Raw genomic sequence first — 236,726 nt, forward strand, 5'->3', positions numbered from 1 at the left:
TCCACTCGTTTGTACTCATCCAACGCCTGTCAGTGGAGGGGGAAATGTACAGGAAAACAGCCACCTAAGTTACAGCCTTAAAGACCCTTGCAAACACACATAAAACAATGAATACAATTTGAAGCTGTTCTTAAACTTTACACAGCACTTTCACTCACTCATTACACTAACCTACTGCTGTTGAGGACCCCAAAATATCAGTAAGAGAAACTGAGCTTAAAAGACAGCCAGCTGTTACATCTGTAAAACAGCGAACACAAGTCACCACAGACTCGCCGCCGTCCAGACCACAGAAACGTTACAGTTAAGAAATAATGAGGCTCTTCCAGGCTAACTAGCTTAGCTTTACGCTGTTCAGATACCAACAGCTGCACCAGATGTACACAGAGCACACTTAGTATAATTTCAAATGCAAACTAGCATTAAATACCCAACACAACTGGAATCACTTACTGGTATGAACTAAAATCCGCGCTCTTGTCTAATGTCGCTTCTCTTCGTTAGCCAGTGCGCTAACTGTCCACAGCGCCAGCGCTGCGCCAACGGACCGAGCGCATTTTACCACATCTAGCAACCAAACAATCCGCCTACCTCAGCTCCGACAACACGCAGACCTCTAAACTTGGTTTTAAAAACCTAAAGCTGTAGTAAAGAAAAATAACACCACCTCGAATGTGTGCGTTGTAGTATGTGAAGCTGAGAGTGGACAGAGACGTCTGAAAGCTCCGAGAGTGGAGCAGCTCCAGCGTGTCATTGCCGTTAGCCGTGGTCGACAGCCGCGCTGACCAATAAGACAGCGGGATTTTGGGAGTAGGATGTACATGATTGGTCTGTTGCCAAACTGCCACCTCAGCTTGGTTTTGAATGGACACTCAAACAGAGGAGGAGGATCCTCCGTATTTAAGTCGGAGCGAACCAAAATACTGCGTGAACGGACTGAGATGCAGTTACGGGCGAAACCACTCACATTCACTTTGATATAATCTCAAGATCGTTAAAAAACAAGGTTTTTTTTTGCTGTGTTTTCATGTCAGTGTGGTGTCATTTTATATACCAGAATATCACACACTACATAAACAGTCAACGGCATGGTTTATTGTATTGAAACTGCAGAGTTCCCAAGATTCAGACAGCGAGGGTTTCTTATATCACAAAACTCAAGTCCCCCATCCACTCAACTTGTGGGTGGAATTTTTCTGCTGCAGGCTTGTGGCAGGAAGGTGGATGGACATAGAGTTGAGGACTGTTTGTTTGTTCCTAGAGCCACACGTTCTAAAAGAAGACAAAGGTTTAGAGACACATTTAAGATGCTTCGGAAATCATCAGCTGATTTTTTCAGGGTGTTTTGGGGTTGCATTGACGACCAGGGCAAGAATTAAACAAGAATTTATAGCTTTCACTTGGCTGTACTTTTACCCTAAAGAGAACTCCAGAAAAAAAGCTCCAGCCCAGATAGCCACGTTTGTATACTGTATAAATATAAGGTGGGGCAGTCAGAGTCACCCTGAGTCAACACTGTTATTCAAGGCCCAATGTGGGCCATAAGAGAACTGCCGATATGTCACATTTAGGCCAAACACACATTGCTATTTGGGAGGGCTGTCCCATTAGATGGGTGAAATATTTTTTGGATGGTCCTCAGGAAGTTCCAGGACACCTGGAATTAAATGTTTCATAATGCATCTGACTTGGAGATTCCATATACGCTTTCTTTAAAATGCATCCCAATTTTACTTTTTTGCACATAAATGACATTAACACACTTTACTTCCTGTAATCTATTGTAAACATTGTCAAATATTTGCAGATACATTCTACAACTAGTTAATTTCTGCTTTAGCACAAGTAAAGACCTGGTTGTTATTTTGGGATTGGTCAGTATTGCTACTCTCCAAACGTTTGTAACATGAGAAAAAAAAAAAAAAAAAAAAAAAAAAAAAATATATATATATATATATATATATATGTTTATTTATTTATTTTTAAAGGCAAAATATATATTACATCATATGGCTAATTAGCTGATTATCAACATTTACTTTTAGATTTAGATGATTCAGCAGACACTTATGTGCGTGTTAGCTAGTTTCATGGACACATATACACCAGGGTAGCGGTGGGTCTGGAGCCAGCACGGAATCATTGGGCGTCAGTCAGGAACACACCCTGGAGGGGGCGCCAGTCCTTCACAGGGCGACATATACGCTCGCACATTCACTCACACCTATGGACACTTTTGAGTCGCCTATTCGCCTACCAACGTGTGGTTTTGGACTATGGGAGGAAACCCACATAAATACGAGGAGAACACACCAAACTCCTTACAGACAGTCACCCGGAACAAGACTTGAACTGAAAACGTCCAGGTCCCTGTAGCTGTGTCACTGCAAAACTACCTGCTGCGCCAAGTTTAGCCAGACAACAAAATTACTCATTAATTTTTTGTGACTTTATGTTTACACTTCATAAATAATTGTTGGATTGCAAAGTAGGCATGGCTAGCTGTACAGCTTAATAAGAGAGCATAGCTGAATTTATCCATCCCTCACTGTCTCGTTTTCTTGTGTCTCTTCTGTGTCCTCATCTTGTCTATTTAGTAAAATTCTAACGGATAAGAACAAAAGGGGAAACCTCTCAATATGGCTGATATCTGGAGTGAATTTTAGAATGGATTTGTGTGTGTGTGTGTGTGTGTGTGTGTGTGTTTGGTTTAACTATTGATATTTTCAGTGATGTCTGTGATTTTGTTACTTGTCGCTTTGTATCTTTTATTTATTTTTCGATTTCCTCATTCCAAAAAAAAAAAAGGAAAAGCCTTTTCCTAAATGTGCGGACCTTAGGTGTTTTTTTTAAACATTTGTTTTTCATTTTCAATAGGTTCAGTTTGAAGAAAACACAAAATATCAGTATCATTGTATGAAATGCTCAAGAAAGGCGTATTTTAGACTGAATTTTGTTCGGATGTGATCAGTATAAAACTATCCATATTTATTATAGAATTCAACGATAGACAACTTTAGATTTTGCAATGTTTACATTAGTGTTTCTTTACCGGAAATATCTTGTAAGCAGAAATATCTCTCTGCTGCCACCTGGTGGACGAATATAAATTTGCATTTGATGTGTGGAATTTGTTCCTTTCATTTTAATTGATTGGCTTTACAGTGACGATAGTAGCACACCTCAGAACATTCTGTGTTGTATTGTATCATATGCAAGTTGACCTTTTGTTTGTGGGGAATTACAATACATCAGGAGTTAAAGGGCACTGTAAAGTGGTATCAAAATTGTTGCTGTTATTGTATTTGTTGTAAATAAACTTACTCACCTCATCTGTAAAGCATGACTTCTTTATTTAAAAATAAAATTCCCTACTGATGATGTATCCTGAAGATGGAAGTTTCAAAGTTACAACTACGCTACCACAGCAGCCTTATGTTTCTGTTGGAGCAGTGTGTTGGTATCCAAGGCACCATTTTGCAATGGTTTAGATCTTTAGAGCGTCTCTGTCAGACTTGGTGATCTTGTATCCTCCTCAGCACCTCTCACATGTGGGGTTCCCCAGGGTTCCATTCTTGGGTAAGTTTTATTATCAGTTTACATGCTTCCCCTAGGGTCCATTCTGAGTTAATGTGGTGTCTCCATTCATATGTATGCGGATGATACCAACAACTATTTGCTTTTATGACAAAGAGATTCAAACTCTTCAGGACATTAAAGTTTGGATGGCTTTACATTTTTTGAACTTCAATGAAAGTAAAACTGAAATGTTGATTTTTGGACGCAGTAGTGTCACAAAGCCCCCTATAAGGATTTGTACTTTGGACACATATATACATGCTTTATTCATCCAGACTTGATTATTGTAACAGGCTTTACGCTGGATTCGGTCAGGCCTCCATCTCACGGCTACAGTTGGTTCAAAACGCTGCTGCTTGTCTTTTAACAAGAACACATAAATGAGAACATACTGGCTACCTGTCCATTTTAGGATTGATATAAAGATCTAGTTCTTTGTTTATAAGTCATTGAAAGGCTTAGCTCCAACCATCTCTCTGAGCTTTTTCAGCAGCCATATGTTCCATCAGGGTCACTTAGATCTGCTGATCAGCTCCTTCTGGTAGTCCCTAAATCCAGACTGAAGCACTGGGGTGATCGTGCCTTTGCAGTCATAGCCCTGGATGAGTTGCCACTACATGTTAGGGTAGCCACTACACTGGTCTACTGGTTTTTAAATCCCATCTTAAATCTCATTTTTATTCTTTGGCCTAATGATTTATTTCTGTAAATTATTTTTGGTTATTACAAGGTGCTGTTCTAAAAACCTAGATGATATCTGAATGACAGTAAGAGGCCACACACAGAAATACAAATGGATATTAATTTTTATTTGTAACACTGAAAAGAATCATATCACACTGAGGTAAGTTAAATAATCCAGCGTTGTGAGGTTCATTGTCCTGCAGTGGCACACAATGACAGAATCATGTCCTAAACATCACACAATGTCTGCAGCAGGAGCAGTGAACCCAAATTAAAGTCTCATCATCATTGTCACTGTTTCACAAAGAGTCCAAGTCAGTATCTCTCCTTTTCAGAGCTTATTTTTATTTTATATTCTTTTTTTTTTGGCATTCATTAGTCTTATTTAGCACAGATCCAAAATCTAAAGACACACAAATACACTACATTGCCAAAAGTATTCCCTTTTCTGCCTTTAGCACACATATGAATTAGAGTGACTTCCCATTCTTAAACCATAGGTTTTTATATGATGTCGGCCCACCCTTTGCAGCTATAACAGCTTCAACTCTTCTGGGAAGGCTTTCCACAAGGTTTAGGAGAGGGTTTATGGGAATTTTTGACCATTCTTCCAAAAGCGCATTTGTGAGGTCAGACAGTGATGTTGGACGAGAAGCTCTCTAATTCGTCCCAAATTTGTTCTATCGGGTTGGGGTCAGAACTTGCTCAATCATATCTTTTTGGACCTTGCTTTGTGCACTGGTGCGCAGTCATGTTGGAACAGGAAGGGGTCGTCCCCTAAACATTCGTGGTATGCTGAAGCATTAAGTGTTCCTTTCACTGTAACTAAAAACTGAGCTCAACTCCTGAAAAACATCCATACATGCCAACACGCCATAATCCCCCCTCCACCAAATTTTACACTTGGCACAATGCAGTTAGACAAGTACCATTCTCCTGGCAACAGCCAAACCCAGACTTGTCCATCAAATGCCAGACATAGAAGCGGGAGAAAGGCAGTGCAGAGAACACCTCTCCACTGCTCTTGTGTCCAACTGTGGCGTGCTTTACACCAATGCATCCAACATTTTGTGATTGGTGACGTAAGGCTTGGATGCAGCTGCTGGGCCATAGAGACCCACTCCATGAAGCTCTCTATGCACTGTTCTTGAGCTAATCTGAAGGCCACATGAAGTTTGGAGGTCTGTAGCAACTGACTCTGCAGAAAGATGGTGACATATGCACACTGTGCACATCGGCATCCACTGATCCCGCTCTGTCATTTTATGCGCCCTGCTACTTTTCTCACTTTGAACGGGTTGCTCTTGTTCCCAGTTGCTTCCACTTTATTATAATACCACTGACAGTTGACTGTGGAATATTTAGTAGCGAGGAAATTTCAGGACAAGTGGCATCCTATCACCATTCTGGAAATCACTGAGCTCTAAAAATATTTGTAGAAGTAGTTTGGTTTTATACACCTGTGGCCATGAAAGTGATTGGAACACTTGAATCCAATGAGTTGGATGGATGAGTGAATACTTTTGGCAATACAGAGTATTTAAGCTCTCTGGCAAGAAAGTAAAAAAAAAAATACACCCCCTGGAGGTGGACATTCTTTTATGTTGTTGTTGTTGTTGTTGTTGTTGTTTTTTAATTATTTATTTACTTTCGCGCCCCAAGAGGCACGCCCGAGATGACTTGCTGGGTGTTCTGAGTGCTACTGTTTCTGCTGATGAAAACTAGGACTAGGTCCTTGGCACAAGAAGTACGAGGGCATGAGGAGTCTGGGTCCATAAACAAAGTTTAGGGTCAGAGGATTGTTTCTCTGCACTCATTAATGAGGCTTTGGGGCCGGTGAGGGGCCTGGTGACCCGGGTTCATGGCCGGCGCTGATTGGCTGGTTACCCGATGTGGACGGCGCAGAGATGGGGATGGAGAGCTTAAAGCCCCACAGCTCTGCAGGTGTAGTTCTTCATGAGCATGCTTTCTGGGGCTGTTCATGTTTCGCTGTGACTGAGACATCACCTGTGCAAATAGTAACAAAGACACAGAGTGTGAGTGGTATGATGAACTGTTCTCATGAAGTATCAGAATATATTTAACTGCTGGTGGTGCCCCCTTATGGACAATGTTTAAGCGGCTAGACCTTAAGTGAGAAAGAGAGACAATGAGTTAAAACCCTTTTCCATGAGGTACAATGGATCTAAAAATGTCTTATGGTAGATGACCTCTATCTAGTCCTTAGACAATACAAATCAGTCCACAGTTTTGCTTTGTTCTAGCTCTTGAGCCAGCTTCTCACCCATCAACATCCACCTGCAGACTCAGAGCCAAGATAATTCTAGTCCTGCAGTGTGAAAAATGGCCATGGTTAAAGGTTACCTACCAAATAAGTAGCAAAATATTTTAGCTATCTATGTCATGTGAGCTTGGAGAGCTTGGCCAATATAAAACAATCAGCTAGTCAATGAACATAAATTTAGATTTATCCAATGATTGCAAGTGTATTTGTGTTAAATGGATATTAAATTAAAACTCAGTTTTGGAAATATTTTTTCTTTGTTCAAGAATTACGTTTGTGTTAAATATATATATATATATATATATATAATGCAAAAAAACAAACAACAAACATAACAAACACCCCCCTTCCTCCACCCCCAAAGTGTAGCTGGTGGTGTTGCAAAACACTGTCATTAGCAGGAACCAGACACAGCTGCGCAGACAGATCAGTGTAGTTGTTCCACTCCTGTTTGCACCATCCAGCTCTTACTGGAGTCTCCAATCCAAGAGCTGCTGAGTTAAATAAAAACAAATGTGATCCCTACTGCAGCATGGAGATGTAGTTTGTGCTGGATGTCTGCATTTGTTAGAATTGCCCAACAGAACTCTGTAATGTTTACACCTCACATTTGGTTCCTACTTGGCTCGGGTGGAACCATCAGCAAGCAGATACAAAAAAGTACCTAGTTTCAGGTCCCAGATTTGCATAAATGAAAAGCACAAATGCAGAGTTGAGTAGAGTACCATGTGGTGGAAAAGTGTCATATTGTGACTATGGTTTCCCCCATGTGGAGAGCCTACGTCACAAAGCATAAACGACTGCTTCATGTACCAACTACAAAGCAGTTTGTTTATTTTCCTATGAGTTGCTCTTTACAAATAAGAGAAAATTATTATTAATAATTTAATAAATGCTATTTGTTACTTTTGGCTGATAAAAATGACATTACTCCTTTAACTCGACACTCTCACCTGATCTAGAATGCTGGCACTAAATATGGCCTCCTCCATGTGCTTCTCATCTGATTTGATGACGTACTTGATGCTATTGACCACTTGTTGCACTTCTGGAGGGAGGCCACAGCTGGAGTGCTCCAGAAACCTGGCCACCAGTATCTTAGTGTCTTTGTAGGTCTTGAGGTCCGCTAGCGAGTGAGGTCTCTCTGTGGTGGCTGGGTGAAGGGCTTTGAGACGCAGGTCCACTTTTCCACCGTCCTTCTGCTTCTTAGCACCACGGCTGCTGGGTTTGGAGGACTGGGACACGATGCTTCCTGAAAGCTCCATGCAGGCTGCGGGACAGTAAAATTAACCAAACAATATTGATGTCTGTGCTCATGTTTTTAAACTTGTAATCATGGTCTGGGTGTTTAAATTGTTGACATCAAATTAACCCAAAGAAAATGGATGTTAGTAAAATTGGAGATAACAGGACGGTTAAAATCTTTAATAAATTGTGTTTTATACATTTACATCTATGGCTTTCAGCAGACACTATTATAAATCTGTAGAACTCATAACTAAATATTGTTCAAATGCACTTAATTTCACATCTGATAAATGGAAAAGGATCTTTCTCAGGCCTGCAGTATATTGAGCACATGTACAGATGTGCTGTGACAGAGTAAACAGCAGAGATACTACCTTGATCTGAAGGCGTCTGTGGGGACTCTTGCTGTGTTTGACTTCCTACAGATGTACAGCTACAGCTCTCACCTACAGATAGAGAGAGGGACATTTGGTGAATGTTTGTCAAGGGTTTTATGCAGAGTAACTTACAATTCTTATTAGGGCTTGAGAAAATATGGAGAATATGTATATAACAATATATATTTTTTTGTTTTGGTTGATACAATATAATTCAGATATTGATATGAACAGTATAAAATTCACAGAAAAAACATCCAAGAACAAACAAGAAGTATGACATCAACATCAAACATAAACTGGCTTTTTCAATATTAATATTTTTCATTATCATTGTTATTGAAGCATTTTATATTGTGATATATATTGATATTAAATTACCATTCTAATCACATAATGAAGGGAGGTAAATGCAGTGTTAGGAGTCCTGTGCAAGGTGTGCTTACCCAGGAAGGGAATTGAATCATAGTCTGTTGCGTATTGTTGTTTTCCAAAGAAAAACAATGTAACTTCTAGGAGAATGAAAAGACCTGCTGAAATTTCAATGGATGTCAATGTAAAAAGATTTTTTTCCAAGAAGTTTTGGAGCAGGTTTCCTAATGGTCCATTCAACATTACATTCTCACACAACGTGTAGGACAGCTGCTGTGTTCAAATGATGTAGTGAACTAAAAATTAACTTTATACAAATACTTTGGACTCAAGAACTGAATGAAGTATTTTGTATTAAATAAATTGTTTAATTCATTATGATTCTTCTGTTATAATGGACTACATTATATACTATATAATACAATATATATAATATTCAGTATGTGTATTTAATGCATGGATCACGTACTTCTGGTTATGGAGTTGCAGGAGACAGGATCACTGGTGGAGCGTACAATTCTAGCCAACTTGCGGTATCGTTTTGCTCGGAGCGTGCGAGGGCGCTCTGCGCTGCCATGGGCTGAGGTAGAGGATGAATGAGGGGTCCAGACGCTGAAGCAAAGCCGAGCCCCTTTGGGCCGGCCAGAGGGAGAGGGGGAGGGAGAAGAGCAGGCCAAAGGGCTCCGGGCAGATGCTGCAGCTCCAGGGCTGGAGGCACTAGGCTGGGGTTCAGAAACTAGGGGAACTGGGAGTGTTAACTTTGTACCGGCTCCATCTTTAGGCTGAAGGGAGGCTGCAGGAAGATCTATGTTCTCTGGCAAGGTGGCAGCGGAGTCCTGGATGACAGTGGACTCAATGGGATCAGGACAGGCAGTAGAACGTGTGTCCCGTCGCATGGAGGAGCGAACACTGTGCTCCAGGCTGGTGCAGCTGCCATCTATGGGAGCTGTATGGAGTGTACTGTAGGGAGAAGAGTCTGAACCTTGAACCTCCAGAGAGCACAGGTCCTCTGAGGAGCAACTGCGGTCAGGAATATCCACCATTTCGGACACCATCAGGGAAGCACTGTCCACTGATGCTGTAAGCATTAGAGGAAACATTAAATAAACTGCTAATTGATAGAAAACAGAATACAAATATAAGCTCAGTGGAACATTAATTTGTCTGAAATCATAGATGTTATACTTTGTACTTGTATAATTGAAGCCTGTACTCCATCTGTTGCATACTTTCATTCCCCATTATACCCTGCTCTTCAATGGTCAGGACCCCAAGAGGACCACTACAGAGCTGGTATGATTTTGGTTGTGGGTCCTGCTTGAAGCTGCAGTTACACTGACGTGTTGGATTTGGTGTTAGTACGTGATGTGTTGTTATGGATTGGATCAGACACAGCAGTGCTGCTGGAGTTTATAACCCGCTCAATGTCACTACTGGACTGAGAATAGTCCACCAACCAACAACCTGTTCCATAAACCAGCCTGTTCTGCGTGGCTTTGTACTTCTCTAGACTGCACTCGACATTGGGCATGGTGAACTTAGACTTATGTGCAGCTGTGCCCTATTTCATTTCATGATTTTCTATAGAGATTATACCAGCTGTGAGTGCACATTTGAGTGGAGATATATAACCCATTGTACATAATACATTTTATCAAGCATAACAGAGTCTCCAAATAGCTTCAAAGCAATTTATTAAATGGGATAGAATTCAGCACCTCCAGTGGTAGCTTATGATATACTAGCACTAAACATCTTTTTTACTCTGCTTATAAAAGACTAGTCCTCTGATACACTGTACAAATGTCTAAAAATGACATGCAGTAGATATCATAGATTTTATAATAGCAGATAAAGTGCTTTGGTCAAATTTTCATTTCAAAGATATATATATATAAAACTGCTATTTGCCAGCTTGCCTCAGATACAGTGATGCTGACACAGGCAAAATGAGACATGAGCAGAAGTACTTTCATTTAGCGTGCATTACACTGCACTGATAAGAGCATTTAATCTGCTACATTGATAAGATATAATGTACTTCTGCAGTGTAATAGGTCAGACTGTGTGCAGTATTACTTTTATGACTTATATCTGGCACTCGATACAACCCAAACCCCAAATTAGAGCAAGTGGAATGTTAGTGTTTGGTTTTAAACTATTTTCACATCTCTTTTCATTGGGGTTTCTTCAAGCTTCAGCCCAAACACACACAGGTATTAAATGTCTAGCCCAGCTGCTCTTTATATTATGGAAATATTTCAGGATGACCTGCAATAAAAAAAAGCCTATTCCCAAAGGGATGTCTCATTGGAAATGAGAGTAATAGTGTGTAGGGGTTTGCTGGAGCAGGACTGTGTGAAGTAGTCTAGGCAGCATTAAAAAATATGTTCTCGTCTGTTTCAAACCGAACACGTAAATTAGTTTTGGAAGATGGAGATAATACATTTAGAAAGATTTGATCAGAAATTCCAGAGTGGGATTTCAGAGGTCACTTACCCTGAGTGCTAAGGCCTGCTGTAGTGTTCCTCTCACACATGCTGGACTCTGTTGCCTGCTGCTCCAAACTGGTGGTGACCTGCAGCAAGACAATAACACATGATGGTCACACAGACACCAAAGCAGTATCTGTCAACAGAAAACACAGATTTACTTAATGCTCCTCTTACCACAAGTGAAGTTATTCATTTGAGAAACTACAGCTACCTTAGCTTTGCTTCTTTGCTTTTACAATTGAGCTATGAGGATAAAAACAGGTAATGGAAGCTACCACCACCATGACAATAATCTGTATAAATGATCACAAGTTTGTTTAAATTCACATGGAAATGTAAAGGGGTGTGTTGCAGTGTTAAGGCCTTGTCACTTATGCCTGACTATTAGGTTAACCCTAATTCACTCAAAAGAACTCTCTGCTTAAAGAAAATAGGTTTCAATCTTTAAATTCTAGACCAGTAAAAAGCAGTATTTACAAAACATAGCTCTTATAAATAGTATTTTTGGGTTCAATTGAACCCCTAAAACCAGCCCTACACCACCGGTCTAGTACTGGAAGACATCTTTATTTAGATAGGGGCTCCCAGATGATATTTTTCTGTATGTAAGCACTGTATGAAGCATTGTTAGGTTAAAAAGGTTACATTCATCCTATGTTTTCTTATTAATTATTATTTACATTACATTTACTTACATTACAAAGCAGCTGTTATACTGTCACCTAGTGGCCTGGATGTATCAATGATTTTGTACAAAACCTATTTCAAACATGGTCACCCCAATGTAGGGGACCCACTCTGTGGAGCATTGACTAGTTTACTCAGATATTAGAAAGAGATTCCTTTCTTCATGTCAGTTCCACATCACAGAAACAATCATTCATTCATTGTCTGCAACCACTTATCCAGTTCTGGGTCACTGTGTGTCTGGAGCCTCCCCGGAATCACTGGGCGCAAGGTGGGAACAAACCCTGGAGGGGGTGCCAGTTTTTACAGGGCAACACACACTCACACATTCACTCACATTTATGGATAATTTTTTGAGTAGTGATTTTGGACCGTGGGAGGTGACCGGAGCACCTGGAGGAAGTCCAGACGGATATGGTAGAACACACCAAACTCCTTGCAGACAGTCACCTTGAGTGGGGCGCAAACCCACAATCCCAGGACCCTGTAACTGTGTGACAGCGATACTACCTCTTGTGCCACAGTGCCTCCCTTTCCACTTACCACAGCATTGACCTTGTAGGTCAATTATTATCTCATAAGGATTCTGAATATTTTTTGTGTGAATGACTAAATCTGAGTTGAAAATGTATCAAAATGTTTTTACTGTTATATACTAAAATATCTATTGAAATGCACTGCATTTCTTCTAGAGAGACAATGAAAAAGCGAGGTGTATACAGCTAAATGTAAAGAAATAAAGCTCATTCATTTCTACTCCCAGATCACTGGAAAGGCTTTGCTTCTTTTTAAGACCTCCTGCACAACATGCTGATGGGATAAAAGTGTGTCTCTTGTGCAGTGGAGGAGGGCAAAGAACTCCACAGGAGGAGGGGAAAACAAAAGAAGAACATCTGCTGCTGAAGAGTCTGTAGCACCTTGACATCTGGCAACCCAGCAGTGCTGGCAACCCCATATCAGCAGGGGGCAATGTTGCACTCCTCAACAATAAACCCTCTCTGTTGACACACATTTGCTGCATCTTCAAGTACTTCATTAACCTATTTGAACAGGATAGAGACCAGGAATTACATAGATGTACTGAGACTTGAACAGACAACACAGTTTATAGTGCAAGCAGATTTATGAAGAGTGTGACAGATACACAAATGAACCAAAACATTAAGACCACCTGCATAATATACTTTTATAGAGGTGGCACATGTTAAATCTGTGTTCAAATGAGAGGTTGCACATGAGGTTTCTCAGCGTCACACTCTCGCCAATGTCCACAGTGCTTCATGGAGCCAAATGAAAAAGGACTCGTCAGACCAGACCTCATTCTTCCATTGTTCCAAATGGACTGGTGGTGTTGTGGGTATTCTGATCAGTCTCTGATCACTCTACACAACCCTATATACAACAAGGTGCAATGTAATGTATTTTTAGACTCCTGTATGCTTCATTAAACATTTCAAAATGATTTGTACCAAAGTCAGCATTTTGTCATTTCAGACCAGATCGGATAATCTTTGTTAAGCCTTGGGTACTCAACACCTTGTTGTTATTTGGTGATTTGTCCCTCTTTGGACCACTGTTTCCAGGTACTCATCGTGACTTACTAAGAGCATCCCATAAGCGTCCCTCTTTAATTCCCAATGATGTGACCACCACAAAGTCTTCACGCTTGTCCACTGCTTATGCATCCAACATGTCAACTATGATAGCCAACTGTTCTCTTGTTGCCTAATATAGCCCAGCAAATCTGCTATTGTGTGACGCGATAATCAGTATTATTCAAATTATCTACGTGATCTTAATATTTTTATCTGACTTTAGGCTGTCTTTTATGACTCTAAATCTAGAGAAAGAATTCAGCAAACCTGACATGGGTCACTGGCCTACTGTCCTATATCTTACACGTGAATGTATTTTTTTATTGTGGAGTTAAAACCTTTCCCTCCCCCTTTTTTATACTAGTGGCTATGGAGATCATGTTAAATAGTTTCTAACCCGAAGAGCACCTCCTCAGAGAAGGAGATAAAAGCTGTAAGAGAGCAGCAGCTGAAAAATGTTAAGGATCATTGCCTTACTGAGGTATAAAGCCTTAAATGGCCTGTTCTGTTTTGAAATAAGTGTCTGATGTACATTCAAACTGTATCCCTCTCCAGTTTATACAATGAATAAAACAGCAAATACAGCTAATATTTAATCCTTTGTTTTGTGATGTCACAGAAAACAGCAAATATACATGTATCTCCAGTTTCAGCCAACAACACGTTAATCCTGTCTGTGCACGCTGAAGTTATAAGAAGTGTGTAAGTGCGCTTTTAAGGCCCAATATGAATTAGAATATGATTTATGTATGACTTAAATGTCTTTAGAAAATGGTATATAAAGAAATCATGTTTAATACAAAGCAATAAACTATTTCCATATCTGGCATGTTTCCAATTATACCATATGTCTTACAGTAATGTCTGGAAAGCAGAAATGAAATACATTAGCTTGTCACCTGCTCCCGATTGACCGGAATATCACTGAGTCTAAAATTCTCTTATTCATTCACCTTCTATTACTGCTTCATCCTGATCAGCGTCCAGGCAGACTGGCTGTGAGAGGAAACCAGAGCACCCAGAGAAAACCCATGCAGACATGAGGAGAAAACACCAAACCCCTCACAAACAATGACCCAAGATGATCCCTAAACCTTGGAGCTGTGGGGTAGCAACACTATCCACAGTGTCACTGTTCCACTGCAGCCTACATGTGATTTTACTGTATATATATATCCATTGTTATATATAGTAAGGTGACTTTGACATAAAATTCTTCATAAATAAAACTTGTGTCATTTCAAGAGTATATATATATATATATATTTACCTTCAAGATCATATATATATATATAAATATATATTATGGCAAGCCAAACAGGAAATATTTAATGAACTTTCATTATATATATATCAGCATTCATTCTATATATATATCTGTGTTCATTCTATATATATCAAAGTTCATTTTATATATATCAGCTTTCATTCTATATATATATCAAAGTTCATTAAATATTTCCTGTTTGGCTTGCCATAATATATATATATATATATATATATATATATATATATATATATGATCAGGGTAGATGTTGTTACTCAAATCAGTACCTGCTTGTAATCCCTTAAAAAAGATGGCTGTTTCAGGTAGGGGCAGCCATAACCTACTGATTAGAGAAATAGGCAAGGGGAGTGAAGGAACAATGCTGTTTCTTCCTTCAAACCATTCAAGGAGAAATTACTTTGGGCAAGGTACATTACTCAAGCCGCTCTCTGTGTACAGAGAGTGGCTCCTGCCACTTCAGGTGTGTGTATGCTCACTGACCCTAGTGAACTAGTATGTGAGTGTGTGTGTGTTCACTGCCATGGATGTGTTAAAAGCAGAAGATACGTTTGATTTTCCATGGTACAATGACAAATAAATGCATGTTTCACATTTCAGGAAAGTGTTGCATTCATTCACTGCTTGGCTGCTCAGCCAAACTATCACGAGATTCCTCACAGAGCTTCCGAAGCACCACACAATCTGGCAGAAATAGAAAATTCCTTCAGAGATTTCCCTTTCATGGAAAACTCCATTGGAATAACCATCATTTGAATGAATATATCGCTTGTCCATTTTCTGTTATTAAACATACTGAAGTAAAAACCGTAAGCTTTAGCTGCAAGAGGTCAGCATCAAAGGGGTCAGCTGAGAAACATCAACTATCTGTGTGGCTAGCTTCAATCCACCCACATATTGCAGACTTGTGTTTAACAGAAGCTGGAAAAACTCTTTAAGCTGTAACGATGTTATTTTGCTAGTGGAGACCACAGTCGTAAAGCTGAAACAGGGATATGAACTGAAAAGTGTTTGGGGAGGAGTTCAGTGTGGCTTTTGGATGCATATGAACCTATACCCCCAAGTTGGATAGATCAATACAAGAAAAGGGTGGAGATCGGGTGGAGGTGGGAGCAAGTTTGTCCAATGTGGAAATGAAGTGAGTTTGCAGGGTATGTATAGAGCTGAGGGGTGTGAGTTTGGGCGTGGTTCTACTCCCAAAGTACAAAGTTAATACATAACTTCAGTTAGCAATCAGTGCCCAGTGAATTGATAAACTTATTGAGGTAATTCACTGTTATAACAAATACCAGCATAAGTAGAAATCTTTGAACCCAATAAGAACAAATAATGTCATGTTACAATACTTTAAATCTTTAAAGTAACTGTCCAGTCATTGATTAAACCCCTAAAACACATCTCTGTTCACTAGAATCACACATTAAGAAATTATTTCCAAGCAAAACAATACCTTAATGCCTTTGGTTAGTAAACGCAAACTATGAATATACAATTTTATCTCCACCCACCCGTCCATCACTCACCTGTATTTTGAAAGCTTGGTCCCTCAAGTTGACAGGATTGGTTGCATAGGTTAATGAAGTAAGAAACCTTGTGTTTAGGACAGTGAAGTGAAGACAAAATGCAGAGCCATGTCGCTGCCTGCCTATTTTACTTCTAGCTTACTGAAAACCTCACAATTGATTTTCACTGGAAGGGGGGTGTGAAACAATAAAATCTTATGAACGCAAGCATTATGATAATATTACATTGTTACGTCTATTGTGATTCCCACCCATGCTGAATTCCTTCTCATATTTCTTCTTGCTGGCAAAACAGATCTTCAAAACAGGGCTTAATCACTGGCTTGGTGATGAACTTGTAGCAGGTTGAGTGCCCCTCTGTGATTTGCCTTGCTTTCCTGAGCGAGCCAGAAGAAAATCATCAGTGAAAAGTGGGCCCTCGCTCTTGACGTGGAAGCTTATTTCTTTTTTGCTTCTTTTATTTCGGCGGAATGGAATTCCTCTGGACCGCATGGCCGCTGCGCCAAAAATTATAACCCATTACAAAAGCCACTTGGATTTAATTTTTTTTCTCCCCCCCAGCCCTCGAGTGCACAAGAAGAGCTCTTGAAGAGCCGAGCGTCGCTCAGATGAATAGGAGTAATTGAAAAGGAGTAACACTTTTGGAAGATTGGATATGCACATGACAGCAGCCCTTCTCAAAAATAGCGTCAGGGACAGAGGAATTCCTGCATGAACAGGACTGTGGTAATGCGGGTGATGTATTGGCAATATGAGGTTCCGTTTTCTACGGACCTCGCAGAAATGAAACTGTCATCATACTTTTTATGTGCCATTACATGTGACATGAGCTAGGTGCTCTCTAAGATTAGGGCATCAGAGGTCACTAACGAATGGGGTCAACTGGAGAGGGAAATCTCCTAGTGTCATTAATGAGAGCCATTTATTTCAGACTGCAGTCTCTCTCTCTCTATCTCTCTCTCTCTCTCCCCCTCACACACCCTCATACACCGATAATTGAATCTCCTTCACACTTGAATGGATCAGGACAATCATCTCTCAACCACAAATCTCAGAAGACAAACTGATTTTTGTACTGTCTTTACTCTGTTTTTCTTCATGTGATTATTCCTAGCATTGACATGAACAATATACAAAGCCTCTTTTCTACCTTAATTAACAGACAACCATATCTCAAAGATCAAACCAAGGCAATGTCCCTGTCCCAGTTGCCCATGATGCTTAATTTGCATGTTATCAGTCCAATCTTAGCTAGTCTGCATTGTGGTTTGGTTCCAGTTACAACATGTCTCATGGGGCCATACACAATCTTATAACAAGAATACACAATGGGGACAACTTCTCAAATATGTGAAATCTGACACTTTCAAGAGTAAAACCCTTCCAAAACATGCCACTGTTTTTTTTAAAACACCACTGTACAAATGAAAGCCTAGGAAAAACAACTAGCTTGCAGAACACTAGGCTTACATTAGTATTAACTACCACTCTTCACTACAGTCAAAAATATATTCCTACTTACCCTAATATGTGCTTAGGTACTTTTGCCTCAATCCTGTAATCTAAGGCTAAAGAAGCCTGTCTTGATTCTTCTACTACATTTGGGAGTAAGGGTGGAATTGTGTAAATGCTTTAATTGTGTTACAGTGACCAGTGTACACAAAACTGATTGGTATGTTTAAATGAGCTCTTCTCTCTTAAGGGCAGGACTGACCTCTATCCATGTTCAGGCAATTCAGGTAGAATGAAATATGCTCTTACCTGGCTGGCGGGGGTGTGGCCCACCACTGACTCATATGGAGGTGGGAGTTCTGAAGGGTACAGGGTTCCTGGGCTGTTGATGGGCACTCCGTATATAGCACTGAAGGGAGAGTGAGGGAAGTCTAGATGCAAGCCTCTGATGGGAGAGAGGACAGTGATTATGAAATGCATCCAACTGTATCTCATATTTTCAACTTTTCTGTACAGCTAGTAAGTTTTGCGGTTGTTGTTTTGGCTTTTGTTTTTCTTCTTTGAATAGTAGCTTCCAGTCCCAGTAATATGTATTTTCTTTGGGAAATTAAGCTTGTGTTAAGTGTATAATGATCAAGGCTTGCAGTTTTCATAATAATAATAATAACAACAATAATTATAATAGTAAGAAAAATATGATTAATAACTGCCACAACAACAATAATATTAACAATAATAATAACAAATATACATACATAAATAATAATAATAATAAGTAGTAGTTTGTTCTTCTTATTATTATTATTAGCTGTCTTTTTTACCACAAACCAACAGCAGGTGATTTCAGTTTGTGAGGTGTATGCTAAAAAAACACCTAGTAAATGTGTTACTTGTTTTGAGAAATAAGAACAAGATTGAAAAGTGTGATGGCTGAAGTGCATTGTTTTGTTGATGCTGTAATGCACTACTCGAAATATATTAAAACAGAGGGTGACAGCTCTGCATTGAGCAACACTTGCCTCCTGTATTTTTTCTCTTTATCAGTGCTTCTCAAACCTTTCCTCAGGGAGCCCCACAACTTTGCTCTAGTTAAACACACATTGGACTGAGCAATAATAAATAAATAAATTGTCATGTGCTGCTTTAAAGAGCCAAGAGCCAAGAGTAATTTTTTCCAGTGATTCTGTCACGACACCCAATGGCCTGGTTGTATCAGTGATTCTGCACTAAATCTCTTTTAGACATGCCCACTCCCATGTGGGGGAACCACTCTATGAAGCATAAACTGGTTACTGCAGGGACTGCAAAGCAGTTTCATCTCAACGTAATTTGTATATGTGCTACAGAAATTGGTTCATAATCAAAAGTGTCCACAGCAGATGTGAGTGTGTGAGTGAATGCGTGAGTGGGTGTTGCCCTGTGAAGGACTGAACCAGAGACCATACTCCTCTAGCCCATGTTTGGGACTAAGCATGCTGAATTGAGCTCATGTGAAGCAATTCCAGAGTGTTCCATTCCATGTCATGCTTTGTATAACAAAAAAGCTGTGAATGTCCAATTAAAAGATATATGTCCACAATGGGGAATTCTAGTAGCTCGAATAAATTTGCAGTGAAAAATGAAGAAATCTGATTAGGATTTTGCAGTCAAAAACCAAACCCAAGGATGTGAAATCTATTATTCTTTTTTCATTATATCAAACCTACTGAAGTATCCCATATTTTTAATTAAACTCCTTCCCTGTATTGCTGCAGGGTATTGGGGTGTAAAAGGGTGTCCCCATCAATCTCCCAGCGCTTCATGATGTCATGCTAATCAGGTGATTTGTAGCTAACAGCATATGTGCCCAGGCGCTTGAGCTTAATCTGAGTTTAAGGCTTCATTGGCATGCAGGCGTAGCCTAGGGCCAAAGAGACTCATCAGCAGGTTTTATGAGTGGACACAGGGCAGAATCGATGGTGGGTACACACTGGGCCTTGCACACAGCTGCTCTACAATGTGGACTGTCTGAGCAGCTGCTAACCTTTGCTAATTTACACTACAGCGAATTTGGCTCAAAAAGCTGCATAACAAAGGTAAAAACACCAGGAACTGTATCATATGAAATTTATATTGACTTGGTTTATACCACTCCAGACTTGGCAATTAAGATTCAGGTTTTATAGGCTTGGGTGCAGCTACCCAGCCATGCCAACCAATTTTATATAGAAGTGTAAGGCCTAAAAGTATAGGTTAGTTTGCATGATTTTTTAACAAACCCTTTTCAATTAAAAATAAATAAAAACAATCAAAAAATGTAAGTGTGGCTGATCCTTTAAATAGTACAGTTGGTGGGTACATATGTGTGGATATGTGTGTAGTTACTCTACCTGTGCCCCTCCAGTACAGGGGTGCAGGTGTACTCTGGTGGGTAGTATGGGGGTGGGGGAATAGGTGGAATGAACTCATCAAAGTCCAGCGTCTGGTGCAGGATGGTGCCGTGAGGTGTCATGCAGTCAGCGCTCAGGGCCCGAGCTCGGTGAGGCATGAACTGGAACCAACAAACACACACATTCACTTTGTTTTAGTAAATATGCATGACATCTTTCCTTTCCATAAGTAAAAATGCTGCCACTGCTAAGAGTGAAAGAAAAATTAATGGCCATGAATCAGCCATATCGTCTTTCTCCAAAGAAAAACATAAATCTCCAAAATAGTAACTTTATAGAAGGAAAAAACCTTCTTAACTTTCAATGGGAGTTAATGTGAAAAGATTTTTGGAGCATTTCTATTGGTCCATTCATCATGACATTTCCATACTATGTGAAAGACCACTGTTCTGTTCAAATGATGTAGTAAACTAAAACATGACAAACATGGATGCATGTTTTTCAGTGACAATATGCTACACTAATCTGAAATGCCTTTTAATGGTTCTATATTTCTTATCCATTTCATTGTTGTTCTTGGGATCGCGGTTGATTTGCTTTGTGAAATTTGTCCCTAGTGTGAATGTGTGAGTATCCCAGCTAATGTGGATGCATGTGATAATGTGTTCGTAGTCCCATTCTCTAGCCTAGATTAATTGGTGGATTGTGTCAAGAAGGGCATCTGATGTAAAAACTGAAACCCACATGGACAAACCATCCCTTCACAAACAGCCCCTCGGAGTGGGTCTCAAACCCACAAGCTCAGTACCCTGAAACTGTGTGACAGCAACACTACTTGTCTTGCAGTGCCACCATGAAAATCTTTCAATCAAATACTTTACAACAGACCTTAGCATCCATGGTCTGTGTGGTGAGAGTGAATACATTTTGAAAATCACCATGTTAACATTTTTCCATCCAATTCTCTTATTTAAAAAAAAACGCATTTTAAATTATATGGGCCCTTAAAGCAACAAACCAAATGATGAAATATTTGGTTTAGACCAGGGAGTAACATGGTTCATGCCTTTGAAGTTGCAGCTACAAAAGCAGAGCTGGGAGTGAACTGTTGTCACTGTTGTTTCAGTAGTTTTTAGATTTGTAACTTAATATAGAACTTGAGGTAAATAAGGTTGATTTGAATGTATTTGATTCAAACATAGTTCTACACTATTATTTAATTAATAAAATTTATCAATGCTATTTTTGTCTTTCAGTTTACTTTTTTTCAGCAAAAAAGTATGTCAATGTGTGGTATATTTTATTCATGAGGAAAAGATGTACACATTTGAATCAATTAAATGAAATGCCTGATTTCTGTAGAGGAAAGCAAAAAAAAGTACCAGTGGAGGAAAGTACCAGTGGAGGGAATGTGTTGCTTTTAACTTTGCTAATATACGTTTATTCATACATCTACCATAATGAATTCATCCTGATCAGGGTTGTGGTGGGTCCCAAGCGTTTGGCCACATAACCATAATGACATTATGACCAACCACCCAAATAATACTTTGCCCTGTGGAGGATCTGTGGGGGTCTTGATGATTGAAGAACACAGCGCTGAACAACAGATGGACTACAGTCTGTAATTGTAGAACAACAGTGTCCACCTTTACAAGAAGCTGATGAAATGGACCGTGGGTGCAAAAACAAGGAAGCATTTTAATGTTTCGGCTGATCGACATATAGCAGCAGAACTATGTAACAGTGTCACCTGCTACGATCATATTTTATGGCCAATCATATTTCACGTTTACTGTAAAACTCAATGCAGATTCGGAAGTGGAACGAGGTGTCATCCCGTACTCCACAGTGACTTTACATTTTTGAAATATTATGACTATAAATAAAATGAATTTAACTTCAAAATATTTATGACTTTATGACATGGTATGTAGATTTTGTTTTAGATGTTTTCTTCTCTGGCTGCAGTCCAGCCCCCCCCAAAAGACTGAAAAACTGTAAGCTGGCCCTTTGATTAAACAGTTTGAGGACCCCTGCTTATGTGTATTACTGCATAATTCATAAGTCATCTTACTCATTATTCTCATAACATATTGCTCTTTTAATGTCTTGACCTGACGGTTCTCATTTTGACACTTGGCTCTAGCCAATGTTTTTCAAGTGTTTCCATACCACATTCTCACATGGTTTGCTAACTTTAGGATGAAGAGTGTAGTCTCAAAATAAATTGTTTTCATTACATTTCCAAATATTTCATCACTCTGAACAGGAATATTATTGCTTATGAGTATTTTAACTTTGACTGTACACTTGAAGGTCTTTTTCATTTCGTGGTATGTTGAGTAGGCCGTGGGTAAACGAAGGTCTATAGCTACTCCCACAGTCATGACCCCTACACCCACACACACACACACACACACACATTTAATCTTTCCATCCCTGTGTTTTGAAAACAGAGCTTACATTCCTTTACTGCGATAATGAGACACTCAGAGATTCAGGAGAAAAAAGGAGGGAGAGAGAGAGAGAGAGAGAGAGAGAGACTAAAGTGAAATATTCAAAATTCATAACAGGATATACAGTATAATAATAATTATATGACATCTGTTTTTTTTATTTTTGACAATGCCAACTCTTCATACAGTTAACACAGAAAGGAGCCTGAATGCAAACGTGATGTAATGTCAATATACAGCATCATGAGAACAGTCCACACTAGACTTCAGTAAGCAGTGTGCTGTTTGCTCTGTATGCTGCAATTATAATGGTGTTGTGTAGTATTTATAGTCACAGGTGGAAAACTAAACCATGTTCCTGGCTGTGTTTTGCTCTGGTGCGTTTAAACAGTATTGTCTTTGTGCAGAGAGTGTGGCACTGGTAACCGTGGTGATTTCTCGAATTGTCACCCTGTGCCCTGAGACGAAACTAATCCCCCCACTTCACACACAGGCATGTTAATATAACACAGACCATACCCTCACACACACAAACACACCCACCCACCCACACACGCACCCACCAATACACATTCAGCTCTATTGCAAACGTTTGTGTACATTTCTGTGTATTAAGTGTATGCTAAGTTCTGTGTATGCTAAGTTTAATATATTAGGCATACAACAGGTGTTTCCACTTTAACACAAGTGAACTCAAATAAAATGACCACCAAAGCTCTCCTTGGATCATAACCAGTTTTCTGCAGCCACTATCACCATGGCAACACGCACATATCTGCATGCTAATTCAGTCAAATGATACTGTTTTACACTAGTTTTACACTAAGGCACAAAATGGTGCTTTCTATAAGTCAACATGTAAACATTCTGCTCGAATCAGGAGATCAGGGGAATTCAATGAAAATATTCTAGGTCCTAATACCAGCTAGATAATACACAAATATGCTTTATACGAACTAGCCTATGGTAACTTATGCTTTGTAGTAACTAGACATTTATCTTGCTTTCTGTTTAAAATGTAAGTGTTTTTTCTTTTAATCTCTGATTATGTTAGCTATGTGCTAGGTGGTTGCTGGCCTCAGTACAGTTGGGACATATGCTAACCCTCTCAAAGGTGATGTTCATGATTTTAATCCAACACACTTTTTATAAAATGTATAGAATGTTTCCTCACCATGTGCTAGCTTTCAGGTCTATATGTGCACTGGAAAGTGTCTGGACATTGCTCTATTTCTGCTCCATAAATGGCTCCATATTTGAAAGACTGTTAACGGCATGAAATTAAACACCTACTAAAACTTCCAAAAGAGTTTCTGTGTTAATTAACACAGTGAATAAAAACTTACATTATAATTTCAACTTCAGCTACAAACAATCTACAGTCAGTTTCTTACTGTTCCACCTTAAAAGATGTGGAGCTTCTGAATAAACACAAACAGGAGGGGTGGGTGTTGTTTCCCTGTGAGAACACTAGTTCTCCAGAATCTGCTATGTTTTATCTTTTAAGCACTATTTAAACTTTGCTTATATGCATTTCTGGTTAGGACATCTCTAGTGTACTGTTACATAACACCACCTCTATTCATACAACAGGCTTGGGGTCAATTCCCAGCTTGGGTAGGAGCAAATCTATGAAAGTCTTTGACCTATAAGCTGGAGGTGCTACGCAGAAGTTATAATGTAAGGGATATTGAAAGTCAGTGGCATCATCACAGAAAAATGATCCTCCTGTGATAAACATCTGTTACTGATGTGCCAGACAGATTAGGTAAAACAGTTCTATACTGCTATAAAGCGAAACTTTCATTTGATATACAAAAGGAGCTATTGGTTGTTTTAAGTTTTAAACAATTCATCTGGGATTAAGAAATTAAACACTTTTCATGTGTAGCAACAAAATTCTCCTATAGCATCACACTCTGTGTATCACCCTGCCACTGCGGAGCTTTTGTTCTCTACAAAAAGAGTAAAAATGTGTACACACACGCTCATAAATACACACTTGCTGTTCATAATGCACTAGCCCAGTCCCTACTGAACTCATCCAGCCAGGTCCCAGAATTTACAACAGTGGCCATAAACCTCCAAAGCCCACTTATATACAATATTAAAACTTTATGTTCCCACAAGTTTATTTCCTCACACATAAAAGCAGCTGGCAAATAAGGTCTCTGGAGGTATTATAAAACTCCGCTGTCCTCTGCCACTGCTTTGTCTGCTTTTCCCTCCACCAAGCATCAGAGTTCAGACTGCAGAGCTGAGGAAATCCTGGCTTGAAAAGACCCAGTGGTCAGCATTCTGCACCACACAGAAAAACTGTTCTTTGGGAGGTTTTGCTGTCTTGAGAAAGAAGAGAGTATCATTTTAAAAGATGAAACACAATACACAGAGATGACTCCATAACTGCATGACTGGAGAATTCATTTATTAATCCTATTAAATGCACAAAATACAGCTTCTGAAAGAATATTCTAGAAAGAACAGAGGATTAGTGATGCAAATTATGAGACCAATAGGTGAAGTGGGCTTCTATCGCCATTACACAGCAGTACAAAGTAATTTGGACTCCGCATTTAACCCATGTATGGCAGTGAACACACACACACACACACACACACACTCTAATAGCATATGTTGTTCCCAGTGGTTCCTGTTGGGAAACTATTTTGACTGTACTGGTTTTGATGGTATTTTATTGTAACCTGATGGATTACTTGATCAGAGCTTTGGCCAGTATCCACAGAAATGACTGAATTGGGGAAGAGAGGATAATAAAAATCATATCTGACGTCTAGATCTATCTAGCTTGAAATCTAGCACAGGATTCTGTAAATTCTGTAGCACAACCAAATATTTCACCTGTAAAATATCACCAAAATGCTTGAAGCCTGATATTCACTATGCACTGTGATCTCCTATTTGCTGAGGTCAAACTCTACCACAAAGATAGTCTGGAGATAAATCCATGATATGAAAAAATGATAATGTTCTGCTGTTGGTGACTGGATGATTTTAAACCTGAGATTTCAGAAACTGACAGGACTTTATGATAATTTGTTGTCAGTAGAAGAAGACACCACTCTGCTGCTGAGGAGCAAGTTCCATTAAACAATCAAAGAATATATTCACAATTCATGTTTTCAGACTCCGACAGCACTATCATGATATCCACACAGTCTAAACCCAACTTGCAGTAGCTGTGACACTACAGTGACCTTTACGTTTCTAGACCCAGTGTCAATTTTTACAGCTCGACATACTTTATAAGTGCATTTTGTAGTTTTACAACTGCAAACTGTAGTCCATCTGTTGCTCTGCATATGTTGCTAAGCCCCTTTCACCCTGTTCTTCAAATGTCATGCTCTCCACAGGACCCCCACAGAGCAGGTACAATTTCGGGAGTGGATCATTCTGAGTGCTGCAGTGGAGTGTTAGTGTGTATTGCACAGCTATGAGTGGATCAGAAACGGCAGTGCTGCTGGAGGACTTATACACCCCACTGTCATTGTTGGACTGAAAAGAGTCCACCAAATAGTAACATTCAGCCAACAGCATCCTATGGGCAGCATTTTATGACCACCGATGAAGAGCTGGAAGATGACTAAAACAAGCTGTGCAGCAACAGGCGAGCAACTGTCTCTGACATTACATCTACAAAGTGAACCACTAAGGTAGTTGTGTCTAATAGAGTGGGCAGTGGAAAGTGAACCTATATGGTCAGTGAATCTGATAAGATGGACTGTGAATGCTGATATTTATTATGGACTGATGAATGCATGGCCTTTTTCTTTGGGCCGGGCAGTGTATGTGACATATTTTATTTATGCGCAACTGCTGACATATTTCAGTCATGAAATATTAAATTCACTATCATTTTCAGTGTTCTGATATCAATGCAGATTGCATTTATTCAGATTATTTTTCATTTTACATTCTAAATCTGTGGAGTAATGTAAAACAGAAAAGAAATTACAATATTATTACAAGAAATCAGGAACTAATGTGTAAACTCCCTCCAGCTCCTCCTTACTGCTCACACAATCGCTTCTTATCCGCCCTGACACCCATGATATTCTGCCTTCACATAAAAGTGTTTTTTTTTTTTAACATTTCAGATGTTGGGCATGGCTATGACCTCATGAATGCCATCAGCTACATCCAGAATATGTGCTTATAAGGCCAGTGATCATACACCATTCTTCTTCATGCTGGGAGGTAGAGTGGGAGGACTTAGTAAAAAATTATCACTAACTCGCCTCATATTACAGGTTTCATAAGCAACTCTTGTTCATTCATTCATTATCTGTAACCACTTGTCCAGTTCAGGGTGGGTCCAGAGCCTACCTGGAGTCATTGGGCGCAACACACCCTGGAGTCCTTAACAGGGCAACACTCACACCTACAGACACTTTTTGAGTCGCTAATCCACCTACCAACGTGTGTTTTTGGACCATGGGAGGAAACCCACGCGGACACGGGGAGAACACACCAAACTCCTCACAGACACTCACCTGGAGTGGGACTCTAACCCACAACCTCCAGGTTCTTGGAGTTATGTGACTGTGACACTACCTGCTGCACCACCGTGCCGCCCCACTCTTGTTCAGAAACAGTTCGTTCTCAGGACAAATCTCCCTACCTGTGTATGTGGTTGATGGCTCTAAAATGTGATGAATATCTCACAGTATTAATTAGGGTTATGTAGTGAATAATGCATGTTTGACAGTTTACAAGGGTGGACCGCTCTGTTTTACTGTAAGGATTCATGCACTTAGCACCCTCATAAATCCATATGAGAGTAATAAAGTTTAGCAGAATATGTAGCGTTCATAAAACTCTCTGAATTAAAAAAATAAGCATTGCATTCAGTGTTTCACTATGTATTTTATTTGAGGCTTGTGCTTAATAATTGAAAACATACACCAAACACCCACATCATTAAAATTATCTCCTTGTTTCTACACTCATTTCTGTTCCTCTGCATACTTTATTATCCCCCTTTTAACTTGTTCTTCATTGGTCAAAACCCCCACAGCAACAGATGCCCTAGAGTCTGTAAATGTAGAAAAGCAAAGTGCACCTATTTGGTCCATGGAGCTAATTCAACAGACCGTGAGTGTAGAAAGCAGGAGGATGTTTCATTGTTTTGGCTGATCAGTGTTCATGTTTGTGTAATCAGAGAGTGCAGGTGATGGCTGATGTTCCTGCCATCCAGATCTTTCGTCCACTGAAAACCTTATTAAGTGCTCTATATGTCAAAGAAATCCAGCAAGGCTGTGCAGCTGAAGACTTTCATATAAATGTAAAAAATGTAAAAAATTATTGTTGAGGTGTGGTAAAAAGAATCCCCTGGTAAACATGCCCCTGCCCCAGTTGCCTTGGATCATGTAGAAAGCATATACTTTAGAATGAGCACATATGGATTTGATAAGGGCTCCTACTGTCATGATATTTTTGGAAACTAAGACTTAGAAAATAACAGATTATACCACAGATTATATTAGAGATGGCATGTTTACCACTTAACTGTACCCATCCTTCGTACATAATACAGTGGGACAAATTTAAGTGCAGCATTGCGATGCATGCACACACACACACATACACACACAAACTTACCATCTGCAGTATATCAGTGGAGACCATCTGCATGCAGCACATGGCTGTAGCAAGAGCGCACACAATGGTGGAGATGACATTCAATGCACACACACTAAACAACAGCTCCTGCAGAGAGAGAGAGAGAGAGAGAGAGAGAGAGAGAGAGAACATAGTTAAACAACATTATGAGGTATTTTGGGGGTGAGAAGAGAGAGAAGAAAAGTGTCATAATGCTGTCCCTATTAATACTAATGCACAATCATCAGTGATTGTAGAGATAACACACACAGTGAAGCAGAGCCTAGACGCTGTGATGAAAATAAACATTAATAAATAAAATGTATTCTATAACATGCTCTATTTACATTCTATATAATGTTTAATTAAATAAAACAAACAACAAATTATACACATTTAAATCATCACTGTAAAAAATCTGCTTTATCTGTAATGTATACTCCTAAAAATAAAGGTGCTACAAAAGGTTCTTTGAGTGATGCCATAGAAGAACCATTTTGGTTCCATAAAGAACCATTTTTACTAATTTGTTTAAATGCGTAAAGAACGTTAATATCGAGTAATGGGTTTTAAACCTTTAATAAGTTCTCCACAAAGGACATCTACTCTATTTGAATTCATTCGTTCATCTTCTTGATCCTGATCAATGTCATGGTGGGTGCACAGCCTACCATTGGTTATAAGGTGCTATACTCTGGACAGGGTGCCAGTCCAACCAAAATAAAGAGGTAAATCTTTTTGGCCTAGATGAGTAAATAAGGCTGACTGAGTCCCTCTGGAGGGAAAAAAACCCAGAGGTCTTTCCTATTGCAACAAATAAAATTAGCTGTTGTCCCGGCCAAGACTCCAACATTCCTCCAACGCCTCATCTGACACCATAACACAGACATGTCACTTACTGCCTTTATGATGATGAATCTTTCAAGATATCGCACTTCTTAATGAGCACTTAAGGGAAAACGAGCCGGTCATCATGACACACACCGCTGCCTTTTAATGGCCAATGAGCTTTAGAGAGCAGGTGTGGAGATGTGGGCTCAGAGTCATTATACAGGCCCAAGCTGCGGCCATTTACCAGTGCTTCCTTTTACCTCAATGCCAATAAAAACACATGCAATCTTATAACGTCACTCCATAATAAGAGGAGACACTATGTATTTACAGTTCATCCAGTTAATATATGCTATTAATGCAAGCTCAAACACCTGCCCTTTGAAACTGACCGAGATGAATAAGGTAGAAGGTGACAGATAAATTGTTTGACCTAAGTGACCATGAAAAGGCATGAGATTTTATGAGGGTGATAATATTGTATAAGAGCACGCTGTCGTTGTTGTCATATATAATGGCAGTACGCTGATGAATCTGTCTGCTGACCCTGTCCAGTGGAGAGCTGTGTATGTTCTCTGTGACATAAGGGTTTATAGATGATTTTATATTACAGGTACAGTGAAGGACGCTCTGAATCTCCAACAAATTCAGACTTGGCATTAGCACAACACACCGTGGCCACAGAATATAGAGAAAGTTGAGGTCAGCAAGGACCAACCAACTTTGGATTTGAGTGAACAACATTTGATTATAAAAGGGAACTATCATAAACAGATTTCCCCTAATTTCAAGTGGCTCTGTGCTTGCTGAGTGTAAACACCTCTTTACTGTTGATTTAAGAGGACATATCAAGAAGAAATAAAAAGGATTTTTCAGTGTGTTATTCTTTTTGATGGGCTGCCAGGTCTGAAACCACAGGATAAAGTCAGTTGTTCTGATTTTAATATTGTCCCTCCTTTTCTGAGTCTATCCAATCACAGCAACCAACACGAGCAAAACCAATCAAAAACCTGGTGAAAACAAGTATGGAGAATAAATAGCACCAATAGAAAATCACTAGAAATCTGAGCTTCTGCTTCATGCTGTGGCTCATTATCATTTAAAGGAACAGGCGCTGAAACAGTTAAACAGCTAGAGCTGTTAAGACTGTGGGGGGAGGGGGAGAGGGCTGTGTGGTTTTATTCTTGTGGAATTTTGTACAAAGCATATTACAGATGTTTAATTAACACCCCAGGGAGCTGTGTTAACTTGTGGAAAGTGGTACACTATGTACTCTTTAAAAACCCCATCCTTCATATATTGATTGCTCCATGCAAACCTAAGCAACAGTATTCTTACTTATTTACTTAAATTAACTACAACTGCATTGGATAAATGCATTGTGCGTGGCGGATATCACAACTGTCGAAACAGCCACATGATCTCAGACCAGTGGTTTCAGACAAAACAGTTACAAGTTTGGAAAGCCCATCTGGACTAAGAAATAATAATATTTTATAACATCACTGAGAATCCCATCTGTACTGTCACTTTAAATTATAACCCTAAACATTAAAAAAGGCTGAGTCAGAAAGTATGGTGTTGATCACATGTTGCTGGATTTGTGATGACACCACCACACCACAGCATAGCCCCCCTGGGGAGAAGGCGCTGTGTGCATGTGTGCACATTTGTGTGTGTGTGTGTGTGTGTGTGTGTGTGTGTGTGCAGAACTACTAATACTTATTGATAAAGTACGGACCAGTCTCCCGCAAATGAATGGATGTCTATGAAATGGTCTCACAGTGTATGAAAACAAACCTGTGTGTGTGGGTGTGATAGCATGCAAACTCTCGAGGTCAGACAGGAGGCAGAGCTGTCACTTCTGGCTCCGTCTCCTCTCCGTCCAAACCACTAACATCAAACCACACAATTACACTGCACCCAGCAGACCACACAGTTGCCCCACAAGCTGCAGACTCATTTAACAGGCTACAAAGTTAGACGACTAATTAACTTCTACGTTTTATTGATTTTTGCCTATGATGTCTATAGTTGGGATGTGTGTGTGTGTGTGTGGTGTGGAAATGTCTGTTGCTCATCAGTATCTCATGAGCTTCTTTGATTCTTGGATTGACTGAAATTATTCAACCAATTAGGTTTAGAGTGTGCACAATCGATTGAACACAACATATTTGTACAGGAAATACAAAACACCATAGAGAATATTATCGATGGGGAGTTTTTAGTCTGAGCCAAGAAGCTCATAAGCTATGCAGTGTAACGTTTGTGTACACCTGGAAAGGAAGAGTATTAATAAAATGTTTATTTTGCTGCGGTAACTACAGGATGGAAATCAACTAATAACTAATTCGCAAAAAGCATATTGGGAAATGTAGTCCATTGCACTGCTGAACAGGCCAATATTAATACATACAGTCATTGTTTAGAGTTACACAGAACAGGTTTTCCCAGTGCTGACAAAGGGTTCAAATGTATACACACACACACACACACACACACACACACACACACACAACACAAAGGGACACACAATGACAAAAAATGAATAGAGGGATATAAAGACCCCCAGCACTGGGCTTTGGAGTATGGGTTGAAGTGGCATTTGTGGCTCAGAACTAATCATCCAACATCAGTACCTGACCTCACTAATGCTGTCTTGGCTGAATGCAAACAAATCCTCACAGCAATGTTCCAGCATCTACAGTAAAGCACTCCCAGAAGAGCAGAGATTGTTAAGCAAGAGGGCGATCAACTGCTCTGATTTTAAAAATAAATAAATATTGGGGGTTGGTTCTTTCATATAAATAACTCAACTAAACATGACTGCTGAAACAACAGAAGTGCACTAGCACTTTACACATCACTTCTAAAATCATGGGGGAGATGCCTCAGCACATTTTTTTATTAAGTTCTGACCACTTATTGAAAAAAAAAAGAAAGAAAAGGAAAACATATAACAAAAGCCCACCTTCTCCCTTAGGGACCACTGACATAGAGCCACAAACAGGCGATCAAACTGAGTGGCAGCAACAATTTAATTCTTCATATCAGCTGGAGTGTTTAATGACTGCGTAAACCAGAAAGTGAAACCTGAATGTGGAGTGTGGGTAAATTAACAGCACCTTTTAGGTCAGGGCAGTTTTGTTTACCACAGGGCGATTTTCAAAACAACATTTGTTTTCCTATAGAGAATGAGAGATGAGACCCAGAATTCCTAATATGGAATATTCCTAATATGAAACAGGGATGCAAATGCAGCTCTGTTCATATGTCACTGGGATGTAAAATGCAAGTCCTAAAATCTGAAGTCAGGGCCAAAGTTCGTGTTGTAAGATCTAAAGTCAGATTCAAGGTGAAAGTCATTGGGGCGTTTTCACACTACAGTGTTTTCTCTGTACACTGGTAAGCTTGCTCCATGGGTTTGGTACGTTTGGTCAAGTATGAAAGGTTTTCAGTCCAGAGCAGCAATCTCTGGTCCATTTTGAAAGGCAGGGTTTGGGTTTCATGTCTACGCTTTTAGAAAAGGTACTGTATTGGTCACTGTATACGTTATTGGTCACTAAAGGTACAAACAGTGCAAATGTACCTTTAAAGGTACAACAGTGGTTTTAAAGTCCAGTTGTGGTCCGTAAAGGTACATTACATTATCTTCTCTAGAAGGAGAGGTAAATATCTGAAAGATTTCATTATTGATTGATGTAAAATAAAAGTAGGGCTGCAAATATTGGATATTTTTGGAATTGAATATTCTGATGATTTTTTTTCTTTGATTAATCAATTGGGTAAAGCATACTGTTGTGTTTTTAAACGACTATATGAATAGTGTAATGCTTAATGAAATGCCTCTTAAAATGAGCAAGTAATTGGCTGTTATTCATGTAGCCATAAATTAATTTGTCCACCTGTTGCATTTATTATTACTGCCTTATATATGGGGAAGGTGCGTTTTGAGATGTAACCTCTCAGTGTGTGTGTGTGTGTGAGTGTGTGTGTACACGCGCACACGCCCGTTGCTTTCAGTTCGGGCATTGATGAACAACTATTATGGTAGGCCAGGTCCGTTTTTCAGTGTACACACTTCATTGTCCGCTTTAGGCAGCGTAAAATGTCCCCACACTTCAGACATTCTTGGCCTTTTACACACATCTTTATCTTCATTTTCTGACATTGCCATAGCGAGCACAATAAATCGCTCCGCTTTAAATCTTTGAAATGCGCGTCAGTTATAACAGTCCGTGTAAAACAATGATACTGGAGCTTAGCGGTTATTGTGACCAGATCTGAGATTGTGAAAAAGAGGACGTTTACGTTTCGGCATAGCTGCTCGAGATGAGGGTAGGTACATGAGCTTTGCCTGACGGAAACAAGGACTACTGACGTGCAGACTGACCAATTAAATGTTTACAGAGAAGGTTATCGACCAATAACGGTAGCTCTACAGTCAGACCGTCCAATCAGAAGATTTTAGGCTACTTCACCACTCCCCCTTCTCACTCAAACGAACCAATCGGAGTAGGGGAGGGCGGGACTAGTTTTTGAACGAAACGCTTCTCGAAATTTTATGTAAGCTCTAGAAAAACAAAATCCCGGACATTTGTGAATTTTCGCCTGGATATTTTTAAGTCTAAAAAAGAGGACGTCTGGTCACCCTATTAGCGGTAGTCTACAAAGCGGGAGTGATACAATAGAAGAGACATTTAAAATAGATAGACTTTGGTGAGAAGAATTAAATTGCCTCAAACATTTTTAGTAATTGAATTATTCGTGTTACCCGAATCATCGTTTCAGCCTTAAATAAGAGAACACTAAAGTCCTGGAGATGAAATGGGACAATAACACACCTTGACCCTTTAAAGCCAAATGTATTAAATATGATACATGATATTTGGAGGTGGGCCTTTTTTCATCTAATGAAAAAAAAAAAACATCTTACATCCTTTTTGGGGCAAGTGTAGGAATGATGTGGAAGCATTTCCATGCATTTACCAAACGATTACAAAATTATTGCTATCATCATGAAAACACAGGAGAACATCTCAAGAATTTGGAACAAATGTGAAAACATCTCAAGACTTGAAATAAGATCTAAAGCAATTTCTGAGCCACGAGTTATAGCCTAGGTTCAGTCACGAGTCACTCAAGGTCTGAACTCAGAGCTGAGTTGTGAGTCATAAAATCTTAATCTGAATCAAACTGGGAGTCCTACGATTCAAAACAAGAATTGAGATGTGAGTCATAAGCTTAATTCTGAGTTGAGTCATGAGCCTGTGAATTAGAGTCACCCTCTCTACTGATAACAAACACAGTATCACCCACTGTAAACACAAACAATTTAAAAGATATTGAATATGAAAAGGCTCCGTGTCCCGTTGCCTCAAAGAGTCAAAAGGAAGCTGCCATCAGTGTGAGCGTGGCTAAAGCGCTCAGACACCACCAAAGGAAAGCGAGCGGGAGCAGTAATTAGGGCTGCATAACTAATGATCCCTGAGCCTCATCTGCATATTATTTCGCAGAGACTGGTGAGGAAACACACAGAGACATTTCCAATAAGGCTGTGGCTCTTAAGAGCAGCGTGTAATTCCCACTCCACTAAATGGGCCATGCACTCGCTAAATGTCAAAACTAATGCAGTCGGAAAATAGAGAAATCCCTGGTGGGACACACTGACTGTATGTGTGTGTGTGTGTGTGTGTGTGTGTGTGTGTGTGTGTGTGTGTGTGTGAGAGAGAGAGAGAGAGAGAGAGAGAGAGACAGAGAGAGAGAGAGAGAAACAGAGAGAGAGAGAGACAGAGAGAGAGAGAGAACTGAGCCCTGAAATAATTTCTCGTCACACTCCTAATGCTATATATTCATGTAAAGTGATGCTGAGATGTTAAATACTTAATGTTGTACATATCGTTGGCAAATAAGGCCACATTATACGTATAGCAAATCACCATACTGCTGAAAGTAATGATCTTGGACTGAAAATGATGACTTTGTTCTGTTTTTTTTTTTTTTAGAAAAAAAGAAAAAGAGGGATAAGCTATGTATATAGACCTTGTGCTTTGGATTTTCCCCCAGGAACACCTCAGGGTATGATACATTCACAGTTTCTCATTATTCTGTGCTCTCCCATACAGTACTATATAATGACATACAGATCACAAGCACAGGATAAATGATGCATTAACTATACCTTGTTTGTTCATATTTCATTGTTATCCTTTATTACAATAATGGTTCCCACATGGATAAAATATATTACATAAACATTATTTTCAACAATAGTGGTGCAGCAGGTAGTGTCGCAGTCAGATAGCTCCAGGGGTCTGGAGGTTGTGGGTTCGATTCCCGCTCCGGGTGACTGTCTGTGAGGAGTTGGTGTGTTCTCCCCGTGTCCGTGTGGGTTTCCTCCGGGTGCTCCGGTTTCCTCCCACAGTCCAAAAACACACGTTGGTAGGTGGATTGGCGACTCAAAAGTGTCCTGACTGACACTGAATGTGACTGTGTGACTGAATGTGTGTGTGCTGCCTAAATACTTCCACCCACTGCATATATTATTTTAGCACGAAAACTTCATGCACACATTTGTACATCAAATTTGACTTAAATACCCATCTTTAGGCCAGATATGGTGTGGGCATTTAAACAGCCTCTGTATGCCCCTGGGTGTGTCATAACTAGTCTTAAGAGAGAGCCTGTAAGTTGCCTATGGCTGTAGTGTGCATTTGTGTATTGCTGAATGGATGAATACCTACATCTGTCTAACAGATGTGCTGGCAGAGAATAATTGTCCTCAGAGACACAGAGGACTTGCGTTTTAACATGGCAAATCAGGCTGAAATAACGAAGCTGCAGCACTAGCTGTAAGAAAAAGGGTTAAAAGGGTGTTTGAGCCTTGAGCTGACTTGCCGACAGCCAATCAAAGGTCAGGAAAGGGCACGGCCACTTTTACAGCTTATACACTGAGCTGAGGCAGGGAACAGAAGCATTAACTCCTCTATGACTCTGTACACACTGATTGCTAAATGTGTGGCCAAAGGCAAAATGTGAGGAGAACCATTAATATCCGTGCATGATCAAGCAGTTCAAGCAACTGTGTGTAAAATTAATATTGTATTTGGCCCCTGAGGGAGGGAGTGGTGTATGTGAGAATTGTAAGTTGTGTTTAGAATTGTAAGTTGTGTTTAGAAGAGAAATGTGCAGACAGGATGTAGGTTCACGTTTCAGCTGCGGTGGGAGGTCAGGGGTCTATTATAATGCAGTAAGAAGAGAGTCACATAGTTCTACTTCTATAGAAAGTCTGGTATCTTTGAGGTTGTGTGATAGACCAGAAGTAATGTTGTGCAATATTGCAGTAACAGACTACACTACACAGAAGGTACTGGAGACATTTGTGTGAGCATACAATCTCAACTAAGCACTGATAAGGTCAGGAACCAGCAGCCATAGGACTTTCCCATAGGGTTTTTCATTTATTGTCTGAAATGTTGACCAAGTTTAGGCTTGTGGTGGGTCCAGAGCCTAGGATTAGAATTAGAATCACTTTACTGGCCACTGGGCTTGCACACAGAGGAATCTGTTCTCCGCATTAAACCCAATAGGTGCAAAAGGGCACTTCAGTCATGACCTGCCAGGTCTGGGGATCGAACCGGCAACCTTCCGGTTACAACCTACCCGGAATCACTGAGCACAAGGCAGGAACACACACTAGAAGGGGCACCAGTCCATTGCAGGGTGACACACAGGAGCATGGGAGAAAACTGTAGCACCTGGAGGAAATCCATGCAGACAGGGGAAGAACACAGCACCCTCCTCATAGAAAGTGATCCAGAGCGGGGCTCAAACCCACAACCACTAGCTGTCACCCCACTGTGCCGACCTACATAAGGATTTTCTTATGGAAATTGTCATAAGCTCTTACATTTTTCCTTAAGCATTTCCTTAAAACTGTTAAATGTGATTACACAGCCTCAGTGTCTGTAAAAAAAAAACTATTGCTCTCATTAATTTGTGTAATTTTTGTCTCAGACTCGAATAAAACAAGTAATGCCTGCATATCTCCAACTTTACTACGTCCACATTACAATGTCCCTAAAATATATTTCAGTAGATGGCTTCTTAAAGTGTAATTTAAAGCCGTCAATTCCTCACGACAATGTTTAAGCATGTAGCCCGATGCCATCCCAGAACAGGAGAGGCTGTTACTTCCACGAAAAGGGGACAACTTCCCTGTCAATAATCTTGATTTTAGAAGAAATCTGAGTTATTTGAGCAACCCTTTTGCCATATAGTGTACTGCCCAGCACTAACTAGAAAGTCAGAAGAAACATTTGTCTTAGATGTGTGGAGATAGAAGACATCACTAAGGTCCTGCTTCATAAACATTCACACCAGACATGGGCTGACCACTGACCTCTGTGTTTGCGCTGGTGTCATGCAGCAGCAGAGAGATATACAACTGTGTGAGCTGGCTTGGAGTTAGGTAGAGAAACATTAGAGCAAAAACAAATAAAAATATAGAAATAAATAGCTGGGTGTCATATATTATTTAGGATACTCTTGTAAAGTATGGAACTGGAATAGACTTAAGTCCAGAAGGTTGTCAATAGCTGCTTATCCAATGTTTCTTTTGGAATAAAGGCTATTTATAGGTGTTGGGAAGGCTTTACAATAAATATTGCAAAATTGCTGTGAGGATCTGACTGCATTCAGACACAGGAACCACAGTGAAGTCAGGTATTGATATCAGATGAGTTCTGGACCTTAAAGGCACTACCAACACATCCCAAAAGGGTTGGATAGGGCTTTATCAACCGGTTCAACAGCCCAATGCTGAGGATGGGGGGCTTTATACCCCTCTAGCCAACTCTCAACACTGAGCATGGTGATCTTAGTCTCCTCCTGCAGCTGTTCCATAGCATTCCATTTCTATTGTCAATATGTTTCTAAGACAAGATTAACCTCAGTATTAATTTCATTACAAATTCTGTGTGCTGGAACACAGAGTCAATGGGTGTAATCTTTCCTCTGCAATATTAATGTCTCATTCTGAAGCTCTGTTTTATTATGGATGCTATTTATTAGTTTAACAAGAGTAACATTTCAGAGCTCAAGAAATCCAGTAATCCAAAAAGCCAGAATTATTATAGGCCTGTCAAAAAAGATTCTTCAGTCAATTTGAGCTGTACGTATAATGAAAATTCTCTATATCACAATAGATTAGATTTTGATTGATTGTCTTTCGGTACACAGCATGAGCTGGATCTTCTTCACTATTTTCTGCAGATCTTTCTAATGCATCAGGCTTTTAAATCTCTCCCGCCGATAAAGCACGCAGGGGATGAAAGGAATGATGAAACTAAATTGTTTCTTTCTTCTTGAGTACACTATGACACGCATTAGAAAACCACTGTCCTGATGTCACCACAAAACAGATGCACATGCACAAAGAGCATTTTGGAATGTGTTGTCAGGAACTATTGTAAAAAACTGTACAAGATATTTTAACAGAAGATATCAGCAGAACATATTCAACAATATTCCTAAGGAAATGAAAAAAAAAGCATATAAACATGTGGAATAGTTTAATATTTATTTAACAATCAAAACTATAAAGGACTTGGCGAACAGAAGTGTAGCAATTGTGAACTGATGTATAATACACATTTTTGTTAGCTCTCCAGTCTGTTTATGAAGCCACAGTGTCTGTAAATTAGTAATAAAACAAATGGTCTCTGTTTGGTATGCTAGGTTCTCTCTTTCTCTCTCTCTCTCTCTCTCTCTCTCTCTCTCTCTCTCTCTCTCTCTCTCTCTCTCTCTCTCTCTCTCTCTCACATATACACACACACACACTCCTACTGTAAACTAAAATCTAAAACTGCCTCTGGAGTTTAAGAAAATGGCGAGAACTCCTAACGTAACAAACCAAGCTGAGGAAATTACTTTTTTTTTTTTTTTTTTGGTGATATAGCCTTAATTTTGCTATTTTGGATCACTTAAGGTGGAAATGTCTCCAAACTCAGGAGATGGTTAATTGCATTACTGAAAGTGCTACAAGACTAAACAACTTGAATAACAAATGAGTTTCTGTGGTAAGTCAAACAGTGAATATAAACTTACAGACAAGTTAATCTTCAGCCATATACAGTAATTCTTTTCCCCCTCAAACACACAGTTTCACCTTAAAAGACACAGAGCTTCTGAATGAAAACAAGCAGAGAGAACTGCATTTCCCCACAATTGTACACATTCCCTTTAAGTGACAGTAGTTTTTTGAAGTATATTTGTCACATTAGCATGACAGATCCTCATGCAGTGCCATCTGAGGGCTCAAAGTGAAGCTTATTCAACAGTGGTTTCTAGCCTTGCTATACATAGCCTTTTTTCTGCAAAGGCTAAGCATTTGATGAATACTCTTTTATTGCTTTTCATTTCATCATCTAAATGTAGAATGCTTACAAATTTTGAAACTTGAATATTCTATCAATTTTAAACTCATGTTTTGTCACTTTCAAAAAGAGGCTAATGAGTGAAAAATGAATTTACTAAGAACCATCAGGATAAAAACACCAGGGTATTATATTTATCTGTTGAGTGTTTGCACCCCCCACCACTTGTACTTATGCCCCTGTCCTGGATAGATGCCCCACAGTTTGAGAAAACCCAGCTGTAACGTAGACGAAAATATGGCTGTGTTCACAAAAGAGGCTAAGGTTCATTCCCAGACTAAACAGGAACATTAGACTGTATCAATAAGAGTACTTGGGCAAGACTCCTAATTCTGCATTTGTCTGCCTCAGTGGCATGATTAACACTGTAAGTCACTCTGAATAAAATCATCTGCCTAATACACAAATGTATATATTCACTGACGTGTAAAACGTAAGAGTGAAAGCCTGGAAGTGTGCCTGCATGAAGGGCCTTTGTAGTATGTGTCCCTATATTTCTCTCAGTCATACACACCTTGAGACGCAGGCGGATGGTGTTGCAGTCCCTCAGTGGGTTGAGCTTCAGTGTCTCTCCCAGGTTGCTGCAGCTGGAGCTGTGGTGCTGCAGCTCGCAGCAAACACACACGCCATCACTGTCGAACTTTATCTGTCAGACAGACGGGAAACACACACACACACACACACACACACACACACAGCATCACTGTCAGAGTTATCCCCAAAGGTGACACCAAAACATCTCCCCCATCAGGCGCTATCCATCACCAAACACACCTGCTCTAGCGGTTTTACTGCGGCTAAGAGAGGACAGACCGGGGTTCAGAACACGGCCAAACAACTGCGACAGTGTGTACAACAGATACAGTGCTTAGAACAAGGTGCCTCAGTTTGACCCAGATTACAGAAAAGCCAAGCCTGAACCCTGCCAGCCAGGGTTAATTGAGCTGAGGAAACTACTCCATTAATACTGCAGTCATTCAGCACACTCTCTGAGGACAAAGAGAGAGGGAGACGGAAAGAGAATGGACACACATTAAGAGTGGGAGAGAGAGAGAGAAAGACAGAGAGAGAGACACAGAGAGAGAGAGTAAGAGAGCAAAAGACAGTATGTGTGTATGAAAGAAAGAGCATTGACAGAGTAAAAGGAAAAACGAAGAGAAGAAAAAGAGAGGTTGATGAGACATAGATAGATAGATAGATAGATAGATAGATAGATAGATAGATGAGGAAGACAGAAAAAAAGAAGTACAGAGGTTACAATGAGAAATTAAGTAGATAGAGAAAGAGGGGCAGAGAGGTGTGCAAAGTAAACTAGGAGAGGGAGAGAGACATCAAGGAAATACAGGGAATGTATTGAATCTGAGAGAGAGAGAGAGTGAGAGAGAGGTAAAGAGAGAGAAATGCAGAAATAGCAACAGATAATATGGATATGAGAGAAAGATAGATCGAGAGAAAACTACAGAGAGTGATGATAAGAAATGAGTGAAATAGAAAAAAGGGAAAGAGGAAGACAATGAGAAATGAGGAAAGTAGAGAAAGTGATACAGAGTAAGATATAGAGAGGGACGTAAAAGACAAAGTGAAAGAGAGAGACAGAGTGAGAGAGAGGGAGGTAGAGAGAGAGAAAGATGGCGAGAGAGTTTGTTTATCTGTTGGTAAGCCAGTGGAGGAAGTTATTGGCTGCTGTGGAGTGTATGAGCCCCAGGCTTGGGGCACCACCATGGTGCCAGCTATCTGTCATTCTACTGAGTAAAGGACTGGCACAGACGGCGCTGTGTGTGTGTGTGTGTGTGTGTGTGTATGTTTATGTGTGTGTTAGTATGTATGCGGGTGTTTCCTATTCTATTGTTGTAGGATTAAAGCGGACTGTATCCTGCACTGAGCCCGGTTCAGCGGAGGTGACAATCCGCCTCTGAGATATCATTGTCACGTTTCCATGACAACAGTCGGGTTTTATGAGGCACGTCTGCTTCCAACTTCCTGTGCAAAGCGAGCATTTAGACCCCCTCCAGGATCTTAATGCTTTTTCCCAAGAAAGCTATTTGAGCTGGGATTCCCTTTGTTGTTATGTATTTATTTATTTGATTCATTTATTCCTGAATCTTTTTTACAGTTTACAGTAGGAGTGTGTGTGTGTGTGTGTGTGTGTGAGAGAGAGAGAGAGAGAGAGAGAGAGAGAGAGAGAGTTCAGTAGGCTCTCAGTCAGATAATGAACTAAATAAGTGGTTCATGATTTTAATAAACGTTAGCTTAGTGCAAAACAAACCTAAAACCCCATGCAACCTAAATTCATTTTGTGTAGCAATGCATCCTTTGAGGCAGCAAGGTGGGGTCACTATCACATAGTTCCAGGATCTCAGATTCTCTGCTAGAGTCACTGTCTGTGAGGTGTTCTTCCTGTGTCTGTGTGGGTTTCCAAAAGTACATATGGGCAGGTAGACTGTCTGTGTGAAATAGTCCATAGTGTGTGATGCCACAGTGTGTGATGCCCTGTGAGGAACTCGTGCCTAGTAGAGGGTGTGCTCCTGCCCTGTGCCCAATGATCTTCTGCTGTGACCCTGATCAGGATGAAGCAGTAACGGAAGATAAATGAATTCTCATTTTAATTTGCATACTGATCTCAGATGGGAAAAAAAATCCCAGAGGGATTGTGATAGAATAAACTACATTCGGAACTGTGTCTGTGGCTACTCCAATTCCCCTGAAGATGTGTCCTCAAGTCCAATGCTACATTTTCAAGAAGAATTCAAAGTCAGACAGGACATGTCTGGGATGGGAAAAACATTTCTGTCGATGGGGAATTGGATCCAACAGAAGGTAATTACAGCAATTCCCCACAGTAGAATTATACAATTACAGAAGTATTAAAGTCCAGACGAAATCAGAGGATGTGGTCCCGTAAGACTGTTCCAAAGAAAGTTTCTCTTGACAGGTAAAAGAGGTGCTATTGTTCTAAAAATCATTTACTTAAAGAGAAAATGAAGCCAAGAATATTTCAAATCAGCTCAGTGTTTGACCTACTGTGTGTGGCATGTCCAGATTTGATGTGGATGCTTTGTAATACTTTTTACACCGTGTTACATGCTCCACCTTTACACTTACATTTACCTTTACACTATGTTACATACCGTTGTTATAACAATAAAAGTGGCCCAAATCTTTTTTGTCATGTGCCATTTCTACATCAGTGTAAACAGCAAAGAAACACACTGACTCTGATTCTTCGTTTCTGGTTCGGGCCTCTTTCACATGTGGTCCTCTATTCCAGTACATATCCAATACGTGGCAATGCAACCTCTGTCTGACCAGGGAGATCAGAAATGATATCAGAACTTTTCCATCAATCCGGATTAATTTTCATCATAACTTCAGACCTGTTACAGCAACATCATCAAAAGCCTGTCACTATGGTTTCCCTTCATCACTGAATTTATGTCTCTTTGTTAGACGTCTCTTTCACGTCATTTAGAAGAAACTGAGCTTCATGTCTTTTTTGATGGTCTTCCATATTTGAACCAAACACAGAAATCCGCTCTTTTGATGAAGTGCAAAAAGGAAAGGTGAGAAGTGTGTGGAGGGTCTCTTGTGAATGCAGTTCTGTTCTGGACTGAGATCAGTTCAGACAAATGTCAGATACAATCCACATTCAAAACATAATATGAACGACCAGATAAAACAATTATATTTGGGCAGCAGATCACGTTTGGGCCACTTTTACCTGCTGTCTGAACATAGCCTAAGAGAAAATTCATTAAAATTTCTGGCCTTCACTCATGGTTGAGATGAGTCCTCTGAGCAGTTTGGACCGAGAAATAAACCAGCTGGGTAAATAAGTGTTGAAACTGAAAGTCCTAGAAATTGGAACATTAGACAGCAGCTTTAGGCTAAAATATTAGGCAATTCTGGAGTCTGAAATCATGCTACGTCTGAATAATAGTCAAAATGCTTTGCATATCATCAACATATCAACTGTTGTTCCAATTAGGAGCACTTTGTTGCTCTACAATTACAGAGTGCAGTCCATCGGTTTCTCTGCATACTTTCTTATCCCCATTTCACCTTGCTCTTTGATGGCCATGACCCCATAGGACCACCATAGAGCAGGTATGATTTGGATGGTGGATCATTCTCAGTGCTGAAGTCACACTGATGGTTAGTGTGTGGTTAGTGCAGCTGGAGTTTTTAAACACTCTGTCCACTCACTGTCCACTTTGTTAGACACACCTACCTCACTGGTTCACCTTGTAGATATATAGGGTCTGTCCCAAAACCTAGTGAGCTGTCTAAGTAGGCACTGACTACATAGACAGCTGTTTAAGTAGGTAACGTTCTAACGATAAGTCTGTACTCATGAGGCAGATTATTGAGACGCTTTAGTTACCTGTGTTACACCGCACGCAACCTGTGTTATTTTTACCTCAGTGGCTAACATCACCTCAGTTGCTCTGGTAAAAGAGTGAAATGGACAGGAGTTGTTCTTGCATTACATTCTGGGATTGCCTTCGCAGCTAAGGAAGGGTTCAATGCTGCCTTTAAATTCAGCCGAATTAAGATACCTTAGTAGAGAGCATAATGAGATATCTAAGAAGTGGGACAGCCTACATGTCAGGAGTTCGCACACTGTGACGTAAAAGTTAGACAGCTCACTAGGTTTTGGGACAGACCCAAAGTCCAAGACAATAGTTCCTTAATCAGTGGATGCTAGACGCTGCCCAGAAGACACTTTTGGCTGGATATTTTTTGTTGGTGGAATTTTCTCAGTCCAGCAGTGAGGGCTTTCAAAACTCGAGCAGCCCTGCTGTGTCTGATCAACTCATATTTGCACAACAAAATGAATGTAGATACAAAGTAGGTGTTTCTAATTTAATGGTTTAACACATTTTTGTAGCCACATTTTAACCGTACATGGAGGTTATAAGCAACATGTTGGGGCTTTTAAAACAAAGAAGGCTGTGTCTCCCTGGGGGAGGTAAATGCAGCAAATAACATCCACGTTCAGTTCAAATCTGTGGATGGTTTAAAGGGACAGATTAAGAAAACACATCAACAGCATTTAAATAAATAAATAAATAAACAACAGCCTTGAAGTATACCTTGAAAAGCTGCAGGGTGGTATTTATATTTGCCAGCGGAAATGAAGAGTTGCCTTTTAGTTAGATATAGTGTGAACCTGATTAAGGCAGTGCCATGGATGTCTCTGTAACATTCAAGATGGGATAATGAGACATCATGATTAACTAGTGAAAGCAGCACTGAGGTCTAAGAGGAGTAAGGTGTTAATGAGGCCAGGATCTGCAGAATGAAGATCATTAACTACCCATAGAAGAGCAGTTTCTTTCCTGGGATGGGAGTGAAAACCTGACTGAAATATATTGAACAGATCATAGGTGAGCATGAGTGATTTTAACTGAGAAGTCACAACATTCTGTAGTACACTGAAAGAAAAGTGAGAGTAGAAATGGGCCTGGGATTATCAAGGTCCATAGTATCAAGAGTAGGTTTTTAAAATGTGTTGCATTTTCAGGGTAAGAGGAATCTGACCAAAAGCCCGAGGACAGTTTGTAAAATGATGGGAACAACATCAGAAAGACGTATGGGTCAGACACATTTAACAATTCAGTGTCTTTGATGGACTGAAAATAGTCCAACAACAGAAAAAAATATCCACCCAACTGCATCCTGTGATCACTGATGAATTACATGCATGACTAACACAAACTGTACAGCAACAGAGCTACTGTCACAGACTTTACACAACAAGGAGGTCATTGTAATGTTACAACTGATCTGAATGTTTGCTCGGTCTGTGAGATGGGATGTCTGGAATGAATGTAAGATGGATGACACTGTATTTGTCGTTATATGTATTGTATATACTTTACTTCTTTCACAGTGTTGCAGCTTTATTGTTTGAGCCAAGAGCTTCACTGCAGTAATGTTAATGTTCTACACATTCACTCACACCTACAGACACGTTTGAGTCGCCAATCCACCTACCAACGTGTGTTTTTGGACTGTGGGAGGAAACCGGAGCACCTGGAGGAAACACACCAACTCACACCAACACACCAACTCCTCACAGACAGTCACCCGGAGCGGGACTTGAACCCACAACCTCCAGGCCCCTGGAGCTGTGTGACTGCGACACTACCTGCTGCACCACCCTTCAGCAAATTAAAAGGCTTTAATTAAAAAATCACCAAAACTACACTGACATACAAAAATTACACTACACAAAATATCACATATTTATCTCCCTCTCAAAATTACAGTATACTACTAGCATTTTAGCTAGTGATTAATCATGGTTAATCCATGAATATTGCTATGATTGACACAATTCAATTGTTACATTTTTTGACACAATTAATATAATTATAATTCCATTATCTTACATTCATTAATTCATTGTCTGTCACCGCTCATTCAGGGTCGCAGTAGATCCGGAGCCCACTTGGAATCACTGGGCGCAAGGTAGGAACACACCCTGGAGGGGGTGCCAATCTATCGCGGGGCAACACACACTCACACCTATGGGCACTTTGGAGAAGCAAGTCCACCTACCAAAGTTGACCATAGGAGGAAACACCCAAAGGTAACCCATGTGGACACAGAACACACCAAAAACCTTACAGAAATGCATTTAGAGCCGGGTTTAAAGTCACAGCCCCAGGACCCCGGAGCTGTGTGCCACGCTGATCTTAAATTGATTCTTATATTTTACATTTAAATATAATTTATCTAACTATTAATGAAAGCTTCACTTATAAGGAAAATATGTGATTAATCACAACTAATCCAATAGTATTTTTTTTTAGTAATGGATTGACTGCCCTAAATATTTCTGTAGATATTGTAATGGCAGCTGATTTCATATTCCACTCCATTTACTGTATTTTTAGCATAGAACCGTGACAGGTGTGCATACATTTTTCTCAAGCTTTTAAAACCAATTAGGGTTCTGTTATGGTTTTAAATGTGTCAAAATGTCCAGATGTATGTGTGAGAAAATGCAGCTCAAAATGTGCATATCTTCATCACTGAACTGTTATTTTGTAACTGAGTTTACTGATGGCTCCATTATTTTTCTATAACATTCAAGCTCAGTTTGTAGGCTGAGATGGGCCCATATAAATCCAGTGTTAATTTCAGGCATAGTGAGAGTTTATACTGTGGTCATCTTGCACTATGTCTGCCCTCATACTAACATCTGGATTAGACAACATTACAGCAATACATATAACACATTTATTTGGACTGGCATCAAATTCAGGTGTGTTTCTGCCTTGCACTCAGTGATTCCAGGTAGGCCCTCACCCACTGACTCTGAACAAGGGTTACAGAAGATGACTGAATGAATGAATATAATATACAAGATAACACATCTCACACCCCCACACTGAACAAAATGAGGAAGCCGTGATGCATGGGAAATTTGGTTTGAAGGGAAAAAGAAGCTTTCATGTCAGCTCTTTGTTTCAGAGTTGCCAGTATCCTGGGAGTGACTTGAGGAAAAGGCTTCAGGCACATGTCTCACAGAGCTAACCCTTACTGACTTACTGACAACTGCCCAGCAGCACAGCTCTTCTCTGCTGGTACTGCGGACTGGCACTGGTTCCTATACACTGAAAAGAAATCATCAATGGCTGAAGTTTAAAAAATCAAGGGTGATAATTGGTTGAATGCTTTCCTTTGCTGCAGTAACAGCTTCTACTCTTCTACAAGGACTTTACACTAAACACGGGAACTTTTCTGTGCCATCATGTGCTGATGCTCAATGATTAGTTGTGCATCGCAAACACCACTCCAACTCATTCATGTTGTTCACACCAGAGAACGCAGACTCACTGTTCCTCAGCCCAACCCTGGGGGTTTATATCTGTATAGCTGATGCCTGTCATTGGGTAAGTGACCTTAAACATTCTCCAGAGCATATACAGTACTCTGCACCTGAGACCATAAAATTTAACAAAGGTATTTATCTGAGAAGAGTTTATTTGACTAAAAATGAACATAAGAAGTGATATTCTGCGTTATTTGAGGTTTAATATATAATTATTTATGTTAAATCAAGTGTGCTTTTGATTCAACAGAACCATACGATCAAAGAGAATATCTGGAATATGAATATGTTGCTCACTACCACTAGCTCACATATACTACTTTTGTTGTATTTATTTTATACAGGCACCACAAATGTTGACAGATTGATTATTTTAAATAACAACAATAATCTCATGTGCCTAGGATTTTGCAGAGTACTGTATTTGCACAGAAGGACTGGCGCCCCCTCCAGGGTGTGATCCCACCTTGCGCCCAGTAATTCTTTGTAGGCTCTGTACCCACCATGACCCCAAAGTGGATAAGTGGTTCCTGACAATGAATGAATGTATTCAGACACTTCATGTTCTGTGATCAGGGAGCCGCCAATGGGTGAAAGGTTAGGACGATTCTAAGGGCCTGGCACTGACATGGGGCCCCTTTGAGGGCTATTAATATTATTTTAATAGTACTGCCTTGTGTAGGCTTTTGAAATAAAACATAATTCCATCTGTTAAAATAGCAAACTAAACATGGTTGTGATTTGCTATAACATTTTTTCTTGAATTATTTATCCTATCTATCTCTCTTTTTACTGAATGGTACAGCCTGATTCTGGCAGATCAGGAGACATGAAATGTGCATGCTCCGGGAATGCTCAGCTCAGCTGTCAGTTCTAACGTGAGCACTACTGCTACACAGGTACACACTTGAGCTGTCGCTAAGCAGGACTGATGCTGGTGGTGAGGTGAACTATGAAGTCCGGTTACCAAAGCTGCAAGGGGAAGCAGCAGAAAACTGAGAGGGAGAAAAGTCACTCCGGTTACATGATGCTGTTAATGGGATATTCTTGGTGGACCATTCTCAGTCCAGCAGTGACTGCTTTAAAAACTCTAGCAGCACTGCTGTGTCTGATCCGCTTGTACCAGCACAACACATGCTAACACACCACCACCACATCAGCGCCACTGCAGGCTTGAGGATGATCACCACCCAAACCATTCCTGCAATATGGTGGTCCTCTGGGGGTCCTGACCATTGAAGAGCAGCATGAAATGGGGATAAAAATGTATGCAGAGCAACAGGTGGACTACCATCTGTAATTGTAGAACTACAAAGTGCTTCTGTATGGTCAGTGGAACTGATAAAATGAATGATGGGCTGAAAAAAGGTAGGTGTTCCTAATTCAGTGATGCTTCAATGTATATGGGAACTAACAGAAGAAACTGCAGTTAACCCAACATCTAGGTGATAATAGAATTCACATACATTTTAAAACATGAGAGAGAGAGTGTCTTGCTCTTCCAGTAAGAAGACACACACAGTTACAAAGGAGAACCTGTAAGTATGGATGATTATAACCTGGAGCACAGCGGTAGGCACTGAAACAGCATGCATTCAACCAGTGGAATACAAAAGTCTCATTTGGGAAAAGACTTGAAGGAGCAGAGAAATATCACCCAGTACGCTCCCAATTTGCAACCATGAGAAGCACCTCAAGCGTTTAATTGTTTTTTTGTTGAAAAAAATTTCTGAAAAAAATTGAATCCCTGTGTGATTAATGTGCATGGGGAAAGAGACCCCCGCGGGATAATTAATAATCATAAGAAAGGCGAGAAAAGCATCCGCCGATAAACGCCAGTGTTTCGCTTTAAATTCAGAGGATTTCAAGGGGATTTGATGATCTTTGAAATTGCAGGAACAAACAGTGTTTTATTCCAGGGCTCTAAAGTGGGTTTGCCAAAACGATGAGTCTTTTTTCTTTAATCACTACAGCAAAAAAAAAAAAAAAAAAAAAAAATGCTGATGGGGCCATTTCAGCTGTTGCTACTGCATAAGAACAGAGAGAAGCTGAAGGAGAAAGGATTGTGGGATACTCTGCCCAGCCAGTGGTCCCAACTGGCCCTAGAGTGGCCCAGCACTGGTGCTGATAAACCCTTAACAATAGCCAAGGCACAAAAACACTGGGCTCTAGGCTGGCGCTGTGTCTGCAGCAATAATAATCCCCCTTTATGAACCTCCATTCAGCAGACACAATGACCAGCGTACAGCCGCAGTGTGCCGTCCAGCAGCTACATCCTCATGCATCAAAATCAGCCAATTCCCTCTAATCTCAGCCATTGTGCTTTTTGTGCGTTCACAGAAACAGCCAGCAATGGTGGAGCACGTTGGGTGGCATTTGCAATTTTCCAGAATATTCCCACAGGAGAAATGGGATTTATGAGATGAACAATATTCCACTGTCTTGTCTAATTCATCAGTCAGAAGAACATGTCCCATATACTGACCTAGAGCTTTTTGAAGAACAAGAACCAGAATCCTTAAAATGGTGGTGCCCCTTTTTTAATTATGTCTTTTATTACTCTACATTGAAGGCTCATTGGATTAGGAACACCTACCGTGTATCTACACTTATTGTCTATTTAATCAGCTCCATTGACCATACAGGAGCACCATGTATTCCACCTGTTTCTTTGCATACTTTCTTATCCTCATTTCACCCTGTCTTCAATGGTAAGGACCCCCAACCGGACCAGCACACAGCAGGTATGATCTGGGTGGTGGGTCATTTTCAGCACTGTAGTCACAGACGTAGTGGTGGAGTTGTGCTGGTATGAGTGGATCAGACAAAGCAGTGCCGCTCAAGTTTTTTAAAACACTGTGTCCACTCACTGTCCACTCTGTTAGACACATCTACCTCATTGGTCCACCCTGCAGATGTAAAGACAAAGACAGTAGCTCATCTGTTGTTGCACTGTTTGAGCAGTGGAACTGCTCAGTGATGCTTTAAAAACTCTAGCAGCCCGGCTGTGTCTGATCCACTTGTATCAGCACAACACACACTAACACTTCATCACCACGTCAGTGTCACTGCAGCGCTGAGAATGACCCACCACCCAAATCATACCTGCTCTGTGGTGGTCTTGTGGGGGATACTGACCATTGAAGGGCAGTGAAATGGGGATAAGAACATATGCAGAGCAACAGGTGGACTACAGTCTGTAGCTGTAGAACTTCAAAGTTCTCCTGTATGGTCAGTGGAGCTAAGGGAATGGACAGTGAGTGTAGATACAAGATAGGTGTTCCCAACCCAGTGGTTGATCAGTGTTTGTTTACATATTTACAGTAGTATTCACTGTCACTGGTGGATTACAGTAGTATCCCTAATGTACACTTTTATCAACTTCAGGATTTATTCATATTCAAAGCTGATCAGCCCTTGTCTCTGGATTGTGGTTCTGGAGAGACGGACCTCCATCTAATACTTTTGGGATTAACATTTTGCCATTCTTTTCTGAAGAATGGGACAGTGTTTTCAAATATAGTGTAGGATAACAATAGGATAACAATATGTTTATTCTCTTTAAAGAGGCATATTGTGCTCAGGGCACAAAGAAAATGAAGATCAGTTATGATTTCACATATAAAAACAGTATACACACAAGGTTATGGGGCAACAAATTGTCATTCTCATCATTTATTTATGTATTTATTTAAAGTGCCTCTGTCTGACATAATTTCACTTTCCTGACAAAAGCTTTTAAATACTTTCAGCCATTGTAAACTCTCTCTGTGTGTGCGTGTGTGTGTGTATGTGTGTGTGAGAGAGAGAGAGAGAGCGAGCGAGAGTGAGAGAGAGAGAGAGAGAGAGAGAGAGAGAGAGAGAGAGAGAGAGAGCGTTTAAGCTTACATACACACTCCACAGTATGTTCCACATTATACCTCTCTTACACCTGTCCGCTGTATTACTAAACAAACAGCAGATGCACGTTACGTGAGACTGTCCATTTCTTATTTAGGAAAGCATGTGGGCAATCAGATGAGCAGAGAGAGAGAGAGACAGAGAGAGAGAGAGAGAGAGAGAGAGAGAGAGAGAGAGAGAGAGAGAGAGATCCTTGCATTGTAGGAAAACAAAGTATGCAGTGAAACAGATGGGACTACTGCCTGTAACTGTGGAACTCTATGGTAAGTAGAAATAAGGTCATTTCAAGTTTTCGGCTGCTCAGTTTAAACTAAAATGTCCACTCCAAAATAAGTTACACTTATTATTAAAATGTCAGCAGAGATACAAATAGATGAACTATAGAGCCTTTTCTTTGACGTCGTTTACACTGGCCTTTATCTACAGTGCTAATAATTGCTAAAAGACCAATTTAAGAGAAGCCCCAGTCAGTCCCTGCCCCAGAGGACTGCCAGAGTTTGCTGGATCGTGATCATGGTCAGTGCCCACGCTGCATTTTTAAGGCCCTGATCCCTGTCTCTGCTTCTGAAGTATCAAAAATGGAGCTGTCAGTTGCAGTTACTCCTGAGAATTTTTAAGTAAAAAAGATCAATCACTTCATTCTCTGTGGGCAGCCGCTCCATAGAAATCGCCACTGGACCAACTGGAGGCACCGAAGGAGCTCAAAATGAAGACGAAATCAGATTTGAGAGGAAGGTAAGGTTGGCCCATTTTTACATCAGTACCCAGAGGCAAATTTGATTGCTCAAAAATTTGCTCTGTGATTGCTTATGGGTTTTAATGATGAGTCTCCTAAAATGGCTTAGGAGGAATAACATGAGATATTTCCTGCCTAAGAATGATAGTCATTATTCATAGCTTCAAAATTTAGAAGGTTCTAGCTTTTGAATGAAAAACTGTTGATTTCCTGTGTTAGGTTCAGTTGCCACTTAATTAACCCCTTGCACCCATGAAAACCATATAATAAGTCCCTAAAAAACTTGCCACCTACTATAGTGCTATGGTATCTGTTAACTCCACTGAGTTCAGGACCAGATTATATACCTAAATGTGAACTAAACATGTTCTTATTTTAGCTTGTTTTGCCCTCAAATTGGAGAAGCTCTTCTTTTATTTTCATAAACAAACCACAGCAGCAGCACTGGTCTTTCACTGGATGGCGCTGTAGTGAATTGGTCAGTTATCTCACTCCCCTGAGCTGCTTTAGCTGTCCTAGAAAATGTGGGCCTTTAATCTCTGTTTTACTGTTAACACAAAAATTTGCCTCATGGACTGTGTTTCTTATGTGTGATGCTGAGGTGGTGGTATGGCCTTTGTTTGAAGTCTGAGTATCATATACTTGTATGATGCACTTTATCTATCAGCGTATGCAGTACTTAAATAGCTCATTTATATTAAATAATACTGAAATAAGACCTAAGCGTTCAGCCCATATAGTAGGACATAAGGACCCCTATGATTACAAGTGTGCATTTTGTACACTGATCTCTGCCAGTCGGCACAGTGTGAACAGGAGACATGGATTCCTTGGATTTTTCTTGTTTTATCAGGAACAATATGAGAGAAGCAGAACAAATCCCAAAATGTACCAGTTTAGGCTCCATAGAGTGGGTCCCCCTTGTCAGGGTGACCATATTTAAAATAGATTTATTACAAGATCTCTGATTCCTCCTGGACACTAGGCATCAGGACAATGGCTATTTCATAATAAAGAGACATTGGAGAAAATGACTGATTACTCCTTTAAGATTTCCTCTTTGCTTTATCTTAACTATGTATTTGGTATTGCACCCCCCTTCAGATTGAGAGTGGGAGAGTGTACTGACCAGTTGACATTCCTCCAGAGAGTTGACCAGCTGGGCATTCTGACAGGACAAGATGGCACCGGCCAAGTTTAGCATCACACAGACTGCTGACAGCAACATGAAGAAGGTGATCTGTATATAGGGGAGAGAGAGAGAGAGAGAGAGAGAGAGAGAGGGGGGGGGGGGGACACGGGCTGTCAGTTACATGACCTCTGAGGGTAAATGAGGACTTTAAACAAAAACAACAGGACATTCTCTAACTCCCCATTAGCTCTACACCTGTTAAAGCAAAACACATCCTAAAAACGCCATGTCACACCTTTCTGCTGAAAAAGAGAATACATTACACTTTATCAAATGTAATCAAAAGTCCTAATATAATCAGTCACTCAAGACATGTATAGGGAGTCTTGAAGTTCACCCATTCATTCATTTTATGTAGCTGCTTCATTCTGTTCAGAGTCATGGTGAGTCTGCAATCATTGGGCACATGGCAGCAACAGGGTGCCAGTCCATCACAGAGTATCACACACACCCATTAACTCACACCTATGGGCAATTTCATGTTTGTGTTTTTGGACTGTTGAAGGAAACTGGACCACGTAGAGGAAATCCACCCACGCACACACGGGGAGAACAGAGACAGTAACCTGAGGTGGTGATTTAGCCCAGAACTCTGGAGCTGTGACTTAGAGGAATTAGATTAAAAACCAAAATGACTGTTTAAAGCCATGCAACATGCCTTTGTTGGCTTTGACATAATAAATACCATGTGTCCAAATGTTTGTTGCTACTTTATGGTGCGCCCACTGTGGACAGCCATTTAGATGTGCCCAGAAATCTTGTACAATCTCATGAGGAAAGCACAAAATGAAATGGTACACTCTGGAGCATTAAGCCTCAAGGTCTTTATGCCTAATCCCAAAGCCCATTGTCAGAGTGTGGCAAACCCACCCTAGCATTTGGTGGTGGGTCTTACCTTGCTGGAGATCACTGAAAAATAAATGATGGCATGTTGCAGAGGAGCTGTAGACTAAATACTAATTTGCAGGGCAGGAGGACAGCAAGGGATAACCAATCTGCAGGGTGTAAAAAGCAATGATCTGAACTGTAACCTTATACTGCCCAGGGAAAAACCAACCAACCAGCCAAACAAACAATAAAAACCCCAGCTGCTTCTGTATATATATATGTGCTTATTTCAGGTAACTAGTTGTTGCAGTACCATCAGGCACCAGAATGTAAGAGGTGTACAAATAGTTTTAAAGCCTTTATGTGAAACGTATAATTGTAATTCAAAATTCAAATGTTCTCCTACACTTTTGTGGTTTTATGGTCAATGTTGTGTAGTGTTAAAATGGCAATTGTCCTTTTAATCAACAAAAAATAACTTAAAAAATAAGTACTTTCAAAATGGCAAGTGGGAAAAAGATATATGTCACTGCATTAATTATTCCATCAAGAGTTCCATTTACAATTATAAGTTACACAAAAACACTGCAAATACATGTGTATTAACCGCTTCACCATTTAAGATGGAACTGGAATTTTACTGGCTAACTGCTGAGAGATCAGCATCTCTATCAATTATTTTGTACTGAAACTACATTAAACTAATATCACACGATAGTTATCTTAGTTTTTAAAGAAGAAAAACATTTTTGGGTGTTGATTGTGCAGCCATCTTCCCAGTGATATGTAATGTGTTTGGCCTACAAAGCCAAAAGCAGACCAGCCTCTCCCTACCTTATGGCAATGATCAAGAGTCAGGTTGCACCTTGAACCCTTCGACCTTCAAGTACAGCACGACTTGACCTGCCATCCATCAAGGCACAAGACTAGAGTCAAGACTATTCTTAGTCCTGGTGCCCAGATGGTGGAACGATGGTGGACTCTCTTGCAGTCTTCAAATGCAAACTGAAGACCCATCTCTTGACCCACTAAAATGAGCACCATAACAGACTGTATTGCACTTATACTGTGATTTACTCCTTTCTATTTAGTTATGAGCACTGACTAGAGGCTGTGTATTGCACTTTTCCTATGTTTTGTTCTTTCTAGGTATCAGCACTGGCCCTTGTTCTGGCAGCGTCTGAGCTCTAGGGGAGTGTGAACTCCAATCTATTTGTACTAACTAGAATACACATTCTGTCTGAACATTAAGTACTTTTGTGAGTCACTGTGGATAAGAGCATCTGCTAAATGCTGTAAATGTAAGTGTGCCTCTGAAAAATCTGAGTTTCAACGCCAATATAACCCAAACACTAGGTCCTACCCCTCTATCCCAACAAGAATTAAGACCCTCCTCCCGAGGCACAACAGATAGATAGGGCTAAGTGGTAGGGGCAATGGGTGAAATGGGATTCACCCACAGTGTATGACTCTGACACACAGCTTATGAATCAAAAGCTCTGAGAAGCATGACAATGCCATGAAGCTAATCATCGCATTTACAATTCATTTGTACAGCAGTACAGCAGTAGTTGTGACCTAGAAGGGTTAAAAGGTCAGATCCGGTGTATTTAAGAGGCAACAGAGCAGATGGACAATAATGAAAAGGATCAATAATCAATAAGGAAAACAATAAACTTCCATTGTGCAAACTGAGACCTTGCTTGCATTAGTCAGACAGACAGCGGTGGAAAGGACAGTCTGCTGCAGCTTTTGTCCCATTGCTCTTGACAAAGTAGCTCTCCTGCAATTCCCAAGTAGACTGGAATCCCATACTCGCTGTGTGACTTATGGTCGGCCGGAGAAACCAATCTCTCTCTAATTCCTCGCCTCCACAGCCCTGATAGATCTCCAGGGAGAACCTTTTCCTGCTCCCTCAAGCCCCAACAACTAGTTCCTCTCCTCGCTCTCACTATTTCAAAAAAAGATTCCCTTTATTTCATAGCTGACAGTACTGGGATATCAATCGTTCCAGAAGAAATACAGAAGACGTTCCGGCTCCTTTAAATTACACTCTGTGTGTAATAGAATGGGCTTAAAGCTGTCACAGCTGGACCCCCCACCAGATTACAGCCTGGACCACCGAGCTGTACAGCAGCACCAGCCTTCAGCAACTCCACATTGATTTAATACTGCAGCAGCGTACCTGAGCACATATTAACCCCATAATAACACCAGAGGGTGGGGGGCGGCATGGTGAGGAACGTGTGTGTATGTGTGTGTGTGTGTGAGAGTGAGAGCGAGAGCGAGAGAGAGAGAGAGAGAGAGAGAGAGAGAGAGAGAGAGAGAGAGAGAGAGAGAGTAAAGTAAGGATCTAACAGCAAAATCAGAATAAAGTTGAGGAGAAAGGATGACAGAGAAAGACACACAAGGTCAATATAAGAGTAAACAATGAGACAAATAAATATTAATATGAAGGAGAAAACAGGGGGAGAGGAAGAAAAGAACAGGTAAGAGAGAGAGGATTAAGAAAGAAAGAAACAAAGGGGGAGAAATGCTTCTGCATATAGTCTGTCCCATAGCCTGCGTAAGTGTCCTGAGCAGTTGAGTGTTTATACCTGCAAGTCCGCATTGTTCTGTAATTACACCCCCAGACTACTCCAGCTGAATCACAAATGTCTTCCTCCACCTTGTGTAGTACACAGTACAGTGATGTAGTAGCACTAGTTTTCTAACCTTTAAAGTGCACAATTTAGGGAGTAGGGTGCTAATTGGAACAGACTGTAGTTGGAATACAGGCTCTTTTTCCTGCGTGTTTTTTGTTTGTTTTGTTTCTTTGTTTGTTTCCTTAAGATGTGTCTATATTTTTTCCTTGTTCGGCATTTTTATTCCATCCATGACATTGAAACTGATGTCAGATGAAATTTGCTGCTGTCTGCAGCCTCTGTAGTGTGAAGAAGAGAAGTTCATATTTCTGGACTTCCTCAGTTCTCTCTTCTCAACTTGATCAATGCTCATCCGACTGTGGACCAATCGCGCTCTACAGGGGGTGGTGTGGGTGGTGTGGGGGCAGACTGACAGAGACAGGAAGTGAGGCAGAGAAAGATAGAGTAAGGGAGGAGGGGGATAGAGAGAGAAAGAGAGAGAGAGAAAGAGAGAGAGAGAGAGAGAGCGAGTAGGGGAGAGACAGAGTGAAAGAAAGAACGAGAGGCTACATTCTCACAGCCCAATACATCCTTGCCTGCTGACATAGAATGTACAGTGAATGACCTTGTTAATCCAATCCCGCCCCCAACACACACACCCCAAACTCTATGAATGTATTCTGTACTACTTTTTTCTTTCTTTTTAAAAAAAGTCAAATCTGTTTTTTTTGCTCCTGAGGCTGTCCCTAGTGTAATTTACTTTTACAGCACTGTACTGTTACAGGGCAGTGAAGCATCACAATGGTTTTAAAGCTGTAATTTTAAGGTAAAGATATATCATAGTGTTCCTTTAAGCGTTGTTCCTTCAGATTAAACTGTTTCCAAGGCTTTAGTATGTTCAATCTTGTAAATATTTGGAAGATAGAGCGACCGATTTGGTGGTGAACTTAAAATTTAACATTACAAATGTAACTGATTTGTCATGGCAGAGAGTGAGAGAGACAGAGAAACAAAAAGTAAAGCAGAGAGAGAGAGAGAGAGAGAAGGAAGGGGAGAGAGATAGTGGACAGAGAGAGAAACAGAAACAGTGGGAATGATAGTGAGAGACGGAGCGAGTGAATGAGGAAGAGAGACACGGAGAGAGGGAGAGAGTGACATAGCAAGGGTAGAGAGTGAGAGTGAGTGAGAGAGAGAGAGAGAGAGAGAGAGAGAGAGAGAGAGAGAGAGAGAGAGAAAGAGAGAGAGCGATAGAGAGATAAAAGGAATTAGAGAGTCAGAGACAGAGGGAGCGATATAGAGAGATGGAGGGAGTGAGTGAGAAAGAGAGATAGGGACAGGGAGAGAGAGAGATAGAGCAAGGGAGAGAGATAGAGCAAGAGAGAGAGAGAGAGAGCAGGGACACAGGCGGAGGGGTGTATGGAGGTGTAGTAAACAGATGATTGAGATAAAGCTTGGTGCTTTTTAGACTGGCAGTAAATTGGAAGATGGAGCGACTGATTTGAAGCTGATTTGCGAGACGTAGCTCCAGCTCCTCCAGGACCCGCGACGTGAACAGGAAGCAGCATCACGCTTCACTTCCTTCCCACTAGATAATGCCTGAACATTATGGAGATTCACCAGAGCAGCTGCTAGAGCTCAGCTACCGCCCCATGTCCCATTCTCAGCTTCACCACAGACCACAACACCACCACACGGCACCAGTCAGACATCCTGACTGACTGAACACTTTTCATCACCTTACAGTGACATATATTACATTTACACACGTTCCTATTCGGCAAGAGGTACTATGTAAGGATTTATGAGAAAACAATCACTGCAAACCACTGCATAATTTCATATGCATGTATTATTTCATAGTTTTACATGAATGCATGTTTACAGGTCTTTGGCTTGTGCTATGCCTCCCAAGTGGAAAACTAGACAACTGGAAAAAAGACAAGTCTTGGATTCCATTACCGCACTTCATAAAGAGATAATCGATCATGTTTTGTAATCTCATCATAGCTCAGAATGTGCAGCTCACAGCTTGAGAAAAAGAGCAACCCTTCAACTCTGCATAATGGATCAGCAAAAAAGAACAGCTGCTCTATTGAATCTCCATCTGGAGGCGAGAGGACTCCAATCCTGATGGCCTTGATTCTTTCCTGCATTCTGAGCAATACCATCCAACTGATGTCCTCTAGGTGACTTATGACGCTTTCAACTCAAAAGAAAACCAGCTCTAAACAAAAGCAAAACTGACACAGACACCCTTTCACTGACAGCAATGCTAACTTTAAAGAACTAAAACCACAGCTGAGCAATAATGCCTGATGGTATCATTTGATATGGATATGTTTCAAAGCAGAGTCTTGTCTTATATCCATCCTACACAAACTGGGGATTCTCAGGGTCGAGACTGATGACTTCAGTCGGAAAGTAATTAAATTCAGTTGGAAACTGATGAAATTTGACCCCTATTTGGGGTACCACCTCAATACCACCTCCCTACCCACCATATCATTTAATAAGATGGCTATTTGTGGGAGTGTTACTTGGTCTACAGCAGCAATGACCTATGGGTAAAGGGGTCAGCAAAAGACAGTATAACACTTTGTAAATTGGAAGTGGAAGCCAGTGTAAAAAGTTTTTTTTTTTCCAAGTAATTTTGAAGTATTTCTATTGGTCTATTCATCATGAAACGATCACACAAAATACATGTATTTCTTTGGACAGTGACGATATGTAAAAAAAACCAAATACAAGTATTTACAAAGTGGGAACCAATGTCACTTTAATCACGCTATAATCATGCTGCTATACAAACATGTAAATAATAAGACTAGTGAGAGATGATGAAGGTTTGGTGGGTCTGTAAAGAAATGACAATCATATGTGTTGTGTTATTAAGCCAGCCCCATGGTTATACCTGCACCGTGTAGAAAAACGACAGCTTGGAGGCAGTTCTCGCAGTGTTCTCCCATTTAGTTTGCCAGTAAAGGGTGGTAGGGGTACATGGCTCACTACTGCTGTGCTGCAGGCCATGCTCTGTCCCTCTGATGAGGAAACAAGCCCAGAAGAAGATCAAAACTTCCACCCAAGAGGTGGGGTTTGGAGCCAAGCTCTGAGCTAAGTTAACTGAGGCTGAGCAGACCATATAACTCCTCTCACTTGGTCTGGCTCATTATCTGTCAGCATCGTTCTAATATACAACACCTACAAAGTATGCTCTGACAGGTTTATACAGGGAGAGCCAAACAGAGCTGAGACGACAAAGACAGAAAGAGATGCATCCATACGGTGCCAGGGCTGCTAGCGTTTGCTGAGATATTTGGTCAAATTCAAGACTTATACACTTCTGCACTTCTAATACGTGCAGAATGATTAAAAGGAATGTCCCAGATAATTGCTAAATCTATAAGACTTGAGAGAACTGAGAGCCACTGCCGACAAAAACGACTCTAACTAAGCCATAAAATATAATCCTGAACTGTGCAAACGTGCCTTTTTTAAAAAAAAAAAATAAAGGCCACTGTCTGATGATGTAAGTGTGCTGGGCTTGGAACATTAATACGAAGTGTGAACACAAGACAGCATGGGAGTGGGGAAAGGGTATGACTGTGCTCCAGCACAGTTTGATTCAATCAGGCCAGGAGCAAGTGGTCACATTTGAAAAATCAGCACCAAACCAAATCAAACCAGCTTAGACCAGTACAGACCAGTATGAAATTCAACCAATAAGCGAAACAGGGTAACCAATTATTTTACATTTTTTTGACTTCATACCCCATTGACTGCTTCAGTTCTGTACTTTTGACAAAGGCTCTTCTACAATAAAAGGCTTAGTATTAGCGCCCTTGTTGAACCTGCACGGCTCTTAGTAGAAGTTTAATTGTATATATTGCACTTCACACTGCTAATAATGAGACTAAACTAGAATGAGCTCAGTGGGGATGTGTCAGTTAATGATGGTGATTTTCCAATGTAACCACATTGTTTGAACACCAAAGTGTGCAAACAGCCAGCACCAATCAACACCTCACTCCAAAATGCTTACATCATACATCACACTTCTCTGCCTCTTCACACTGATATCATTAGTAATATTTGCAAAAATCATGGCTACACACAATTTTATGTAATTCATATGCACAGTATTCTGGGCGTACATATATATATATATATATATATATATATATATATATATATATATATATATATATATTGAATTTAATTGTGGTAAATGAAGATGAAATAGCATTTAGTCACATAAACATTAGTGAGGTCAGGTACTGCTTTTCCAGAGACTGTATTTTCAATTCTTCTCTGCCTAAGCCTGAGTGGCTTTATCCTTCCCTAGCCAACATTTGACAGTGGGCTTAGTGACCCTTGGCTCAAGTGGCTGCTTCAGACCCTGATATTGGTCATAGCTTTTCTATGAAGATTAGGTAACAATTTAAATGCTAAAGGCAAAATGCTAAAAACACAGTCCAAGGCTAGCTTCCTGCAGCTTCTACTTTAGAGTAAGAGTACCTTTTCAGTTCAGAAAGAGGACAGAAATGTAAGTGTTTCTACTTAGCTAAAAAACCCTGAATATACTTGAACATATTTTGTTCAATGGAGTGACTATGCATTGCCCTTATGTTGCTTAGCAACAGTGCTCACTGCTAACAGACTACACTGTTTTGCTGAAGAATATTTTGAATATTTATGAATAAAAACATGGTTATGAATTGAACATTTCTGTATTTTATTGTATTTTATGTTGACCGCTATTTTATAAAAGCAATAAGCCATGAGAGGCTGTGCGTTACAGCAATTTTATTATGGGGAGGGTTTGTTTTAACCTTCCCCGTGATAAAATCACAGTAACACACAGCCTCTCGTGGCTTATTGCTTTAATCTAGGTGCGTACAATGGATCATCTCTGTCCAAAATAGGTTCGCCTTAAAATAGATAAATTCTGAATTTACTGATATTGGGTGTCTACTAACAAGTGTTTGGAACTCACAGATGCAAATAATATAAATATATAATATAAACAAATCTGCCAGTCTAAGTGGAAATATTATATCCCTATTTCCACAAGTTAACACAGTTCCATTGGTTCTTAATGAAATGTATGTGACATTCTTTGGTCAAAAGACCTCAAAGATCAAACAATACAGCTCTTTCCTCCCCCCTATCTAAAAAGCCCTGTTTAGATCAACCAGTTTCAGCTCCTGTTCCTTTAAATGACAATCCATACACAAACACCATAAACAGGACCATCAAATAAGGCTCATGGGAACTGTTTTTTTTAACTTGGTTCTCTTCCTTTTCCTTTCTATGTTTCACTGTTTCTGCTTGACTCTCATACTTTTCTCTTATATGTACTTTATTAGATTTGTTTGATAAATTCTCAGCTCTCATTTTAGCTCAGTTTGCGCATTTCTCCACTCTTGTCGTGTCTGTTTTACACAGTTTAACCCCGCATTTGTACTCTCACATAAATGCATGTCGAGCACATTGATGTTTACATGAGGGTGTCTCCAAACTTAAAAATGTGTCACTGTGGTGGTACCCTCAAGACTACATATTCAGTACCTTTAGTCCAGGAACATAATTGTACACAGTAAATTAACCAGTATTAAATCAACACTATTAGTGTTAACACTGAGAGTGTTACATTATTACACTAACAGTGTTAATTTAACACTAATAGTGTTGATTTAACACTGGTGAATTTACAGTGTACGTTATTCTATCATAATTGTATATTTTAAAATTGTGTCGATTTCATATGCACCATTTAACCATCAGGACTTACATTAAGTGCTTTTATTTTACACAGTTCTAAAATAAAGGATAACAAATATTCACCTCCCGTTACGGAGAATTTTTTGTGATGCTTCAATTACCTGTACTAGGGGGACTAGAGTCTCTGTTGTTGCTACTCCAAGCTCAGCACTGCAGAAATGGCACTATGTAAATTTTGGAGGAGGGTAGGAAACCACACCCCTACCCCACAAACACATCCCCCTTAATTTCAGGACAGTGCTGTAAAAGTGAATTACACTCGGCTTCTGTAGCAAAAATACCAATTCTTACCTAGTGTTCCTGCTATGTCTGATTCTCTTGTGCAACACACATTTTTCAGGTGGGCAATGAGAAAGACTGCCCACCCAACCAGATGTTATTAGAAATGGTACCTATATTTTCTGTGCTATTTTGCCACTGACTAAAAAAACCTTAATTTTTATAGGGAAGGGGGAAGGGCCAAAACACATATTTGGGTGGGCTGAGCCCATATTTTAGACCAGCCTTGGTTATGTTTGGACTTCCCAAAAACAGGCTGGCACTTGCTTAGCAAGCTAATTGACTTCTTCTCACTGCCAAAAAGACATAAACATTGTAAAGTTGAAAGGAATAGTCTCAAGTAATATCCACCCAAGAGTGGTTTTGTGGTCAGAAAGTGACCATTAGTAAAGGGCTAACAAATATGTTTTTGCTCAAAAGCTGAGCTGCAAGGTTCTTTTCATAATGTAGCCACAAAATAGACATACAGCTGACATGCTGCAGTACCATATGCTGAAATAATCTTAAAAAAGTGAAATAGTACAATATAAATATATAAAATATATGCCTGAATTCCCACAGTTGATTGAAGAACAGAAGCTGAATTCTTCTTTTAATTTGACTCTCTCCAAATACAAAGAGGCTCCTGAAAAAGGACATTTTAGCTTCTCCTCGCTCCTGGAAGAATAAATTAGCAATAGATCGAGTGGTGTATTTGATTTGCTACGCTCAGCTTGCAATAAAAGAGGAACTCCGGGAGTGGGCCATTAAGTTTTGCTTCATCAGAGATGCTGCTCCAGTACAGCCGCATGCTTTCATTTTCCTCCAAATGCACAATCACAGTCATTACTGCCTTCTCTGAGAGCTGGGTGTCAGCTGTGCTCTGATATGTCTCCTGCGGAAAGTGATGAAGATGTCTGCTCTGTGACTCTGTTTGGGGCTCCTCACACTTGCGTTGAGTGTGAAAACACACCCAATGCCAATGTGAGAAAAATGTCCCAAACAACAGATTGTCAGGAGGGGAGAAAACATGAGTGGCGCCCCACCATTTTTGGCCTAATTATCACCAAACCCATGCCGTTACAGTTTTTCAGAGTGGCACAATCGATATATCATTTGGCTGATAAGATCAGCTCTCAGATTTAGAGGTTTTAAACCCTATCATCAGTATCAGTGGATGCTTTCTACCCTACTCTGAGATTTACATGCACTTTCTGCAGTGCTGAGCTAAGAGTAGTAACAACAGAGGCTCTGGGGGGGACTATTACAGGTCAGTGAAACATTTCAATCATTTTAAAGCTGTCATTTTAAGGTATAAATACTACCTATTTGTCCTTTAATTTGCTGGTTTATAAAGAAACGTGGCAATTTTTTTTACAGTTACTAGTTGTGTAGCCTTTGGCTAACTAGCAGAGTTCCACCATTAAAGATTATAATAAATGGAGCATCAAATCAAAGTAGCATCAAGTTACAATAATTTTAGGGCAAGCTTTGCTGATTAATCTACCAGTTATTGTAACGTCATTCATTGTCTCTTCAAAGGGTCATCTTATAAAATTTAGTTGGAATAATTCAGTAATGTATAGCCTGTAAGATGAGATAAGTGATTATACAAAAAGAGAAATAGTAGGACAGGTAGGTGGACAAAGGCATGTTATAAAACATACTTATGAAAATGCATAATTATTTTAAGGACAAAATATGTAAGAAAGACAACGAAGCAGGACACTTATGTTCAAAAACAAACAAACAAAAAAATCAATAAAGTGAACAAAGAAGGAGTTCAAGCTTGGTCATTGTTTAGATGGATTTCCAATAGTAGACAGTTACTAGTGAGCTGCTGCCCATCACTAGGTGTCTGTGTCTGTGGAATACGGCTGAATTTGTAATGAAATAATATATTGTAATATCATTATCATGAGATTATGATCCTGTAACCGAAGCCCGGACAATGCTGTGGAAGATGAGGCCTTGTTGCATAATGTGACATAACTCAGGATGATAGATGTGTTTATTTGGCGCATTAGCCAGCACTGACAGAGTGAAATGTCCTTTCGGAGCTCTCAGTGTGGTGGGCACCGGCCCTGGCAGACTAATTACCCAGCCTGGCTCCATGCTGCTGCGTCCTAATTACCATGTGGGATTCCATATCACTGTTTAACAGCTCCTCATTAATTACTGCCCCAGCAATGCCGCGTCCACAGCAGACACGCAGAGACACGGCGCCTGGCACACGTCACTCACACTCTCGCCAGCCGTCACCATTTCACACACCGCACGCTTTATGGGCGCTGGCACTTTGGGCAGGGGTCTGGCACATGAGGTGGCGGAATACTTAACCAAACCAATACTTACCCCTTCACAGCTCAACTTTTACTGAGCTGCTGATGGGGCCAGACTTCTATTTCTCACTCTTACTTAAAACAATCTCATTATACTGCAATGTTTTCCATGTGCTAGCTCAATAAAACCCTTTCAAGTTTAATCACCTGTATGTGGGTCCTCGTTTTCACACTGGGGCTGCACAATGATTCATGATATCATTTCCTTGCTAAAACATTTTTAAAAATAATAAAATAATTTAAAAAAGGCATTAAACTGTAAGGTTATACTTGGTGAATAGCACACCAGCTTCCAAACATAACATATGCTTTTTAACACTTTTTAAAACTTTTTATGATGACAAGTATGGCAGCTTCCCTTGCTGCTGACCACTGTGCCACTGTCCTAACTATGAGTGTGCTGGTAAACAGGTCTGCAGATTTTCTATTGTTCTAGCAGGTTGTTCATCAATAGAGTGATTACTTTTCAATGTCGAAACAGCAAAATAATACAACATGCAAACAGACTGGGAACATTCTTACTCCATTCTGCTTTATCTTGCAAATTCTTGATGTTTAAAGCTGTTGGTTGAAAATGTTACTATAAAGTAATTTGTTGACACTGTTCAGCTTTAGTGAGTATCAAAGGAATAAAATTAACTAGAATATTCAACAACAGCCTTAAATCCTTCTCTAAATGCAGCCCTTCCATTTCCATTTATAGCTATCTTGCAAAATCTAGGAATATTATTATTTTACACATACCATTATGTTTATGACAACGACATAATGCTGTATTGTATAATCATTCATTCATTCATTGTCTGTAACCGCTTATCCAGTTCAGGGTCGCGGTGGGTCCAGAACCGTGCTGCTCATTGTATAATCATGTATGCCTCATATTTGTTTCCAGGTTGTGACTGAACTGTTCACAGAAGTGGAATAACACATTATAGGGATTGGGGAGGGATTAATCCTAGCCCTGGTCTGTATCACGCTTTCAATAGAAAATCACAATTCAAAATGCTGTGTAGTCTAGAACTAGGCTTAATCCCTGTCTGGGAAACTTAAGCCTAAGAATTAGTTCTTGGGTTTAAAGGTTTACAGGTTTAAACCATAAGGTTTGTTATTCGTTTATTGGATGTAAGGCTAATTAATTAGTAAATTCTAAGAATGGTTTGATAATGACTCTGATAACAATATGTCAGCTATGGTGTAAGACAGATCCAGAGTTTAAAGGGTTAATCCAAAATTGGTGGTGGGTTTTGTGTTAATTGAACTGTGATGGGGATTAGATTAGTTAGAGGCTGTCTGGATCAGTTACAGAGAGAGTGGGGGCGAGGGGGGGGGGCATGTGAAAGATATTTAAAGGTTTACATGAGGGGGAAGGGATAGAAGGTGACAGAAAATAAAGGAAAAGAGAGAGATATTTGAATGTTGAAATGAGGAGAAAGGGAAAGGAATACTGAAAGCAGGTGTGTGAGTGTGTGTGTGTGTGTGAGAGAGAGAGAGAGAGGACAAAGAGGAATGATTATAGTCATTGGGTGACAGAGCAGAATAGTAGAACTGTGTTGGAGAATAGAATGACTCCTTCACACATGCATACTGATAAGAGGAGTTCATTTCTGACCACCCAAACTCAGATCTGGGAACTCATACACACACACACACACACACACAAATACACACACACACACATACACACACACACTCCAGTGTTATCACGTCTAGAGCAACCGGTGAGCCTGGTGAGTGCTCACAGATTAAAGACCTGTGAAGCATTCAGTGCCAAATAGACTTCTATTAGCTTTACTTTACAAATATCCTTTGAAAATATTGGTGCATTCTAATCACATTCTCCAACTTAAATAATCTTTTAAAAAAAGAACAGATTTAACAAAAGTTTAGAGTTTCTACTGAGAATTTACTTAAAGTCGTATTGTGCTTGGTGGAGTTGTAAAAATAATAAGAAGAAAATGATCCTTAAACATTTGCATTATAGATGACAGATTATTCAGATGTTTCCACAAGTGGACAGTCCTCTGTGGTCTTAATGAAACATCTGTGATATGCTGTGGTCAAAGTACCACAAGGATAAAACAACACCACACCTTTCTTACCCAGTCTAAACAGCCTTGTTCAGAATGACTAGTTTTACCACCTGTCCCTTTAAATCAGAACGAGCCACAGCTGACTTCAGCACAAGAGCCCAGGAGTTAGAAACGAGGAGCAAAAACTCTGATTTTAGTCATTTTCACTCAGTTCCCTTTTCCCCTCTCTTCTTGTCTTTCAGAATTTTAACACTCTACACATATGCACTCATTTTTGTTTTGCTCTGTTTATCCTCATCTTTATACTCTCATGTAAATGTGAGTCCTGTGCTATGATTGGAGCAACTCTGATTAGGATGAGGGACAATTCTGAAGTCTCTGCACTCAGATGAGATGCAGCACAAAATCAGCAGAGCTTATTTTATCCCATGTTTTCACACGTTTTCAGATCAAATAAACTGACTTGTGGTTCTGTTTCACAGATTGTGGTTGTTAGCAGCTCCAGAGCCCCACATTAATGTGCTAATGCACTCAGACAGTGATTGTTCTTTTTCAAAACATGTTCCCTTTAAAGTGCAGAATATAAAAAAATGTTGCAGTTTATACTGGGACTTTTAGTTTGGCTGTTTGTCTCCATGATTCACCAAAGGAGAAACAGATAAATGCCTTATTCAGTCTCAGCCCTTATGAGTCAATCCATCACTGTCATATCCATACCCACAATTCAGTCATTATACACTGACATTAAGCATATACAGGCATTTGTGTGTGCATAATGTGCATGCTTGTAATGCTATATTTGTGGGGATTGATAATGCTTTGTCTACACCTCTGTCAAACATATTGATGTATTCACTGCGATTTTCAGAAATATTAATTTTGCTGTGATAATTTTGGAAGATCACTTGAATATTGTTAGCTTTTATGGTAGCATTTAGGGCCATGTTTGCTTATGCTTTTATTTACCAGAGTACAATAAAAACTGTATATCTGCAAATAATTTTGTGTGAGTATACATTCAACAAAACATTTTATATCAGCCAACATGTTAAGCTAAATGGCAAATAGCACAGCTACTTAGACAATTTAGAGCACAGAGTGACCTATATATAGTAGGTATTTGTTTTCCAATGTGCTTTTAAGTCCTCATAGAGAGCCAAATACAAGATTACACTAACACTCATACTGCTGTGTTTCCACAGAAACCTGATTTGTATAAGTCTATTTCAGCTACTTTGATCTAACACAGGCCATAACACAGTGTGGACAGAGCATTACCATTCACCAATGCTCCACTCCAGCTTATTTTAACCATGCATTTTTATTGAAATCATTTTGGGGACCCTGCATTCCCAAAATGAAAGAACACATAAAATCGTTAGATGCTGTAGACACCCTTGGCTACTTCCAATGTGGAAATAGTAAAAACTAAATACATATTTTGTAAGTGTTTGGTTAGCTGTAGCATAGCAGCATTTAAATACAGTCATATAAGTCACTGGATTGTCCACACAAGGATTACTATGTTGTGTGTGTTTAACACTTTTTAGAGATCAAATGTATCAGATGATGGAAACAAAAATGAACTAATCCACACAAGGGAAAATTTTGTGAGAGTAACCAATGGAAATATACCATATAAAAATAGGAATACATGGGGTGAATTAATTATAGGCACAGGACACTGATATATATGGACATGGCATGAAATATTGGGTAGAGTTTGTGGTTTAGGTCAATTATTTTTAGATGTCAAGGACCTCATGGAACTCCACTCCACCCACTTCAATCAATAACTCACTCACTCACTCACTAAGGTCATTAGCAATTAAAACAATATTTTTTGTTATATTCATGACTAATACTTTTCTAGAAGGTAACTTTTAGACCAATTAAATTCTTCAGATGTCAGTTTCCTGTCACCAATGCTGCAGTCCACTATGACTTGGTAAGCTTCTCTAGAATTAATCATTTCGCATACATCTGCTCTGAATAACTTTGCCATCACATAATCATGTCTTACATGCAGAAATTCAGAAACTGGTGGGATTTTTCTTTACAACCCCTGAGGATTGCAGAAAGTCTATACGGTATATATATATTCGGTGACTGAATCTATGTAGCAGATACTGGTCTTTAAGTGCATGTGCACATTCATGTCCACAACGGGCCAATCTAAACACAGCCTCATTGACCTTTGCCCTGTGGATGCCCTCCCTATGACCTTTACTCTTAGGCGAGATGAGGCGGATGTAAAGGTAAATAAACAATAGTTAGAACGAGTTGTGAAAGCTATGGTCAATTAATCAAGGTCAACCCGTGAAAATATGAACTCAGGAGTTCAGGACTGTGACATGAGTTGAGAGGAAATAAGCTCAGAGGTTCAGTTTGGCAAAGAATTACAAATTTCAGGAATTTTTTGTTTGAGCATCTGTACAAATAATATAATCTCTGAAATAAAGGGTAGGTGCATGTATGTCTAGCTTATTCAGTTAAAGAAAGGATCTAGAACTGAAGGCGCTGGACATAGATTTTACATACCCTTAATTTCAATGAGGATTTGATGCATTTATCTTCAACAGTCTTAGTGAGGTCAGTTACTGATGTGGGATGATTTCCTGTGGATCACAAACACCACACCATATCATCCCAAATGTACTGGATGGACCTCCATCACTCCAGAGAACACAGTTCTAAAGCTTCACATCCCAGTGCTTCACACCTCTTGCAGAAGCTTGGCACTGGGCATGATGCTTGGCTTCATGCCGGGATCAGACTACACAAATTTAGCCTGATTTTGGCACGAATTTGTTGTATCTGAAAAATTTCCTGTGTCTGAACCGAATTTGAGCGCCAGGGAAGAGTAACATAAAGTCGTGTAGTGTGACATAATCATAGATCAGTGATCTGGCGTCTGGGACGCCCCACAACGAAAAGTCAAGCATGTTCGAATTTTTTGGATCTTTTCGCCTAGTCTGACATCCTACAGCATGTTCCTTGACGATGACCAGTGGACAGAGCGCTGTCTGGCACACATATGTAAACACAGAGAAGTAAAACAGGGAGGCTGCTGCTGCAGCTGTCAGGTGGGAAAAAGAAACTGAAGGAATGCACTTGACATGTTAACACATTACCTCAAGTTCTCTTTACAGGACAGACAGTGTATACTCTCCTCCTCCAAACACACAGGAACAGGTCCACAACTGTGTTTTCTTCTTCTTCTTTTTGGAACACCAAACCACCAGCAGCACACACAATGCTTCTGTAGAAACTCTGAACTCACGCAATCACACGAACGAAGAATGGTCTGTGTCAAACGTGCAGTGTTGCCAGTCTCCTGACCAAGACACAGCATGAAGGTGCAACTTATGGTTGCAACTTAAAATAGCTGAATTATAAGAGGTGTCCACCAACTTCTGGACTGTAGTATATATCTTTTTAAATACATTGTTGAGTTCTCCTGCATCAGGAAAAAAAGTGACTGTACGAGTACATGTTTGTTAACCAGCACACAAACGATGTAAATGTACCTTTAATTGTACAACAGCATTCTTAATCTCCATCTGAGATAATTAGAAAATCTAACATATAATCAAAGTAAATCTATTCTCAAAAAATAATAATAATTAAATAATAATAATATAAAAAGAGAGAAGTCTCATCAAGAAAATATAACAAATCCACATGCTGGCAATCCTTGACACTCTCAGAAACAAAATGTATCTAAAGCATTTTTCCATTTAGAATTATACTTTTGTAAGTGGATCAGTGTCCAGGAATTTTCAAGCTGTAATCCATGTAACAAAAGAAAAGACAAATGAACACACAATACAGATAAGAGAAAACGTGTGTTGACTTTTTTAAGTGAGGGAATGTCTATAAGAACATAGCTACTCACCTACATCTACAGTTTGGAAAATAATTTAAAATGTTCCAAGCACCTGGAACTGTGACAAATGTGCCTGGACCAGAACCAGAGTTTACAGAGTGAGGAGGATGGTAAAAGTGGCATAAATGGATCCCCCTAAGGATCACAGTTGGAGAGTTACAGAAAGAAAAATAGCATACTGGATTCATCAAGTTTATAAAAGTTACCATCACACGCCACATTCATGCCAACAGATTATTTGGAAAGCACGCCAGGAAAAAGCCTTTGCACTCATCTATCCACAAACACAGGCACCTGCAGTTTGCCAAACACTGCTGGGACTTTGAGTGGAACTGTGTTCTGTGGTCAGAAGGAAGGGAAATTGAGATTTTAGGCAGCAAACACTCGAGGTAGGCTTGGTGTAAATAGGAGGATGACTACACTGAAGAAACCTGATGCCCACTGTTAAGTATGGTGGAGGATCTGTGATCTGTGAGGAATTTCTTCTGCCATATACACTGGAAACTCATTAGGATACATGGTGTCATGGACACCATGAATCACCAGGACATTTTAAATCAAAATCTGTCTGCTTCTGCCAAGAAAATTATAATGGGCTGTCACTGTGTCACCCAGCAGGAGAGTAATACAAAACATATTGTTCAGATCAACACGAAAAGCATTCAGTTTACTGAACACAAAATTAAGCATCTGCTATAGCTATCTGAGTCCTCTGATTTAAATCCCATGGAAAAACTGGAGGGAGAACTAGCACAAGAAAGAGCAAAGGACACTGGATGAGCTCCAGAAATTCAAATTTCCAGCTCTGAATTTTTCGTCCTTATATGGTGTTATAGATGATGAGTAAGAGCATTTGTATAGGCAAAGGGAGATTGTACAGTGTACACAGGGGTGCCAATAATTGTGTCACATATGGCTTTGTTGATGCTGCATTTTTTTGTCTTTCTCAGAATACATTTCTGTCGATTGAACCTGGGATATTTCTCATTTTTGCAGTGAGAAAAGAAACTAATTCACCAGAAAGTGAAATACTTATATAACCTTTTTTCACTCATCTTTATCAGGGTCGCCAAAAAATATGGAGGGGTGTGTATGCCTGTTCATAATATAAATATTACATTGTGCATCTTTTATACAGTGATTGGAAACAACAGCACAGAAGTATCTCAGATTCTGCAAGTGCACCCTGCCATTATTTACTATGAACAATGTAGACATGCAATGTCAACTTGAAATTAGTTAAAGGTGCCATCAGCATTGTTTCTGAATATATTGTTAGTGAGTCGTTTGGTTCTATAAGGCTAAAGGAGAGAAGCAGAGAAAAATGCAGACACAGCTGGGTTTTTTTCCTGTGTTGTATAGGGTTAGAGTTCAGTGCACTTCGTTTTACACCCTGCCGATTGGTTACAGTCATCTCTTCCTGTCCTCCTGCACCACAAATTAGTATTTAGTCTACAGCTCCGCTGCGACATGCCATCATTTATTTTTCAGTGATCTCCGGCAAGGAAGATCAGGCCTGAGCTGCTTTTGCTGTCTTGTTTTTCTTTCTCTGTTTGATTTTATGTTGCTAGTGCAACGGTCCTTCCCCCCAGGCTACTACTGCAAAGACACACACTGATCTACAGCCATGCCCTTGTGCTCAACTTTTGCCTTCTTTCTCTTTCTCAATCTGTTTCTCTCTATGTATCACAGAGTTTAGCCCTTCAAACTGCAGGCCTATTGTTGAATTATTAATCTAAAATCAACATAGACTATATTTTTTTCCTCATTTAGTGCAGTTATTTGTCAATGAACAAATCCATAAACAATTGTATTTTATTTTATACGACCATTTCCAAACACTTTGTCTTCTTTTTCACGTAGAATATTGGTTATTGTGCCTTTAAGACTAGAGATAAAAAATATATAAAATCTAACTTGAATTTACTGTAGGCTTAATAGGCAGTTATACTGTACATATGTCCAAATATTTGTAAACTTCAGCTGCTGAGACGCACCCACCGTGGACACAGACGACCAACTGTGCACACATAATCTCCATAGAAAAGCATGAAATAAGATTAGGATGGAACAACTGTACATGAGCCTAAATTTACCAGGCTCATTGCCATGCATGGACTTGAAGGGTATAAAGCTCCAAGTACTGGGATGCCGTGGTCCAACGTCTAATGTAAAACTTTCCCAAAAGAGTAGAGGCTGTTACAATGGCAAAGGAAGACACAGGAACTATTGTTTACATTTTATTTTCAGAGGAAATGCTGGATGAGCAATCTTTGGGAGATATATATATATAATAAAAGATGCAGCTATGTAAATGAGGACTTTGAAACCATGGGCTTACATACAGGACACAGGAAATGTCTGGGGACCATATGCATACTGCATAGCAAATGGAGCTTGAATTAGCATGTGGCTAATTCAAACCAGTATCCAGGTAAAGAAAACAATTCATTCATTAAAATCTTATTTTTTTGACAGCTGTGGGATTTTTCCAAGCACTTTCTGCTGTTATTCTGATCTAACACATGCTACTTGTGCAGCAACACATTCCCATTTGGCCCCTGGGCTTCTGGAACCAGAAGAGCATTCACGTTTGCCTCATTTGAACTGATCTGGCATTCAGCTGGGCCGTCTCAGACTTGTGAAAAGCTTGTTTATAAAAAAAAAAGAAGCCAAAACGATCTATAGTCAGATGTTGATTAACTCAGTAAATAGCCATGTTTCCACAGTAAGCACAGGCTTTGATTTTACACACTCCTAGAACTTCAAATGTAATGCTATTCCCTTTTATTCCAAATGTTGCTTACAAGCCAAGATGTTTTTCCAGAGTAGCGCTTGTGCTACAAAGCTAATCAGCCAACAATATTTTAAAAATTTCATTACTGTACTAGCTGCATTAGTTTTATATCTCCAAAGCTTTAAAAAACAACATACTTATGTTAGATTTATTGGGGAACCATACCTAAAAGTTTAAGTGTTAATGTCAATGCCTCCTGAATGTGTTCCTTTTTTAACAGTTATTTAATAAATATAATCGTTACATTCACTAGAGTAAGGTTTTGCAGTATTTTTGTCAGATATATGAACTCAGCCACTGCATCTTTTGGTACAGATGGTAATGCAAACCATCAGGGGCAGCGCCTCTGGACTGGCAGACAGGGGTGGTGGTTCCCTTGTTTAAGAAGTGAGACTTGAGGGTGTGTTCCAACTATAGGGGGATCACACTCCTCAGCCTCCCTGGTAAGGTCTATGTGGTGGTACTGGAGAAGAGATTGTGGAACAATGCGGATTCCACCTGGTCATGGAACACAGGACCAGCTCTTTACCCTTGCTAGGATCATGGAGAGGGCATGGGAGTTCGCTCAACCAGTCTACCTGCACAGTAAATTCACCAGTGTTAAATGGTTGATTATTAGTGTTAACTTAACTCTGAGAGTGTTAAATTATTACACTAACACAGTGATTTTCTGTGTGGGCGGCACGGTGGCGCAGCAGGTAGTGTCGCAGTCACACAGCTCCAGGGGCCTGGAGGTTGTGGGTTCGATTCCCGCTCCGGGTGACTGTCGGTGAGGAGTTTGGTGTGTTCTCCCGTGTCCGCGTGGGTTTCCTCCCACAGTCCAAAAACACACGGTGGATTGGTGACTCAAAAGTGTGTGTGCGTGTGTTGCCCCCTCCAGGGTGTATTCCCACCTTGCGCCCAATGATTCCAGTTAGGCTCTGGACCCACCAAGACCCTGAACTGGATAAGCGGTTACAGATAATGAATGAATTTGTATGTGTGTTTTGTGGATCTGGAGAAGGCTTTCGATCGTGTCCCTCAGGATATTCTGTGGGTGCTCTGGGAATATGGGGTACTGGGCTCTTTGCTACAAGCTATCGAATATATAAACAGAGCAGGAGTCTCTTTCGTATGGCTGTCAGTAAGTGGATTCCAGTCAGAGTTGGACACCATCAGGGCTGCCCTTTGTCACCAGACAGAATTTATAGGTGTAGCCATGTGGCGGAAGGTGTCCGGTTCAGTGGTTTCAGGATCCCATGTCTGCTTTTTGTGGATGATGTGGTCTTGTTGGCTTCAACAAGCCGGGACCTCCAGTTTGCAGCCGAGTGTGAAGCAGCAGGGATGAGAATCAGCACCTCCAATCTGAGTCCATGGTACTCAGCCGGAAAAGGGTGGAGTGCTTTCTCCAGGTTGAAAGTGAGGTCCTGCCTCAAGTGGAGAAGTATCTCGAGGTCTTGTTCACAAGCTGTGGGTAGTGACCGAAAGAATGAGAATGCGGGTACAAGCAGCTGACATGAGTTTACTCCGCAGGGTGTCTGGACTCTCCCTTAGTGATAGGGTTAGGAGCTCTGACATATGGGAGAGACTCGCAGAGAGGAGCCAGTTGAGGTGGTTCAGGCATCTGATCCAGATGCCTCCTGAACGCCTTCCTGGCAAGATGTTCCGGGCATGTCCAATGGGGAGGAGGCCCCGGGGAAGACCCAGAAGACTGGTCTGGAAATGCCTCGGTATCACCCCAGAGGAGCAGTGCAGCGTTACTGAACAACTGCAGAAACTGTTGTTTTTCCTCATAAAATATAACAGAATATTTGTGAGATAAATAGTTTAATATTGAATAAAATGTATCATACCACATTTAGTTCCGACCTTGCAATGTGATTGGCTGAGAGACATACCCGGTGCTGATATTGCCCAATAATGGCACTCTGATTGAAGCTCTCCAAGTATTACTCCACCACATACACACAGAACCTAGCAACAATGCCAGCGCTTGAGCAGAGCATAAATATTGAAGACATACGTAGGCGTGTCAAGCTAAAGATCCACAGAGACTAAAATTAAGGAGCAACAGACCTGTTATGCTTTCTGATTTGAAAACAGAAAATGAATTTTGCAAGGACATAAAAACAGGTAAATGCTCCACATGTTGGTTTTCTAGGGATGTAGGCAGCTTGACTTGAGGTGTGTTCACTGTGATCTGAACTCACTGCAAACAGTGGATAAACCATGACTCTCACCTGACTATCTTCATCTTCATCTATGACTTCTACTTATGGTTCTGGCACTGAATGATGCAACCTTGGTCCCCTTAAAAACTGATGTAAATGTGGGCCAGTTCACTGGATAGCAGCACAGTTTATGAATCATGAAAAGAACTAGTTCAAGAACCAGAGTTCATGGTTGAAAAGGGCTATGATAGAATAGAAATATTTTATCTTTTTGTCCTGTTCTCTTTTTCTTAAAACGTAACAAAAAGCAGCAATAATTCAACTGGTAATATCCCAATATACACTAGAGGTTAATGCCATAACGTGAGGTACTAGCAGTGTTGTACTGATCTTTGGCACTTGGCTTACGGATTTGTGTCTACTGTTGCAGTACACCAGTGCCCATATCTCGTGTTTCAGCACAAACCTCAAAGGGGGAATTATTGCTTAAATAGCAGTTATAAAACCCATGTATTTTCAGTCAAATAGTTCAGAATCAGAGCTTTCTTCAAGTTCTCTTTAGTTCAGTGAATTTCAAGTTGAAGTAAATGTAAAAAAGCCATGTACTACAGTGTAGACTAAACGAAACAATGCACAACTTATTTGACTTCATGACCACATCAGCACCAAACGTCACAGACCTGGGACAGATTAACCCTTCCCCTTCAGACCCCAGGCAATGCTCAGGTGTTTGAGATATGCACAGTCACAGCGCTATCTGATTGCAGCACTGATTAGCTGTGATTAGCAAGGCTAAGCTAAGGCTGAGTTCAGAGTTTGCCCCAGACCCTCAGGGCCCCTCCAAAACAAACTGCCTAGATGTTATTGTTAAAGCTCATAGGGGAAAACTGAAGCTGTTGTGGTAACGACTTTGCAGGTGGTGAATCCATTAAAGGCAAAAATCTTTTAAACTCAGAGGCTTGGTATCACTTACACATCTATTTATTAGCCGTTAGCTGCTAATACTTGGGAATGCTTCTATAAACACAGCAGCATGATCCAGAGGAGCAGCTGTTTTCTTTTTTAGGAAAGGAAGAAGGAAGAATTACCAATTTCAGCATTTCTCTGAGGAACGTGGTGTGTTTAAGTGACTTTTTCACTGCATTATTCCAGAGAAGGAAGCTGTTTATAGATTTCTGTTTTATAAAAATAGACCTGCTTCCACAGACACTGAACAACAGTCTTGTTAGTGATACTGACACTTTGATACTGAGTCTTTAACAGAACAGAACTAACTAGTGAGGGGTGGTACTGGCCACATTCAAGACCTCATTTTCCAGTTGTGCTGTGATGTTATCGTACACTGTTTAAGTGGGCACCTGCAAATCCAATTTTTGTTCTAAAATGAAGGGTGTTCATAGAAATTTCTTCCAGCAGTAACAGCTTATACTATTCTGTGAAGTTTTTAGATTAGATTTTGAAGCATTTCTGTAAGGATTGCACTCTGCAATGTCCTGATATCTAATCTAAAGCCTTTCACATAGAGTAGATGCCGGAACATTGCTATGAGAATTTGATGGTGTCACTGAGGTTGAATTATTACTTCCATTTACCTCATCACGCAGACACTCATATCCAGAGAACTTCCATTTCTAATCATGTCAAAGAGGCAAGAAAAAGTGTTCAGAGTCTTGTCATGGAACCCTTAATGGATCAATTTTTCTCAACCAGGGAATTGAACCATATTCTTCTGTGTAGACAGCAGCAAAGATACCTTCTATACTACAGCAATCTTTTGGAGTTTGTTGGGCTCTCCCTGTGTCTGTATGGGTTTCCTGCAGATGCTCTGTTTGCTTTCCATAATCCAAAACCACACATTGGTACACTCTTAAAGGTTTGTTAGTTTTAGAGGCTTTTAACCATTAGAAAATACATTCAAATACATTGTCTGTAACTGCTTATCCAGCTCAGGGATACAGTGGGTCCGGAGCTTACTCGGAATCACCGGGCGCAAGGCAGGAGCACACCCTCAAGGGGGCGCCAGTCTTTCACAGGGCGACACACACTTTGTGGCTTTGGACGCACTGTGACCCTGAACTGGATTTGAGCTTGACAGTACAGAGCGACCAAAAAGTCTCTATGATTAAAAGGAACGAAGGTGCACGACAGCACCCTGGGGGGTCACTAAGTGATTAACCCCCACTTTTCAACTTTGAATCAGTTCCTGACCTCCATCACCTAAAACAAGGAGACCCCCGGCTGAAATGGCAGTAATGAGTTCGGGCCTCTGCACTTAGATGAGAGGGAGAGAGAGAGAGAGAGAGAGAAGAGAGAGAGAGAGAGAGAGAGAGAGAGAGAGAGAGAGAGAGAGGTAAGATCAGAGGCCTCATACAGTAATAGCCAACATTTGTCAGCTCACTCCACTAAAGCTACTACAATTCATAATACTTATGCAGGGTCAACTCCTTCACCTTCCTGCAGTTTTCAGCTCCACCCGGAGACATCGCCGGAGATGGACCGAGAGATGGACTGAGGTTTGTGCAATATAAAGACAAACTGATATTAGATATTTTTATTTGAGTTTAGTTAATTTAATGTTCAACAAATAGTTACTTAAGAGCTGAAGCACTTATAAACATCATTCTTTAATTGGTTTATGTTTTCTGGTGTGTCCTGTTGTGTCAAAAAAGAAAGTCTGTGATCTTTCTTCCTCAGGGACTGTGAAAGTGCATTTTATGAGTTAGTTGCTGGGCTCTAAGCTTGTAATTTATATAGATGAGCACAAATATAGTGCAATAATTAGCTAGCTTTCATTAATACAGCATATTACATCACTGTCCAATTAAAAAAACATGTATATTCATGTTTGTTGATTTTTACATCTTTTGAACACAGCAGCTGTGCTTCACATTGTGGGAACATTTAATGATGACTGAACCAATAGAAATGCTCCAGAATTAAATGGAATATAATGTTTTTACATTCACTTCCATTAAAAGTTAATGTTTTTCCTTCTCCTGTAAAGTTACTTTTTTGAAATATATGTTTTAAATTGGACGGTTTGGGCTTCTTAACGTTCACCTCTTTTCTGAGAAGACTGTTCATGGCAGTTGAGTGAATAGGCCCAGCAACCTTCCTATCCCAAGTCCACGTCTTTTATCCTTAGGGCAAGGCTGCCCCAGATGGTTGAATGCCATCTGATTCTCACTGAAATGTTCCAGTATCTGATATACACTACATCCTTCCCAGAAGAGCTGGACAGAGAAATAAACCTGTTAACACCCTTGATTTCAGAAGACATATTGGATGAGTTATAATGTATTTGGCCATACAGTGTAGCTCAGTGACCCCCAGCCATTTCAAACCACGCCTCATCGGGGGCTACAGGCCTGGGTTCTCTAGACTCAGAACTTCAAGGGAAATAAAAGCTAAAAACAAGGCCGATATCATTACTTGTATTCTGAGAAGCACGTTCATTGGAGCCCTAGGCCCCTGAGTGCTCTGCTCAAGAGGCTTCCTTCCATTAGAGTCCGGCTGCAGCTAATGCAGTCGATCCATTGTGTGTCTGCTCGCACTGCACCTCCAGAGCTGCTGGGCTGGAGATAAGTTACCCAGCGCTCCCAGGCTCAGGACGACAGCCAGGAAACAGATACTGCGGCATGTTTGCCACTCGCTGAGAGAGAGGTGATTTAACGCATCTCAGACTTTACTACAGCCACTGAGCGCTTCACTGTACCAACACACAGGGGAGAGAGAGAGAGAGAGAGAGAGAGAGAGAGAGAGAGAGAGAGAGAGAGAGAGAGAGAGAGAGAGAGAATACTAAAGAAATGATACAGCAAAACATGACCAGTGATATGTAAAAAGGGAGAGAATAAGGGAAAGACAGAAAGAGAGAGAGAGAGAGAATGAAAGTGAGAGACAAATTAAAAAGGAGATAGAGATTAAATGAGAAAGGGGAGGGCAGATAGAGGATGACAAACGGGGGATGAGAGTGAGACAGATAGAATGAAAGAGAAACAGAGAGGTGGCAGACCATGAGTCAGAAAGATAGAATGAGTGAGAGTGAGAGAACAAAGCAAAGGAGAGAGAGAATGAGCAACAGAGAGAAAAAGAATAAGTGATAGAATGAAAGTGAGGGAGTAAAAAATGAGACAGAGATTGACTAAGTGTGTGTGTGTGGGGGGTGAAATGTAATGAGAAAGAAAGAGAGGTGGCACACAGTGAGCCAAAAAGATAGACAGAATGAGAGGAAGAGAGAGAGAGAGAGAGAGAGAGAGAGAGAGAGAGAGAGATCACTAAGAAAAAATGATATAGCAAACAAGACCACTTATATGAAAAAGAGGGACAGAGTAAAGGAGAGAGAGAGAGAGAGAGAGAGAGAGAAGTAGATGAATAGACAAAAGAAGACAAAAGGGGAGGACAGGGAGAGACAAGGTAGAAAAGGATAGAAAAGGAAAACAGATGGAGGTGGCAGACAGTGAGTCAGAAAGAATGAGAGAGAGAGAGAGAGAGAGAGAGAGAGAGAGAGAGAGAGAGCTGCAGAATGATGCATGGGACATGGCTCAGGTTGGAGATAAGACTGATGAATGCTGCCCTGCCTCCAGAGGCTCGCCTCGCCTCAGCTCTGTGTCCCTATTAATTAGAATATGAATTATGCGTATTATCTGATGCCTATGATGATCCGTGCTCAAGGCTTCCGCAGCAATTCCGAGGCTAATGCCAAATAATATTAAAGGGCCATTGTGCGTCAGCGGGACCGCTCGGTGGCAGCCCTTCATTTTGAGGCGCGGAGAGCGTGTGTAATCTGTCGTCCCCATCTCTGTCAATGTCCTTCACACACTCAGCCTCGCGCGCCATTGTCTTTACCCCCTGCAGTTTATTCACTGACACTAAATGACCTCGCAGACTGAGAGGGGTCTGTCCTCACCCAAACAAACTCAACACACTCCAATTTAACCCTTCAATTCCATTCAGTTTCCGGTCTAAGCAGTCGGTCTGACATGATTAATCTTTATTATACCACAGTTAGTTCTGAACCTGCAATGTGATTGGCTGAGAGACGCCAGTATTTCACGATAATGGCACTCTGACCGAAGCTCTTCAAGTATCACTCCGCAAAATACACGTAGCGTAGCCGTGCCGGGACTTTTTCACCCAACGTGATCCGGTCCGTTTTCCTTTCGCGCACATTATTTTGAACAGAGTACAGGGCTATGGTGCAGTGGATCGTTATCTGCTTTCTGATTTGTAAACAAATGAAATATATAAAAAGTAATTGGCTACGTCTATGTGGTTTCTGTGAATGTGTTTAAATGTAGTCGAAGCTCGTGTTTTCTCCGCTGCTTTCGTTCACCAGCTTTAAATCACTACAATCTGAATCCGCTGTAATCAATGGTTAAACCATGACATTTTACCGACTTTATGTGTTTATCTGTGCTTCTGTCCTGATTTACACAGAAAGCTCTGAACAATGCAGCTTTGTTTCTCAACAAATCTGGTGTGAACACGGACTGGCTCGCTGGGGAGAACCAATGTTCAAAAGTCCTGGACGGGTCCAATATCGCACAAGTTAAAGATCCAGAGTTTGTTGAAAAGAGCAAAAAGGAATGTGTGAGAGAATGGAACTATTCTACCTCGCGGAAGGTTGATGAAAATAGGAATGATTTTTTTCACGGTCTTCTTAATCATAATAATAAATGGTGATAACAAACTGCGGCATAATCACAATAATACACACGAGGTCCGTGTTATAACGTGAGATACTGGCACAGGTGTACAGATCTACGACCGCAGCACATCTGTGCCAATATCTCACTTTATAGCACGAACCTCTCTGTATTATTGTGTAATTCAAGGACAATTTCTGTGTCTCCTCTTTGCTGCAGTAACAGCCTCTGCTCTGTGAAGGCTTTATGACAGACAAGAGAAAATCTCTCAGCATATGATGTCATTCAGCCAGGTCACATACTGATGTTGGATGCTTAGAGATGGATCACAAAAAGCAGTCTAGTTTGTCTCAAAGTCACTGGATGGAGCTCCATCACTCCAGAGAATGCAGTTTTACTTCTCCACAGCCCCATGCTGGGGGGCTTTTTACCTCTCCAGACGAAGGTGGGCTTTGAGCATGGGGAAATAAGGCACATAAAGATCAGTGTCTCATTTCATATCATGCTTTTCTCTGGAGATTAATCAAGTGCTCTCTCTCTCTCTCTCTCTCTCTCTCTGGTCTCCCTCTCCCATACATACTGTGTCCTGGTTGCTCTCTCTCTCTATTTCTCATTCTTTCTTTTTCTTATGCTGTCTTTCTCTCATTCTCCACTCCCCTCTCTCTGTCTCACCCTTTCTCTCTTCCTCTTATTCCCCCTCTGTTGCTCTCTTTGTCTTTTCCTCTTTTATGCCCACTCTCATCCCTATTCTCTCTCCCTCCCTCCCTCTCTCTCTCTCTCTCTCTATACCTGTCTCTCATTCTCCCCTCCTCTCTACCTCTGTCTCTCGTTCTTTCTCTCTTTCTCTTGCTTCTGTTGCTCGCTTTTCTGCCCTTTCCTCTCTCATTTACTCCCCCTCTCTCTACTACTTTCTTTGCCTCTCTCTTCTCTCTCTCTACCTCTCTTTCTCATTCTCTATCTTACTCATTCTCCTCTCCTCTCTCTCTCTCTCTCTCTCTCTCTCCTACCTCTCTCTGTCACTTGTTCTTTCTCTCTTCCTTTCCCCTCTTTTGCTTTTACCCTCTCTTTTACTCCCCTACTCTATTTTCTTTATCTTTTTCTACCCTACTCTCTCCCTCTCTCTGTCTCTTACTCTTTCTCACTCCTTCCTCAGTGTTGCTCTCTCTCTTTGTGTCTTTTCCCTCTGTTACCCCATACTCTCTCTCTCTGTCTCTGTCTCCGTCTCTCTTTCTCTCTCTCTCCCAAAGTTTCCAGGGAGTGAATATCAGTGCTGTTTGGCAGGCGCAGCATCCACTGCTGGTTGAAAATCTGCATGATTGAATGAGTCAGCACACACACAAACACACACACACACACACTGCACTCTGTTGAGGTATTTAACACCAGTGTGCTCCAGGAAGACTGCAGTACCACTGAGCCTTTTTGACACACAAAAAAATGGAGTACATTACCATTCAAAGGTTTGGACTTTCTAGTTATATTTACTTACCGTCATGATCCAGTCAAAAACATGTAGCTCCATTTTTGTTGATTTTTTAGTTTACAACGTCATTCAAACACCACAGCTGTCCTTCAGGAAATTCAATGATGAATGGACCAATAGAAATGTTCTTTTTACATTGACTTCCAATTCTTTCTCCTGTAATGTTGCTATTTTTAAGATACATGTTTTTCACTGTACAGAGACAGACCTTATCAGTAGATGTATGAAGTAACATCCATTCATTCTTTGTCTGTAACCACTTATCCAGTTCAGGGTCGCGGTGGGTCCGGAGCTTACCTGGAATCACAGGCCGCAAGGAGGGAACACACCCTGGAGGGGGCGCCAGTCCTTCACAGGACGACATACACTGACACATTCACAGTCACCAATCCACTTAAGATTGTGTGGTTTTGAACCATGGGAGTAAACCAGAGCACCTGGAGGAGACCCACGTGGACACGGGGAGAACACATCAAACTCCTCACAGACAGTCGCCCGGTGTGGTTTTTGAAACAACAACCTCCAGGTCCCTGGAGCTGTGTGACTGTAACACTACCTGCTGTATGAAACTACTACCTATATGAAATTTATTTTTATTTTTATAAGTAATTACCTAGTAATTAGTTTTCAGTTCCCTGAAAAAAATACATTTTGTATTTACTACAAAAAATTGTCATGAATATCACCTTCCACTGAGATCTTTCTTCCAATCTGGAAACAGGTAAAACAATATCATTTACTAATGCAAATTATCCAGTCATATTTTTCTCTATAGTATCTATCTGTAGACACAAGATAACCCCTTCCCAGGGCCAGGCCTTCAGGAGCTGAACTGAAGGCCTAAGACATTACAGTGTGTGTGTTTGGACTGATGGAATTAAACCAGAGTGCCTGGAGGAAACTCTCACAGACAGAAGGAAAACACACAGACAGTGACCCGAGGTCAAACCCAGGACCTCTTGACTCTTGAGCCACTGCGCTGCCCTCGGTGTGTGTCAGACCTTATTCCGTGGTGTCTTTTATCAATAGCATTAAGATCTCTTATGTCAATAATGTCCCGATCATCTTTACAGCACCTCATCCTCACTGTGGACAAACAGGGACCAACAGTATTGCTAACAGGTATGAAATTCTACCTCTCTGGGTTGCTGTACTGAATGTGGGTGAAATCACAAAAGGTAATCCTGGCAGGAAACATCAAAAGAAGCCTCTGTAAGCTGTTATTTTACACTGCAATGTTTACAATTCTGCATTCTGTAACATGCCCACGTCTAAGACTTGCTCCAATAAGGCTGACCTGCAATAATGGGAACATTGCAAATGGCTACGAGGCAGAAAAGTCATTTTGAAGCTGTTAAAATGCAAATAAATGAATAAATAAGTGGATGAAGAACTCTGGAATGTGATCCGTCTGGGAGGAGGACGGGAAGAACAGGGCAGTTTATACTCGATCGAGGCAAACTTGGCAAAGTCGAAGCTAATAAACGTACACGTACACTAGCATTTCTAAGGTGGCAAATACAGCTGAGTTAGTGTTGCCTGGGGTTTTATAGCATGCTGTTCTGCAGATGGGCTCATAAAGAGCTCAAGCAACCAATGGTACGTCGCCGCTGGTCTGGGATCAGCAGCTGGACACTTCTGTGTCCTGATGGCTGCTGCGGCAGCTGGTCGCCCTGTGCTGGGGTCAGCAAAAGGTGAAGGGTTCTGCCGTCAGTTCCAGTCCAATGCTCACATTCACTGACAGCTAATTACTCACTTACGCTGACCGCAGTGCTCTCCAGACTCTCTCGCTTTCTCACACTGAATACATACACACTGTGCCACCAACCATCCAGGTTCATAAGCACCCTCTCGGAGCATACACCTGGTTCAAAGCCAAATGAAGATTTAAAAGCTGGAGAGAGTCCAGACTTAAAGAGGGATTATAGTAATAGACCAGTGGCTCTGTCAACACTGATATACACTGACGGAGCATAGAGCTCAGAGCTGGCTCAAGCTGACAATACGCACTATAACCTTTAGCAATGTAATGATACACATTACATTTTTAGAGGTTTAATACAGTTCTCACCATGTAAACACCAACAATTCCCACAGTAGTTTAATACTCAGTCAAGCACACAGGACTGCAAATTTCCTCTTGTGAATCTTTTTGTAAAATTTTTAACGCAGTGTTAGAGGACATAAATACACTCATAGGAGAGCTTTTCTAACAGACATTTGCACAGACTTGTCCTGAGGCTACATTTATGAATAAGGGACTAATCCTGGTATTACACTGTAACCTTTAAATCTCTCTTTTTTTTTACATATATTGAATGTCAATTTACTGAACTGTTCAAAAGATGGATTCTTGGAAGCTGAAACACCTATAAACCCCCTACTTTAGGGGGTTCACCTTGTCGTATGTTTTGCTGCGTCAGAAAAGGAAGAGGCATCTGCTCTCCTCAGAGACTGTGGCTGCTTCTGGAACTAATATTGTGCATTTTACGAATTAGTTGCTGAGGCTAACTTTATTATTATATCTGTCTGTTAAACTAAAAAAAATGACTGCTGCACTGAATGAAATCCCTGTGCTTTCAGCTCTCAGCGTTATATAGGCGCCTTCATTAACCTTCATTAGTACAGTATATTTACTTTACTGTTAGGGCCACTTCAAGCACACCTCTTATCTGAGGAAAACAGCTCAGGTGTTGCCTCTCTCTCTCTCTCTCTCTCTCTCTCTCTCTCTCTCTCTCTCTCTCTCTCTCTCTTCTTTTGCATACAGGAGGATGAAACCACTTTTGCTTTTTGGAGTGGGGTGGGATGGTGGAAGGGTGAAGATATGTCAATTAGTGTCCCAATATGAAATGATTCTGTATTTTATGGGACAGTTTATTTGGGGGCTAAAGATATTTTAGTGGGGGCTATAGCCCTATATAACCCTGCCATTGGTCCTGAGTAGGGGGGTAAGGATGGACAGCCTAACTATCTAGAATATGTGATTATGGGATGGTAGGACCAAAGCATCATAGTGAAATGTGTGCAAATATATGACACACTGAATGCTTCTTAAACAGCTGTATTAATACAGGATCAACTCCTAGAGGCAGAGTTTTCTCTTTTAAAGACTAGATTTAACTCAGTGTTTCTACCTCAGGCTCTTTTTTTTTTTTCTTGCCACTGTCATCCTCACTTTGCTCATTAGCGATGAGGACCTGCATTTCTTTGAAACTTCTTTGGAGACTATTATTAAGAAGCAGTCCTAATGAAATTAAATCTAAGATTTGAATAATGTGTTCTGCAATAAAATGAATAAATAACTACATAAATAAATGAATGAATAATGAGTCCACAGATAAAGTCAGCACCACTGCATGTGGAAATTTCAGCACCTTGGAGAGTTCCACAAGTCTCAGGCATTAATATTAACCCATTGTTTGCTTGTACTTGTGAAGTTGTTATGGCTACTTAGCATGATAAACCTTAACCATAAACCAGACCCTGAACCTAACTAACTCTAACCTCTAATCCTAAATCTATCCCTAGCTTTAACTCCAATGTTAACACTAAGCCTAACTTAAAGCTCAAAAATAAAATGGACAGCAGTGTACAGTTCTCATTGTTTTTCTCAGGATTAATAAGAATAATATTATTTATTCATTCATTCATTATCTGTAACCCTTATCCAGTTCAGGGTCACAGTGCGTCCAGAGCCTACCTGGAATCATTGGGCGCAAGGTGGGAATACACCCTGGAGGAGGCAGAATAATATTATACTTCAGTAATTAATGAATCACAATATTACACTTTTTTTTTACTTTGCTTACAATAAATTCCAAGCTCACACATCCTCTGCTCAGTGGTTCACTGTAATCAGTCATCACAACATTATCAAGAAAGCCAGTATAATTAGTTACAGTTATTGCTCGTAGGTGTAATATTCATTAATTCATTAATTCATTGTCTGTAACCATTTGTCCAGTTCAGGGTCGCGCTGGGTCTGGAGACTACCTGGAATCATTGGGTGTAAGGCGGTGCAATGAATTAAACAATTTAAGGTGAAACCGTACAGGTATGTGTTTGTGTTAAGTATATGTATGTGATTATTGTGACTTACATGAGATATAAGCTTGATCATAATAAGTAGTAGCAGTTTGCATGATGAGGGCATCAATTTGGTGAATTCAAACTTAGTCTTAAGTACTGCATATCAAGGTGGTTCTGCTGTAAACAAAACTTATTGGATGAAATGTATACCATGTAACAAAACAAGAAACTTGATTTGGACCTGGGTCTGGACTTTCAGGTTTGACAACACCTGTGGCTGATGTTTGGCAGGTGCCTGCTTCAGCTTGGTGATCTTATGCTCATGTGCAGATAAGTAACTTTATATAATTGAACAAAAAGCTTAGAATTTAAGGGCTAACCTGGGTTTTCACACTCTGTCCATGCCTCAGAGTCTGTCATTCTCCCCTGTCTCCCCTCCCCTTAAACAGGCCCAGGTGACTGTCCTTCGCTTCGTGACTCGTGTCTGTTTGGATTGATCACAGTGAAGCATGTCTCCATGGCACGGTCAGCTCTCTCTCTCTCTCTTTCTCTCTCTCTCTGTCTCCCTCCCTCCCTCCCTCTCTCGCTCCATCAGAGACACTGCAGTGTGAGTGAGAGAGTGTAAAGCTTCATCATTCTCCCCACTTTCTGGAGCTGCCTTACCTAAAGCAGTGAATACCAACGCCTGTTTACTTTACAGAGAAGAGAGAGCAATTACTTCATCCCTCTTCTCTGACAGAAATCCAGTACCCGGCCTCAAGGTATTAGAAAACCCAAGCAGTGTAATGTAAATCTTTAACTAGCTGTATTTGCATGATGTCAAATCTCCATAAATCAATGAATTAACGCAACACTAGGTAGAATTTCTACCTTAAAATTACAGTCTCAACATAATTGTGATGTTTCACTGACCTGTAATTGGGACAATAGAGCCTCTCTCATTGGGGGAAATCACCCCTTACCTTCCCACGCCCTACTGATTTCACGACAGTGCTGTAAAAGTGAATTTCACTCTCTAGGGGGAGCCCAGCAGCTAAAATCAAAACTGGGGGTTCTTTAATATGGTTCTTTATGGAACTAAAAGTGGTTCTTCTATGACATCACAAAAAGAACCTTTTGTAGCACCTTCATTTTTAAGATTGTGTATTGTGTATAATGCTAGCTGCCGGATATCAGCTTCAGTTCCACCTACAGAACAGCAAATCCCATTTTCAGTGTGATTTTCAAAGGTCCCATTACCCAGCCCTGAGACACGCCAATTTAAATGTAGGTCCTTCTTTTGCAATTGCAAATGCAGTTGTGCCTTAAAAGGTACAATCTAGTAGTTTTCCTGAATCTGGCTCCCTCAATCATGAGAGAGAGAGCAGTGAATCGCGAAGGAGAGAAGGACCTGTTTGTATTATTACACTGTGCGTCCCTCTCCGAGGCATAAAAAACAACAGCCTTGAGCCACAACAAATAGCTCCTTTCACACTTCTTTAATTACTGGAAATGACAGACAGCCCCGGTGCTGCTTAGAGAATTCTAATACAACCAAACATCCCTCGCTGAAACAACAGCTCGTCCTTCCACCACTCCGACAGCCTCCTTTATTGGCGCTGAGCAGCAGAAAACAACGGTATGAATACATACACAAACAGAAACAGATGCAAATCTGTGCCTCGATGACTGCCTTTAAAAAAAAACAAACACATCTTGGAGAGAAGAGACCAGTCATGGAAAGAGAAAAACAAATTTTGTGCGTGGGTGCAATTTTCCAGCACAGTCAAGGACATGATCAGTGATTTTCACAAGCGGAAAGCTTTGGCAGTCTTTTATTTAAATCTGTTCAAACCGTCTCAACATTTAATACACGTGCTGTTTGCAAAGTGGGAGGTCCTAGTAAAATAAGCAGAGAAAGTGAGGAAGTCCTGAATTGTTGGGCTTTCATCCTGTTCTTCAATGATCAGAACTGAGCAGTTATAATTTGGGTGGTGGATTGTTTAGCATTGCAGTGTCACTGATGTGGTGGTGATGTGCTAATGTATGTTACACATCAATGCTGCTGGAGATTTTAAACACTCACTTTCCACACTTTAAACTCACTTTCCACTCTGTTAGACACACTTACCTCACTGGTTTACTTTGTAGGTGCAATGTCAGAGCCAGTAGCTCATCTGTTGCTGCATAGTGTGAGTCGCTCATGCTCTAGTCCTTCATAAGTGGACACAAGATGCCATCCACAGAAGGCTGCTGGCTGGATATTTTTGGTTGTTTGACTATTCTCAGTCCAGCATTGACACAGAGGTTTTTAAAAACTCTAGCACCACGGCTTTGTCTGATCTACTCACCATGTCAATGCCACAGCAGTGCTGAGAATGATCCACCACCCAAATCATACTGGTCCTGATCACTGAAGAGCAGGATGAAAGGAGGCTAAGAGCAACAGATGGACCACTGTCTGTAATTGTAGAACTACAAAGTGCATCTACATGGTAAGTACAACCAATAAGCTCACTGAAATACTTTGTCTGATTGGTTTAAAATAAATTACTGAAGCTGTTCCCAAAAAGCTAGTCATGCGCCGCCAGTTTTTTACCTTGACAAAGCCATGACAAGAGCATTACAACGTCCCTCTGTGCTGACATGTTTCCCTGTGTGCTCCTGTTTTCATGTAGACTAAGATGAGGCTAATCCACAGCTGTGTGATGGTAACAGAATCACTATAATAAAAGCACATGGCAGGAGAGAGTGAGAGCCTGGCAAATGGTTCTGTTTGAATGCTTCTGCTCCATGTGACAGCTTCTTCCTCCCTTGAGATACTTCTAGCTGACAAGCAATCATAGAAGGTGTTCACAAGCAATCCCACAAGTACTCTCTCTGTATCTCTAACGGACTAGCACACTAACACATACCGACACATACAGAGAAAGAGTTCGACAAAGAGAGAGAGAGAAAGACACACGAAATGGGAGATAAAAGGGGCGTCTATCATACAGAGAAAAGTACATTTGTTTAACCCCGCCAAGTGCTTCTGAACTTGCTCTTCTTATTAGAGATGAGCGTCTCAGGCAAATTTGAGAGCTGACTTTCTAAGGCATTATCTCCTCCCCCTCAGCTGCTGTATCAGTCTCTACCCTTCTAGGCTTTACACTAGATGATGGCACAGTGTATTGAGGAGGTAAAGGCATTCAGGCACACAAACATTAAACCACAGTGAGGTCAGGTGGTGGGTTATTAGTTCTGGATCACGAGCACTGCTCCAACTCCTCCCAAAATTCAGAATGGATGTCTATTACTCTAGAGAACGCAGTTTCATTGATACACTGCTTAGTGTTGTGGTCATACTATACCTCTCTTCCAAACACTTGGCATTGAACATGATGATATTAGGCTAATTTTTAACCCATTGGAGCTATGAGGTAGGCACGGCCCCACCCATGTTTAACTTCCGTTTGCAACTTCCAGGTGTATATCATAGGCCCCATTTTCTTTGACATCACCATGAACACCGATGTGTACCTGGACACTACTGAACAGTCCATGAATCAACTGGATGATCATGACTTGACGAAGGGTTATTTCCAGCCAGATGGAACAAAATGTCACACATTGGCAAAAAGTACGGCAAAAAGTGTGCAACAGTTTATCAGAAATCTGTGACAGGGTCATTTCCAAGAGGCATTTCCACGGTTGCCATATCTGACACCACCAGACTTTTTCCTTTGCTGCTCTTCCCCCCAGATATGCTTACAGATATGTTCAGGACCATGGAGCAATGTGTCAAAATGAGTCTGTCAGAAAACATAGATCACTTTCAGCATCACAAGTAATGCAATCGATTAACTTACGTCAAGGTATGTAGAATTTTCTTTTTTTTGGTTCAGACTGATTCATAGTAACGGGAGTTACAACAGATTATACGGAGAATACAACAGTATTCAGGGCCACTTTTGAGTGAATCTCCCTAAAATATTAGCAACCTAATTATTCAGTTATCAGTTATCTACTGTTATCTAATCCTATACTGTAGATCTAAGTCCACCCACACCAACAAATTTAGAGTAGCTTGTACCAAAATCTGTTAAAAATAGGCAACACTCAAATTACAGCAGTAGTTTTATAATGTCGTTGATGCATGAGAATATGTCCTATTTGGACAAGATTAGTTTTACCTGTGGACGTGGGGGTAAAGTAATTATTACCTGAGTATCTCGGTAGTTTTAATCCCATCTGAATAGACCATTTCAGTCATTTTTCCTGAGTGCGCACTCCCGTTTTAAAAAAAAATTCCTAAGCCTTTTACCTACGGTAAAACGAGCAGTAAAAATGACCACGCTCAAATTCACAAAACAATCTGTAGGTATGTTTTGTCCACACTAGTAGCCTCCATACATGTTATGAATGTGTGTAGTTTATAAAGTGTTTTTAATATCCGTTATAACTGTTTGAAGAATTAGTCGTTTTTTTGCCACCTTCTGTTTTTTGCTGTTATCTATTATGAAGGACAAGAAGGGCTGTATGTTTTTGGTGGGAAGGCTGATCTCAGAATAGTTGTGACAGTCTAAAAACTCCAGTAGCTCTGCTGTATAAGATCCACACGTGTGACCGCTGTGCGTTAATTAAGTAGCCCCTCCCATCTTTGTTATTTTCACAGTGATTTCTTATCCAGTGAGAATCCACCATCAGCATTATTGACGTCTTATGGAATAATTACATTACGCCAGCTCCACTTATAAAACAAATCCCATCTGACTAGAGCTTAAGTCTCTACATCTCCCAAGCAATGTAGCATTTCTGCCAACAAACCAGACATTGTGTTCCGTTCAAAGAAGAATATGTGCCTTTTTTTCTGAGGTTTCTGAGGACAACAACATCTTGAGAACTATAATGTGATAATGTGGTGAAGGTCACTAAGGGCCACACAGACAAGAGTGGGTCCTATAGATATAGTCACTCCTTTGTAAAACAGGTTGAAAGAACTACAAAAGATCACACTCCTCGAAGCAGCCCACGTACTGTACCACGGCAGAGCACAAGGCCTGAGAGTTGGGCTGACCTCCGGTGGAAGAACCAGTGCTAAAGGCTGAGAGGAAGGAGATAATGATAACATGAACACAAATAAAAACAATCTATACCTCTCCACACTTTAAACCATACAGATTTTCCAACCAATATGTGAAAAAATATATACCCTGACCAGCCATAATATTTATACCACCTACTAGTTTCTACAGCACTTTTTAGTCATCATCACTCATACTTCTTATTTTATCACTCATTTAATCACCCGCTACTTTACTAAGTGTAAATGTGTTAAAGGTACAGGACAGGTGAGTGTGTACGTGGAGGACAGGACAGGTGAGTGGGGCGCTGTGTTGTGTTACTGCAGCTGCCGGTGATGAATTACATAAAGTTCACATGGAACTGGTGGCACTGAGCATGCATTAACGGTGCCAGTGGGGCTTGGTATAGCCTTAAGGCCTATTCACACCAAGTACTATTTTTTTCACACACACAAAAAAAGAATGGATGTGGTTTTTAATGTAATGGAACCTACACAGCACGTCTGATACATTTTTTGTCTCAACACTCTGAAATCACAGGAAGACCCTGGAAGAGGAAGAAATTGGTTCATTGAATAGGAGTGATAATGAATTCATCATTTTACTTTAATCACTGCAACTAAAAGACACACGGAATCAAGTTTAGTAGTCAGTCTGTTGATGGTTTCTTAAGCTTTTGTGTTACGAAAAGCTGCTGCAAACAAGACTAGCTGTTCAGCTTCCATATTCCTGCCTATTTGTTTGGTCTGCAACCATGACAACAGCGCTCTGATTGATCAGTCTGATTTTAACACATCCATAAAATGCAGAAAATAGAACAGGTTCTAATTCACAATCTAACGCAGCGTCACAGTCTGTCGGTTTGAAACTCAGTGTGAAAGACACCGTTGATATACTGTGTGTTTGTTTCCAAAACTTGACATGTGTTCTTTTTTTGGACTCTACTCGTAAAGGCCTTTAGACACCAGGCAGGTAACTGTGGACTTACCATTATTACTGGGTCTGGGACATGGCTGAGACTTCCAGAGGTCTCGAGGGCTTAATTCAGCGAAACACTGCCGAGGGGAGTTGCCTACCTGAGGACTCCTGTTAAGAGATAATGATGCAGTGGCTGAGGTGGGTACACATGGGCTGGGCCCAATGAGTAACCTTCGGTGTTAGGTTTAGCTGGTTGTTGATTGGATCATAAACAGCTGCAACATCCCCATTATTTTGGTTGAGGATTTAAATGGCCAATGGTAGATGATTACAGGAATATAAAAAGGTGAAAAAAGAGTGAAATAATGTAACACACTCCATAAAATTTCACAAATTAGCCAACATATCTTTAACAAAAGCAATAGCTTCGGACCATCTCTCAACCATAGTGGCCTTAGCATGATGTAGCCTGGCAGTGACTTGAGTTTAAACATACCACAGACTCAACGTGAAATTTAAGAACAGTTTTCTTGACCGCAGTACGGGCAGCCGTAATTATTTTCTTTTCACAAAAATTTATATTGAAACAAAATCTTGACCTAGCATCACTCACTCACTATTTCACCCAATCACTAATGAACTCACTTAATCTCTCAGTCACTCACTCATCAACAACTTCACTCACTCATCCACTACCTCATTCAAACACTCTTTTCTTTCAGACTTTCTCTCTTTTAACCTCTCGGTCTGTCATTCACTCAGCCTCTCTCTCTCTCTCTGTCACTCACTGACTCACTCACAACATCATCCATTCACACACACACATACACTCTCTCTCTCTCTCAAGCTTTCTCTGTCACTCACAACCACTCTCTCTGTCATTTACTTACCACCTCTCTCTTTCTCTCTGAATTACTCACCACCTCTCTCTTTCACTCACTCACAACCTCTCTCTCTCTCTCGCTCTCATTCACTGTCACTCTCTCTGTTGGCTGGATTTAATGAGTGTCTGAACTGGAGCATTGGCTCCTGCTGGAATCAATAGCCCAATCTGCCCCCTGCTTACCTGGGTGCCAGTCAGATCAATACAAGCTCGTCTTTATTTAAGACTGCGCTCCACACCCCCATCCTTCATTAGCCTGAGTGAGCGAGCATGAGTGAGTGAGTGTGTGTGTGTGTGTATGTGAGAGAGAGAGAGAGAGAGAGAGTGTGAGAGAGAGAGAGAGAGAGAGAGAGAGAGAGAGAAATTTTTGGTTTGCTCTGAAATGAAGTAAGCACATGAAAATGTTGCACAGACCTGGCAGCTCATCAGTGAACTGATAGCTGCTGGAATAATCTGTGACAGTGTTGGATAACGACAGACAGGAATTTTGGGGCAATTCAGTGATGTTGATAGTACATGTATTCTGACAGAGGGAGGCCAACAGTGATGCTTGGGCTGTGTTTATATTAAGGCTATCATGATACATCGGTTAAATCACTGATTATGGTTCAATTGTTTTTTTTTGTTGTTGTTGAACAGATAGCTTCCACTGAACTGGGTCCTGGGGTTTTGGGTGTCGATTCTCACCTCAGGTCACTGTCCAGTGTAGGGTGTTCTCTCTGTTTCTGGGATGGTTTACTCCAGGTGCTCTGGTTTCCTTCCACAGTCCACAACATAAGGTGTGACACTGCTGAGCATTTTTGGATTTTTTTTTTACCCCAAGACCAATCATGTTTTTCATTGATTTCCATTATTTAAAGGAACACTAGGTAAGAACTGATAGACCTGATGGTCGTTCTTTTACTTCTGCTCCTTCTGTGAAAGTGTGAGAAAAGAGAAAGTAATGTGGATAATATCAGGCCAGTCATAACCAATGCATCACCTTGGGTACACCTTGAGACTTTACAGGGGACATACTCTACACCTTTCCAGAAGCGACACACCCTCTGGGGTCTTAATGAAACTGCCGTGACATTTAGCCAAAGTACCACAAGGAACTGCACTGTCTTATTTCAGCTTTCTGTGGTTTATCCCCTTTAAGGAAAGGAAAACGAGTTCTGGTTTCCCCTTTCATATTGCCTTTAAGAGCATAGGACAGATGAAACAATTTCAGTGTTTTATGCCAATTTTTTCTTTTTTCTACATGTCCAAGGCAGTAACTCTTCCACTGTTTAAGAGCGTATGACGACATAAAGAAGTGGTTCAAATTAGATTTTAACAGATCTGATTTGTGCTTACATGCAGCCCTGAAGATATCAGATGTGTGTCACATTGGGGCAGAGAATCAGATCTGTGCCACTTGAGCCCTGTAATGTGAACATAGCTCAAATTCTCTTCTTTGAAGTTCTTCTTCTGTTATTCTCAATGACTGACTCTCGGAGCTGGAGGACGATCCCCAGCCTCCACTGTCTCCACACATTCTCTCGGAACGTGCGGGATCTGTGTTCAGCTCCATTAAAGATCTCTCGCCTGCCTCTAGCCCTTAAAGCAGTCTCTCTCTCTCTCTCTCTCTCTCTCTCTCTCTCTCTCTCTCTCACACACACACCTCACTCTTTCCCTCTCTCTCTCTCTCTCTTTCTCTCTCACATACACACACACACACACACATAGGAGCACATTTTCAAGCAATTTCTTTGTCTTCATCTCACTCTTTCCCTCTCCCTCTCTCAATATCTCTCACTTTCAGACTCTCTCACACACATCTCACACGCTCTTTCTCTTAGTCTCTCCCTTTCACACAATTTCTAGTGAGCTCTCTCTCTCTCTCTCTCTCTCTATCTATCTATCTATCTCTTGCTTTCTTGCTCTCTCACATTTTCCAGTCATCTCTCGTTTTCTTCTCTTCTTACTCTCTCCCGCTTCCTCTCTCTCTCTCTCTGTCTCTCACACATCTCACACTCTCTTTCTTTTAGTCTCTCCCTTTCACACATTTTCTAGTGATCGCTTTTTCTGTCTCTCACTCTCTCTATGTATCGCTTTCTCTCTTTTCTCATACGTTTCCTAGTCATCTCTCTCTCTCTCTCTCTCTTTCTCTATCTATCTATCTATCTATCTATCTCTTGCTTTCTTGCTCTCTCACATTTTCCAGTCATCTCTCGTTTTCTTCTCTTCTTACTCTCTCCCGCTTCCTCTCAAAATCTCTCCCTCTCCCTCTCTCAAGTTTTTAGTAATCTTTTTCATCTCTCTCTCTCTCTCTCTCTCTCTCTCTCTCTCTCTCTTTTTAACTCTCATTCTCATTGTAGGCCACTCTTACTTTCTCTCTGTTTCTCATCCTTGTCTCTCACTGTGACAGGAAAGCATTTCTTTAATGCCATCATACACCTCACTGAGGAAGGGAAGGAATGATATTTATTTCTTCACAATGTCAAGGACACTGTAATCCTGTAGATGAAGGAAAAAGGAAAGTTGGGAATGGCTGTTCTCTCTGCCCTGTTTACAGTAACTGAAGTGGGATGCTTTTGTTTTTCCCCAGAAAAAAAAGAAAAAACCCTTCCATAGAACATACTAGCTGCACCCTCCTCGCTGTAATCAGGTTTCCACCGCCCTAAGCAGAGATAACGAATGATGGAGGATTGTTTTTTTTTCTCTCTGTCTCCCTCTGTGTTCTGTGGAACAGAGGAGGAGAAAAACCTTGAATGAGTTATTTATCGCAAGGACAATCTAGAGGTTGCATGCAGCTGTTGAGAAATCCGTGCTCCATTAGTGCACCGCTGCAGGGTCTTAAAGCATGTGACCAGACCAACACACTGGTATCAGCTCCAGGTATCCACTGCACTCCTGTGGGCCAGTCCCTGACTAGACCGTGTGAACAGCACAACTCATCAAAATCATCTAATGTACACAGACTATATGTAAAAAAGCCCAACATTTCACCACCAAAAATTGAAAAAAAAAACAAGTGATTATTATGTTTACTCATACTCATTACTCATGTGCTACTCACAAAACTAAGTAAATGTGTTCCTCTTGAATGAAGCAGTTTGTATTCCATAAAGTAGGTCAACATACAGGGTGACCATATGTAAAGTACAGTTTGTTTAGCTTCATGATACCTTCAGGTTACTAGATGTCAGAATAAAGCAATAAGCCACGAGAGACTGTGTGTTACTGTGATTTTATCACGGGGAAGGTTAGTTTTGATATGATGTAAAGTGAATATACGTGAACAAAATGTGTTCATGTAAATTCAGGGTTTTTTTAGCTGAGTGAAAAACTTACATTTCTTTCCAATTTCTAAAAGGACTCTTACTCTAGACTCTGGGCATTCGACAGCTCAACAGCACTGCCTTTTAGTGATACTCTAAAATCCTCACTTTTACAAACCGAATTCCAAAAAAGTTGGGACACTGAACAAATTGTGAATAAAAACTGAATGCAATGATGTGGAGGTGCCAACATCTAATATTTTATTCAGAATAGAACACAAATCACAGATCAAAAGTTTAAACTGAGAGAATGTATCATTTTAAGGGAAAAATGTTGTTTCAAAATTTCATGGCATCAACAAATCCCAAAAAAGTTGGGACAAGGCCATTTTTTACCACTGTGTGGCATCCCCCCTTCTTACAACACTCAACAGACGTCTGGGGACAGAGGAGACCAGTTTCTCAAGTTTAGAAACAGGAATGCTCTCCCATTCATGTCTAATACAGGCCTAACTGTTCAATCGTCTTGGGCCTTCTTTGTCGCACCTTCCTCTTTATGATGAGCCAAATGTTCTCTATAGGTGAAAGATCTGGACTGCAGGCCGCCATTTCCGTACCTAGATCCTTCTCCTACGTAGCCATGATGTTGTGATTGCTGCAGAATGTGGTCTGGCATAATCTTGTTGAAAAATGCAGGGTCTTCCCTCAAAGAGATGACGTCTAGATGGGAGCATATGTTGTTCTAGAACCTGAACATAGTTCTCTGCATTAATGGTGCCTTTCCAGACATGCAAGCTGCCCATGCCACAAGCACTCATGCAACCCCATACCATCAGTGATGCAGGCTTCTGAACGGAGCATTGATAACAACTTGGGTTATCCTTGTCCTCTCTGATCCGGATGACATGGCGTCCCAGTGTTCCATAAAGAACTTGAAATCATGACTCATCTGACCACAGAACAGTCTTCCATTTTGCCACACTCCATTTTAAAAGACCCCTGGCCCAGTGCAAACGTCTGAGCTTTTGGAGCTTGCTTAGAAATGGCTTCCTCTTTGCACTGTAGAGTTTCAGCTGGCAACGGCGTATGGCACGGTGGATTGTGTTCACTGACAATGCTTTCTGGAAGTATTCCTGAGCCCATTCTGTTATTTCTTTGACAGTGGCATTCCTGTTTGAGGTGCAGTGACGTTTAAGGGCCCGGAGATCACGAGCATCCAGTAGAGTTTTGCGGCCTTGACCCTTACGCACAGCAATTGTTCTAGATTCTCTGAATCTTTTGATGATGTAATGCATGGTTGATGATGATAACTGAAAAGTCTTTGCTATTTTACGCTGGGTAACACCATTCTGGTATCGCTGTACTATCTTTCTGTGCAACAATGGTGGAATTGGTGATCCTCTTACCATCTTGGCTTCAGAGAGACACTGACACTCTGAGAAGCTCTTTTTATACCCAATCATGTTGTCAATTGACCTAATTAGTGTTAACTGGTCTTCCAGCTGTTCGTTATATGCTCAATTTCCTTTTTCCAGCCACTTATTGCTACTTGTCCCAACTTTTTGGGGATTTGTTGACACTGTGAAATTTTGAATCAACATATTTTTCCTTTAAAATGTTACATTTACTCAGATTAAACTTTTGATCTGTCATCTATGTTCTATTACGAATAAAATATTGACATTTGCCATCTCCACATCATTGCATTCAGTTTTTATTCACAATTTGTTTAGTGTCCCAACATTTTTGGAATCCGGTTTGTAACTTAAACAGAGAGAACTTGGTATTGTTTAGTATATGATATATATCACTACAATCTGAATCCGCTGTAAACAACGGTTAAACAATGACATTTTATTTTTTAGATGTGTTTAACATTGCACGACCGCAGCACACCAGTGTCAATATCTCACATTATAGCAATCCCTCTCGTGTATTATTGAGTAATTATATTTATCTGAACAATCTCCTTACACCATTCACCCACTGTAAACCCATCCAATCTATCAAAAAATTTCCATGCACTCTAGCTCACTACCAAGGTTTAAAATGGTGGTGCATTGATATGGAAGTCAGATGTTGTGAGATGGTCATATCGTGTACTTTACAACAGCTTTGAACGCGGCTCAACAAACCATATTTTAGGACTGGAACTATCCGTTATATAATATAGGTTTTACAGCATAAAATAAGCAAGTACGTTTTTATTCACTGTTTGAATGCTACAGAAACACAATTTTAATTTGAATTGTTAAGTTACACTTTCTGTATTGCCATTAGCCATCTCCTGAGTTTGGAGACATTTCCATAATATTTTTGCTGATATGAAAAAACACAGAAACATATTGTATTATTTTCAGTGACATACTACTGTGTAATTCTCAATCCCATTGTGGGTCTCTCTTACTCTACATTTCATCCATCAGGCTCATGTTTATTATTTTCTGGTCATCCCATGTAAATTCAATATCAGAGCATTGGGTATTACCTTAAATAATACAGCATTATCATGCAAAATGCCTGTTATTGATAAGGTAAATCTGAACAGACTAATATAGCCTATTTCAATAACTGTGAGAGCCCTCTGTATGTGTGTGTTTGTGTGTGTGTGTGTGCCAGTACTGTTTGATAGTAAGGTATCGCACCATTTGCCCAGTACTGGAGGGAAAAGCACAGGATTTGAGGTCCACAGGAGACTAATTGTGAGGTTTTTGGGACTTAGGTGTAAAAGAGGAGAGGGCCATGGTGTTTAATTCCAGAGACAGAGAGCAGAAGAAGAAGATCTGAGGACCTTAAGGGTTTCATTTTGCTCTCGGAGCGCTCCAATTAATTTTCAAGGCACTTAAGCCGGCGGCCTGGGAGGAGAGGCATCTGTGGAGCGTGCATGTGTTTGAGCATGTGATAGCTGCTCATGCTGCACACCTGTAGCTTCCTTTCTCCTCTCCTTCTCTGTCTAATTCCCTTTTCCCTCTGTTGTTCTCCCATTTCTCTCTCATGCACCCTCTCTCTGACTCACCCAGACATTCTACTAAAACACTGAGTGGATGTTAAAAACCCTCCTCCAAAAGTTACAGTGCAGTTTCTACAGTGCTGAGTCTTACAGCTCAGTGAAACATCACAATGGTTTTAAACCTGTAAAATTAATGTAAAAATACTCCCTAGTGTTCAAATATCAAATTTGTTATCAAAAGCCATAGACACAGAACCAGTGTTAATTTCATAAACAAAAACTATGACAAAAAATATCCGGTGAAGATCTATTTTCACAAACAAAACAAGACAAAAATATAAATAATCATTTGAGGGTGAGAACTATAAGGAAATATTTCCCTCTAATAGTCAATGAATAAAAACAAACAAAAAAAAAACAGCGAAAGACTCATAAATGACTCATGAAAATAAATGAAATAAAAACTTTGTCTTTTTGCTGTTGTCAGGGCAACGATTGCGACTGTTCAGAACAGCGAAGCGGAGTCGACTCCCTCAGAATTGACTCTTCCAGTGTCTTGGAGTCGCAGTTGGCCATAGATCCATGGAATTGAAGCCTTGGAGTCTACTCAGTTTCAGCTTGCGAGAGCCATTTGCAACACAGTTTGAACTTAATGTTAAATAAATGCAAAATTTATTTTAAAAAAAATATATATACATGGCCATATTCCTTCCATAATTTTGAGGTTAACATTTTAAAATGTAACAAAATTTTTAAGCTATTGTTCATTAAATTAGTGACAAGTAAAAAAAATCTTTAGGAAAGCATGACTATAATTAGGATATTTATCCCTATTGTAATGGACTAAAACTAGACTATATAATTTAAATTAGTGTTGACCAAACTCACTTAATTAACACTGCACTGAACAACATAAAATCAAAAAACAACCACGTCAAATGGACATATGTAGAATTAGTGTTAATCAGGGGACCCAGGTGTAGTTTATTAGCCTTGTGCATGTCAAATACAAACATCAACGTTAAACATGCTTTTGTCAGTACGCCAACCATGTGTTCCTTAATTTGCACTTTTAAAAAGCATAACCAGAGCTGGGAATTAAAGACCCAGACAAGCCTAAACAAACAGATAAGCTGAGCCCTGTTCACACAAGCGGGCAATTTGGCGAGGATGCCAGAGGGGCATAGTGAAGGCATGTTCTCAGCTGAGCTGATACACAGCGTGTGGGTGTCTGGGTGATTATACTGGGAACTCCACAGTGGGGAACAATCAGAAAGCTCTGTGTGAGAGATGTAGGCTTGGAGGATGATAGAGCGACAGGAAGGAGGGAGAAATACACACAGAGATAAGGACTGGGAGACAGAGAAAGGAAAAGAAAAGGGAGGTCCACAAATCTGCTCCTGCTCTCAAGAGAGAGATTCACAGATAGAAGTGGGTGATAGGACGATATGATATCATTATCAGGATGAATTGCATCACATAAAGCTTTTCTGAGTGCACTATGCGTATCATGAGCACTTCCAATGGCCAATATTATGTGCTATTAAAAGACATTTATAGCATTTTGTAGATACTCTTACCCAGAGTGTCTTACACTTCTAATCTCGTTACAGATGGAGGCGAAAGTAAAGCCAGAATTCTTGTCCATGAACTCATCTTGGTGTTGTATCTGGGTAAGGAACCAAACCATTGTATTCTGTGTAGAAGGTAGTGATGTTATCCACTACACTACACAAAGCAGAAGAATATTTAGAAGCTCGTGTTTTTGACCTAGGTCAGAAAATTTAAAGAAGAAATCAAATTAAATTGATTCTTTTTTGTGTTTACATCTTTTCTATGAAGTGTACTCAAATTAAATGAAAATGTCTTTGTAGTCCCTGAGTGAACCAGTTTATGCTCCATAGAGTTGGTCACTTAAACGAGCGCAGCCATGTGTAAAACAGGTTTAGTACAGAATCTCTGAAACACCCAGGACAGCAGGTGTCAGGATCACAGCTGCTTCATAACATTACAAAGAATCATTGGACTGGCTCTTTTAAATATTACAATGTCAGTGCCAGGAATTCAGCACAAGTTCATTCATTCAGTCTTTCATTGTCTGTAACCGCTTATCCAGTTCATGGATATGGGGGGTCCAGAGCCTACCTGGAATCACTTGGCACAAGGAGGGAACACACCCCGGAAGGGGCGCCAGTCCTTCGCTGGGCGACACATGCACTCACACATTCACACCTATGGACACTTTTTGAGTTGCCAATCCACCTACCAACGTGTGTTGCCTACACAGACACAGGGAGAACACACCAAACTCCTCACAGACAGTCACCTGGTGCAGGAATCGAACCCCCAACCCCAGATCCCTGGAGCTGTGTGACTGCGACACTGCCTGCTGCATCACCGTGCCGCTCTCAGCACAAGTTGCCTGTTTTAATAAAAGTAATCCTGTATAGTATTTGGCATTTGAAATCAAATTTGTTAAAGTATGTACTACGTGTGCATTTTATCTGCTTTAGCTAATCATGTTTCAGAAACAGCACAGTTTGTATAGACAATTGTGAAAATGTCTTCTCCACCTCCAGTATATGTCCTGTTTCTTTAATTCCTCTTTAGGAAGTCTTCTTCAAAGAGCAAATAGACTCCAAACAGTTGAAATGTATCAAAACATACTACCCTTGTTTAAAATACAAAATATACTCCCAAAACGATTGGTCTACGTGCTGATGCTGTGGGTGTTCTCTTTCATTATTCATTCATTCATACATTCATTATTTGTAACCGCTTATCCAGTTCAGGGTCGCGGTGGGTCCAGAGCCTACCTGGAATCATTGGGCGCAAGGCGGAAATACACTCTGGAGGGGGTGCCAGTCTTTCACAGGGCAACGCACACACACACTCACACATACGGACACTTTTGAGTCACCAATCCACCTACTAACGTGTGTTTTTGGACTGTGGGAGGAAACTGGAGCACCCGGAGGAAACCCACGCGGACACGGGGAGAACACACCAAACTCCTCACAGACAGTGACCCAGAGTGGGACTCGAACCCACAACCTCCAGGTCCCTGGAGCTGTGTGATTGTGACACCACCTGCTGCACCTCCATGCCGCCCCTCTTTCATTATACAAATGAAAAATAAATAAATAAATAATAAACAAGTAAATAAATAACCAAACAAATACTTGTACATAATGTGAACATGAATGTACTATAAAGAAGGGCTTTCAAAATGTTGGACACAAGCCCCCCTCAGTTTGTCTACACAAACCTGATATGATTACATGCAAATTAGCCTTATGTCATCACCAGAGGTAGAAGTGGAATTTGGCAGGTAGGCATACCTGTTATTTAATTACTAACTGAAGGTGCCAGAAAGCCCTTTCAGGTCACTCAAATCCATTTCAAACCCTAGGCATCAACATATAAAAGCTGGATAATGTTTTGGGTGATCCATTGGCACAGCAGGGCTTTCCAAAACTATCTGCACATTTGTCTCTAAAGAAAAATATAGATCTCCAAAATAGTAACTTTATAGCAAAATAAAAAAAACATTCTTAATGTTCAGTGGATGAAAATGTAGTAAATAAACATAGCACAAAAAGTAAGGACATTTGTGTTTGGTAGATTATTTATTTGTTGTAACAATGCTTCTTGGCAATAAATCTTATACCGTTGAAAAGCCTGTTAATTTCTCTTTTAAATTGTGCCACATTTGTAAGGAACATGCATTTGTGGGATGAGCAGTAGAGCTGAGTATGTGGGTTGCGCCCATGAAAAATTTGCCAAATCCTCTCTGTTAATGCCAAACAGCTTATTCTGTCATTGACTCAACAGGAGCCTCAGTAGTGTGTGGAAGAACCATACATAGCCACCACAGCCTGGCACCTTCTCCTCATGCTGGTCACCATCCTGGTCACACACTGCTGTGGGATGGCATCCCATTCTTCAACCAGCATTTGTCTCAAGTTAGTCAACATGGTCACTGTGGCATGAACAGCACACACAAGCTGATCCCACAAGTGTTCAGTGTGGTTAAGGTCAGGATGCTGGCAGGCCATTCCATCCTCTCCACTACCAAAGACTGGAGGTAGTCTCTGATAAACTCCGCTCTGTGGGGGCAGGTGTTGTCATCTTGGAGGATAGAGTTCGGTCTCAGACTGTGGAGATATGGGATTGCCACTGGTTGCAGAATTTCATCTCGATATCTCTCTGTATTGAAATTGCCTACAATGATGACAAGCCTCATTTTTCCAGCGAGGGAGATGCCGCCCCACACCATCACACAAAATTAGCTGTTTGACAATGTCAGAGAGGATTTGGCTAATTTTTCAGGGGCGCAACCCACATACTCAGCTCTACTGCTCATCCCACAAATGCATGTTCCTTACAAATGTGGCACCATTTAAAAGAGGAATTAACAGCCTTTCCAATGGTATAAGAGTCATTGCCAAGAAGCATTGTTACAACAAAGAAATAATCTACTAAACACAAATGTCCTTACTTTTTGTGTTATGTTTATATATATATGCCAAGTAATTAATTATGAAAGTTTCACACAATGTGAAGGACAGCTGCTGTGTTCAAATAATCTACAAAATCTAAAAATGGAAAGAAATGGAGATACATGTTGGCTTTTGGACAGCGGTGATATGTAAAACCTGTTTCAGTCATTACCAGCATGCATTGTTTTCTGCTTCAGTGATGTAGCCAATGGGGACTGTTGGACGGAGGCAAATCAATCATGAGCATGCATTAGAATATTAGGGTTATGCCTACATATGGCCTGATAGGACCGATACAGAATGTTTTATTAGATTTCTTGTTTTATCTGATTCAGATTTGGCTTGAGGTTTTATATACAATCAATATCAATCAACTTTAATATAATATAAACATTTTATAATAACGATGTTCCCTAGGACTTTAACCTTTGGAAATTGGTCATAAACATTAAAGACATTCTATAAAATTATATTACTCCACCTCCCCATGTTAAAAATTAATTAGAATTGTTCTGCATCTGAAAAAGCGAACGTACTGTAATCTGCACCATGTCTTAATGTTCCGTGGTCTTATATTAGTGTTAGATAGCCACCCACACCCCCAACAGGGGAAGACGCACAGAGAGTTATGGTGGAGGTCATCCATTCTGAGCCACTCAGCTCCATCACACAGGCACCGGAGGCCATCCTTAAACGTTCAGTCATGATGCTTGTATTTTCACAAGCGCACACACACTCACACACACGCACACAACCTCCTCTGAGTGTATTTATTTCTCCCATGCTCAGAGTAATTAAAAGAGACATAACTCACACACTCTCTCTCTCTCAAGCTCTCTCTCTCTCACACACACACACACACACACATACACACACACACACACACACACACACACACACACACACACACAAACACAGACACGACTAGAATAACCTCTCCGATTACGTCAGAAGCTTTCACTCTGAGCCATGGATATCAGAGGTGTAATCAGATGAGAGGACTTCATGCAAGTTGGTCTGCTTCAAAATGTGAAGGGTAGCAGACAGGATGAAGAGAGAGAGAGAGAGAGAGAGAGAGAGAGAGAGAGAGAGGGAGAGATAAACAAGTGCCAGACTGTGACATGTGTGCCAAACTGGCTGTCATGCTGGAGATGTGATGGATGCTTCTGAGCCCTCCTAGACACCTACCATCTTCATTCTCTCTCTCTCTCTCTCTCTCTCTCCCATCAGGTTTACAGACAATGCCATCTTTTCTCAATTCCCTCTTTCATTGTTTATTTGTGATCAATTTACTGATCTTGAAAGTGTGTACACCTCTGAAATGAAAGGTATTATTAAGGAGCTTACCCCCTTTGCTGCAGTAACAGCTTTATTCTTCTGGGATTGCTTTACAATAGATGCTAAAACATGGGTCATGTGAAATTTGGCTTTACGAAATGGTGGTGTATTACATATTTTTGGTAGATTGTACAGTAATAAGTGGGTATAACCAAAATATATCACTATGAGCTTTTATGTCTTTGTCTGATACACAGCTGACTCTCTTTAAAATATTTACAAATGTCCATTGCTCCATGAAAAAAATAAATAATAAAACAAGGCTCTGACAAAGAAAGCATCAACTGCTCATGCATTTGGAAGGCTGTGGCATTATGGGAAATTTAGTGCCTGTAGAGAACTTGCATGTTGTGTCCTGTTGTTCTGTTCAGCATTTCAGGACTTTTTACCACCATGATTTTAGTGGGGCACAGCAACATTTTACTGGGGCATGTCTGGGGCTGGCAGGATAAAGCAAAGGTCTACTAAGGCCAGCCCCATAATACACACAGAGAATTCATGTTGTGCCTCCTGCACACGCTGCACAGGTGCTGCCCCATGCCTAAAGCCCACTGAATATTTCCAGCTGTAAGAATGCATCTAACATGGAAAAACTCTATGTGTGTAAGAGCAACTCCTGAAAATGCCCGGACCTGATTCTCCATACAGTTAAATGTGAAAAATGGCTTATGTTGAGCAGCTGCATGCACACGTAAGATTAGTCTGCGTCACAGTGACAGGAGTTGACTGGGATGATGTAAAGCATGACACTGCTGGACTCTGGAGCAGTAGGAAAGTGGTCTCAGTAGAGATGATTCATGCTTCAGAACCTGGCAGTCAGCTGAATTAGTCTGAGCTTGGTGGATGCTAGGAGAGCTCTTTCCACTGAAATACACAGTGCTAACAGTACAGTTTGGTGGTGGAGAGATAATGGTCTGAGGATGTATAGACTCTTTAAATAACTGCTGTGTCTGATCCACTTGTACCAGTGCAACACTTACTAACACACCACCACCACGTGAGTGTCACTGCAGCACTTAGAATGATCCACCACTCAAATCATAGCTTCTCTGTGGTGGTCTTTTGGGGGTCACTGAAGCGCAGGGTGAAATTGGTATAAGAAAGTATGCAGAGAAACTGATGGACTACAGTCTGTAAAAGTAGAACTACAAAGTGCTCCTGTATGGTGAATGGAGTTGATAAAATGGACAATGAGTCTGTCGAGCTGTCTCAACCACATTTACAGATATTTTTGCTTTTTAAAAGACTCGAGCCTGACCACCAACCTTCTGCACACTTGGTTCTGTACATTTCAGACTGCTGTAATCAAGCAGTTCTGTTTCAGTGCAGTTGAGTGGTCTGATGTCTTGCACTGATGTGTACTTTTACCAAAAGGCAATTGTTCCCAGACTCTTGATATCATCTACTGATGAGGAACTCCAGAAGTGCTATTGTACAATATATAAATTGCATATGCCTGGAAATACCCAGAAGGATTGACACCCTATACTTTTGTTATTCTAGCTGTGGCACAGATATAGGCTTATCCATCATTCTTGGCTGCGTTCTTCTTGGGTGAATGCTCGGAAAGCTGTGCAGTCTGTTCAGGCATGTTCTGTACTGACACACACACACACACACACACACACACACACACACACACACACACAAACACACACACAAACACACACACACACACACACACAAACACACGCATATATCCACAAGCCTGTATTGTTTTCTTTTTCTCATACTAGATGTTTGCAGTGAAAAGCCAATGGCGGCTTGTCCACCCTGGCAGCTCGGATGTGGCTAACAGCTTGTGAGAAAATAACTTCTCTCGCCTGGCTAGGCTGTTCTCCCACAGAAAAACAACACTTGGGCTGACCGCTCACTGCCAACAATGGCTGAAAACTACAACAAATATTAGACGGTTATAAACCTGTTGATTTGCAATTGTAACCAGTCCAGACTGGGGGAAGAGCTGGCTCTCTAGTATTTTTGTGATTTCAGACTTGGGGTGTTTTGAGTGTGCGTGTCTGTGTGTGTGTGCGCGCATGTGTGTGTGTGTGTGTGTGTGTCTGAGTGAGAGAAAGAGAGTGAGTGAGCTCCAATGTAACTGTTTACACTCACTGAAAACCATATAGGCTCTATACCCATTGAGTCAGCACACATGTTCACTGTGCACAACCAGCTTGTCAATACAATGAGCCTAACACCACAAAGCCCAATGCCAAGCATCCACTAGAGTGGTATAAATCCACCAAACACCAGGCAGTGGAATAGTGGAACGGCATTCTTTGGGAAATTGGAGCTCCACACTGTATTATTGAGACAAGTTCTTGTGGTGTTTTTGATCCATGACTATGGGTGCTTTGGACATTGGTCTGTTTTCACTCTTGCTGCGGTTCATTTGGGCAGGTGTGAAAGAAGTAATCTCACTCGGATGTGGACCGAAACAACCATACAACCATCCAACCTCGATACAAACCAAGGGGAGAACGCTCTGAGATTACCCATGTCTTAATTGATTCAGACCAGAACAAAGACACTTCAGGTGTAAAAACTCACTAAACATCCAACATCAGAATCTGGCCTCACTAAAGTTCTTGTGGAACCAAATCCTTTCAAATGTTGCATTATTGTGGTGGCTCAGGGTATAGCAGGGGCTGGGGGAGCTCCCAGAGGAGCTCGCAACATGCCCAGCTGCTGACCCTCTCATGTTTAAGGGGCTACCTAAATTTTTTAATATAGTTATATTGTAATATTGGGTTTAATATTGTTGTTTGAGGGGTTTGTGTGTTGCATGTATGTGTGGGCTTGGTGTGTAGTGAGATATGCAGGGTCTCACCTTCTCTTGGAAGGTGGCCTGTGGGCATGTGGTACCCCTGAATCTCGTTACACAGCAAGCCCAAATTACTGCTCATTCCCTTGCTTCATTTTCCCTTGTGCCATTTTAAGGTTGAACACAGTAATGGCTCAGTCTCATTACCCCACCTTTGAGGTACCCCATGACCCCACAAATTAATACTCTATATACTTCAGAGAGAGAGAGAGAGAGAGAGAGAGAGAGAGTGAGAGAGAGTGAGAGAGAGAGAGTGAGCTTGTATTCTGAGACAAGCTGACAGCACAAAAAGTCTCTTGTAGTATAATCCTCAAGGTGAGACTGATGAGTAAATGCATCATTGCTAATGCAGCGTGCACTATGTTTTTTGCTTGTGTACAGCGTGCTGACAATGTTAAAACTTCACATAAATCAATATGTCACTGTACACCGTCTGAGTTCATTACTTAGTGAGAGCAATAAAACAAAACAACAATATCAGAATGTGACAGAGTTATTGATGTGAATTTTCCATACACACTGGGGCAAAGCTGAATGTGACAAAATGTCTTCCAGCATTATATAGCTCTATACCCTCACCGTCATGGGGAAAACATATTTTATATGAGACATATACATGCTTTGACACCTATGTGACCAAAATGTCTGAACTTTGATCTGAAAACGAGAGAAAACTAGGCGTGCTGCAAGAATTGGACATGCTTTGATTTGTAAACTAACAGTGTAAACACCTCTTCATGTCTCATTGCCCAAAATGGGCTAGATAGATATTCATTCATTTTCTTTAACCTCTTTATCCTGACCAGGGTTGCAAGGGGTCCTGAGTCGACCTGGAATCAGAAACAAGGCTCAAGGGATATAGAGCTCTCACTGTCACTGTTTAGAACTGCTTGGCAGTAATATATTTAGTTTCTTGATCAGAAAGAACAGTGAGTATTAGTGAAAATGTCTCTACAATGCTGTTCAGGTCCTCCCTTGTAAGCAAGTATTAATGTGTGTATATCTGTGTTTAAACACTAGCACTGAAACACCAAATAACAGTCTTCTACACCGAAGAGCCGACAGACTCACCCGAGATAATTCAGTTTAATCCACAAACACTAATACTCAGAGAAGAACAAAGCCCCCTCAGTGCCACTGCCCCAGACAGGTGTAATCTACTGACACACACACACACACACAAATCCACGCCTGTTTTTGTTTGCAGTGACATTATAAATAAAGTTCAGTTCATTGTGCGTAGACTAACCCTTTCCAGAACCTTAACCCTAACCTTAAAACATCTTCTGCTTAAAGGCGACGCTCACGGCCGCAAAAAAACTTTTAATACAAGAAGATTCAGAAGATGGTTCCTCACCATTTGCTAGCTCTCCAGTCGGTTTGTGTGCTGGAAACAGCATGCTCCATAGGTCACGCACCCCACCACACACAAACACACTGATGCTAAATAAAGAGATACACTGCTTACAATCTTATTGTATTAAACCAACGATCCATAATAATCTGCTCTTTCTTAGAGTGTCTTCCTGAAAACCACGATAGTAACAAAACTAGTACCAGAGTAGTATAAATACTGTGTGACTACTATTAGTACTTGTTTTCTTTGCAGGGGGAGAACAGTCTTCCCTATTCCATGTGACCTCACCAATGCCCTCATAACGTAATGCAATCCAGTCCTCAGAGAAATGTTTCAGAAGTGCTGTCATCTGATTAAAAACATGAACAATTTTATCACACTATTTGCTGTGATTAAATCGTGGTTGATCGCACTGCCCCTTCTTAAAACCGAAGCTTTTAATAAAGGATATTTAAATGTGAAATAAAACAATGAACATAGGATCAACACAATGGCAATATATTATAATACACTTCATATTAGTGTTGTCTATCGATTAAAAACTTAATCACAACAATAAAGTTAAAATGCCAGCATTTCCTTGTATTTTTAGGAGGGAAATTAGTGTAGTTTTGATCATTTTTAAGTTAGAATCTCTTAATTTGCTTGTAAAAGTTTCAGAAATAGCTTAAGCATCAGACAAAGGAGATTAATGGAGAAAATTAAAGAGAAAATTAAACAGCTCATGGCTCAAAGCAAAAATGATAATTGATAATTAACATAAAAAATGTTAAATTCCTGTAATAAAACATTTCATTTTGACAGCAACACTTTCAATAAAATCTAGAGGCATTTACTTTAGCAAAATGAGGACAAACTGCCATTGAAAGTCTTGGTGAGGTGCTAAACAAGCTTTTGGTCGTACACTGCATCAATAAAGCCACTGGCTGTTATATCAGACAGGCCTTACATATAAACATAACTCTTGTCCTCTTCTCTTCCACTGTCCTTCATCCCTCCTTCCTGAGCTGCTGATATTAAGGGTACGACAGCTAAAAACCACACCAGCTCCCTCCCACCGAGACGCTGGCATCAGCAGACTAGCACAGAGCGCTAATTACCTCCCTTTACTAGCAATTAGCTGATTATAACGGACACACTGCTTTTTTTCAGACACCCTTCCGGAGATGAGGAGGACATCGCAGAGAGAGGTGAACGCACGGAGATTAAAGCCAGGCTCAGGGTCAGCGGTGGACTTTTTCAGTCTTTTGTAGAAAGCAGGCAAGACGCCACATGTCTGTCCCTTCCCATACGGAACACAACAGAAAACCAGCTAAATAATGCAGCAGATCCACGCCAGAGTCAATCCCCTTAACAGATGCACAGAGGTTGCAGACACAGCAGGCGAGAGAAAACACTGCAGATGGATGGGAGTGTGTATTTAACCCTAAGATGTCTAGTATGCTTTGTGATTCATTCAATTAACAGGGCGTTATTATTTACATACACTGTATGCTTTAGCTAGTTTCGCTCACTTATTTTAGACACAGCAGTTCAATTGTGTACAGCTTTGATCTGCATAGGAAAGCATGAAACAAAATGAAATGCTGTACATGAGCTTAAAGTCTGCAAGCCCAACGTTATTTGTTGATTAGAGTTGTATAATCACCCCTAACATTGTACTGTACAGAACTAGAACAGGTTTTTCTTGGGTCGGGTTCTATTTCATAGCATCATTCCTCAAAGAAATGTGTATATCAGTGTGTCCGTTTTTACTTTCCTGTGCATTTTCTTTCCTTCAAATTATGTGAAAATTAAGAAGTTAAGAAGATTTATTCCTTTTTTTATGAAGTTACTATTTAAATTATAAAAAGTTACTATACATGTTTTTCTTCTGAGTTGTTTGTTTGTACATGATGCAGAAGGCAGTTCCACTACACTTCAGCACAATTTTAGTTTAACATACGGCATTCAGCATATAATACATTTAAATGTTGGAGTGACCTTCGGGATCTAAAGGCTGAATGTCATCAAAGCGTCACAGAAAAATTTTAATATCTAATCTAAACCCTTATCTAATCTAAACCCTTTGAAAGTTTAGGCAGCTGCACGTGAGTTTAAGGCATGGTCAAAGTCACTGTTGTCTGGAGGTGTATTTAAACTATTTCCACAGTATCTGCATTGTATGTGCATTAGTGGTGTAGTGCCATCTAATATAATTGGGATGAGGTTTAGTAGGTTTTGCAATACAGAATTAGCCATCTGACATTCGCATCTGACTCAGTAATGCTCTTGCCACTAAAAGCAATCAAACCCTCACAGAAATGTTCCATAATAGTGTAAGACCTGAAGAGATAAAGCTGTTACTGCAGAAACAGAGGACAAGCTACTGACCGATGATAATGCAAGGAAAGGGAATCAAATCAATCTGGATAAACAGTAGCTGAAGGTGGAAATGAGAGAGGAATGGAGAAAGGAAAGTGTACACTAATCAGATGAAGGCAATTCTGCTCTCCTCCTCCACAATGACACTGTTATCTCTTTCATTTTATGATTAAGGTGCTGTGCAGATCCATACCTTGTGTGGCCCCTTCCTCTAATAATGGCATACTAAGACTTTCTGTGCCTTTGTGTCTCTTCTGATTAGTTTCAGATGCCTGAGTAAAAATGCATCAGTGCCTTCTGAAAGGCTGAATGTGACGATTCAGCTGCATCAGTTTTTCAATTATATTTGATTGTAATAATATTCATTAAAAGATGTACACATTTTTGGTCTAAGATATAATTAATTAGAATTTCCAAATGAATTTCATACATATTTACTGTGTTGTTTTTATTGTCTGGGTAAAAGGTTGTACAGTCACATCTATGCATTTAGCTTTTCTTATATAATAAATACAGCAACAGAAATCAAAATGACAGAAGAATCATAGCTCAATTTAAAATTACTGAGGAACAAATAATTACCTAAAAATCTCAACAGAATCTGAAATATATTCAGCCACAGGGAATATGAATTTTCATAAAAATGTAATCACTTGATTAATATATATATATATATCTTCTCATTAGTCATTGGTGGAATGGGTGTATTCACTTTATAGAACTCTATACCAGCCCCTACCTCTGCTCAACCCAAGTCATGGTCTCAAACACATTAAGAAGGCGAGCAGTTCCACAAATTAACTCTTGACGAATACACATCTGTTCACTGAAAACCACTGAAAACCATTGAGAGAACACCAAGAGTGCGCAAAGCTGTCATCAAAGCAAAAGAAGGCCACTTTGAAGAATCTAAAGTATAAAACATTCTGGTTCGTTTAACACTTTTTTCATTTACTACATAATTCCATTCCTTCATTGTTTTAAAGTCGTTCATATTCATTTACAATGAACAAAATATTAAAAAACAAAGGAAACCCATTGCATGATAAGATGTTCAAACTTTTGATTGGTAAAGTACATTCACAATATGTGGAAAATGACCCAAAACAAAGAAAACCCCTTGTATACAAATATACACTGAACAAACTGTGGATTAGGAACCCTTAGTGTCTACACTCACCGTTCATGTTATCAGCTCCTCTGACCATACAGGAGCATGTAGTAGTTCTACAGATACTGAAACTGTATTCCACCTGTTTCTCTGCATAATGTCGTATCCCCGTTTCACCCTGCTCTTTAATGGTTAGGACCCCCCACAGACATTTTATGATTTTAAATGTAGCCAGCAGTAGTTGTGCTTTAAAGGAACACTAGGTAGCATTTTTACTTTACAATTACACCTATGAAATCACTGAGCTGTAACAGGCAGAACAGAATCTTGGTTGTTGCTACTCCAGGTTCAGCACTGCTGAAATGGAACTATGTAATTGTTATAGGAGGGTAGGAAACCACCACCCTCCCTCCCTCCCTCTCCACCTTGTTTGGGAGAGCCCTGGAGATATGTAGGGAAAGCCCAGGAGCAAAAACATTACCTAGTGTTGCTTTAAAATATGTAGAAGGCATCTCTGTAAATATTGTGTATTTATTTTGCCTTGAGGACTGAGACTTAGGCTTCTGCATAAACTCGAACCCTAACACTCAAGCCTGCATCTCACTTATATTTTAAGGAGAGAGTTAAAATTAGTCCATATTTCCTATGAATAAAGAGAACTTGATCCGGTTTGATCTGACAGCTATCACACAGGACCTCTTTCCTCTGCTGTGGAGGCAATAATACTATGTGCTTGTGACTGCAATCTAACCTCACACTAAATGAAACATCAGGGACGTGAAATAGTCCACCTGCTTCCAGCAGATAATACATGTGGGTTTTTTGGAGTGGTTTAGGTGAGCTGCCGCTGTTTTGGTCCCTGAGGCATTTGCTTCAGAAGCTCAGCATCTGCTCAGGGCTCTTGGGAAGAACACGGAAAAGCTTCAAGCTGCAGCGTGATGGCCGTGGGGTTGCCTTGGAGACGGAACACTAATGTACACTGGGCATGGGGAGATATTCAAATGCTCTTAGAGAGGCATAGAAAATGAAAATCAATGTGTCCGTGGCAGCTTCATGTTAACCCCCCTACACTCACTCACATCAGTGGGCCAGAAGGAGAGACAACAAACTCCATATATACACTCTAAATGTACACTTAGCAGCCACACATCAGCCTCAGAAATACCGTACTAAAAGCTAAGTGCTGGGTGTATAATACTCCCCAACAGCAGTGGGTCTGTGCTGTGAAACGGTCAAGTTCCATCCAAAACATTTTGGATGGTCTTTGTGAGCCTGAACATAGTATCCCATATTAATATCTGACCACATGGCTGACTGCCATTAAACATTAAATCCTCACAACAACAGAGAGTAGACGTGTAGAAGAAGATGCTACTGAGGCAAAGGAGCCACCTATACATTAATGTGCTGAGTGTTCATTGATCTGCATAGAACCACTGCCTGTTGAAAAGACCTGTTAAAGAATCAAGCCATGCCTTTAAGGGGTTTGGGGTGTGTTCACAGAACCCCTGCATTTAACCCATGGACAACTACTGTGTAGTGCAGTGGTTACCCAACATTTTCTGCAGTGACCCCATTTTATAGATGCACATATTTTCAAATCCCGCCCCCACACTGAAACACTTATGTTGTGAGACTCCACTGGATATTGTTTTAAACGCTAATTCTAACAAAACTGCAACATCTTAATGATAATGATGTAAATTGACAGATCATCTTTACAGCAGAGATATGAGAAGTGACAGTTGTCTCTGATTGTCACTTCGTTTATTGTTGTGTACCGACGTGAAAGACTGCCTCCACTTCCAGCAGACATGTGATTGGTCCTTTTAGTAGTAGGCGGATCTTTACCAAGTTAAATCTGACAGTGTGAGATTGTATTGTGTGTATCTCATTAATTTGCCTTGCTGAACCACCCCTGCAATATGTCTCTCTCCTACTTTGGGAATCAGTTATATTCTCAATATAGCACACTCCAGGTAGACATCTGCTAAGCTACAAAAACACATCCAGTGCTAAAAAAAAGTTTCCGAAACTCTTCATTGAAAACTTCTCTGAAAAATCCAAGGGGGGCTGTCTGCCTGTCTGTTCTGGTCTCCTAAATAAACAAAGTTAGGTTCATGACTCACCATTGGCACATCTTGCTATAGATCGGACATAAAACAGCCAGCTGTGTTTGTGAGAGTTTTTGGTGGGAGAGATTTTTGGCAGAACTGCGCATAATTCAAAAATTCTTTTTAATGGCTTAGACGTGGACAACGATTCCTGCCTTTAAATATGAATCATCATTTCTTTAATTAATAATCATCAAATACCAGGACAGGATCAGACTTTTTAGTGCACTTCTGGACCAGGGTCTTAGCATTGTTCCCGTTCCAAGTCTTTTGTTCAACTCAACACTGTCACTTTTCTCACTGAATGCTGAGAAATATCAAATAACTAGAGCTGCCGCAGTAAAAACTACTTTATGTAATTATATAATCCATCAAAACCCACTGGACCTTGACTTGTGCTGTTGGCTGAATGCACCCCTTGAGGAGAAATTACTTGGGACACCTGGTGTAGAGGAAACCAAAGTGAAAGCTTATGAGGTTAATGGCAGTTTTACCAAGGTCAGTGAAAATTTTGCTGAGAATTGACTCTAAATAACAGGCCTCAGGTACAGCTCAGGAACAGGTCAAAATAATAGCCATCATGAGTAAAGCATAAAGCAGTTAGGAATAACTAAGAATGTCCAAAGCCTTGATAACAGTAATCAGTAGTGTTTAATGTAAATGGCATTCCCTTTAAAAAGAAGTCATTTCCCTTCTCTCTAAAACACTACGTGAGTCCACTGTTGTAACAGCCCTTCTGGAAAATGTACACATAAATTAGTATGTTATTCAGAATTTGTAGTAAATTACTACAAATATGTGATTTAAATCATATTAATTTACACTTTACAAAATATAGTGAGTCTAGTAGTCATATGTCATTTTGGCCACTCTCCAATAGAAGTATGTTATGTAGGTGTTATATACACTCTAAAAAGTCATTCTGGTGGCCTTTAGCCAATACTTAAATATACCCACTGCTTTAAAATAAAAAATGTAATTGAATGATTTTGGTAGAGTTTTTATATTCATGTGGTGTTTTATTGAGTTTTCGTAACATAAATAATAAGTGTTGTTTCAAGACAATTTCCTGACTAACCCGAACTCAATATATTCCAACTCAGTTATTTGTATTGGACAACGCCATTTTTCTCATTCATTTGCTTTCTCCCGCCCACTCAGACATAATGAATTTTACCAGAGAAGGCTGCTTCAGTTTGCCCCAGGCACACCTTATTGTGGATATGGCACAAAAAAGCTACCAGGGTGAGGGTTATAACCCTTTAGGTTTGCCCGTTTTTCTGTTGTGTTGATGGTCTGTGTTTGGTGGATATAGGCAGGATTAGCCAGCTAGCTTTCCTTAACTCTGTAAGAGACGCAGAGCGTCTGTGTTACAACCGCTAAGAACACTTTTATGACCCTTATGTTTTTGTAATTTAATTATTTACCCGCTTTGAGACTTAAGGTGCAAAAAGTTAAACAGAGGGAGAGGGCAACGGAGGAGAGAGAAGTTAAGTTTCGATTACTGTTTTTATGAATGTTCTCATGTTCTTGCATCATTGTTTAAATTGTCTCACACTCATTTGAATGAAATGGAGCCCTATAACTGTGACATTTATACAGTAAACATAATAGATATTTTTTACTGTTTTAAGTATTTGAAAGATCTGAGATGTGATCACAGTACGGAATAAAAAAAATTATACTGTTGAATATCTATTGATGGTGACATTTATTAAGTTCATGTTATATAAAAATGCCTTTTACTGTCTGTCAAAGTAACTCACTGTACTCAAACACTTTGTTGGACCAATTTTCCAGAAGTTTAAACAACTCAAAAAGACTGTCGCAAAACGTTGCGCTGATTTTTACGTTCACCCAGTGCTCTGAAAAACAAATTCACCTGTCAGGCACGAGTGACGGACTGACTGAGGCGGACACACACACGCTAATAACACAGACTTTATTTTACAAAAGGAACAACGAAACAGACTAGGACTAGAAACACACACAACAACACTACTAGGCTTGGGGAATTCAACGAGTAGGAGACCGAGTAAGGGGAACAAATGCACAAAACAGTACAAAGAACAAATGAACGCCAACAGGAAGTGAGGGAAGAGGACTTAAATACACGAACAAACAAGACACACCTGACACAGATAACAAGGGTAAATGACAAGGAGGCGGAACAAAGGCGGAGACATGGACAATAACAGACAGACAGAGCCACATGGCGGGGGGAAAACAAACAAGAAAGGGCCAGGATGTGACATCACCGTACTCAAAATACTTTGTTGGATCAATGTAATTTTACCAGAATTTGACAGAACCCAAAAAGTCTGTTGCAAAATGTTGCTTTTAGATTTTTTTGTTGACCCAGTGCTTTATTTTTTAGAGTGTATGCCGTATTATGCATTATAAATGTTTTTATAATGTATTATGAATACAGGATTCATAGAAAGTGTTTACCATATATATATATATATAAATTGCATTAGAAATTTGGAGAAAATTACATATGACTGGTAAATTCAGTATATATTAATATTACGTATGACTTATACGTATAATAATATAATATAAATTAGATATTAGTAGTGATTTAGTGAAAATTGGTTGTTCCAAAATAACAGAATTTAAATAAACTTCTTTTTCCTTACAAGGGATGGCTAGAACTGTACATTACTCTGGATAAGAGCAACTGCCAAATGCAATGTAACTCCATGGACCAAAACTACAGTAACACTGGATTCTGTCAGGGCTAAGTAAGGATGCTTGAACTGTGGTAGAAGAAAAGGCAGGAACACTGTCAATCTCGCTAAAACTCTGTGTGAACCCACTGTAGCTGCAAACATACTACTACCCATGGGATTTTACCAAAACACACACTCATCCCAACCCCAGGCCACAGCAGAATGAAATATTCATTTTAGAACTTCAGGTCAAGTTTGCATGATTTTTTCACACCACCAACAGAACTGGACAATTCAAGCCTACACGGGGAAAAGAGGCAGAAACACATATCTGATTACAAACAACACAAGCACATCTGCATATACAGCAATTAGCCGTAACATTATGACCACCTCCTTGTTTTTACACTCACTGTCCTTTTTCTCTTAGTTTGCCTCCTTTCACCATGTTCCTAAATGGTCAGGACCAGAGAAGGTATTATTTGGATGGTGGATGATTCCTGCTGCTCTATGGTCAGTGGAGCCATGTGATTGGTCAATGAGGGTAGAAACAAGGAGATGGTTATAATGTTATGGCTTATGGGTATATGTTATAGAGGCAAGATTTGTGGCCTCTTCTGTCATCATGAGGTGCAACTTAAACTATTTTAAGTTAACTTAAAGTTATTAAGAACTTTATAAAGGCTGTTTTAATAAACAGTGTCTAGGCATATTTCATTTTAAATTCGATTAGGTTTTGTCTGATAATTGTGAATATTTCCATAGATACAGTGTAATACCTTCAGTAAATGCAGCACTGTACTGCTGACAGCACTGCTGTCTTGGATGGACACAATTCACAGATGGGCCAAAACTTGAATTTCACACCTGCAGCCCGGAGGCTACAAAACAGTAAACATGACCATGAAGCACTGACCTCAGAAAAAGAGAAAAACATCCCTAAACTCATCTCTTGCTGTGCATGTGACACAGAAACCTGACCTGAGTTTTTTGTGGCTGAAAGACTTCAGATCCTTACAGAAATGGTTTAATAAATAGTGTAATGCCTTTTCAGAAGAAAAGAGACAAATTCCCTATGAATACTCTGTGTTTCAGAAGAAATGTTGGATGAGAACATGTCCAAATACCTTTGGACTTACATACTGTGTACGTGGGCGGCACGGTGCTGCAGCAGGTGGTTCAAGCGCCACTCTGGGTGACTGTCTGTGAGGAGATTGGGTATTCTCCCTGTGTTTGTGTGGGTTGTCTCCGGTTTCCGCCCACAGTCCAAAAACACATTTTTGAACTAGATAAGCGATTACAGAAAATAACTTGATGTGATTGGTTACTTATACAAACCCACATTCAGGGATCTAGTCATTATTGTGATAACCTTGAAAGAATTTAAAGTTCATTAACAGTAGCAAATACATAATATATCATGAGTATATATATTATATATGTATATATATGTATATATATATATACATGTATATATATATATTATACACAACTGATAGAGCAAGCGTGTGTGCAACACGGGGGGACATAACTCCACCCACTGCTCTCTCCTTCTACTCCATCTCTTGTAAGTGCACACGGCTCAGTGTGTGCTGCCCAACATCCACAGTGAATGGCACATTATTTCTAACCCCTAGTCCCTTCAGGAAATTTCAGACTCCAAACATTTTCAAGCTCAACTTCTGTGTTATCCTTTTCCATACAGGATTTAATCCAGTTCAGAGACAGTTAGCCAGGGTCCTTCCTCATTTACAGTCTGTCAGCTTGAAGAGTATTAATGCAAGTATGGTGGCAAAAGCATGTTCCATTATGTAAAAAGAGAGGGAATCAAAAACATGGCATAATCTCCTAGTGTGGCACCCAAAACTTACAAAGCTGAGAAACACTAAGAAACACTGAGAAACATAGAGAAACAATGACAGACCCAGAAAAACCCAGAGGAACACAGAGAAACAATGACAGACACAGAAACACCCAGGGGAACACAGAGAAACAATGACAGACCCAGAAACACCCAGGGGAACACAGAGAAACACAGAGAAACAATGACAGACCCAGAAAAACCCAGAGGAACACAGAGAAACAATGACAGACCCAGAAACACCCAGAGGAACACAGAGAAACAATGACAGACCCAGAAACACCCAGAGGAACACAGAGAAACACAGAGAAACAATGACAGACCCAGAAACAACCAGAGGAACACAGAGAAACACAGAGAAACAATGACAGACCCAGAAAAACCCAGAGGAACACAGAGAAACAATGACAGATCCAGAAAAATCCAGAAAAACACAGAGAAACACAGAGAAACAATGACAGACCCAGAAACACCCAGAGGAACACAGAGAAACACAGAGAAACAATGACAGACCCAGAAAAAACCAGAGGAACACACAGAAACACATAGAAACAATGACAGACCCAGAAAAACCCAGAGGAACACAGAGAAACACAGAGAAACAATGACAGACCCAGAAACACCCAGAGAAACACTGAAATTATTAGAAACAGAAAAACAGTGAGAAAAAAAGGATCACAGAGAAACACAAAGAAGCACAGAAAAAACCAGCAAAACAGTGAGAAACATGGAGAAAACTGAGAAATAATGGTAATAATGGTAAAGAAACACAGAGAAACTAAGAGAAGCAATGAGAAACAATAATAAACACAGAGGAACACAGAAACATACTGATAAATGATGAGAACCACAGAGAAACTGGCAGAATTCACAGAAAAAAAGAGAGGACAAAGAACAAAGAGAATGGACAGAAAAACTGAGAAATAATGAGAAACACAGAGAAATGCTGAGAAACCCAGAGAAACCTAGCAACCCACAGGGACACTGAAAAACTGAGAAATCCTGGCAAACAGAGAAAACGCTGAGAAACACTGAGAAGCACTGAGAAACAGAGATAATGAGTCATCTGCTCGTGAAAGTGAATAACATAGGAATCTTGTTGTGCCGTGCAGAACAAAGTGATGTCAGCGTGATCATATCCTGAAGAAAGTCTGTAAAGAATGACATGACACTGGGAAAAAAGGCTGGTTTAGACACACACACACAGACAGAGACACACGCACACACACACACACAGAACCAAACACAAAGCTTGGGTCTGTCAGCGTAAAAGGTTAATGAATGCAACAGCATAGAATAGAGAGGTAGAAGAGGTAGAGAAAAGGCCACTGTAACATATAGACTCTTGTGTTCCTTCAAAAACACTGCCTACATCCATCCAGGACTATTTCAACCTCTGTACAATACTCACATCTGACCTGTTCTCACTTCTGTGCTCTGCCCTAGGGCTATCACTATTGATGATACTGGTCATATAATAATTTTGGAATAACTGCATAAACAATGTCAGTGTTGTTTATTTTACAATGATCCCGTTAGACTGCAACAGATTTCTGCATCCACCCCCACAACAGGAACAGGAAGCAGCAATCCTCACACTAGCAAGCATCAATGACAAGGAGTTGTTTTGCAGTTAACTACACCAACAGCATGAGATGGATGGAATATGTTTAATATCCCGAGGGGATCATAACCTTTTTGCAATGAAGGTTATGGATCCACACCTTTAAAATAGTGGATTGGGATCCCAGTAGTCCCAAAGGCCATATTGTAATCTATGCCAGCCATTGCCTCATTGTCCCAGGCCTAACAAGCTGTCATGTGATTCATGTTATGTACAGTATGTTTACAGTAGCTGTCAAATTCAACTGTGGTAAGTTGTAAAGCACACGTCTTACACATTTTTACTGAGACTTAGATTAGTAACATTACGGTGCTACAATGCTAATGATATTGCCAGATAAAGAGGGGAAAGACAGACTGAAGAAGACCAGGTAAAATTCATGTGACATGTCAGCAAGCTATAATGGTTTTATTGATAAACATTTAGTGAGTAGTAAACTTAGTTTGACATTCATAGAGACCCTGATGACTAGGAGATGCTGGTAGTCAACAACTGTTAGCAAATTTTTTACATAAACTAATTATCATGCAATGGTAACCAAAAAGATCCAACTCTGAACTCCTACATACGGACACTTTTGAGTCTCCAATCCACCTACCAACGTGTGTTTTTGGTCTGTGGGAGGAAACCGGAGCACCCGGAGGAAACCCATGCGGACACGGGGAGAACACACCAACTCCTCACAGACAGTCACCTGGAGCGGGAATCGAACCCACAACCTCCAGACCCCTGGAGCTGTGTGACTGCAACACTATCTGCTGCGCCACCGTGCCACCAACTCTGAACATGCATTTTATTATTGAGAATACAAGAATGTACAAAATCTACATTGATTACAGCAGTTGAATAAGAATATGTTCACACAGCTGGTAAACCTGTGAAAAAATCTGATTTTTTTGTTCTGTTGTGACCTGTATCTGATATCAGTCTGAACAGATTATGTTCCTAAACTGACAATTGTGCGCCAAAGGACCAGAAGAAATTGCATGTCTGCTTCATACAAAGCATTTTTGTTTCTGAACTGAAGGAATGGGACTGGACTGGTGTTTTACTGCAGCGCTGTAGCAAAAGACCCTATGTTCCGTTACAAATGAGCTCTATGTTAAAGCATGAACTGATGTTTCTTTCGCTCTACGCACAAATTCACCGGGTCTCTCGCAAACACATGGTCTCCAAATAGAATAAGACAAACGGCAACATTGTCAGTTTAATATAGAACTCATTAATTAGAGACAGGAACCTGGATTAATAAGTTTCACATTGAGTGACATAAAAGTCATATGAATTCTGATCTAGCCGTTCAGACAGAGTCGCAATGCCACAAATCGGATTTGGATCGTATTTCAATAACACAAGTGAAAGTGGCCCAAATCCGATTTTAAAAAGTCAGATTCAATGTGATCTGTGCTGTTCACACAGCCACACAAACAACACAAATGTGTCACATACGAAGAAACTGATCAGATTTAGGCCACTTTTACCTACTGTGTAAGCCTAACATTACTGTCTTGTGACTGGTCGTTACACACCCAGTAATATTTGTAAATGAAACCCGTCTATAGATGGTTCACAGGGACAAAATATGTTTAACAGTGTTACAAGAATTTGTGCCATTAAAACCTCATCATATCAACACGTAACCAACATGTTAACTTTGCTATGCCTACTAACAGTTAATACCCTTTGAAGTTGTAACATGTATATATGTATATATCCTCTAACCAGTTTGTTTGTACCAGTCACAATAAAAAAGAAAAAAACACAGTCTGTTTCCACATGAATTAAGACCATGCTACGTTTGGATTTAAAGAACCAAATCAAAGTCCACTGAAGCTTCCATAGCAATTTGTCCAATCTGCTATGCTTAATGTGAAAAACATCATGTCCAGCAAAGCCAGCTGCAAGCGTCTGTTCCTAAATAGTCTGAGCTCATAAATAACAAATATATTACAACAAATATATGTTCATTAGTCAATTTTAATGGTTCCAAGGAAAAGCTTTGCTGTAAAAAACAAAGAAAATTACCGTCCTCCTCTTGATGAACTATAGCAAGGCTAATTTGGTTTTGAAGAAACAAATCAAAGGTGGGGTCATTTCCTCCACAGCTTCTATAATGAATTTGTCCCGTCTGTTTTTTCCTAAATGTGAGAAACGTCAGGTCCAAAGGAACAGAAAAGCCTCTAAAAAGGTTTCTATTCCTCAAAAGCCTGATTGGAGCCTTAAAAGCCCTAGTAAAAGCTACTGTGATGAAAAGGTCCGTGACTCATTACTAATCAGCCATCATCAGTACCTGATCTCAGAAATGCTATTGTAGTAGAATGCCATTAAATCCTCACAGCAATGTTCCAGCATGTAGTGTAAAGATTCCCTGAGCTTTTTGACATTGAAATGTTTACTGGGAATGGAGCAAAAATAAAAAAAAATGTAGTCAGTGATCCTTTGGACAGAAATATCCTGTGGGTCAGACAGGCCAAAAAAGAATCGGTGAGAATCACAAACTGAAAAGGTTAGACACTGACTACAACCAAGAAAATTATATCTAAATTCAGTGCTCGTCGACCAAGACCAAAAGCAATTAAATATGGTGCTTGGATAATTATTTGGAATACAATATTATTGAGAAATACAGCAACACAAGCACACATGGTGCATTTTGTTAAATGTGAAAGGGTGAGTGAGTGAGTGAGTCAGTGAGGACAAATCAGTTATATGGTGCTTTGCATCAGTGTCAGGCTTGTGTTTTGTTAGATTACTATTGATTACTGTTTGATTCCTTCCATCACTCTCCATCTGTTGCTTTATTACTTATAAAAACAAACAAAAAACTGCTGGCTTTTTTTACAAGCTCAAAAGCAAGGAAAAAGTATGCAGTCTGAAAACATGATCTTCAACATTATGACAATATCTAAGGTAGATTACATTATTTGGTACCTTTTTAAAATAAGACTACACTTCTAAAGGTTTACAAATGGTGTATATTTATATATAACTAATAAAATGGGTAAAGAATAAGATAAGAATGTGAATTCAGTCATTTCCAATGTTAAGGTGAATCACGTTGTCATCAATGTCTAAAAAAATTGTATCGATGGTTAATAGATTAAACTTTGGTGTTAAATGTTTAAAATAATATTAAAATATTATTAACAAATATGTGCTGAAGCTCACAGGCTTAATGTCGACTGATGGAAAAGACAAAGTAAGGTCAGTATTTGGCAGGATCTGAGGTTTAACAGTGCAGATGAATGTGGGTTCACTTTCTGGCTAAAATCACTGTGATCACTGTGACCCTTTCAATCTATGTGTTCTAAATGATTATTAATGACTGTTAATGTGTTTACAAACGAATTAATAACAGTTAATAAACAGATTCTAAAGTATTTATAAACCTTTACAAGTGTAGTCTTATTCTAAAGTGGTATGCATTATTTTTATGCTGAAATATGTCTTAAATCTCATAATTAACTGGTGTAGAACACAACACGATTTGTATTGTATGATGAGGTTCAGCAGGTGGGTACATCTCAAGGTTGACTGGCCTTGAGTTTCTCATGCACACAAATTCTCTAGCAACTTAGTTGTTAAGAGTCAAAACAAAAACCCAGACACACATTAGGCCTAAGTGTTATTGAGAGTTCACTTAATAAGAACTAATTGGAGAGCTCTTCAGTGAATACACAGAAAGGATTAAGGAAGCCAAGTGAGACCTTAGTGAGCATAGAAAACCGATCATCGATTCGAAGCAGTGGTGGGTTATTCCCCCTCCCCCTTCACTCCTCTCATTTTCCCTCTCTTAATGGAGAACACCACCAACTTCAAGTGTTTCACATGAGTCACTTTTACACACAGCCAGGACAAGTAGAGTTGAATTCATTTGTGTTTGGTATTCTGTTGGTTACATTTAATTTATGCACACACTATTTCTATTGATCTGTTCCACTGCATTATTAACATTATAAGTTGCTTACATTTACACTATGCTTTCCTGTATTTATCTACCATAAGAGAAGTTTTGTGTTCATTCCTAGTATTGCTTCAAATCCCTGGGGTGTTTTAGCAGAACTCCTGCACGCTTATTGCCCTCCCGTACACTTAGGTCCTCTGATGCTGGTCTTCTTTCCATCCACAAATTTAGACTGGTTTCTATAGGGGGCAGATTTTTTTTTCTCAACATTTTCATCAGCTCCCTCTTGTAAATAACTGCATGGTTTTTGTGCTGTTTTTTTGGGGTTCTTTTTCTGTATTGATGTATATGATGTCTTTATTGTTGTAAATTGACCTTGTGTGAAAAAGGTGCTATATAAATGAAACATATTATTATTATTATTATTATTATTATTGTATTATTATTATTATTATTATTATTATTATTATATTAACTAATGTAGGTTTTAATACATGTGCTAAACTGTTAAATGTGACACTCACAATTTTAATCCAATAGATTTTTTTATTTTTTAGAATTTTTTTTATTCAGAGAATATTGCTTCACCATTTGCTAGCTGTCTGCTGGAAAAAGGTCCAGTGGTTGTACGCATCCCTGGATCCAACAGTTGAATGCATCCCTGGTTAAATGGGAAACAAAGAAAGTGTCTCTGTTTGAACTGGCTTAGACATCCTTTCTCAGCCACAGTCAAGAAACAGCATCCCCCAAACGTTGAAATGCAAGTAAAGAGATGAGAATGTTGCTGTATTCCTGCTCCATAGGTGAGTAATATTGACCTTTATCTGTTTCAGATGCATTACTTAAAGGCAATGTTCATGATTGTAATCAAAAATTATGTTTTATAAAATTCAGTTTCCTCCAGTCTGGTTGCTTGCTCAAAACCAGTCTAATGTGTTTTTGAAGCACCAGTGTCTCTAAATGCCTGAAAAATTCAGCCTGGTATGCTAAGCTGGTATGCTAGGCTGGTATGCTAGGCTCTTTATCTCTACTCACGCCAGTGAAAAGTCTGGATCTGGAGTTTTTTTAAAAATCCAAACTTTGAAAAGCATGAACCAAGATGAGGGTATTGCTATATTGGAAATATCTACAAATTCAGGAGACGGCTATCTGCATGAAATGTGGTCATTCAAACAGTGAATACAAGCTTACAGACAAGTTAAACTTCAGTCACAAACAAGCTACCGTCAGCTTCTAACTCTAACATATCATCACCATCATCATCATCATCATCATCATCATGATGTTTTACACTTAATCCTTTTCAGAGTCGTGGTGGCAAAAGGGTGATCAAAGAAGCCCAGGCATCTCTGTTCCCTGCGACTTCCACCAGCTCCTTCTGGGGGATCCCCAGGCATTCCCAGTCGTGGAGCTCTAACATATTGTTCCACTTTATAAGATGTGGAGCTTCTGCAAGAACACAAATCGGAGGCGGGGGGGGGGGTTGTTTTGCTGAGTGAACAGCAGTGCTAATGAATTGTCTATGTTGCCTTTAAAGGGATGTTATAAAAATCCCTTTTGATTTTATGACATTCAGCCACAAGAACATTGGTGAGGTCAGGTACTGGTGTTGAATACATAGTTTTGGATCACAAGTGCCAATCCCATTCATTACAAAGAATGGAGCTCCCAAAGTCCAGAGATCACGGGTCCACTGCTCCACAGTCCAGTGCTGGAGGCACTGTGCATGATGACCTTAAGCTAATGTGGAGCTGCTCCAGAGTGTAGCATTCCATTTCAAGCTTCTTTATGGAGATTATTTTCCTATCTCTGGCTACCACACACTATCTCGAGCAGGAATAAGATGGTTTTTGGCATGGCTGTTTAGAAACACTATTAAGATCAAAAATGAAGTCTTCAAATGGTGTGGTTATTTAAATCATCCCGGATGTCTGGCTGTTGAATTTGAAGCTCGACTCCTCTTGAAGGGAACATTCTTCAAACACTTCCTCCAGCGTTTTAGAAAATTCAGTGCTGGGAATACTAATTGTTCCTCTGAATTTCCTGATTATGGCTTTAATATTTCATAAGGAGGAATTAGGGCTTGATTGTGGATCATCTGAGACAGCTCCTCATTACCGTCCAGACAAAACCCTCTGCCCAGCAGACCTCTGCTGCTTTCCTCATTCATTACATAGACGCATGGGAGATACATGCAATCTGCCTGGATGCCTGCATCAATGAAACCAACCATCACTATGGTCACATATGGCCAGTGAACACTATTGTACACTCCCTGCTCATAGGGACACAAAGCCCAGGGGATGAGAGAAGAAGAGACAGGAACGTGACCAGAGACAGCGCTAAGGTGAACTATGTATGACATTGGGAACGTGAAGCAGGGCTCTCTGCTTATACCACCTGGTTAATAAGACATTCCCTTATCAAACCAGGACTCATGGTCATTATATTTCTCTGTGGCACAAGAGAGAATCCAGTAGCATGTGCAAATGACCAGAAATCATAAGCCTGTCTTGCTGTTAAAAAAAAAATAAAGGAAATGTAATTTACGATTAAGTGTACAAATGCATTAAAGCTGTGTAATGTAAAGTGTAATTCAAAACTCATTCAAAATGTCTCCTTTGCCCTTTTATTGTGACTGTTGCAATTGTCATTTTATTCAGCAAAAAATAACCTAAAAATTAAGTAGTTTGAAAATGGAAAGCGAGAAGGATTTATTCATCACTGCATTCATCAGGAGCTCCATCAGGGAAAAAGTGCTGCAAAAGCATGTGTGAGTTTTGTTTTAAATGATTTAAAATGGTTTCAAAGATTTCGATTTTAGAGATCATTATACTTCATTTTTAATTTTTTTTAATAAGATGATTTAGTACTACACAACAGTTACCATAGAACGACAGAGTGCTAGAATGTTTGAATTTTTAATTACAATTATAAAATTATGAAAATTATGGTGAATTGTAAAAGGTAGAGTGTGGTCAATATTTAAAATAATAATAATAATAATATTTTATTGTTATATCATATTAAGTTATTAGTTATATTAGCTTTTTAAATAAACCTTATGTATAAAGTATAAACAGCTCATGTTCTTCTGTAAGGATTTACACTAAACGTTCTAACATTTCAGTAAAGATTTGATGGCATTCAGCCGTGATTAGTGAGGTCAGATACTGATGCTGTGAATCAAAACCATTGCAGCAGCACACTCCAGAGAACGCTGTTCCACTGCTTCAGTGCTGGGGAGCTTTATGCCCCATGCTGATCTTAAGCTCCTGTATTAACGTGATAGCTGCCTCAAGTCACATGCATAAAGCTGTCCTTCGACCAACTGTAAGCTAGTGCTCCAGGTACAAGTGCTTTCGCGGGGAAGCCAGGGATTGGCTTTCTCTCCTGTGGGAGATGGGAGGGGGCAGGGCTTATGATTAAACTGTGGTGGTAAAGGAATCTGTGTCCTCCTGTCCTTTCTATTTCTCCATCACATTAATATGACTCCCCCTCCTCCGCTCTTGCCCTCCCTCCTTCCTTCCTTCCACCATCCCTTTCTCTTGGACTCCTACAGAAAACTGATTAATCCCCCAGACCCCCACTCCCACCCTCCCTCTCTCCCTTATGGAGGTCCCATTCATCTCTCTTGGCTCCGACAGCTTACTAGAGCACCGCAGTGGCACGTGTGGAGCTGCTTTCTGAACACAAACCCCATCGATTGGCACATCATCGATATTTACCCCGAGGGACTAGAGGTCTATCCCCTGCAGAGGCACAGGCCAGGGTTTTTAGGTATTCACAGCTCGATCTGTGGCTCTGTGATCCCTCGGGGGAGCTGCCAGGGTCTGTCTCATTGACAGTCACTGGAGCAAGGAGAACACAGGTTCTGGGTGCTGCTCGTCAGGCCTGAACAGCTTCTCCCAGGCCACCACTGTCACAGGTCAAAAGCTGCAAGGAAAGCTTTGGGATAACAGCAGTGTCTACAGGGCAATGCCAGATAAACACATAGCCTCTGTATGTCTACATTCACTCAAGTAGAGCCCACTTTCTCTGGTAATCTGATATATATATCCATACTTTTCAAATTCATAAAATGCCTCACAGTTGACCACGGTGCTATAGAAAAAGGGTGCTGTATGTATCCCAAGGCATGCATGAAAAATGTGTGTACTTCAATTACTTCACCATAGTATCTCAGCAAGGTAGGAATGCACTGATACTGAGTTTCTGAGCAGACAATATTTGAACATTCTGGGTGTACAAATAAGTTTTAAAGCATTGTTGCATAACACATATTTAAAACTTCAAACATTCTCCCATTCTAGTGACAATGTTATTGGAAATGTAGTATTAAAATAACAATTGTCATCTTATTAAAATCAAATAAATAAATAATTATAAGTATTAATACACTATGTGCATTAGTGCTTACACTAAAGCACCCACAAGTGACAGTCCATCAACTACTTAATTTATAGGCTATTTTGTGTTCATTAAAATGAAGCAGGTAGTGTCGCAGTCACACAGCTCCAGGGACCTGGAGGTTGTGGGTTCGATTCCAGCTCCGGGTGACTGTCTGTGAGGAGTTGGTGTGTTCTCCCTGTGTCCGCGTGGGTTTCCTCCGGGTGCTCCGGTTTCCTCCCACAGTCCAAAAACACACGTTGGTAGGTGGATTGGTGACTCAAAAGTGTCTGTAGGTGTGAGTGTGTGTGTTGCCCTGTGAAGGACTGATGCCCCGTCCAGGGTGTATTCCCGCCTTGTGCCCAATGATTCCAGATAGGCTCTGGACCCACCGCGACCCTGAACTAGATAAGCAGTTACAGACAGTTACAGATACAGTTACAGATACAGAATAAAAAAAACTTTAAAATGAATTTGTACACCTAATGATCCCCAGGTGGTGTGGACACCAATAACCGACAGCTTTTGTATTCTAAAAAAAATAAAGTACCAAAAAGGGGCGGTCAGGTGGCATCACTGCCACAGTATCCAGAGTCCACGGGTCCAGAGGTATGGTGTATTCTCCCTGTGTCAATGCCAGCTTAGCTTCAGTGGATTTACATGTTTTGATTTTCGAGTGCTACATCTGCTGGCTTGGATTGGTGCATTAACATTAAAATTATTTGGAAACCCACTGTTAGATTATGTTTGGTTTGGTTTTTAAGTGAATATTATTATATACATCCTCAGCAAGGATCATGTTATACATGTCATGTGTCTTTGCCAAATGTAAAATATTAGAAAGAAAACCCATATAAACTACAAAATATGCCATAACTTTCTGGCTTACCCACTGTCTTGTCTACTTAGCTTAGCCTTCTGCTCATGTCTCTCACCTGTGTTTAGTTTATAGATTCTCATGTTCATTACTGTTACCAGCAGTAGGTCAGTATAGTCAGTGTTCAGTTTGGATGTTCCCCTTTGTTCTCTGGCTGCTATTGCTCTTCTGTGATTGCTACTTGTCATTTTCAGAGCTCTAGATCCCACTGGATTTTTATTGCTTTCAGTCTTTGTTTTTGTTTTGCCTCTATTTTTGTTTTCTGTTTTTTTCTCCTCCTATTTTGGTCCATCATTTCTTTTTCACCCTGTGCTTTAAGACTCACTTCACCTCATACCCCCCGCCTTTGTTCTGCTGAACACTGTGCTACATTTACAAAAGCTTGTAGACACTCCTTAGGATTAGTGGATTCAGCTACATTAAGATGCACCTATTGTGAACACAGACAGCTTGTACAATCTCCATAACAAAGCACTGCCAAGAGAGCAGATACACATGAGCCCTATCATGCTCAAAGCTAATCGTCCATTAGTGGGCCATAAAGAACCCCAGCATTGGGCAATGGAGCAATAGAATCGTTTGTAAATCTGAACATCATTACCTGACCTCAGTCAAATTCTCACAGCATGGTTCTAGAATCTAGAGTAAAGCCTTCTCCACTCTATCCATGTGTTTCAGTAATGTAAACAGATAGGAAAAATCTCATACACAGCTCCTCTCCATACAACAAAGAAACAAAGAAGACCATCTTGGGGGGTGGTGGTGGGACTGATATATTCTGTTAGCAATATTAGCATTTTTGTCATAGGATCTAATGTAAAGCTGTTAGCACGTTAATGCATTTCTCTGCTCTTGTGACTAAACCTGAGTGAGTTATTCACACACTGAGCACATACAAGCTTCAGTAATCATATTATTTCACTCATGTTTTGGTTTAGTGTGTAAGACAGATACGAGCCACATATTTGTGTGTCTAATCCTCCCCCTGTTTACAGGGTAAATAATTTGGCCCCAATGTCCCTGGGTCCTGACTGTGGAACAGGATCTTAGTGGATAATGCTTTAGCTCTGAACCTAAATAATTTCTCTGATTTGGCTTAAAGTTAAATAAAGTAGGGTCTGAAAGTGTGAGTGATCAGTGAGAGAATCCCAAATGTCTTTCTACATCCTCCATAGGGCACAATGTAAATAATTCTTAGTGAGCAATTATTCATGTAATCTAATTACTTTCTGGGTGCAGTATTATTAGTTTTATTATCTGTGATGTGCAGTATGCAGGAAGTGACATTTTGTGAGGCAGCTCAAGCTCCTCTACTGACTGATGCAGATAAATGGGTCAGGGATCCAAATGTGTTGACAGCAGCAACAAAACAATTTAAACATCACCTTTTTATTTGTGTGGTTGAGTAATGAGTAGGTCCCCAAAATGGCACAGTGACGTCAAATGGATAGCAAGGGTACAGAACATTGCATATACCCAAACAAAGGCTCTCAATGTGCAAAATGATTGCTTTTAAAAGCCAGTTTATTGGAGGTTTATTGTAAGGAACAGATGGCATTTACCTAACACGCCTCAGCAAATTATAAACTGCATGTCAGTCCTTTGTTATGGAAGAAGCTGCCATTTTAAACTGAACTGGCTTCACTTCTGTGAGTTTATTTAAAGGCAATAATGTAGCTTTGTAGCTGATTTCAGAACTTTCACTGATGTACCATTGCACATCAGTCAATGCACTGTGTGTGTGTGTGTACTTCCTCAGCCTATTGTTGGGATTAACGATGGACTGTAGTGAGTCAGATACGCCTTAAAAATCTAATAAAAATCAAAACAGAGGCACTTCGCTCTCTCCCCACTGCCTGCACATATTGCGCTTTCTAAGTACTGATCATACGGGCCAGTAATATGATGCAGTGTTATATGCGCAGAATTCAGGGAGGTGAAGCCTGTGAGCTAAGGAATCAGACTTCTATTTTCCCCATTTGCTTTTTGAAGCAACCTCCACAAGGATGAGAATATTCCAATAACACACCTCAGTGGCGAGCCAATAAGCCATTCCAGGCTCATGTCTGCTGCCGGAATTCTCTTTATACTCTTCTATTGGTCGGGGCAGCATAAAGCTGTGAGCAAATCTCCATGTTGCTTCAACACACAGCCAGTAACACAGTGTCATTGTCATCGTGGGGGATGTGACAAGAAACTGCTGTGCTGGGTTTATTCCACAAGCAATAGCCTGCCTGCCTTAGCTTGGCGAATTCCTTATGACTGGCGTAGGATGAGCAGGGTACAAATGAATGCAGATTAAAATGTAGCATAGATTTCATATAGTTTAACAGGTCAGAGTAAAATATACTTTAGGTCATTTTCTTGTATTCCTTTAGTAGCCAGTAGCCAAATAATTTTTTTTTTCTGCATTATGCTACTGCTAGTATATATATATATATATATATATATATATAAAGAACAGTTTCCTCTAACAAGTTTGTTATGCATACCACCCTACAATTTCTTTGTTTTACCTCCCTTCGAAAAAACACAAAGAAATACTAGGATTTTAATTCACGATTAATCATGATTAATTGCAGAAGATTGTTGTGATTAACGCAATTACATTTTTAAATCGATTGACATCGCTACCATTACCACTGTAATGCAGGTATTTATAATGAATTTATAACGTAGAGAGTAACTTCTGTGTAACTGTGTGTGCAAGTGAGTTTTATTGTGTTACCATACTGACTTAATCATATCTCACCCATGTTGTTATCAGTGGGCCTGTACAACCCGCCACTTTATATTATCACAGCACCTCAGAGTCAGGTGCATCCTCCCGAACCTGGGGCATGAAAAATTCTGCCGACATGCCCAATCTGCTTCCGACTTCCAATTAAGCGTGAGCCCTATTCCTGGCAGAACACACACAACTCACTGCATACATTTAACATACCATCCACCCGAGGCACTGTTTTTCCCACCGCTTTTTTTTACTTTTTTTTTTTTCTTCTCTGCAGCATGCTGCATGACAGGCAGGCGATCATGCTCACTCCCGGCATGTGTGCAGATAGAAGGGCTCAGCTGCAATACTCTAGTTAAAATGGAGTTTGCAAAGCTGAACAAATCTGCAGGCAAAAATCGAGTCTAGTTTACAAATCTAGAAATAATCTGTCACTAATCATCTGTGTATATATAATGTTTGACAGGTTACTTTGCCTTTGCACGGTATAATCTTTGCCACAGTACCTGGTATGCCACAGATACACTACAGAGCCAAACTTTTTTGACACTGGCTTGTCCACTTTTTCTTTTAAAATCAATGGTAATCTTAAATGTCATAAAAAAGAAAAAAAACCAGCACACATCTGTCCATCCTTCTCTCTCTGCCACTAAAATGTTGATCCATGCCTTCATCCCATCCAGAAGTGATTATTGCAACAGCATTCTCTACAGCACAATGTCCCAAAGCCTTAATAAAGTCCAGTATATTCCGAACTCAGCAGCATGCCTTCTCACTCATTCCTGTTCCGTGATCACTTCACACCTGTCCTCCAGAAACTTCGCTGGCTTCCAGTTTTGCACTAGATTCACTCACAATACCCTTCATAACCAGGCCCTCTCCTATCTCGCCGACCTGCTTCACCATCACACTCCTTCCAGAAACGTTTGCTGCTCTGATGTCAAACTCCTGTCCATATCTCCTTGGACTAAGTACCGCACATGGTGGGCCAGAGCATCTTTTCTAGCTGTTCCCCTCTCTTCGAAGTCCTCTCCCCAAAACATATCCGAGACTGCACTGACCTGGCCGTTTTAAAATCACTTCTCATCTCTTCAGATCTGCTTTTAATATATGAGCTCATTTGGTTCATTTTTAAAGCTTTTCAGTTTTGCACTTTATTGTTTGATATAGTGAACTTTATTTATTTTTTTATTTGAACTGCATTTTATAGCCTTTAATATTCCTTTGCACTTTGGTCTGTAAAGAACTATATAAATAAAACATATTATTATTATTATTATTATTATTATTATTATTATTAAAGGGGAAATATTATGACAACCTCGTTCATTTGCACATTAATTTGGGAATCTGGAGTACCTACCAATCCACAAACTATGAAATAAGATCAGCTCTCTGAGGCAGAAATTATGCATTTTTGATTTCACAATGTTTTCTACATCGAGAATATGCTCATTAAAATTGTACAGCCCCTCCATCTGAGCATCTACACTCGCAGTGCAGACTCCCTGTTCATGTGAGCAAAGGTGGGGTTAAACCACATAAACAGAATGACTACAACAGAGAAATGAGAGTACTGAGCACAAACCTGAGTGGAAAAAATGAGAGAACCATGAAGAACCAGAGAAGGGAGGATGGACATGCAAAAGTAGCTCTCCAGATCATCCCATTCTATTGGCCAATGATTTTCTATGAAGTTTATAGAAACTGAATGTCTGTGTCCACAAGGGTACACCTTACAGTAACTGAATTCACTTTTCATGAGTGGTGTGCTCAGAACAGAATGAATACAAAAGATGCATTCATTAATTAATACATTCATTCATTAATAAGATGTACGTTTGTATCATCATTTGGACACACTGTGCATGGGCATGATTTTCCATATTAATTAGGCGGTTAAAGTGTAACCATAATTTAACTGAATTAGCCAGTTCTCCATCTATTCAGACACACAGACAGAAACTCAAGGAAATTGCAAGGTTAGAACAGCAAGGAGAAGAGCCGTGCCAAAACACATAAACAGTAGCGTGTACCTGAGTGCAGCCCATCTGCTGCTGCACAATTTGTCAGCCCCCCTCTGCCACATACATCACTGGAAAGGAGCCATCACTGGACCACCACTGATCAGGTATTATTATTTATTTTCTCAGCAGTAGTAGTGTGTTGTGATGGTATGAATATATTCAGGATTGTAGCATTGCTGGGGTTTGAATCACCAATATATAGCCAGCCAAGAGCAATTCTGTGGTCAGAAACTGACCACTGAAAAAGGGCTAGAGGGCCGCACTAAATGTGCAGTTTAAAAAGATATATCACAGGGCAACAGATGAGATGAAAAAAATGTTAAATATATAAAACAATATACCTTTATTGTATATTAATGCAAAAAATGTTCACAAAATTCAGAGGACTGTATACAAATAATATAAAAAATATAATGGGGATACATGGTTTTTTTTTTGTATGTAGCCGTCTTACAGTGAATCCTTCAGTAAAGCAGCCTTTCAGTTGATAAGGGCTGTATCTCTATGGTGCTGCTTGACCTTAGCGCAGCATTTGATACTATAGATCATGTGATGCTACTTGATAGGCTGGAAAATCTGGTAGGAATAAAAGGATCTGCCCTCTCTTGGTTCAGATCCTATTTGTCTGACCATTATCAATTTGTTTATCTGAATAATAAATCCTCAAATCTTAATTTAGTTAAATATGGTGTTCCACAAGGGTCAGTGCTTAGCCCTGTATTATTCACACTCTACATGCTGCCACTGGGTAAACTAATCCATAAGCATGGCATTCAATTACACTGTTACGATGATGACACACAACTGTATATATCAGCCAAACCTAATGATGTTGATTGTCTACATAAAATAACAGAATGTCTAACTGAAATTAAAGACTGGATGATGCAAAATTTTAATAACCGAAGTATTGTTACCAGGTACAGGTACTCAGAAATATTCACTCAGAAATGCTGCTATTAATCTTGATAATTCAACAGTAAAGCACAATACCATCATTAAAACCTTAGGGGTAGCCTTTGACTCGACTCTCACATTTGATACCCACATATCCAATACAGTCAAAACTGCCTTCTTCCACCTATGCTATATTGCCAAAATTCAGCATATTTTAACCTTAAAAGATGCAAAGAAACTAGAGCATGCATTTATAACTTCACGTCAAGACTAGGGCAAACAGGGTGCTCACTAGAGCTAGAAAATTCGACCATATCACCCCAGTTCTCTTGTCCCTACACTGACTACCCGTAAAATTTAACACTGACTATAAAATTCTCCTCTTAGCTTATAAATCTCTTTTAGTTTAGGCCCGCAGTATCTTACTGAACTTCTCATGCCTTATCGCCCGTCATGTACACTTCGTTCACAGGATGCCCATCTACTCTTAGTTCCTCGCATTAACAAAAACACTGCAGGAGGAAGAGCCTTTTCTCACAAAGCTCCTCAACTCTGGAATAGCCTTTCAATTACTGTTCGGGGCTCAGACACACTCTCAATCTTTAAATCTGGATTAAAAACCAAATTTTTCAAACAAGCTTTTGGTTAATCACTCACTTTCAGGTTACTCCTTCTCTATTGGTGTGAGAGATGGTTTTCATATTATCACTACTTTGTATTAACCCTGTCATACTACCATAGCTACAGCTTTTTTAGTGAGCTTTCTGGTAACCACCCACGCGCTGTCTGTTGCTGGGTTCTCTTGCCTGACCCGTGGAAGCTTTTTTTTTTTTTTCGTAGGATAATTTTGCCTGTGCTTGAACCATGAACCGACTAACCTCTTTATTTTAATTATTTTCCTTTGTCTGATTTTCTTTCTCCTGTCTCTCTCATGCTTTGAGATGTCCTGCGTTGCCCTGATCCAGCCCCTGTGTGTCCTGTACAAGATCCTGGCCTTGTCTCATCTACACTATCATGCTTGGCCATGCTATGTTTTATCTCAAATTAACTCTGCACCTACTTTTAACTCACACAGAATCACTGACCATCTCCTCCTTCCTCAGACTCATATATCACTAATATTCTACATTCACATTACTATAACCCCTTCATCTGTCATCCGTTCACTTTTACTTCTGTTCTGTTCTCTGTTGTGTTTCTGGTGTCGACCCGAGGAGGATGGGTTCCCCGTATGAGTCTTGGTTCCTTCCAAGGTGTCTTCCTCATGTGCTGAGGGAGTTTTTCCTTGCCACTGTTGCTCCTGACTTCCTCATAGGAGGCTTGGACCCAGAACTCTGTAAAGCTGCTTTGTGATGACTTTCTGTTGTGAAAAGCACTATTTAAATAAAATTTGATTGATTGATTGATTGAGGATGTGATAAAATATAACAAACATGGCAATTCTAGGTAAAAATATCTCAAAATTATAGACAGTTCCCAGACATCATTAAGCCTTCTCTGAAAGTCTAGAAGGCCCTAAGGGATCCCCACTCACAGATACACAGATAGAAGGATATGTTATTAATCCCCAAAGAAACTGCAAGGTTACAGCAGCAACAAAAGAACTGTGCCAGTACGCACATAGACATCATTCCATAAAAAGTGTGCAGTTTGTGTCTTTAGTATTCGGTGCCACGTTAAAGTGTAAAAAAGACTTGTCCCAGCTGATGTGATCATTAAAAGCTCATAATTAGCATGATGCGTAACAATATTGCAGTTGAGAAAGATGTTTTACATAATATATATTGTAACAATTGTTGCATGTGCTGTTGTTTATTTGCCTGAAGACATACAATGTGTGAAATACACAGTCGACACACACTATGACTGAGTAGTTCTGTTTTGACACTGGAATTCTCCAAAGACAGTCTCAACTTGGAGGATTCAGACAGCCAGGATTTCTTACATCATAAACCTAAAGAACCTATCCCATTAACATTGCTGTGTAGTGCTTATGATTTGATGGACATCAGCAGAGGGTGGGTGGAGATAGAGGAGGGGACTAATTGTATGATCATACATGTGCCCATACTGAAAGAAGGCAAAAGGTTTTTTTAAGGTATTAATGGAATTTTTCATTTCTTTCATTTCTTGAAAATTACTTTTAAAGGTAATAATATGTCAGTTTGAACAGTAATGAGGTTTTAGGGGTTGAATGGATCTATTTAATATGGATCTATTTAATATGAACACATTTAAATCAAGATAATAACTTGCAAATGCTCCTAGGCTTGGCTTTCCCTGACATCTTATTTAGTCATAAAAATATTAAGACATGACTTACAACTTCAGAACAGCTACTTTTATCTTAATCATATTTTTATTTTCCTTTTTATTTTTCAGAATGGATCATTTATTTATTCAACGTCTTTAACAGCTTCCAAACATAACAAACAACAGACACCACAGTTTTTTATCCAGTTGTTCTTGAAGTATTCACAAAATAGTAAATTAATGTTCAAAACCAGACTTAGAAAGACTAGAATATCTACTTTAGGTAGACCTTTACAGTTATGGCATTTGATAGATGTTTTCAACATACAGCTTTAATCATGTAAAAGAGGAAGGCTGATATAGTGTTAGGAGTTTAGCCCAAGGGCACCTATGGGTAGTGTGTGGTGTTCCTGCCTGAGCTAGGCATTTCTAGGCATTACTCAATACTCAATACTCAATCACATTTCACTCTGACATTAAACAAATGAAAAATGTTGAACTTGACATGGATATTCTGAAAAAATAAAAAAAAAATATATACAAGATACTTGCAAGGTATTTCAACTAACTCTATGAAATTACACATTGCTTTAATGTAGTAATACATTACTACACGTTTACATATGATCTTATTCAGTTAGTCATGACTGGGATTCCTATGTTCATGAGAATATTACACAAATGCATGTATATTTATAAATTATATGTTGAATTATATTAGACAACATAGATTGCAGTCTGTTATTAACCAATAATGGGTCTGTGCTACACAGCTGAGAAGCTTTCACTGTCAGTGTGTACTGGGACACTGCGAGTAGGTGGACAGATTAAGACTAATGACCATTCGGTTACTGTCATGGAAACCAAAAGGACAGAGCCTCTGGATACCACACACACACACACACACACACACACACACACAGATTCACAGGCAGCCCCCCAACAAGCTCCAATTACACACACACAAACACACCACGCGCTAACACTCTTAGAGAAGATAGTATTCTGTTTGTTAATAATTATCACAATATTATCCCCTGAACCATCTCAGAAGGTGGGAATATGCAAATCAGCTTCTAACCAGTCAGAACCATTCACAGTCCCAGCAGGTTGGTTCTGAGTTGTTTGGAATCAACATTAACAAAACCAATACGGGCAATGCATTGTAAACACTAAGATATTTTATGACAGCAATGTCACAGTACGCTTTATTTGTCAGTTTTTATTTGTTCATTTTTCAGCTTTGATGTGAAGTGAACATGATATTTTCCAATATTCTCTGGAGATGTTGAGATTTTTTGTGGAATTTAATAGGACAATTTGGTCAAAGTATTCTTTTAATCTCAGCAATATGTATGCATTTACGTATTGAATTGATTATATTCCTTTAACCACTTCATCGTGTTCAGAGTCACAGTTCTGGATTTACTGCGCACTGGGTGGGTGTATGGGGCACCAGTCCATCAAAGGACTTAAAAATATTTAACTGGCATACGGAGAAATTAATGTTTTCACTGACCAATGTGATTGGCTGACTGATTGAATGAGCGTGACTTTGAGCCCTCTGATGGCAATGCATGGGAAACTAGACACAGAGTATGTGATTGACTGGCATGCCTGCAGTCCCAATCTGTCTCCTATGGTGCCCCATTCGATTTGAAAAAATACAACTATTAAGTATTCTCAGCTCCCAAATGATTGGGAAGAGTACTCAAAAGAAACGGTGATGCAACACAGTGGTAAACATGCCTCTGTTATAAATATTTGAAGTGTGCTGCAGGCATCAAATTTTAAATTATTTTATATTTACAAAATATAAGACAACAGTTACCTTGGTTAAATAAAAAATAAATAGTTATATAAAGAGAAATAACAAAACACAAATTCTTGCATCTAACAAAATAAAAAAATGTGTAGGTTTTGTGAAGATTTGATGGTATATATATATATATATATATACACGTTAAGTATCATGGATGTAGAAGAATCTTCCATTTCTCATTAATTCCTGTTCCACATCTTTACATTCACCCTGGAGAGGGTACCAGTCCTTCACAGGGCAACACATACACACCTATGGACACTTTTGGTGCCATTTGGAAACCCCTGCAAACACAGGGAGAACACACCTGAAGTGGGACTTGAACCCACAACCTCCAGGTCCCTGCTGCGTGTACTTAACTTGCACACTTTTAATTTAAATCCATTTATATTTGTAGTGTTAACTTACCTGTCTCAACTGGAAAGCACGTTGAATGCTGATTTAAATGTGCAATACAAATAGAGGTGACTTGACTCGACGACATGACACAGAGGAAGAGTCAAAAAAAATCGACATCACTGAGTCTTGCTGGAATAAGCGATTACAGCAGTTTATGTACGTATATGTCAGTTGTCATGATGGTGTCATGATCAATACAGTACAAATTCATAACAGTACTAGCAGTTTTTTCATGTGGTGCAGCAGTAGCACAAACAAACTGGTACTCACCACCAAAGAGAGGGGTCTTTTCCAGGACACTACTCCAATCAGACCTGACAGCAGCACCTGCAGAGACAAGAAAACAATTTATTTTGCCAGTAGTTCTGAGCAAGTCAATTTTAGCCTGGCGTCAGTGGCAAGGGGAAATGAAGCAGTGTGCCACCAGGGATGAGAAAGTTGCCCTCCTCAAGGGCAATGTGGAGACTTTGTGAATATTTCAAGTGTGGGGACAGCCTTGTGGTGCGATAGTGAGGCCAGTGGTATACACTACAAGCCCCACAGGCACAGCACAGCTATCACACGCTCAAGCTGAGTGTTTTCATAGCCACTTCTACAGTAGCTGAGAGCCCTTTCCCCCACACACTCTCTCTCTCTCCCTCTTTCTGTCTCCTTCACCCTCTATTACCCACTAACACTCTCTCCTCCAGCAAACTGCTCTTCTTTATAACTCTCCTCTCTCTCCTGTCTCTTCTTTCTTATATATAAACTGTGATCTTCTCTTGCTAACGTACACACATTATATATGTATATATTACACGCACATATATACAGAACCCTCCAGAAACTAAATCTACATAAAACAGTTTTAATGAGTCCACTCTTTATGTTCGAGCTACTGACACTAAAAAGCCATATTGCCGTCTTAAAACCAACCAGTTACAACTTACATCCAACCAAAAAACTACCCATACATACCTCAGCTGCCTTTCTTTCACTGGTGCAGCTAAACTGCTAAAAGGAGACATTTTTGAGGCTATAGATAAGAGTTAATTCATTGGTATTAATTTTTTATAGGAGAAAATCAGAGGGAAAAGCAATTTCCCAACTAGTTGCTAACAGTAAAACTCAGAGTAAAGAAGAATAAGTTAACTATAGACAGAGGTAGTCTTCTGGCATTAGATCTAAAAAAAAAAAAACAAACAGAAAAAACCCACAAAACAAAATGGTTTATGGCGATCTGATTTCTTTACTGCAGTCTAAAATGATGTGCCGCTGTCAAGAAAATGCTACAAGGAACAGGAAACATGCAATAAAAATAATAAACCCTGAGGGAAGCTGAAATATAATTTTGGAACCAAGGAAAAACATCCCATACTTCTTTGAATTAAGCATTTAAAGGCTGCTTTAAAAATGGAAACAGCAAATATTAAGATGCTGATATATTTATTGTATGAATCTTCAATTAAATTTCTTTTCTGCTTCTTTCCTGATGATGGCACATTTATAATATAATGGCCTGCCTGAACATTCAATAAAGGAAAGGGAGGTATGAATATCTGAAATTTGTGAAATGTCCTTGAGTTTGACAATAAATGAAGTCTTCATTGACATATTCAACTTCATTTCCATTACTACCACATGAAATAAACTGTCAATAAGCCATACTGTCTATATGTATTGGTTATCAATATTACATACAGTCTATGGATACACTTAGCAAAACTGTTATTGATTAGTTATGCTAATCACTGCTCTCCTCTCCAGGAGCTGGATAATGTATAATAATAATCATATGTCTGTCGCCCTGCGAAGGATGGTCTGTGTGTTCCCACCTTGCACCCAGTGATTCTGGGTAGGCTCCAGAAGCACCTGAACTGGATAAACGGTTACCCACAATGAATGAATGAAAGAATGAATGAATGAATCATATGTCTGTCTATAAATGATGCATCAAGCCTTAAATAGAGGCAGTTTGATAACATTCTGCCTCTACAGTTAGTGCCGATCATATAATAAAAACTGTATTTTTCTTGCACATTATTCTCATGATTGGCTCAAGTGAAAATGGTGATATTCATGTGGGAGCAAAGCTATCTGCTCGTAAATGATTGCCCTCATGTGAATTGAGAATTTGCATAATTGATGTCCCCCAAATGCCAGATAAGACCAGAAACCCCGCCCCCTAATATTCCAGAGACATTCATTAAAATGAACGGTACCCTTGGGTAAATGGAAGAAGCAGGTTATGAGGGATACTAATTTAACCAAAATAAAAACAAGCTTTCAGAAAATATGAGAAGGTGTTGTGGTTGATATTTCTTAAGTTAAAAATACAATGAAAGTGTATGTTGCTCTGCAAAGGCCTGGCAGGACAGGGAGTGTTTCCATCTTGTAACATCTTGCACTGGCGGCACGGTGTTGCAGCAGGTAGTGTCGCAGGTTGTGGGTTCGATTCCCGCTTCGGGTGACTGTCTGTGAGGAGTTGGTGTGTTCTCCCCGTGTCCGCGTGGGTTTCCTCCGGGTGCTCTGGTTTCCTCCCACAGTCCAAAAACACACGTTGGTAGGTGGATTGGTGACTCAAAAGTGTCTGTAGGTGTGAGTGAATGTGTGTGTGTCTGTGTTACCCTGTGAAGGACTGGCGCCCCCTCCAGGGTGTATTCCCCGCCTTGCGCCCAATGATTCCAGGTAGGCTCTGGACCCACCGTGACCCTGAACTGGATAAGGGTTACAGATAATGAATGAATGAACATCTTACACTTGGGATCAACTGGTTACAGAAGATGAATGAATGATTAAATGAGTGAATTAATGAATGAACAAACAAACGGATGAATGGATGATTGAGCAGATGAATGAATGAATATATAAATTGATTAATTAATGAATGAACAGACAGATGGATAAACACATGAATGAATGAATGAATTAATTAATTTTAAATTACAAGTTAGCAAAACTCAAACTCCATGGTTAGAAGACCAAGCCAAAGATGCTAGAAACACTGGATTCAAATATTTTTGGTGCCAGAACACGAGAGCAGATCAGTGAGACTGAGAGATCAATCACGCTCAAGATTACAGGGATTACGTTATCGCGTGTGATCACAAAAGAAACCCTGGGATTTGTTAATAGCAGCTCAGCAGGAAAGGGCAAGAAATCAAAACAAATCTCAGATCAATGCTGAAAAACACAACGAGACGGAAAGTGCGTATGGTAAAAGGCCACAGAAGGACAATTCGGATGTGGGCTTAAGTGTACTCGCGAGCCTCCGCCATTTAATGAGTTAAAATAGCTGATTTAATATTCACACGCAGCAAAGGGACCGTCTCCACACTGGATGACGCTGCTGGCTAATAGAGTGTGATATCATGTGTTTTCAAACTGTGCACACTGCAGTCTCTAGAGGAACGAGACAATTTGATTTAAATGATAATTTGATGTCATCATTAGAATCTTCCTGCAACGGGCATACATTTGTTCCCAGTGCTTGGAGGGAGATTATATAGTTTTATTTTCCCTCAAGAAGGTAATTTATTTATTTATATTTTCTTATTTATTTATACCTGTGTTGCATATATTTTCTCTGCACATTTCCATAATGCATAAGAGAGGGAGAGGGAGACAGAAAGAGGAAGTGTAAGAGAGAGAGAGAGAGAGAGAGAGAGAGAGAGAGAGAAAAGAGGAGGAGACAAAGATGTGAAGGCTTCACTTTCTATTTGCTCATATGAATTATTGATCCCTTGTTCAGCTACTAGAGAGAGAGAAGGAGAGAGGGCAAGTGACACTGAGTGAGAGAAAGAGAGAGAGATAGATAGATAGATAGAGAGAGAGAGAGAGAGAGAGAGAGAGAGTGAGTGAGAAAGAGTGAGAGAGAGAAAGTTGTTTAGAGGAAGGAGAGCCAATGTTTCACACACGTTCACATCCAACTCACACTGTCTCTCTGCATTACAGCAGCTCTACTCCACACACACACACACACACACACACACACACAGCCTCATTGTATATTCTCTCTCTGTCAGTCTTGCTCTCTCTCCATTCACTCATACATATAGGAACACACACACAGAGCTGGGTGATACACTCTGACTGAAAGTCTAAGGCTTTATTTTTTATCATAACCTTTACAGCACTGCTCCATAAAGAAGCAGAGATAACGCAAAGTACCACACAGCAAACCACACTCGGCTTATTCAGCTGAATGAATATTGACCTGTGTAGCTGGATGGAGTCAGGGATGTGTCGGTTCACAGGCTGCGTTCAGGTAGAAGTTTGAATTGTCCAGATAGAAATACATAAAGGATCCTGAGGCCATGTCCTTGTTGTTCCATGCATTTTAAAATATATTTTATTTGGATATTAGGTGTACAAATACGTTTTAAAGCATTTTTGTGGAAGATATAATTGAAATTTCAGAATTGAAATATTTGTAGTGTTAATACAATTCGTACACATCATCCAAACCAAAACACACACATACTTTTGGATACAATTTATCCCTAATAACAGAACTAATTAGTGCAAAGTAGTGCAATCACTAGGGGCAGTGAGCACAAAAACACCCAGGACTATTGGCAGCCAGCTACAGAGCGCAGGGAGCAGTTGGGTGTAAGCTGCCTCGAGGGTATCCCTGAGGGTGGAGTGACCACGAGTTTGAACGAGTAACCTTTGGTCCCAAGTGCACTTCGCTAGCATTTTGTTCTCTTCGTTTTATATATATATATATATATATATATATATATATATATATATATATATATATATACATACCCTCCCTCTACTCTCATTTTATCTCATTCCCTCCCACACACACACTCCTCCTTTACTCCCCATTCCTCCTCTGTCAGTTTCACTCTTTCTCCAGTCAACAGACACACACACACACACACATACAAACACATTTACACACATACCTCTTTTCTTCCCTCCCCCCAATCCCCACTTTGTTTGTATGTCTCTCTGTGTCTCTCTCACTCTTGTTTATAGTAGCACCTGCTCCCTTAAGCTGACCCTGCAGGCCAGACGCAGAAGTGTAAATGGAGGAGATATGGTGTGTGTGTGTGTGTGTGTGTGTGTGTGTGTGCGTGCACACATTTGTAATGCATGTGGTCTGGATAGTGTTGCTGCCCCTCGCATTTCATTTTCACCTCAAATGCACAGCAGCACACACCCATTTAGAGCTCCCCATAGACCAGCCCTTAACACACTCTCCACTGAGCCAACAGCCACACACACACACAGAGAAACACACACACACCAATCTACTCACTCCGGTAGGATGGAAGCAAATGTATAGAGTCCCGTATTCATCATATATATGAAAAAGTGCTCATCCTGCGCAAGTGGTACCAGTCAGAATTTGGACACATTTATTCCTAGCATGTTGTGGACACCCACTCATTCAACGTTCCCTATGTAATTAAGGCAATGATGGGGCGTTTATGCTTCTTTGTTGCACCAACAGCAAACAGTCACAGCATTTTTCTTTGGTACAAGCTGCTCGAGTTGCTCAGTTGGCCTCTGTGTTTAGGTTCTCCTCCATGTTGCTTCCATGTGCCAGATTGGACGGGTAGAATCACGTGACTATATGGGCAGTAGTATGGTTTTAAGGGGACAGTACATGAATACACAGTAGGAGACATATTAACAGAATTGACAAAAGATATGAACAGAATTAAAAGAAAAATCGATATAATCACAATACTTATATTAGAAGTTCTGAATGCTGATTCCTATTAATTTCCGATTACTTGTCCAGCCCTAGGCACTGAGCATCTACTTCAGAATGTCCTTTTTCAGTTTGTTTTTGGAGAGATCACAGAAGATTACTCCTTTATTTGCATTGCATGTATCTGAAGAGGGATTGAGAAAGCAAATACCTGTGAACCTGGCTAACTATGGTCCACCCCCCACTCTGTGTTTCAGTTTTATAGAGAAATGTCCAGGTGGTGATTCCCTGGCTGCGAGGCCATGCCTGTGGAGCGGCGATATTCAGCAAAGTAGCTTGGATAGCAAGCAAGAACGAAAGAGGGATTTTCCCCTTGACTGCACTCTGAACAGGATTAAGACACAACACTTACTGACATTAGCTACACTGGCCTGAGCAAAGATCCAGCCCATAGAGAGCAGTGAAGCCTTCATGGCCACAGTGAAGGAAATATTGGCTTTCCTTTATGGAGCACAAGGCCACAAACTGCTGTGAGAGGTCAGTATGGATCAAAGGAAATGGACATTACACAGATTAGCAAGATCTAGACTATTATCTACACACATTGGCTACTTTATTAGAAATCTTTAAAGTCTACAATGGGCCATTTGTGCCAAAATAATGCAATAGTCACCTTTAGTTCTTCATTCATGATCAGTTTGTCACCACAGAGTCATTTCTGCATGTACATTTTGTTTGCCTGGACACTCAGCCAGCAGTACGACGATAAAGAATGACGTAGCATTTTGTAATCAGCACTGACAATGTCAAAACGACAATGCTGAATTAATGCTGCGCTAGAAATTGTTCCCTACACACTTTATCCTTTATTACTCGCAATATAGTGCACTATTATAGAAACTGAATTCAGGAGGGTAGTGAAGGAGTTTTTCTACCAAACAATGCAATGTATTATTGTTCCTACTGTTAGGGTTTTTTTATTGTAAGGAAGGTTACAATACACTACTTATTGTAAGTGGAAGCTCAAATAGTGCACTACAATGTTTTGAACACAGCAATAGTATTTTAAGATCTAGTCATAATTTTAATAGAATGCATACTTACTTTAGAGGAAAAGTCAATATTGTTTCCACAAAAAGAAAAAGGAGGAACCACATCGCAGTTCCCATGAAATGTATGACAGAGATGTGGCAATGTTTCAAAACAGGAGTCCTGTACTCCTGAAATTGCACAGCTTCATGTTTTCTGCTAATTATCATGCTCGGGAATGTCTTCTATCTATGATATATCAGCTTTGTTACAAAGCTGTGCAGCACAGACATGCCTTCAGGACAGAACCTAGGGAATTCTGTATTGTGCAGGTACTTCCAGTATATTGCAATGGTGATGTTTTGATTGTGCCCTGCAGAATCAGATCACTATTGTTAAAGAGATCACTTTGTCAAAATTCATATTAACATAATTGTCTTGGTATTAGACTTCCTAATGGAGTAGAAGTTGTGACAGTAACAAAGAATGTAAGAAGCAGACGCCCCAAAACTTTTGTTCATATGGTGCCAAGTTATCAAGCATGTCTTGGATGACCAACTACTTTTGGGAAACAGTGATTTTTCACTGGACAGTTGTTTCAGCATTGTATTAGACCTACAACCTGACCACAATTGGTTCTTGAAGTTGTGTGAGTTCTTCTACTATAACCACCTGACAAATGAACAGTGTGAAAAAAGAAAAGCCCCTTCAAAAACCCACCTACATCACATCTCTTTTGACAGTTAAAGCCTGGATACACTAAGCCAATTTTGCAACATCATAACAATTTGGCATTCCTTTATAGGGAGGCTTTAGTGAACAAAAAAATAAAAGACATGCAGAAGAAGGGGAGTCACATTGGAGAATGCTTGTTTGCGAGTTGTCACTTGCTAAAGCAGATCAGCGGTGAGTATTTCTGCAGTTAATCCCTCCTAACAACAGTTTTGGGCTCAAAGTCGACCTTAGACAGATAATCTGACTAGAGTTTGAAATTCTTTTTCCTTCTCTAAGTTTAACACATAAGCATTTTGTTATACTGCCAAAATTAGGTGTACAAAGGAGTTTTAAAGTGTTTTTGTGTAACATGTAAATCAAAATGCAAGCTTTTTCCTGTTAACTTGTGTGTAGTTGTCACATAGGTGTGGGAAAAGAGACAACCGTGCGCAGGAGTAAAACAAAAGACTTTAATCACACAAAAATCTGAAATCGAAGTAAGCGGTCCAAAGGTCATACACAGAAAAACAAATCCGAGCAAAGGTACAAAAGGGGCAATAGCTAAGAAGAATCAGAAAGACAAAACTTTGGTCAAAAACGGATAACACGACGAATGCTTGGTAATGGATGAGACTAGTCACAAAACAATACTTCACAAAGGAGTAACCGAGAACATGCCAAATAAGTAGACCCTGACAAGTGCAAGCAATTCAGTATTCAGGTGACGGAGACCGATCGCTCCGTCTCCGATTGGATACCGAACTGCCGCTCCTGTCCACGTGAGCTCCCAGGGGCTCCTGGGACCTGTAGTCTTGAGGCTTAGATGTGACAGTAGTATTAAAATCAATAAGGAAAAATGCCTCTTCAAGGCAAAAGAATATTAATATGTAACCAAATTATACTAAAAATTAAGGTAAACTAAATTAATACGCTATGTTAATGATTGCTAACATTGAAATCACCATCTTTAAATCATCTAAACAAAAACTCACATACATTTGGATACTGTTTAATCCCTAAGAACAGAACCTTTGTAGCACCTTTTCCTTGATGGAACTCATAACAAATTCAGTGACAAATCAATCCTCGCTTACCATTTTCAGACTAATTAACAGAGGTTATGTAATAACATAATACTGGGGGTAGGACCATGCTCAAACTCCTCCCCTCAGCCCTATAAATACCCTGCAGATTTACACCATTACTTTGTCTGACAAATTCGCTCCTACCTCCACCCATTTTTCTTGCATTCAGTGAAAGGGAGGGCTTTTTTTTAACACCTAACACAACAGAAGCATGTATTGATCCTATGTCTATGAAACCAGAGAAGTGAAAATATCACACAGTATGAAAATTTAGAACTGCCATTACCAATTCTTGAAACTGATATAGCAATCTGAAATACAGATCTGAACAAAGGATCTTTTGAAAATGAACAATGAACGTAAAGCTTTTATTGTGAACATTTGCCTACAGTCAATGATCAAATGCACAGTGATCATATAAATAGTAGGACAGAAGAAGAATGGTGACACACACACACACACACACACACACAAACAACCAAAGATATCATAAACTAACATTTATAAATTGTAATTTTTTAAAATGTAATATAAACTAGAATGGGGTGGCACGGTGGCACAGCAGGTAGTGTCGCAGTCACACAGCTCCAGAGGCCTGGAGGTTGTGGGTTCGTGTGACTGCGGGTGACTGTCTGTGAGGAGTTGGTGTGTTCTCCCCGTGTCCGCGTGGGTTTCCTCCGGATGCTCCGGTTTCCTCACATTGGATGGAATTGCGACTTGGATTGGCGACTTAAAAGTGTCTGTACGTGTGAGTGAATGTGTGTGTCTGTGTTGCCCTGTGAAGCACTGGTGCCCCCTCCAGGGTGTATTCCTGCCTTGCGCCCAATGATTCCAGGTAGGCTCTGGACCCACCGCGACCCTGAATTGGATAATTGGTTACAGATAATGAATGAATGAATAAACTAGAATGAAGGATGTTTGCTATGCTTACCGCCACAAACGCAGCCTGAAAGCTACAAAAGACAAGAATTGCATTTTGTTTGAAGTGTGATGTATCAAGTTTTAAACCTTGGTGAGATGTCCGTGTGATGATGTTTCTGTTGCATGCGCATCATGTGCACAATAAACATTCAGCACCATCGCAGAGCATTTCAGCTTTGAAAATACAATGTCTCAAACAGGCGAATTCAGACAGTCAGGGTTTCTTACATCACATACCATAGGAAGCAGTGCGCTCTACTTGCATGGTGGGGCTTTGGAGCTGCCGGTGAGAGGTAGAGGGGAGTTCGGAGACAGCTTTGGGGACTTTTCCTGGGTGTGTGGGTACTGAATGAAAGTGAAGGTGTACAGTTATATCTCAGCAACTCAGAACATTAGATGTTTTTCTAAAAATCTAGAAATAACTTACACTACATCAAAAAGTACGTATTTAAGGAGTGATGATTTTTAAGGAGTTTGATAGATGAACACAGGGGGAACTTAACGGTGCTTGTTCATAATGTAGCTCTTCCTTTTTCAGCCCAGTCCTTTATGAGTGAAGGTGTGTGTTCTCAGAAATAGAGGGACACACACACATTCAGATACACAGATCTATAAGTGGTAATGTAAACATGCCACTGAACACTTGTACGGTTTGAAGCCTCTATTTCAGTTTCTCACAGGTCTCTGAAGTGTAGTAGTAATAATGCAGTGCTCAATAAAAGAAAAGATTGGCCCCCTCTCTCCTATTTACAGAGAGACAGAGAGAGAGAGAGAGAGAGAGAGAGAGAGAGAGAGAGAGAGAGAGAGAGAGAGAGAGAGAGAATATTTGTATCTGAGAGACCATCATTAATGAGAGTGCGAGAAAGAAAGCAAGAAAGAAAGACAGATAAACATCATAAAGAGACAGGGAAGACAGGACCCTAAGAAAAATGCACATAGGCACTTAGAAAAAAGGGTGAGAGAGAGAGAGAGAGAGAGAGAGAGAGAGAGAGAGAGAGAGCGAGAGAGAAGTTGAGAGTACTTGTGAGGCTATCTAAAGGAGGCGCCATTAATCACAGCATCGTGTTTGCAATGGATTCTGATATATGACAATGCTTCACCCACCCACACACACACACACACACACACACATACACAGAGGGAGACAGAGAGAGAGAGAGAGAGAGAGAGAGAGAGAGAGAGAGAGATAGAGAGAGAGAGAGAGAGAGAGATAGAGAGAGAGAGAGAGAGAGAGAGAGAGATAAAGAGAGAGAGAATCTATACAATCATTTCTATTTAAATCCACATCAGAGGAACATAAGGCTGATTTGTCACCCAGGCAATTCTCTGTGACTCTGTGTGTGTTTGAACACTAATGCAAACCTCCTGCAGTTCCCTCCTCCATCCTCCATATGAGATGATCTTGACACTCCTGGACCAAGATACATTTTTTTTTTTGTCTGTCACATGAACCCTTCTTCTCCTGACAGAGCTCTGTTTATTGAGCTGTAAACACACGAGACTCCTTCTCATTAGAACATAATGGCAAGCTGGACATTTAACCCTTTAGTGCTGGCAAATGCAAAACAGTTATTTTTGCCTTGTACACTGAACACTGAGTATGTGCACCCTCTCAATCAAAGACAATCGCAGTGCATCCAAAAATAAAGGCAGTATCAGGCTACTTTACATAGTGATTGAAAGCACAATAGCAAACAGAAAGCTCCAATGCTGCACATCCTGCACAAAAACAGGCACTGTGAATTTATGTGTTGTTTACATAATTACATTTAAAATGTAATACATAATTTATGATAATAACAATGACACTTGAGTTTTAAGTCAATTTACCTAGAGAAAGTGTCTTCTTCCTGTCGCATTTACCCCTCAACCAGTACCCTGGGGAAATTACACTTCCCAGGATTCCACAGGGAGTCACATGGTGCTGATGGACAGCTCCCACACCAACCAGAGCCAAGGCCTGCTCTGATTATTGATTATTCTCACCTGTGTTTATGTCTATGTAAACCACGTGTCCACACAGACTCAACAGCTGCGTTCCAAAGCCTACGCTGCATTTCCTCGGCCGCTACGTCACAGAAGGCTGCTCCAATGTGAAGGATCCTTTGTATACAGCCTAGAAATGCAGCCTACATTCGGGGCAATTTGGAGGACGCAACAGATATATCCTTCATGACCCTTAGTTGGCCACTATTGGAGAAAGTAAGCAAGACATGGCGGAAAACAGACCTTCAGCAGACCAAGTTTTACCTTGTAAACCGTAAAATAACTGATAATTAAACTATTTGGCTTTATACCAATTTTAATCAAAAAGCTTATTGACATATTACATTACCACAGAAAGCATATATTTTAATTAGTTTTATTTTATTTGTAATGCCAGTTGATGTTTAAATGTTTAAAGCTGAAGTTTCAGTGTTTAAGATGGAAGTATGAGTTTTAATAACACTTCTATAACAGTATTGCCTTGCAGGATAATATTAATAAGCAAATACACTCTATTTTAACATACAGTCATGTTAGTGCTTCAAGACCTTTCCAGTGACGTCACAACGCAGCTTCCTTAGACTGTTCCACTGGTGTGACCAAGGTTACTAAGAAGGGGTCTTCATAGCACAGTCCCACGAGTACCCATCCTACCTCGGCTGCAGCCTAGGCTTTGGAACTCAGAAGAACTGTCTCGTGTTTCTGAAGCCGTACTGTTGGTTTTCTTGAGTCGTCTCCCAAATGAAAACAAATAAAATCTCCCAAAACATGGTTAAATATTTGTGTGATAGTCCTACTCATATTTTCACTGTCCAAAGAAAAACATGTATTTCCATTTTTGTTGATTTTTAGTTTTTTACATCTTTTGAACACAGCAGCATAAACATGAGACATTTCATGATGAATGGACCAATAAAAATGCTCCAAAATTCCTTCCAGTGAAATTTAAGAATGTATTTTCCTTCTCCTGTATAGTTACTATTTTGAAGATACATATTTTTCTTTGGACAGTGATGATATTCTTACAAATATTATCATAATGAGAAATATTAGATATACTGTTTATATTTTAAATGTTTTCAATTGACAGTGTATACTTTTTGCAGTGCAGCCTGCCATGCAAACAACAGCAAAGGCAAGTTATGATGGAAACAAGAATCTGCAGCTTGCTGAATGCCTTTGAAGAACTTTAAAAAAATACTTGTGCTTATGAAGGCACCATAAGTGCAATATCATATTTCCATCAGTGCATTTTTCAGCACAGTTTACTCGCCAGATTGCTTATGACTCTCTATGTTAGCGTCTTTCAAGCTGGGTATTGCTCATATTAGAAAAGTCACAGAGAGAGAGAGAGAGAGAGAGACAGAGAGAAAGCAATAAAGAATGGGGAGAAATGGGGGCCGTGGTCCTGTTGCCGTGGAAACCTCTCGCTGGCCTCTTGCCAGGCTTCATAATGTTTTCCCATTTACCCCTCGAATAGGAAGGGGCTGCAAATCTCCCTCCACATCAACATGCAACACACACACACACACACACACACACACACACACACACACACACACGCACACACGCACACACGCACACACGCACACACGCACACACGCACACACGCACACACGCACACACACACACACAAACACACACATCATTGGAATGCAGTAAAGTCCCCAAACACACACAAACAATCATGGGTAAGCACATAGGCACTCATGCATGTTCAAATATTCACATTTACCTCCACCTAGATGAACAAGCCTGAGACAGATGAAACTATCCAAATACAAGCAAATTAGTACAAATACAAATATCAGCCACTGGCACACGTCCACTTCTGATCTGATCTGAGAGGTTAAAATGAAGTCCATATATTCCCTCCATTATCTACCTGCCCATCAGTGTGTGACGTCTAATAATAGATGGTTCCTGTTTATTTACAGCGCAGACATGAATAACTTAACACATGAACCCAAAGGCTGTTTAAATATTGCCACATTTCTTTGCATTAATCACAACACCGAAGGAACACCTGGCACAGACACTGTTCCTGGAACGATAACAAACACCACACATTTAATTCCTTATTGTGACGTCCGTATGCATCAACACTCAAAGCTTTCAGCTCTTTAAACCTGCGCAGGATCCCCTTAAACCAGCTTTACCCCCACTGTTTTCCCCCAGTTTAGTCAAAGTCAGTCCCACCCAGTGTTTAGGTCTTCACAGTCACAGTCATGTGACTACCTAACCCTACCAATCTGAGAGAATGGAGTCTCACACATGCCACCTACCAGGAATGTTAGGCCAGGCAATATTTCCTTCACTGCAGCTGCTTAGGCCCAGTGACTGGAGCTCAACACATTTGAAGGAGAACACTTACTGCCCAGTTCTATCCTCTTACCTCTCAGATCCCAAATGAGCAGCATTATGCAGGATAAATATGTCATAAATCAAGGTGATACTGCTTTCTCTGTTAAACCTTCCTCCATCCTCTTCTCTCATGCCTCTGTCTGCTCTATTTATGTATTTATTCTCCCTCTCTCCGTCTCTCTGAACAAGTCTTATGTGTAGCCCTGCCCTGTATTTAACCTCTGTACAGCTCTGTTATCCAAGCTATTAGCGCACTTAGATTTGGCATTTTCTTTCTTTGTTATTTTATCATTACAGTTTCCCTAATTCATTTCTTTAGTCTTTCATTCTCGACAATAATTTTATATTGTTCCAGATTGATTTTATATATTTTTAAAATATTTTTATGTACAACTGTGTAAAAATGTTTCATTAAAACAACATGTAAGTTTCCCCTACTGTAGCAGAGTGTAATTTACTTTTACAGCACATTCCTGACATCAGAGGGGAGTGGGAGGGAGTGGGGTGTAGTTTCCCACCCTCCTCCAAATGTTACATAGTGCAGTTTCTGCAGTGTTGAGCCTGGAGTAGCTATGACAAACCCTCTGTTCTCCCTATTAAAGGGAATGTATGCGATTCTGGGGAAACAAAACTTCCCCCATGTTTGTTTTCGTTCAGAAGCTCTGCATCTTTTAAGGTGGAACAGTATGTCTGCGTAAGAAATGGGACAGTAACATGTACTTGACTGAAGATTAACTTCCCTGTAAGTTTTTATTCACTGTTTGAATGGCCACAGAAACTCATTTGTAACTCAAGCTGTTTAGGTTATGTTCAGTCTTTGTTTATTTCTTGTTTATTGTCTTTAGCGGTCTCCTGAATTTGGAGTCAGGATCACCTTAAGTAACCGGTAACAGAAATAGAGCAAAATCCTCATCTCTTTTCATGCCTTTTCCACATTTGGAGGTCTCTCTGTCATCCAACCTTCTCCAGATGTCATTTCTCATGGGGAGTTTTTTTTTAATTATTATTATTATATTATTATTATATTTTTTTTATTATTATTATTAAAGTCAAGGGCATTGCATTTACAAATCAATGACATAAATATAACCTAGTGTTGCATTAAGCATAATACAATATATAATCTGGACTGCTCAACAGCTAAATACTTAAATTTATGTGCATTATTAGCATTTCAATTGCAATTCTTATGAATGATTAAGTTGATTAGAATGTACCATGTGCACATTTACTATTGCTGTCGTTTCCTAGTCTCTGTGTCAGACAGAACTCTGAGGGAGTACTGTTTTGTTGGAGTGCATCATGTAGTTGCGTTTCTCCATGTTAACTTTGTGCTCTTTAAATATTTGTCACATGGTGACATATATTATATGACCTTAAGGAGCCTTATATGCAACTCATATGGACTCAATATGAGCTTCATGGCAGCGTTCACAGCAATATCACACATCCCATATCACACCTCCACATAGCCAGCTATTCTAGTACACAACAAGCTTATGTGTTACAAACGCAATCTGTTCACATCCACCTTACTGCTGCCCATTCTGAGGCATGTTCACCTGCCACTGACTAGTGTTTCCCAACCACTGTCCTGGAGCGGCCTTGCGCTGGATAGTTTAGTATTCAACTCACTAGCTGATTTTCAAGCCTAGTGCAGTTTTAAGACTCAGTAGTAGTGGCTGTTGTTTTTTAATAGCAAGGCTGTGAAGAACGGACTTCTTTTAGCCATGTTGGAGCCTTGTTGACCTGCTATAGACTAGAATTTCCCCACCACTGCCCTGAGATGTGATCACTTCTGATTTTCACTTCCCCTTGCACACTTCCACTCACCACTAAGAAAGTGTGTAGTACGTTTATCACACAACTACACACTCACAGTACAAGGGGGCAAGGAGAAGCGGGTCTTTTAATTGGAACACATTCACCCTCAGCAACATAAGCAAACATCATCCTGCCGAACTGTATTATTTGCTTGTTGAATTTGCCAATTTCATTAGCTATAGACCGTCTACACTGTCATATCAACGAGAAGGTGACTATATCAGACTGATAGCAAGAGATGAACATAGAGTTGTTGTTGTTTTTTTCAACGTTTATAACCAAATCACAATGGAAAATATATGTTTTGTAATAATGTATGTAATGTATGTTATGATTTCTTTTACATTTTAAGCATTGTGAAGGTTTATTCTGGTTTCTGCTTACACTTATACACTGCTTTGTCCAACCTTGTTTTCACTGTTGCTATGGAAATTGCTCCATGTTGCATTCTGGGCAAGTTCTGTTTCCTAAGTGGACATCAGTGTTGACTTGTTCCCTTGCCCCTCCAAAGGCTCATTTAACACACTTCACTCCAGGTCTTACAGGAATGAAACTGCCCTTAAGGTGCCATCAGGGATTGCCTTGAGGGTTAGTGGGCGAGGGCAAGGTAAACCCAGAATTGGGCTTTAGTTGCCCTGCAGTGGACATTTCAGTGTCCAGCTCATCAGCTATGTATATCTGTCCCTTAATGATGATACTAAACCGCGTCCAAACCTGGGATCTAGGAAACAACCTTACAGACTTGTTCCCATGAAAAACTGATCAGTTCCACCTGCCTGGGTTTGACACTGACTTTAAGCCATACTCCCACCAGATCAGATTTGAGTGGGTGGGTTCCTGACCTTGTCATCTTAGTAATCATATTTGCAGTGGTCCTTATCAGTTAGAGTGCAGTGGCCCGATAACTGTTGTTGCTCATCTTGCGGGACGTCCTGAGTGCTTTTCATTGTGTAGGTCACTAAACTCTGGTCTTAGGTTACACGCAAGCACAGAAAGGTTGGCGCTGGTAGTGGGTACACTTTGTTTATCTTCCATTAGGTCTGTCTATGTCAAAAACCATGGGATAAAATGAGGTGTTCTGATTTTGTCCAGACATTTTAGAGATGTCCTGCCTCCTTTATGGAGTTTCTCCAATCATAGCAGTGGACTGGTGTTTAAAAAAAAGAGTTTTTGAGCAACACAAACACAACAAGCACTAAGAAATAGGTGTGTTGATTAATTATGGCAAAAATTAAAAAGAGAGAAAAAAAAAGTGGAAATGGCTAACAACCAGAGCTTCTCACTCCTGGGCTCTCATAGTGAACTGAGTTGTGGCTCATTTTCATATAAAAGCACAGGAGCTAAAAACGGTCATTCTGATCATGGCTGTTTAAAAAGTAGGAGAAGGTGCTGTGCTGTTTCATCCTTGTGGTATTGTGTAAAAGCATGCCACAGACATTAGGACCACAGAACTGTGTTAGCTTGTGGAAAAGGAGTATAACACGGTATGTACCCTTTAAGGCAATGAAATTCGAGAGGAAAAATAAAGTAAAGAGGAAGGTTAAGTGTTGGCAAATTTTTTAAAAGCCAAAGGTGGGCTCCGAGAACCCAAAAGTAGAGTGAACTCTTCCAGCTCTCGTTGTCTTTTTTCAGCACTTAATCACAGCAGGTTTGAAGCTTTAAACAAAAAATTTTTTTCTTTGGTCTTTGCTTCAATTAGCAATCTATTTTTTACAGTAGAAGCAACTCTTTTCACAGTATTTCCAAGTAAGGTTAACTAATTACATTTCACTGTACGTGTCATTCTGTGTTCAACAAGACCTTAGCTTCAGCTGAGGGAATAAAAGAGTTTTCTGTGCTCTAACAGTTTCATCCAACCCCCTTCTGTCTCTGTCTTTGTGTGTGTGTGTGTGTGTGTGTGTGTGTGTTGGAAAGCCTTTTGAAGCCCTCTCTCTCTCTCTCTCTCTAGCGCAACCCTGAAAACTCTCTTTGAAACATTCTTCCCCATTCACACTCATCCCTTAATCTTTTTACTTTGACCAGGAAAGGCTCTACAGGTGGAAGACTCCAGCACCAGCAACCAATCAGAGAGAGTTTATCATTGCTGAAAGTAATCTCAGAGTTTCCAGGCCCTGAGAGCCACTCTGCCTGCCTAGCGATAGGTGGCTAAGATTCATTCACTCTTCCCAAATTAAATGGAGCAGTTTGCTGATTAAAGTAGGCCTTTTCTCAGCGAGGATGACAGCCAACATCTTCGGCCCTGCGCTACGTAATGGAAAAAGCTACAGATGAGAACCGCAACGGGCCAGTTTACATAAAAGCAATCGGCTGCTATAGCAGATCACATGACAAACTGCGTTCAATTTGGAGATTGCATCGTACGGCCACGGCTTGCACCTGATCAAATAAACCTGTCCGGTGATTCAGTCAATCTGGAACTGCTGGCACGGAGGCTGTTAATTTGCCAGAGTTAAAAAAATAAAAAAAACACAAGACCGGTTCTGTCTTAACAGATGACTGTAAACTCTTTATCTGTTTGTGAAAGTTTTCTTGTCACCAATTAATTAGAAACACTTTTCTCAGACAGTACTGTGCAAAAATCTTAGGCACCTCTGGTTATTACTATTTGTTGTGCGTGTGTGATAGTGTGTGCTGTTGATCAATTAAAAAAATATAATAATTAATCTCACAATTTGCTTCAATTAATCATGATTAATCACACTGTGTCCTCTTCAGACTGAAGATTTTAATAATGGATAATTAAATGTAAAATAAATTAATCAGTGTGTGTGTGTGTGTGTAAGAGAGAGAGAGAGAGAGAGAGAGAGAGAGAGAGAGAGAGAGAGAAAGAAAGGATGGTGAGAGTGAGAGTTAGTTATGATATTTAATACATATTTTCTGAACTCAAGAGTAGCGACACTGCATTAACATTGCTAAATAAAACCACTAATGCTTCACTAGACTCTGTAAAATGAGTGAACTTTAGGAGGAAATTGTAGCTGAATTTGGTTGAACGATTAATAATGTTTAAATTATCACATTTTAAAGTCCTGTGTGCATTTTAAATCATTTGTAACCACAGTAAACACAAAAACTTTGTGAGTTACTGTAAAGAACACTTCTCCTTGATCAAATGGATTTGAGAAATAACAGCGCACTTGATTTAAAATAAATTATTTATTGTGAGGTGTTTATAATATAATGTATGTGAAGTATCTATAAAAATATGAAGTATTTATAATGTATGTAATAATATTAATGGGGTTTTTGAGCAAATAAGCTCTTACTGCAAAGATATCTTTTTAAATGTTTAGGTGCCTCAAACTTTTGCACAGGCCTGTATAGGCAATTATTCAAAAATTGATCCAAATTCAGAAATTCTATTCAACATAATCCTGCCTAAATCGATTATATCAACTCTTTAAATTCTGTTATGTCCATTTTTTAATTCTGTCATGTATTATCCAATGTGTTCATGTACTGTCCCTTTAAAACCACATGACCACTCTGTAGTCACATGATTCTGCCTCATGGAAGCAACATGGAGGAGAACCTAAATGCTGAGGCCGACTGATCAACTCGAGCAGCTCGTACCAAAGAAAAACACAGCGTCAGCTTTAATGTAGACGACACTGGAAAAAAAAGAATCACACAGCAAATAGCAGAGGGCAAACGAACTCTTCTGACGTTTGTTAAAAAGTTTTAGAAGCCGGGATGTATCCGAACCATCACCTCGGCTGTCATCACGCCAGCTCCAGAGACAAAAGTGATTGGAGGGGTGAGCGTATGCCCGTGAGAGGCTGCTAAAATTCAACAGAGGGCACATATGTAACATAACACGGCTTTATCATGCTACAGCTGTTAATCGGTGAATGGATTACACCAATAGTTCAACCATAGCCTTACACCAATCAGCCAAAACTCTTTTAAAAGTACACCTCTGTGTTTCTACAGTCATTGACCACAAAGCCACCACAGAACAGGTATTACTGCAGAGACACTGAGGTGGTGAAGGGCACATTTGTGTGTATTGTGCTGGTGTGAGTGGATCAGACACAGCAGGGCTGCCTGAGTTTTAAACACCTCACTGACCAATGCTTGACAAAGAATAGTCCAACATTGAAAAAACATCCAGCTGACAGCATCCTGTGTCCACCGATGAAGGACTAGAGGACGACCAACACAAACTGCAGCAACAGATGAGCTACGGTCTCTCATTTTCATTTGCAAAGTATCCCAACATGGAGGATGTGGATGTAATTTTAATATCATGGCTGTTGGATGTGTCTGGTAGGTTTACTTCAGACAATAGACAGTGAGTGTAGGTGTATGATGAGCATGAGATACATAAATGCAAGTGCCTAATGTAACATAACTCCCAGAGGAGGTCCCCCTCTTGAGTCTTGGCTCTCCTCAGTGCTTACTCCTCAGACTAATAGGACTCCCTCAGCTTGTTCATTAAGGGTCTGGGCATAGATCTCTGTAAAGCTGCTTTGCTGATGCATAAGGCACTTGACTTAAATTGAATTGAATGTAATTGAACATTCACCATGTTGAAACAGCACCACAGAGCTGGAGTAAACAGAGAGGGTCCATTCATCTCTAGTGTGTAAATGAGAGAACTCAGAGGGTGAAAACAAAGGGAGATGGAATGATGTCATCATGTGAGTGTTGTGGGAGAGTCGTTTACACTGCACCTCCTCGTCTGGCTCTTGAGAACTGAGATGTGAGCAAGAGAGCGAGAGGCAGAGAGAGAGTTCACTGATATTTATATGAGCTCAGTAAGTATCATCAGTGCTTTAAAGGAACTCTAGGTCATATTTTTACCTTAGAATTACAGATTACAGGTTCAAAATAATTGTGATACGCCACTGATATGTTATAGGAGAACAGAGGCTGTTTTAGCTATTCTGAGCACTGCAGAAACTGCACTATGTAACTTTTGGAGGAGGGTAGGACCCCATCCCCCCACTACCCAACCTTTGATTTCAGCACAGTGCTGCAAAAATTAAATTACACTCTGCAAGTGTGTAACTTATGCAGCATCTCTTCTGAAATCAAGGGTATTTACTGAAAACTCCCACTCCAGATGTCATTAGCAAATATGTCATTACAGGAAACTCCCACTCCTACTTTTCTGGGAAGGCCTTACCCTGACGCTGGAATATTTCTGTGAGAATTTGATGATATTCAGCCACATAAACATTAGTAAGGTAAGGTAGTGATGGTCAATGATTAATTCTGGATCACAAACAACACTCCAAGGCATCCCTAAGGCATTTAAACCGTTCCTACACTTTAGAGAACACAGTTCCAGTGCTCCTGAGTCTCCAGAGCAGCCCATTCTGTTGATCTATGTACTTTACAGGAGGTTATACAAGCTTAAGAACATATAGTATAGCTCAGGAAACAGTATTGTTTTAGAGGCATAAAGGTGCTTCCAGCCTAAAACATAAGCTATTAGACAGTGTATTCGTAATCATTTTAAATAACAGACTCTCATCAATCCTTTAAAATTCTCCTAATGAATCAGAGCATATTTGGGGAATGCATGATAGGGGAAAAATATCTGTGGATTTTTAAAAAGAATATAATTCAGAGACAGCAGAAAATAGGTATAAAGTTAGCGCCCAAAAAGCCAAGGTTAATCGTACTGAAATCTCCATTTTAAAGTAATGCAGAGCTCTAAAACTGTGTGGTTTCATAGCATTCAGAGCGGATCTGTACAACACGCTACAGAGCATTTCTAGACATGCTTTAAAATATCTCTTTACACAGAAGCTAACAGAGTGCTGCTGACCAGGAGAAGGTCAAAGCTACTGGGATTAGAAGGCTAAAACATCTCTCTCTCTCTCTCTCTCTCTCTCCTACTTTCCTTAAATTACTTTCCTTTTACCTGTTCCTCCTTTATTGCTCACATTCTCTCTCCCTCTCTTCTCTCTCTCTCTCTCCCCTCCCTACCCCTCCCACACTTAGGGCTTGGAACAAGAGCCATTTCCTCATCGCCATGGCAACAGGAGAACAACAGCAGGTTCCCTGGTGCTGCTTGAGTTGTGAGGCAAGAGGAGGGGGGGTCTCAATCACTCCATCTACTCCTCTTTTCCCCTGATTCTTCTCTCCTGCTGTCATTCTTACTCACGTTCCACCTCTGTCGCTCTCCATCAAGCATCCTTCTACAGGATCAAGCCACTGGAGCCTGACTGCAACAGAAATTGTTATGCACTCTTCCTGCTTCCAGTTTTTTTTTCAATCGTTCACTGGGGTTTTTGAGCTAACTATCCAAGATTAAGACCAGCCCTAGCCTTATCTTTATGGAAAAGTCTTTCCACCTGGTGGCTATGTTGGCCATAACACAACTGACCATTTACTTGCACTCAGGTCAGAACACTTCTCTCTCTTTAAACAGAGCAAAACTTGATTTGACATTATACAAAAAAATGCTTCAGACACAAGTGCGAGGGAAGCCTGCGGTGTCGCTACCACACAGCTCCATATTCCTGTGTGAGTATATCATGCCCTGTGATGGACTGGCTCCCCATCCAGGGTGTGTTCCTGCCTTCTGGGTAGGCTCCAGACCCACCATGACCCTGATCAGGATGAAGGGGTTACAAAAAATGAATGAATGAAACAAGTGACAGGCTTCTAGCTTGTGGTTTTACCACTGAGTTGACCACTGAGACCCTCTTTACTGAAGGGTGAGATTGAATGTGGAGCTTTATGAGCTTTCCCATTCATTTTTCAACCAGTGGCTTGTCTCCAAGCTTGACAGCACTGTGTGACAGAGGGTGACCTAGCTATGACTAAATCGGAGATATAACTGGGTCAGAAAAAAAGCAGGGGTGTTCAATTGTTAACACACAGACGGTATAATCTCAGCAGAAAATCATGGAATATAGAAAAGCATGGAGGATCTGGAGCCGCTGCACAAGGGCTAATGGTCAACATGTCCACTGGTAAGTGTTGGTTAGAGGGGTATAAAATCACCCAACACTGGTGTTGGGGCAGTCAAACTGCCTTCCATGAAACAAATTAACCCCAGTGTTTACCTAACTAATTCTCTCATGTCTGAATGTGATAAGCCCTCATAAATATCTAAGAGCATGGGCAGCCAATGCACTTTGGCACCTTACTTGAATTAACATTACATTTCTTACTCCCACGTTCTTATTCCAATCTGTATGATTGACTGATGTGAAATGTGGCCGCTGTCCTGTGGAAGACTGCATAAACATCCAGACGACTGCAGATTATAAGCAACAAAGTCTAGGCTTTAGTGTTCAGGGAATACTCCAAGCAAAAATAAGTAAATAGTCCAAGGTCAAAGTACGAGAATAACATAGTCAAGCCAATAGAAAGGAAGAAATAACACTCAGTATGCATCGAGAAATAAGCAATAATTCACAAAGCACCGGTGAAAACAAACAGCTTATAAAGGCTAAAACACAGGTGAAATGGATTAGTAGTGTGGCGAACTGGAGCGCTGAACTGTTCTCTGATTGGATGGTGAGTGGTTAGTCTGGAATATGTGATCCTATGGGGAATCTGGGTGTTGGAGCTCTCCCAGGTTAGTGTGATAACATTTGGTCATGTAACGTAGTCTGAAAAGCATGTCATGCTAATTTGGGCAGCCAAACAAAGCAAAGGAATGGTGGAAAAAAGAGCTGCAGCGACTGAACAAAAGTGAACAATCACAAACATGGACTACAGTTAGTTTGTTGCTGTTGCGGCGACAGTGTGTTTGTGTTTCCTAAGGAAATAAGAAGAAGAACTGTTGATGGGATTAGTGGGTGGCTGATCCAGATTACTGGGCAGGCCTCCCATTTATTTAAACGGTGTAGGAAAGACTGTTATGATCATAGCCACACTTCAGTCCCTTCACTGATCTGTTCACAGAAACCCATTAGAGACGGAGGCCACGAGCTCTGGAAGTGAAGTGGACTGAAAAATGATATGTCACACCAAACAGCCTGCACATGTCAGTGAGATACTGCTTGGTGCATGAGAATAAAGGAAGTGTAGGTGTGTGTCTTAATGCATTTGTGTGCGTGTAAATCTGATGTGTGTGTGTAACAGTAGTGGGTGGCAAGGCCAGAAATTCGCATTATTATCTAGAGAGTACAGTTTCTGCAGAAAATGCGAGTGTGACTGCAGCTCTGCCACTGTAGCGACGTACTTCATTTGCAGCTCCAAACCATTTTAGAAATTTGAAAGTTGGCCTGCAATTTTCTATCTCAGTCTCTCTCTCAGTCTATCTCTCTCTCTCTCTCTCTCTCTCTCTCTCTCTCTCACACACAAACACACCGGGAGATATTCACATCATGACTCTGCACTTTTTATGATAAACTCTTACTGTACAAAAGCTACAACACTTATCGATAACTGTATACAAGCCCACATCTCATCAATAAGATGAACAAAAAGATGGAATGGAGTGATTCATTTATTCATTGTCTTTAACCACGTATCCAGTTCAAGGTCGCGGTGGGTCCAGAGCCTACCCGGAGTCATTAGACACAAGGCAGGAACACATTCTTCACAGGGCGACACACACTCACACATTCACACACACATTCACACCTACGGGCACTTTGGAGTCACCAATCCACCTACCAACGTGTATTATTGGACTGTGGGAGGAAACCAGAGCACCTGGAGGAAACCCACACGGACACAGGGAGAACACACCAACTCCTAACAGACAGTCACCCGGAGCCACCGGGCTGCACCAGAATGGAGTCAATATCTTGAAAAATGTGGGCGCATTTAACCCGACAACAGCGGGTGGAAGAAGGAAGAAGAAGAACAAGAAGAAGATGATTATGATGAAGAAGAAAAGAAACACACTAAAGAATAACACAAGGGGGACGACTGCCTATTGCAGTCACACTATTCGACATTTGTGCACAGTTGGCTTGTATATACTCCACGGAAAGGGGAGAAATTTTTCTGGCCAGGTTACACTGGAGCATTAGGTAGGCTATTAGCAAACTAACATCTCTGTATGACAGAATGCACTCTGGAGAGCCTACACATATTTATGGTGTAGTTTCTTTTGGTGTAGTTGTTTTTTTTTTTTTTTTGGTTGCTAGCACTTGCTAGCTCTCCAGTCTGTTTGTATGCTCGAAACCAGTCTAATGTGTTTATGAAGTCTCTCTCTCTCTCTCTCTCTCTCTCTCTCTCTCTCTCTCTCTCTCTCTCTTTGCTAATGACATCTGGATTTTTTAGACCACTGAGAGAACTCCAAACAATGAAAAGCATGAACCAAAATGAGGATATTGCTCTTTTCCTGCAGGTTATGTTGACTTGTTTTTGCTGCTTCGGATCACTTAAGGTGGAAATGTCTCCAAACTCAGGAGACTGCTAACTGCATTACTGTGCTACAAAACTAAAACAACTCAAGTTACAAATGAGTTTCTGTGGTCATTCAAAGAGTGGATAAAAACCTACAGAATAGTTCAACTTCAGCCACGCACAAACCACAGTCGTTATTTTCCCTCAAATACACCATTCCACATTAAAATGCACTAAGCTAAGAACTGCATGTTCCCACAATCGTAGGCATTCCCTTTAAAGCATGTGTGGAATAATTCTGTGAAAATCTCCTGCACCAATCTGACCTTCATCCTCCACATGTACTGAGAAGCACAGACAGAGATTGCACTGGATTCCAAAGTTGACCAATGGCACCCCCAATTAATCAACCAGTCTTTATTCCACTGTCTAAACACACACACATGCACACACATGTTGCACCCATCCGAGCTGATTATTCGCAGCATTAACAAAGCATTAATCTATTCATTTGAGCTGTGGATTAGCGACCAAATGCATAATCAATAAGCTCCTCATCTTCTCAGCCACTTCCATCCCTCTGAGTGTTAATGTGATGGAAAGATGTGGGAAAAAAGAGAGAGATAGGGATAGAGACAGAGGGGAACTGAAACAGAAACAAGCAATAGTGTAATTGAGGGGGAAGAGACAAGATAGCATGACAGAGAGAGAGAGAGAGAGAGAGATTACAGTGCAATAGAGGGAGAAACTAACACATGTGAGACGAGAGAAAGAGAGAGATAAGTAAAAGAGACAGGGATGACAGAGAGAACAGAAGAGCAAGAGATAGATATAAGTATCAGAGAGAGAGAGAGAGAGAGAGAGAGAGAGAGAGAGTAAACTGCAAAGGCATGTCAGCATTAATTGAGATGAATCGAGGACCAGATGTTCAAAACATGGTCCTTTCTTACAGTGTGTGTGTGGGTGTGTGTGTGTGTGTGTGTGAGTGTGTCTTCTAACTCTCAGACTCTTTAGGCACTTTAATCACTAATGATTTTTAAATTGAATTTGTCTTTAAAAAAATACAACCAAGTCCAAACGACGGCAGAGAGGGTGAAAACAGCTGAACGTGTGATTCTTCCTGTGAACGCTTTACTGCGCTCCACTATCCTCTCTGCACACTCACAGAAAAGATGGATAACTCAAATTCCTTTTGGGTTTGTGCTAAACTGAGGCCACTGCATGCAGCAGTATGGAACAGAACAGCATTCTGATGTGTACAATCCCTATCTGCTCTTATCTCACTGAAGGCAACACACCTATATGAGAGCAGATACGCCACGCTCTCTGTGGAAGATAAGAAAACAGACCCATTGTGGAGTAATGTCTCCTTCTGTGCTTTATCATTGGGCTGAATGTGGAGTTTATTCTGAAATGTAGAATGTATTAAAAAAATCCACATAGCATTGCTGCTGGATTCTAAAAGTGAGCGATACAGCAAAAATACAACATTGCATTACTAATACTACACATCTGTGGAGGTTCCTCAGTGGCACAGCTGTCAAAGTATTGGCCTTGTTCTATCTACCAGGAGATGGTGAGTTCAATCCCCTCAGCTGGCTAAGACTGGGGCTGCATGAGAGCATAGATCTCTCCTCTCCTATCATACAGCATGATGCCACCCACTGCAAAAGTCTGTTAGCTAATATGGCAGTTAGAGCTGGATGATATGGTCAAAGGTTTGGACACATCTTCCCATTACTCATTGGTGGAATAGGGCTATTCACTGTATATAACTGTGTACCAGCTCTACCTCTGCTCAACCCAAGTCATGGTCTCAAACACATTAAGAAGGTGAGCAGATCCACAAATTAACTCTTGACGAGGCCACAGCTGTTCTCTGAAAACCATGCCAGGTGATGACCTCATGAAGCCGATTGAGAGAACGCCAAGAGTGTACAAAGCTGTCATCAAAGCAAAAGGAGGCTACTATGACGAATCTAAAGTAGAAAACATATTCTGGTTTGTTCAACACTTTTGTTTACTGCATAATTCCATATGTGTTCTTTCATAGTTTTAAAGTCTTCAATATTCATTTACAATGAATACAATAATAAAAAGGGCGGCACGGTGGCGCAGCAGGTAGTGTTGCAGTCACAGAGTTCCAGAGGCCTGGAGGTTGTGGGTTTGATTCCCGCTCCGAGTGACTGTCTGTGAGGAGTTGGTGTGTTCTCCCCGTGTCCACGTGGGTTTCCTCCGGGTGCTCCGGTTTCTTCCCACAGTCTAAAAACACATGTTGGTAGGTGGATTGGTGACTCAAAAGTGTCCGTGAGTGTGTGAGTGAATATGTGTGTTTGTCTGTGTTGCCCTGTGAAGGACTGGCGCCCCCTCCAGGGTGTATTCCCTGCCTTGCGCCCAATGATTCCAGGTAGGCTCTGGACCCACTGCGACCCTGAATTGGATAAGCGGTTACAGATAATGAATGAATGAACAATAATAAAAAAAAAATAAAGGAAAACGGTTGAATGAGAAGATGTTCAAATTTATGACTGGTACTTTACATTCATAATATGTGGAAGATGATCCAAAACAAAGGGAAAAAAATCCCTGAGTGGGTGTGTCCAAACATTTGACTGGTACTTTAAATCACAATATATTTCTTAAATTCGGTCAATAAGATAAAATTTAGATATTGTTATGAACAAGCCGTATAAAAAAAAGCCTCTGAAAAACTGCCAAGAACTGTAAGCAACATGACATCACCACCAAAAAAAAAATGTATTGGCTTTGTCAATATTAATATTTTTTAACTAACATTAACTTAAGTGCAATGGATTAATGTCAGCCCCCTGTAATAACCGTCAGTCAGTGACTGATACTATAAATAATGTATATTGAAATATTGAAAATGTGAATAAAAATACATATCATTGTTATTGAAACATTTTATATTGTGCTATATATTGATATTGAATTATTGTCCAGCCCTAATGGCAGTTAATGTCCTCCTCCAAGCATATGGAGCTTTCCAGTGATGTAATGTTATCAGCATTTTGGAAAGATGTGGTCTCAGAGAATACACCCACCCTGCCCAGTAGCACTGTGTGACTGGAGGAGCCTTAAGGCCAAGTTATGATTGTGCATTGGCTCAACACAGAGTCTATACCGTAGCCCTGTTCTTGTGAACATTCATACTGCATCACTCTGCAGTTACATCTTCAAACCACTAGGGCTGAATCTCAAATATCTTCCTCAACTCTATGCAGCACAAAATGCAGCAGTGTACTAGTATTAGCTTTTTAACGTGTGTAGTGAACAATGAATCAGTAAATGAATATTGCATAGAAAATATAGGGAAGCTTGATGCATTTTTCCGATCTTAATGAGCTTATACGTGTGAGGGCCAAAGTTTAAAGTTCTGCGGCACAAGAAATGTATTTTCTAACAAACCGATGCACAAACCGATGCACTCTAAAATATAACACAAAACTCAAGAGTTGTTTTCTGAGTAAGGTTCCTCTTCTCCTGAATCACTTTTCCATTACTTTATACACTTACTGTATCTCAGTCTAATAACAGGCCTCCTAACTGAGGTCATATGAGTGCTTGTTGCTTCCCTTTTCTTTCAGAATTCTCCTTTACTTACATTTTAAGATAAAGTGTGTTGCTCGCAAACATGCACCAGTCCCACCTCAGCACTTTACCAGATGGATAACTCGTGTTCTGAGTAACTCATGACCTTCAGGTCAATCTCTGCTAAAAAAGAAGCCAGATTACATGGAATAGAAAGGCAGTTTTGATGTATAAAGGTACAGTCTTTATAAGTGAAAACACTGGGCAGGCTGCAGGGTCATCCAGATCACCAAACATCAATAGGGATCAGCACTTTAACCACTTCTGCGTTTCAAATATCTGCATGTTTAAATGTTTCACTCAATACGGTGTTTGAAATCTGTGCTTCTGTCACGCTGCTGTGACATTGTTATTGTGAATTCATGCTTGTATTCAAAAGGCAGGGGTATAACTGACTCAAAACTGGCCACGTAAGATGTTCAAACTTTAGACTATCAAGCAGAATATGTAATCAACTTCTTTAATGTTTTTTATAGCCATCCATAAAATACATAGGCATGAGTGAGAGAAGTACATTTTGCCAATTAACTGTTTAAGCTTGTGCAGCAGTTTTGCCCTTAACACATAAGCAGAATTTATCGGATTTGAGAAACGGCCAAAAGACTCTAAGTACAGCAGAGTTAAAAGGTTTAACTCCACCCCCCAACCCCACCACCCCAATTTTTGTTGTTGTCCAAAGAAAAGCATGTTTCTCCCACTCTTCACACACTGATAGCAACACCGCAGGAGAAATGCTAGCACAGGCTTCCAGTATCCATAGATTCAGGTGCTGCACATTTTGATGGTATGGTGTGGAATATGGGGTACAAAGATAGTGGGGCCATTCTTCACCAATGGAAGCATCAAGGCCACTGGATATGCGAAAGCTACATGATGATGTGTTTACCTCTTTATGCACTGAAGCTGGCACGTTCCCTGAGTTTTGCCAGCAAGATGCACCACCACATTATGGGTGTCAGGTCCGAGCATTCCTAGATGAACAGTTTCCTGGAAAAAGTGAATTGGTCGTCATGGGCCAGTTGAATGGCCCCCAAGGACTCCCAATCTGAACCCCTTAGACTTTTATCTTTGGGGCCATCTGAAGGCAATTGTCTATGCTGTGAAGATGCAAGATGCGCAGCACCTGAAACTATGGATACTGGAAGCCTGTGCTAGCATTTCTCCTGCGGTGTTGCTATCAGTGTGTGAAGAGTGGGAGAAGAGGGTTGCATTGACAATCCAACACAATGGGCAGCACTTTGAACACATTTTATAAGTGGTCAGAAACTTGTAAATAACTCATGAAAGAATAGAGTTAAACGTTAAAACCAAGCACACCGTTGTTTTTCTTGCAAAATTCCCAATGAGTTTTATGTGTCACATGACCCTCTTCCCATTGAAAAAACAGAAGTTGGATCCAAAATGACAGACTTCAAAATGGCCGCCATGGTCACCACCCATCTTGAAAAGTTTCCCCCATCCCATCCCATCCCTGCCTCAGACAGGAACTTAATATCACCAACCATTCCCATTTTATTAAAGTGTATCCATATAAATGACCCACCCTGTGTGTATGTATATATATATATATATATATATTCAAATAAGGATGTTAATCCCTACAAATCAATCATCAGTAATGAAGTAGTGAATGACTACTCAAGTCCTGAGTAATAAATCTTCAGTTGGGATTTTGATCAGAGAAAACTTACCTCCATCAATCTCCCACTGTGCAAAATAAGAGGAGGGAAGAAAAAGCACAGTGATCAAGAAATCTTTCATTTTTCCCACTGGCAAGAGTTAATTCAACAGAAATCACTGAAAAGAACATCATTCCATTTCCCTGATCTGTGTTCAGAGACAGCTGTCGTATAGAATGTAGCGTCTGTCACACTGAACGCTTATTTCTGACACTGTTAAACAATTTCCCAGCACTCTCGCTGGTCCTTTATGAGGCTGTGGCTCTGTGTTTATTACCGGCTCGACGTACAGGCCGGAGAATCATACAAGAGGCTAATCATCGGCTCTTTAATGATGATCAGGGCAGGAGCACAAAGAGCGGGCTCATCAAATTTGCATGGTAGAGAACAAAGAAAACACATAAATCTCCCACCCAGCTGGCACCCACAAATGAGCATGGCTAAGATTAAAGTCCCGCTGCCAGGGAAACGACTCAGAGCTGCACCATCAGGAGACAGAGACAGGGTAAAGCTTCACATTCAGGTAACGATCATCACTGAACAGGATCCAATCACAGAAAACCTTTGCACCCACCATGATTAAAGTCTGTTCATTCTCAACTCTTTAAAAATGACCCCAAATAGCCCAAAGACATAGACACAGTTTGCCACTGTCCAATGCCATGAACATTTTCATCATTATCTATAACCACTTATCCAGTTCAGGGTCGCGGTGGGTCCAAAGCATACCTGGAATCATTGGGAACAAGACAGGGACACACCCTGGAGGGGGTGCCAGTCCATCACAGGGCAACACACACACACCTATAGACACTTTTGAGTAGCCAATCCACCTACCAACGTGTGTTTTTAGGATTGTGGGAGGAAACCCATGCGGACATGGGGAGAACACACCAAACTCTTCACAGACAGTCACCTGGAGCTGGACTTGAACCAACAACCTCCAGGTCCCTGGAGCTGGACTTGAACCAACAACCTCCAGGTCCCTGGAGCTGGGTGACTGCAACACTACCAGCTGCACCACCGTGCCAACCTGCCATGAACCTATTTCCATAAATTAGCATCAGATACACTACACAATCAAACATCGGTAGATAGCTGTTTGTCAAAGGAGTATGTACCAGTTTCCCTGCAGAAACATCTTCTGCTCCTAAGGGAAGGCTTTGAACAAAATACTGCACCATTGCTGAGAAGATTTAATGGCATCCAGCCACATAAACATTAGTGAGGTCAGGTACTGATGATGGACAATCAGTTCTGGATCATAAACACCACTCCAGCTCATCCCAGAGGTATTGGATGGCGCTCCATCACTCCACAGAAGGCAGTTCCACTGTGCTGGGAACCCCAGCGGTATGTCTTACTCCCTGTAATTAGAATTAGATTCATAGCATATTTAATTTAACTGTAGATTTGTAATTTGAAGGTAAACAACTGGATTTAGTTGCAGTCACTTCACAGAACTATTAAAAAAATCCAGTGTAGTTTTATATTTTATTTCTCACAAATATTTCAAGCATAATTGAAAAAAGCTGATTGCTCAACTGAGCCAAATCCAGTTTTTCAACGGAGCAGCTGACTTGAAGTAATGCAGAGCAGTGAGGAGGGCATAATAATGGGCAGCTGCGTGGGCATGAGGCAGGGGCTGGAAGACACATGCAGCGTGGGGTAATGTTCTCAGTTACACATCAGCCCATCGAGCAAAGCTCAGGATGAGGGGCAGCCAGCAGGTCAGCGCTTCTATCAGCTCGGATCAGAGAGAAGGAGACAGCCATAGTGACCCTACATCACTCATAACCCTAGCACATGGACAGAAATGGACAGAAAGGCTGAGGTCTGCTACTGCTCACATACACTACCAGACTTACTCTGCACACCTGAATGACTGAAAATATCATTATAGTTTAAAGAAGAAAGTCAATTTTACCACATTTTTTACTCGTTCAAAAGCCTTGTTTATGAGGAGGAAACCACAGCACCTGGAGGAAACCCACGCAGACACAGAGAGAACACACCACACAGACAGTCACTCAGAGCGGGGCTCGAACCCACAACCTCCAGGTCCCTGGTGCTGTGTGACTTCGACACCACCTGCTGCACTACCGTGCCGCCCAGTTCTGAAATCCCTGAATGAATCAGCGTAGGCTCCAGAGAGTGGGTCCCCCAATGTGAATGGCCATGTTTAAAATAGGTTTAGTGTAGAAATTATATCAAGGTCATTAGAATAGAATAGAAAAGAATACAATAAACAATGTTGATGATAAATATATACATAGTTCTGTGCAAAAGTCAATTATTCACTCATTAAATTTGGTGCACAATTCTTCATTCATTAAAGTTTCATTCAACAAGATATTCGTATTTCAGGAGATATGTGTCAGTTGTCATTTCAAGATTCAAAGAGACGATTCTTTACGAGTCGACTCAGCTTCACTAAATATGTTTACTTTAAGCAACAGCATTAACAGTACATTAATGTTAAGCAATAGGTATGTAATAGAGCATAGCTCAGAGTCAGAGGTGTCTGTTCATAGACACCAAGGATGTCAATCCCAGTGCGTTCAGGTGTCTACCAGGCCATTGGGTAACCTTCTTCACTAGGTGTCTCCTCCACATCAAGCACGGGAACTCACACAATGCACCTGTGAGTTTAGCTTGAACTGTTCACTACCCTGTCCTCATTATTTCCAGTGCAAGCTTGCAGCAAATGTGCACAAATATGGAAGAAATCAACACATAGTATGGACACAAACAAACAGAAGAGCATACATGAGCTTTTCCTTGATCTGATCATAGGTAAAATATATAGGGTTACTCTAGGGGACATATATAAGTTAACACCAGGAGAGGTTACTTTAAAAAGCCTGAAAGACATTTATTTACTTTTACGCTGTACTGAACCAGGCAAGCCACCAGTACTTCATACAGTCACTCAGTCAGGCAAAACACGCTCAAGCCCCCTCTCACACAAACAAAAGCAGTTTGGGAGATAATTGCTCTAGACTTGCAGACGTCAGATAGAACACAAAGCAATTTATCATAAATTTCAACTCATATCCTGCTCAGGCAAAGAAAAACACCAAAATGATACATGGTGCGATTTCAATTTCAGCCTGGTGCTGAAAATCAAAGTGATAAACATCTAAAGATCTCCTGCTGTCTACAACACTGCAGCTGTGACTAAGATTCTCCAGTCTATGGTTACCAACACACACCTGCTCTTATCTCCATCTACAAACACTCTTACACAAGAAAAGAGGATTTCTGTAGTGGATAAATATGTCTATACTCTATAGAGTAGATGTCTCAATCTGTGCACTGTGGCGGTTTGGGAGTAACTTTTAAGAAATGCATATTGCAATGAATATTATATCATATCTGTAATATGATACAGTGTATTATTATGGGGATGCATTCTCTGCAGTTTCCAATGCTTCTGAATCACTGCTGTTTTCTGTTGGGTTTTCTATATCTCTAGCCAAGTGTATTAATGTATGTTGCTTCACAATAGAATAGAAAGCTCTTTTCACATCTTACATTAAGTGGATATGTGTTATGTAGAGATTCCATCTGCCTATCACTCCTAAAACATTGGCACATCATGCACGGCATTATTCAGTTACCAAAAATAACTTTAGTCTCATTACTGTGCTAATTCTGCCAGTGAAAGAAACTTCTATTTGATGATATGTATTTTTGAGTGTGGACATTGCACATAAAAGAAATATCAGTGCCATATTATTTACATCACCTTTATAAGAGATGAGATGTCAGTGGATAGGTAGTGTCACTATCACACAGCTCCAGTGTCCTGGGGTTGTGGGTATGAGCCTCGATACACGTGACTGTCTGTGAGGAGCTTGGTGTGTTGTCCCTGTGTCTGCGTGGGTTTCCTCTGGGTGCTCCGGTTTGGCCACTCACAAGTGTTCATAGGTGTGAGTGTGTGTCGCCCTGACAAGAGCTGGCGCCCCCTCCACGGTGAGTGCCCAGTGATTCCAGGTCAGCTCTGGACCCACCACGACCCTGAACTGGATAAGCAGTTACAGACAAAGGAATGAATGAATGTCAGATGATAGAACCAGTGCCCTCTACAAGGCACTCTATGAGGCTGTAATGTAGATATAAATATTGTCTACTATCAGCTGTAATTCTTTTCTAAAATTTGCAAAATCAAGTGCTTTATAACAGATATTCTTCAATTTTAAAGGAGTTACTTGATGTATTTTGCCATTCTAAATGTTTAATCATGTAAATGTATTCCTTTATTCTCTGTGCTGTACGCTCTGTTGTCAAACATAGCATTAACACTGGACACTACATTGTGACTCTCTTAGATGTAGGGAATAGCACATCTTTAACGAAAAAAAAGGCTGGAAAATAAAGACACATACCCATTGTGTAACATTGAAACTTTGACAATATATATATATATATAATATTCCTTTGGTGGTTATCCATCGTGCATAGGCTTTACTATCATATGATAAAACAGATAAAAGCTTTAGCTGGTTTTACATATGACTTCTGCTTTGTCTTAACCCTGTCTTACTACCACCGTTACAACTTTTGTAGTTAGTTTTCTGGTAACCAACCTGAATGCATACACTCTTCTCTGGCTCTGTCCCACATGCCCCTCCACCCCGGGCCAACCCCTGTTTGGGATCTCGGCCATGTCTCTCCTACAGTATCCTGCATGGCTGTCCAAGGAACAGGTATATGCCAAATTGACTTTGTACCAGTTTTTCTCTCCCACAGGATCACTGCCCTCTTACATCTTCATAACTTCCCATTACCTATGAGTCATTTTTACTGCTGATGGGTCCCCCCTTATGAGTCCTGGTTCCTCTCAAGGTTTCATCCTCATGGGTTGAGGGAGTATTTGTTTGCTACTATCGCCCTTGGCTTGCTCATAGGAGGCTTGGGCCTGGATCTCTGTAAAGCTGCTTTGTGAGGACTTTCTAGTATGAAAAGTTCATTCATTCATTCATTTATTATGTATAACCGCTTATCCAATTCAGGGTCGCGGTGGGTCCAGAGCCTACCTGGAATCATTGGGCGCAAGGCAGGAATACACCCTGGAGGGGGCGCCAGTCCTTCACAGGGCAACACAGACACACACACACATTCTAGTATGAAAAGTGCTATATTTAAAAAAAAAAGACTGATTGATTGATTGATTGAGATAAATGTAAAATAATCAGAAATTATACATCTGAGGAAGAATTAATGTACGGTTGAAAATGTTGTGGTCATGTTTAAAACATTTCACACTGGAAGACCTGGTGTAATAGAGTGTGAAACATAGCTGTCTTCCATGTGGAGGACTAGTGTTTAGATTCTGTACTTAGGTAAACAAACTATACTAAACCTGTAAAAGTCCCTGGGCAAGAGTCCCAATGCAGTACTTTAACTGCAGGCGATAAACGTGAGCAATGTTTCAGAGCGGCACAATACGTCATTGTATATGTACCCCAGGAACGTCAAGTCAGAGCTCAATCAAACACTGACCAATCACAAAACTTCAGACACTTCACCTTATTTATGCTAAATACAGCTTATCAGAGTGGCACATCACATCAGAAAAAGAGAAGGGTGTCAAATGTGTTAAAAATGACATGTTACATCACGCAGCGGTGTTGATTAATTTATTGGGAGCATTGGGAGGTTATTTTTTTTTTCCTGCATCATTTGCACTTAGGACATAGCGTAACGGTACATTTGCCTGCCGCAGAATGATTAGCTTCTCCCAAATGCCATAAACGTACATGAAAAATGTTTGATTTATTCCCTTCAAGAAAGTATCACCACAGGGAAAAATGTAGTCAAGCAGTGTACCGAGACATTACTTTCCCACTTCTGCAACTCTGTGATGGAGAAAAGAAGTCTTGGCCTCAGGGAGAGTTTATTCTCTCCTCTCATTAAGATCAGGAGACTGATAACTTCTCATCCAAACGTCTCGGCGACGTCTGCGCGAACAAAGGAGCTAATCATGCAGGAAATGTTGCGGTTATGAGATGGAGCTTACAGTAGAGTGATACAGGCCTGTTCAGACTGAATCCCTTTTGTCTTTCAGGTACAGGGGATTTAGACTCTCCACAGGAGGCTTCGGTTCTCCCCAGCAGTTGGTTTGGGGAGGGGCCGGCTGTGGGTTTTCTTCATTAAAGTGAAGTCAGCCTGTGCCTCGAACGGTGTAGTTACACCACAGAAAGCCGCCTGCGTGAATCGCTCAGGTAGATTATGCTCAAAAAAGATGCTTCTCGAGTCCCAAAGGCTTGATAAAGGAGAGGCTCTGACAAACACGACTGCTTTATAAAGAGAAGTCGTCTTTATTGTACCTGTGGGCTATGTGTTCCTACTCTCCCAGTTAATCCTCGGATAGGGCTAACTTGTAGTTTTCTACAAGAATTTGAACAAGAGCTCTATCAGACGGAGAGGTACAACACAAACAAAGAGAAAAGCACATCATGAATACTATAAAAAAAAAAAGAAAAAAGAAAAATGTTTTATGTTAACAGACTTACAAGCACTGCCAGGAAAATCAGTAAATAAGTGATGAAAATCAACAACAACGAAATGCCTTACATTTTATACACTGAAAGATCACTGGATTCGGAACACCTACCTTGTATCTACACTCACTGTCCATTTTATCAGCTCCATCGACTCTACAGGAGCACTTTGTAGTTCTACAGTTACAGACTGTAGTCCACCTGTTGCTCTGCATACTTCCTTCTCCCCATTCATGCTGCTCTTCAATGCTCAGTGGTCCACCTTGTAGATGTAATGTCAGAGACAGTTACTGCACAGTTTGTATTGGTCATCCTCTAATCTTTCATCAGTGGACACTGGGCTCTGCTTGTTCACTGATGGACTGTTCTCAGTTCAGCAAAGACATTGAGGGCTTTAAAATCTCGAGTAGCTCTGCTTTGTCTGATCCATCATCAGTGTCACTGAAGCTCTGAGAACAATCCACTAGCCAAATCATACCTGGGGACGAGAAAGTATGCAGAGCAACGGGTGGACTACAGTCTGTAACTGTAGAACTACAACATGCTCTTTACAGTCAGTGGAGCGGATAAAACAGACAGTGAGTGTAGATACAAGATTCCTAATCAAGTGATCTCTCAGGGTAGTACATATTACAGAAGAAATTCAAGCTTGGGAAGGTTCTAGGGGCCCCTGTTCTAGGTTTAGTTATGTGATTATGCTTTGGCAGACCACCCTGACAAGGCCCTTAACCCACCGAAGCAATTCCATAATGAAATGCACTGAAGGAACTGCTTTAAATCTTAGTAATGACTGGAGTCAACAGAAGTAGTCAACAATGCAAAGCAATAAGCTTGATGTATAGGAGGTAGTGAAAGAGTTAATGCAGTGCAATATAATGAGCTCAGAATATTACTGTGAGATCACACCTCTCTACACTAAGGCTTGAGCTATTGCACACACTCATGTACACACCTCCAGGCATCTCTCCACCATGGAGCCAAGTGGCTGACAAAGAGATAATTCTTACAGGAGGTCATAATATTGGTGGCATTAAACAAGCAGACACACTCTAGCCCTACACCACCCACATGCCCCCCCCCAACCTCCACCAGCTGCACTAACTCTCAATTTATAAAAGTGGCCCCGCAAATCAATGGGGATTAGTTTTCGAGCAAACAATATTGGTATGCCGGTGCATTTCCATTAAAGAAAGAGAGTGTTATTGCCCTTCCGTGGGGCTGGTGTAATTTGGTCTATCGATCTGACCACAAGCACGGCTAATCTGCTGCAGTGTAGAGCTCCATACAAACAGCAGCGCTGAAATATTGCAAACTTGCTCCAACGTTAAAAGGAAAATAAAAATCTATATGTGTGAGAGGGAGGTGGCGTAAATAAAGAAAAACACCAAGGATAATAATACACACACTTATACAGAGAGATATAACACAGGCAAACACACCCAACTGCTCGCTGTGTGTTTGGGTGAATGTACAGAAAGCCACTTGCTAAAGATATAATCTCCCTATTGCTGAACACAATGTGTTTAAGAATAGTGTCTGATATAGAATCACAAGACCCATAAACTATAGGTTTATAATCAGGTGTCCCCTCTCTCTATAGCTCCCACTATTTCCCCCTCTCACTCAATGTCTTTAAAGACATTGGAATAAAGGAATAAGCTAAGGATAAGAGCAATATTTCACTGAATCTTTTTCTGACAGACTTAAGTTGTTCATTCTTTTATTGTCTGTAATCGCTTATCAAGTTCTTCACAGGGTGACACACACTCACGGACAATTTTAAGTCGCCTATCCACCTACCAGCGTGTGTATTTGGACTGTGGGAGGAAACCGGAGCACCCGGAGGAAACCCACGCGGACACAGGGAGAACACACCAACTCCTCACAGACAGTCACCCGGAGCAGGAAACGAACCCACAACCTCCAGGTCCCTGGAGCTGTGTGACTGCGACACTACCTGCTGCGCCACCGTGCCGCCAACTTGAGAACAATCCAGTCTTGGTTGTGTTCCAAAAACACCTCAAGAAAAATGGTGCTATTAAAGTACTCAAAAGAAGGTTCTTTATCTTAACAGAAGAGTAGAGGAAATTGTTTTTTTGTTTGTTTGTTTGTTTTTTTATGTGAAGCCTTTTTTAAAGCACTTACATCAGGTTTTACATCAAAGAAACACCACTGAACCTATTTTCAAACAGAAAATCAACAAAACATCATTTAACAAGTGCTGCCTAAGCTCTGGCATATGAGGGTACACTCTTTAAAATGATGGTTCTTCAAGGTTTTTGTTAAAGAAAATGCTTCTTTATAGAACCATTAAAGAGCACTTCACACGATTAACGTGTTCTTGCATCATGAAGTTGCTTCAAATTGATGGAGAATGTGCTATCGATGATTCCATACAGCACCTTTCAGAAAAGGCTTTTATATGGCACCAAAACTGTTCTTCTATTGTTATGGGGTCAAGCAGTGCTGGGCGGTATGACCAAAATTCTATATCACTGTATTTTTCAATATTATATTGAATAAACGTCTGTATTTGTCAGCAGAGTGGTTAAGAGTACCCTACTCCATTGTCATGAGATTTGTACATTGTACAAAATAAAACAAAACAAAACAAAACAAAAAACATTTCCACATTAGTATTATATGTAATACAGGTTTGCATGGACCCACAGTCATAATCAGTTTTCAGAGGGTGGCACTAAATTAGTGAATGAATCATATATCATGACAGTTGGCCTATGAAAATATGGCTGTAAAAATGTTGAACATTTTATTTAACACATTTTTCAGAAAACTTCAAAACTATAGGCTAATTTTCACAATGTATACAAACCAGTCTGTTAATGTTATCCATCTCTCACCCGTTTTCAAAAAATAAGAGGTGTTTAGATATAAAGTAGCCAGAGCTGTTTGTCAATGATTATACTGCACTGAAGAAGTCCCAGATATCTTACCTATTTAAACAAATAAATAATAACAATAATCGTATATAGTAAATGTGCAACTCCCAGCAATAATACTATTGATATTTTAGCATCTGCAGCATCTGCAGTGTTTGTTTAGTCCACATTCGACCTTGTAAACAGACAAGACTCCATTTTTTTGGCAAAAGTTCTTCCGGTCATCATCTTCTAATTTAGTGTCTGGTACCACTTCTGGTGCAGAACTTCCCCTGTCCATTTTCACCGCGCTCAACACCTCCACTAATACTTACGCTCCGTTCCTTGTGTGTTTAGCAGCGCAGCAATGAAAAACGTCCCCTGGGAAACAATTTACCACTGCGCTGCGTTCCAGACATGGTTATGCTTTATAAACTGGTGTGGCTGGTATATAAAATATTCATATCACAACAAAAATAAAAAACAGTTTTTGGTGGAACCAGTATATCACCCAGCACTAGTGTCAATCATTTCAGTGACTTGTAGAACCTTTTTCTGAAACTCCATTATTCTGAAGAACTCCTTCATGATGCAAAGAACCCTTAAATCGTGACGTTATTTGAGTGTTCACTGTTGTATATAGAAGCATTTCTTTAACAAAAGAACCCTTGTAGAACCCGCATTTATAAGTGTGTACATTAGACCAAATGATCATCAGCACTGTGCGGATCTACATGAACACAGCCTACAGACATCATTCCTGCAGCACATGAAATGCTCTAAGCTCCAGGATCCTGGGGTTGTAGGTCTGAGCCCCAGCTTGTGTCACTTTCTATGAAGAGTTTGGTGTGTTCTCCCTGTGTCTGTGTAGGTTTCCTCCAGCTGCTTCGGTTTCCTACAATCTCCCACAATCCAAAAACACATGCTGGTAAGTGGATGGGCTACTCAAAAGTGTCCATAGTTGTGTGTGTGAGTAACTGTGTGACTGTGTGATGCCCTGTGATGGACTTATGCCCTGTTCAGAGTGTGTTCCTTCCTTGTGCCCGATGACTGTGGGTAGGTTGCAGACTGTGCCTTGCACGTGATGATGAGGATTACGGAAATACAATAATCCCGAGCACCTGGAGGAAACCCACACAGGCACGAGGAGAACACACCAAACACCTCACAGACAGTGACTTGAGATGGGGTTCAAACCCAGGACCCCAGGAACCTAGAGACATGGCAGAGACATGATATGTAGAGCTACCCTTTATTTCCATATATAAAGAAAGAAAGAAAGAAAGAAAGAAAGAAAGAAAGAAATGTGAATTCCAAAGACTTCTGCATTTCTGCTCCAATACAATGTTTAAACACTCATTCAGAATTTTTTAATAGGAAATGCACCATTCTAGAGGAAGTTACAGACTATGGCACAAGGTATGATATAAGCAACGTACCTGCAAAGTTTAGTGCACTGAACTGAGTTTTCATCTACATCTTAATGACTTCAGTTGTGGTGGTTTTAAACCTGTGAAGGAATAAAGAACTTCTGCCCCAGACGAGCAGCCTTGAGACGTCCACAAAGACACAGAGATTAAAAAGTAGCAGTTATATCCTTTAAATATATTCACAGGTATTATGAGAAATACACACACACACACATATAGACATTTTCGAATAGACCACAAGGTGAATCCAGTGATCTGAATCAAGTCTACATTTCCAGCTGACCACACGAAAAAAAAAAAAAAACCAGCAGCTTCCATTTTTGCAAACCTGAGTTCATTTCCCTGCTGGACATGACATGCAAGCCTTAATTTCACAGATCAGAGGAGGGTGCAGCTCACGTCTATACACTCCACAAACACACACACACACACACACACACCTGCTAAAATGAACCAGGAAACACCTACAATTATTTAGATATTACAGTACTATTTTCTTGTTTTTATTCATTCTTAAACGTTTTTACCTATTTTCATTCCTTAGTTTTTACCCTGAGAAATGTATAATTACTTTTATTTTGCAAACCTATTACAAAGTAATAACAAATACATAGTAATAAATAATATTCCAATATATGAGTCTTCACTATAACATTGTACTATCGTAATATAAAACAAAGAAAAAACATGGTTTGACTGTATACGATAAGGGGTTTTAAGGGTGTTTGCAAATGTAAATCATAAATAATAAATTATTCCTTCTTTTAATTTCACAAATAACAAAGATAAAGCAAAAATATAGGTTCCGTAATCTGTCTATCACCCGAGAGTGGATCTGCCACTTCAGCGTAATGTCTCTGCTTGTTCAAACAAATACGAGTGAGCAAATTAAAATCTGTCTCTGGTGTTCAACTCTACCACTAAAAATGTGTCTTTGCTCCTCAGAAAGACAAACATGTTATTTTTTAAAAAGGATTCGATGATGCTAACTGCTAATTCAGAGCACTGTATGTCTTTTAGCATAAAAACAAAACCATGAGGACACGGACATTAATACCTGACATTTTAGAAGGAGGTTTTTGGCCAGAAACTTTTGACCACAGTGTAATTTATAAACCTTTGCTCAGTATGTGGACCACAGGCGGTGGAACTGTCTGTGATTTATTACTATTCTCTTTCTGAGTCGCACTCTTAGTGCTCAGTGCTTGATTTTCTTAAATCCAGTGCACTCCCCTATGCAATGCTTTGTAGTAGCTATAATCTGGCCTCAATTTATGTAAAAATGTGTAAAATACTATATATTTAATAAGTAATTACATGATAATTAAATAGCTATGCCATTATGCAGACATATGTATTGTGTATTCAATCAATGTTTACATCCATCAACACTTTCCATCGGCTTCAAAATATAATAAAACACATCATTTGCATTTGGTAAAGAGGAGATATCAGTTAGAGTTCTGGAACTGAAGCAACTTCCCATGAGCTTCAGTAAACCGTGCTCAAAGACTTGACTTAAAGGGTATAAAGCTCCATTAGCTGCTGTGGAGCTGTACTCTCTGGATTCTTGGAGCATTTTTTTTAAATAGATTTGTGATCAAACCCTCGCAGCAATGTCCCAGCATGTGGTAGAAAGCCTTCCTAGAAGAGTAGACACTGCTACTACAGTGAAGGGGGACAAATGCCTATTAAACACCCTTCATTTCAGAAGAACTGTTGGAAGAGCAGGTGTCCACAGACTGTAGCCTTAAGGCACACACCATCGCTTCTGATAGTCTGTCACTCTTGGTATCGGACAGGGCTTTTCAGAACATCATTTGACTGTCAGTGGCGTGTCCAGAAACAGCCAGCAGCGTCTACAGGGGACGGACACATTCCCCAACACTGCGGAACAGTGACAGTCTCGCTCTCGCTCTCCAACGCCCGTGTGCTTCTGTTGTGTCAGTTGCCAACAACGGTGCTATAATGACTCAACCTACGCCTCTGAAACAGCACGAGCATTCACAGCCATCAATCATAACCCAGCAGCTGTTCCCCAATGCCTCTGCATTAGATAAAGAAACTGAGACAGAGAGAGAGAGAGAGAGAGAGAGGGAGAGAGAGAGACCTCTGCATAATTCTTCATGCCGAAGAAGGCTGTTTTCATGTCTAACAGCCAAAGAAGGCAGATGTTTTTTGCAGGAAAAGCTCTGAAAAATCACATCAGTTCATGAATATGCTCTCAGTAATCAGTCTGCCATTTCCCTTACACATCTGCATACAGACACAATCAGTACAGCGACAAATATCATTTCTCCTTGTTTATCTTTGTTTTCCATCTTTTGGGAGCCTGGTTTCTAACCATCAGCAGAAAGTGTGGTGTATTGGTGGGTTAGTGTGGCTAAGACCTTACTTTTGATTCAGTCGCAAACCTTCTTTTTTGCACATCATAGAGTAGCAGCCAGTGTTCAAAACAGACCCACGGGAAATTACGTGTTAAGTCTGTCAGAAGTGTAATGGGTTAATCCCAGAAGTTTAAAACACAAGAGAAAATCAACGCTGAGGAAAACAACAGAGTCCTGACCCCAGCGGCTCTGAGTAAGGGCGGAGTGACTAAAAAACAATCAGCGTCTAAGACTGGAATGAAAACCCTGTGGATTCCTTTGAAGAACAGACTGCAGGTGTCTGTCCATCTGTTTGTCCATCCATCCATCTATCCATCCATCTGCCACTGTCTGTGTTTGATTTGTCCAGCTTCTCCAGGGCCCTAATATATTTTCAGAGGGATGGTTAAAGACGACTCAGAGGTAAAGCTGTTTCTGTAGTTTCGGCCCTGGAGGCAGATCTGGTCAGAGCCATGTCCGGCAGAGAGTTTCCACGGTTACGCAAACAGCCCAGGGCCCAATAATGACCCGTTGGAGCTGAGATACCATTTCCCATCAGAAACAAAAGAGTCACGCTGCGTCTCTCCAGCTCAAACCTCTAACCCCTCCACATCCCTGAGGAACCTCCTGACACACACTCATCCATCTTAGTCAAGACAGAATGGTGGGAGGGGTGTCTTCAGCAGGGAGGTGGAGAAAGAGAGAGAAAGAGAAGACTAGAGAAAGAGGGAGAAACTGCAAGACTGAGAGAAGAAGAAAATGAGAGAGACATGGACATGGATTGAGTGAGAGTGCTTGGTAATAGGGAGAGAGAGAGAGAGAGAGAGAGAGAGAGACAGAGAGAGAGAGAGAGAGAGAGAGAGCCCTCTCTCAGCCAATCTTTCCAGTAAACACAATGAGGTTAAATCACACTGGAGCTAAACAGAACAAAAGCTGCTAAATACTGTCAGCTGCAGAAACACAGACCTGTCTGATGTTGGCTGATGTAGCCGGGGAATGTTAATCCTGAAGCACGTCCACACTTCAGCATGGACGCACTCACGTAGCTGCAAGCAAAACATAACCTGAACTGACCCCTAACCATAACTTACATATCACCTCAGAAATGACCAGAGCTTGGACACGATAGGATACGATTAACACGCTCCAAATTATGGCCCAACAAACACACCACTGTAATATTAATGACATTTCCTCTGCTCTGAAGATTTACCTCTGGGGACATCCTGAGCTCCATTTCACAAATATTCAAAGTATTGTTTTACTCTGTTCTTAAAGAGCAGGTATGATTGGGTGGTGGCTCATTCTCAGTGCTGCAGTGACACTGACGTGGTGGTGGCATGTTGATCAGACACAGCAGTGCTGCTGGAGTTTTCAAACCCCTCAGTGTCACTATATACAGACAACACTGTCCAGTGTCCACTGATGAAAGACCAACACAAACCGTGTAGCAACAGATGAGCTACTGTCTCTGACTGTACATCTACAACATTTAAAAAAAATCCATAAAATGTATCTTAAAAAACGTGAAATCTCAAAATTTCACCATAATATATACGGTCAAAATGTATATGACATTACAGTATTATTTTTGCCAGTCGTAAATTTTATATTCAAGAACTGTTTCTTGAACTGTTTTGTTTAAAGTACCTTTCTTTTAAAATAACACATATGTACCGTAAAATCCCCATAGCACTTACATAAAAATAAATTTAACATGTAAATAGTGTGACAAATGAGAGAATGGAGACTGAGATATAGCCATATTTAGAAACAGGCATACTGCATCCTATATTCAGCCCTTAAAAGAGGTATTGCCAGAAGGAGCAAATAAATGTGCAGTATCTAGGTGCCAATTCAGCATTCGGAACACAGGCTGATGGTGAACTTTCCTGACCAACACACACACACACACAAATACAAAGACACAAAATAATCCCCAATAATACCCAATGTAAACCAAAATCAAAAAGTGTCAAAGACAAAACAAAGTAACTAAGAAAATATGGAGCAGCAAGGCATGCTGGGAGCTCTTTATTAATGAGTCTCAGCTCCTCCCAGTCATTGGACACTTGTACTGCCCATAACGGTTTGCACATTTAACAGTGAAATAATGTATTTTTTACAGCAAAGAGATGTAAAAATTAGTGTTTTGGCTGATAAACGTATTTACGGCATTTCACAGTTTTCCACCTTTTTAGAGTTTACAATCATTTACTGTCATGGTTTTACAGTTTTTCACCGTAAAATTTACAGACACTATTTACAGTGACGGTTGAACAACGAGGTAGATTATTTTTCCATGGGGTTCTGGGCTAATTTCTCGTCAGACTCATCCATGTCTGTGTTTTTCCCTGACATCCTCAGCGGTCATCTGAAAATTTGTAAATCTGTCCAATTTAACAGCCAGGTCTGATTCTTGCGTTGGATTAAATAGGGGTTTGGGCACTGCTGCGCACTGAATGTAGCCCCTGAGCTCGCGTTTTCATAGATAAATATTTTCCAAGAAGCTAAACAATAGGAAACTGGAAGAGTTAACATTACTGAACCAGTTACTTGGTGAATATGTTAAAAGTTCTCCAGACTAGGACAGCGTTATCAAAAGAAAGAAATATATATATATATATATAATCAATAGGGAAAGAGAAGATGATTGTGACTATAAAAGAAGTGATTATAATAGCCGCTGTAGTTTATAGTGTTACTTTTATATTCATATAACATAATTAGGTCCTCCTGTAAGGTCAGTGCAGCTGAGAGAATGGACAGTGAGTGCAGAAACAAGGAGGTGATCATAATATTCTTATATGAATGTGTATTCAGCTTTGGGTGCGAGTGTGTATTCATAGGCACACTTGCTCACACATCCTAAAAGCTTTTCATAAAGAGATATTTGTATTGAAATTCAATAAGGACCCAGCTGATAGTCCTCGCTGATGTTTAGCATCAGGTCTTATATTTCACTTTCTTATATTTTAGAGGGTTAGAGAGACCCATGTCACAGCAACATATTTTAATAGATGTGTCAGGTGACAATGAACAAAATCTCCAGAGAAAACACCACCAGTGAGAGAGAGAGAGAGAGAGAGAGAGAGAGAGAGAGATCACAAGGTCAGTAGAATGTGTCTATTTTTCCCCCAGAAATGAAAAGCTGACAGGAAAATGGATGCAGACAGTAGCAGAGGTATAATAATGAGTTATCCATCACTGCAGGCCACCACAGCATATATCCACTCTCTCTCTCTCTCTGGCCGGGCAGTGTCCCGAACACAACAGAACCTTGCCTTTCCCCTCGTGCCTTAACATAAATTGCTTTAAGTGACCCCATCAAAGGCCTCCCTCACCTTGCCCACCTCCACCCCCCTCCAGGTCTGCTTCAGTGGTGTGTACGGTGTCCCTTTAGAAGATGTTTGAAGGACTCCTTTGATGTGTTCTGATGCCGTGTGTCTCACTTCAAACAGCAGCAGCGGTTGGATTTGATCAGCGCCACAGCGCTACCGCAGACAGCTTACACGGCATTTCCCCCAAACAAGGTTTGTGAATTAAACGGGACAGACAGGGATACCTCAGTGAACAGGCACAGCACAGGAGAGATGATGTGTGTGTGTATGTGTATGATAGTGAGAGAGAGAGAGAGAGAGAGAGAGAAGAGAGAGAGAGAGAGAGAGAGAGAGAGAGAGAGAGAGAGAGAGAGAGAGAGAGAGAGAGGGGGAGAGAGAGAGAGAGAGAGAGAAAGGGAGAGAGAGAGAGAGAGAGAGAGTCTAAGTGTTTTTAGCTATGAAAAGTACATTTTTTGGAACTGGTTTTTAACTCTCTTGTTCATTCAACCATTCACTCACTTGCTCAGCAACGGACACTGTTCTGTGCTTCACATCAATGACACAGTGCTCTTATATAATAATAATAATTAGTGCTTTTGATCGATTAAAAAACATTACCTAATTAATCTGCTGAGATAAATCATATTTTCCCTTAAGACTGAAGCTTAATTAACTGATATCTAAATGTAAAATGAACTAATCAATATAAGATCAACACAGGGAATTTGTATTTATATTAGTAGTGTCCATAAATTAAAAATGTAATCACAACATTACAGTTAATATGGGTTGTACACTACATTTAGCAGTGCATTGTGGGATTGTTTGAGTCAGTCAATATTATAAAAATGGCCAAACACCAAAACTGCACTGCTTATATTTATATATATTTATTTATATTCATATATTTGTTATGGGGGGCATGGTGGTGCAGCAGGTAGTGTCGCAGTCACACAGCTCCAGGGACCTGGAGGTTGTGGGTTCGATTCCTGCTCCGGGTGACTGTCTGTGAGGAGTTTGGTGTGTTCTCCCTGTGTCCGCGTGGGTTTACTCCGGGTGCTCCGGTTTCCACCCACAGTCCAAAAACACACGTTGGTAGGTGGATTGGTGACTCAAAAGTGTCCATGAGTGAATGTGTGTGTGTCTGTGTTGCCCTGTGAAGGACTGGTGCCCCTTCCAGGGTGTATTCCTGCCTTGCACCCAATGATTCCAGGTAGGCTCTGGACCCACTGCGTCCCTGAACTGGATAAGCGCTTACAAAGAATGAATGAATGAATATATTTGTTATATATTATTCTCAAGCTGGATCAATTATATTAACATTAAAGCTATGTTATATGTCTTTAAACTGAACATTGAGTAGATGGTATCAATTTGAGCAGATATCAATGAACATGTAAACAATAAGTACGTCCATGTTAGTATAGGATTGGCATGTGTACCAGTATGAGTATTATTCTTATTCACTAGTTGTTTGTTTGTTATTATTATAGCATTTTTGAATGATGCTGATATTTTTGATTATTTATTTGCAAATCTAGTGTTTTGTTATGGTGTTAAAAGTATTACATGCAAATGCACAAGAGATGAATTTAATTGAGAAATGTGAAAGATAAATGAATGAATATCTGGCAATTCCAGTGGAAAACTGAATAAGTACATCTGCATGGAGTGGGTTTTAATTAACAAGTTAAACGCTGATCATTTCCCACCGGTTCTGCTCATGCTATTGTTTGAATGTAGACAGAAATAACCCTTGCTGTCCATAGCAGCGGATTTGAGCCGTCACTGGGCTGTTTATGGTGTCAACATCAGTCCTAATGAGGAGGAGGTGATAGCATGTGGAAAATCATTAGTGCTGGGAAGCAGCAGCTGTGTCCGTGCGTGTGTGTGTGTGTGTGTGTGTGTGTGTGTGTGTAATTGGCTTTTTCTAAGACTCCTCCTTTCCTCACCTGCTCCTTCTGTGCCCCCCTCCCTTCATTGCAACCCATTTAGTCTCTTATTTCACAGCTGGCTGTCGTGTTCACAGCCACAAGGTTTCTTCCTCCCCTCCTCCACAGCAAGCTCACTTCTTTTCCCTTTGGGAAGTGCCGGAGAAATGAGCGACTGTCAAACGCAAGGCGAGGATGACAGACAGAAACACGTTGGTCTTTAAGGGAATCCCAATTAGGCAGAGTCACTGTTAGCCAGAGTCAAATGCATCCGTAGGCAATGGCTCCCCGCACAGCACAATAATTAAACTACCCACAAAATACGTTCCGGTTTGGAGGAGGGGGGGTGGGGGGGTTCGCCCACCAGGGGTGTCCCTGATCCCTCGTGGTCTTTTAACATCTACAGTGCTTTGTGGGTTTCTTTCTGGTACAAAGAGATTAGACAAAGATCAGACAGATCTCAGCAAGAACATAGGACCGAGATCAGTTCTTCTGAATGATTCAGAAGCCTTCAGAGCATTTGGTTTCATTTCCGAAGACCTTTCTTTTAGCTTTTTTTACCGACTAAGCCTGACTGGCGCAGTCTGTCTTTCGCTGTCAGCAAAAATTGCAACAATGTATATATAAGAGTGCTCTGACAGGCTAAATTGATAATGTCTAAACATTCACACTCGACTGGCCTTCTTAATGGCGTCATCCATTTCATCGTACACACCGCGAGTGATGGAAGGAGTAAACGGAGCCAGTGTTTTCACTTTAGCTAAGCTAGCAGTGACGTGTGAAGCACCATGAAAGATCTTTACCATAAAAATCTCAAATGCTGCTGGTGAAATATGCATTAGGACTTTAATATGATGCCCAGAAAAGCCCTTAAAGGAACACTACATAACATTATTTCCTTAAAATCACAGCTTTTGATGATTAACTAACCCATAACAGGAAGAACAGTACTACTGCACTTCTACTCTGGGCTCAGCTACTCTGGGCTCAGCACTGCAGAAACTGCACAATGTAAGGTTTGGGGATGGGTAGGAAACCACCCCAGACTCCCTCCCCCTCCCCACTGATTACAGTACAGTGATGTAAAAATTAATTAGAGGGGGGAGACCCAGGAGCAATAAAAAAAAATGCAAATCTTACCTAGTGTTCCTTTGATAAGGGAATTTAGCTATAAAATGCTATCAATTACAGATACAGATGTTTACTGTACAGTTGTGTACACACAGCTTTGTACAACATCCACAGAAAATAATTAAATTAATTGGGACACTGAAGCAGCTAATAATGTTTTTGAGCGATGCCATCAAAAAACACCTATGGCATCTTTCGGAGACATTTACATTGATATAAGAACCTTAAGATTTTTACCGTCTCACACTTCTTAAACATAAAAGTGGTTCTATGGCAGGGGACACAAATATGCAGACCACAGTCCAGGTCTGGACCCAGACGCTGTCCAATCAGGACATGGTCCTGTAACTGATAAAGTATTAAGAGCTGTTTGATTTTGAGTGTTTGTTTTAAGTGGTGTGACTCTTCTAGTCATTATGGTTCAGTTTTACAAGACTAATCGCATGCGTCTCTTTGCACATCACACATGATGCTGCTCAGCCAATCAGATCTGTGCATTATGATGAGCACTGTGACTAGAATAAGTGACACACACGGGGACACAGCTTTCCTGGCGCCAGTAAAAATAGCCCAAAGGACGTGATAAAAGCTTTTATGGGACACTTTCGGGACCAAATGAGAAGGGAACAATTAGCGGTTGAAATTCTCATAACTGTGAACATGGATCCTGTTTCCGGATAAAGTTCTGTTCTTCAGCATAAAGAACCAATCAGCTTGCTGTTAATGAATGAAGTCCCGCCCTTCAGCAATAAGAGCCAATCAGATTGCTGATTTTGGAAAAGCAGTAAACTCAACTGTAACTAGTTTTATTTGTAAATTTAGCTTGAATGTGAAAAGGACATTTTATTTACTGTTTTTGTTATTAATAATGATTAATAAATTGTTGAAATATATTGAAATGTTATTGAAAGTGTAATTCAGTTAACTACATAAAATTATGCTATAATTATAATGCAATTTTAATGTACAGGATATGGCACTGATCATAAAGTTATTTGTTATTTTCTCTAACTGGGCCTTAATGAATTGGAATGAATTACCCCTGTTCTATGGTGTCACTCATAGAACTCTTTATAGTGCCTGTATTTTTAAGAGTGTAGCCTTTGCAGAAAAAAAAACCTCTCCATTAACACCCTTAGTCTCAGAAGACTAGGGAACACTGGTTATGGTTTCAGTTTTCACCTGTTGTGCTGATAAGAAAGTGCCTGAGAAAAATACACTGCCATGACAGGGACGGAGTAAGGAAAATGTGGAAGCAGTCAGCGAATCCCTACGTCAAGCCACTGTTTCATCAGCCCTCTGCACGGATATCTGACCATGCCAAAGAAACCAGGGCGAGCGCAGTCTGTAAGAGTTCCCAGCTGAACCGTGTCCGTGTGGAAATGCTACTGGAATGGCAAAACTCACTGCTCAGAACCTTTCAGCCCTGCAGTGTAAGAGCAGCTATAGAGTGTGTTTCTGCTTGGAAATTGTCTGATAAATTGCAGATTTAATGCAGATTGATCAGGAGCACTGTTACATGTTGCAGAATTAAGTTAACTTTTAATAAGCTGCACTGGAGGCCTAGTGCTCTGTAGATTTGATTCTTGCACTGACTTTCTACAGTGACACTTAAACAATCTTTAAATATTAGTACAAAAAAACATAAAGGAACCTTCCAGATATTCATAGATTTCAATTCTATAATTTGTTATGTGATATAATTCATAGTAATTACAAGTCCATTGATTGTGCTGTTTCACTAAAGCCAAGCTTCTATTTTTTTGGAGCTTTGGGTTATGGTTAGAGTTAGGACTAGGTGCAGGGCTAAAGATAATTTTTTTATGCTTCGCCAGGCATCAGAAATGAATGTTTATGTCCACAAAGGAAAAATATATATTTACATTGAACAAGAACAATTAAGCTGGCTGGCGTTACAAAGCAGAAAAGAGAATCAGAATCTAAGGCCCTGTCCACAAGGATACGGACATTTTGAAAACATTTGACATTTTGAAAATATCCCCGTCCAGGCGAATACAAAAACAGTTGTATTATCATGCCATTCCAGTAGGGGGCCATAGTAACTCTTTAAGAGAGACATCAAAACACCAGTAAGCATGAGAGAAAGGTTTAATCCCAAATTTAGGGGTTTTAATACTCCCTATGTAGTGCACTACACATGTAATGAATTTACTTAATCTAGATGTTAATACTGTAGTATATAATGTTAAGTCCAGTGCTAGCTGCATGTATACATGGTAGTTTAATAACTTATGTAACTCCCCATATAGAGTATGAGGAGCTATTTGTATTTTTTAGCCAGAGACAGGCACGCTGTGTGATGTCAGCATCTAATTTCACCCAGGCCTAGGGCTGGCACCAAGAGTACATCTGCACATCCACAGTCACTGGGTAGTGGAGAATAGAAGAACACACTACACTCCACACAGACAGTGAACCGAAGCCTGCCTCAAAGCCAAAACCCCATGGGGAAACAGGTCATTTGGCCATGGAAGTAATGATAAATTCTGCAGTCTCAGATTTGCAAGTATACCATGCCCTACCCGGACTTTTTTTTTTTTTAAGCATGTTTACTAAATTCATGTTTTGTTTGCAACAGCTCCGGTTTTTGTCTGCTGTACACCACAGCAGTAACAACAAGACATTACTGACTCTCAGCTCTGCCACCTTACGGGTCATTTAAATGCGAGGACAGGGAGAAGTGAGCTAATGCTCTTTATCCCTAGGATGTAAACAACAGGTGACAGGGACACGCGACTCACAAACCTGACAGGGAGTCTAGTGGAGACAAAGGGAGAGAGACAGAATATGCCCTGCGGAGAGAGAACAACGGGAACTGACCTGTCTGTGGCTCGTGGAGGACTGGGTGAAATATATGTCATGGGCACAGAGAGAGAGAGAGGAGACAAGGAGGAATTTAGAGCTGACGCTAGCTGTGGAGTGATCTCATTATGTTTACAACTGCTGTCATGCAGGGATGAAAACCCCAGGATTCTCCATTCCCTTTCTTACTCTGGAAGTTTTTGCTTCCTACTGCTCTGCTGAGTCTCCTTCCATTCCTCCCTCTGGAAAGCCAGCATTGCTGGACAGTGCACCAGTCAAGGAAGAGGCAGATAATGCGTTTGGCAGCAATTAGACAGTGACCATCAACGGCTAATTGTGTCGACTATCAGAAAAATCGTGATAATACGGGTGTCCTAATAGCTGACCACAGCAAATGAGTTTAGAAGCCTCAGCAGTGTGTTTAATCCTCTGCCGCTGATACTGCATGCCGTTGCGGTAGGAATGAATGCTTAAGCTCTCAAAGGCTCTGGCATCAAAATAATGGCTGTTTGATTTGCATGTATGAATGATGAAAACCAGCTGTAATGTGCTTGCGCAGAGGGGCTGGCCACGATGAAACGCACGTTTAATAACCCATCAGTCAGCTTCATTACGCGGTAAAACACTCTCACAAACAGGACTCTATTACTCGCTTCGGGAGGAAAGGAAAGAGGAAAGCTGAAAGACAGAAGGGCTGGGGTAAAGATGGCGATCAAGCTGAAGTTGATGAAGCTTCCTTTGAGGGATCTTGGGCGACCTCGTTCCCGCCCCTGCAGCGGATAATGCGCCCCGTCCGTCGTGTTTGCTGCTTGTCTCAACATTAGGAGGCACACTGACCATTTAATGGACATCCTTCCTGGCCTGTCACATCAATCTGTTCCGCTCCTGTTCCCTGCCAGCTGAGTGCAACTGCAGCACAATAAACAGATGCCTCTTCTCATTGGTGGACACTTATCAGAACGGAATTTTTAAAGTGTTTATAAACATAAAACCTAAATGGAACACAGTATGGTCAAAAATGCTTCCCAATATTTATTTTTAAATAAAGGGTATCAAAAACAGTATTAGCAGAGTATAGTAACCAAATATATTAATATCTCAATTGTCATAATAGCCATTTTTAGTGGTTGATATATAGTCTCAGAAATAATTGTGATAAACAGTATGATTGTCAGATTTAGACCATATTATGCCACTGATTTAATGATAAAAGCACAGTAAGGCAATTGCACCCCTTTAAAGAGCAATGAACATTTGGAGTGCAACATTCATTAATTCATTCGTTCGTTCATTCATTGTTTGTAACCGCTTATCCATTTCAGGGTCCACTCGGAATCACTGGGAGCAAGGCAGGAACACAACCTGGAGGGGGTGGAATTGGAATATAAACATGTTTAAATATCCAAAATAAATTTAAAAAAAAAGAAAATAATAACATAGTTTTCAAGCAAATCAACATAACAACCTCAGAATAAGAATCAGACGAAACCAGAGAACAGCACAACTTGCTAAAACATTGGTCAATGTCAATTCTTACATAAACAAACACACAAGTAAACAGAATGGGCAATACTGAAATAATTTGAGAAAATATCCATAAATTGGATAACAAATTCACAATGTACTTATTCTCACAGTCCTAATATCAATAGTGTAGTATGTTCTGAGGACAACCCCAAAGCAGGAGCACATCCGAAACAAGGTGCCAGTCCATTGCAGAGCAACAAACACTCATTCAGTCACTCGCAAATCATACACTTGGGAAGACTACATGTTTAGACTCAATGTTGGAACATTTCTGTGAATATTTGATGGCAATCAGCCCTGTCATTGCGTTATCTGTGTTTTGTGTTTGGGGGGGTGGGGGGTGGGGGTGGGGTTAATGTGTGAGTAATGTGTGAAATAAAGCAGCTTAATTCACTTATTTTAAGAGGTTGTATATACATATTTGAACCTAATGCGAAACACATTGCTCTTGGGTTTTCAGTATACTCAGCCATGTTTTGTTAAAAAAGCCATTGTTACTCCTGTTTAGATGGCAACAATACTGAATAATCAAATGAAAACACATACCCTAGGAACACATACAAAGTATTGTTTTTTGTGAAGTCCACTGAGAAATAGGAAGATACAAAGCTTTCTGCACAATGTTTCAACTAATGTTACTTTGTTCCTGTGAAGTCAACAGTCACCGGTGGGCTTCCATGCTGAAGGGTCATTGCCTGAACTGACCTGCTGTTCCCCATTAATCTCACGGGCGTTTGACCCCTTGACCTCAACACACAACATATTGACTGGACTTCAATCCATACTCGAGAGCTATGAGTCTTTCTTTCCCCATCTGCCTTTCTCTCATCATCAGTATCATTATTAAAATCTAAATGAAGACCTACTGAGTGGAATTAAAGAAAAGGATGATTGTTTTTAACCATGATTCTATAAATATTATTTTTCTTTTCATTTTAATTGTATTTTTATTGTATTTTATCACCTCAGTAATGACTTCATTACAGAGAAACTTCTCATAGGGTGTGAGTATCTTGCCCAGTGACTTTTTTTTATATGTATTTAATTTATTTTGCACAACAGAACAAACACATTGGAAAAAGAAAAACAAACAAACAAACAAAACAGTGCAGAGAAAATACAATAATAAAAAAACAGAGGTCTTGTACTATGCACATTCCAAACTGAACTTGATTTATAACTTAAAATAAATATTATATAAATTGGGTGAAATGGTGGCGCAGCAGGTAGTGTCGCAGTCACACAGCTCCAGGGGCCTGGAGGTTGTGAGTTCTATTCCTGCTCCCAGTGACTGTGAGGAGTTCTCCCGGTGTGTTCTCCCGATGCCCGGTTTCCTCCGGGTGCTCCGGTGTCTGTAGGTGTGAGTGTGTGAGTGAATGTGTGTGTGTCTGTGTTGCCCTGTGAAGGACTGGCGCCCCCTCAAGGGTGTATTCCTGCCTTGCGCCCAATGATTCCAGGTAGGCTCTGGACCCACCACGACCCTGAACTGGATAAGCAGTTACAGATAATGAATGAATGAATGATTATATCAATTTTGGGTTTAGATGAAGAGAAGGAATACACAAAGAGAAATAAAAAGTAAAGCATTTGAGGCAGTGCTGATTAGACTCTAGATACACAGCAAATTCACCAGTGTTAAATGAACACTATTAGTGTTAACGTAACACTGAGAGTGTTAAACTATTACACTAACAGTGTTAATTTAACACTAATACTGTTGATTTAACAGTGGTAAATTTGCTGTGTAAGTATTCAAATAACTGATAGAAAAAGTGGACCTAGCTAGTCTTTTGAAGGACTTCAAACTGTTAAAAGTAGTCAAGTTGAACAGCTAGCAGCTCCAGACAGGTCATACAAGGTCCTCTGAGTAAAGTTGTGAATTGGCATAATGAGTCCAGATTGTTATAGCTTGGTGGGCATTTACCTGCCATGTGGAAAGCAGCAGTTCTCTGCGCATCGAGGGATCACAAGTTCAATCCCAGGCAATGCCATGGCTATCTTTGGCCTCAGTCTATGTGGTCTGGGGTCTAAATATTGCCAGTGAATATGTAGAATGCTCTTTCCTTGTTCCTAACACTCAGCACAATGCTAGACAATGCGGGCATCTGTTGGATGATGTAACATAACTGGCATTTATTGCTCTCCTCCAATCAGGTTGAGCTCCAGGGGCATTGCGTTAGCCAGAGTTTGAAAACATACTTTATAAGATACCTAATGCTTCAAATGTCTTGGGGTAAATTCTTGCTCACCTTAACCCTGCATGTGATAGGAAGAGACCAAGCTCTTAGGTGAAACTGGTGAAAGTTGGTAAAAATTAATAAAATACAAAAACAAAATACTATAGCAGAAAAATCCAGAGAATGAAAGCAAAGACTGGATAAAAAACACATGAAAATAAGCATTTAGTAACTACAAAGAGTAATAATGTACTGAAGTATCTTTTAAAAACTTATATTTAATGTGTTTGTTTATTTGTTTTTCTATTTTGCATTTGCAACATATACAATTTGTCATTTTTGGTTCTTAGAATTCTTCTGCAGATTTCATTATTTTCTGTTTAGAATGTCTAACACAAAATGAACACCATATCTAACACCATAGAAAATCAGTTCAAAAATACAGGACCTATATAATAGCACTTGTAGCGTTGCTATCCAAGCAACAAATGAACACAGAGTTAATTCATCACAGGGCTTTCTGCTGTGTGTCTATTCTTGCATTATACCTGCTGCAAAGATTTGAATATAAACCTTGCTTTGAGTGACCGTTAGTAGCGTGGGCAGCCTGATGTGCCCTCACTCTCTGCAGTTAAATCTCCCAATTCATTTGTGTGCATATTATCCCCATAACCTTCCTCCTCCTCTAAATGACTTTCAACTACTATCTTCAAAAAAAATTACACATACAAAAAGGAAACATGGAGAACACTGATATTTTGTTGTGGAGACACTAGGCTCAGTCGTGGAGTATGGAGCTAGAGAGATCAGTTGTGGTGCATGGGGCTTGATCACAGGGCACAGAGCTTGGTCATGGGGCCAGAGCCGCAGTCGTGTAGCACCAGGCTTGGAAACTAAAATGGCAGAGATGGAAATTTTAAAGACAGACTGAAAGACAAGTTACAGCTGTCGTCTTCTCAATGAACAGTAGGTACTTCCCAATTACTGAAAATTCCTGGGGGATATGTCGTATGATTAATAACTGAATAATCCAGGTGTAAACGTTAAATCCTAATAAAAAGAAATTGTAACCCATCTTTTTACCAACAAACGTTCTCAGCTGATTGAATTCCTGTCAAAGCTGTCTATCAGAGCCTTTCTGGTGTTCTTATTCTCTGCTGACCCCAGTCATGACCTCAGTATTTCCACGCATCATTTCCTAACTGCATTGTCCCATGTTGGCCTCCAGCTCTTTTACGTCAGTGTCCACAGCTTTGTCCAGTTCACGGGTCAAACTCTTTGCTGCTCACCCTCTTCGCTAATCATAGCTGAAATGAGGGCCACACGCCTGGGCTCCTGTTGATCTGGCATTGTGAAAGGCCAAAGGCTGGCAGCACAATGGGCTTTTGTGTGGGTGGCAGGCTGAGTGACAGCATGCTGCTGGACAGCACACAGCACGGCACACTGGTAACTGGACTGAGATGAATGCAGGAGGAATACAGTACATAGCATGACCCTGTATAGTTTTGTTATGGGGCTTTGGTCTCAAAATGAGACATAAAACAAGCTCTAATGTGCAATAATTACCATAAATACATGGAAATGTATTCATAGGAATAGCACAGGCACTGACAAATTTTTAGGATACACCTGTTTAAATGTATAATTTTCATCTTAGATGCTTGCAATTGGGAAACTAAATCGTTTATTATCTTTTACTGGACAGCTGGACACTCGAAGGAGAAGACTAACCTGTTCAGTTAGCCAATAGGTGCTCTCACTGACTAGCATTGTTCTGAGTGATGATGAGGGTCTAATCAGCCTTGCAGCCACAAACAGCTGAGGAATTAAGAGGGATCTAATGAAGTCTCCAGGTGATAGCGCTAATACTCACAACTGACCTATACTTGAAGCTCTGATGGTTCTATCCTTCGGTGGCCTCCTCAGGCACCGAAACCTATACCTTGCCCCCAATCGATCTGTGTGATGCTAGTTTGATGGTCTGCACAAGCTTGATTTTTAATTTGTGTACCAGCCCACTCCAACCATACATTATGCCTACGCCCACCCGAAGAATCTAGCATCACACATGCCAACACATTCACCTGTCTGTTATCTGCCTGCTTTACCTCTGTGTCAGTGTTTAGATTGGTGGTTTTCATTGGCAGAGTTGTTATTATCTGTCCTACCCATTTTAGGATACACAAAGTGAGCAATGGTAGGTTGACTTGCAAAAGGAAAATATGTCAACATGGCATAAAACTGTCACCTTGGACCAAATTATTTACCCATTTTAAATCATTAAAAGCACATTTCGGTCGATGAAAAGGCAGATGTGAACACTTGTTTGATGAAACATAAATTGCAATAAACACATCAAATGTTTTTCTGCCATAAACAGGTGCTTTTTTAAAGCAAGAAAATGTGTGGCAAATAAATTTAGATGACTATTTATTTTAGTGTAGTTTCATTGAAGGGAAAAGTTAGTCAAATGTGAGTTATTCAAATGTGTCCATAATTTAAAAAATAAAAATAAATATAATAATAATAACAATAATACATTACCTTCTCATAGTGCAAAAAAAAAAACAAAACAGGGTGAATACTTATCCTAATAATCCACCTTATGGATTCCACCATTAGTACCGGTTGGGTATGTTATGATTAAACAGCATGCAGCATGTCTGATGATTGATGTACTGATTGATTCATCACATGGTTTCCTCTGACATTCACCTGCTGGTATGTTTCATCCCGAAAGGCAATAATCTGACTCTCTGAGCCTGCCACTACCAAGCAACACAAGTACCCACACGCTCAAGCCCACAACTTATTGGTTGTTTGCCTGCTGTGAGCAGAGGAATTGTGAATTTGATACTGCCCGCCATTAACTTCACAGATCCTATGGGACCCTCAGACAGACATGTTATGATACCCAGTGTGGATGTCTGTTAGCTAACATCTGGGCAGTTGGTGTCCTCCTCCAAACGTATTCCAGTCCAGTCGTTGTTTTAGCAGTAGGTCAAAAAGAAGCGGAGGCTGGCTTCTGTTTGAGAGAAAGCATGTGCTACCTTTTCACTCGCCCTGCTTGGTAGCATGGTGTGATTGGGAGTGTCTTAGTTAACATGGGAACTGGTAATGACTAAATTGCATTGACAATTGTGTAGAAAATATATGAAAACACTAGTCTTTGTCTATAAGAGCACAGACAAAATTCTGACTTCTGAAATGTACGAATTTGCTCTGGTGGATGCTGTCTCTGACTCATTACTGTAGTTAATGACACATTCCTGCCCACATGCTAAAGTTAATTATGTGTGAGAGCTCTTTGACACGTGATTTCAATCTCCATTAAAACTAAACAAAAAAGCACAGCATCTGTCAACAGCGTCCAACTCAAAAGAGCTCAACTTCCCTTTTCAGCTCCATTCATTCGTGACAACAAAAGGTGTACCAAGATCACCTAAAAACTAACAGACAAGTGTGCGTTGTTTGTACATGAGGCATGTGTTGTCTCACAAAGAGCTGAGAAAGAAGCTTTGTTCCCAGACTCTGAAAAGGCCTGTCGTCCCAGTGTGAAACAGTAGTGAGACTATTCAGGCCTTTTACAGAAAAACGGCTTCATCTCACTCTCTTTCTCTCACTTACTCACACACACACACACACACACACACACACACACTCACTCCAGAGACAGAGGTCTCACGTGAGCTCCAGGAGAACGCCTTGATCCAACTGATGAAAAGGCGAATATTTATGAAGTTCAAGCTAGAGGCTTTATATGTGTGCGCATGTGTGTGTGTGTGTGTGTTTAGGGATGTGTGTTACATGCAAAGAGAAAGAGGGAATTACATAGAATATGAATGAATAGTAAGAATAGATGCATACACTAGGGATGTAGATCCAGGCATATTTTCATGGATCGTTATCCATATTAAAGCAGATCAAATTCCAGTCCTTTGTTATTTGTATTTTTTCCCACTGCACTCTACTGACATCATTGAGGTGACGTTATTGAGTACAGTACTGTGCAAATACCTCCAGCGCTCAAGGATGTTCTATTTAAAAACTAGCCTATTTATTTGAACAATGTATTCGCTCAGACAGAAACACAGACACTAAGGTAAATAAAGATGAAAATCCACTTAATAGAAGGTCATCCAGTACATACAGCACTGTGCAAAAGCCTTAAACACCTACGATTACTTAAGCAATCATACACATGTCATGATTCACACTAAAGTACCTGCTTTTCTTTGGTTCCAGCTTTGGTTTCAGGTTCCAGAACCTATTTATGTTTAATGAAATGTGCCAAACCCTTTAAAATTAGGTGTGTGAACAAGAACAAAACCAGTTCCACATTGGTAGGAATGGGTTTCAGGCACCCGCCCCCTGTCTTGTAAACACTGGCATCTTTACTATGTTACATGTATTTTGAGTAATACTCGATGTGCTTTGGTCAGTGTGCCATTATCCTGCAATATTTGCAATCTTAGAATGTCTCTTAGACAATCACATTGCAACTGACTGTGGTATAATATTATTTTAATTCATTTTCTTATCTATAAATGTGGCGCTTGTATAATATTCGATATAGTTAACACAAAATAAGTGCTGCAGTCACAGCTCCAGGGATCTTTTAATGTTTATCTTTAATTTGTTTAGCAGTGCTAGCTTTTGCAGATGTTGTAGCTTCATAAGCATGTTGAATTTTAATTTAGCATTAATTATCAGCCTAGCATTGGCCTTTTTATACCAAATCTTGGTAAGTTTTCTTCTGTTCAACGTGTTTAAAGTAGGGCTGGGCAATTAGTCGAAAATTAATCGAAATCGAAATTCAGAACTTCTGATCGACATCATTTTGTTTATATCCATTATGTCGATTTTTTTTTATTCTGTTATGTCCCCACTGTGTGTTCATGTAGTGTCCCTTTAAAACTACACTACGCTGTAGTCACATGATTCTGCCCTTCTCTGCCACATGGAAGTAACCTAAACATAGAGGCCGACCAAGTGACTCGAGCAGTTTGTAGCAAAGAAAGACACAGCGTCTGTGATTTGGATGTGCTGTATTTTGACTATAAGATGACAGTGCTAAAAAAATAAGAGAGGAACAAGCTCCCAGCAACATTAGGATAATATCCCAGCTTTTATACTGGAGCATATTTACAGTACAAGCTTCGTCACTGAACTATGAGGGTCAAAAATACAAAAACAAAATCATCGTTCATTAATGGTAATCATACAATTAATCGTACAAATAATCGTGATATTGATTTGCGTTTGCATTGATTTAAAGTGTGTAGTACAATTTTGTTTCACAGCTTGGGTCACAATCAGAAACATATACAAATTCTGGACATCCTCATTCAGACAAACACACAGACACACAAAATACATACAGACAGTGGGCTGTTTTTGTTACAGTTTCAGAGTCTTGGTGGTCTGTTTACATGTCTGTGGGATTTGCAATGCAAGGGTCAGGTGCAGTATAGCAGTGTTGGTGTGTGTGTGTGTTTGTGTGTGGTGTGCTGACAGTCTAGATTTACAGTCTCTTAGTTGCACATTCTATCCCCCAAACCTTCTCCAACCTCAGGGTATTCATAAACATCCTGCTCGAAGCCATATTCACTCATCCCTCAGAGCTAATAATCACAGTGGACAGCTGTTTTAATGCTCCAGCTCAAGATTTTATTGCTTATAAAGCACAAAGAGAAAGAACAGAGAGAAATGAATGCCCATGCAGACAAATAGACTGCATCTGTCACTATTCCAGGCCCATTGTTTATAATCATTTAAAATGTCAAACAATGCTTTTCAAATTTTTTAAATCAATGTTCAATAGATTGCATTCAACAATTCAAAAACCTATTTTCTTACTGATGTAGAAAAGTATTATCATACTGTCATTGGCACATTATTATTGTTTTCTTTGGCTGCTGTTGAATTTGACTTTTTGCGTAATATGAAAACTACCCTATCATCATGTTAAAGTTTAAGGACAAACCGACTATAATACAAAGTTTAAGTAGATTTCAGAGCGTCTGAACTTTTGAAAATGACTCATTTCATAAATTCAGAAATTCAGATCAAATCTCAAGCTGTGTGTGTGTGTGTGTGTGTGTGTGTGTTCGCGCATGTGTATGTCCCTCCTTTTTCTGAGTCACTCTTTAAAGTGATGGATGATGATGACGATATGTGTGTGTGTGTGTGTGTGTGTGTGATATGTTTGATCAACAGAACCTGGTTGTAGGTCCATGATCTAATGATGGCCTGCCCCTCAGGGAGCAGTCAGAGTGGACTTTGAGCACAAAGCACTGTCTCAGATCACAGCACCAGCAGAGTCCTCACACTGGGGCCGGGCCTCATTCGCTTCTCAGAATCACTAATGGGCCTTTTTAAGCAGCCTGCTGAATATTATTGTTTTATTATAATGTTCTGTAGTTAAAAATCTTACATTTTATACATTTTAGCCAAGAGATGTTGTTGAAAAGAGTCCTACTTACACCTTGCGTTAATACGTGTTTTATATCCGCATTGTATCTGAAGAGTTTCTATTGAGTTTCTATTGAGGGATTTGGTGTGACCAGATTATATTCTTATAGTTCCATGCAAAAAGCTCATCAGTCCACACATTCATTCATTCATTCATTATCTGTAAGCGCTTATCCAGTTCAGGGTCGCGGTGGGTCCAGGGCCAACCTGGAATCATTGGGCGCAAGGCGGGAATACACCTTGGAGGGGGCGCCAGTCCTTCACAGGACAACACACACACACAAACATTCACTCACACACTCACACCTAAAGACACTTTTGAGTCACCATTTCACCTACCAACGTGTGTTTTTGGACTGTGGGAGGAAACTGGAGCACCCAGAGGAAACCCACACCAACACAGGGAGAACACACCTACTCCTCACAGACAGTCCACACATCCTTCCTGTTATTCCTGAAACCTGCTATAAATAGTTGGGTATTATAAATAGTATAATATTCTCATTAGCTATTACCAGCGTATTATACACTGCCAAACACTGGCAGGACTATATACAACTTGTTTTCTAGGTCTTGTTTTGGACACAAGACAGATGTCAGGACTGCTGTGGGAGAACTGTGACTGGTGTTAAAAATACAGAAAACCTGTCACTTGTTCACGTATGATATTCATTTCACTTCTGTTTGTGTAACTGTATGCAGATAAAGAACACATATGTTTTATACTGTAAAAAATACAATCCAATTCCAAAAATGGTTTGAGTGATCTGATGAGTCTGGATTATTACACAGTCAAATGAAATTCAAATTTATAACAGTGTAAACAGGTTCAAACTCTCGCATTTGCACCATTCCTTTGCACCATTAGGCCAGAACTCTACTGCAAGTACATGAGCAAAATGGCCAGTTTCACAGTGCCACTGTACATATTATAAATTGTAGGACTCAAGGGAATAAGAAATCAATATGGCTGTAAATCAGATCTGCTTTATTCCAATAGCCACGACAGCAATAAACATGACAAAATGTACTTGTTGCATAAATGAAAAAGAAAAGTCTTAAGGTGAAGTTTGTAGCCAATAAATTGCTATCAGATGAATGCCATATAATATTTAGACCCTCTTATCCAAACTACTGACTACAAATTTTGCCTCATTCACTATAACTCAGAGCATTTATTTTGTGGACTCATTATTTTTGTTTCTGATATATAATATTCAGGCAATGAGGTGGAAAACCTTAGGTTATTAGCAGGTTTTTGAAGGAAAAATATGATTGGCCAATTTTTCGGCCTAAATATACAGTAATGTTTAGCAGATATATTTTAATAAGTGTTGCTCAGAGACTCAATATGGGAGTCAGGTTTCACTAAACATGCTGAAATGAAACGTTGATCTGACATTTTTTTAACTATAGAACTCAGAAAGAGATAAAGCTACTAAGAAAATGTATAGCATTAACAAAACTCTTTACACCACTGACCTGATGCAACACTTCAGTGCATATTATCCAAAACCTAGGACAGCAAAAATCTGATGTAGAACCAGCAAAGAGCCTAATACAGAGGGCAGAAACCAGGACCAGGAAAGAGTCAGTTACCAGTTTAGATAGATAGATAGTTCGTATCATTCATTATCTGTAACCCTTATCCAGTTCAGGGTCACAGTGGGTCCAGAGCCTATCATTGGGCGCAAGGTGGAAATACACCCTGGAGGGGGCACCAGTCATTCACAGGGCAGCACACACTCACTCACACACTCACACCTATAGACACTTTTGAGTCGCCAATCCACCTACCAATGTGTGTTTTTGGACTGTGAGAGGAAACCGAAGCACCCAGAGGAAACCCACGCGGACACAGGGAGAACACACCAAATCCTCACAGACAGTCACCCAGAGCCGGAATCAAACCCACAACCTCCAGGCCCCTGGAAGTGTGCAACTGCGACACTACCTGCTGCGTTTGTATCAACTACCTGCTCAGTTTGTATCAATTTATTGCTAACTACAGATTCTCTGAGCGATAATTTACTGTTTTAAATGAACTTCAAATTAAACTGAAAATGTGCTCATCATTATGTCAATGTGCAAGGATTCTCTGCAGTCCTATCAAATTCATTCCTATCATGAATTAATCTGAGAGGTTTGTTTGCACTGTACTCAACAATGTTATTAAAATCTCTGTTTACGCACACACTACAAGTAATCTGATCCACAATGACATGCATGTGGAGAGTAATACTTAATGTACGTCACCATGACAATAAGCATGGGTACAAGTCCTGTTTTTTAATTGCTTAGAATGATGGCAGACTCAACTAAATGTGCTTTACATGCACTTAATAAAGGAGAGGACGATGTGAGAGGACGACGTCATGTCCTACAGCATTTAAAGTCACATAAGCTGGATGCCAGTCCCACTGCTGATGACACAAAATGCTGGATGAAAGGGCACAGTAAAACTGTGGGCAGAGAGGCACACTGAAAGTTTTTTGCCATTTCATGTAATTTCATTATATTTCACCCACAGAACACATTGTAAGTATGCGTGTTGGCATTGTCTTGTACAAGCTAAACTGTGCAGAACCTACTGACATTTTCCTATTGGCAATGTAATTGAATACAGGCATTTACAAGATTATTGTCCTTATATTTAAGAGATTATTAAAATGATTACCCACCTCATTAAATCAGATAGAAACTGTATTTAGAGTGGCCTTAATCGGACTGCTCTAATTCCATCAATGAGCATACATGGACGTATTCTATTATTCAGATCATTAAAGAATTACAAGGCTAATTATAATTTGGCAAAAATGTAGGGATAAACAACAAGAAAAAAAATTACATTAAATACACAGTCAATTCCATCTTCAAAACTCCCAATTCTGCAAGAGCAAGAAATCCCACTTGTGCTGTTTACTTTGTAGTCACCCTTGCACTCCTTAAGAAGCCCAAACCAGCATTGTCAGCAAACCAGCCTCTTGTCCAGTTGTGACGGACCGTTAGTTTGATAGTGGCTAATATGGTGTGAGTGCAGTTAACCACTCTGGCTGGTCTGATTACAGCTCCACTGCTCATCTCTATGAGCCAGAAACCCTCGTCTTGTCTCTCTGAAGTTGGTTTGACTCATATTTATGTGCCGGGCATTCTGCCATGCTCCTGTATGTATTAGAATATGTCTCTGATTTGCTGTCATTATTCATAAAATACTGGCTGTTGTGAGGTGGGGAGGCTTGTAAAACTCCTAATCCTGCTGTAACTGGAAGGGGCTATGCACATAAAAGTGCTCAGAGCTATTTTATACAGAGAATATTCTATACGTGGCACAAGGGACATTGTTTTATTGGGCTAAGTTTTATCTATCTGTGTCTGAAGCTTGTAAATAGCAAACCGTAATATGCTCTGAGTCTGAGTGGCATGTGGAAACAGCAGTAATGTGATCAGCAGCACCTGGCTCTTAATATGCAGATGACTGGATGAGGTGGGACTTAGAGTTTTGATGAGAAAGAAACTGTACTCATTAATTCATGAATTCATTCATTCATTCATCCATTCATCCATATTCCTGTATTAGGGTCATGGTGGATCTGGAGCCTAGCCGGAATCATTGGGTACAAGGCAGGAACAAACCCTGGACAAGGCGCCAGTCCAGTACAGGGTATAACCCAGTCATCTTTCACTCACACCTGTGGTCATTTTCACTCTGCCAAACCACCTACTAACATGTGTTTGTGAAGTGTGGAAGGAAACCAGAGCACCCAGTTTTTCCCTTATTTTCAATGTAGTAGGGCAATAGTAAAGAGAAATGTTAAGTATCCAAAGTTTCCTACATCATATGATACTAATGCAGCTAAAGAATTACACCCTTTTTTTTATAAATTTCACTGAATGTTTCCTCACAGTTTGCTAGCTCTCCAGTTTTTTTGCATGATGGAAAAAGGTTCTGCAGTGTGTATAAAGCTGTAGCTCTGTAAAAGGAAAGACAAGTGTTTCTGTCTGAAATGGCTCAGGATTTCCCTCTCTGCTTCACTGGCTGAGCCACAAAAACTGACATCTGGAGGCCTCTGGACAGTGGAGAGATCTCTGACCATTGAAAATCATGAAATGAGATGAGGATTTTGCTCTATTTCTGCAACATACACTGTCAAAAAAAGGTAAGGTACAGGTACATTACTGTCACTAAAGGTACAAACAATGTAAAGGTACATCACATTCTCTTCAGGGAGGTAAGCTTTCATTAGAGTACTGTATAATATACAATAACAAAAAAAGTTCTGGAGATGATATTGGGCGTATGAACTCAACACAAAAGTCTCCAATAAATATAGAATATGGTACGATTATGTTACCTAACTGCAAGTACTGCATATGGACCCTTGAGGGTACTGCCACAGTGACAGTATTTCTGAGAGTATAGGTGGGACATATTTACATATTTAATGGTGTTTTATAGTTTAAGATTACTTAAGGTAAACAGACCCCAAATTTGCATGATGTAAACACAGATCAAAAGTGCTACAAAACTACAAGATTCTGTGGTAATAAAAACAGTGAATAAAAACTTATTAAAATTAAATTAAATTAAATTAAAAAGTTAAACTTCAGCCATGTACAAGTTACAGTTGATCTCTTACTCAAACATACTGTTCCATCTTAATAGATGCAGAGCTTCTGAAGGAAAACAAACATGAAGGAAAAAAAAAATTTGTTTTGCTGCAGCTAATCAAGTTCACTGAAAGACAACAAGAAGGCTGCAGCTCCTCTCAAAGACCTCTGCTGGAGCCATTAGCCAATTTAATTTTAATTTGGTTTATACCCCTCTAGTACATTCACTGGGCATTGGGGATGGTTACCTAGGGTCCAGAGTGTACTCTTTCATGTAATATGTCTCATGGGTTGTGACCGTTAGGATGTCACGTGAGTGTTTCTCCCTGTCCTGTCCCCTGACCAAGTCCTGCACCTGTGAGGGGGAAGTGTCATGTGACATTGCTCACAGGTGTTTCTCATCTTGTAATCCACATCTCCTTCATTCAGCAAATGTGACAATATATTTGTGTGTGTACAACTGAATGTCTGGGCATACATTAAAACAGCAGAATTCACTAATTATAAAGTGGTGTCCACCAGGTTTTGGACATATATGGTGCTTTTCCACTGCATAGTATTGGCTCAGCACAGCTTACTCAAATTTAGCTTTCCACGTACACAGCTACACCCACAAAATGTAGTTGGTGATGTCAAAAAAACCCAGTCTCTAACGGGAACTGTAGGCCTTGAAAACCACAACAACACCTACAGTAAAGTTAGCCAGTGTTTAGTCATTGTGTATGCAAGTTCTGTTTTTTGTTTTTCAGACTGAATACGTTTTTCTTGTTGCACGTTCAGATTTGGCTGGAAATTTCCTTCGGCCACTGCCCCAAGGAGCATTTGAACCTATGGAGTAATATTACGAGCTGCCGTTTTGAGACGAATAAAAACAAATGTAACCGCTGCTGTAACTTGAGAGATTTTGCAAGTGGTAAGTTTGTGCTGGAGCTCTGCATTTCATGGTGATTGACAGGTCCCTCTGGCCAATCAGAACTCTGCAAGGTTTACACATCACATTTAGTCCCTACTAAAGTACCTAGTACCAGGGACCAGGTACAGTGGAACCTCTACCTACGAACTTGATCCGTTCCATGACCCGGTTCGTAAGTAGAAAAGTTAATTTCTCGAGTCAATTTTCCCCATTTAAAATAATGGAAAAGCAATTAATGTGTTCCAGCCCCACCCCGAAAGTCACCCTTTTTTGCACTGATATATGTTTACAAAACTCTCAAATTGGTAAAAAAAAAAATACATGTAGCATTACTAAAAATAAAAAAGTAATACAGTGGTAACAGTAATAAAAAAGAAATAATAAAGTTTTAAGCGGTTACATATCGCTACCTTGAATATGTGACCACTGGCTGGAGGAGTAACACAGGCACTGGCTGTATGACGGGAGGTGGGAACGTAGCGAAGCGTAGATACGGCTTAACTTAGCACGAATTTCGATGTCTGCTATTTACACTAATGCTAAATTGCTAAAACTACAATTTGCTAATCTTAAAAGCTCACTCAAGTCTGGGCGCGCTGGGAGACTCGCCTATTGGGGTCAGTGGCCATTTCCAGCCGCCGGCTCGGCGGATGCTCGGGTTCTTTTCTAGAGTCATGGTTCGCTGGTGGAGGCAAAAAATATTCAAATGCCTGGTTCGTATCTTGAAAGTTCGTTAGTATAGGCGTTCGTTAGTAGAGGTTCCACTGTACCAGATTTAGCTGGTAGAAAAGCAAAAGAGCAGTGTTGAGTTGAAGCGCCAATAGCGTATGATCTCCGGGTATATTCCCACACCACATCTGAATACAATTTATACCTCCTTCCCTATAATTCATTATATGTTCCTAAAATCATAGATAGCATACTGGGGTCAAATAGGGAATCATAAAGACTGGGTTGTTGAACAGAATTGCACCTGTCCTCAACATGTCTAGCTTTACTCTACTGGTAAAGTCATCTTTGTAATGCAAATAATATCAGAGTAAAATGCAGGACTCTTCTATGAATTCTATGAATATTAAGGACCCTGGAAACATCATATGAGGCTCTGAGTACACATCTGTGTGTTTTAACTGTTCACATTTTTTCATAAATGTCTGTGTTGCTTGGGCTCTGTTCCAGTCCTATGGTGTCCCAAGACTTTGGCTGAAATGTCATCTGTGTAGTGAGCCAAGCTAATAAGCAATTCATATATCTCAGCACTGTATAAAACTCTTATTACTATCATAACCTCACAAAATGTGTTGATGGGCCAAATCTATTCCTGTTCACACTTCTTAAGTAGTCCTCTAAGCTCCATTTAAGGACACAGCATGATCCTTGCAATGTGAGCAAAAAAGATGAGGAAAGTTAGAGTTAGCTTTGCTTTAAGCCTCAGACTCCCTTGAGGAGGCCCTCTAAAATGATAGCAGAAATGAGCACGCCTATAATGAAGGATTGCACAATGAGAGTGAATTAGTGCTGACCGCAGACACCTGAACAGCTTGCTGGATCACCGGGGAGTTCCTAACACACAGCGAATTTTGGAAGCACACAAAAACGAGGGCAGGGCATAAAAGATTAATGACTGAGTCAGACATTAACAGCCCTTATATTTTTAGGGAAAAAAAAAACATGGAAGGACAAGGGATCCTAATTATTGATTGGCTTCTAGCTGATTGATCAATGAGAGTTGGTCAACTGTAAATTCAGTAACAGATTCCCAAGAGGAAAATTACAGCTCTGGGAATGACCGAGAAGAGTCTCTTCACTGTTCCATCCTGGCCTCGTGCATTTCAGTATTGACCCGTCTCTCCTAGATTCAAAGTAATTTCACTGTGGAATCGTGCGGCGTGGAATCGGATCCATGCACCCCACATGGATGGTAAGTGTCTGATCGACTGTACTATAATGATTCGTTAGTATTAGACAGAAATAATGTTCCATTTCAAACATCTTTCCTCCCTGAAATGCAAGGACAGATTGAATCTTGGGCTCTGGGCCTTGCTAACGCCACATGATATTGTCTGCAAATCTAGACACCGACAAGATACACTTCAACTAACACAGCATATAACAGACAGCTAAAAGCTCCAGAGCAAGATCCAGCACAGTGTGGTGCTACTGTATGCACACTGCTCTCAGAATACACTCTTCTCCTTTTTCTTCTTCGTCTTCTTCTCTCACCATAGAAATAAGCAAGCTAAAGAAAGGTTTTCATAACAGGCAGCAGTGGAAACTCAATGAAAAAGCATAGAAAGGGCAACAGGTCATGTAGGTCTGAAGAAAACAGACAAAGTAATTGCACTGACAGCTCAGTCAAAAGTAGATACCAACTGTTTTATAGGGGTTTTATGAGGTAAAATCTCTTTTCCGGTGTGTTAGCACATTAACTTTTTGGGTGTGGACTGACTACCACCCACAAACGGTGATATAAAATCACCCAGTCCATTTTTTAGTGTCTACCTAAGTCTGAAAACATGGAATAAAATGAGAGATTTGAAAGGCATCTTACGTAGAGTACAGAGATTATTGAGTTGTCCCGCCTCCTTGTCTGAGTCTCTCCATATACAGCTCATGTGTCAGAGCACAGACAAGGTTAAATGGGGCAAAACAAACACAAGAGCTGAGAAGTAGGTGTACTGTGTACATTAAAAATGGAGAAAAAGAGCAGAGAATAAGACAACCAAGCAAAAATGGATAAAAGATAAAGTGTCTGCTCCTCACTTTTGGGCTCTTTCTCATTTAAAAGAACAGGCGCTGAAACTGGGCATTCTGAACAGGGCAGTTTAGACAGGGGGATAAGGTGCTGTGGTGCTTGATCCTTGTGCTATTTTGACAAAAGCTTTTCGCAGATGCTTCACCAAGACCCTTGGCAAATATGTTCATTTGTGGAAAAGGGGGATTAAGCCTTAAACCTTACAGCAAAACCAGTAGAAATCACTCAGCATCAAAAAGATGTTTTCCAATTTCCAGCTAATATAGGCACATTTTGAATATCTATCCGTTCATTTCCAGATATTAGTAGAACTATTATTAAATGTGCCCCAACCCTCCATACTCCTATCTTTAATCACATTCTATATTCAGCGCCTGTAAAAGGCAATTTACTCTACACAGGAAATGAGCAACTCCCATCACGGTCCCTTCTCTCAGGCAAGCCCCTCATTTGCCAATTAGCATGCAAAGAGATCTCAATTCACACACATAAACCCACCCACCCCCACCCCAAACCACAAGGGGTGCTTTTCAGCTCACATTTCCACCTCTGGACTGTAACTCACTAATCAAAGTTTAGACGGCGCTGAATGAATCTATATTAAAATGTGTCCTCAGCTTGTTAGCATTAGCGTAATTGCAGTGGAACAGTAGCGTTTTAGCAGGGCGGTGGAGTCTGTTTTCAAGCTCCTCATGGACTGAGAACATTTGAGTCTTGTTTTATGTAAAAGGCCCTCGGCTTTCCAGCGGTCCAGAACTGCCAAGCTCTGATTGCTCTCAAAAAATGACAATGGATTGAGGGGCTAAATTAACATGGCGTTTTTCTCATTTCTCTCACTGAAACCCACTTCGGTCGTTCAGAGTACGCCATATTCAATTAGCTAGCACCTGCGCCAAGATTAGACTTGCTAAATTCTTCACCTTGGCAGAATTCACAGGGGTAATATCATCCAGTTCGTGCTAGGGATGCGGGGGAAGGACTTGCAATTTCCTCACAGTAATTCCAGACTTTTCAGAGATCGCCATCTTCCCTGACTGAATTAAGGAACCCGAAAAAGTAAGGAGCAAGGGAAAAGATTCAGGTCAACACATACAACCTCAGTCTGAAGCAGGAACATAATCCATTTACATTCTATTATGATCAAAGCAATGGTTCAAAGCTGCCACTAGTGCCATCCTGCATGTTGGGCTGCAAAAAAAAAGCTAATATTTGAATGACATTTGAATCTTTTTCCCAGTTTCCAGGCAAAAGACGGTGTGAGGCCACAGTATCCATTAGAGGTGTGGAGAATCGGTTCTCTTGAGTCCAGCCAGCTGACCCATCCAGTTCAGTCATGACTTGTTTTCATTCCACATCTCTCTTTCTTTCTCTCTCTCTCTCTCTCTCTCTCTCTCTCTGTCTTTGGCCTGGTTCCTCTGCTCCCATGAGGTTCTACTCACACCCCTTGCCTGTCCAGCCAATCAAAAGCAGGCAGTCTGCACACAATGACTCCGTTACCCATCAGACCCCCACACACAAAGAAAAAAAAAAGCAAAAAAAAAAACAGGAGCTGTGTGACGGGAGATGGTTTCAAAGCTCAACAAAAGAGCCACATCTTGAATTCTGGCCAACGCTAACACACTGAGGCACTACAAATAAGCTGGCCTTCAAAGACTAGACGACTGTATGAAACACATTATCAACACTGGTACTTAATCAGAGCCAATGATAGCATGTTAATGCATGACTGCTCTACAAAATAAGAGCCTGAGAAGGTCTCTCTCCCATACAGTCTACAAGGTCTATATATGTACTGTAAACCCCACCAACCACATGGAACCCATCTGATTAAAGAAGAGGAAAGACTGCTTGAAGCTGGGTCACAGAGCACTGTGTGAGGTGACAGTGTTTTTATTTGGTGGAGTGTGAGGAAACAGTGTTTTTATTTGGGTGTGTTTAATGTGGTGAGGCATTGGGAGGGAAAAAAAAGCAGTGATGGATTAGAAGTCTAAAATGGATTTTGTTTCATCTGGAGACCAGGAGTTAATCACTCCTACTCACTTCCTCTACAAATCACTTCCACAGCAAGGACATGGAGGCACGTGAACACACACACACAAACACACTGCTAAAACATAGTATAATAGGTGACCAGCAGCTATCCTTTAACTCAAAGAGCCTTGTACGTGATTATGGCTTTAGATTTCTTCTTTGACTGAGATAAGAGAATTGTGGAAGGTCATGACACATGAAGAATGGTAGACCTCACATGTAGGAAAAGACTCAGAAAGTCAGTGAGAGAGAGAGAGAGAGAGAGAGAGAGAGAGAGGCAGAGCACTAATTATAGATAAAGTGTGAGATAGAAAAGAAAAGAGATCTAGAAAGAATGAGAAGGAAAGAGGAGAAACTAGGTGTGAGCGAAATGCAAGCAGGAGAGGAAGGTTTAGGAGAAAAAGAGAGTGAGTAAAAATATAGTGTTAAATAGAAAGATTGGACTTCATAGTCAGCCCTTTATAAAACTGAAAGATCTCTCTCCCAGACAACAATGTCATATCCCAATGGAGAGGAGAGTGAGAGGTAGAGAGAGAGAGAGAGAGAGAGAGAGAGAGAGAAAGAAAGACATTTATGTTTTATAGAGGCTGACTATAACAGGTCCAACTTTTATTGAACACTGTTTATTTTTGCTCACTTTGTTCACCTTTAGGGATGAATGAATGAAAAAAGTGCACTTTCTCTACACAGCTCAGCATACATATGATCAACTGGTTGAATAGGATCAAACCCTTACAGCAATGTTCCCATATCTATGAGAAGACACAGGTGTCTACAGACTTTGAGCACATAGAGCACTCAGGACTAGCACTGCCTGTTCTTAAAAAAAAAGCACATACTTTATAATGAATATAATTTTGATGTTTGCCGTGGTAAACAGGAGCTTTGAATGTTTGCTACTTCTACCTTAAGCTTTAGAGAAGCTGATGTTTTTTCATCTAAAACATAAGGTTAAAAATGCAACGCACCCTTTACTGGAGAGCTTTTAATCAGAGTGTGCACTACTCCATATAAAAACAATGAAAAGCAGTGATAGTCTGAGAAAATTCACCATCTGAATGATCCCTCTAACCCCAACACACATCAAGACAGGGACAGACACCACACAACCCAACATAATCACTCCAGAACTGATCTGAATAGACTATTAGTCTTAACATCATTATTATAATGTAGGCCAACATAAAACAAGTGTGTGTATACACGGAAAACACACGCCAACCAGCACAAACACCACCACAGCTATTTATGCCGGCACGTATGCCCATGAGAGCATTTATCCTTGAGTGGGGTGTAACATCTCTCTCTCTCTCTCTCTCTCTCTCTCTCTCTCTCTCTCTCTCTCTCTCTCTCTCTCTCTCTCTCTCTCTCTCTCTCTCTCTCTCTCTCTCTCTCTCTCTCTCTCTCTCTCTCTCTCTCTCTCTCTCTCTCTGTGTGTGTGAATATATAAATCTCTTTCAAAGTGGAGCACAGTGCTGAGTTCTTGGCCTGTAATGAGGGGAAGCTAGCAGTCTCCACACACACACACACACACACACACACACACACACACATCATCCTCGCTTGTTCTGAAGGGCTCCTGAGCAGGGTCCTCTTTAAGTGAATGCTTCTGAAGAGCGCAAGACGGCCTGCTTTTCTGCTCCCAGTCACAGAGAAGCCTCAAGTATACTAAGTATGTATACACACACACACACCCACACACCCACCCACACACACACACACACACACATTCTCTCTTCCCACATGCAAAACATCAATTACACACAACTGCACAGTGCATGCTCTACTATAAAAGCATTATTTACTACAAGGAATATGTATATAATATTTAACATTTGATGATGTCATAAGCAACTTAAAATGTCATTAAAATACCAAAACACTTCCAGACAAGATCAAGACCATTTTCTAGTCTCCCTTGAGACTGGACGTTCCCTAGACTTCCAAACACTAAAACAACCATTTTACATGAATAATTCGCATTTAGAAACTCCATCCCTGGCTGATACTTTAGAGTTTAGGAGTGTAACGCAACTCCATATATCCATCATAAGAACATCCCACGTCTACAATCAACATTTAAAAATAGAAAGAAAAAAAATAAAACACCGCAAGTACACTTTATCAGCATTTTTGGCAGCAGTTAAGACGGGTATGATGTTTCTCACTGCAGCGTGCCAATGCTATCTGCTGCCATCACACACACACCCACACAGCAGAACACTAGGAGCAGTGAACACACACCCCAAGCAGCAGGCAGCCATCCCTGGTGCCTCGGGAGCAGTTAGGGGTTAGGTGCTCAAGGGCACCTCAGCTATGGATTGAGGAAGAGGGACAGAGATGTTAGTTCAATCCCAATGCATTAAATTTTCCTGCCGGTCATGAGAATCAAACCAGCGACCTTCCAGGTGGTGGCAGGCGGGTCAGGCTGCCCTTTTAAAACCCGGCCACAGACCAGAGATGAAATTCGGCCTACTATTCTTACATCTAATACTGGCTCATTTACAGCAATTTGTCTGTTAATAAGCACTGTCCCTGTCAAATAAACAAATAAAATCAAATAAAATTCTATATCAAACCAGTCCCTAACCATTAGACTACAGCTGCCCCCAGTGTGAAGTTTAAAATGCTGAAGACTGCAGTTAAATAAAGCCACATATTAAAGCATAGTCATTTTTTTTGCTGCTTGTCTTGTGGAGCAAAAAGTGCCAAATTCACCTCCAGAAGGTAGCATTCCTTCCCAGAATTTTGTTTCCAATGGCCTGACACCTCTCAGGCTGGTTTGAGATGATTAGAGAAGCCAGGCACCTGGAAGGAAACCCTGGAGAGGATATTCACTTTTTACTTTTGCCTCCTCTGTGAGTAGCACAGCACTAGAAGCCCTGACGTGTGTAACAATAAAAGAGTGTGTAAAAGTTTCCAAGAGTTTTGTGCTGCATTGTTTCTAGTAGAAAACACAGCATGGTGAAAAAGGGGCAGATATTTGCGCCTGTTGGAGTAAAAATATAACACTCTGCACATGTTAAAAAATGAAGAATTAAGCCAATAATAAACATTCATTCATTATCTGTAACTGCTTATCCAGTTCAGGGTCGCGGTGGGTCCAGAGCCTACCTGGAATCATTGGGCGCAAGGCAAGAATACACCTTGGAGGGGGCACCAGTCCTTCACAGGGCAACACACACTCACACATTCACACCTACGGACACTTTTGAGTCGCCAATCCACCTACCAATGTGTGTTTTTGGACTGTGGGAGGAAACCCATGTGGACACAGGGAAAACACACCAAACACCTCGCAGTCAGTCACCTGGAGAGGGAATTGAACCCACAACCTCCAGTTCCCTGGAGCTGTGTGACTGCGACACTCCCTGCTGCACCACCGTGCCGCCCAATAATAAACACATTATAAATTATTCATTCATTCATTCATTCATTCATTCATTCATTATCTGTAACCGCTTATCCAGTTTAGGGTCGCGGTGGGTCCAGGGCCAACCTGGAATCCCAACCTGGAATCCCGCAAGGCGGGAATACACCCTGGAGGGGGCCTTTATAAATTATTATACGTATAAACACATGACCATTTTGAAATGCAAAATAAATAATCATACAGTAACAGCGTCAGCAAATACACAAATTGTGAAAACACTTGATGCCCCACATCCATGGTACTGATCGAATTATCACGGTACACCACTCCTGCTCGTTTAGCTTCTGCTCTCTAGGCTCAGAATCAAAGACAATGACACTGTCCTTCACAATATCCTAGTTTCAATAAGATCTATGGAAAGGTGACATCTGACTTGAGATTGGTGAGACAGGGCTTATGAAGGGTTGATCAATTTACATCACAAAGGGAAAAATCCTTGTGAACTACATGTAGACAGCTGAAAGGTTTTTACAGGACCTATTTTTTTTCTTTTTTTTTTTTTTACATATGATGTGCCCACAAGACTAACATTAACCTAATTAAAAAGCAATCACGGATTTAAGTTCCTTGAGGATTTGAATTTCAGGGTCTTGCTTTACTCAATCTTATAGCTTAATATTAACTTAATTACTTTGCATTGTTTTCTGGGTAGTAACTGGATAATATGCCTAAGGCCATGGACATGTGCTGAATGAAGAATGAAGGGTTTCTGATGTGATGAGTAAATCTTTGTGTCCATTGGTCAGTTTCACACCAAATGTCCATCGATTACACACTGTGAGAGACAGATGATGCGTGTCTTGTTTATCTCAACCCCATTTTATAATCTGCTAAGACGGGATGTGAGTCATGTATGATCTCATGATTAGATGGAAGGGAAAGAGCAGACTCTACAGATTCAGGGAATGTTTGAATAGTGTTTTTGTACTTTATTATTGCAAAGATATGTTTTTTTTTAATCAATGGTCATTGACTTTTCTGTGTGGACCAGTTACTCAACCACAGAGAGTAAATGATGAACCAAATATTACTGCCTAATGCTTCATGTGTCATGTGCACTATTAAGTAGACATCATTAATGCCTCTTTTCATGTCGTAGGTTGGTTTTCTATGAAGAAACTGAGTACTATGCCTAAGGACATTGACATGCAATGAAGTTTGTGGGCAAAAAGTGCTGAATATGATTTCCAATACACTTTTTATAAATTTCAGTGAATATTTCCTCACATTTCGCTAGCTCTCTGGTCTGAGTGCACTGGGCAAAAAGGGGCACAAGCATTTGAGTGTTCAAGGGGTCGGAGAGTTGAGTTCAGAATTGGGACACATCACCTCGCGCCCCTTCAGCTGTGTACGTCACAACTTAAACACCATTCACCGCTGTGTTTAACTGAGCTGGACCCAACATTACATCATTTTACTAGACACAGAAATGTGCTGCAAATTGTTGAGCTCTATATTTTACAAAATGAATGTCATCTCATCTGTCCTTATAACAAACACCAACACACTAACATTAACATTAAATGAAAACTGAGAAATTCACTGAGAAAATTGAACTTATTAAAGCCAGAAAACCAGAGAGTGAGGGGTTACTCCATACAGCAAACATAGCTGTGAATGGACTTTGCATACAGCCCCATTTTAAATACATACATTGCATACAGCCCCATTTTATCAAGCAGACCTAACTGTAGGTTGGAGCTTTCCAAGAAACAAAGGCCATGTTGAGTTTGATGAGCTTTCCCATTCATCCTCCTCCTTCATGATGTTTCATGTACCTACTACACATTATTCTGTAACTACTATGAAGTATCTGTAGTTATGAGGGTTTATGTGGGGCTAAGGAATGGTGGGTGTGTTCATGGGTAACAGTAGCATTGGCAAACAAAATGGCTGCTACATACACAGCTCCTCATCCCTTATGAATACCAATAAAGAGGCACAAACACGTACATGTGGACTCTTACACACACACACAAACACACATGCACACACATACCTCCCTCCTCCGTTTGCACTGGACTCCCTGCTGCGGAGAGCAATGATGCACAGCTTCATGTTTGACTGATGTACTAGCTGAGATGGAGAGATGGTGGCTTTTGGTAAAAGAGAGAGTGAATGAGGGAGGAGAGGAGAGGTAGAGCAGATGTTTCTGTACCTTTATCTGTTACCTGGCAGAAAGTTTTTCTTTTAATTTCCTGTTCATTTTGTTACTTTCTGTTGTCACCATTACTTTATTCTTCCCAGTGCTGTATACACTCTTTTCTTTCCATGTTCTTGAATCCTTTCATGTCAGTTGTCACGCTCCTTTCTTTTCAGCTGTTACATCCTTCTCCTTTTCTCCCTTTCCTATCCTGTTACTGTGTTTCAGCTTTCCTTCTCTGTTCTTTCCTTTCATTTCTATTACATTTCCTTTCCTAGAAGAAGAAGAAGAAGAAGAATTACCTTTATTCCTTTAGTGAAACTAATTCTCTTCATTTAAAGCCAGGCATACACTGTGTGATTTTAGCCCGATTTTAAGCCTGATATGGATTTCAGGATCAGTCCGACCTCCGATTAACTGCCCAAACGAACTCTGATTGATCATTCGGGCCATCGGATGGATTTCTGACATGTCAGAAATTTTGGTCGCTTGTCTCCCAGTGTGAGCAGTCTTGCGAGCCAATTTCTCAACGTCACAACTAGTTTAGATCTACTCCATATTACAGCGGGTATCAAGAATGGCGCAAAGGAAATGCGTTTTGTGGACGGAATACTTGGAGGATAGGCTAATGGAGCTTTGGCAGCAGCATTCAAGCTTGTATGACCTATCATCAACCTCCTACGACAACAGGCATGCCCGTGACAAATTATGGCATAAAATAGCCATAATTCTTAAGTTATGTTAAGTATATCTTAAGTATAGTTCTTAAGTTGCCTAGTAATAAGTTTTGCTGTTTTTATAGGCATCTCTCTCTCTCTCTCTCTTTCTCTCTCTGTGTGTGTGTGTGCGCGCTTGAGTTTTAGAGCAGTCTGGACCATTGTAAGAATGTATGCAGTCAGAACAGTTCCACTAAGCACCCACGTCGCATCGGATTAATCGGTTCGTACAGTTTGAGCATGTAAATCGCAGGCGTTGACCGTCCATGACAAACGATTCAAACGTGCAGTGTGAGCTGTCACCAACGCATACAACTTTCAAAATCGCACAGTGTATGCCGGGCTTAACTCATCCTTGGTAGTGAACAAACACACACTATCTTTCTTTTTCCTCTCCTTCCCTTTCCTGTCAGTTGTTTTACTCTTTCTCTTTCCTGTCCTTTCCTTTCATTTCTTTTCCTACCTTGTTAGGTATTATGCTCTCTCGACAACTATTTCCTATCCCTTTCCTTTCACTTATTAAACTCTTTTCCATTTCTGTCCTTTCTTTTCCTGTCTTATATTCCATCTATTAATTTCTATTCCCTTTCCAGTCTTGTCCTGTCATTTCTTGTTCTACACCTTTCCTGTCATTTCTTTCTATTTGTTTCCATTCTGGTCTGCTACATCCCATTCTTTTCTTGTCCTTTCCCTTTCCTGTCAGTTGTTCTGCTCTTTCTCTTTCCTGCCCTTATTTTCCTTCATTGTTAGTTATTATACTCCCTTCCTTTCCTTTCCTTTCTCTTCCTTTCATGTACCTCTGTGTTACATTGTAATTTCCTTTCTTTTCTTTACTCTACACCCTTCCCGGTCCACTGCGCCCCTCTCCTCTTGGTTGAGATACGCTGAAGGCACAGTTGGTGGTGGCTCAGTAGCATGTGTTTGTTGTGGGCTAGCGGGTCTTTGAGTATGGATTTGGCCTGGAGCCTGAGGCTCTGAGCAGTAGAGTGAAGCTTCAGCTTGAGGGAAAAAAGCCCTCAGCTCCAGCACAATGCTCAGAAGAACTACCTCTATTCACACACACACCCACACACACACACACACAGTGTATCAAAACCAGGAAGTCTGCAGCACAATTACACTCAGAGACACTATACATCCAAACATTTACAGACATGTTTTATATTGATTGAATTAAGTTACTTCAGGATGCACCTACAGTGGACACATTCTCAACTGTGCGCACAGAGTGTAAACTCTCTATAGAAGAGCAGCTGCACAAGGCTCAATGCCAAGCTTTGGCTAGAACAATATAAAGCCCCCCAGCAATGTGCTCTAGCTCAGTGGAACTGAGAACTGTGTTCTTTGGGGTGATGGAGCACCATTTAGGTCCCTTTGGAGCTGGAGTGGTTCAGTTTATCCAAAAAACGAACTGCGGCTGAATACTAACATAGTTCCACAAAGATGTTCCAACATCTAGTGTAAAGCCATTTCATTGGAGCAGAAGAAGGAGATTGACTCTTTAAATGGCCTTCATTTCAGATGAGACGTGGGATGAGCTGTCAACAAATTTTTGGCCATGGTGCTCTATCACATTAGAGTGCGTATGTGTGTGCTCCCTCCCCAAAGACGTCCAGGTTCATGGGTTTATTGCACCGGTTCACTGACCTCAGGGCTACTTATGCAAACCACCGCTAATGCCTCCTGCCTGCTTATTGTATTCAAATGCCTGTGAGCTTAAAGTAGGCACCAAATTCACTTTAAGCAGACATCGACAAACGGTGGACCTTGGTCTGGACCTTGACAGAGAGACAGTTTTATCTAGTTCCATGATGAATGAGAATTAATAATAATGTTTATAATTTTCATGACTATATATATATAATATTTTTTTAATATATTTTTTTCAGGAAATCACGACATTCAACATTAATAATCCTGGTAATATAGCAATAGCTTCTTCAACTGAGCCAATCAAATTGTTTGTTTGCTGTATGTGGACTATTCATTACAGAAATCAAGAGGAATGTGGAAGAGAATGAAGACTTCAAAATAAGAAAAATGTAGCAATCCAAAGATAGATAGATGAGTGAACCTAACCCTAGTAGATTATGTTAATTCTTACGGCAGCAGGCTCTAAACCGTTGTCTATTTGTTGTGTAAATGTAGCATTATTCAAAAGCAGCCGTGTCTAGCACTACTACGAGACGAAGCACAAACCGTTTGGACCTTGGAAGTGAGAATGCTTTATCCACTGAACTTAACTGAATTTTAATTGAAAATCCCAGTCCTAAAGAGACACAGACTTGTGAGACACTGAGACACCGACATGTTTTATAACGATTGTTATATAAGATGCACCTACTGTGGACATGTTATTTTTCACACAATGTAACAGCACTTACGGTGACACTCTATAGTGACCTGAATTCAGAGATTATATACTAAACCTAAATAGGGGACCCCTTGGAGCAAAAACTGGTTCATTCTGGGACAGCAAAGTATTTTAATTCTTTACCCTATGTAAAATTCATTGTATATTTTACACAAAAAAACTGTAAAAATGTAATAGGTGTACTGGTTATTCAGAAGTGTCCATAGGTGTGAGTGTGTGATGCTCTGTGCACTGCTGTCCTGTCAAATTGTGTTCTTGCCTTGCGCCCAGAGGTAGGCTCTGTCCCCCCACAACTCTAAACATAATGAAGCAGTAACCGAAATGAATGAATGATTGAATGAATATTGTTAGTTTTATCTGGTGAAAAAAAAGACTTATCACTTCTTTAATTCAAGCATGGACCTCATTTCCACATGAACATAAAATATTACATCAACTCAACCACTGCCAAAAACAAACTGGAAGACAAAACTGGGCTGATGTAAGACCCTTATTCATGTGGAAATGAACATATTTGAATGAAGCATATTTAAGTCCTTGTTCTGTTTTTCGAAGGTGTACAACACTGGCACAGACCCTAATCTGAGCAATGCAGGGATATAAACAAGTCCTTACAAAGCCACACGGAACTATAATCCTGCTTCAATATACCCTCTGCACAAAGAGAATCAGACACGGCCCATGAACCAAATTTTACATGACAATCTATAAAACACATGTAACAGTCGGCGAGATAACTGAAGCGGGGGGCTTTCTCCTAAACACAAGTGGTGTGTTATCAACGGCCTTCCAGACGTACACTGGTTACTCAGCCGCAAGACTTGCTCTTTCACCTCCGACCTTCAGACTGTTATCTTCAAACGTACACACACACGACATCACCAACCCCTCTCCCCCATGGACCTGCCCTTGTATCCCTCCTGTTCTCCCTATCTGTATGCAATTGATGCAAGGCCCCACCCATTTATGCGGGAAAATCATGGAAGTGTTGCCTCATAAATATTTACTGCTGCCATCATGAAATTTTAAAGCCCCAAAAATGCACTTCCCGCACCACTGCTCCTCACATCGGACCCCACAGATGAGTTTCACACTCTCTCCCCTGGCTTTCTGGGACAGTTGGAGGTGCCGGGACATGAAGGATAAGCATTGGTTTTGTAGAAATCTGCAGTTGCATTTTTTAAGGTACAAGCATGGTCCCATGATTTTTGAACCCATTTCAGTTACAGCAGATGATATTGTTGCAAATAACAGAGTTTAAACGTTATATAAGACCCAAATAAATGCTCCAAATTTGCTTTTACGTTACATTAAGAAATTAATTTATTCATTCATTCATTCATTATCTGTAACCCTTATCCAGTTCAGGGTCGCGGCGGGTCCAGAGCCTACCTGGAATCACTGGGGGCAAGGCGAGGAATACACCCTGGAGGGGGCGCCAGTCCTTCACAGGGCAACACAGATACACTCACATTCACTCACACCTACGTACAATTTCGAGTTGCCAATCCACCTACCAACGAGTGTTTTTGGACTGTGGGAGGAAACCAGAGCACCTGGAGAAAACCCATGCAGACACAGGGAGAACACACCAACTCCTCACAGACAGTCACCCGGAGCGGGAATCGAACCCACAACCTCCAGGTCCCTGGAGCTGTGTGACTGCGACACTACCTGCTGCACACCCATGAAGCCCATGTAAGTTACCATTACTTACAGTTTAGAAACAATGTTGGGTACAACAGCAAACAGCAAAAATATAGTATTGCGCTCTGCGTATGTTGATGAGTTAAAGGAGTAATTGTGGTTGTTTATTTAGTTTGCTTGTGGTTATGTCTGTAAAGTTGTGCACAATAGTGGTAGTTTCTTGTTTTGTGGTAATCCACTGTCCTTGTATGTCTTTCCAATTTTGTTACCCCCTGGATTTTTGTGTTTGCTTTAAGCACTGCGCTGTGGGCTGCTTTGAGCCTGTGTAAAGGCAGTTCTGAATTATCTCTTCCACAAAAGAACAGTTTGCCTACAAGTGCTGAGTTGACCTCGCCTCCTTAGGCAACAATGCCAACTTGTTTATTTATTTATATGTTTTTACTGTTGAAAACCAATAATTGAATTAGTAAATGGTGAGGTTTGAAAGAATGATTGTGTTTTAAATTCAATGACAAAACCATGAAAACTTTCACAGACATAGATTTCACAGAAAAAAGTTCCAAAACAGGTTTAGAACTGTTCATTTATACACTTCACAAATAGCTACAGCACACTTAGCGGTGATGTGTAGGAGTTAAACAATAGGTGATAACAGAAATGTTGTCGGTGCAGGTAGGAAGAGGCCCTAATGGATTGGCATAGGATATTTGACATCTTATCCTGTGTATGATTACAATTACTTCAAAAGCACAGGAGGTGATGCATATTTGAAGTTTGCAGGTGTACAGAAATGGTTATGGTGCATTTGTCATTGCCAGGGTATAAAGACATTTACTTCTTGTTACAAAATGATGGCTGTACCAGTTAAGATACTCAAAAGATTGGCGCTACAAGAACGTTCCCTATGAAAGAGTAAGCCGACAGAAACAGGGTGCCGTAATGTGTGGTGAAAAAGAGAGAACGACAGTTAACAGTTTGGAAAAATAGCTGAGGGATATAGAAAGCGGCTTGAGCCTCTAAGTGCTGGGGCTCAGGCATCGATAAGGCCACATGGAGTGGGGCCTCAATCATATTAGATTTGGTTGAGCCACGCTGGGACTTAGTCTGTGCCAATAGTAGTTTTATACTTGCAAAGCCCCACGGCTGCTTAGGGACCCTCACCCCTCCATGACATCGACTCTCTGTTTTATTACAGCGTGCCAAAACCAGGATGGCGGCACAGATGCCGTGCAGGCAACCAGCCAATGACATTCATCTCCTAAATGTGGTGGGACAGTCAAGATGAGTAAACATATAAACAGTGTTTTCTAGTTTATACCTGAACATTTGCTCAGCTGCTGTACAAGACTCTTAACAGATGAATCAGAAACACAGTAAATAGGTTTCCATCAGTGCTATTTGTGGTAGAAGTTCACTCAGAGTGAGACTGGACCTTTACCCACTCAGACAAAAGTGCAGTTACTAGGACACAGTAATCATCTACACACATTCACACATGATCTATTCACAAGTGCAGGGTCCATTACGATGGCCTTCAAATCAACATTTTTACACAACTCCATCTCCACCCTTTTAGACCTCTGCTTTCTTTTCAGCAACCCCCTGGATATAACAGATGTTGATCTGGGTCATGGCTCCAGAAAAAGGGCCAAACACCATGGGTAGTCTCCAAGCCAAGATCTTTAAAACCATAAATGTTCCATCAAGTGGCCTACAAGCATCAAAACAGCACAGAACACCCAAAAAGAGGGATAAATGTGGATTTATGAGTGTTTAAAAAGGGATATATGAGTGTGCACCATTTTGCAAGTTTGAAAGGACTTGCAATGATAGAGAGATTATGTACGATTACATAATGTAAACGTATTTTGTGTGGAGATTTATTCCTACAGCCTGTACATTAAGAAGAGGTTATTTACTCTTAAAAGGGTTCCTGTGTCATTTATAAGTATCGTACTCTATAAATGAAATTAAAATAGGTTTAAAGTGTTTGTTCTAGTCAAATTTATAAAACTTATTTTGTCGCCCTTAATCTGAAACCTTTGAGGTTGTTACCTTGCCTGATAGAAGCAATTTAGTCTTGGACTGCAATGCCCAAGGTTGACTCATGTAGGGGTTTAGTTGAGTCTGGCTTTGGGAAATCCACACCCAAAACCATAGTTATAAACAGTTTATGGAGATGGCTTTGGATATATAATGCTGTAACAGGTGAACAACGGTTTGTTGTGTGTAACAAAGACTGCACGATTCAATGACGACTCTATGACAACTTACTTATGTCTGGATCAGACTACATGATATTTTTGTCTTTCACGACAATCACTATGTCAGATTAGCATTAAAAATCCATGCCGTGTCTTGGTCAGGAGACTGGCAACACTGCACGTTTGGCATGGACCATTCATCGTTCGGGTCATTGCGTGAGTTCAGAGTTTCTCGGGGAGGCAGGTCAAGCACCTGTCAATCACGGCTATAGAAGCGCTGTGTGTGCTGCTGGTGGTTTGGTGTTCCAAAAAGAAGAAGAAGAAAACACAGTTGTGGACCAGTTCCTGTGTGTTTTGAGGAGGAGAGTATACACTGTCTGTCCTGTAAAGAGAACTTGAGGTAATGTGTTAACATGTCAAGTGCATTCCTTCAGTTTTTTTTTCCACCTGACAGCTGCAGCAGCAGCCTCCCTGTTTTACTTCTCTGTGTTTAGATATGCGTGCCAGACAGTGCTCTGTCCTCCTACTGGTCAGACTAGGTGAAAAGATCCAAAAAATTCTAACATGCTTGACTCCTCATCGTGGTTCGTCCAAGACGCCAGATCGCTGATCTTTGATTATGTCACACTACACGACAGTTACTCATTCCTGAAGCTCCTATTCAGTTCCGACACTGGAAATTTGCCAGATACGACAAAATCGTGCCAAATTTTTTGTAGTCTATTAGGCAATAGCATGAGGTTTCCCAATGGTCATGAATTATTTACCAGTAAAGTGACTCACTACCAGTATTCATACACTAGCATCATTCATTTAAAACAATAGGGCACAGAGGACAGTTGTCTACATACTGTCTCTGCTTTAGATGCTCACCATTTCAAGATCTAATGACAGCATGTAAGAAACACACTCAGGAATTACTGGACTGACCAATCACATAACAGACAGACAGGTAGACTATTTGTTTATTTGTTTCAAGACCTGTTTTTGAGAAAATATTTTGTAATGATTTAAGGCTGGCTCAAATAGTGCAGAGGCTTCAAATACAGGTGCATAATAAATTAGAATATCATCAAAAAGTAAATTTATTTCAGTAATTTAATTAAAAATGTCAAACTTATATATTATATTGATTCATTACAAACATCTATCTAAAGCATTTATTTCTTATGTTGATGATTATGTTGCTTACAGACAATGAAAACCCAAAAGTCGTTATCTCAGAAAATCAGAAATCAGATTCCTAAGCCTTTAAAATGGTCCCTTAGTCTGGTTCGGCAGGCTACATTATCTTGGAGAAGACTGCTGACTTGACAGATGTCCAGAAGGCAGCCCTCCTGCTGTATCCAAGTATATTAATGGAAAGTTGAGTGGAAGGAAAAAGTGTGGGAGAAAAAGGTGCACAGGCAACAGGGATAACCACAGCCATAAAAGATTTGTCAAGAAAAGGCCATTCAAAAGTTTGGAGGAGATTCACAAGGAGTGGACTGCTGCTGGAGTCAGTGCTTCAAAAGTCACCACACAAAGACGTATCCAGGACATGGGCCACAACTGTCGCATTCCTTGTGTCAAGCCACTCATGGCCCAGAGACAATGGGAGAAGTGTCTTACCTGGGCCAAGGAGGAAAAGGACTGGACTGTTGCTCAGTGTCCAAAGATGAAAGTTTTCAGATGAAAGTAAATTTTGCATTTCATTTGGAAATCAAGGTCCCAGAGTCTGGAGGAAGGGTGGAGAGGCACATGATCCAAACTGCTTGAGTCTAATGTGAAGTTTCCACAATCAGTGATGGTTTGGGGAGCCATGTCATCTGCTGGAGTTGGTGTGTTATATCAAGTCACTGTGTTATATCAAGTCTAGAGTCTACCAGGATATTTTAGATCACTTCATTCTTACCTCTGCTGACAAGCTTTATGGAGATGTGGATTTCATTTTCCAACAGGACTTGGCACATATTCACACTGTCAAAATTACCAACACCTGGTTTAATAATCACAGTATCACAGTGCCTGATTGGCCAAAAAACTTGCCTGAAATAAAAAAAAACCTATAATAAAAAAAAAATCTATGGGGCATTGTCAAGAGGAAGATGAGACACCAGAACCAACAATGCAGACAAGCTGAAGGCTGCTATCAAACAATCTGAGCTTCCATAACATCTCAGCAGTCCCAAAGGCTGATTGCCTCCATGCCACACTGCATTGATGCAGTAATTCATGCAAAAGGAGCCCTGACCAAGTATTGAGTGCTTATACTGTACATACTTTTCACTAGACCAGCATTTCTGTATTAAAAATAAACTTTAAATTGGTTTTAGAGAATATTCTAATTTTCTGAGATTTCTGAGACTTTTGGGTTTTCATTGGCTGTAAGCCTTAATCATCAACATTAAAAGAAATAAACACCTGAAATTGATCAATCTATTTGTAATGAATATATATAATAGATGAGTTTCACTTTTTGAATTGAATTACTGAAATAAATTAACTTTTTAGATGATATTCTACTTTATCGAGGAGCACCTGTATTAATTTGCTTGTTGTGAATGAGCATTTAGAGCAGCACAGTTGCACTTTAGATAGTGTGGCTGTCACAAAGCTCTAGGCCCGTGAGGCTGTGGGGTCGAACTCTGCCTTGGGTTGTCTGTGAGGAATTTAATGTGCTCTCCCTGTGTCTGCATGGGTTTCCTACCACAGCCCAAAAGCACACTGTGACCACATCCATGTTCATGTCGAACTAAAGAAGCTCTAGAAAGAGCACTGAGCCTCAAATAAAGGGTTATAGCTCCATGAAGATGGACAGGTTAGTTACAGTGTGTTTATATATATATATATATATATATATATATATATGGATGCACTGGTTAAACCATGACTCTGTCCTAATTCTATGTGAATTCAACCACAGCTACTTATGACACAGATCACGTTTCCCTGGTTCCCTTCTAAACTGGTGGATAACAGCAAGGTTCCAAGAATCTTGAACAGAACAGGTTCAAAAAACAGAGTTTTTTTTGTGGAAAAGGGCTTAAGTTTGTTTGTCACTGTAGCACTGTTTCTTGCCGTCTGCCACCAAATAATGGCTACAAAATCATCAGCGCTCATGTGAAATGATGGTAGTCTGTCACGGTCTAGTGTGAACAAGGTCCAGACAGACATAGAGAGCATGTGAGGACAGTGTCTTGCTTCAGAATTCTGAAAATCTGAGATTTGAAATAATGACAGTAATCTAATACCTTCCCCATAGTAAAGTAAATGCTCTTTTTCCTGGTTTAATAAGAAAACTATGGCTCAAAACAGAAAAAACACACTTCTAACACAAAACCGCATTTAACCTCATACCTATGAAAGTTCCAGATTAACTGCTCAGGGGTAAATGGTTAAAAAAAAACAAGTTTCTGGACACTGAAAAAACAAATTTAAATGATTCAAATAATTCATCCAGAAGGGACAAATGAGTCTATCAGCTAGCAGATATGTACAAGTGTGCTAATGCTAATCCGAACTGTCAGAAGGCGCCAACGTTACAGCAGCACGTGCTCTCTCTCTCTCTCTCTCTCTCTCTCTCTCAGAGCTGCTGAGTCTGCAGTAAGCCTCAGGCACAGAAAGCAGGGAAAGGGCAAAGCACTCATTCATGTGGCGAGAAAAAGGCAAAAATAAAGCCCCCACACACCCACCTTCCCTTCACACACATTACACTGAGCCAAACTGTGCTTTAAATGAATAGATTCGAGTGTGTCACAGCAGCGCTCCACCTCTCAGCCTTTCGGTTACTCTCTTTAGGTAGGAACAGTGTTGGGTTTAATAACGGTTGGGCACTGCTCTGCTTTCTAAACGAAGATGAGCACACATCCACTACTGTTTACGTACTCGATTTAACACAGTGGAAAAAGCCTAGGATAAAAACGGACCTGTTGTGTGTTGACCCCCATTAGAGTACCCAGAGTTTAGCACACGACTCGTGTAAAACAAATGAAAATGAGCCTCTTTTCATTGCTGTTTTATCAGTAAGTGTGTGGCCAGTTGTAGTTTAACTCGGCCCTCGGTCTGAATAAAGTACACACAGTGTTTTCCCAACGTGGGAGCGAAGAGTGGCTTGTAATTTCCAGAAGAGGTTGAACTCACCGAGAAGCCGGCCCAGAAGGGGCAGGAGTGGCGGACCCGGGGTGAGGTGGTGAGCGCTAAAGCGGCGAAGCTCACGGCGAGGATGAGGCTCCCCACGACCATCTGAGCCACGCCGAGCGACAGCAGGAGGCGAGTGCGCGTCCTCAGCTCCCTCAGCCGGGACAAACTGCGGGACAGAGCCGCGGGGCTCACCGAGCGGCTCCTCCGGACACACACCGAGCCCACGGGCATCACGAAAAACAAACGGAAACACACACTCAAAACTTCTGTGACGAGGAGATAGAGAGAGGGAGAGGAGGCTCTGTTTTCCCGCGTTTCAGCCCCCGGAGGACATCAAGACTGACCGTACACAGTTACCGCTACCATCCCTGAGGGAGCTGCCTTTAACCCGCAGAGACGAGAGGACAACACGCCCCTCCAAACTCTCCTCTCCGCTTTTCCCAGAGGTCCCACCGGCAGTCTCTTCTTTCCTCTTCAGGTGAGAAATGGCCGAGGAAGCGTAAACACCGAGAAGCGTCGTCCCCTACTTCGAGGAAACGAGATAAAATCCATTAAAACATCCACCTACATCCGTCAGAATCCGTCTCCGGGCGTCGCGCCTCCTCAGCGCGGTCAGAGAGAGCAGGGAACCCGGGCGAGACGGAGGAGGAAACCTCGGAGAGAGGGAAGAAGCGCCGCGGAGTGAAAGGAGCTCAGCGCGGAGATGAATGAAGTGAAAGTGGAGAGTCGTTGCAGTGATGCTGCTCCAGGTGCTGGAGTGTGTAGCGCGCGCGCACACACACACACACAGACTTTGTTTCTACGCATTGTGGGGACTTTTTATTGACTTCCATTTATTTCCAGGAGACTTAACCTTATGGATAAGTACTAATAGCTAATACAAACATTGACATTACCTTTGTCCTAAACTTACTCTAACCTTTACACGTCTTCACCTTTAATGATTTACATTGTGGGGACAATAAATACAATTCCCTACAGTGTGCGACCATAAACAGATACTGGTCCTCACAACGTGGGTGAAACATACACACACACACAATATCAAACACACACGCTGTGGCAGGACGGAGTGGGAAAGAAGCACACGCACATGGGCGACCTCTACCGGCCACCCCATGCTATTGCAGCAGTACATAGGCTACTTACGTGCTGGGAACTGCAGGTTCCCATCGTTGAGAAGCATCCTGAATTTTAGATATCTCCCATTAATCATGCCTTCTTCAATCAGTTGAATCAGTAGGGAAACTATTTCTCCTCTGCCACAGTAACAGCTTTAGGTTTTACACTAGAACACAGTTGTGAAGATCTGATGCCTTTCAGTCACATACACATTAGTGAGGTACTGCTGATGTCGAATGATGAACATTTCAAATGACCCATAAGGATGGTTTGTTGCGAATTACTCCATGCTGAAAAATGTGGTGTCTTAACGGTTACAGTGAAGGTGATAGGAACCAGAAGTCTGAAGAGTTTAAGGCTTCTAAACTCCACATCACGTTAAGGTGTGACGTGAATTGTTAATGAATAATTCGTCTGATGCTCGCGATACCGTTTTATAATGGTTTTGAATTAAGATTTTCATTTTAATGTACATCAGACGAGCCCTTCATTGTGGAGAAGTACCCCCCCCCCCCCCTCCAGCTATGAGAACAGTGATGAGGTAAGGTATGGATGATTACCCAAAGGAAAACACCACTCAAACCCACACAGGTCCAATGCTCCACTGCCCAGTACCTGAACTGATTGTGAATTAGTGAATCATTTAATCGCATCTTTTATTAATTGTAGACAGCGCAGGAGTCGGTTCAGTAAATTGAATCAATCCTCAATCACCTGTAGTCTATGTTTTGCTGCCCATTTCTAAGCTGTTAAATCTGACTTAATCTGAAATACCAGAATGGGAATCTCGCCCAATGTTCAGCACAAAAATAGCAAGGAATCAGGTCGACAATGTGCCACATTTTGACAATTAAAGGAAAAATGTTCTGTAATTATGTGTCAGACTGCAGATGGTTCACATCGTATGTAATAGTCTATGAAAGCCTGCTGGCGCCACCTGCTGCTGAACTGCAGAGTAGACGACAAACTGGGACTTCTGGAGTTCACAGGATTCAGAAAATACCCAGTGGCTGATGTAATCTCAGTGTGTGTTTAGCAAAGAGTGACGAGATTTTCTGTCACAAGGCACTGTCCCTTCCATATTCTGCTTATACTTTGATGTGTTTGAATGGAAATATGCACTGATCTCCCAGGATATTAAAATGACCTTATTTCTATAGTCATTGTACATTTTTCAGGTCCACTGACCATACGCAGGGGTTGGACAATGAAACTGAAACCCCTGGTTTTAGACCACAATAATTTATTAGTATGGTGTAGGGCCTCCTTTTGCGGCCAATACAGCGTCAATTCATTTTGGGAATGACATAAACAAGTCCTGCACAGTGGTCAGAGGGATTTTAAGCCATTCTTCTTGCAGGATAGTGGCCAGGTCACTACGTGATGCTGGTGGAGGAAAACGTTTCCTGACTCGCTCCTCCAAAACACCCCAAAGTGGCTCAATAATATTTAGATCTGGTGACTGTGCAGGCCATGGGAGATGTTCAACTTCACGTTCATGTTCATCAAACCGATCTTTCACCAGTCTTGCTGTGTGTATTGGTGCATTGTCGTCCTGATACACAGCACCGCCTTCAGGACACAGTGTTTGAACCATTGGATGCACATGGTCTTACTGGTGCAATGTGCAATTAATGAAGATTGGCCACCAGGCTGCTCCAATTTAGCCATGAAACCTCCCACACTAAAATGACAGGGGTTTCAGTTTCATTGTCCAACCTCTGTAAGTGCACTTAGTTTACACCCCATTTCCAAAAACGTTTGGATGCTGCTCAAAATATATTAGCAAGGTAATGATGTACAAATGACTTAATATTTAATGAAAACATTACAAAGACAACACTTCAAATGTGGGCTCTTACATTTTAATTTTAAAAAATATAAAAACAATATTGACACGAAAAAAAAGTAAAATTATGTTATGCTCCAAAATAAATAAATAAATTCGCAACAGGTCAGTGACATTATTGGGATTAAAATGAGAATCACTGAGTGCAAGTCTTTCAGATGTAAAGGTGAGAAGGTGTTCACCACTCCTGAGAAAGACTGTGAGTATATAACTTAAGATATTTAAGAACGTAGGGATTTCTTTACTCATTAAGTTTCAGAGAATCTGGAGAAATTCCATAAGCAAGAGACATTATTGGCTTGCTGTGGTCTCCAGCCCCTCTGGTGGCATGGATGTGTTCAGCACTACACAGGGTGAACCCATGGAAAGCAGTCGGTCCTGTTCGGACAGGACATCACTGTAGTTACTGTACCCTTGTAAATAATCTGTAACATTTACTTAACTTACTGCACCTATCACATATTTATTACAATCTGTATATTACAATATTCAGTACATTTTTGTTTCATATTTTTGCTATACGGGTCGGCTTGGTGACGCAATGGGTAGTGTTGCTGTCACACAGCTCCAGGAGTTGTGAGGAGTTTGGTGTGTTCTTCCTGTATCCACGTGGGTTTCCTCCAGGTGCTCCGGTTTCTTCCCATGGTCCAAAAAACACATGTTGGTAGGTATATTAGTGATTTGAAAGTGTCCCTAGCTGTGAGTGTGCAGACATAGGTAGGTGTGAGGACTGGCACCCCTTCCAGGTTGTTGCTGCCTTGCACCCAGTGATTCTAGGTAGACTCCGGACCCACCACAACCCTGAATTGGATAAGCGCTTACAGAAAAGGAATAAATACATTTTATTGTATGTATATATAACCTATATAACATATGTCATATATTGTATCTGTATTTTTTCCCCATTTGTATTATTTATAGCTGATTGTGATAAGAGCTAAATTAGAATACACCCTGTTTGATAACTCTTGTTCTCTTCATGTGAACAGTTAATTTCTGCATTCACAATAGTTAAAACTCTATAATGTAATTAAGAACCCATATATAAACAAGATTCAGAAATGCTGCCACCTTCTCTGGGCCCAAGCTAATTTAAAATGGACTGAGATAAAGTGGAAAGGTGTCATGTGGTCCAACACATCAAGATCTGATGTTCCTTTAGGAAATCAGGGATGCTGTGTTCTCCAAGCTAAAGTGGAGAGGGATCTCACCTTTTTTTTTATAAGCACACATTTCAGAACCCATGATGGTATGAGGGGGAATTAGCGCACATGGCATGGGTTACTACACATCTGTGAAGGCACCGTTAATGCTTAACGATATATGCAAGTTTCAGAGCACCTTGCTGCCATTCGGACCTTTTGATTTGAGTGAAATTGTGACTAAGGCAGTCGTCATTCAGAATGGATTACAACAGCATTGTCCCACAGTAAATGAGAGGTACTAAACCACGTCTGATCTACTGCAAACATTTGGTACTTTATGAAATAAAAACAACAACAACACTATAACTGAGACCCAGTACAGCCTTCCCAACAAAGGGGAACAAAACCCTTATTAATACCCTTCAATTTCCTTTTGAATACCCTTCAAATATTGGATGAGCGGATTGTTTGACCATATGCCACATATTTATAGCTTTTATTTCCTCTGATGTAAGTATCAGAGTAACAGATATGTTTTAATATCTTTAAATTGTCATTTCTATTTAATTACAAAATTCTCCACACTGCCCTTTATGGAAACGTGTCTCCCACACATTTCTTGGCCTGTTACTGAAATGTATGTAGTTTGATGTATATAATATCACCCACCTGCAGCACACAACATTTATTACATAACACAAGAAAATGCATGTCTCACATTGAGTTAATTTGTGCATATTCTCTTCAGAAATACCACAAACTAACATTGATGTATAACTGGCACATATTCTATAACACAAAGTAATTAAAATATTAACGTTACACCCTTTTCAAATATTCCACTAAAATCTGGGATATAAAATGAGCACTTACCAAAGGCTCGGTTCAAAGACAGGTCATGCCTCACCACTTTCATCCAAGCTTCATGAGTGCATTGTCGGTTTTTCAAGAATCTAGGTCTTTCTCTATCTCCTGTATCTTATAGTGTGTAAAGGTTATCAGGTTATAAGGAAATCCAGAGTAATATCAGTCCATGTTAGACAAGGCCCCAAATCACCATAGAATGTGCAGGACCTTAAGGCTCTCAGCACTGCCAAGCGCCATGTTACTGTTATAAAAAGAGCTACACAGCTTCAAGATTAATTCAGAAAATTGTTGTCACCTAACACAGTCGACCACTGCATCAAGAAATGCAACCAGAAACTCCATTACACAAGGAGATGGTCCTAAACATAGCGGAAACATGCTGGAGTCTGATGATTGCAAGCTTTACTTTCAGGGAAATCTGATGCCAAGAACTCTTTGCCAAAGACAAGACTGTTATCCATGAAAGGTGCAAAAGGCGATATCCCTCATGTGAACACACAATTGACACCAAGTAATATCTTTTAGAGATATATACTGCCATTGTTTTTTTTTTTTTTTTTTTAAATAAAGTTCAATCAAGTTGTTCAGTAGAATCTTTGAATATATTTTTACTTTGGTCTGTAAAATAAACGATGTTTAAGTGCATTAACAAATCAAAAACTGGAACAGCAATAGAGCGTTTACACAGTGAAAGGCAGGGCGGGAACATGGTTATTTTTAGGTATCAGACTCACAGAATTGAAAGAGATACAAACAGAGGGCAGTGTGAAGGTAATTTTCTATCTCAATTAATTAATGAAAACCTGTACAGTGTGTGGCCAAATCTTCACTTTTCTACTCTCTACACTCTTCTCGTAAGAGGTTTGTTCCTTGTTTGCGGCAGTAGCAGCTTCTATTAATTTGTAAAGCCTTTAGACAAGACGCATAAACATTTCTACAAGAATGAGATCATTCAGCCAACTCAGAGCATTACTGAGGTCAAGTACTGAGATTGTAGAATGACTGTTTCATCACTTTCGGTGATGATGAATCACTCCACTTCAAATCTTCAAAGGCGCCGACTAGTGCTAAAGCAACCCAGAGAATGCATTTCCACATTCAAATGCCACACATATATTTATTCATTCATTATCTGTAACCGCTTATCCAGTTCAGGGTCGCAGT

The 236,726-nt window shown here is 40.4% G+C and overlaps 2 protein-coding genes across 6 annotated transcripts in view; both read right to left on the reverse strand.

Moving 5' to 3' along the window:
- LOC136679490 (protein GOLM2-like) overlaps positions 1 to 746 on the reverse strand; it is a 20,710-nt gene extending 19,964 nt beyond the window's left edge. For 2 of the 5 annotated variants that reach the window (XM_066658032.1, XM_066658031.1), the window contains exon 1: positions 1 to 746. This exon is cut by the window's left edge and continues 561 nt beyond it. The gene's annotated coding sequence lies outside the window, so the exon portion shown is untranslated. The other 3 variants (XM_066658028.1, XM_066658029.1, XM_066658030.1) reach the window with 3 other exon arrangements.
- A 3,681-nt stretch (positions 747 to 4,427) lies between these two features.
- LOC136679212 (protein ENTREP2-like) lies at positions 4,428 to 231,292 on the reverse strand. Its single transcript, XM_066657615.1, has 12 exons — positions 230,580 to 231,292; positions 141,203 to 141,259; positions 52,904 to 53,014; positions 39,810 to 39,941; positions 28,029 to 28,136; positions 19,951 to 20,111; positions 17,891 to 18,026; positions 11,044 to 11,122; positions 9,014 to 9,622; positions 8,170 to 8,241; positions 7,501 to 7,817; positions 4,428 to 6,270 (listed from the first exon to the last, which is right to left on the reverse strand). Exons 1-12 carry the CDS (start codon positions 230,808 to 230,810, stop codon positions 6,055 to 6,057), a joined length of 2,229 nt encoding a protein of 742 aa, XP_066513712.1. The 5' UTR covers positions 230,811 to 231,292; the 3' UTR covers positions 4,428 to 6,054.
- Between the last annotated feature and the right edge of the window lie 5,434 nt (positions 231,293 to 236,726).

The sequence above is a fragment of the Hoplias malabaricus genome, chromosome Y (genome assembly GCF_029633855.1).
Source record: "Hoplias malabaricus isolate fHopMal1 chromosome Y, fHopMal1.hap1, whole genome shotgun sequence".
NCBI classification, from domain to species: Eukaryota; Metazoa; Chordata; class Actinopteri; order Characiformes; family Erythrinidae; genus Hoplias; species Hoplias malabaricus.

Excerpts from the sequence above, each read along its gene's own strand:
- LOC136679212 (XM_066657615.1), bottom strand. The coding sequence starts at position 230,810 with ATGCCCGTGGGCTCGGTGTGTGTCCGGAGGAGCCGCTCGGTGAGCCCC. Across the intron at positions 53,015-141,202 it reads AAAGACCCCTCTCTTTGGTG|ATCACCTTCTTCATGTTGCT; the intron begins GTGAGTACCAGT and ends CCCTATATACAG. Across the intron at positions 28,137-39,809 it reads CCATCCGCCTGCGTCTCAAG|GAGCTGTTGTTTAGTGTGTG; the intron begins GTGTGTATGACT and ends CTCTCTCTGCAG.